General features: G+C 37.0%; 15 protein-coding genes and 2 pseudogenes across 17 annotated transcripts; 8 read left to right on the top strand and 9 right to left on the bottom strand.

Moving 5' to 3' along the window:
• Positions 1–724: 724 nt before the first annotated feature.
• Positions 725–6,698, bottom strand: LOC135687389 (U3 small nucleolar ribonucleoprotein MPP10). The gene is made up of 7 exons (XM_065203932.1): positions 5,841–6,698; positions 4,834–5,254; positions 3,966–4,107; positions 3,613–3,680; positions 2,936–3,073; positions 2,094–2,204; positions 725–1,272 (listed from the first exon to the last, which is right to left on the bottom strand). Exons 1-7 carry the CDS (start codon positions 6,653–6,655, stop codon positions 799–801), a joined length of 2,169 nt encoding a protein of 722 aa, XP_065060004.1. The 5' UTR covers positions 6,656–6,698; the 3' UTR covers positions 725–798.
• Positions 6,699–8,791: 2,093 nt separating this feature from the next.
• Positions 8,792–12,914, top strand: LOC135687343 (beta-1,3-galactosyltransferase 6). Its single transcript, XM_065203881.2, has 2 exons — positions 8,792–10,913; positions 11,539–12,914. The coding sequence occupies exons 1-2, from the start codon at positions 10,184–10,186 to the stop codon at positions 12,192–12,194; spliced, it is 1,386 nt and encodes a 461-aa protein (XP_065059953.1). The 5' UTR covers positions 8,792–10,183; the 3' UTR covers positions 12,195–12,914.
• A 7,657-nt stretch (positions 12,915–20,571) lies between these two features.
• On the bottom strand, positions 20,572–29,424 carry LOC135687340 (ADP-ribosylation factor-like protein 15). Its single transcript, XM_065203878.2, has 7 exons — positions 29,296–29,424; positions 25,051–25,137; positions 23,938–24,079; positions 23,234–23,293; positions 22,653–22,708; positions 21,303–21,455; positions 20,572–20,757 (listed from the first exon to the last, which is right to left on the bottom strand). Exons 2-7 carry the CDS (start codon positions 25,102–25,104, stop codon positions 20,572–20,574), a joined length of 651 nt encoding a protein of 216 aa, XP_065059950.2. The 5' UTR covers positions 25,105–25,137; positions 29,296–29,424.
• A 262-nt stretch (positions 29,425–29,686) lies between these two features.
• Positions 29,687–50,044, bottom strand: LOC135687018 (potassium/sodium hyperpolarization-activated cyclic nucleotide-gated channel 3). Its single transcript, XM_065203445.2, has 9 exons — positions 49,230–50,044; positions 44,922–45,146; positions 44,296–44,500; positions 38,908–39,057; positions 36,579–36,797; positions 35,592–35,738; positions 35,016–35,256; positions 34,296–34,468; positions 29,687–32,806 (listed from the first exon to the last, which is right to left on the bottom strand). Exons 1-9 carry the CDS (start codon positions 50,042–50,044, stop codon positions 32,504–32,506), a joined length of 2,478 nt encoding a protein of 825 aa, XP_065059517.1. The 3' UTR covers positions 29,687–32,503.
• A 209-nt stretch (positions 50,045–50,253) lies between these two features.
• On the bottom strand, positions 50,254–125,732 carry LOC135687016 (cation channel sperm-associated protein subunit gamma 1). 3 transcript variants are annotated; one of them, XM_065203443.2, is made up of 25 exons: positions 125,570–125,732; positions 95,663–95,936; positions 93,961–94,130; positions 92,865–93,017; positions 91,959–92,160; positions 90,919–91,020; positions 90,220–90,274; positions 89,373–89,495; positions 88,634–88,708; positions 87,453–87,548; positions 86,490–86,540; positions 85,642–85,753; positions 85,139–85,250; positions 83,810–83,914; positions 81,978–82,482; positions 76,691–76,815; positions 72,945–73,025; positions 72,087–72,146; positions 70,156–70,297; positions 64,005–64,161; positions 63,151–63,225; positions 61,096–61,188; positions 57,510–57,609; positions 56,564–56,774; positions 50,254–50,390 (listed from the first exon to the last, which is right to left on the bottom strand). In XM_065203443.2, the coding sequence occupies exons 2-24, from the start codon at positions 95,891–95,893 to the stop codon at positions 56,592–56,594; spliced, it is 3,108 nt and encodes a 1,035-aa protein (XP_065059515.1). In that variant the 5' UTR covers positions 95,894–95,936; positions 125,570–125,732; the 3' UTR covers positions 50,254–50,390; positions 56,564–56,591. The 3 variants fall into 3 exon arrangements, 2 of the variants coding, with proteins under 2 accessions (XP_065059515.1, XP_065059516.1); XM_065203444.2 differs by lacking the exons at positions 63,151–63,225; positions 125,570–125,732 and having other exon boundaries at positions 95,663–96,199; XR_010516135.2 differs by lacking the exons at positions 50,254–50,390; positions 63,151–63,225; positions 64,005–64,161; positions 125,570–125,732 and having other exon boundaries at positions 56,742–56,774; positions 95,663–96,199.
• LOC135687019 (junction-mediating and -regulatory protein) lies at positions 97,953–108,576 on the top strand. Its single transcript, XM_065203446.2, has 8 exons — positions 97,953–98,498; positions 99,474–99,692; positions 99,933–100,077; positions 100,710–100,960; positions 102,028–102,491; positions 103,507–103,593; positions 104,524–104,619; positions 104,911–108,576. The coding sequence occupies exons 1-8, from the start codon at positions 98,066–98,068 to the stop codon at positions 105,661–105,663; spliced, it is 2,448 nt and encodes an 815-aa protein (XP_065059518.1). The 5' UTR covers positions 97,953–98,065; the 3' UTR covers positions 105,664–108,576.
• Positions 113,139–123,087, top strand: LOC135687020 (ATP-dependent clpX-like chaperone, mitochondrial). Its single transcript, XM_065203447.2, has 11 exons — positions 113,139–113,399; positions 114,394–114,606; positions 115,580–115,731; positions 116,188–116,359; positions 116,715–116,897; positions 117,361–117,525; positions 118,166–118,254; positions 118,811–118,975; positions 119,781–120,068; positions 121,157–121,249; positions 121,858–123,087. Exons 1-11 carry the CDS (start codon positions 113,297–113,299, stop codon positions 122,053–122,055), a joined length of 1,821 nt encoding a protein of 606 aa, XP_065059519.1. The 5' UTR covers positions 113,139–113,296; the 3' UTR covers positions 122,056–123,087.
• Positions 125,733–125,864: 132 nt separating the features above from the next.
• LOC135687021 (mitochondrial import inner membrane translocase subunit TIM44) lies at positions 125,865–142,140 on the bottom strand. The gene is made up of 16 exons (XM_065203449.2): positions 142,072–142,140; positions 139,802–139,957; positions 138,113–138,208; positions 137,269–137,367; positions 136,493–136,573; positions 136,180–136,239; positions 135,916–136,005; positions 135,285–135,354; positions 134,534–134,606; positions 133,938–134,023; positions 132,723–132,815; positions 131,768–131,892; positions 130,697–130,747; positions 129,562–129,651; positions 128,507–128,617; positions 125,865–127,229 (listed from the first exon to the last, which is right to left on the bottom strand). The coding sequence occupies exons 1-16, from the start codon at positions 142,111–142,113 to the stop codon at positions 127,110–127,112; spliced, it is 1,443 nt and encodes a 480-aa protein (XP_065059521.2). The 5' UTR covers positions 142,114–142,140; the 3' UTR covers positions 125,865–127,109.
• Positions 142,141–143,846: 1,706 nt separating this feature from the next.
• On the bottom strand, positions 143,847–144,803 carry LOC135687540 (sulfotransferase 1C4-like). The gene has a single exon (XM_065204122.2). The coding sequence runs from the start codon at positions 144,801–144,803 to the stop codon at positions 143,847–143,849; it is 957 nt and encodes a 318-aa protein (XP_065060194.1).
• Positions 144,804–151,882: 7,079 nt separating this feature from the next.
• Positions 151,883–152,542, bottom strand: LOC135687761 (uncharacterized; annotated as a pseudogene).
• Positions 152,543–156,063: 3,521 nt separating this feature from the next.
• Positions 156,064–161,771, top strand: LOC148957879 (uncharacterized; annotated as a pseudogene).
• Positions 160,108–166,693, bottom strand: LOC135687275 (uncharacterized). Its single transcript, XM_089114368.1, has 3 exons — positions 165,765–166,693; positions 164,083–165,255; positions 160,108–161,479 (listed from the first exon to the last, which is right to left on the bottom strand). Exons 1-3 carry the CDS (start codon positions 166,296–166,298, stop codon positions 160,814–160,816), a joined length of 2,373 nt encoding a protein of 790 aa, XP_088970494.1. The 5' UTR covers positions 166,299–166,693; the 3' UTR covers positions 160,108–160,813.
• Positions 166,694–178,143: 11,450 nt separating this feature from the next.
• LOC135687274 (sulfotransferase 1C4) lies at positions 178,144–179,100 on the bottom strand. Its single transcript, XM_065203797.2, has one exon. It carries the CDS (start codon positions 179,098–179,100, stop codon positions 178,144–178,146), a length of 957 nt encoding a protein of 318 aa, XP_065059869.2.
• A 2,800-nt stretch (positions 179,101–181,900) lies between these two features.
• LOC135687699 (sulfotransferase 1E1-like) lies at positions 181,901–190,917 on the top strand. Its single transcript, XM_089114614.1, has 2 exons — positions 181,901–184,306; positions 189,564–190,917. The coding sequence occupies exon 1, from the start codon at positions 183,106–183,108 to the stop codon at positions 184,081–184,083; it is 978 nt and encodes a 325-aa protein (XP_088970740.1). The 5' UTR covers positions 181,901–183,105; the 3' UTR covers positions 184,084–184,306; positions 189,564–190,917.
• On the top strand, positions 188,314–189,565 carry LOC148957878 (sulfotransferase 1E1-like). Its single transcript, XM_089114613.1, has one exon. The coding sequence runs from the start codon at positions 188,421–188,423 to the stop codon at positions 189,396–189,398; it is 978 nt and encodes a 325-aa protein (XP_088970739.1). The 5' UTR covers positions 188,314–188,420; the 3' UTR covers positions 189,399–189,565.
• Positions 190,918–193,635: 2,718 nt separating the features above from the next.
• Positions 193,636–195,893, top strand: LOC135687701 (sulfotransferase 1E1-like). The gene has a single exon (XM_065204337.2). It carries the CDS (start codon positions 193,862–193,864, stop codon positions 194,837–194,839), a length of 978 nt encoding a protein of 325 aa, XP_065060409.2. The 5' UTR covers positions 193,636–193,861; the 3' UTR covers positions 194,840–195,893.
• A 2,456-nt stretch (positions 195,894–198,349) lies between these two features.
• Positions 198,350–205,663, top strand: LOC135687697 (uncharacterized). Its single transcript, XM_065204334.2, has 5 exons — positions 198,350–199,641; positions 201,150–201,476; positions 202,698–203,162; positions 203,661–203,950; positions 204,574–205,663. Exons 1-5 carry the CDS (start codon positions 199,524–199,526, stop codon positions 204,769–204,771), a joined length of 1,398 nt encoding a protein of 465 aa, XP_065060406.1. The 5' UTR covers positions 198,350–199,523; the 3' UTR covers positions 204,772–205,663.
• The last annotated feature ends 978 nt before the right edge of the window (positions 205,664–206,641 follow it).

The raw sequence follows: 206,641 nt of genomic DNA, 5'->3' as shown, positions 1-206,641 counted from the left end.
TCGCAGATGGTAAAGAAAGGCACAGAGCTTGAAAAAAAGTTTCCATCTGCTACATAGAGACTCCTTTTAAATACGAACCTATCTGCAACTCCGAAATTTCAGGTTCTTTGCACCTTGGCTTATCTCTTTAGCTGTGTATCTTGTTTCCTTCGTTTGCTAGTACAAGCTTCAATTCAATGATTTACTTGAACACTTTCAAACTATCTTCTTTCTTTTTTTTGGCTTTCCGGAAACTTTTCTCGCTATTCCACCTTACCGAGAATTGGCACTAAAAGAAGTCCACTTTTGTAAGAATTTTACATTTTCATAAGGCAAGTGACCATGTGTCAATAATTTTCTTTGATAAGACATGGAAGCTGTGGCAGTCACAAATAGAGGAAGAGAAGATGCAGGCAGCAAAAATGAAAAGGTTGCGATGGTCATTGGGCTTTGGGCCTAGCAAGACTGGACAGGGTGAGAAATTTGAACGCAAAAATTGAAGATAGCACGGCAGAGCGGAAACAATCATACTAAATGCGTTATTCTTTCGCTCACTTGTTCTTTCGCACACGTGACTTTCGATACGCATATAGATATAAACTTTCTGCCTACTTTTGGACATTATCCGACGCTCAAACTCTAAAGGGTATCAGACGAAATGTACTTTGTTTCCGCTCTTACATAAAATTTTCTCATCACCATTCCTGCAAAGGGGAGGGCCAAAGGACGAGACAAACGAAAGAGCTGTTCTGACTGGAAAAAATTTCACGATTACTTAAGAGAAGCAAACAGTAAAAATTAAAACTTTAATCATTTCAGTTATAGTTTGTATCCTTCGGCTCTTTCAACGTTTTCTTTTCTCTTTTTAGTTTTTTGTCTCTCCTTATCGACGCGTTTTTCGATATTTTCTTGCAACTGACTAAAGAAAGCACTGCTTGATTTCAATGTCTTTTTCAACTCATCATCTTCTTTAACAATTTGTGTATTTCTCGACGACTTCTTCAGCCTTCGAATAGCTTCCTCTTTGTTTTCCTTCACATTGATACCACGGCTCTTCCTTTCTTGCAGTTTCCTTTCCTTCTTCTTTACAATTTCCTTCTTTCTTATCTTCTTCTCTCTTCGCTCTCGTTTTCTGTCTGTCACCGACTTTTCATCCTGTCCTTTTATGTCACTTTTCTTTTTATCATATATCTCTTCCGGTGCTAACATATTTTCATTACTCACAGTCACGGGTGTGAATTCTTCAATCTCAACGGACGGTAGATTCGAAACCACTTTCAGTTCCGGTTTCGGCTGCAAAAAATGAAACAAACATTACACCAAAGAAATAAGCGTACATTACATCAATTTCACATGTTTGAGGTATCCATAGTCATTTTCTCATGACCGTAATAGGCTTAAACCCGATAATTCTTAGTCTAGCTACCAAAGTAAGGCAAATTTAAGTCTATGAAACAAGTCTAGTTACCATAGGCAATTGGGGCGAATATGATGAACTGAGACACTGCTTAGTTAATCACATATCAACAAACGCATTTCGCTGGCCATTTAAATTTGCCATTGATTGGACTACAGTCGGATAATTGTTACGTATCCAGTTGGCTAATTCTGTTGTTAACTCTGAACAGTTGACTGACGGGACACAGTGCCTTTAAAGGGGTACACCTGTGCATGTTAAAGAGGGGTATACTTTGTCTTGAACTGAATTTCCAATACTTATACTGTATTGAAATCTTCACCAATGGTATTTAAACTTCCTCTGTGGAGAGGGCATTCCTAATTTTGATTTTAGCTGCGGGAGTCATATTTTGAAAGTTTGTCTGTAAAAATGTTAATTGATCAGTGGAATTACCAGAGAGTTGGGACAAAGTATGCCTTTGTCGGTAGATTTCCCTTTTATACCCCAAGAAAGAAAGGACAAGATAAACCAATTTACAAAAGTAAAAAAGTAACTGATTCTGTTCCAGGACTATCTCATTATCTTTCTTGTAAGAAAACAGAACAACTAAACCACATTCAATGAAAACAACATGAACTGGCTACAACACAGGCTGTTAAAAAATAGCATGATGACCTGAAGAAGCCATCAAAAATTGGCAAAATGGCAAAAGTACCTGTTTGGGTGTGTATTGGAAATTTGAAAGAGCATCTAATTTTGCAAACAATTTATCCATCATGTTTTGAATGACTTCGTGTCCTGGGTTGGTTTCTTCCTCTTTGTCTTCCTGAAATTGGCAAGAAAGATAGAAATAGTTAACACTGCCTGTTCATCTAACAACATTTACAAATCTTTCAAGAAACGCCACCACACCCTGCAGAATTTTACATTACTAAATCAGATTTAAGGCTGAAACTGGTGGCAAGAAATGATAACAAGTACCATTAAGTCTTGATACGATTCGATAAAAGGAATGAGAGTATCCTACTAGACTTGAAATAGTGTTGAAAGAAATCTGATAAGACATCAGCAAATAAAGCTTCTTAACAAAATAACAGTTCATGGGTTTGGCTAAATGAAGTCAACTGCATGATCTATGAGTTGATAACAATTATCAGGGGTGGTGCTAGGTCATATGGAGTGAGCCTTCAACAACAGTCTGAAAAGATGCCTGCTGTTTTAAAAACTTATAAAAACATATCAAAGTTTGAGAAGCAGATTTTAAATGCTTCTGTTACATAATCACATGACATTTAGAATGTAATCAGTGTGGGTCAAAATGTACTTTCTAGGGCAATAAGTTTGTTTAATGTTATGCAAGGTTTTTAGTCAACAGTATTGCATGCCATTGCGAAGCTCAATATGTACATTTTGACAAATATTTAATTACCAGATTATTGACAGTAGATGTAGATGAACAACAAATCTTTCAAGTGCAAAGAGGCAAGGATTTCCTCTAGCCATCCCTATTGCAGCCTTCCAAGAAATTTGTGCTGACAAAATAAGTGAATATCGTACCTTTGTTTTCTTGATATATTCTTTTTCATAAACTTCAGCTAAACTCAATTTACTTTTCTCTTGATCCAAAGCAAGAGACTTTTTGTATTCAAATGGTTTTTCAACAGGCTTCACTTTTCGCATGACATCATCCCATGCCTAGAGTGATGGTATATAAATTAACATACATTAAGTAACTTTGTTATGTAATTTCATGGACAACAGCTTGGAAAAAAGAAACTCTGTTCTTGAACAAATAAGCATTATGTGTAAGAAGGAAAAAACAGAGAATATGCTGTCCGCCAGATTCTGTGAATCTTGCAATGAGTAATAACATGGAAAATAGTAAGGAACAAAGCAACAAGATGAGGAGAATCCAATGTATTTATATATAATTTTACAACAAATAAAATTTTATAAATACTAATATTGTGCCCCACCATACAGGGCTTTATGAGAGAAAATGTAACAAATGAGTAGATAAATTTGAAATGTGTATAAATGTGTTTTCATAAAAAAGTTATCAAAGTTCTGGCCAAAAATTATTTGCACAAGATGCCAAACATTTGTCTAAAATCATTTTTGCAAACGTTTTTTTCAATTTTGTCTGCTGAAAGTTTCTGTTGGACCTCATGTCCTTTTGGGTTTAACTGACCTGAGTCCTTTTCATATTGAAAACAAAATGTCACAAAAGTTACCTGGTCTTTTATTCTTTGTTTTATCATTTCTTCCAAAGTTTCAGTTACCTCCTCTGTAATTTGTGGAGCTATAAGAAAAATTATGATGTGTTTAATGTTAATTACTTTTATTTGTAGAATGCTGTTGATGGATAGATGAAATATCAAAATTTTTATACAGTTGATGTGTAGAACAGGATGGTTTTAGGTTTCAAATCCAAGTTTCATGCTTAAAGAGATTATCAGGCAACTTTGATCAACATCGATATCATTTGCAAAAACATCATGGATATCAAATGGCTAATCTCATCTACATACAGCAATTATAAGTACAATCAAATTCTCAAGCAATTAAATCACCTCAAAATACATACCACTTATCAATGTCTGCTCAAAAGACAGGTCCTCTGCTAATAGGCTGTTCTTAGGTCTCTTTGCAGCTGTAGCTTCACCAACCAACTGCCATGGCTTTTCAGCAATATTATCTTCCTCCAGTGCCACAATTTTCTCTTTCATCTATAATTGTGTAATATCATGGTATGATAGATTGAGTATTTTCATTTAATACACAAACAACATTGATTGAAAAAATATGCAAGGAAACACAAACCACTTTGGAAACACAAACCATTTTGGAAATAAAAAAACTGAATCTTTAGTTTACTATGTTATGTGGCAAATATGCTTCAAGAAGCGAAACTTTAACAAATTTAGTGTCACTATTGTATTTCTATGTAACATAATCAGATACTTGATATGCTTTATGCTATTTCATTTTTTGAAATTTTCAATTGTTTTCCGTTTTATAAGTTCTCTAAGCTGCTGTACTTTGTGTGTCACTCCTCAATGAACTCATTAGCTATCTGTTCAGATTTCATGAGCTTGTAGTGACCACTGTCTAAACATAATCATGTCCTTCATTGTGTCATTGTCTTCGTATCCAAGTAATGTAATAAACAACACATTTGTTGCATCCCCTTGTTTAATTTTTATATGCCCTAAATTGTAGTCAGTCAGTAAATTCATCAAGATGTAACGGTCATGCAACATCGTCTCTTGCTGGTTCCATGTTTTCTGCATGTTAAACAAGATCTCAAAACAACAGCATGCCCATAAAAGAACTTCACAACATCAAGTTTAAATATAGGTACATCATTAACCAGCATTCCTATAAGCTGATAGCATCTCTATATATATTAAACCATAAATTCAAGAAAACTTTACATATAAAAATTAACAAACCTTTACTGATTCTTTTTCAAATCTCGACATATTCTTTTTTGCCTCATCCTCTTTGGCCTTTCCAACATCACCATCATCAAGATCCATATCATTTTGGTCATCATCAGAATCATCATCAGAATCATCATGGCTACCCACATCACTCTCTTCTACATCTCCACCTTCTGTCTCGATTACAGCATGTTCATTTTCAGACGCACTTTCACCTTCATCATTTTCATCGCTGTTATCACTGCCATCATCAAATCCATCACCAACATTGTTGATATCTTCAGAATCGCCATCTTGTTCTGCATTATGACCCTTCGTCGCAGCTTGTTTTGAAACAGCATTCTCCCCAATAGTTGGTTGATCAAAAAAATCTCCATACATCATCATTCTGGCATTCTTGCTTTCCTTCTTCTTTTGATTTGAAGATAGCCTGGTGAAAATAAAAATCATCTGAGACAAACTGACTCACTTCATTTACTTATAAATCCAGAAAATAACCCTGTTACCTATTACAGTGTAAATTCAAAGTATGACCTCATTACCTTTCAAAACAATAGCAAGTTTGTGGACTAGTTAATAACTTCAAACCCCATGCACTGGGTTAAAGATTTCAGCCAATTGTCTGGAGAAGTACATCTTACTCCAGGAGTCTATGGTCTTACAAATCTTAAAAATGCCAATAATATAGCAAATAAGAAGGCTGATTTTCATGATTTCTTAACTAAAGAAGAAATAGCTTTTAATGAAAAGACAATTTTTCGGTGTCACCTATATCTTATTTGTCTAAATTTGTCTAAAAAATTCAGAATACTTTTTGTCTAAATGAATACACAGTTTCACTCTGTTAGCTATTTACATCATATTTATCCAAGTTCTCATATTCATCTATATTTTCAAATCTGTGTTTCTATTCTGTTTAACTTAATATCTTCAAATTTTAACCTCACATGTTGTTATGTTGGGACCTTTTTCAAAAGAATGTGATAATATTGAGCTTTTTTCAGAAGTGTACATACCTTCCAACAGCAGCCGAAGTACTTTTAATGACTTTATCAAAGGCATCAGTGTTGTCGTCTTCAGATTCATCATCATCTAATATGTCTTCAGCAAAATAATCTACTCCGTCTGAGTCATCTTCATCGTTTCCAATGTCATAATTTCTTGATTCTTTCTTGTCTTCTTCATCAAGAAAACGATTCATATCGTCCAATACAAAAAACGAGTCATCAACAATAGACTTTTTCGCAATTTTTCGAGGAGTTTTCGCATTGCCTCTGCTTTCATCGTGGTCAAAATCAAGGCTTTCTGCGCTTCTAACCTCGTCTTCTTCACTTTCTAAAATATCATTTGCCTCTGAATTATTTTTGAATTTACGTTTATCATCATGCGCATTCTTTTTCTCTTTTTGTACAGTTAATTTATTTGACAGTTTTTTTGACTTTACAGTGGCATTTTTGGAAAGACTTTTGTCTTGAGTGGCGAAGTTTGGAGGCCCTTTTTTCGAAAACGAATCTATTTTTGATCCTATTATTCTCAGGATCGGTTCATTGCCTAACTCTATTTCTTGCCAGATCTGCTCTGAATCGAATCCTTGGATATGGAATTTTTTTGGTCCACATCCACCTTCCCATAGGCCTTTTTGTTCCTTACCTTCATGTTGTTGCACGTGGACTGCCCCAGAACGATTTGAAGAAGAAAAGTCTGCTAGATTTTTCGTGCTTCCAATAACAGTATCAATAATTTCTTGCGAACCATCAAGTAGTGTCACTACATCTTCAGAGAGACAATTTATTTTTCTCAGACATTCCGAAAGGATTTCCACCGTTGCCATGTCTTGGCCTAAACTCGCAGAAACACAAGCATGAGGATAAAATGAAACCGAGGCACGAAGCACTTGTGGTCGAGAGCTTTGCAAAACAGGAGATTAAGAAATGATTTTGAAACAAGTAAACATGGGATTGTTAAAAGTAAAGATTGGAATAAGGGCAGAGGTATAAGAAGTTTTGAGGCTGCTGGAAACAGGGCTGGGTGTTCCCCAAAAGGATGCAATAGCTGCTCTTTGAAATATGACATTAGATGTAAACATGAGTAACCCCAGTGAAAACCGTCCCTGATGAGGAATTTCCCGATCTGAGAATCCCTTTAAAACATAAAATGTCCAGGCATTTTTCTACTTCCCCAAGTTCCCTGAAACCTGGGATTTTCCCCAGTCGTTCTTAAGTTCCCTCTTTGGCACGGCATAGATTTTTGGCTTTATTTGAAGCTAAACAAGTCTTTTCCATCTTCAGTTTTTTTTCGTAAAATTTTTGATAATTTCGTGCGAAGAAAAAGCTCACCAGCTTGTTACACAAGAGTGTCTCTTACTTTTTGTTGGTGTGCCTTGAGAGTTAGAAGCGTTTTTTACCTAAATCTTCCCTCAGTTTATCAGTGCATCGTTTTATGCAGATCATTCGTTGCTGCCTAGCTTCTGAAAAATGTTTTAAGACAGCGAGAAGAAAACCATGCTTATTGAGCAGTGACCTGGCCTTCCTCTCGGTCTGACCACTTTTATATGCAGACTGCTAAATTTCAACCGTTTGAGGGTAAGGCAGATTTCTCGTCTCGTTATGGTCTAAGATTTGTTGCATAACTTCCAAAAATCTCGCGTCTTTGCTTATTGCTACTTCGTCGCACATTCTCTGGTACTAAGAGATATTGGTGGGTGGGAGGGAGGGGGGAGGGGAGTGATGGAATAATGTTATGGAGGGCGGATTTTTCCCGTTCTAATTTAAAAGTACAGTATCCTTTTTAGAGATCAGTGTTATGCACAAGTATATTTTAGTTTCGATGTCAAGGTCGCCTTGAACATTAAATTGTAGCATTATATTGTGTATAAATATTAGTTGCGAGGAAAAAAGAAGTAAAAAAAATTATGAACAACTTGGACGACTTAAATCTCGTTGCCAGTGGACGGGTAACGTCAAAAGCTTGGTGTATGCTCCTCTGGAGGACTGCATCAGTTGGGCGAACAAAGGGGGTTGTGGGAGCACATAAGGGGCACAGAAAGTCCTCTAGGCTGAATGACGATGATGAATGACAGACCGTTCATTTGATTCAGCAATAAAAATGGATCAAGTCACGATCCTTGCGGTACACCAACATTTATCACTTTAAATTAATCTGAATCAATGTTATTAGCCCTACAAAACTGTTTCGGATTTGACAAGTGGGACTTAAAGCCATAAAAGCTCCCTTGCCGAACACTATATTAACAAAGCTTTTGGTAAGGAAGGTTATGATGAACTGCATCAAATGCTTTTTGAGGTAAATAAAGTTCCATTAATTTGCTTAGGCCCAACCCATGGTATCGGTAATCAGCACTTTTAAGATGGCATTTTAAGGAAGAATGAGGGCTTAGAATGCCAGACTAATCAGGCTAAATCAAGTCATTTTCGCTCTTGTACTGGTTGGAGACGGCAAAAAGTTTGTTCAGTCTTGAGATGACAGGCAGGATAGTTATAAAATTGTAGTCTGACGTGTATACCCTATCTCTTCTATTACAAATAGGAGAGAAACCATAGCTAGTTTTTATGGGAGTCTGAGAATCGACTTGTTCAACGGATGCATTCAACATATTGTTCAAATGTTCTCATTAAGGGACAAGAAGTAGCTAGACATAGCGTCATTCCAAAAGCTCTTTGCTTTCTTGAAGTTAAAAATTACATCACAAATGTCTTGAAGTTGACAATTACATCACAAATGTCATAATTGATTTAAATTGAAATTTTGTATCTCTTTCTTTGTTAGCGAAATTCTGCAATAAAAGGAGGTCCTCTATCATTAGATTCTGCATCATTTACGTTCTTCTGTGTTTTTTGTTCTTTGTGTAGACTCAAGGAGCTCCTTTTTACCTTTAGATTTCATTTACAACATTTTCAATAGGCAAGCGGAACTGATTGGGCAACTTGTGCTGGTGATTTTGATTCGACTATTTCAATCCACAACTGGGTATATATAGTTCCTACTTCCTAGATTAGTGATTTTAATTTAGTGCCTGTTAATTTAGTTTAATTTAATCTAGATTAGTGTCTATGCTCTGGCTTTTTATCTCTGAAGAGTGTAAGATGAAAAGATTCAGCGACTTGACTACATACATATTCAGGAAATAAGACTTCTTTTAATGAAAAGATGAGAAAATCATACGTTTTTGGCTATTATATAGTTCAACAATCTAAGTAAGTTGGATTGGGCTACAAGAATCAAATACGTGTGCAGAATGGTCTTAAAACGGTTAAGAGTTTATAAATAAAATAGTTTTCTTAAAAATTGATCCTCTTGGCTTTGTTCTAATTTTATCCTTTTTTGTAGATGTCCAAGAAGAAACGCATTTGAAGCTAATGAATTCTTTTTCTTTAATTGTACATCAAACTATCTTGATTTTATCATTTTAACATTTTATTATACTTTTAGCCTCAATTATAACTACAATGATTGTCAATAGGTAGGAACACAGGCGCTTGAATGATAGCAGATAGTTTTATGTCTGAACAAGTCAACCTGTCAAAATATTAAAAATGTTAGTTAGTACTGTTCTTGCCTCCAAGCGCAACATATGACCCAAAAGATCATAAAATCATCAAAGCGCAAAACTATAGACAGTGGAAAATAAAATTAATACAACTATGTTGATCATGATGCAATTCACATCAAGGCCCTCAAAAGTTTTTTGTATTTGGCTATCTAGCTTTCGAAAACTGTATTAGGACACTAAGAAGCAATGCTTATCAAGCATTGTCCTGGTCCTTCCTCGACGTGACAACACCTCGTGATTCATGCGCCTTGAATAACAGAGACCCGGCGACTCTTCTCACTCTGAGTGAAAGTTTCGTCAGGTGCTCGAACCACCACAGACCCTTGGATCTGTACTCAGCGACCCCAAAGACTGAGCCATGTTCGCACCTAACATTATCAAGCATTCAAAAACTTTCAAAACTCTTAAATCTATGGCAAAATGAACCGGCAGAGGCAATTGTATTTTCTGCTGGCCAAACAGCCATACCGGGTGGTAAATCAGGCTCAACAGGTCACAAACCCTTTGCATGAATATCATCCCTTGTTAGACAACTATGTGGGTCAATTGGTTAACAGGTCGACTTAAATTATCTAGCAAGTATCAAAACAAAATAGCAAAATCAACTTAGTAATTTGTTGGTAGGAAAGCTCAGGATGATTACTTCAGAAAATAACTTCTAGTCAGCTAGTTTCAAAGATTACAGGACAGAGAGATGCCACAGAAGACTGTAGCGATACATTCAATAAAATGTTTTATTCATAGATCAAGCATGTAGATATTAACTTAATAGAAAAAGTTTTCTAGGCGATGATGTCTGCAAATGTATACAAATCATTGCTGTTTATCTTGTCTGTATCGCAAATGTTGGTGCTGGTGATGTTCTGGAAGCAAATGTTCGCACCAGAGACAACAGAGCAAAGACGAAGATTAGAAACAAGAGCTGCATGTGATTGTACCCGTGGTTCTTCTGCAGTTGATAGTCACTCTAAACGATTTGAAAATATAAATAGTAATGAATCTAACGAAAATGTTGGTTCGATAGAATTTAGTAACAGGCTGGATGATGCATCCCAAAGCGAGGCTATCAATAAAACGAGGCAAGCAGAATCCAAAGCAACAGAAGAGAGCAAGCCTATATTGCTAGTGGCTATTATCACTGCTAGACCATATAAGGAGCGCCGGAGGGCAGTCAGAGAAACCTGGCTCCAAGATTGCGATCCGGAAAGTAATGTCATATGCCGGTTCTTCACTGATTCGCAAGATAATAAAGGTGATCCAATCGATCAGGAAAGTTTGGATGAGTTGTATGAGGAGTCAGCGGCTAACAGAGGCGACTTGGTACTGTTAAACTCGCCAAGTGGCACCAACTTTTCTCTTCGCCTTCTTGCTCTGTTCGAATGGGCGAAAAGCAATTTAAAGTTTGATTTTCTGCTCCGAATCGATGATGATCACTTTTTATGTCTCGACAGGCTGCTAAAAGAACTTCCATTTAGGCCAAAAACCAGACTCTACTGGGGCCATCTTCACTGTAATGAAGGTATGCAAAATAGTTCTTTTTTCTGCAGTTTTCTAGTATCAATGTGACTATTGGGTCAAACTACCTACCGAAAAACGGTTATTTACGCTCCTATCAAGAAATTTAATAAAATCATAATCTGTTTTATAATATCCCAAAGTCGAGTGATCATGAAAGCCACATGTTAAGTGGAGCAACAAGTTGAGCTACAAATACAGTATTATACCAGTATATCGCATTTTGTTGGGGCCAAAAAATGTTCGTGAAAGCTGTGATTATTCATACCAATGATTCAGTATACAGTGAAGCCTACTTGATTTCCTGATAGGAATTCCTCGTTGGCTTTGGCGATTTTCTAACACGAATGTTAGTTAACCCTTTTGGAACGTACTTTAGCAAAACTGCTCATATGCTAATTTTCATGTTTACTTCTCAAAGTGCTGACTAAATGCTACTTTTCTTGATTTGCCGACTAAAATTTGGCCAAGGGGGGTGCCAAACTATTTTTGGCAAATTTTTTAATGGTGGGTACATGGATGGAAGAATTTTTTGAGAGGAATGAAATTTTTTAGCCTTGTTTTATTGGGTAATCAATTTTTTTTAAATTTCAAACTCTCTTAAGTTAGATGTTTCTACTTTGTTTTAGGGATTGTCAGAATTGACGAAGGTATGATGATATTGACAGCCGATCTTATAGAAGAATTCCTGAGGAACAGAGAGAAACTCATGTGCCACAAATATGGTGACCAAGCAGTAGCCATGTGGGTATACAATTCTATGAAAAAGAAACCCGTGACTTGGTTTGGGGACCCAAGAGTCCATCATGATCCACCAGCATCCTTTCTTTATGAATTCAAGAGAAGGGAGGAAATTTGTCACACGTTTATAAGTTTACATGGCTCATATCCAACCGATATGAGAGATTTTCAGAAGGTTATTGAGAGAGAAAGGAGACAACTTGGAGCAGATTATACCGTACCACCAGTAGCTGACTTTTGTCCCTACAGAAGAGATTACTTCAACTGGCAATCGCTTAGGGGACAGTTCTATGCCAAGCCTGTTCCTTGCAAAGATGAGCCTATTTGGGTAACTAAAATGACAGAATACCAGGGTAGGATGTCTTATTATAATTTTCAAGAGATGGCTAAGCCTACTCAAGTTGTTGAAATACAGAGTGTTGATCTTCAGTATGCTGGAGATAGCCAAAAACAAAACGAGGCCCACCATGACGCAAGCAACGACGTCAAGAACCATGATGGCGGGAATGGAGCAACACAGAACTTCACAAACCGAAGAACTTAAGAAAATATTGAAGCACTGTGAAGTGATTTCAGTTGAGCTGAAAACGGTGTAAATGTAAACGTGCGTTGTAAATAACCGGCGAACATGAAAAATCCGGATAGGTGTAATGTTTTACTAGATGTCATAATCTTAGGAGAGTATTTCCTGGCCCTAGGCGACCAGTGATACGTTAACACAGTCAAAAAATTCCTCGACATGTATAACACGAGGTTAATCGCATTATCCTGACCGGATACTTCAGTTTCGTCCAAGTAACCTCTAGTCATTTTTAACTTGAGAGTCACTTCAACAGAGATTTGCTGAATTTTATTGAAATTCAAAAAGGCTGTCAGAGTCTAGTTGCCTCATAATATTTGAAATACTTAAACTCAGATTTAGAAATAATCAGCTTCTGGTTAAAAGTGCGTCTGCTTCAACTAAGCAGTACAGAAATGAATCCTGTAATTTTTCATTATGAATAGTTTAAAAAAACATTCTCTTGAATAATTGAAGACTATTTTTGCTAGGAATATGTCCAAATAAGAGGTTGCTGCTAAAGAAATGCTATTCGGAAAGAGTGATTCAGTATTTGCCTGTATTACTTTCAACAAAAAAAGTGACGTCGCAAGAACATTTTATATCAGTTTTTGTAAATAAATTCAAAGTGGTTACATAGATTTATAATCAATATCAAAGTCTTCCTTATGTAATTCTTTTTATATAAAAGTTCAAAATGATATTTGGCCACATTTAAGAGCAGGGCAAGAACCACGATTAAGAGCACGTTCAAAATATAAATCAAAGATTGTGGAAAAATTTGAGTTTGAATGTTAAAGTTGAGTTTTATGAAACTGCAAAGATGCAAAACATATGTATTTATAACAAAGAGTAATTGCCAAAACATAACACGCTACATACATGATTATATTTACTTACATTGCTTTACGCAATAAAAGGATTTTTAGATCACAAGAAGTGAAAAATGGGCCCATTTCGTTAAAAAGCGATGGAAAATGAAAACCAAATATATGATGATTCTACGATAAAATCTTTTCAATAACCTATCCACATTTGAGCCTTTATCCGGAAAATAAAAGTTCTTATGCAAAGAGACTGAATCTTTAGTTGTTCAAGTCTATGCTGTGTCTTATGTATTACAATCAAGTTGCATGCCAGAAAAAGTTAAAAGTGTAGTTGAATCAAAAAGTCGAAATCTTCCTAAATTTCGTAATTGGCATTGCATATACCATTAATCTAATGTATCAGTTAGGCCTTCTTCAGGTAATATAAACAAGATTCATCAATTCAGCAATAACAGATAAATAAATTAAATATTGAAGATGATGAGAAATATTGCCAATATCGTAACTTTAGAAAGGCTCATTCTAATTTTGTGGGTCCATTGGGTATCAATTTAAAGGTTGTTGCTATTTCAAACAAAAACTACACCTTTCCTTGGAAACGAATCCTTTATAATTATTGGACTAGATTCATTACTTCAAACTTTGGCCGAGTACCAAATATTGCTTGAATGGTTGCAAGATATATGCATAAAATAAACAAATACATAATTGGCTGATACAATATGTTAAAAAGGAGTGCGCAAAAAGCACTTAATATTAATTCTTCAAAGAAATCTAAGCTTAAATTTCTTTACGCATACACAAAGTCGTAAACTAAAGGCTGAGGAAAAAAAGTACGCTTAAATTCTCACGTTGTAGGTCAACGTACAAAACAAATCTTTTATCTGTCATTAAATTGTGAGATGTACATCATTTTTATTGCAAATTTTTGTGTCCTAAGACAATTTTTATTGCAGGCCTTGGTCCCCCAGAAAACCTAAGCAGAAAACTGATTTTGTAAAATATGGTTGGTTTTAAACTTATTTATCAGGTCTGCCCCCCCCCCTTCCCAACAAAAAGTTGTATCTCAGTTTTTGCTTGTGATTTACATTCTTCTACTAAAGATGCTACCATGCTACGCTCTACAAGCAGTAAAACCTGCCGTGATAAAACAATTAACACTCTTAAATAAAGATAATTCTGATATCAAAAAATCTTTTTTACGAAAAGACACAGCTAATCTCTCTAAACTCGTTCTCCATCTCAATATACTTGGGCAACCTGATGTATCTGCAGCGTTTTATTTCCTCCATTTCAAATTCAATCGGCTTCACTTCTGGCCCATAAACAGGTAGCTCTTGCCAGTCAGGGTTTCCCCCGTGTTTTTCAATCAAACGACACAATTCAATGGTTTCCCAAATTGTTTCAGTCGTGCAAAAAGCTGATTTAGCGCGCTGTCTGGTCAAACTACTACTTCTTCTTGGCAAAAACGGCAGGGCTCCCAATTTTCTTTCAGTAGACTCTTGACAACTGTCATTAGTCTCATTTTTGACAGCAGAAATGCTCTCATCTTTGATCTCAAGGGTACACAAAATGTTATCGTTAGTTTCTACCTCACCATTTTCGTTAGTTGTATTTGCACCCTCGTCCAGATCTTCATTCGCATCCTCTGGATTTTCACAGTCTGGTTTGCAATCTTCAAGATTCTCGTCAGAGACATCAACATTAGAATCTGTTTCCAACGCATCCACGCCTTTTTCCTCTAAAGTATCTCTGTTTCCATTGAAAATTGGATCCTGCTTTGCAATGTACTTGGCAATCGTATCTGAATCGTTCACAAAAGCCCTTTGGAATTGAAAATCATGCAACATCTCGGTGGCTGGCAAAGATTTTGACCTTTGCCGTTCACGTGCTCTCTCATTTGGCTGTTGATTGGTTGCTATTTCTTCTTCAAATCTCACAGCCGTCGTAAGTGGGGATTTCGAGCGTTTAGAGCAAGACATGATACTATCAGGACGGTCAATTTCGGAATTTTCCATTGAGTTTCCTTTCGGCTGTTCGTTAGGACTTGCGAGCGAATCTGTTTCTACAGGTTTCGCAGAAGAAGATTGCATATGAGTAGGGGCGCTCTTGGTCAATTTCAACTTTTGCCTATAAGAAGAAACATCTTTTTGCCTATTACATTTTTCGTCTTCTTCCTTTGCAGTCGCCTTACTTGCAAGTTTGGCACTAGAACATTTACTGACCAAACTTGTGCGAGATTCATTCCTGTTAACTGTCGTACTCTCCGCGCGAGAATTTTCGCTTATCATGGATAAGTTTGGTAGACCAATGCTCCCGGAACTTACTTTCCTCTCGACTTCAGCAAGTTCCAAGCCAGTGCTATTCTTACGATGCTTTTGATTCTCAAACCTCGAGACCGTTGTTGAAATAGCGCTCATTTGGCCGTCACAGTCGGTTTCTCGCTTATTAATGGTATATCTGCTGCTATTCGGACTGTATGTATGAGACCTACATCTAAAAGGAGCACTTACGCCGATACGCCTGAGGGGATCCTTCTTGACACGGGCAGAATTTGTGGCATTTGGTAATGGTGAAAAAGGGAGGATGGATTTTCTCTCTTTTTCCAGACACCTGGAATCACAAACACCAACAGCTGTCTTGCAACGCCGCAATGCAGTTTTGGATCGGCTGAAGTTGTTCCTCATCACTCTGATATTCAAGTCTAGAATCCGCCGTTGGTATTCCTTCTGTTTATCCAAGCAAGCACTATACTGTTTCAGTTCAGAATCCACCCTTACATTTCGGGCTAGTGCACGAACTTCTGAAGGAGACGTCATAAACGAGCTTGCCACTATATACGCCATTTTTCCTAAGCAACTCGAAACCCCTCCAAAATAAAAATGCGAAATTCACAGGCAAAAGTTGTGTTTTACAAAAATATCATCTATTCAGCGTGCTCCGATCACAACTATTTTGGTTATGTGTTCAACACTCCTCACATCAACATGTCTTTTAATCTCAACCCAATGAACCTGAATGTACAAATCGGAAAGATCAAGGTTTCAGTAGCATCTAGATTCGCCAACACCTTACGACTGAACTACCATCTTTATTTGTGTCACACCGTCAGCTTGAATTACAAAAATATGTTTTTTAAGAGATATTGATAACCATAAAGACGAGCTTGATAGTCTCAAAGTACGCATTCCATTCACACCCCAAGTCGCAAAAGAGGAATAGACTGAAGAAACCGTGCTGGACTCCTAACAAAGGCGACAAGGTGTTTGAAATTAATTAATCAATAGTAGATGATTTAATATTCAAGCCGATAGCGGGTTAACGTCTTTTTGGCACGTTTGCTTTTAAACTGGCACTTTACAACGGCTAATAAACTTGGTGTTGGTTGGTCACCTTTCAAATAAACACTTTAAAGCTCCTCCGAATTCAGTGACTTTGATCTTTGTTTTGTAAATCTGATCTTTGATCTTTGCGGCTGCAGGCAATACGAGGCGGAGAAAAGATGGCGCATTACCAACTTCAATACATCGCGTTCTTTTTCCCTCAGTAGACCTACCATGCAAAAGAATGGAATGACATCTAATTCCAAGATAATCTTCTAGTTTATTTATTGGCTGAACCTTCGAATATTTACCAAAACGAAGTAAATAAAACTTTAAAATTGAAGTAACATTTCTAAGAGCTGAAATTTGGATACAATTTCTACGTCAATGCAAACATGTGCAAGAACTCACCACATTCTTTAAACCAATCGACAAGTAAACAGAAAGGAAAATATCCTAAGCTATAAAATAGGCCAGTTGGACTACCTTAAGGTATGAGCAACAAAGCCAGCGGTGTAGGAATGGGGGATAATAAACACTATAACATATACAGCCCTCCTTTTCAAGCTATGCGCAGATATATTTTTGGCCATCCTTCCAACATCACCGTGATTTATATTTTAACATTAAATTTGAAATTCTTTTTCTAACTGTTTTTGTTTCGCAGGTCCAACAAACAAATGTTGGAAATTGTATGATTTTTCAAGTAACTATGAAATATATTTAAGCGACAAAGTAGTCTTTGTAGCGTTTCTAGCAACATTCTGTCGATTAACTATGTAACTTGTTGTGGGAACTGGGTGACTATGTATCGATTCCCGTTATTTTCATGCTTAGTTTATCTGTAAAATGTCTGGTTGTGCTTTTAAGGCGTTATAGAAAAAAGACAAAGATGCAAGCCAAAAATTGCAGATCATTCTCACACAGAACCAAGTCATTTGAATCTCTCATATCTTGGGTTTCTACTAACTAGATAAAATTCTTAATTAAGCAGAGTGTCTGCGCGTTGGCAATTTTGAGTTACAAACCCCTAAAACTATTCATTTTCTATCTACAAACAATGTTGCGTCTTTGTGTATCTCCAATTTGGCGCTTTTCTCCTCGAGGTGCGAGGAATGAGCCCTCTGGAAAAAGACTTTTGAAAAAGTAGGTTCTTCTTTTGGGGACCATGAAAACCTATTGCCAGCTAGGTTTGACAAATATGCTGAGTGTCTGTGAAACTTTAAACCAGCACTGAAAATACAGATCATACCACGACGTCAATTATGGCCTTATCCTCCGTCGCAAAAGCCAATGATAAACCCTTTCACCCAGTCAAGTAAAGTTTTCACAAGACCAGTTTGTAACTGTTAGGTCTATTTTGTCTTTTGGGTCTTTTAGATTCGGGACGGCTCAAATTCAATCCTTCAATTGAGAAATGTAGGGAGCTGCTTGATGATATAAGATTTAAGCTAAAAAATTTTCCTTTTTTCACAAACGAATTTCCTTTGCAATAGATTTTTGTCTGGTGAGCGACTTCTTTTCTCTTTATCTTGCTATCTGCAAAATTTCGCACATACAACCTCAGTTACTCTGAAGTTTATTAAGAATTAAACTTACTTAATATTATAATAAGGTAGGCTTTTGGCTGACTCCGCTTAATTCAGGCTAAAGATCAGAAAATTTTCAAAAACCTCTTGTACTCAAAGCAAAAACATTAAGAAACTTTAATTTTTGTGAAAATCCATCAATGTGATTGGCTGGTTTGCAAAAAGTTACAAAACTCATTTAAACAAGCATAATATCCCTCGTAGCAGAATATACCATCAATAAACGATGCTCACCCAACTGTCTTCCAAATTCTTTAAGAGTCGAACGCACAAATTACTTCCATTTAAAGTTGACAGAATGTCTTGTGCAGTGTATCTTTTCCACTAAGTAGCCTTTTGCTTTTCCCATGCCTAGTGCTGGTGAATACAACGCTTCTTTCAAATCTGTCTGGTTTCAGCATGCAAAAATCTCTTCATATTATGACTTCATGTGGTGCGTTTACAATTCTTTATTACTATACACTAAACAAATTCAATAGAATGCCATGTTTCTAGGTTTCCAAGACTTCAACAGTTGGTTTCTTTGTATTGCATTGATAATAACTGTGGTTTTGTCCGTAATTGAAATTTTTTTTCGAAAACAGCCAGCGTCCATGAGCAATGCTACGCTAGGCCAAGGTTCAACAAAAATTCGGCCAATCAAGTTCTTCCTAGAGATGCGGAGCGAGCTTTTCTGTGTGGGGACCAAGCTGGCATGCACAGAGGTTTTTTTGATACGTATCTTGCTTGAGCAGCTTTTATCCTTCAATTCCAAATGCCAGGAATCTGACACGGATATTTTTGAGGCAAATATTTTGAATTAATGGGAGGTGGTGGTAATTGTTCATTCGCTAAGCTGTTTTAATCAGGCCACCTTTGACGATTGTTGAATGATTTCACGGGTTTTCAATAACTGTGCCATGAATTGATACCTTTTGCTTGGTCCGATGCTAATATAATCAAATATAACATAAAACTAACACTGATCATTTTAATTTTAATTTTGAATTATTTCTACAGGGGTAGCCCTTCAGCTAGTTCTAATAATACAATAAATTAACTGTTAACAATTAGGATACAAGTTCTATTTATTGACAGTTTACATTCAGCTTGTAAATAAAATATAAAATATTAAAAGCTAGGTCGCGGTTGGTCTTCCAGGGGATTAAGTTTTAGTTGGCCTAATTGGCCTAATTGAGAATACTCTGTTACTCGATGTGCTGTGCTCTTGTTATTGAGAAGGCAGCTTTGAATCAATTTGTCAATCAAGTTATGTAGGGTAAAAACTAACAAGGAAAAAAGAGGAAAAAACAGTCAGAAAAAGTAGAGAAAAGGTGAAAAAAGATTGTGAAGAAATGTAGAAAGAAAACCATGGCGACATATTTCCCGCACTAAAAAAAGGTTTCCAAAGAAAAGTTGTTATGTACACTAACAAGAAAGAATGGCCTAAAGTACTCTACTTCACTTGTTCACAACTAATTATGTTTTTAACAAAGTTCAACATCTTAGGTTCGATTTCCATTGAGATTAATCAGTGCAGACGAATAAACTTCCTCGCGTCCGCAGGCTCACTGAATCTTACTCAGTGGAGGAGCTTTGTTTAAAAGCTTCAAGAAAACATAGCGCCGAAGGAAAAGTAGAAAAATTCGTACTATTTCTAAATATATTTGTTTGTAATCCATTCTGATTCAGTTTCAGGATGAAATAAACAATCATTGCCTTTAACAAACCTCTAAAACCAAAAGATAGCGAAAAGCATAGCAAGTAAGGTCAAACATACTTTCCTTATTTCTGAGACGAACAATAAAACTTCTATGTATAAATGCAGCTCTGAGATAAATTTACACCACTAGACGTCGAAATCTACACTAATTAATCTTAATCATACCAAATTCTAAAATCACTACAAGATATCAACTGCAAAATGGACAGTGATGGGGTCATTTGACCATATGACCATTTCACGTTTTGTCATACATGGTTTTATAAAACAAGGAATTCCATAAGCAAAGAATTGCCGTTATTCCGCCACACCATGCCATACCTATAGATATAAATCTCACTGTATAGCCACCTACAGCTATGGCACTAATGGAATTACAGGTTCCTGTGAAGTAAAATGCATAAACAAGAACAATCTGACTTAAATTTAAACGAAAAAAGGGAAGGCCTGAAATTTTAAGATCTATAAAACAATTTTTCTGGATGCTTTGCCTCCTCTCCGTTTACATATCATCGCAACGACACCACTGTGATTAACCATCCACATACAACCATATTTTAACCAATATCGCCAAGGTATGTAAATTTTTTGCTCTTCGTCCCCCCCCCCTTTACTAGACAGTTTAAATGAACAGTAGATCGCTAACAGTCATTAAAAGGTTTTACAGTAGAAATAATTGATTGGTGAGGTTCAAATGATCTTGAAATTGGCATGCTTTGGCTGCGCTGGTATCGTAGTTCAGGAAGTCTAGGCCTTTACTTAAGATAAAGTCTCTGACTTTTAACAGATGATAAAAATCAGCACCATCTAAAAGTGATATCTGTCTACCACATTGCAGATAAAGGACAGAAAGGCTTCTAAAATTGCTGGCGATAAAGTAGTACCTTCCATTACTCGATTATGGTTGCCAGAATTTTGAAGTCAGATTCTGCCAGTTACTTCTTGATCGATTTCTTCGTTATCTCCAGATAAATTATCTGGGCGTTTCATGACATCAACAAACTTCTCCAGCAACATCTTCAGGTGACCAACATCTTTTAAACTATATGCGTCAATCAAAAAGCTTCTAGATGCACATAGCTTCGGAATATCAAGTTGCTCTGAAAACTGTAAAATCAAATGGAAGATATATCAGAAGAATAAACATTGTCATCGCAGAAAGCATTAATTACAAGATAATAATAAATCTTTTGAAAGACAAACATTTTCTATTTTTTCAATTCTCTCTTTCAGACCTTTTTGCAAATCAAATTGTGAAATGAAAACTGACAATTGATGATTTTCTTAAAAACATTTCAAACACTTTTTGCTATACGAACTTTTATCGTAGTTGTGAATTGTGATCAAAGAAGGTATCGAGGGAGACACCCAGAAAGACACTCAGAAGATGATTTGATAAATAACCATTTTTCATTCAACATTTTTTTTCAAAACTTTAGAAACTGTTCCCTCCTAAAGAACGACGATGATTAGGCCATATGCAATTAGAAGAAGGGCTTTACTAGCAATCAATGTTTACTCAAAATTTGCTTGTAAAGTCAAGATTTCTTTAATCTTCTGAAGACTAGCAAAACCTGCATGCTTTGTAAGTTGCTAAAGGGCTTATATCATATTTCCTGTTTGAAAAGAAATAGTCACTTTGGTAAACAAACCTTTTGAAGACTAGATGAATCACTAGAATCTATTTTACTGACAAGCACGAGTAGAGGTACATCAGTCATATCTCGATGTGATAAAACTTTCTCCAGTTCGCTTCGTGCCAAGGCAACTTCATCGTCGTTTGTTGAACCGTCAACAACAAAGATCTGAAGAGCAAACAAACGAATGAAACTTCAACAATCAACAACCAACTATGGATTGATTTTCTTCAATAGGGAAACATATGGGTATGGCGGTGGTTTGACTGAATCCATGGGGGTAGTTAGGAATTTGAATTTTTTTTGGGAGAGGGGGGGGGGGCAGCGGAGGCCCAATTTTTGAAGAAAAATATAGAAATTACTATATTTAAGATAACGTACAGAGGTAATATACAAACATGTACAAACCAAAGAAGTCATGGGAGAGAGGGTTAAACGGAAACAAGTGCTTGTTTTCGAACTCAGTACATAACAATTTAAATACTACGAATATTTGTTTCTCGATCTGCAAACGTTTTGGTTTGAAGACCCTTGAGGATATTGGAGAAGGCCCGGGCCCTCTGCGCCCTCTTTCTACCCCCCTGACTGAATCTACTATTATCAATACTGCTGTTGATAAAAATGCTTCAACATATACCGGCTAGCATGCAGATAAAGCCATCCTCCACTTAAAAGAACAATATAAACTGCCTATGCATCTTTATAGCAGAGATATATACATTGCTATGATATATACACTGGCGTAGGGGGGGGGGGGGGATTATAGATCAATTAGGTTAGGAACCATTGGTTTTCTTACGGAGCAATTTACCATATGATAAAAGACAATACAGCAAAAATACTGGGATTAACACGTGGTTGTAAAGGAGAACTATCATTGGTTCATACAAACAGGATCAGAATTAGCCAATAGAAAAGGGTCGTCTCGTGGAGTACTTTCCCTGAATGACACCAATTGACTTGGCGCACGAAGCTGAATTTAAAGTGTATGGGTTTTACAGCTCTATAAAACGAAAACCTGGGTAGCTATGACATAACTGAACATCTCTACGTAAAAATTTAACAGCCAATTAAGTTTCATCCGTACTTCTCGTACACAATGCGGGAACGTGGCTATTTGTGGCAGAAAAATCTTGACTGACTAAGCGATTTTGAGGAGAGGGCCTTAGTGATTTAGTTTGGCTAGCAGATTTCTATTAAACCTAAAACCAAGTTGGCCCTTCGGTGCTTGCAAAATTGTCTTAATTAAAGGACAAAGTATACAAATGTTTTAAGGCATTTAATTTTTGTGACAATTTTGAGGTCCAAAAAGCTGACGTTTTTAATCATGACTCTGGCTAATGGTAAAGTGAAGAAAATACTTACTAAGCCTTCAACCCCATTTAAATAATGGTGCCAATACCGACGAATAGATTCTGAGCCTGTGGAAAAATGGAAGATGTTCTCTTAGAGGAAATATAGAAATCATTTACAGAAATATGAAAACTCTACCTCAAATCTTGGAAAGATTTCCTGGAACTGGAAAATCGGAACAAGCTTAAGGACCCTGAAGGTAGAAGAATATACCTAGGTGATCTGATATACGAGACGTTTGTTTGGTACAGTAGAAGAAAAAGCCAAAGTCCTCTAGTGAATTCGTCTTCCTGGGATAAGAGGTGTCGCATTTGAATGCAAAGATTATTAGGCCTACCCTGACTTGAAGATGGCTTACTTATTAGATGGCGCGGGTTGCAATAAGAAGGGCTAGTGTTTTATTGTAAATCTATTGAACAGGAGATGCAGGCGTCACGAGAGCCGAGATAAAGAAATCCGTGTCTAGATGGTTAGCTAAGTCGTAAATCAAGGGCCTAAAAGTATATAATAGTTTATTTTTACTTTTCAAAAGGCTGCAATAACTACCAGAGAGTCGAACTACCTGATTATGACTTACGATTATAAATCCTTACCTCCAACCTCTTTTACATGGAGCTTAGCTCTAGCCAAAGAGATATCCTTAATTGAAAAACCTAAAATGCAAGGAATAGGCATACATGGGATTGAAAAGGCTTATATATTAAAAAAGCATTAATTTAATATACAAAATCAAAAGGGGACATTATATGACACCAATTCCATGCAAAGTTAATTCATATCATGTTAACTATGAAATATCAAAACCTTTATCTACTAAACTTTAAAATTCTGGATCACAACATAATTTTGAGTTATCTTTAAGATGATATTGTTTTTAGAATTCATGTTAATTCATGTTAATTCATGTGGCATAAATTTAATTTCCATGCATCATGTTAATAGTTAAAGAAAAATGCAAGGAAAATTTTTTCATGAAATGAAATGCTAGAATAAAGCCAAATTATACTATTGGCAAAATTAAAAAGCACTGCAAAAGTCATAAATTTTCTGCTATAAAGTTCTACTTGATACTCTTTTTAATGAGCCTGGGTCACTTGGCAACTTAGAAAACATAACAGCTATGATCCAATTAAATAATTATAGAATATGATAATTGTGCTGCTACTTACTTCCATTTAGCATACAAACAATATAAGTGGCAGTTTCACATATGCCATGAAACATTGATATTATTCTACAATATGTAAAGACTATTAACAATTATGGTTGATTATAGACTAACGACAAAGCAATAGACCTTTTGTTGGGACTATTTCCTCCTCAACTTCCCCACAGACTGTTGACAGCAAAGTGCTTTTTCCAGCCCCACCCAGTCCCAATGCTAGCAAAGAAAACTCTTCTTTCACTATCTGCTCTTTCTTGCAACATTTGCAGCAAAGCTATCAATGAAGAAAACTTTATATGAAAATCAAATTTCAAGATTAGCCAAAATTTATACTTAGTTAAAGCAGCAATCTCACAAGCTTTTACCCTCTTGCAAATCCTTGCCTAATGCAAGTAGAAACAGTCAAAATTACCTATGTCAATTCAAATTAATGAAAAATATTTAATCTTTAATTACAAATAAAAATCAGCCAAATGTAACAATGAAGAGCGGTTGGTAGTGAGCTATGTGCATGTTGTGTGGTTTTTCAATTTGTGTCTTCAAAGGTGATAATTTCATTGCCACCTTATGCATTAAAATTCAATATTGGAAATATTTTCTTTGTAATTTGCAGTCATGAAAAGCCATAATTTATATATATTCATATTTCTGAGGCAGCCAAACTAGACAAAGTCTAGAAACCAAGCCTAAAAACCAAGCCTAGAAACCAAGCCTAGAAACCAAGCCTAGAAACCAAGCCAAGAAACCAAGCCAAGAAACCAAGCCTAGAAGCCAAGCCAGGAAACCAAGCAATGAAACCAAGCCTAGAAACGAAGCCTAGAAACGAAGCCTAGAAACAAAGCCAGGAAACCAAGCAATGAAACCAAGCAATGAAACCAAGCCAGGAAACCAAGCAATGAAACCAAGCCTAGAAACAAAGCCTAGAAACCAAGCCAGGAAACCAAGCAATGAAACCAAGCCTAGAAACCTAGTCTCAAAACCAAGCCTGGACTTGAAATCAAGCCTGGAAATATTAGACTCAGATACAATTAACCTTGTGCTATTCACACGAAAGACTCATGAAGTTTAGCAGATTAATTTCACTTAAAAACTAACTTTCACTTAAGGAAACTTTGAATTTCAGTTCCAGAACTCAACAATATTCAATCTTATGGAAAAATTTAGCTTTCATGCATGCTTTTAAAATTTTTTGAATACGCCTTACAACAAAATAAAACATTGCAGCAATTAAAATTGAATACTCACTGTGTAGCATAAGATTTTACAAACACCACAAGCAAATGAGCAGCACTGGGACATTTTTCTCCCAAATGTCTCCTGTCAACTCCAACACTGTTGATTGAAAATTTCAGAATTTTTTAAAAGTTAAATACATGGTGTATTTGGCAGGTTGGAAACTTAAGGCTTGAAACTGGCATTTCAAATCTTATCAGTTGCATTCACAAGGAATTCGTGATAAGCAACTCACCTTTATCTTAGACACTTATCTAAAACTAAAACAGTTTGTGGCTACCCCTTTATCAATTGAATATACCCATGAATATTACAACCTGCACTTTACTTACGTTTCTGTTGATCAAAAACTGCCAATAGGACCCAGAGTTCTTAGATGACCAAAAGCTCAGAAACTTAATCACACTCAACCCTAAGAAAATGGTCTAAAGCCTTTCACATTTGATGGTGTGATTGGAAATGATTCCTTTGGAAGATAATACAACTATTATATAAAGTTTATATAAAGTTTGTGTATATTACATGTTGCTGGCATCAAAGCTTTTGAAGAGCAGGGTAGAAAAGCTTTTGAAGAGAAGAGAGGGAAAGGGGGTTGTGTTGAGGAATTGTTTTGTTCCCAGCTGCCCAGGTCTTATGGCTTCAGCCTGGGCAGCCGGGGGTGTAATCACAAAATTAATGTATGTACAGGGGGGTGCTCTCTCCTCTAGACTATCTACTGATAGAGCTCCTTCTATTCTTTAAGAAATTCCTGCATGCAAATCTCCTTGGTTTTTTACCATTATTTTTATTTTTGTTCTCTATTTTGCTTAATGTATGTAATTCATTTCATCGTATGTAATGTTTAATCTGTTTTTTGTAGGGTAAACCGGGGTAATTTGGGACAATTTATAGGTTTTTTTCCTACCACTGCTCCATTACAGCTTTTAGAAAGGCCAGCTTTTCATATACATTTAGGTAGTAAAAAATTACTATCTGAAGAAATTTTTTTCCTATATTCCTTTTTCGGTAATGTATCTTACATTTAAGAGCTCTGAAGCACAATTCAAGTAGGCGGTTGCTGAAGTTTACATAAATTGTCTGATTCGCTGTTAAACCATTCATCCAAAACTAATAGTGACACTGAGTTTAGCGTCAACAATCAGGTATCAACTGCTGATGGGGAGGTGCTGACCTACTATGCTGAATATGAAGATTATTTTCAGTAATGTCGTCCCAAATTACCCCATCCGCCTAACATACACATTTCAAAATGGCTTTGAAAAAAGCAAACATTTTACAACATACTTAAAGCTTTTTCGTCTGACACTCCTCAGAGCATAAAACGTCAGAATAGGTTCCGAAAAAACACGATGGAAAAATATATACCCAGTTGTGGATCGAAATAGGCCAATCAGAAAAACGCAAGCACAAGACCGGTATAGTTGACCAATCAGTGCCGCGAGCCTAAAGAAAAATTACCAATGGAGTCCAAGAGAGAAAACGAACTCCTTTTGTCTACACAATGGCGGCTTTTTCGTTTTTATGTAGATTGACTCCAAAACTGCTAGATGGAAGGACGACCGGGCTCTGCCAATTATCCGAAACATGTCGTCATTATAGAGTTTTGCACAATCTGGGTTGTCTAAAAGATGTTGACCAATGGCAGAATCACTTGTTTTAACAGTGTTTCTAGACCTACAAGATCGAGGAGGCTGTTCTCTTTGAGGGGCAGTTTTGTTTCGTATGTTGGAAGGAACATGCTGTTTTATCCTATCCCCCAATCTTTGGGTTGTGCGCCCTACGTAGCCAGAATCACACTGGCACGTAAATTCATAAATGACGGAACTTTTTTGTTTGGTAGGGACGCAATCCTTTTGAATGGATGGAAGGGCTCTCCTAGTGCTGTAAACAATCCGAGGATTGACAGCAAAGAAACAATTGGTTATGGCTTGCCTAATCTGACTCTCGAATCGCAAGGAAGTGTTACCAATCCATGGTAGTTTCAAATAAACTGGGCACTTTTGCGGACCATACTTTTGAACAGCCGAAAAACTTGCGATCTTCTCCTTAGTATAAGTTAAAATGACGTCTTCAGGATAGCCGTTGTCCAAGAAGATCGTTTTGAGTTTTTCCAGTTCAGCGTGCAGTTTAGATTTCGAGCAGATCATAAGTGCCCTATGTACTAATGTTTTGACAAGGTTGACTTTGCGTTGTTTTGGGCAAAATGAATTCCAGCGTATGTACTGACCGGTAAAAGTAGGCTTGCGATATACACTGGTAAGAAATCCAGTGTTAGACTTTTCGACCAAAACATCTAAAAATGGTAAGGAATCATTTTCTTCCTTTTCAAACGTAAACTGGAGGGCTGGGTGTAGGCTATTTAGGTGTTTTAGAAAAATATCACACTCAGCCTCTGTTTTGAAAATGGTATATGTGTCATCCACATACCGAAAATAGACACCTGGCTTTTGGTCGTAGTCGAACAAACGCTCTTCATGAAAGCCAACAAAGATATTGGCCAAGGCAGGTCCCAGAGGGCTACCCATAGCGACACCATCCTTTTGTTGGTACATTTCATTGTTAAAACTGAATTCAACTGAACGTGTTGCAGTTTCCATCAGTTCAATGAATACTTCCTCTGGGAATGGTGGGCTATTAAGCTCGCTCCGGTACAAAGCGTCGGCACATATTTTGATGGTCTCACTCAAAGGAACATTTGTGAAAAGACTACTAATGTCAAAAGAACACATGAAAGATGTTTCGTTTTCGATGTTCAAGTTTTGCATGAACTCAGCGAACGTAAAAGAATCCTTGATGCAATGTTTTGAATATTTTTGAAGAACAGGGTCCAAAACTTCAGAAAGCCACTTAGCCAGTTCGTGTTGTGCTGAGCCAATCATAGACAAGATAGGTCTAAGTGGGACGTTCGGCTTGTGTATTTTAGGGAGGCCATACATTTGTGGTCGTTGAGAGCCCGTGGGTCTTATCCTATCATAAATTTCTGTAGCCAGATTGTGCAAAACTCTATAATGACGACATGTTTCGGATAATTGGCAGAGCCCGGTCGTCCTTCCATCTAGCAGTTTTGGAGTCAATCTACATAAAAACGAAAAAGCTGCCATTGTGTAGACAAAAGGAGTTCGTTTTCTCTCTTGGACTCCATTGGTAATTTTTCTTTAGGCTCGCGGCACTGATTGGTCAACTATACCGGTCTTGTGCTTGCGTTTTTCTGATTGGCCTATTTCGATCCACAACTGGGTATATATTTTTCCATCGTGTTTTTTCGGAACCTATTCTGACGTTTTATGCTCTGAGGAGTGTCAGACGAAAAAGCTTTAAGTATGTTGTAAAATGTTTGCTTTTTTCAAAGCCATTTTCAAATTCTGTACCGCAAAAAAATTGTATACACATTTCATTATTGCAAATGATCAAATGAGCTAACTCAAAGGCACAGACAAACTGGGTCAAAAGATACAAATGTTTGCTAAAATTTCAGCACAATTTCATTAATTGTAACAACTTTAAACATACAGGTTATCTTCTAGCAATAGTAAATTTCCCAAATTGTGGTTGTCCCAAATTTCCCCTGTCCCAAATTACCCTGGTTTACTCTATTTTAAAAGATTTAATGTATGTATGGATTTTAAAATCAAAATGAACTGAACTGAAGATAAATATTTCATTTAACACTCTTTTCTGCTAAGCTTTGTTATAATCATGAACTTGAAAAGTTTTGAACGAGACATAAACTGCACGTATTACGCTTAAAATCTTACAGTGCCCTCAGGGGTGTCGAGAGGGGGGGGGGGTTGGAAGGGCAAAAGGTCTGAGGCCCGTGCTCCAAGGGCCCGTAATAATGTATTTAAGATCTATTGACAAAGAAAAAGCTACTGTTTCAGTTACTTATATGGAATCAACGCCTGTAAATTTATCGCAGAGAAATATGCACATGTCCTTGATTCGTGTTTTGTGTTTTTCACAATCTTGTCAACATTCTTAAAATACTTTTTCAACAATTTTAGCTAAAAAGGGCGTTTCCCTAGTTCTCCGGGAGACTGAAGGGCGGGGCCACAAAAATTTTTTTGGGGGGCCGGTTTTGTAAATCACCCCTAGGCCCAAGCTGGCTCTAAGACGGCCCTTGTGCCTCCACGTACAGTTTTGAGTGGCGATATAAGGAATCTTATCTGACCTGACAGGGAACCATCAATCTTTCTGTGTAGCAAAATTTTCTCTCGAAATGTCGGGAAATATATACAGATGAAATTTGAAACAGCATACCTTTATTACGGTGGATGTATCCTATTATATCCGATCATATGTTTGGCTTTCGCTTCGTTTCTTTCTCCAGTAATAATGTTTTGAATATCCATTGAGTTTGAATTTTAGTCCGTCTGAAACCGAGGCTCCCAAAATGCAGCTCTGTCCCGAGGTCAAACCACCCACTGCCAGAAAAAGTTCTAATGAGAATCAGTGACCGATTTCAGCAACAATGATTGGGGGGAGGGGGGAGGGGTGTTAGACACTCATGGGATTTTTGTCTCATTTCACTCGTCAGGTCACTGGTAAATGATAGAAACACCCAGGGGTGTAGTGCTGTCAAAATAACAAGGGGGTTATTGCACAAAACGCTGCCAAAAACAAAAGCAAAAGTAGAAATTGGCTATTTTTTGGTATTAACAAGGGAGGCTCTGCCCCCTAGCACTAGACCCCTGGAAATGCCCATTTTTGAAATTCGGTTTTAAAATTTAAGGTAGAGAAGATAAGAAGCAGTGGCGTAGCCAGGGTTGGAAGATTGGCGGGGCAAAGAGTAGAAATTTTCTGTCCCTGACGAGAGTGTTTGGCAAAAGAAAATATTTGGCAATAATGGTATCCCGTACAGAAAGCTTCATACGGAAACTCCATATATTTTTTTAGAATTTTCTTCTGTACTCCAAAAATACCAGTGACTTTTCAAAATATTTATAGGAATGCCTTTGCCCCCTCCCTTGTAGCCCCAGTGAATTTTCAATGTTTTAAACAATAGCCTAGTGTCCTCCTCTTTATATAAACCAAGGCTTGTCCCCGTAGCTTATTTCCCCGCGAAAGGGCTTTCGATAGGGAACCATTCCAATGAAAATTCACTTTGGCATTAGCTTTCGATATGGAATTATTTTTAGAATAACAAGACTTGTGAGAGGAGACAACATCTCTTGACTTTGATGATAAACGTACCTATGATCTACAATTCTACAGCGTCCCCAGCATAATACGATTTGGTGTCAGAATATCGCGATAACAGAACATCACCTGGAAGTTTGTCGCATCGCCCATAAATTAGTCAGTTGGTTTGTTCTAAGCACTGATAACATGTTCTCGAAAAAACACAGTAGGAAATGAAGAAAAGAAAGAAACAAAGAATGAGAAAAAGCTATAATTTGACAATCGACAGATTAGGCAAAGAAAATGGAATATATGAATTTCTTTCGATAATTTCAATAATCTTATTACAATTGCAAACACAATAATTTTGTCTTGTAGTCAGAAGCACACTAATATTTATAATTCTTGTTTCTGGTATTAACATATAACAGATTTCAACTTTCAAATAAATAAATAAATTACAAAAGTACAAAAAGATTTTAATCATTCTAACCATTTCTCATAGCCAAGTAATTTTACAGTTCTTTATCATGTAGTCAAAAGGCCTCCGACTAAGGTCACAATTGAACGATGCAATATTTGCGAGAATCCTCACTCCTAATCATAATACAATTATATCTCTGTCTTGTGGAAAAGGGCGCAATTTAACAGCTCTCGACCAGTGGAAAATGTCTTTAAAAACACGAGAAAATACATAACCTCTATTGTGATTCCCTCTCTCTCCCTATCTCCAACCGTGATATTCCCATTTATTTCATCACTTTCCTTACTTCCCAATATCCATCATGGGTGCCAGAGCCACATAATTTCGAACGGGGTAATAGAAATTAGGAGCGGATCAGCGGAGGAGCATCTATCTGAGCAACATCCATCTGAGAGGAACGAAAAGCTAAATGCTCCTCCGCTTGGTTCTCCATTTCCATGTTCGAAATTTTGTGGCTCCAGCATCCAGGATACCCAATATCCATTTTGACATGCTTTAAAACAATTTTCTTTACAATTTGGTGTTGGTCTGCACTACAAACAATTTGAACAGTAGCTCATAAACCCTATATCCAACTTAGTTAAAGCCTTCTTGGAATACAGTTTGCGTCATTCAACATTACCAAGAAACTGGGGAGAAGAAACATTTATACTGGGATAAAACGATGTCGCCAATTATTAAGCCTAACTATACTCATTATTTTTACACTTGAACTAAATCTATTTTTGTACTTAGGTGTTGTTTTTTGGCTTCATAGAAATTATCGGAATTGGTACATCTGTCTCTTAACATAGTATTTTGAGTCTAAAGTGCTCTAGTCTTGAGTCTAACTGACAAACCTATTGATATTTACATTTTACTTGTCCTGTGGAATTTATTTGGATCTCCATTAATTAGCTTTTAAGTTTGATAAGTTCAGTAAATATTTAAATATCATCACGTTTATCACATTCTAGACAATTTAAAAATGTTTGATTTTTATGTTGCGCACCAATTCCTAGAATATTGGGCACCGTTTATATAATTTTCTCAGAAAAATCCTAACATTTCAAAATTTCTGCTACCACAGACTTTATCCACTAATTCTTAAGGCAAAAAAAATTAGCCTTTTGTAAATACTACACGTATCTGCACGTTACTTTTCCTAATGTGAAATAAGCTCTTAACCAACAAAAGTTTTTCTCGCATTCCAGATTTCTCATTAATCTATATTGATCATTTGAACTGCTGTATGTAGGCCTATTTCCTTAAGGCTCGAACACAAAGCAAACTCCAGAACCTTCACTGACCATTTTAACAAAAGCTACGGTAAGGTAATTGTGCATCATGACATCACTGCATTAGTAGGTTGAAAATGTTCTAGTTGAAAGATCAGGCCAGGTCTTTTCTGAATTGAAATAGCTTATTTAGACGACTCAAGATAGCATTGGCTATGAATGTAATGAACTGGTGTAAATTACGGTACTGTTTAGGGGTTTGGTGAACACATGCTTTGATTCGAGTCTTAAAAAATTTGTCTTAGCAAATGAATTTTACTAATGAAACATTTACGCGATTGTTAAACCTCAAAAGCACGAACGATGGGGACCCCATAAGCAACTTCAAACTAAACATGGGATGTTATGGTTACTTGTGGGTGCATTGGCAAGGGAAATGTAAACCATATGAAAAAGAATTAATGCTTAAGGATAAAAATTGCATGATTATCCTACACATTTAGGGAGAGCTATGCTCCTTGATCAGACCATTGACATTTATCATTGTTCAAAAATGAGCAAAATAAAGTATTCTGGCTCTCTTAAAGCCGGAATGGAGAACACGCTAGACAACATAAAATGATGAATGTGTCTTGCACATTTATTACTACAGACTCTGCTTTGTCAGATCGACTTTGGTTAAGTCTTCTTGGCAAAGTATGCAAGACTCGGCGCCCTTCCTGTGTGTCTCAACCAGGTGCTCCAAAGAGCAACCATCGATGCAATTGGATTCTTTTCTATTCATTACAAAGTCTTTCATTGATTGTCTCCTTAAGTAAATCTTTGGGGTGCTGTCCTCCTTAACAGTATCATCATGAAAGGGTTCTTGCACTATTGACCATCTTCGCTGCAAACCTGATCCAAACAGCAAATCATCAGCAGCTTCTGTTGAACCTGTCTGCAATCGTACCTGAAAAACAATGATAGATAGATCAAAGTCAAGAGGAAACCTTGACTCTCTTTAAAGTAGAAGTGTTTCATTGGAATTAGCAGTTGTTTGGACGCAGTGCTTTTCTTGCAAGCACATGGGATCACATACTAAAGGCTTCCTCATAACACAAGACCGGAACCAGCCCAAAGCTCTTGCAAAAACCTCTTGCATTAACGAAATACAGCGCTATTCTGACCTATCTGTATATTAACTGTTACTCCTCTTATTATCTTTACCTGATAAATAGTTTTGTCCGAAACGTCGAAATTCCAATGTACAAAGTCGTCAATTAAAAAAATCAATTTTCAGTCATTATTTACTGACGTTCAACACGCTAAACTACATAGACTATACTTTCCAGACCATGTTTACTTGGGGTGTTTTCACTCGCGCAAAAGTTTAGAGAAGCTTTCAAGGGTTTTGGCAAGAACTTTATAGCCTGCATAGAGGAAATCGTATATTTCTATTTGTTAAGTCCGCACTCAGGCTAGGATTGTAGTACACATCGTGGAATCATCTCCAAAGCAGTCCACAGAAAAAAATCCAAATTGGATGCAAATCGTTACTCATGTCTGGATACTTCCAAGATTGTTAATCTTGATTCAGATGGACCTGGATAATTAATGCACACCTGTCTTTCATATCATCGCAATGTCCTTACATTCGAGCAGATCTACCTCGTACCGTGTCTTAACAATAATATACAAATCAGTCTTAGACTGACTGAAAAGGTACGGAAAGTTGGCCTAAAATGTGTTGATGCTGGGAATCTGGATGAATCTGTCCAGTTATGAACGAAAGTAGTTTGAACTCAGCCATCCTCGCACCTATGGGTTTGATGTGGGTAAGCCCCCACCTGCTTCGACGGTAGACGGTTATGTAGAGCACAAAGGTCTGGTTGCGGAAACATAAAGTTTCAAAGAGACTTATGATACAGTAACTTTAAATGTGTATGATACCATTGAGGAGAACAACTGTCCTGTGCAAATAAGGAGGGCAGAGCAAGCAGTTGGTCAACTGTTTCTTTAGTCAAAACCCTTAGCATCCAACACGTGTCACTGGCGAATCCGGTCAGTGAATGTAAATGAGCCCGAATCCGGTCAGTGAATGTAATTAAGCCCGAATCCGGTCAATGAATGTAAAGTAGCCCTAGCTATGAGTTAAACGTGTCTCAACTAGCAACTACCAGCACAGCAGAAACAGCTCTACCATAGCATCGGTCGGAGCATACTTAGCAAAAGCATCGGTCGGAGATAGGAGCAATTACATTCTCCTCCACAGAGGCTTAGGCTACAATGGAATTACATGACACACGTGGCTATGAAATGAGATTTGGTATGGTTAGCCAACTCTCAAGTTCTTCTAATTTAGAAGACCTTGGTGAATGTTGAAATATACAGATAAAGATACTACAAAAACATTTTGCTACTGAAGCGAAAAGCAGAGTTTGAGTGTGTCGTATAGTTACCTGTTTCCGAATGTCTAATAATTTATGGATCGCAACATGTTCAACTAAGACCTTTACATCCGGGAATTCTTCCAAAATATTTTTGAAACTGGCAGCAGGTAGGACAAATAAATCGCAGACTGAAGCGGCTTTCGCACTGGTAATTCTCCTAGCGTTCGCCAACAAGCATATCTCTGAAATGAAATTAATTATAAAACTAAGAGCATTTTGCTTTCATATATAAACAATCTTTTGGTGGTACAAAGCTTGAAAATGGCTTTGAAAGAGCAAACATTTAGTAAACTAAAGCTTTTCGTCTGACACTCTTCAGAGTTTAAAACGTCAGAACATAGATCGAAAACTCTACGCTAGGAAATATACATATAGCCAGTTGTGGGTCGAAATAGGCCATTCAGAAAAACGAGCACATGATTGTAGAGGTTGCCAAATCAGTGCCGCTGACCTATTGAGAATATTACCAATGGAGTCCTAAATTGAAAACAAAATCCGTTTGTCTATACAATAGCGGGTTTTTCGTGCTTATGTAGATAGATTCTAAAACTGCTAGATGGAACGACCATATGGCTTTACCAATAATCCGAAAAATGTCGCCTTTATAATAGTTTTTTGCACAATCTGGGTTTTCCAGTAAATGCTGCATGATAGCAGAATCTTAACCCAACGCTCCTAGCTCAAAACTGCATGAAAAGTATAAAAAGCGGACCCAGGAATTCTACCAACCTCCAAAGTAGTTTCCCTCATTCAAAGTGGTAGTGCGCTCTCCATTGACCAATATATCCACTGATCCTTGCCTTATGAAATACATCTCAGTTCCAAAGGTCCCTTCTCTGATTATGTAATCACCAGGTAAGAAAACTTCAAACCGGAGTAGGGTCAGCACTTTTCTCACGAACAATGCACTGCCATTCTTGAAGAACGGGACAGCGTCAACGAGATCTCTGCAGTTGTGGCTCACGATTTCCTGTGGATTAGACAAATAACTGAGTTTATAGACAACAGAATGGCAAAAATGGGGTACGTTACAGCATCATAACATCTAAGGAAATGCTATTGAAGCTGCGAAAAGGGTCTTACGGAATTGTGCAACGTCCCACACACCAATTAATATGAATTGGTAGAATTATCATTGGTGTAAGGTGTTGTACAACATATGTCATATCAAGAATCCTCGATTCACTACCTCGCGTTAATATCAAATATTCGGCCTTTTTGTCTCAAATATTCGCCATAAATAGTAACTATAATAATAAAAGACCATTCAAGGTGATAGAAGGACAAGTGAGATAATTAGCTAACCTCTTTGAGTGGTCTTGATATCTCACCAAGGATCTGCTCTTCATTGAACATTTTGCCTTGATATCTATGCTCATAGTAATTCGACAGCCTCTCTTTCACGTGATCAGGTAAAGATCGGTAGGTCATGTATTCCTCTACTTGCTTGAACTACAACAACACGAGAAAAATCATCGAAGATAACATTTTATGATCATATCAAAAAGAAAGGATATTGGCAGCTGGAGACTCATTTGAAAGATGCGAGAAATGGAAACATGGGTTTCCTTAAGAGGAAAAGGCCTAAGTCCACTTCAGGGGCATAGCTCTAGAAAATGAACGGTCAACCATCCTGTGCAACCTTTCACTTAGTAGAGACGACTAATGAAATGGGCATTAATTCTTTATGCACTGCTTCAGTAATTAGCGTTTACCACTGCCATTTACCATTGATGCATGCAAGGAGGATGTTGAGGGGGGTGAGGTGGGGGGGGGGTGAGTGGGACTCGGACTTCTCCACTTTTTATACACATGGCTCTTAAGATTTGCTAAAAAAGGCAAAGAAATACTTAGGGTTGGGTTATGCAAATGTATTACGTTTTGACGTCACTGAAAGGCATTGATTACAACTAAAAGTACAATCAAAAGTGCATCGCGCGTTTCCCAAACGAATAAAAAGCGTGACTGTATATAATTTCCCTGGCGGCAGAGCCTCCATACATCCTGTTTTACAGTAACTGCAGACGCCACTTCCAGTAATCTATAAGCACTAGATACCATTTCGCTTGTATTCTAGATACATCTATTATTGGATGAGTCCCTGTCCGTTCGGGCACTTGCTGACAAGTTAGTTGGTTGGGAGATGAAAATCTATGTCCTACCACTGTATGCAATGAGTCCAAATGGCTATTGCGCATGCCCATTACTACATGGCCATAGGATGACCCAAAACAAGGACTTATAATTGATCAACCCTCCCCCCCTAACTCTCAATCTCATTCATGTACTAACCTTTTCTGCGTACTGTCTCCTGGCAGAGTCGACATGTTGGATGTATGCCATGGAGTGAGCGATGAAAAGAGCATAGAAAGTTGCCCCAGTGATCATACTGAATATGGTAATATAGGCTTCAGACAAAGTGGCAGGGGGGTATCTTCCATATCCAATGCAAAGCATATGCGAAAGAGCTTTAAAAAGAGCCCATGAATATTGCACTGTCCATTCTGCATCCTGAAAAAGTCGATTAATTATCATCTTCTGCATTGCATAAGAAACTTGATTGGCATGGTGAAGGCTGGATAGCCTTGTAAATGGAATATGGAAAATAACTCATTATTGAATTGTAAAACTGTACAAGTTACGGTCATAAATTTATCTACTATCTTTAATTATATGATATTGCTGAGACCCTATAGACTGAAAAAGATCGATTTATTTTCTGAAAAATTAAATAAAATCTGTTTCTATGAACGCCCCTTTGGAAAAAAATTCTGTTCTGAAAGATAAATTTTTTGCCATGTAGGAATACATCGTCAGCAAATTTCAAGATCTTACCAGCGCATAAAGTACGGCTCACCTTGTCGGGAAATGGGACCTGAACAGCCCTCCCCCCTAGAGCAATGTTGCTAAGGACGGCCCTGATTTCAGCCTTGCAGTTGCATAGACAGGCAATTCTTAGTTGCTACTCTGAGTTTCACGCTTAATGCAACTGTTGTTTTATTTATCTGTTCTTTGATGTTAGAGATTCAAAGAGAGGCAACTATTTTTTGATATTTAAAAAATTCATTTGATCATGGTTTTCTGTAAAACAGTATTCAAATAATGAATGGCCTATGAAGAAAAAAGGCAAAATTAAAAAGAAATGAAATGACGCATTTCAGAAAATATCGGTTAAAATAAAAAAAATGGTGCATAGACAATCATAACATTGGCAAGAGAATCAAAATATTGGCAATGTCTTTGACTTTTTAGGCATAACATAGGCAAAAACCTTGCACAGAGAAAGTACTTCTCAACAGCCCCTTAAAATATATGCGAGTGCTGAATCGACTGATATACAGGAATTGAATTGAATTGAATGTGGAGCTCAAACAAATTGAAATGAACAAGTATCGGGACAAAAAGTTTTATGTTGGGCGTACTCCTGCGTTGAATTTTCGGGCAAATAAATTTGAAGTTCTATCCCTGAGTTTCATGAGGTTTTTTCTGTCGCTATTTTCGTATTCAAATTTCATCAATAATTAAAAAGTGATGAATTTTCTTTTAACTCACTCTAAAAAATGACCCTTGATTATAACCATCATCTAGGTTTTTATCAGTGAAAACACCAAGGGTTTTACGAGGTCAAATTAAGTCTTCTTAATACGGCTAGGCTATTTTGAAGCAAGAAAGAGGACTATTTAAAGCACAACTTTGTACAACAAGAGAAGTTGTCCGCAATTTAGATGAATACGTTAATGCTAAAAGGAATTTGGAAGGTCAAATATAACGAGATAGTTTTACGTTTTTTAAACGAACAAAGGTCGAAATTAAGATGGCAGCTTTTATGGTTTGCAGCTGTGCCTAGTAAGATTAAATAGGGTGAATTATCTCAACTGAACCTTAGGACGTATCCTTTATACAAAGCAAATGGCCAGTTTACGTTTATGATTCTGGTTTTGTATAAAAAGATGCGAATTGAATTATCTTAAAACGAATGACTTAAACAGCTAGGACAAAATAACTGTTAAAGGAGCCAATTTGAGAAGCTAGTCCCTTAAAACTATCTCAATGATTTCTTCGTCTTAACTGAGAGTAATGGCATTAAAGAGCATCATTTTCTTTTAAATCTTTTTGGCTCAGCATAGCGAGCTATCGATGGTAAATGTTTTGTGTAAGTACATTCACCATTTACTTGTTCTTTCTTCTCTTAGAAATCTCTTTATATTCGTCGGAAAAAGGGAGGTCTCGAAAAACTTTTGTGGCGGAAAACTCCAGAGCCAGTTTCACTTTTTATGAATCACACGAAAAAACAACATATCAGAAAATTAAAGCTTTTCGTCTGACACTCTTCAGAGTCTCAAAAGTCAGAACACAGATTGAAAACTCTACGCTTGGAAATATATATACCCAGTTGTGGATCGAAATAGACCAATCAGAAACACGAGCACATGACAGTTGAGGTTGACCAATCAGTGCCGCTTGCCTATTGAGAATGTTACCAATGGAGTCCTAAGGTGAAAACGAACTCCTCTTATCCTTATATCAGAAATTATATCAGAAACTCCTTATATCAGAAACCTACTCCTTATATCAGAAAATATACTCCAAAAAAGGACATCTAAAAAATTGGCTTTTGTACCTTCAGATTATTGATGGTGACCCAACAATCATCGGGGAAGTCTTGAAGCATCGGCACCAGGAAACCGAGGCAGCCATTCCAATGGGCAACAAGCAGCATCATTGCTATTAGCTTAATGTAACGCATAAACGAGGTTGTCATGTGGAATATCTAAAAAGAAAAGATTTAGCATGAAAAGCATGTTTTAAGATGGGGCTTCTCACATTTAATCGAACGATGCAGAGGGGTAGAATTCATAAGTGTTCTTAGCATTTAACATGCTTTGATACGTTTTCAAATTGCAAAAAACTGGTAAATAAATTCGCATTTTGCTATAAAACTAATAAATTGAATTCGTTGGAATTTATTCAGCCAGATTTTCAAAGTGAAAACACAGCTCTCTACAATGGACTTATCCCTACAACAGACACTGGTATATAACGGACACCTGCATACAACGGAAAACTCTCTACAACGGACATTTCCTTAAATCAGATACCTCACAACGTAGAACGTCTCCCTACAACAAAGGATTTTCAATAACAGACTCTTCCATATAATGGACATCTCCCTCCAACAGACAGTAGCTCTGATCCCAATATATATTCAAATAATGAACTGATTAGAAAAAGAAATGCATTTACATTTAAATCAACAGATTTGCTTCATTTTCAGTCCTCTAGACATATTAACAACAAAGAGGAATTTACAAAAGTATCTCTTTATTGAGGAGTTACGTTTTGGAAAAAGTGGTAAGAAGGTCACTTTCAATTTTGGCAACTATCAGTATGTACAACGCATGGAGAAACGTCTTTTTCTTCTATAAAATCTTCTTAAAAGAAACAGCACATAGAAAAAGCCAATATCTATTCTAACTTGATTTGATAGAAAAAGTAACAGTGAAAAGATCTAATTTTGACCGCTTAGCTTTGTTGTGAATCATTAACCAAATGCTTTTATAGAGCATCAAGATTTCTTTGTTTTTTGGTGCTCTAATACTCAGATTTGAAAACCCAAAGATGCATTCAAAGAACGTTGCTAAAACAGAAAATGATAGTCAAAACATCCGAAAGCAAAGACTAAACCTCAAAGTACTGGAGTCCAAATCTGCAAGTTTCTTGGTATCCTCAGATTTGGTAACTCAAATTTTCTTGCAACGACAACAAAGAGTCGCCTCTTTCAGCAAAAATAACAATAAAAGTTTCTCCTAGGTATTCCTTGGCAATAGAAATACCAGAATTGCCACAATAAGAATCGCTTGGGTGATAAAGGGCTTTGAAGGTACCAATGAAATTGTAGAAAACTAGGATTTTTTTGCTCGAAGAGGTGATGTGTGGCAACAACGAGGCACACAATAAGGAGGCGATTTTCTTTCAAACATAAGCGGAAAAACGTGATAAACTTTTAAATGGTTTTATTCGGCACAAATCTTGTCAGGGTGCAAGGAAATACTGCCAGCAAGAACATTGGCAATAGATTCTTTACACTAAAATCTTAATGAGAGTTTCCACTAATTTCTGTCGCGAAAATTTTCGCTTTCATTCAGAATCGTTGCCGACACAAAAAGGTGAACTAAATTAGTTGATTTGAACTAAGATTTGAGCTATATCGGCTATTCTTCAGCAATAGACTTTTGAGGTGTTGACATTAAGATCCATTTATCGCCGCCATCTTGTTGATTCTTTGACGACAGGATTATGGTGCAGGTTACCTCTTCAATGTACAGCTTGAGCACTGAAGCTCTGGCTAAAGATCCTTCGCAGAGGAGATCAGCACTTAGTGAGGAGATGCCACAGCAACTAAATTTACATCTCTCTGATGAATATCTTGTTAATGAGAATACTATCCATATTCACTTAAGGCAATTGATACTGTACTTATTAGAAGGGTTCTTGTAAAAATGAAGAATTCTTTTAGATTTGGGCTTGATGGTAGGACCAGTCATTTTAGCAATCATCCTGCCCACCTGTATTACCATTCATCTCACAATCTCCTTGCAGTTTTCTAAATTTTCAAACAACTCTAGGATTTTTCTCGATAGTTGGGAAAATGCACATGTGGCACCCATCTCAAAAAGTGGAGGAGGACATGGCTTTTTGTATAAATATAGACCAATTCTGTTCTCATGTTGTATTTAGGCTGCTTTCAAGGCTGGAACATATTCAGCTCTCCAATGAAATTGACGAAGATAAACATTTTTGAAAATTCCAGGTCCGGGTTTTGCACTCAGTAGTGCCAAGTGTCAGGCTCATCGCTGTTATCTTCTTTGATATCAAAACGCCCTTTAAAACAGCTAACCATAAAATATTCCTAGCTAGAATGCATGATGATGACATCTTTGGACACGGTAATGATTGGTTTTGCTCTCTTTCTTTTGCAAGCAGTTCGGCAAAGTATTGAGCACATCTTGAGAAATTCAGCCTATAGATATGGTGCGAGCTCCACAAGACTCGCACCTTGGGCCCCTCCTGTTTTTGAGATACATCAACGATCTGCTTTTGCCTTAAAAGAGGCTTAGATGATATAAATTTATAAATTTTGCCATGCAATGTATGTCGATGATATGAGAATCTGCAAATCTTTGGAAAACCTGTAGGATTTGAATGCTGTTGAAAATTCAGAACCTACATGTCTTAACAATTGGCATCATGGCAATGATCTACTATCGAACATTAGTGGACCATGGCAACTCAGGTCTTGATAATTTGGCTCGAAAAAACCGATATCCTATATTAAGAAATCATCATTTGCTAGTCTAAGAATTAATGAAATCGATGATGCTATTGGTCTCAAGGCCAAGTAAATGTCTTGGCCAAAACATTGATGTTTTCACGGGCTTTTTTGTGTCACTAGGTGAAAAAGATTGCACAACAACAAAACTGGCACACAATCTGGATATCTAATCCGCCAAAAACCATCAGCAATCGTCAATAGGTGCCTGGGCAAGCTAACCTCAGAATTTCACCGCATTCGCTTTCTCCACAAATCTTAGACTGACTTGCAAATATTCCCAATACTGACATTTAATGAATAAAAATTGTCTGCCTATCACTTTACCAAATTTAGAATGAGCATGATTTTTAAGACAAAACGGCATCCTCGCTTCACTGCTTCAAATCTAGACTGAAAATTTACAGATATTTCTACCATGATTGTTAAGTATTTCCTTCTGTTTTTAAACCTTTTTTTAGGTTTCTTCTTCCTTCAGAATTAATGATATGTAACCACTTGTACTATAGATATTTAAAGTTCAAATAAATTAGGTTGGGACAAAATCTAAAAGGGAACGTATTACAAAACACGAATTTTATATATTGGAAAACAAATGTTCATCTTGTCCTAAAAGCAAAAACACAGGATAAGCGGACTACAAACGATTGCTAAATGTTTTTTACCGCGGCAAATGATAACACAAAGTTGTAAGGTATCACGTGTAAAGAACTAAATCTAATTTGCTGGCACAAATTATATCAGCTGATGAAAATCAAGTTCCTAGGTTCGTTAGCTGCTACAGGTTAAGACTGAGATTTGATCCGCTGCTATTTAAACACGGCATAAATAAAAATTCACTGCCTCTGTTTATCTTCTGGTCTTAGTTTGCATCTAGGATTATGAAAGGCATGTTTTTGTGAGATCCGGGTGGATAACGTGGCTCATTTTCGATATGCCTGTTCGAAAAGTCAAGATTGATGTTAAGAAGATTAAATTTTCAATCACGAAGTGGGTCAAAGAACTGCAGGCGACAGGGATATTTTTAGGTTACTTCATTATAAAATGGGCGAGATTGGATTGTTTTTAGGAACAAACTGTGTGATCTTTGGATGGTTAATGACTTCAGTAGATCTACATGCCCTTGAGGCCTAATCCAAATGGTTTAAAGAATTGCATATGGGATATATTCCATAGAGAATGAAGGTATATGACTTTTATGGACAAAATTGACATGGTCCTTTCATGAATGATAACTGATCGCACTTTTAAGTCCAGAACCCATTAAACAAAACTGTCAGACTGGAACCGGGCACGAACAAACGTTAAGGCCAAATCATGGCACGAGCGACAAAGTTTTGGCCAAAACCTTTTAAATCGGAGTCTTCAACCAAATATCTACCGAAATTATAGCCAAAATTCACAATGAAATTCACAATTCACAATGAGACTAAGTTTCCAACTTTGGGTCTTTATCTTGCATTATTGATGCCAGCGGCGTCTCTGGCAATAATTTAAGCGCGTAGGTAGCCAGAAAGATGTTGAAAATGATTTTCAGTCTTGACACAGGAGTGTTCATTTTCTTATCCATTTCCCAACAATTTTTTTTCAACTGTTGTTAATGCCTACAGACAGTCAATTCTATTTCAATGTAATTCGAAAGAAAATTGTACTTTTTTTTGTTCAAACTGAAACCTCAACAAAACAGATAACTCTTAAGAACAGATAGCGTATACAAACAATAAAAACCCTAAATATCCTTCCTTCGGTTAAAGCGTTAGGCAAAAAACAAAATGGACGAATCATTTTGTTCACGTTTTTCCATTTGTTCACGTTAAAATGACATATACCCAGAGTCCAGAAAAGTTGTTAACCTTCCTCCAGACTAAAAAATCCCAAAAGGCAAACCTTCATTACAAACAATAGAAAGTGGGCGTGGCTTGGGTGTGTCATATGAGCTTCTATTGTTTTTCGTGGATCTCCTCCGATCAGTGGCCGTGCGACCGTAATGTTTTCCTGACTCTGCATATACCTTCTTACAACAGCTACCTTCATACAGGCACTTCCATACAATGGACACTTTCGTAACAAAGACACATTCGCAACAAGGAAACCTCCTTACAACTGGTGGCATCTCCTTAGAGCAAAACACCTTACTAGCAAACCAGAACTGCACTGTGAACTTACGTATTTGGTTATAAGTTAACTGTCACTGCTACTAGACATTCAGATACACAGTTGCTTTTCAAAAGCGCTAAACATATTATTTACAAACTAAAAGAAAGGTTCATCATATTTGGATCACATGGTATGAGCAATAGTTTTTTTCAAAATTTTGCCACGTACAGCTCGTTACCAGTACCAAATGACGTCGTGCCTATTTCTGCTATGGCTGGCATAGAATGTATTTTGTTGCTGTGTTGTTGTGCCGATTTTCGACATAGATATAAAAACGAGAAGGAAAGAGCTTTTTAGAACAAGAAGAAAAATTGTTATTTTTGGAGAATGGATAAATTTATTAATTGGGGACATAATTCCGGTAAAGAGGACTTCTGCATCCCTTAAAGAGAAATGTCTGTTTTCTAAAATAACTTGCAACCACGGCTTGTACCTGATTGCAGATAAATCTGAACTTTTGTGGCTCTTGAAGCTCCTGTCGATCTACTTATTAACAAAGTATATTAAACAGCCAATCGTTACCTCTTCACACTGCTTGATATATCTCAAGATCCTGGAAATCCTTAAAAGCTTTAGAAGGCTGAGAAGTTTTGCGAGGCGCAGGAACTTGAGAGCTCTGGAGGCGCCTTTAACAGCTATGCCATCACTGTCTCCAGTTGCTGAACTAAGAATGTAATCGAAGGGCAGCGAACTAATGAAGTCGAGCCAGAACCATGTTCGAAGGTACCTGCAAAATAAAACCGTAGTGGCCTAGATCCAAAGAAATATGACATCGGCAGAAATCCTAAACCGAACTTCGTTTTCAAACGGAAAATCACACGAAAAATTAAGCTTTACCGAGAATGCATTTTTGAAAAATATGGGCGTGAAGTTGAATTGCAAAAGACAGAGAGAGGGGGAAAATCATTTCATAAAGAAACTACTCTTATCGCATTTCGATTTTCTTATAATCTGAATACATTCTTTCTGTATAATTTTCCCTATTCGGGCCAAGCATTGAGATGAATGTGCGTACAGAAAACAATCAGGAAGTGATAAAACGAGGAAGAGGATGAATGAATTGAAGCATTGTATCAAATATAGACAAGAAAAACACAGCACAGAAATGCAGATGTAAACGTGCACATTTATTATTGAACAAACCGAACCTTTTCGCAATAAGTTTTGGTTTAAGAATGATATGGACTCCTGCCCCAGGTGCCATGTAGCCTGTCCTGAAGTTCAGGCAAATGTCAGCCATGAAACAAATATCTGAAACTACATTGAACATCACCATAACTGGGCTGAGGTCTTCGCGAAAGAACGTTATCGTCACCGGGAGAATAATCATGTTCGACACGAGTAGAAGAAGCACGACCAAGTCCCAGAAGTTCCTGGAACAGAAAGACAGTCAAATTAGAACAATATTTTATATAGTTCTCCTTTTTGCAAAATATTGAAAACACATCAAAGAAAACTAATTTGAAATTCAAACTTACACAAGACAGAAGATTGTAAATACAGTACAATGATTACCAAATACAAAGTAATATAAACCAACAGTTCAAAATGCGAAATGAAAAATAACGGCGTAAACTTGGAAAGGTCAGCTGGAAGAAAGTTTTACAATTTGAAACAGCAACTTGGCTTAATCGAAGACAATGGTGTCAAAATTTTGTACAAGTCGTTACATATAGTCGACAGGCATAAAACGTCCATCAATTGGCGCTGCATGGTCTATCTTGACATACTAATTTCTGTCACTGCTGGATTCTTCAAGAACGAACCGTATAAACTTAACGCAGGAAGATCGTGTTCCAAGTCCAAACGGCATTAATTTGGCCCATTTGTAAACTTTTAAACCAAATTAGAGTTGGATTGATATTATAATGAGGCTAGAGGGTGAAGATCTTGAAGCTTTGCGGACATCAGATATTACTTTGATTTTTTTCTCAGTTTCAAGATGAGAAAATTCTGCCATAAGCCGGAATCAGAACAGACCCACTTCAGTAAAAACATTTGCTTCGAATTAACTACTCAAATGATCTGTAAAGGTGGGTGGGAAGGGGGGGGGGTTAACACCCGATATAAGTTTCGCCCCTGGTCGAGTTAACACCAAGTGAAATAAAGATGTATTTTACATTGTGTTTCGATAAGCGTTTTAATTAGATGGATTCACAATTATGTTTCGATTAGCTTAAAGAACGGCCTACTTTTACCAATTATGATCGCCAGTTTGTGATGTAAACTAAAAGATGGCAATCTAGTTGCAAGCTGCATTACTAAGCAAAGATATAGCCAGAATGTCACTAAATAAAACATACACAAAAAGTAAAAATCTTCTCCAGGAAAAAATAACCAGTTTCCCCTGTTTTCCTCGAGGATAAATTCAAAGATTAATATTTCGTAGAGCCATTGTTAATCATTCGGTTCTATGCTGTATGAATTATCAGAAAATTAGCAGGAGGCGCAGATGTTTATTCGAAAAAGCTTCAAAATTGCTTTTAAGCTCCGGATTTCAAAGCTCTCAGCATTTCAACGTCGCTTCAATTTCCGGAATGACCCAATTACTTTTGTGTAACCGCAACCAGCCGGTACACAATGCTGAAGAAGCTTAACGGAATTTTAGCATTTTGGATCCTGGCGAAAATGATCATTTTAAAACAGAAGATACGGTGGGAGTTCAGCAACTGGGGCATTAAGGTTTACAGGCTGGCGCGACAAATTCTACGACGAAGGAGCAGATTAGTACGAAGGAGCTGGCCTCTGCGAAGGAGCTTGCTACTTGGAAGGAGTTGACCTTTAAATATTTTGGAACAAAGTTGAAACTCAGTATACGTTGCCCTACAAGTTCAGGCATCTCAAATTATGCATCTAAATAAAATAGATGTGATAAAATTGTAATATCATCCTTGAAAAATTCCCCCCTGTTTGTTGTAGCAGCAAAACGCTTCGTTTAACTGCCTCTTCTTTGACGTAAGAAAGACGTTCAAAGCATAGCTTGCCTATATTTATCAAGGTTGCATATTTCATTGTTAAGAATGTATAATACTTCGGAGCCTGTTGACAAAGAAATGGCTACGCTTTAGCTGAATGCATTACAAATCTGAAAATGCTTTACCATCTACGCTGTGGGATAAATAATTAACGAATGATCGTCGAAAGAGCTCAAGATTGCTGGCTTTTTGAATTTATCTGATTGTGCCAAAACCTTTGCTAAATCTTTTGACCTAGGCTAGAATCTAGATATTACACATTACTCTACACCAGCCTTAATTCTCTTTGATTTTCTACAAGAAATCCTGCCGCATTGCACGATGGAGGTACATAATACAGCGTTCATTACCGATGCTGTTATCGAAGTCAAGTAGATACTGCTATCAGCACATGTGGCGGGACTGAAGAACGTGAAGTGACGTTGGAAATCAAGTCAACTCAGCGTGCTCCTAGATAATTCATAAAAAAGATGAATTATTCAACTGCCGAATCTTCAATTTTACAGTTATTATTAAATATTTGTAAAAGTTCAAAATAGTATAGTTGAGTAACACGCCTCGGCGAGTAACACTTTGCCACTTCGCTGGATTGTTCAGATATTGAGACTTGGTGCAGTGAAAGGATTGTTTCATAAACACTTTAATAGACTCATTTTAGAGATCAAAAAGTGAAATAAATTTCATAAAAGCACTTGAGGTTAAGATTAATTTGATTTTAGGTTCAAAATTGTTTGATTCTTCATCTCAAGGCATAAAGGCATAAGTTAATCATAAACGAGTTTACAAAATTGGCTTTCCGTAATTTGGCTTGTAAATTTAAATCAAAGACAAGAGTAAGCTGGAGTATTTCAGTTCGCTCTTTAACTTGCTCTGGAGTTGTGGCTACAACATGAATGTAGGTAGGCCAAATAAATCGTTTAGAGAGCTCGCTTGACGTTTCTGGGTGAGAAGATTCTTGACAAGATTTACTGCAGTAGAAAAGTGCGAGGAAACTGATTCTATTAAGTGTCCAAAAACGTTTGCAACACAGATTCAAAAGAAAGGCAACCAACAAAGCATAAAATTTTCCTCAAGAATGGAAATTTCTATTGCCGTCTGCACATTTTGCCAAAATTAAGACTCGAATCAACATTGAAAATTTAATTTCAGCCTTTTAGAGGTACCAATTATTCATTACTCGATAGAATAATCACAAAGGAATTTCTAGATAGCACAAAAAACAAGATATAACACATTCTACTGAAATGCTACTTTTTGAAAAACTTCTTTGAGTGTGAATCGAGCAATGATGATCACAGTAGCTATCATAAGTCTGCTTTTTATCGTAAAATTATGAATTAGGAATCAAGATCAGGACTTAATCACTCAAATTTCAACTTAAATGTGAAAATCAGCAATTGGGGGTGGGAATATGTGCGTATTTACATAGGGTTAAAAATTAATTAAATGCTTAAAAATTATATATCATAACTGCTCGTATAGGCGCTACTCAAGAAGCTTAGGCCTTGACAATATGAGAATTTCACGGAAAGGACTTTGTTCCGTGGAGTTTGCAAACTAGTAAAGTGGGACCGATTCAAAAGCCAACGAACACGTGCTAAATTGTCAATTTCAGCACATCATCAGTATAGGGAGATTTCGGTCACGTTCGTTAGGAGAAAGAGGGTTTTGTAAAGTAATTGTGGATTAGCGAAATTTTCAAGGTAAATTCTAGAATCATCCAGAGGTGTATGGGTCATTGACAGATTTAAAATTAAAGTGGGTTTCTGTGATGATTTCTGACAGACTGAAATACGGAAAATGAGTTTTTTGCTAACACGAGTGCTGGTTGAAGCAAGAGCTTGGTTTTAAGATGGAGAAAATCACCTTCTTTTATAACATGTTTTGATATTTGCTCATTTCTAAAGTGAATCGACCTAATCCATCAAAGCACAACAAAAGCTAGACTTGCTAGACTTGGCGAGCTTACCTGTGCCATTTCTCCCATTTATTTTGCGTAACCTTAGAAAGAAGAAGTTACTTAATACGAAGTTGTTATGTGCATAACTTGTTGATACAATTTGTTTTACAATTGGTGAGACGGATTGCACAACAGGGTTACAAGGGACCTTTTCACCGGTGTTAGAAATCGTCTTCAATGGTATTAAAATTATTATAACTAAGAGTCAATTTTTTTGTAGAACTCTGCATCTAATAATAACAATAATAAATAATAATAACGATAATAATAATAACAACAACAATAATAGTAATAATAATAAAAACAATAATATTAATAATAATAATGCTAATAATAATGATTATGATGGAAACATTTCATTTTCAATTCAACTTAAACTACAATTACAAATCTCACTATTACATTCAAATGTTTATTAAACGTGACAAGTTTCAAGGATTTTTGTAATGGCAAGCCCTTATAATGCAGGCTAAAAGTCGGCAGACAGTTGTTTATAAAAATTGAAATATTAAACCACTAACCTGAAGGCACTGTATGGATGTATCAAAAATCCAAACGCTTTCATTCTTTGCTTCTCCTTCGCAAGTCCCCTGTCACCCCCAAATATCTTTAAATTCACATTAGTTTCCGCTGGCTCAAACCATTTCTTTATTCTCTCGATTCTCGACAGTTCCTCTGCTGCCGAGTCTAGATCATTGTCGAGTGGGCCTTCTGGTGAAATGAAAAGTGAGTTGAACCCCGATCCACCGGTTTCAACCTCTGTTTCTCCTTCTTTCCTCACCGGAACAAGCAGACGCCCAATGGGAGTGATCTTTTCATCAAAGGTCGATTGGCGTGACGTTCTCTGAAAGGCGCCAGATATTGGCGACTCGTCAAGACTTCGTGCCTTGCCTGATTTCCTTTCATAACTTGCGCACCCCTCTGATCTCTCATTATTAGACTCAGAAACACTATTATTCAGCTCTGTTTCGCAGTTCATGTTACAATCATTTTCGGAGTCACTTTCCAATACATTGATGACTATTTCGCTAACAGTTCGTCGACGTCTGTTACCCCTTGAATCCAAGAACCCTTCCTTGGCCGGCGACACTTTTTTCTGTGCACCATTACACTGGCTCTTCGACCTCGAGTTTCGTCGCAAACTAAATAGCCGATCCCATCTACTTTCAGCTTCCGATTTCTTTGGCTCGCTTTTTCTAACATCCATCCTGCCAAACTGTAGAAGCTGCCTTGACACTTTTCCAGCTTTTGACATTTTGTTGTCCATTATCTTATTGTACACTTGTATGACGCTAATTGAAACTAAGACCCTATTTAGTCTTTCAACTGACAACATTCGGTGACGATGTAAGACTTCTCCGTCGTTTAGTGTCCATAGAGAATGGCAGGGCCCGTTCAGCGAGCCGGTCCTTATTTCTAAGCTGATTAAAAACTCTCAAATCTCGTGCAAAGCACACGTTTTCTTCACCAACTTGCTTCCAACCGTCGACACAAATTTTCACAAATTAAGGCGATTTAAACCGAGCGAAATCTCTTTAAGCCAGCCTCTAGTATCAACTGACAAAGATACAGTTTAACAAGGCGTGTTGAGGCAACCAGTGATTCGCTCCGGGCCTCCATGAACTTAGGAACAATTCTTGTGGATGAACGGCTGAGCCATTTTGTGCAAGTCACAGGCACTTCTGTAAAACAAGAAAAAATATGATGAAGCTGAGTGAGATCAGGTGCAAAAAGAATCTCACTTAACCAGTATGAAGATTCTTTGTAATACAGAGCCCGCGTCCCACTCTCGTTAATTATTAATTTCTCAACTACGGCGTTGATTTTATCAACGAGCCCGCACTAACTCTTCAGAGTTGCTATAAGCTCAGCCATAAATTAATCATTTTTTGGAATAATGTTCTGTGTGCTGTTTCAAAGAAGATTTTCACAGAGATTCAACCTTGCCTGTAGATTTCAGACGAATACTGAAAGCGAATGCTATCCAGGCTAAAATTGTCGCGATTGAAAGTATCGATAAAATCAAAAACAGAATATTACTGATGTTATTTCGAAGAATTTGGCCTCTAAATATCGGACAGAAAGCTTCGAAAAATCAGACAGAAAGCATATTTTCTAGGCCACTAGGCACTTGCGACAAAAAGAGCATATAACTAAGATAATGAAAAGTTAGACAAATCTGACGTCATAACGTCTATTAATTGATTCAAAATTGAAAATTAAAATTATCAGACGAACAAATAAGCTTATACTGAAAACATAGAGTTTAATTTTCAACAAAATGGAAAACATAGAGATTATATAAGGATAATTCTTATTTTTGGACCTGCTGGACAGAAAAATATTCTGTATAAACGAGTAGACATAAAGCCTGAAAAATGAGCAGGGAAATCACAGCGCTTGATACATCACAAATCCATTACAATATTCTCTATTCTCTTCATCTTCTCTCACAATCAATTTATCGCACCCATTGTGCTTTTTATTGTTAATATAGTATTGAGTCGTGACTTTTTGAGTCCGTAGTTTAATGTTGTATGGACGGAGCTCCATGCTTGTTTTCAACCATTTGTCGGAAAGACGTTCTGACAGAGTCCTTAGGAAATGATCGATCATTTCATGGCAAGTAGGAGTACATGCTGCCAAACAAATGAAAAACCACAACAACATAAATCTTTATGTTCATCTTCCAAAAGTCGAAGGCCACGTGTAATGAGGAGAAAGATATAAAAGTTCCATGCCAAAAACCCATCTTGTTTCGTTTATTCATCGAGGAGGGTTTTCGAATAGACAGAGAGAGGTATGAGCTTTACCAGGACTCTGCAATTCACATTATTGCCATAATTTGTCCATTAAATAGTTTTGATTCCGCCCTGAGTTTCAACTCAAACAGGTTTACGAGGTTTAATTGCGGTAAAGGTGTGTGCGTATGCTGACTACAAAAAGATTTAAAAAATTACCAAATAAAAATTTGCTTTTGAAACTTTTGAAGTTTTATACAAAATCACAAAAAGATTTGTCTTATCAAGCAAGGTGTCTAAAGATGTACATCATTCCAACAAAAACAATTCTTTTCAAATCCTTAGGTAAAATATAAGGCAAGAGGAATTGGAAGAAAATAGTGCTGTTTGAACTCTTACTTAGCATTGCAAACTAAACTCGAAGCTTTTCAGCCCTAAAATTCTGAGATTTTTTTTCAGTACCAAGCAAATGTTACCAGTAGACGTTCTATAGATTCAGCTCTACGGTTGCTTTGAAATCTACAGTAGGGTAAGGAAAGCCGATCTTTTGCTGCTATAAATCGAGACCATCTGGCTGGAGAATATTTTAGACAAGATCAGCAATGAAGGAGTGCTCATAAGACCGGCAAAGACAACGAAGATAGGATCGAATGGCTCGTGACCTTTGGTTGGGTAGCTAATGGGCTTAATATACTGTATGGATTAATAAAATACCTGTGCCTTTAGGTATTCAAGCTAAATTTTGCAATTTATATGCGATCCATTTGCTCTAATTCTTAACGTTTTATAATCATTTAAAATCATATTTGGCTTACACTCGAAGATTCTTGTGCACAAGTCTAGCGAATGGATTTGCTGTTTAACTGTCTTCGCATACCACATAAAATCTGAGTTAAATGTTTAATGCAGAATAGTAAGAGATATTGCGATGATCATGAAAGTGCTTGGTTCTAATACAACGTACGCGGTGTTGGTTTTAAATGCAATCTCATCTCATTAAATCGACAACAGAGATGATGGTTAGGTTTGGAGTAGATTTTTAAGAACTTCCTAAAACCTCTGCAGTTCATAGAGCTACTCGAAGGGCTGAATATCATGGAAGATTTCAATTTTGGTCTAATACTAACTCACAACAACTAGTTTATAATTAACGAAAAAAGCAAGGAAGGGTGAGTGAGCAGAGAAGCAAATCTCAGTTAAAATAATCGTTCACTTATAAAAACGATGACGTCAAGTTTTACAAAGAAAAATATTACCAATAATATATTTTGCAAAACTCAGTGGCACTGGATATAAAGGACATAGAGTATTAATATGAGCTATGCTCTAGAGGCCAGTCCTTGTATCTGTTGGTTTTAGCATCTGACTACTAAACAAGAGTAAATTAACCAGATATACGATTTGCCATTTTGTGACAAGCAATGGTACGTGCATTCCTTCCAAACTTGACATTATTTCATCAGTCTTAATCCCCTCCAGCCCTAACCTTTCATTCAAATAAAATCAAATCAATTTTAATTCGTAAACTACAGAAGAAGAATACTATATTAATCTCCAGCCATCCATTCCTAAACCCCACAGCTCCCTATCCTCCAATCCCCAACCCTATACCCCACCTCCACCCCAAACTCTCCACCCCAACCCTCCAGTCCTCAAACCTCCAACCCCCAGCCACCAGAACACTCTAATCCCCAACCCTCCACTCCTAAACCCTACAGCTCCCTATCCTCCAATCCCCAACCCTATACCCCACCTCCACCCCAAACTCTCCACCCCAAACTCTCCACCCCAACTCCCCAATTTTCAACCCTCCACCCCAACACTCTAATCCCCAACCCTCTAACCTCTAACACTCCATCCCCAGCCTTCCACCCCAACCCTCCGATCCTCAAACCTCCAACCCCCCGAACACTCTAATCCCCAACCCTCTAACCCCTAACCCTCCACCCCCAGCCCTCCAACCTCCAACCTTTCCGATCCCAAACTCTACGCCCTAAACCCTACACCACTAATTCTCCAGCCCCAGTCCTCCAGCATTGTCCCCTCGTAGCTACAAAATACATATCTCACAGCAGCCGCAAAGTGCTTTAGACGTTTTTGGACAAGGAAACTACAGTTTTGGAAACTTACCAAAAATGGTTTCAAAAATGAATTATTCATATTGACAAATACAAATATAATGAACGGATAAGCTGCAACACGCATAAAACAAGTCTTTTAACATTTTTACAATAAAGATTGGGGCCTTGTTGTGATCCTGGTACGATATCGCCTTAATGGTATATATTAATGTATATCCGGGATCATTTGATAGCAGAACACCTCATCAGAATTAAAATTAAAAGGTTCTATCGAATAAACTCCGCGAATAGCTACCAGGTGCATTTTATGTGTGTTTCCAGGAATGGTTCAGGTGAATCATAAAATACTAATAAATATGCAAAACCAGTTAAAGGCATTACGAATTGGCCACACAAGCACAGGCTCTTGCCCCATCAAACCTCTGTAATTTGGTCTTGGTTCATAACTTTATGAACCAGGCCTAAATAACAGTAATCCGTTAGCAAACTTCAAATCTTTTATTGTCCATATCTCGCCCAGTTTTGAACATAGCTAACTGATTTTGCATATCGAGAGGTAATTTTTGCCGTTCTTTCGGATTATGTTGTCAAATTTAAGAAATTATAAGCAAAGATTTTTGATGACGTCATACTTTGGTACTCATTTTAAATTGGACACAACACAATTGCACGTGTGCATGGACGAAAGGCATATGCTATGCGATTTCTAACTAATATTCCAACTTCAAGACAATAATGTCTCAGGCGACAGGTGGTTACCTGGGACATTTTTCAGCTACTTTTGGACAAAAATCAAGTTGCTAGGAAGACCAATTGCACCCTTAAAAAGCAGAGGGCAAAAACAATTGTCCAATTAAAAACTAGCTTTATTCTGCTCTGTTCCGAAGTTTGTAGTGCAAAACACTACCTCATTCTTTTCAAGAAATACAGATATTTTGTAATCCGCTACTCGAAAAAGCCTGGGCCCTAAATTCTCTTTCACGAAAGATACGAAATGACGATGCACTATTGTAAAAAGAGGACTAGAACGAATAAAGGCCAAATAGGCCAAAACTAAATGCACAAAACTACGTTGAACTTAGGCTAACAGAAATCTTTGTCTGCATTGTATACTACACACTTTCCTGACTACACTCTACTAAAACTGCAACCTTGAAGCTGGAGCTAGGCACTGATTCTCTGAAACGTAACAACAAAGAGAGTTAGGTCTAAAGCGGACTTCGTGGCAAACAGGTAACAAAATTGGTGCAAATTAAGACAAAAGAAGAAAATGCAATATTCAAATGATTTAGTCTAAAAGTAGCCATGTCTTTGGTAGACTACTTCTCCGCAAGTTAGTGATGGTTTCTTTGAGTGTATTGTTTGTGCTAAGCGGATAGCATCGAAGAAGCAGATAAAGGGCACCTAAATTACTTAATACCTGTAAACTACCCTGATCCTGCAAAATTAGAGTTCTATTATTACTTTCATTTTCACTATTGGATTACAACAATGCAAAATGGATGGTTTTAAATCAAATTGCGAAATCGCCATGTATTTTCCAACCGCAGGCTTTCAAGTGATACCAGGCAAAAGATTGTGCAATGATCACGTGTCAAGAGAAACACACTTCCGGTTGCTACACAGATACATTTATTTGAAATAGAACGTAGAAGAGTAACAGCAAATTTTGCATTCAAAGAAAGCGCTTCATAACGGCGTGCCTTATATTTGGCTAGGAAGAGTAGACTTGCATGGATTAATCCCTCGCGAGAACACAAAAGCTCTTAAGGGTGTTAATTCTTTAGTCCCATGTAAGGATGAGATTATTGAACATGATGTTTTTGATTTGATTTTAAAAATGGTAGGATTATTCAAAATGGTAGGATTATTCAAAATGGTAGGATTATTCAAAATGGTAGGATTATTCAAAATGGTAGGATCATGTAGCAGTTTATCGTTCTTCTATGGCCAAACATGGACGAGACGGTCGCAACTGGCGGAAAAGCATGAAATGATTTTGATGCGTACCATCAATGTAGTGTAGATCTAGTGATTCCTGACAATTGCTTGATGATCGCATTTGGCATGAAACTAAGAGTAGCAACTTACAACTGTTCTGTTCTATTCACCAAAAGCGTGTACAACTCTGCTAATACGGCACCGAGCAATTTATGACAGAGCGGTAAACAGTAATTTTCATCAATTTCAGCGTTTATATAACCATTGTTTCTTGATTTGCCCATTGCTTTTTATATAAATTGCATGTACGGTTAGGACAAATATTCCATTGATTAGGACTTAAGTAGCATTGTACATGGCATTGTAATAATAGGAACCCAAAGGTTTGCCATGACAGTAAACTGTAAACATTTTCCACAGTGGTAAAATCAGCGATGAAGGGGAAATAACAGTGACAATTAAATACAGGTTTTTTTAAACACGGTAATATCAGTAATATTATGGCATGTACTACAATATTATAAAAAATTAAACGGAAATTTCCCGTGGTAATATCACTTTACACATTTTCACCGTAGTAACACCAGTGATAAATTTGAAACAACTATGTATGCTAATTTAATATATGTTAATTAGGTTGATAATATCAGTAATATCGCGGTACCATGGAAATATCACAGTAAACCTTTCGTACCGTGGTAACACTACAGTAAAGAATGCGATCTTATAATGATCATTTAATGTAGGCTTTATTTAACGTGGTAATATCAGGAACATTACGTAAACATACCATGGTAAAATCACTGTATCATATTTTACCGTAGTTACACCAGTGATGAAGGTTAACTTACTAAGGTAATTACTGTAATCAAACATGGTAATATCAGTAAAATCACGCACATTGGTAATGCGAGTCAGAACTTACCATGGTAATCTAGGTGAATCAAACACGGTAATATCAGCAATATCATGAAAAGCAATGATGGCATTAGCTTTTCAGCATGGTGAATATGTAGTGAGTTGATTTTGCTTTGGTTATTTCGTGTAAAAAGGCTTATTAACCATGGTAACATCATAGTAATGAAAACTCACCGTTAATATTGTCAATCAGGATTGTATATCAAACACTTTCAGCATTTGGTTCAGTTCTTGTTAGCCCAGGTTCTTCACTCATCTCAACTTTGTTTGGTTTCTGGAAGAGCCTCACGACGTATACCCACTGGAAGCGCTCCAAAACATGGTTATAGCGTTTTTTCAAGACAAAATACGCCAGAAGGCCAATTATCATCAAACCAATTGAGATCTTAATGGTAGAAAACGATCATAAGTATAGCAAAGCAATTTACAGAAGCTGTATCAGATATAAAGAATATACAATGTACAAGATTATAAATTATATCAGATAAGTTATAGCGGAGAGAATGACAACAAATTTATTGGTAGAAATTAATAATAAATTTGATAATTATATTTGATTGGCTCTGTCCATAACGTTACAAACAGTGACCGAATTACCGAGGTTTGAGAAAGAAAAGGCATGTGCTTTTGTGGCCATATCTCAGCCAATTTGCATCTTGTTTAACTGGTTTTAGACATTTGCAGGTATTTAATGAAGCTCTTTCAGGTTATTGGACCAAAATAAAAAAATCGGCCCCTTTTCTAACTGTGCTTTTAACAAAAATGACAAGTTACAAAAATTTAGAGCGCAAAACATTTTCGATCAATTTTTAGCAGAGGTCGTTAAACTAGCCTTTATTCTCCCTTGATTGTCCTTTGCAATAACGTATATTTCATTTCACAAGATGATACACAAAACAGGAATACGATAAAACTAGGTAATATCATAAAACAACACGTCAATAGTGTAATAATTTACAACTAATACAAACGAATATCAATCTCAATAAATCTACCGTTCGTGCAGCCTATTACAAAGATATAAATCAGAATAAATAAAAATCCTTTGAAACTTAATACTTGAAATAGCAGATGAAAAATAAAAAACATCATTAGTAAACGACAAAAACTTGATACCAACCAACACAATTATCAAGGATGGATTGATAGAGCCAGGAGCAAGACCTTCAATTTTGATTGCAAAGTGAAACGTGAAATCGCAGTTTGAATTATCAACGTTCCTGAAAACATAAATATAATACGCTACAAAAATGCATAGTTAACGTGAACTTTGTAAATTTGTCAGATAGTTCACATATTTATCAACGAATGATAACGAATTGAAACTCAACAGAAATGTAAAAATAAACCTTTAGCTTTAGTTGATAAAAAACGCGTTTACTTAAATACATGCTAAATAAAAGCGGTGTCGAAAAAATCCTACTTACAAAGTACAAAAATATTTACATGCAATAAAGCGACCATTTACAGACAAATAAACTCTAAAACACAAAAACGTTTGGAAAACTTAAAAGAACACAATACTTGCATAATGATTTCGAACATTCAAAACCAGGAACTAAAAGGAATATCTAATATACCTTGATAAACTTGGTATTTTCTTTATTATTGTTTGCCAAACGAGACAAAGTAAAGGAAATTTCCCGTGTACACCGAACAACTTGCAACTAATTTAGTCTTTGTACTGTCCAGCGCTCTGCAGGATTATGCAGTTTGTATTTGAATGACAAAAGAGACTACTAAATAGAAATGGAGGCATGATGGAATTAAAGCAGTTGACGGGCCCTTTTCACCACCTGCCCCGATAGCAAAGAGTTTTTAGTGATTTTGGCCTATACTGAGTACACTTAACTATATATGTTTAAAAATCTCTGGGTTAAATGGTCTGACAGTACCATCTATACAGACTTGATAAAACTTTTTATGTGTGCTTCAAGATTTTAAACTTTATAAATGATATGAAATAAATAAAGTTTTTCATAGGTGCACCAAGATTTTAAACTTCTAAATGATTTTGAACTTTATAAATTACATGGAATAAATAAAGTTGTACATGGAAAGACAAAATATATCGATTTTAAAAAGATAGGAGCTAAATAAAACTTAACATGAGTGCACCAATAGTTTAAACTCTACATATAATATGGACTAGATAAAGTGTAACACGAGTTAACCAATGTTTAAAACATTGTAAGCATTGCGACTCAGGTTACACCGTGTTCTTTGCGTATTAATTCATTGTTTATTTCAAGTTATTTCTTATTTTACAAAACGATCTAGTGACAAACGTGCTACTGTCAATGGTACTTTAAATCTTGTACTAAAATAGTTTGTTTTAATTTTTTAAAAAATTGTTTTGGAAAAACCTTTTTACATTATAGAGGAGAAAAAAATAGTGCAAGATGACAAGATAAAAAAATTTTTCAACGCACTGATTTGAATACTGATATTTCGTATAATATAGCTTTGAAATAAATTTTCTTTTTCGAGCGTAGCCCTTCATCACATCTTTTTTTAAATTTGCTTATTTTCCTCGTTTGATTTCAAGGTATTTTAAAGTTATATTGTCACATTATATTGTGCGACACGCAAGCTAGTATATTTTAGAATCTTTATTAATACTCATACTTTGATTTATATCCAGTTCAACGTAAGATTCGTTTTAGTCCATCGAACAGCCCTATTACCAAACACATTTCATTCTTGGCACAAGTTAATTGCATTCAGTTATATGGTTATTACGAGTTTTTCCACAATATAGTTGTGGCTCTTCATTTCTTTTACATTTTTTATTGCAACTAAATTATCTAAAATTACTATAAATGGTTTATTAGAAGAATTGGCTTAAAAATCATAATACTGTTCGTAAATTGTTAAAAACAATTTAAAACTGTCGATTTTCTTTTATTTTTTCAAATAGATGATTTCGCAAGGCTGAACAGAATGTGGAAAGATTTCCAGCGTTTCTTGACATAAATAGTCCTTTCTTGAGACATGCTGTTTATTAATAGATTACATCATTTGCATATCTCTAGTGCAAGGAAACATTTCGTAATTGCAGGAAGTAGCAATTTCTAAAGCATTGGCGAATCCGGACAGTCTCCAGACGATGAAACAGCAAATGTATGTCTCAGAAATCAAGGTATTCAATGTACTACTAGGCGATTTTTTCGATGTCTCGGTGGGAAGGAGTCAGGAACACACTTGTTACAAAGAACCGAATATCAATCATTGATGAGAAAAAAACTGATTTTAAAATCTTGGAGACAAATTCTAAAACACAATTTCTATGCTAAGAATAATTCAATTCCCTTGAGCTAAAATCAGGTTTATGAATTCAGTACTTATTCAATTATCCGGCCTTCTCTAGACACTGGTATCAACATGCGCGGGGATAATCCAGAATTCCGGATAATTGAAATTTGAAGATATGTCTGATCTTCCTGGGAGTTGTGTTTTAATTCGGGTTTCCTGAGCTCTTCAAATGAGCTTTTAATTTATAAACTAATACATTAAATTCCTTTAAAAAAGGATTGAATCTTTAAAAATGGCTTTGAAAATAGCAAACATTTTACAACATATTTAGCCAATATGTAGTTAAATGTTTGCTTTTTTCAAAGCCATTTTTAAGTTCTGTACCGACAAAAAAGAGTGAATCTTTGGTTGAATGCGCGATGCCTCACGTTTCCCGGTGGCCATTTCCCGTGTCGAAAATTTTTTCATAGAGTTTTTTCCCTTTCTTACGGTCCGTTGTATGGAGGCGTCTGTTGTAGGGAGATGTCCGTTGTATTCAGGTTTCAGTTGTGTGGAGGCGTCTGTTGTAGAGAGATGTCCGTTGTATGGAGGTGTCCGTTGTATGGAGGTGTCCGTTGTATTTAGGTTTCCGTTGTATGGAAGTGTCCGTTGTATGGAGGTGTCCATTGTATGGAGGTGTCCGTTTCATGGAGATGTCCGTTGTATAGAGGTGTCCGTTGTATAGAGGTGTCCATTGTATGGAGGCGTCTGTTGTAGGGAGGTGTCCGTTGCATGGAGGTGTCCGTTGTATGGAGGTGTCCATTGTATGAAGGTGTCCGTTGTATGGAGGTGTCCGTTGTATGGAGGTGTCCGTTGTATTTAGGTGTCCGTTGTATGGAGGTGTCCGTTGTATGGAGGTGTCCGTTGTATTTAGGTTTCCGTTGTATGGAGGTGTCCGTTGTATTTAGGTTTCCGTTGTATGGAGGTGTCCGTTGTATGGAGGTGTCCGTTGTATGGAAGTGTCCGTTTCATGGAGATGTCCGTTGTATTTAGGTTTCAGTTGTATGGAGGTGTCCGTTGTATGGAGGTGTCCGTTGTATGGAGGTCTCCATTGTAGGAAGATGTCAGCTGAAGCTTTTCAAAAGCTTGTTAAAAGTAAGTGTTGCCAGTAGTTTGAAGTTTTTTATTGGTTTATGAGTATAGAATGACCCCTTTAACAATTTATCAGCATTTATCGAATTTATTGTGATGAAATTTCTGCTTAGGCCCTTCATGGGCGAGAAGGCTGACTTCATTGAGCTTAAAAAGCACCGCATGGTGACTTTATTGAAATTGCTTTTTCAACATTGTCTGACGGGTTTCCTCAAACTCACATTCTGTAAATCTACTGCACGTATGCTAGCCTTGCAAATTTTCCAAGTCTACATACATATATCAATTATCTTAGTCTACGAAAAAATATAGAAATGTACCTGTTTGAAAACTCTACGATAAAGTAGAAGACGGGGGGATGCGGGAAGACAGGCGCGATTCCCGAGCAAGGACTGTTGCTACTGCAGAGCCACCTAGAATGGAGGGAAATAACCATCATGACTAGTTTATTCGATTTTCTTCATTTTTAACTAATTCGAAAGAAATTATTATATTATTGCAAACATAAATAGTTATACATTTCTGATGGGCCTATTTCGATATACAACTATTCATTTTTCCTAGCTTAAATTTTTCAGCCATTATTCTGGAGATTTTCTTGTTTGACCCGTTATAATGTCTAAAAATGTTTGCTTTTCAAAACAATTTGCAAGGGAATACTAAAAATCATATTTTCATAAATACGTTTATTTGAAAATTTGATGTCCAGGATTCCGACCGAAATAGCTAGAACGTCATTTATTTCTAGTACCATCATTTTGGAGTTTTTCGAAAAATATCCAAAAATGAAAAGCAAAATTTGATGTATCACTTCAAAGAGGATGTCAGCTTGGTTTTATTCCTTGGGCTCAGGAACTCTGTCCTGCATCATTGTGTCACTGTTGCTATTTTGAACCAACGACATGCTTCTTTATTGTGTGAAAATATGTGACACTGTGAAAGGGTGACAGGGCTATAGAATACTAAATATGATATTTGGAATTCTCAAAAACTTATAATAAATTTTCTGAATAATCGTTTTACCTACAAGGTTGTAAACATAGTTTTGATGAAGTTTCTAACTGTTCCAAAAACTAGTTGCAAATAAAGAGAAATTTTAAAATCAAGCAGTATTTCCTACATTTGCGGTGGAAAAAAGGTCTCAAAGCTGAAGAGAATTGTGAAAGAACCAAAACCCCCAAATTACAGAAAGTTTCAAAAATAAATCTTTAAGTTTAACTTTGCAAGGTACTGGCAGCACTTTTTGTTGCCTTGCGGTGCTTGAATAAACCTCAGAGGTGTCCCTTGTGAAGTCACCTACGTGATGTGGGTAACGTGATGAGGCATTTAGTTGTGCACGCACTTCTATGAACTGCTATAAGACCCTACTTGCATAAACACGAGTAATTAAACGATGAAGCGCATGCTTTAATAGGAGAACTACAAGTAGCAAATTGCTGTATTGCTCAGATATTTCGTTTTTTCAAAATTCTGTTGAGAATGTGGGTATTAATACCAAAAGCTCCACAACTGGGTATATATTTTTCATCGTGTTCTTTCGGACCTTTTTCTGACGTTCTATGCTCTGAGGAGTGTCAGATGAAAAAGCTTTTAGCCAATATGATATAAAATGCTTGCTTTCTTCAAAACCATTTAAAATCATAAAGGTAACAAACAACCCTATTGCATCTGTTCACGATAGCTTTCTTACTCGATGTGTTTATGTCACAACGAATACCAAGGATGAATATTCATTATCAGGCACTGCTGTTCCTAATGTCAGCGATAGCTATTGTATATATCTAAGAGGTGAATATATGCGCTGCCAGCGGATCATAAAGATTTCAAGGATTCAGGAATCAGGATTTAGGATAATACGATTTGCTCTGACAAAACACGAATCATCTGTCAAGCTAAGCTAATCTGCAAGGTAATCTGGTAAAACATCAATCCTGTTGTGGAAGCGAGAACATACAGAGCCCCTTTTATTTGGACAGCGTTTATAAAACTGCTTTACAGGTGGGTGCGACCAAGAATTGTGCAAATGTCTTTCCAAGATGAGGATGTCGTTTAACACAAGCGAAGGAAAATCTTTCGCAAAATGTTGCCAAAAAGCAAGACTTGCTTATTATTTAAGTAGAATAATAACATAAAAGAGTTCCCAACGCAATGTATATTGGGCGAGGAACAGTGGTATCAACGTAAATTTGGAATTACATCATCAAAGATTGATGAATCGCTCTAAAGAAAATGGTGCAAGTGGCCAGTTACCTGCGAGCCTACACAAAAACGTCAGCGCTGTCTACGATAACAGATATGAACATGGGTTAAAAATTGCTAAAGAGTTTCTAAAAAGATAAAACTGCATAGCTACTGCGAAAATACTACATAACTACCTAAGTGAGCTGCTTTGCTTTGTGAATACAGGCTTTCCGTCGTATTCCTGGTGAGGTGCCCAAATTAGAGACGATCTTGAAACAAGAAAGTTTCATCTTATGAAAATCATAAAACATTACGTCTTATGCTTGTATATACAGCAAACATGTTTTATCTAATACTAATTAGACACTTGCATATAAGCTAGGGTATCATGAAGGTTCAATCGCGTCTTTATGCCGGTGCAGAAATAATTCTTAGTTACAAAGATCTATGGAAAATTGTGGTGAACAGGGCTGCATGGAGACAAAGTGTCACAAAGAGTTGTTCTTGATTTGACGGCATCTACCAACAACAACAACAACAACAACAAAAATAGCAACAACAACAGCAGCAGCAGCAGACACACCATAGTAACAACAACATAATTCACAGCAAAACAACAATAATAAGAGCACCAGCATTAGCAGGGGTAGCAAACATTACAGCAGCAACAAAACAGCAACGAAAACTTGACTCGCAACAAAAAACAGCAACAAAAACACCAGTAGACAAAAACAACAGCAGCAACAACAACGGCAGTAGCACCAATAGCAGCATTAACGACAGAACTAGAATGTTCTTCAAAATTCCAAGATGGTTAGAAAATAGCCACCCAATGTTCTCATTCATGGAAGAACTTTAACTAGCCTCCAACTTATTATCCCACTTCATAGAGAAAGGCCAGACTTTAAAGACAGTGAGGTTTTTCAGTGTTCAAAAGCTTTTGTATTAGAGAAAAGAAATAAGAAAGTAAGTGAAGCCAAAAAACACTAATAATTGAGTTTGAATACAATAAAGCAGGCTACAGCTAAATTAAACTTTAGGTACCAACCCTGCTTCATAGTTGAACAGCTTTTTCTCTTCTTCGCTAAAATAACGAACGTTGTCTAAGGTTGTGCCGCCAGCCACGATAACTAAAGTGTAGTTACCAGAAAACTCTTCTGTCTTTAGCGTAGCCTCGTCAACGTGGCGGAAAATAGGTGAAAATTCTAAATGATAAAAAAGGACAGAGAGATTGAACGACAGATGAGGCTTTCATTTTTGTCTCCAGAACATTTAGAAATATTTGATGATGTGGGAAATTATTAAACGCATCAGAAATGATATCAAAGAAAGATCTGTATTGACATAGTATTTTGTAACACCATAAAAGGATTCGAAAAATATGTGACAAATTGCTAATGTAACAACCAGCTAAAGTTAATTTTGCTTGGTAAGAGATCAGTCCCATTCAAATTCACTTACTCTTCCTGTGAGAAACGCATCTTGGGAAATGCATTTACTTTGTGTACCAGAGCCTTGAAATATATATCAGAGAAACAAGTAAGGAACAGGAACGAGGAGGAAGGAAAAGTGGAAACACACTCTCTTCTCCTCCCACTTTTTGCACCTTACTTTTTCAATTTTGTATAGCTTTAGGCTCTTGTACACAGGGTACAAGCTTTTTGTACGCGTTCTTGGAAGTGGAAAAAATTCACAAATTCTTGGAAGAGGAAGAATATCAGCCGCCATTCTGCAAAGCCACCGACGAGATAGCCAAGTAAAAAGGCTGGTCAGAAGATTCTTATGTTTTACATTAAAACTGCTGATGTTATACACATCAATAATGGTTTTTCTAATCGATGCTGTTTTTCTTAATGTCTTTGGCCATCTGATGCATTTGACAGCAACTTAATACTGTGTGCTGGTGAAAACTCCATGTTTATGTTGTTGTCTTGGGAAAAGTGGCTCGACAATGGGTTGCTATAAACGAAGAACTTAACGTGTTTTTGTCCGCCGCTGCCAACGCTCATATAGGCAAACAGAATTATCGACTTGAAGAAATCCTTGTTTTTGGCATAAACAGGACTTTTCAAGTCTGTAAAATAATAAAAAGGAAAATGTGCTTGTCCTTGCCGATATTTTTACAATATTCAGATATAGTAAATTAAATCATTGCGAGGGATAAATATTGGAACAGTCCTTATACAAAATTTTATTCACCAAGGAAGGCAATCTTTCGATTCAATAGCTGGTTTTAATAATTGCTGTAACACCATAAGACTGAAAAATTTGAACTGCTAGCTCAGTAACGTTGTGATTCTGTCCCCGATAGAAATAACTTTGCCACCACGATAACCATAGCTTCATAAATGCAAACAGTTTATAAACGGGTTTTTGAGTTGCTTTAGTAAGATAGATCCATATTTTTATCGATAAGTGTCAGGTGTAAGTTATGGCTTGTTTGTATCACAAAAAACTAAAATGTATATAATTACTTTTCTATCATCGAGAAACATCTTGTTGGCAAGAATTCGAAGAAGGATCTCTTTGCTTGACGCTTTGGTATTACTCTGTGCCTTGTATGGAAATCATATTTACTGCTCATCAGGTGCGAGTATGAAAATCAATAAAAATTAAATCTACATGGTCTTCTACCATGGTCTACGTTCTTCTGTTCACGGGCAAGAGACACGTGAATCAAGTACACTGCCCTCTAGGTTTGCAAAGAACGAAACTCATGGTGAACTGTGAACTGAGAACAAAGAAAAGTTGCCGCGTAATGTACCACTGCATAACCGAATAGCCCACTGGGAAGTGTAATTCGGGCAGGGAGGGATCACCCGAGCCTTTCCTCCAGCAATTTCTACAAGGTTTACCAAACCCATAAATGAAACAATAGCCCTTCGAAACAAGAGTGACAACACCTCATCAGTCAGCTTTTTTACAACTACAATTTGGCATACCTCCTACATTTTCCTCACAAAACAACTGTTTGTATACTGGACTTTCACCTACAAGCCTCTCACAAGGCAACTGCGACTGCACCTAAATCCTATATACGTTGATAAGGTAGTTACTTGGTAACTGCGACTGCACCCACCTCCTATATGTATTGCCTGTAACTTCATCTACGACCTAAAAATGCGCCACAATGCAGCTATTTCATAACTGCGACTTAACTTTTCTTCTTCATATCCCTCACAAGGCGCAGCCAATTACGTTTGTAGGCCCCCACATTCAATCTAAGTAGCAAAGTTTTGTTCTACAAAGAGAATCTGTTCCTTCCTTTCCCCTGCTGGAAAGTTATTTAGTTGTACCAGTAATGGTCCAACTTTGTCTATAATGTTCCAAATCTTTCGCAAGACATCGAATATTCGGGTAGCTCTTAAAAAAGGGCTTAATTCTGGGGCGGGATAGAAGCACATCTAGTTCTTTATATACTGGCGTTTCTTTCTCGCTGCACGATGACGTTTCCCTTGTACATCTATCAATTATTCTCTCTATCTCTTTACTTTACCAGTATTCTTTATTTTTCCTTTAACTGTACCAATCTTCTTCTAAAAGCATCAATGCCAGGCTCTTTTCATCTTTCCGCGCGGACGTTTTTCAACAAAAGCAAACAAACAGCGACATAAAACTGGCGCGATTTTCCGACATGCCTTCTGTATTTCTCCCAGATTCACGGTCCTATTTTCCTGTTTTTGTGATTCTGCTTAAAAAGTAGCCCGGTAATGCCCAGCTAAACTTTAAATTATTTTACAAAGTTTTTTAAAAAAAAATTTGATAAGCCGCATGCAACTGTGAGTTGAACAAATTTTCTCACAAAACTTTCGTTCAATGGAAATCCAAAAACAAAACAAAGCATTTCTGTCGATTGACCCAATTCCTGGCTTCCTCCTTCTTGCTTCTTCGTAGTATAATTAAAAATCTTTGGCATACTAGATGAAGGGGAAGATTAGGGCGAAACATTGGAGCGAAGTGCGCTGCAATATACGCATGACCCAGTGTACAAAAGCGACTCATGATAAGCATGCAGTTTTAATATAATAGATGCTGTTATGGGAAGAAATTCTGCAAAGGTAAATTATGAGTTCAAAGAAAAATGATAAAATTATTGTGGCTTGATTTTAAAAATCATTAGAAAATAAATATCAAGCAAATAAATATTATCAACGCTTTTTGTAAATGAACAGTCAGTCGTTCATTCCTGTTAGAAAAAGCATTATTTTTAACTTTCTGTCTGTCTTCATTTAGATCGTAAAGTAGTGCGCCCAAAAGAAATGGCAGGTGTCAGTACAGACATACCATACTGTCATATAAATATATATATATATATATTTATATGTGCATATAAAAACATAATTAAAATTACTGTTCACTGGTCTGTCATAATGTACTGATACCGTATAGGCAGAGCTGTACACACTATTTGGTGTATAGAACAGGACGGTGCCAAGTTGCAACTCCGATTTTTACGCTTTATCCGGCCATCAGGCAACTGTATAAACTCACATAAGAATATGTGTCGTAATTTGAAATTCGAGTCATTGATATTTTTAACTGGGTTTATATATATTTGATTTTTAGGTGGTTATTATGAGTTCGAAAATCTATCTATGTTTGGATGTATATGATGCCAAATGAAGGACATCTTCGATCCGTGCAGAACATCTTCCTGCCAGCGTTATTCCTTTGAGGCAACACAATTTTGCACAAGATCGAGCTCGTCAATTTATTGGGCATGTGGCCAACAGAACACCTTGAATTTGTAGCTCAGCATTAAATCTTCTTCTTAATCTACATGTTACCTATAAGTTGGGTTGGATGCACAAGACGGAGGTCGTGTTAATGAACCATACATATTATGGTTCAACTGTTATGTATGCTGCAGTTGCTTGAGTTCTGTTGTAGACACTTTTATTGGCCTGAAGCACTTGTTGGCAAGTCAGCACAGAAAACAGCTCGATTCAATTTTATAATCACGCCAATGATAATCTGCCAGCCTCTCGAAGGTGTCACCTACATGTGCTTACCGTTTTAAGGGCGTGGTAACAAAAATATATAAAAGGAATGTTACAGGAAAGAAAAATCAAAGAATCGAATACATCAAAACCCAGTAATTTTTTCAATCTCCGTAACTCTTAAAGGCTCTTGGGTAACAGGCATGCTTTGCGGTAGTTGTATTTTCACACGAAGATATTTGGTCTGTATTTTGTATTTTCATGCAATGAGATATTAGGCCAGTTTGGAAACACTATTCGCAAAGCGTGCCGGTTGCAGAAAAACCTTTGATCAAGCCAACTCAGAAACAACTGCTTTGCGATTTTCAATCTCATTGTACCCTAAATAGTAAATCTAACCAAAATAACTAGCCTCCATAGATTTTTTCAACAATAACTAAACAAGAAACGAGTTTTATCTTCCTATCATTTCTCTGATCACCTTTTTTACTGGCGGTAAATACACGCAACGTCTATCAGATAATACAAGAGAATTGATTGAAATAAATAAGGCCCGTCAAAATCTGAGTGGTGATTCACCATCGTACAACACGCTTTAAATCCCTGCTCTAAATGCGCACATAATGCTCTAAGGCCCGGTCGCACACAAATCAAAATGCTAGGAATTCGATTAAACAACGAGAGGCTGATTTATGTGCGAATCGTATTTTGTTAGCTGTGATTAGAAGAATGGAATCTGTAAGGGGCTCAACAAAGTATTTAAAAATCGGATTGATAGAATAAAGAAAATCTAGACTAGAAGCCCGATCTTGACTAATTTTGACCCAATCACCTGGCGCCCCATAGCTGAGCTATATTTTAATCATCTGCTCCCCTCCTTCCTCTGATCTTAACTGAAGATTCGATCGATACCATTTTAAAATCTAACAAACATGAAAGACACACAGGTTTAATCCGAGTAGCCTACAGTGCCTTCCTTTTTCTATGACGTCAAAGCAAATGAAAATCTCTATGGTGTAAAAAGAGGAAACCCCATATCTCTGTCATTGCCAGGGTTGTTGACTTCAAATTTTCCCAGAAGAAAATGTGAAACAGAATAATTAACAAGAGAAGTAGGTGGTCAATTCAAGTCTGCAATCTACAAGTTATTTTGAAGCGATCCAGTAAAGAATTAAGAGCAGAAGTAATGTCAAACAAATAGTGATTAGAGGATTCTGTACAAAAGAAATACAGACAATGATAAGGCTTAGGCTTAGTTAAGTCGTGTGTTCCAAAATCGTAAATATCCATGATTCTTGAAAGAATCGTGATATCAACAAAGTTCAGAAAGCAACACAGCTTTTCTCCGGATGGAAATTTTCAAAATTTTTCAAAATCTTCCTTGTATCATTTGAATAAAAGTCTCTTACAAGTTAAATTTAAGTAAAACCATCTAGCGTTTGGTTATATTGCTTTGTGAGGAATAAAGAACAGTTCAGGAACAGCGGTAAATTCTATTGTGAACACTCTTGTGAAGAAATGCATTTGCCCTCTTCACAATTATTCTATCCTCGGGTAACCTTAATCCGGCACACAGCCATGGAACTATAATGTTTTCTGGGCTCTAGAAAGTGACATGGCAGTTGTGGATAGCTCCCTCACGCTTCAGGGAAGGTTATACACTGAGGCTTTGACAGGGCTGGCCTGGGCTGGCACACAGAGCTTCCGGTCCCCTCCCAATCTTACCCCATGCGTTCATCTTTTGAAATTTCTATAAACTCTTTATTTTCAACAAACATAGCTTTTATCGAGGTCAACCAATTTACTTTTGTCCATGTCACTTATCTCGAAACTGAAATCTCCCAGTTGAATTCTTCTTCTTGGGTCAATTTGCTTCCAAAATTTGACCTAACATAGTCCTTAAATCCCCGAATTCCAATAGCAAGATCTTATCAGTCATGAAAATCCCAGCTGATCAGGGAAGATCGGAGACGTGTCAGAAAATAGAAATGCTTTTATTGATAACGTAAAATTTTTTGTTTTGACAATTCATTCAACTGTAACAGCTTTAAAACATAATTTCAGACTATTGCCTCGTGTACATGAGGCATCTTGATGAATTACTTTAAGGGATAAGAAGTTGAACGCATAAATAAAAACCAAACGGTCCTTTTCGCCAGCTTTGGCAGAACCAACTTTTTGCCTTTAAATACATATGATATTATTTTTGGTTTGCAATGAAGATTCTTTCGACCATAAATATTAATTGATGAAACCTACCTCGTTCAAAATGGAAGCATGGAACCGTTGGCGAATCGTCGTCGCAGTAATTCGCCTTTCCTTTGCTTTTTGAAAGCTGAGGGTCGAAGACTACTTTTTGTCCAGCTGGACAGCCAAGCAGAATTTTTGGTGCAAAATAACCCTAGATGCATGAAAGAATCAGCAATTATTTCTACAAAGGTTTCCAGGTCTCCACTAACGATTATATTTACAAACATTTGGATTCATCAAGAGTACATGTAAACATTAGGAATAAAAGAGAATCATAATTAAATGTACAGTGAATGGAATAGATAGCCTAAGAAATAGTTTGCCTCGTGTATTTGGCTACCCGACCAGAAATTATATGCAAAAAAGCAAATGGATATATAGACAACAGATGTCAATAACAAAAGTTCTCAGCTGAAAATTTTGGATTCTAACAAAACCAGCCTGTTCAAACTCACTTAACAAACAATGACGGTGATTATCCATAGAAAGTTGAAATTTACTCTGGATATTTTAAATAATGCAACATTTGTACCAACATGGACTAAACCAAAATATCATGAATTGCTCAACAATCAACATGAGAGGTGGATGGTTTTTATTTCTAAAGTTAGAATTGGAACATGTATTTTATGCTGAAATGAAAATCACTAATTAATTCTGTCTGTTTTTATGAAAAATAAATCGCTGAGACAAAAGACTTCGAAAAATCTCAACTTAAACTTTAAAATATTCATACTTGCGTTTTGTTTGGTTTCGACAGCTTTACGCACCGCTCATCCGACTAAAAACTCACAAAGTTTGGAGAAAACTGCAAAGCTATAGTCTTTACACAGATTTGATGCGCAAAACACACACTGGCACGGCTTGCAACAACAATGTACAGATCTGATATTATGCAAAAATCCAAAATCACCTGCAGTATATGCTCAAAGTGGGCTGCCTGGCCAAAAAACGTTCCTTTTTGTAGGAAGCACTTCCTTATACCGTGAAAATATGCTCTTTAAATAATATTTTGGGGATCATTGACATTTAAAAAAATTTTTTCATATATCAAAGCAAGGTTAGCAAAACTTTTTTCATCATGTATTCACGATAACCCTTTTCTCTCGCCTAAAATACAGCAGATAATTGATGCAGCAACTTGGCAACTGATTTTCACTCTAATCTGTCAGGGTGGGCGTTTATTTTGGGAGGGAGTTTATACGAGTGCTGGGCGCTTATAAATTTTTTTTAGAAAACTTCAATCCTAGAAAGTCCTGGATGTTTTCAACCTTCAATACGGTATATCACTTTTAAGCAATTTCTTTCCTTCTTTTCATTTTTCGTCTAGGCATCCCCAATTAATCCAATAGTCAGGGGCGGACACTTGGTCAAATATTGGGGGGGGGGAGCCTATTGTTTTGATAAAATGACGTCACATTTCCCATTGTTTTGGAACACAAGACCATTGTCCTCTAAAGTATTGGGGGGGATGGCCCCCTCGCCCCTCCCCAAGTGTCCGCCACTGCCCATAGCCGAATCAAAGGTGCAAGCTTTCCACTATTGTTGACTTTTGTCTTATTTGTGTGCCCATGCGTACGTGTTGACGATGGTCCCAAGAGAAACGACTGAAATAGAATTGGCTCTTTACCTTTTGCTCATGGGATTTCTGGATCCCTTGAGGTAATAAGAAACCATGTTAATGCATGCTTGAATTCCAAAAAAAGGGACTCATTAATCCATGACTTGCTAGCCCATAAGAGCCAATGTAAGTAAATCCTCGAAACCTTTGGTATTTTTCACTGCAGGGCTGTGATGCTATAGGTCTTGCGAAATATTGAAGAAAAAACGATATCAAAATGGCTACTTGTGGGCATTAACAGGCGCTAACCCTCTCTTGTTCTAAATCTCTGCTTCTGTGTACGTAAAGCAGACTTGCCAAAAATACACAAAAAACACACCTGGACATCTTCAGCCTCTTGGTAGCTCCTGGGTATACAGTTCAGCTCAGATCCAACCACCTTCAAAGAATAAAAAAACGGAATTAAGGAATGGCAAACAATTTACGAGCTGATTTACTGCTTTAGTTAGATGTAGAAGGGAACTAAAGTCACTGCAATTTCTATCAGAGCAATCAGGGGCAGCGGTGTCTGCCAGAGTAGGCAGGATCCAACTTTATTCTATGGGAAAGGGTCTTCGTATGAAATGCTTAGCAAGTGAATTCAATTCTGTTTTTTGTGACCATTTCTTCTATGGAAATAAACACAGTAGCTTAATAAACACAGGCAACATTCTATCGCATTTTCGAAAGTGAGCTCAAATTGGAAGTCGAGGCCGGAAAGTCCTATCTTTCTTAGCTCTAGTACGGCGAAATCTGCAGAAACATTTGTAAATGGAAAAACACAGATTATTGCTAGTCAGAAAAAAATGGTGACTGATCATATTGATTCAAAGACTAAACGAGAAGCAAGTTCTCCACTATGTTATACGATTTCAAGTTGGCTTATGATTGCTCAGCAGCAAGTGCCTTTATCGTTATTGTATTTGAACTCATTTGTGACCTGTTTGCGGCCTCATCAATCAAGTTCGAAGGCGCAAACGTGCCCCCTTATTCACAGTAAGGAACTTGCCATTTGTATCACCATCTGCAGATCCTCTATTACATATCGCATTGCAAAACTATCATTTGTCACAGGGGAGGGGCGCACTGTATTACTATATAAACCTCAATCGTATTAATGCCAATTTTACGCATGTTGTGACTGGAGTGTCCCAGCTCCTAGGAAAAAGAATCTTTTCGTTATTTTTGTAAAAATTACCTTCAGCTCTGGAGAAATTATATCTTGTCCAGTGCCAGGTGGATTTTGCTTCCTTTTCTTTCCAGAGTCGCATAAATCAATCTGTGAATGACAAGTGAAAACAAAAAGCTAATGAGTCTCGACGTATTAATCAAATTTGTTGTTTTATTGTCACCTCCTCTTTACCAGGGGTAAGCTTGTTGGTTCGAAAGGAACAGAAAAGAAAGGAAAATCTAGGACCCCCGGTCTGAAGTGTATTGAACGCCTGATTAGCAGAAAGAAGGAATGGGATTAGATAGAATAAAAGAAGAAAACGATTAGAAAAAGGACAAAAAGGAAATAGAGGAAGAAAAGGTAAAGAAGAAGGGGAAGAAGAAAAAGAAGAGTGTAAAGAAGAAGGGGAGGAAGAAGTAGAAGAAGAAGAAAAAGAAAAAGGGGAAGAAGAAGAAGAAAAAGAAGAGTGTAAAGAAGAAGGGGAAGAAGAAGTAGAAGAAGAATAATAAGAAGAAGGAGAAGAAGAAGGAAAAGAAGAAGAAGGAGAAGAAGAAGAAGGGGAAGAAGAAAAAGAAGAGTGTAAAGAAGAAGGGGAGGAAGAAGTAGAAGAAGAAGAAAAAGAAAAAGGGGAAGAAGAAGAAGAAAAAGAAGAAAAAGAAGAGTGTAAAGAAGAAGGGGAAGAAGAAGTAGAAGAAGAAGAATAAGAAGAAAAAGAAGAAAAAGAAGAGTGTAAAGAAGAAGGGGAAGAAGAAGTAGAAGAAGAAGAATAAGAAGAAAAAGAAGAAAAAGAAGAGTGTAAAGAAGAAGGGGAAGAAGAAGTAGAAGAAGAAGAATAAGAAGAAAAAGAAGAAAAAGAAGAGTGTAAAGAAGAAGGGGAAGAAGAAGTAGAAGAAGAAGAATAAGAAGAAAAAGAAGAAAAAGAAGAGTGTAAAGAAGAAGGGGAAGAAGAAGTAGAAGAAGAAGAATAAGAAGAAAAAGATGAAAATGAATAAGAAAAAGAAGAAAAAAGGAAGAAGAAGAATGTAAAGAAGAGAAAAAGAAAGGATATGACAATTTAAAGACGGACAAGATAAAAGGAGAAAAAACAAGTTATTCTGATGAAAGTTTTTGAAATTTTGTTTTCTTGGCTGGCAGAAGGTCAAACATTTTTCTGAATTGGAAACGAAACATTAATTTCAGTAACCGAGGTTTCATGCATCAGGAAAAAGTGAAATCTAAGCAAACCGAAGAACTCATTTACGTCACAATCATCAAGAAGAATTTGAATCAGGTTTGGAATGAAAGATAAGTAAGAGGTTTGCAATCAAGAAAATTGAGCAGGTTTGCAATAAAGGATACTAAACAGGTTAAGAGCAAAGAATACGAAACAGGTTTGTGATTAAGAATATGAAACAGGTTAGCAATCAAGAAAATTTAACAGGCTTGCAATAAAAGATATGAAACAGGTTTACGATCAAGAATATAAAACAGGTTTGCAATGAAAGATAAGTAAGAGGGTTGCAATCAAGAAAATTGAGCAGGTTTGCAATAAAGGATACTAAACAGGTTAAGAGCAAAGAATGCGAAACAGGTTTGTGATTAAGAATATGAAACAGGTTAGCAATCAAGAAAATTTAACAGGCTTGCAATAAAAGATATGAAACAGGTTTACGATCAAGAATATAAAACAGGTTTGCAATGAAAGATAAGTAAGAGGGTTGCAATCAAGAAAATTGAGCAGGTTTGCAATAAAGGATACTAAACAGGTTAAGAGCAAAGAATGCGAAACAGGTTTGCTGTGAAGAATATAAAGCATGTTTGCAATCAAGAATATGAAACAACTTTGCTACGTAGAATATGAAACAACTTTGCTACGTAGAATATGAAACAACTTTGCGACGAAAAATATGAAAAAGTTAGCAATGAAGAATATGAAACGGGTTGGCAATGAAGAATATAGAACCGGTTTGCAAAGAAGAAAAGAAGAAACTATAATTAGGACTATGGCTACTTGATGGGTGCATCAGGCGTGGCTAACCAATTTTGTTTTACGCCTCACGACCATCGATCAACAATAGTAGCCTACCATGCCAGACTACCATGTAACACCTCCTATACTCCACCTTTTCTACAATTCTCTTTGAAAAAACGGAAATCATGGGTCTACAATATTTAAAAAGGTAGAAACGCTGCAAAACAATTTACAGAAAAACTTCTGTTGTGATCTTCTTCAAGCAGTAATTTCGATAGCACATATTGACAACAGATTAGCGCATTTTGGCCTTTCGTTAATTGATAAACCAGACGCTACTAAGTGTAACTATGTACAAGTGTAACGAGACTCCATGACGCATGTGTCCTACGATTGCTTTTGAAAATTGCTGGCAGAAGCACAAAGGATGGAAGATGATCTGACCTTAGCAAGACAACGAGCTAATACCCGCATGCAGTGATTTTAATTGTGAGATAGCATGGTGCATGTGACACTGTCTAGAAAATCGTGAAATGTTCACCTCAGCACTATCTTGGCATATCCTGAATATAAACATCAAATTTTGCTAAATGAACTGACCGGGCAACTCACCGAAGAAGGAAAGATGTGCCTTTTTCGACATCATCAGATGCAAATAGCAAATAGCTTACAGAAATTCTTGAAAGTGTTGATCCTTCATCCAGATAATACCTTTTAACTCTAAAAACCTTCACTAGAAAAACAATGAAAACAAGATGTGGCACCAACGTTTGTTGACCCTGTGAGGGCATTGAATTTTGGGCTCTGAGACTTGTAATAATAAAATAATCACAATGTAATAATATTTGAAATTATTGCCTTATGCCTTTAGATGCATAATTTATCTTGGATACAATCTAGAAGGTCTAGAGAGATGTGACTGCAGTGCTTTCACTTTTCGCTCAACCAAATTCCCGAAAAAATCCTTATTTTTGCTCAAAATTCCTTCCAAAATGCATGAAAAATCTGCCCTGACCTTCTTCCCATTTCCTTCTGCCCTGTTACTTAATTTACGTTGATAAATGACCTACGGTCGTCCTAGAAATGGCGGGTATCGCACCCTGTGAACTATAGGAGACTGGAACGAGACTGTGACGTAATTTCACGAGACGGTTTCTTTATGTCTGTTCGGTATATATGTTTTTGAACAGTTGCCTTATGATCGCATTAAGCCTGAATTAAGAGTAGCAACTTAGAGCCATCCTGTTCTATACACCAAAAGTGTGTACAGCTCTGCTTGTAAGGCATTGAGCACTTTATGACAGACTGAAAAACAGCTGCGACCGAGGGTAATTTTCATTCTATCGAATTGAGTATGTTTGGGAGGTATGGATTTGTTGTTTACTGCTGCACTTGTAAAGCCTAGTTGTCTTTCCTCGTGTTGACCTATCATATTTACGGCCTTACCGATAGTAACAGATGTAACGAACCATGTAACGAAAAAGTAAGTCGTTAAAGTGCAGACTAGCCCAGGTCTTTCCTCGCCGCATTTGCATACTCAGTTGGAATACTGAATACATTGTATAATTCAAGTCTAAAATCGAGTAGATGGAGAGCTTTATCCAAGCTTTGCAACACTTCAGGCCTTTTGCAACTCTTTTGCATAACCCGCTAATCTAGCAGTTGCCAAGAAAAAATACAATTTTGTGTTCGAAATCCTTCTATCTTCAATATTCCTTAGCGACGGGAATATCCGAAAATTGAAAAAACAGCACAAAATGTTTATCAATGACAAACACATGTCGCAAAGCACCATGGTAGTGAGCCATTGAAATGTGCTTACCTTGTATTTCACGGAATCATCGCCGTATGATAGCGAGCGGTTCAGTTTCACTATAAGCTCATCAGGCCTGGAGATAATCACCGACAGTCGAATGTCTTCAAGCTTGAAATCGTGAAAATACAAACCTGGAAACGAAAGCAACGTTTTCAATCAAGCGAACCATTTTTAAATAAGTTACCCATACTGACATCTTTTCAAGAAAAATGGGTACTAGTTCAGATCTCCACAAAGGGGGTGTAGTAGTTAGGGAGGTGGTCCTAAACCAACAGTATGCTTAATTACGGTGGACAGTAGCATTCCTCGCCTCCCTAAGACCCCTCCGAGCATTGTCTATTTTGCTTTTTAGGACATGTCAAGTCTTTTCTCCCGAAAGAAACATTGCAAACTCTTTACACAGGTGCTGTGGAGCCACACTTTCGATACTGCTGTTCTGTCTGGGGCTGTGGCGGTTTGATTCAAATTAATCAGTTAGAAAAACTTCAAAACCGCGCTGCTAGGATAATGACGCATAGCAACTTTGATGCCTCAAGCAAACCTCTCATTAAAGGGCTGGGGTGGAAGACCGTTGTGGAACTTGATACTGATGAATCTAAGACAATGGTCTTTAAGTCCCTAAATGGACTGGCTCCACAATACTTGTGCGACCTTCTAACCCGATCTGACCGGTGACCGACCTGACCAGTGACCGACCTGACCAGTGACCGACCTGATGTTACCGATGAAAAGGTCAACAAATGGCTAGAGATGTTTCTCTTATAGAGGTGCTCTTATAAAGTATGGAATAGCCTGTCCGCCGAATCAAAGCAGGTTTCCTCTCTGTATAGTTTCAAGAAAACTATTTAGAAACTGTTTCTTTTCGCTTTTATTGTAAATTTTTTAAAATTCTTGTATATAGGTTTTGAATATTGTAAATAGGGTTTTATAGTTAAATTCAATTTATGGCTTTTATTTCGTATCTTTTGTAAGTAACGCTTTTATCGGAGAGCAACCCTTCCAACCCAAGGGCAACCCTCCTTAAAAGAATTAAATATAAAATATTAATAGATAAAATAGAAATATAAACTATCAGGGCCCCCCAGTGACGGAGAGAGGGGTCCGTGGTCTCGTTTTTTCAAAACAAAAGAGTTGCTTGCAAAATATTTTGTCACGAGTCTTTAATTCACCCTTGCCCCCAAGATTTAACTTGCATCGAAGCCTAAGCCTTGAGATACCAATTTACAGGTGGGTACCAATAGAAGTCATCGGTCGAGCTTGCGATCCACATCTGGTAGCATGGCAGTCAAGTACTGGGTAGTTGGACCTTGCTCTAAGATATGCTACATGACAATGTTGGTTGGTACCTTAGAATGTGCAGTAAACCATTCATTATTTTGTTTTCCGGTTAACAATACCAGCAACCAAGACATAATATTCATGGCTAGGGTGCCGTCCAAAAAGGTTAGTAAGTGGGAATGTGCTTCAGGGAACGTCTAGAAGCCACAGTAAAAACCAAACCTATGGTCACAGCCTATATCTTTGTGGTTAAATTTGTGTTAAAGATTATCTGTTGTGTATATGAAATCATTCAAACAATTCAACAGCATAACAAGGGTTAATTCACATTACCAAGTAAGGTTTTTACCCAACCAAGCATAGAATGGCTTGTTAAGGGGTGGGGGGGGGGGGGCTGATCACCGCACAATCACTGTTATTTTACCAAGAGGGCTGAGCCTCCTAGTCCTGCTTTATGGCACCCCTGATTCCTGGCTAATTAATTTTTTGACACGACCAAGCTCGACTCAGAGTTTCCTTAAAACGATAACATGCGATCCAGCTAGCTAGTAAGTTGGTTAATTAGTTAGTCAATTCGTTAGTTGATTAACTAGTTGGTTAGTTAGTTTATTTAGTTACAAATCGACAGGAAGCACTCAAAAGCTTTTTCAATCGATCTCTGTTCTTTGCTAAAAACATTGTAGGAATTCCAAAATGACATGACTTTGAACCAAATAGCTCAATATTGATTCGGGATAGGAATGCACCTGGCATGTTTCTCTAAGAATTATCTTCTGCTTAAAGAGTCCAGAAAATATTACGGTTCTACGGCTGTGGGCCGGAAGAAGGTTGTCCAACGATGCAATAGTTTTAAGGGAGACCAATGGGTAACTACCAAACCATATATCATTTTACTTCAATTCCATTTCTAAGAACCTTTTGTACAAAAGATATATGGAAAATTCGAGGAAGGCGGGAAGAGGTATGGTTTCTTCAGGAGGAGGGTTGAGGCACTTTCTGAAATTTGTCATAGGGCTGACAACTCTACCTCTTGGTGCTCCATCAGGCCCACAATCTCTGCAAAGGAGTTGCTTCTCAAATAAACACAATCAAAGCTCCGGCAAAGCGAATTGAACTTTCGATTTCGTAGAATCCAGCTGCCAAGACTCAAGAGGCAGATTTTTCAACGACTTGGCTCATTTGATGACGCTATCAGTTAGATTATACGAGCTTGAGTAGATTATCAATGTTTTTGATGTCATTTGCTAGCGTTGATAGTTGAATTATTAAAGGTGAATTAGTTTTATCGATGTTTCTTAAATCGTTTTGTGACGTAGATAGTAGGATTTTCTGAATTGATAAAGATTATCAATCGATCTCAAAGCCTATGCGATCATCAGGCACTTTTCTTTTTTTGTAATTAAACTTGGAACAATGTCTAGCTACACTAAAATTCATTAAAACCACAATATAAATCACACATAACCAATTATTACTTTCAAAGGTAAAAAAAAACAATTCAACGAGTGGGGGATAGAGTTCAATATTCGGCTTCATTTATTATGTTTATATCCCGGAAAGCATTCATCTTCAGGGACACTGCCTAAATGAGCAAAAAAGTAAAATCTAATACAAAACTTACAAAATTCAAAACAACTTCTAAATACTTTCTAAGTGAGAATCGTGGCCCATTTAGGATGATTGCTATTGGTGGTATACATAAGGCTCATTCTAGAAATGGCATTGTTTTTTATTCATATGTCTTGTAATGTAGCACTGTTATTTTCTGTTGGGAGTTGCTAAAGTTACACGGGCGTTCATTTATTACAAAAAAGCTATCCATAACCAATCTGAAAGGTGGATCTAAACCGAAAAATGCCTTTTGAAAAATACCGTAAGCCTTTGAAAACACCCGAATCGAAAAAGCCCCCACCTAAAATAAACCACCACCCTCAAATGAGCCCCCATGGAGGGGTAATCGATTATAAGAAAAAACTGGATATCATCATTTTTCACTGGTAGAGGTTATCACTCAACTCATTAGCCAGTTTCACAAAATATAACTGTTCTTACAAATTTCAAATTCTTGACCAACTTCATATCAAAATTCTTATAAATATTTTTTTATTAGTTTTCAGAGAAGAGTTATTGACACTATCCCAATATATCTGCATTTTCAATCAAACTGACCAGCCTCAAATAGGATAAAAACTTCACTTTGGCACTATTTTTGGCAGCTGCTCAATAAACCCCCAGCTTCGAATAAGCCCCCATCCCTCGAATAAGCCCCCAACCCAAAACATGTTTTGCTAAATAGCCCCCGGGGGCTTATTCGAGGACTTACGGTATAAATTTGATTGTTGTATTCTAAAGTTGATTGATAATTATGTGGTATCCTTATTGCCCTTTCATGAATCTAGCTGCATACGAAAAAGAGCTTTGGGCTGACAGTTATGCGTAAAGCAGAAAAGGGGAAGCAAAAGATAATACGAAATGGAGTTGCACTTTGTCAATGTACAGTTTAAAAATGACGCTCGTGGGTTGGAGCCTCTGACCCAAGTTTAAAAGGTAGATGAGCTGCTACTTAAATGAGAAAAAGAGCCTTTTACTCAACAGTAAACAAGAGCCCCTGACCCAAATGTAAATAGTGTAAGAGGAGGGGGTCTGATACCTAACTAAAAATACATTTTTGACGAGTATCTGAGTTTCAATGAACAAGAGTTTGCGCTTCGTTGCTTTTAGAATCTGCAAATTATTTTATTTTCTCTAGTGGCATGCTTAAAATTCTTTTTTTTAATCACGATAATCTCAAATAGCTCAATACTAAGCTGGGGAAATATGTCTTCAAATATTTCAACGAACTGGAAAGGGAAATTGATCAGAAATTTACAGATTCTGGTTTTGGACAACAGTGAGAGTTCAGAAAAAAATTCAGTCGGGCTTTCGAGTGAAAGAAACTTTGGATTAAAACGCAGCAGGGAGATCACGCTGGACTATTATTGGTGACCGGAATTGACCAAGAATCCGAGAAGAAGCGACGGTGCTCAAAGTGAATACCACTTTGGTTTTTGTTGAATTTTCTAGGATTTATGAATATCTCAATTAAAACCCGAATGAAATTCATCTTCGTAAACCAATGGTACTTCTTTTTAGAATAAGGAGAAAAAGAAGTTGCAAATCTGCCAAAATTCCATGAAAAGCGTTGCAATGTCAGTGTATATCTTCATAAGTTTTTAATTCTGAAAGTTTTAATTTTGTAAATTTTCACTCATTCCTAGTCTAGGTAGTGGTCTGTGATAAACTATTTCACTCAAAGAACGAATATAAAACAAAACCAGACTAAAACTTGGCTGCATGAAAAATTGCCCTTCAAATCACACTATGGTAGTCTGAATTATTGCGCATTTTTTATTGTAAACAAATGCAATGCAATGCAATGCAATACAATGCAATACAATACAATACAATACAATACAATACAATACAATACAATACAATACAATACAATACAATACAATGCAATGCAATACAATACAATACAATACAATACAATACAAGTTAACAACACAATACAATACAAATCAACAACACAATACAATACAACACAACACAACACAACACAACACAACACAACACAACACAACACAACACAACACAAATCAACAACACAACACAACACAGCACAACACAACACAACACAACACAACACAACACAACACAACACAACACAACACAACACAACACAACACAACACAACACAAAATGCAACACAATGCGAGAAAATGCAATAAAATACAAAAGAGGCTTCCAAATTACCGTTGATGTTTTCCCTCCTTAAAAATTAAAATGAAAAAATGAAATAAAATAAGTTGGTGCGGATTGAAAAAACAAGAGATGTTTCTAGTGGTTTTTGATTGGCTAATATGATTCGACTAAGTTCAGTATGCATTATCATGGTTCCATGTTTTCGTGTGATTCTGATGCAATAAAAACAGTATGGGGATACAGGTATCAACAGAATGGAAATTCAACATACCTGTGGTGTCTCTGTGATCTAAAAATATTTGAATAAAGAATTCGTAGCATATTCCACGACCAAGAGAAATTGAAGCTGGAAGACGATGGCCTTCATGAGAGGAGTCTTCCCATAGACAATTATCCAGTGCTGTGCTGTTCGCCGTAATTTTCTCCTTCCAAAATAAACTAGTCCCTACTTCATCTAATTTGGTGGCAAATTTCGAGTTTAATTTGTCTCTGCAATGCAACGTAAGAGAAATCCGGGAGAAAAACTGGAAATTAGATGACTTCAGTTTGATTTTTGCAAATGGGCAGGTTCTTTCTATCTTTCTGGTTTTAGAATGATCAATCTGACAAGAAAGCAAGGTTAGTTTTTCGCAATCGCCACGGCAACTCTGTGTGCAAAAGCGGTATCGGTTGATGATTTTCAGGTATGTGTTCTCTCGGAGCAATGAATCTCTCACCGGTACTCTTAGCTTTTTCAAGCATGCAGAAGTATTACAATTATCTTTGGTTGATACAAGCTGCAAAGTTATATATATAAATATATATTGATTATGTTTAATTATATATAAAAAAGCTATATATCTATTATAAGAATCAGAATAAGCATGAGCAGTAGGGAGAGCGGGCAAATAGAAGTTTAGAATTATCGAGAGGGCGTTATTGCCATTCTCTTTTGAAAGAAAGCAAAGTTCGTTCTCTAGTTGAAATGACTGTTAAAAGCAAACCGTACAAAGATGAAAAAAATATTCCCCTTAAATTCTTTTGAAAAACCAAAAGATGGAATGTTGAAATGAGCTAATTAAAACTCAATAATAAAAAGGAAATACAACATTCGAATTATCTAAACTTCTTTCAGGAGAAATATATCTGCCCAACCTAACTCTACGCCTCTGATTTCACATACACAAAGCATATCTTCGAAAAACTCGCAACATCTCTTGCACCATTGACATGTTCCACTTATAAAATTAAACCATGATTAGATTTATTCTTAAAAATTGTCAGATTCCATGGCTAAAAGCCAAGATTAAAACATTTATCATGAAAACTTATGCTAGATTAAGCGAAAATATAGTTCCAGCAGCAAAAGGTTTGGGGCCTGCTATGTCTCAACAGAATAACTTTGACTAACAACATTATAAAACTTAATCCAAAATATACAGAAAAGCTACAGTCAGATCCTTATATAAACTGCAAGAAAAGCTTACATAAACTTCAAAAGAATTACCAATTTGACATAATTATCTTCAAAACAGACAGTGCCCTCTTCTCCCTCCTTAAGAAACTTCTCTACATAGAATTTTTCTTGCCCTCGTAGATTTTTACTAGCCTAAGTTTATTTTTATTTCGAAACCGTTGTTGTTATTAGTGAAAATATTATTATGTTGATTTCAATTTTGTCCATTTGTTTAAAGAAGGTTTGTCTAGCTTTTGCATGTTTAACTGTAGATTGTGAAGTTTTAAATTATAAAACTGAAATGAAATGAACTGAACATCCCCTAAATATTCACCCAACCTGACTACAGGTAAAGTAACGCTTAAACTGAGAAAAGCTCTATACGTTCAACCATTATCACAATCATCTTATTTGGGCACACTCAGTTGATTGGCAGGTTGATACCATGTGGTTAGAGATAGGGTTATTATAAGTTATGATTATGATATGGAAATATTACCTAATGGAACTTCTGACGTTTCCGTGGCTATTTTTTTCTTGGGGTACAAAATGAAAATGATATGAATAGACAAAATCTCTTTTAGTGGTAACCGAGTAAAGTTAAGCGACACTCAATCGTAAAGTCTTAAGCATAATTTGAGGAAAAAATAAAATTATAGAAGAAATACCTGATAAAGTCCACCAGTTGAATCGAAAAACACAGTCAAACTTCTGGCTGTTTCTACTGACTTCAAATGCCTAGTGCTGATGGTACCGACCTTGCCAAAGTAAACCTACATGAATAGAGATAGAAAGCGTTAAAAGACAATAAAATCTATTTGATTACCCTCATTTAGAAACCAAAAAGCAACAAGAATACAGATAAAAGCAGCAAATCTTTTACGGGGCATGTACAGATTTAAAATATGTAAGAAGGAAGAAACGCAGGATGGGCTGTTCTTGCAGTGAGTTATAATGTGGTACAAAGAAATAGTCAGGAATAGTTTAATCTAAAATTATATTTCTCATATTGCAGATTATCGCTGTCCACTGTCGTTTTGCTTGGTCCCCACTGTACAGGTGGGCGATTCCAATTTGTAACTATAGCATCAAAGAACTAATCCAGTCATTAGATGTTGGTTTCACACAGTGACTACCAGTTCTTTGACGAACAGATGGTGGATTTAAGTCGAAAATCAGAGTAGCTCTTGTAGATCAAGCCATTCTTGAAGAAATTTGATACAATTCCTTCTATTTGCACTCCAAAAGATCTGCTCGTTGTAGACCTATGATTTTGTTTGTGTTCAAAGTAGAAATATACAACCGCAAACAGATTTTTATATATGAAGCATTAACAACAGTGGCGGACACCTGGGGGGGGCGAATGAGGCGGTTGCCCCCTAATATGTTGGGTGAAAAAGGTCTTTTGTTCTAAAAGATGAACAAATGTGTCGTCAACTTATCGAGACAATAGGCTTCCCCCCCCCCAATTTTGGAACGAGTGTCCGCCACTATAAGACATTTATCTACATAACGACTTCCCTAAAAATTCATTTTTTCATACATTTACATCCTTAATCAACCATTCACCATATTTTAAATATCCAAGTCAAAAAAGCTGTATACACCACCCTCGTTCGAAATTACTATATAAACAGAAAATATCTGTTGTATTTTGAAGGCTTGACATATTAAGAATTAGAATGTTGAAATTAGATAGATAATTCCACATCAATAAAACAATATTGAATGATTAAAATTAACCCTATACCGGACTCGTTTAAAAGCAAGCACAAAATCAGCTTTAAAAATCCCTGTAAAAAGAAGAAATTTTTCAAGAGCAACCGACAGTGATTCTAGGCCTTAAAAACTAGAATCATTTTACCCGCACTTGATTTATAATTTCGAAATTTCATTGAGAATTGTCTTCCAATGTCTTTTAGCCACACATCCTTTATTCTATTCTAGTTAGTTAAGCAGCACAAACATCTTTTAAAGGAGATCTTAACAAAACAAACCTTTCCAAGGTTAGTCACAAAGACATAGTCTCCTCGAAATGATGTCTCAAATATCTGTATAATCTCATCCTTCAGATCTACCATCTTGAATACTAATTGGCCAGCATTTGGACTGCAAAAATCAATGTGAAACATATAGCAAGAAAACAAGAGTTTGATCAGAAAATCTACTTTTGAAGTTAAGGTTTGCTATTCAAAAGCAACTAAGCTTCAAAGTTTTAACAAACAAGATATAAGATAAAAATATCAGAAAATCTGATATCGAAATATAGAGAATATTTAGACAATATAACATAGATTCTCAGAGAACAGAGACAATATTTATAAAACGTAATACGACTATAACATGTCGACTATAAAATGGAATATCTCTTTCAAATTACATTGATTTTTTTTCGATTCACGACTGTTTTCTACAACGGGAATGCCAAACAATATCAATCTATCTAGAGATCACTAAAGTCAATATGAAAACGAAAAATAATGGAAACACTAATAGTTACCTGTACAGCAAAACGCTACCCCAAATAAACAGATGATACGCATGCAACTGTGTGAAGGACATATCAATCAAATCGAATGATCCCATCGCAGATTTTGGCAATCGGGAATTTTCTAGTAGAAAAAAGCCAATAAACGTTAATTGCTATTTAGATATCTTATTACTGTATGGCTTTGTATCAAAAAGGTTAAATGAATGGAATAAATGAATAAAAAATGCGTGTAGTTATGCGTGCAGTTATGCGTGTAGCTATGCGTTTGATTGTTCATGTTGTCAATCGTGCTGAAATCGTGTAGTTATTCGTGTCGCTAGTGTCCTTAGATTGGCAATTATTCGTGAAGATGTTCGATTTACCACTTCTGCTATTTTACATAAAACTGTGATCAATGGGTTTAGAAACTGGTTTATTGTTGAGATCTTTTTAAAAGGATGTAAATATTCAAAACTTATAGTTGTAAAAATCATGTGAAAATCATTTAAAACATATAGTTGTGAAAATTAAAATCTTTCATCTAATATTTTTGCAGATTGTTACTGGCTATCAGCTTCCTTTGCATCGTCAGTAAAAATTGTTCTCCGTTTTAACGTTCTTCTATTTATTGGTTAAATTTGTTCTAGAAATACTATAGCTTGTAGGTTCTAAAAGAATATTAACTATAACTTGTAGTTCTAAAAAAGCTTTAGACACAAAATTCACTCTCAAAGACACATATCAGAGCATTACCTAATTTTCCTAAAGAAATGCTTGCTTTCCCACCCTTTTAGCGCAAATCCCAGTAAACAAAATTGAGAAGTAATTTTTATATCGATCGCTTGCAAAAATAAAAAAAACTGAGAGTTGACACCTACGGATATTTTCCTGAGAGAGAGCTTGGACGACTTCAAACGAAGCAGTACCAACTGAAAAATAAACAAAGTTTCAATGTTCTAGGCATGGTAAGATTATTAGGAAATTGTTAACAATAGGGAATCACAGGAAGTATTGACTATAAACTTAAGGTTCTTTTAAAATTGAAGGCCTCTTTCTGGTTTTTTTGCATATTCAATAATCCCACTTCCCTTATAGGTTGAAGGAAAACATTCTATAATCCTACTATCTGACTTAGTTGATATTCCTTCCCAGTGCCCCAACCAATCAGTTTTTAGGGATCCTGATGATTCTTATGAAGTAAAAATAAGTTGTGAAAATGATGATTTCTATATTAAAAGTTTTAACGTGTGAAGGCTGAAGGATTGATGTAATCTACACATCTCGCTGGAGGATATTTCTAAGCACAAATATACATCCCTTTTGTGCAATTTTCATACGTCCTTAGCAAAATCTTGGTTGTGACAAATCAATATGAGATGCAATGTAATAAGACACAAAACGGATAAAAAACAGAGGTGAAACTGCAAGCCATTACCACTAATTGACTTTTGTAGCATGAAAAACATGATGTTAAAACACATCGAAATAACTAACTGGCGATACTAAAGAGAAACGGCGTAATTTTTTAAAAAACTAAAGAATGAGCAGCCTTCTGCTTAACTTTTGCAGTTGACTCTTGGAGTTCGCTTGAAACACAGTTCAAAAGTGTGACGTCATCAAAGATCTCGTGTGAGTTGGTCAAAATTTAATATTGAAATTTAAAAATTCTAAAATTGTGAAATCATTTATCATGCAGCTCAAAAAAATAAGCTGTGCTGTTTGATACATGGTAACGAAAAATGAGCTTTCCATTTTGCTTTCCTTTGTATTCTGACCCGGCAATAGCTTTTTTGGTTTAGAACAAGAGTTTACTTGTGACAACGTTATTGTAAAATTTTCACCTGAAAATGATACCAGCAAATACTGAACCGCTTTGACAAGAACAAATAATTTATCGGCCTTGAGAGCGGAGGAGGCGAAAGCACGGACTTCACATTCTAGAAGAGAAACAACAGCCATTGATGCTTTTAATGGTCAATTTGTAAAATACTTCAATTCTAATTCAATTACTTCATTATAATACTATTTCCACCCCCACAAAACAGGAATATGTAAAACAAGGGTTTTGTATAGATTTCTGTAGTCCTTTGGCCACTTCTTCAAGATTTTGACAGCAGAAACAAAATTTAAGGATAATTTGCTTGTTTGTTGCTTGGGGTGCCAGTTACTTGGGGGCATTTATTGCTGGGAATCTTTCTAGTTGTGCGTTGTCTACTGATAACAGCTACATGGACCTCTGTCAGAGAGTTCTGCTTGGTATTGACACAGAGTCAGTTAATAAAGTGAAAGCATTTAATTGAAACATTTTATATAAGGTTTACTGCCCGTTAGAGGGAGATGTCCGTTGTCTGAGGCTACATGTACAAGGCATTTATTTTTGAAAAGAAATTCGAGATAAAACTGTGTCCGGTTTTTGAGGTGTCTGTAGTTATGAGGTGCGCGTTGCTGGGAGGTGGTCCGCTTTACGAGTTTCTCTCTTAACGAGGTTTCATTGTACAATGATGGTTACATTGCAAAAAATCAATCTCAGAGGATAACTCAATCGAAAAGGTGAAAGTTAAAGTAAACTTGAAAGTTAAAGTTAATTGGAATGAAAGAGGAATAGTAGTCGTTCTAGCAAATTAACGAAATTCTTCATTCTCAATATCTTAAAAACAAAATGAAACTTCATGTAAAATATCAATATATGACAAGACAGAAAACTCAATTCAAGCTATTTTACTCAATCAGACTTTGTTGAAGAAGCTATTTATGGGAAAGGGAGAAACTAATTTTGAAAGATAGAAACAACGATTGAATGAAATGGAAGATACACGAATCTGAGAGGCAGAAAAAAATGAAAAGCATTTTCATAGACTTTGAAAGGGTCGTTATTCTAGAAGACTGACCACAAAGGCCCCTGCAAATTAACTGGAAATGTCCCCTTTCTAGGGCTCAATATTCTATTGGCAAGTGGGTGCGCAGAAGACAAAAAACCTTATTATATACGACTAGCTTTGTTCCAAAAGACGGAGCTTTATACCTGAACCATGGGTCAAAAACTGGCAGATTGATTGATTTAGCGAGTTACTGGCTGGCTTCATGACCAACGCCTCACCTTGGAAAAATAAAGAAATATATATGAATAAGGTCAAAGTCAGGTTATGTTCTGATAATAACATCCCAAAATTCTGAAAGTTGACAAACAATAAAAGAAACAGCAACGATGAAAGAAAAGTGAATAAAGCTGAAGAAAACATAAACATTCAAACAGAAAATAAATAGCATTAGCTGATCTGGTGATAAGAAACTTAAAAGACAAATTTAGATTTAATGCTGGTGTAAATATAACGCTAATGGATAGATAGAGCTAACTGTACTGGGTAGTTATGCATACGAAATTATGGCTATTCGTTGCTTAAAAAGGCACAGCCATCCAACTGACTTGGCTTTTTCATTCACATCTGTCGTGAGAAACAAGAAATTAAAATTAACAAGCGGCACTGATTGGACAACCTTGACAGTCAGGTGCTCGCGATTCTGACTGGTTAATTTCGATCCACAACTGGGTAAATATAGTTCTTGGCTTTGAGTTTTCAATTTAATTTGTGACATTTTATACACTGAGCCGTGTCAGACAAATAGCTTTAGCAAGTTTCAAAATTTTTGCATTTTTCAAAACTTTGTACCGCAAAAAGATTGTTTGGAAACCAAAAGTGCAAAAAAGTTGATTTTATCTATGCTGGATATTTCTAAAGAAAACATAAATTTTGAGTTCTTGCCTTTCGAGACCTGGCCAAAGTAAAATGTCTCTGAGTTGTTGGATAAAGCCATGACGTAATAGGATGATTCCGAGGCTTGGCTGGTTGTGTCGATTCTTTCAATACAGGCTTGTAGAATGCGGACTGTAAACAGAACAAAATGCAACACGACTAAGTCATTTAAACAGGGTCTCTACAGCGTTAGAAAGAGGTTGAGGATTCTAGGATAAATGGGATTAAATGGAAGTGAAACGTCTGGCACATTCTCTACTTAAGTTCATATTCCCCCATCTAAAGCCTTCCTTTTAGGCAGTAAAGGAATTGTTGGGGGGGGGGGGTTGGTAATTGAAAAAATATAAGATTCATTACATTACTAACAATAATTCAACATACAAAGATATGAAAAATGTTTACTTAACATTTCAATTAAAAATGGAACATTCTTATAGCATCTTTCTGATGAACAGCAATAAATACCAAAGTTGTAGCGCCTTAATTTTCTAAACAATTTATCAACCCTTTCCAACACCTTCCTGTGTTCAACGTTCTTTCTGTAGGGATAGGAATCTTACCAACACCCCCAGGATTTTGTCGTATACTAGAACAGGATTCTGCTAATTTTTTATTGACATCCCCTAAAACAGTAAGCTCCCCTCTCTAAAAAGATTGATATGAGTGTCAGGGAATTATTATTTCTGATGCAAATACTTAATGCATATGCATGCAGTGTTTTAATAAAAAAACCGAGAAAGTAATATGCTAAGGCTTATTAATGTTTAGTCTACACTCGACTTCAATCTGACCCCCATCCAAGCAACTCGGGCTTACGTTTTTACCCCACAAGCATTAATTATCAGAAATAACGTACCTGGGTTCGTTGCTTGATTACTTCGATGAACGATATAGTACTGAAGAAGGCCAAACTAGGAAAGCAAGAAAACTTAGAGGCGATCTGTAATGATACTGGCAATAGCTTCGTTGAAAATAATTTTAACAAATTAGGACTTGAAACATCTTAAAAGAGAATAGTTGTATCCTTCTTGTAACTGCCATTACAATTTTAGGCCGAAATATGGCAATCATGACCCATCAATTGTAAAATGTTTTAGAGGATTAGTGGTTGTTATTTTACATGAGAAAATGAAAGCTAAACAGTTCCCTTGGTTGTCGTAGAAGTTTCATACTTAGATATTTTTCATACTTAAATTTTGTACAACAGAGACATGTTTTGATGGGCTGGGTTTGATTGGCTGTGGAATTTGTTTTTGGTTTTGATAACAAAATTAACAAAGTGATCATCGCGTTAACAAGGATAGAACGGTAACTAAAACTATTCGTCAAGCTTGTCATAATTTCAACCATTTCATACTCGGATGAGAGCAGGACAAAATACATACACAAGACACTATGTCTCAACTTCAATTTTGCTGTTTGTAGGGCTATTAAGGTGGCTATTAAGATGGGTCTTTAGGATTTGGGCAAAAAAGAGGTCAAAGAATATTGCCAGAAGAATAGTTCTTGTAAATGATAATACAATAGTATGTATATATATAACATATGAACGCACCTTTGTAGCAACTAGCAAGCGATCGGGTAAACTTAAAATATCTCTGACATCATCATCCCAACTGCTGCAAATCTCTGGTAGTGATTGCTTTGGTAATATTATCTAAAATATAAGAAATAGTATACAAAAAACCTTATGTTCAAAGTAAGCACTAGTAAACTAGCGATTCGAAGCTTCACATTAGACCGTTCCATGCCATTGCAAATGATTAATATCGATGTTGTTGTATAATACACCATCTTGTTGTTTCAATAGATGGAAATTGGTACTAGTGCACATTTGTAAAAATGGAGAACGAAACTCATCAGATTCGACCACGAAAAATAAATTACAGCGACAGTGAAATTTAAAGAGCAGCATATCAAGGTCTCTGTGTTGTGGAGCATCTAAAAAAATAGGTTTGAATCAATGCCAGCAACCACGGGTCACGGAACCATTGTAAATGATTAATGTTACTAAGTTAGGCTACTAAAAGAAGAGGAGAGCAAGCATTTATAAGACATGTTTGTTGACATACGGAAAGATTGTGTAGTAGATTGTTTAAAAATAACCAGACAATTTCTCTCGTATTTAGAGGGATATGTAACGAAAATGTAATATTCAAAATAAAGTCAAAACAAATTAGAAGGTATATGCATGGATGTACGTGAAACAAACATATCTATACAGGGCCCACGCCGCGAAATTGAAAGTGGGGAGGGGGGCAAGGCTAATGAAAGTGGGGGGAGACCAAGTCTACCTTCACCTTTGACTGTAGTTTTGAAATTACCTGCTTCAGAAAAAAGTAGGGGGCCATGGCCACCCCGTCCCCTCCCCCCCCCCCGGCGGCGTGGGCCCTGCTATACTTTGCATGATGTCTTCTCAGAGTAGCATAACTTATAGAATGATTAATAGTAATGTGACTTGGCTGTAAAATCATATATGATTAATTGGTTTTGATCAAACTGCACCTAGTTTGATTTTCTTATGAAAAATACCTTTGTTGTGTTAAAGAAATAATCGGCAGCCACGGCCTGTGAATCTTTAAAAAAATGTCTTACTTCAGCAATAGTTTTTCCTTCGAATTCACTGCATGTTGTAATAAGTTGCTTTCCTACTGGCAACACCCACAAGCCGCTGTTTTCAGGTATTCGTTTGATCTTCAAAAACCGTGCACTGGCAGTACGGTTCAGCGGAGTGACTGCCCCAAAGTTGAAAATTCTTTCCAAGCTTACAAAGTTAATTGTGTTGTAGAATATGATACTGCAAAAATAACATGATGTCAGATCACAGCTGTGGAGAAATATACGAATTCATTCCAAAGAATTGATTACGCAGATCTCAGGAAAGAACTATTATTTATGTACCCATTATCAAGGTTCCCAAATTTTGAAAGGAAGAACTACTCTAAGTAACAGAGTAGAGAAAACATGGCGACCGCCAATGAAACGGAGGTGTCATAGCCACTAATTAATTAACTAACTAATTAATATAATCAAATAACGATTTTTTTACATTTGAAAGTTATTTCCAACTTTTTTACCTGATGGAGAATTATGCTCGAGACATGGCAAATATATTTAACTTTTAAAGGTGCAAAGTTGTTTTTGTTACTAATCATCGATGATCGACATACACACGCTCAACTGCATTGAATCACTACCACATCCAACTTTGTTTTGGCTGTTCTTCTGAGAAATCTTTTAAAACATGTAAGTATCTTACAGAGGAAGAAACGTTTCTGGTCTACTCTGCTAAGCAAGTTGGTCAAATGCTTTGAAATGCTGCTAAGATTCCAGGACTCCTCAAATACGTGCAGCCAAGATTAATAAAACTTTGAATAATCGTCGTGGTTATTGTTCCGCCACCGGATCTCAGTACATTTTGGCTATTCATGTGGTGAGCCCCCCCCCCCCCCATAAAAAATAGGATTAAAGATTAAGAGTTTTAATAGCTTCTTCACCTACCTCTTTGATGGTATAAACAAACTGGCTTCTGATGATTCCACCGTTATCATGATGGAAACAGTCAACCGTGTTATTGGTACTGGTGCAGCGAAAACAAGTTCACAAACTGTTGTCCCAGACAGACAATTGCTTTGCAAAGAGCTTGACAGGATCCTTAAAAAAGTAGAAAGAAGTTTCCATTGCCAAAAGCCTGACCATTAGATGACTTAAATGGCATGTTTAACACAGCTTTGTCAAATGTTTCTTTGGCTCTCTTTGTTTGTCCATTACAGCAATGAAATCCGAAAGCGTTTTACATGAACCCACTTTGAGCCCTACTAGCTCATTGAGAAATCGTAAATTTCTTCTTGATGTCCTTTTAACACATTCTTGAGTCTGGCACCCCTAATAGGCCTGTAATACTGTCATGCATCTGTTCACTGTAAGTAGTTTACTATCAGTGCAATCCTAATCAGAGGCTTCCTTGTGATAATTTTACAAAATCTAACAAAAGAGGCTTGGCCAGGAACCTGTTGTGGCTCCCCAATTTTTATCAGAATAAATCTTGGGCCTAAATTGGATTCAGAAAATGGAGCAATCAGCAAATTATAATAAGCAGGGATGTTTCCAAATTTCCTCAAAAATTCTTAGTCTTATGAAAACTTCAAAGCTTCTTCAAACAGTGGTGCAACCCCAAGCACCTTCACAAGTATATATAATATTGCAAAGTCTATCAGGTCTTGGTCAAAATTGTAAGGCCCATATCTTATGGATCAAGAAACTTATGGTCCCATGCATTCAATTTTCAAGATGTGCAATTACCAGTATGCACGCAAATATCATATCAAAAGAAATGTTTCCATTAAACTTTGTGTTGTTAGTTTATCAACATGACGGTAATCAACCTCACATTCCCTTGTTTTATGCAGCTGTCATATACATCTAACTTTGTACTCAGTTAGCAAATTTTTAAGACCCAGCAGTCATGCAACAAGCCTTTGCAGGCTATGAGATTTCCAAGTTTAAACAAGACCATAGACATGACTAGCAACAATCGAAGTATTCTGGCAACAGGCAACAAGTGGGCACATCAAAAGATAAAGAAAATACAAATTACCATTGGAATGTAGCATTCTGCAAGCACATGCAGTGATCAGATTCAACTACAAGTGGATCAACAATGTGGAGCTCTTCTTTGTTATTTTCTTTGTTATTTTCTTTGATCATCATTATGACTCTTGGGTTCATTCCTGCAGTAACTCTACTGAACTCATCATTGTCAATATGCTAAAATATGCAGTTTAGGATCGTAAATACAAGAATGGAATATGAAAAAGATTGTCCTGATATTATATTTTTAGTCACAGTTTCTTAATAGGAAAAAATCACATTTTATTCAAGGAAATTTGAGGTTTAGCATTTTAAGTAATTATTGTTAAGATTTACAAATGCCAAAATATTGGAAATATGCATAAGAAATGCTCTCTATTGCATCTGACTCAATTTATTCAAATTCTCAAATCACCTTTTAGCAATAGCTTTTCATTTTCATATCAATTGATGAGGGTAGCTTTCTGTGACCAATTGTATAACAATTGTATAACAACATACCATAAATCCTAGAATAAGCCCTTGGGGGCAAATTTGCAAAAATGAATTTTTGGATGGGGGCTTATTCGTGGGGGGGTGGGCTTATTCGACTGTTGGGGCTTATTCGAGGATTTACGGTATGACCATGCCTGTTAACAAATATCAATATGAGAAAATGGGATCATCGAAATGTCGTCAAATAGTGTCCCAGAGAATTTCAATTATAATAAAAAAGCTCAGAAACCAGCATTTAGCCTGCATGCAACTGAGTGCAGACTCTGTTGAATAATTGACAAGTCCCATTTTAAATTTGTCAGTAGGCAGGCTACCAGTAGTAGTCTCACCAGAGTGCATTCCATGTCAACTGTACGCCGAGGGTCCACTGGGGCATTTGTTTAGGTACGTCAAAAATATAAAAGCAGTTGAGTTAGTAAAACTGTAAATATTGTTACGCCAGACAAAAAAATTGATTATTCGAGAAAAATGTGGTGTATGAGCCTTTATTTTGCGTTAACTATGTACATGACCTCATGTTTAGCATGTCAACTAACAAAAATTTTAAGTACGCTAAACAATTTTTATTGGTTTGCACACCAAACGCCAAAAAAAACCTGGTTGTACGCCGAAGATCTTTGGGCCTAAGTACATGGAATGCACCCTGGTAGTCTCAAACAAGTTCTCTTGGGGGAACGGGGCAACATATGATAGTTGTTTAGCTTCTTAGGAATCATTACTTACAAAAATCGGTAGGGGCAACTGATACTTTTATTTTCTAGTATTTCAATTATATACTGTAATTAGTTTTCATTGGTAGGCCCCCTTGAAAAACAACTTCTGTTGAAGGGCAACCCCCCCCCCCCCTTAAACAAATCAAATAAAAAATATATTTGAAATATGAAATATATGCTAAGCCCCTGAACAGCAGAGAAGCCTTAAACAGAGTTAAAGGAATTTGGCAAATTGAATAAAATTATTGATGTCATTCAGAAAAGTCATTTGAAGTCCAGAGACAACCCCGCAAGTACATGCTCTTCGAAAAGCTATCAACATGATCTACTCATTGAATGTTCCTGTTCCACAACCCTTAGGAAACGCTTCAGGGTCTCACATTTTTACTTAAAAAAGCCAAGCCCAATCAATTTAAAATGTAACAGAAAAAAGCCAGATTTCTGAAGTTTGCGTTTGAAAAGGTCAAGTTAACAATCCTGGTACGGAGAAAGGGTACTCACTGGCGAGTCATGAAGTGCTCTTATTTTGGCGTAGATATCAGTGCATATGTCACTTGAACAGGAAAGGTCTTTCATTTTGACAAATTGCCATTTGGCGCTGCCAAGGCTACTTGGAACATGTCTTACGATGTCAATTTTCCAATGATATCCACCATCACTCTCGGAAACACTTGCAGTAATAGGAAATTGAATGATCCCAGACAAGGTCAATACGAGTAGTTTAAATTCCATAGCCTCTCCTTTTGCTTATCCAAAGCTGCAGCTAATTATCTATCTGGAACAAAGCAGGTATTGAAGTCAAGCTTAAAATGTACAGTTTATGAATCCAATTTATGCCATTGTCTATAAGGTATTTTGCAGTACGAAAAACTGAAATCTTTAGCTTCGGTTCGGTATCGCCGTTCTCATTTTCCCGCGTTATGTGTTTATGTTGACAAGGTGGATTTACACTTAAGGTGGGCCGTCACATTAGTATTGGAACAAGTGGTGAGGAAAAGTGAAGGGAAGAAGCAAGGAAAGGTCTCTCGATTTTGGCGGGTCTCCCGTTTTGAAAATTTTTCCGCCATTGGTTTCGAACCAAAGTTCACTCTTCAGAAATTGTGTTTAAAGATGGGATGTAAAATTTTATTTCTAAATAGATAAGATACATGCACATCGTTCTTACTTTAAACCGTAGCTGGCAAGAATTAATTTAAGGTGCAGTGATGAATCGAAAATGTGCAGTGATGAATTACTTCACTTTTCAGTTTGAAATATTCTGAATACTATTGATTTATATGTTTTTAAAATAAAGGGAAATGAATACGAACTATAATCGAGAGTCAAATGAGATAATAGAATCAATCTATGTATAAAACTCAACTAAAACCAGCGTTAACAATAAAAATAATATACAGTTAATCAAAAATGCACTTCATAATGCAAAAAGTGTTTTTAAGAAAATAGAAAGAATACTGGAAAAGAAATAGATAATAAGAATAGTGCAATAAATCCTGTTATTGCTAAGATTCCAAGGAATATGCCAAGGTCTGTGGGGTCTTATAATGTAATTATGTAAATTTTAAGACTGAAGTTTATCAAATGTAATAAAAACATGTTTTGAAAAAAAACATAAATGTTTTAAATGATTGCAAGAAAATAACTGCTAGAAATATTCTGAAATATATTTTAGGCTAATCTAAAGGGCGTGTTCACAAAATTTTCTGCTCGCTCCGCTCGCAGGGAAGCTTCTTCTTTCAAATAACCTAGGGCCTCATACAACCTGGGCTTTCCTGTATTGCATGGCCAAAAAGACTCAATGCCACTACCACTATCAAATGCATTGCATTGCATTGCAAACCATTCTAAAGTACTGCGTATATCGATTTCCAATCCAGCTATCACTAGCTCGTTCAATTTTCTGGTCACAGGCGAACAAGCTGTTATTGTCAGCAAAGTGGAATATTTCTGACTCTTCAATGAAGTAAATCAAGTCATTTATGTAAGTATTGAATAACAGAGGGCCAAGTACTGAACCGTGTGGTACACCAGATGTGATATCGAGCCACGAACTATAACTAAAGTCGATTCTGACTCGCTGTTTACGGGAAGTAAGGTAGCTGTGGAGCATTCTTAGGCTACCCAAGCTAAAACCATAGGCCTCTAGTTTTGCTATAAAGAGATCATGGGGCAGACAATCCAAAGTTTTGGAAAAGCCTATAAGCACCTTTCCGACTATACCACGTTTGTCTAGATAATTGCGACATCGTTCAATCAACCTTGTGGTTTTTCTATTAACCTATTTCTGTGGTTTTTTTTATATCAGCAGATGATGACTTTCATTGCAAATTTCGCTGAAAGTCTCCTGATTTTAGCTGTTCTAAGATTGGAAGGACTGGCATGATAAAAACAACATAGAGTACATAGGGTTGAACAGAACATGCTTGCAGCTTGGTTAAAGAAAAAATCAATGTTGAAAATATGCAAGAATTATTTTGAAAAAGAGATAGAGAATGTATAGTTTCTTAATGACGGGAAACTGAATTTTCAGATAAAACTGGACAAGGAGCTCGAAAATTGTATCACTCAGGGGCAGATCCAGAGCAAATTTGAAGGAGGGGCAGTTGGTAGTGGGGGCGCTGAAAAATTTCAAAAACTGGTTACGAGAGTACGCTGTTCTCGACGGCTTCCTCGCAAGGGGGAGATGCTGTCGCTTGTCCTTGGCCCACCCATGCCCCTCTTTTTATTGATTACGTCATGAGCAGGAATCGCGTAATTGCGTAATTCCTTCTGCCTTCCAAAAATAACAAATTCGGAAAAGAGGCGAAATTAAAAGAGTGGCCTGTTTATACTTCATTTCACGTCTAAATGTAAGAATGTGTCGACGAAGAAACTAAGGCTGGTTGAACCAACTCAGGCATCGAAATGAATAGCACAGTAATAAACGACGATTGGGTAGCCATCAAAGAGTTTTCTCTTCTGTCGGGGAAACAATTAGATTTTGTTGACGGAAGCGGCAAGACGGCAAGAAGTGGAATCGAAGAAATTCAAGAGCAGCAACGCAGTGGTACAGAAAACCGAAATAAGGCCTCACCTGACGACTGCGAATGGGAATTCGACGTGAACTGGCTTGATGATCTCAATGTCATTCAATTAAGTGGCTCGCACAAGCCAAGAGATGCCAGCAATAGTGAGGAAATTGAACCAAAGTCAAGTGATGATGTTTTTACAACGTCAGGTCCATCGACCTGCATTGCTGAGTTTACCGTGGACAGGTTCATTAGCATACACGAGCAAATCTGCTTAATGTGCAGTTCATTGAACGACTCGCTGCCAAATCTGCCATTGGTTCCTAGAGGCTAGTATAATTTGTTTTCTAATTGATTTACTAAATGCTTCTATTTAGTAATTACTAAATACTAATTACTAAATATGTAAAGCACAGCAATGCTCAAGGTGAGTTGAGTTCCCGGAAAAGCAGAATTAAAAGAGAATGGGTTAGATTATGCTTTGCTGTTAGATTATGTCACCGTGTCCAAATTTACCTATCTAATGATCCTGACTGGAATTGCAGGACTGAGCACAGGTACCAAACTTAAAAGTATTTTTTTGTGCGTTGGGAATTATTTCATGTTTCTTATGCTTGTGCAGGAATAAATAATGTTGCAGAATAGCAGGCTAAAAGCTGCAGGATTTTATATTTAACTTATGTTTGTAAGAAGTTTAAGGGTGTACGTGGGACTCTTACAAAAATCTATGCTGCAACTGTACAGATTAATCGACAAGATTTTATGAACAAATTAATTCCAACAGATTTCACTCTGCAATTTTGAGTCCAAAAAAGCAACTTTTTTCTCTCAGGTACACTACTTAGGTCTCTTGGGTATGCTAATTAGGTGTCATTGGTCTGACTGTTAAAGGATTTATTGGACGCATCTGTAAATAGTAATGACTATATATGCATTAGTTCTTTCCGGGAACTGCCATACTTCAAGCTGGCATCTGTAAATTACAGGCTAGAGGTAGAGGCCCTGAAAATGTTTATCTAAAACTAACCAAAAGCTAGCAAGTTACTGGGTTAATGAGATTAAAGACAACAGACAGATGCTAATGATACAATTTGACATATACCAAAATGCCATTTGCAGGATGAAAAACTGATACCACAGATACCTAAATCACATATGCAAAAAGGAATTGTGAAACACAGTCTTATATTGCACAATTCATCAATCAGTACTACTTTGTGGAACGCTTTTTTTGTTTGTTAAAAACATTGTCATCTTCAAGATTTCTTCACAATTTGGATAACTGTAATTTATTTTTATTTTAGGTATATGGAGTTTTGTCTCTTCGGTCCATGTTCCTGAAAATTTCAAAGCAGATATGCTGATATATCTTCAAAATGCTAGAAAGGAGCTTGGTGATAAAATATTTCTGGAAAACTTCTTTGAGCAGGAGACAGTGACAGAGGAAGAGTACTTGGAGAATCTCGGAGATTTGAATAGAAAATCATTTGCAGATAATGTTAAAGATGCAAAACTATTCTTAGGTAAGGTTAAACAATTCATGGCTGTTATATCCTTCAGTTTTGAATAATGTAAAAGAAATATACTGTTTCCAGGATTACTTCAAGATGCTATCTAGCAACTTAGTTGCATGCTTTTTGGAAACTGCTAATGCTTTTTTATTTCACCCTTTTTATCCTCACCCTTTCTCTTATTTTCAATCCTTATCATTTGCTATGACCTTTGTTTGCCCAAAATCATTAAACATATCCTCTTCCTTGCAGATGAAGTTCTTTCATTGAGAGATGGCTCAATCAATATCCATGACATGGTTAGTCTATACTCAATAGAAGATGAAGCTATGGAAAAGCTAGAAGTGGCCAAAGCTGTACTTTACAATTTTGACCGACAACCATTTCTTGATCTAAGGTAGATATACTTTTATCACTAAAGAAAGCAGTAGGTAAGGTGTTTCCAAAATAGATAATCAGCTAGAATCCGTTTATTGGTCGGCAAAGTGAGCAAGTAATCCTGTGATCCGTTTTGCATTTAGAAGTGGAGATCACAGTAGAACAGCTGGTTATTTTTGAAAGCAGAGAACATAATTTTATAGGAGCATCCAACATAAAACTGAAGCTCATCAAGACTAACAAAAGAAGTTCTTAACACATGAAAAGCATGTAACAATAGTATAGAAAAGGTTCTTTTGTTATAGCTTATTATTGAACACAATGCAACGTTTCCTGTCATGGGGGATAAGTCTTTAGCATCCCAAAATATTTGGATGAAACATTCTAAAGTCAATAAGCGGTATCACAGTGGGGTATGGCCTTTATTCTATTTAAGCATAATTTAAGCATATAGCTTTAAGCTAAAACTCATTCTTGGAAATCTTTGGTAGGGCCATGCCCCACTAGTCCCAATAGGCAGACGGCCACTGCATTCAAAAATCTATTAAAAAGGTAGCAAGAGACAGTTGGAAATAGGGCTACATCCCCAAAGTTTCAACAGCCAGGGCACAAATGATATTCTAAACAGCTTTTTTAATTTTATTTTCAAAGAGAAGTTGCTCATCAACAGTTGAAGCTTACAAATGAAGAACTCCTTAATAAGAACATGGCAGATGATTTAAGATTGAAACTTATTGATGATTCAGAAGAGATGAGAAAACAGTTGACAATGAATGAAGAGAATTTGCTTGATCTTCAACTGCAGTTTTTTGAGTCGTCATTAAACTATTTAATGGAGTGTAGAGACCGGATGATTGATGATGAAATGAGATTTGGGAAGGAGGATTTCCAAAACACTTCAGGTTTGACACTCATCTTCTTTTCCAAGCACCCATAAAAGGATAAATTGCTGTAATAATACAGTCTGAGTGCTTGTTTAGTTGAGATATAAAGTAAAAAATATTTAGGTGTTATTCTTATTTCGAATTATATTGAAACATGACAGGTTGTACTGCTGGATACAGAGGCGGCGCCAGCTCGTGAAAAATGTGGAGGACGGGAAATCTAGAGAAATAGACAATAGGATTTTTTGCGACCACGCCCTTTTAAAAAATAGAATACTCATTTCAACGTAAGACAACATAAGGGACCACAAGTCAACCTCGCTACGACAACGCTTCTTAAAGTAAATTTTTAATCGAGGTTGATTGAAAGCTGATAGAAAGATCATCGAAAGCTTTTGAAAAAAAGGTGGAGAAAAGATTTCCAAGTATGAGCGAAATGTTTTTTTATTGTCTGTCGACTTACTTCACCCCACCCCCTCCCACCTTTACCACAACCCTTTATTCCACCTAAGCTTTGATATGCTAGCATAGAAGAAAGGGCATGTTCTGACTACAAAGATTCCATTTTCAAAAATTGGACTTGGCAGTTCAAGTTCAGCAGAAGTTTTAGACTGCAAGGACACAACTTAACGACACTACAAGGACACTAACACAACTTAACGAAAATTCAACTTATCCTAGGTGACTTTTCTTTGACTCGAATAAGGTAGAAAAATCCATTTTGTTTTCCGCTGTGCGAATTAACAAATTAACTTTGTGTTAATAATTGAAGTTTTATATTGATTGCCAGGGGTTTCCCGTGCCATATTTTTGGGCCAAAGATGACCGAGAGGCTATGTCTCCCCCTTTTTTGAAAAACAAAACTTTTTATGATTGGTTCAAAATATTTTTTTGTGAGTCTGTAATTGGTAGATGCTATAAAATACAGAATAAAGATGGTTATACTCGGTTAAATAAATGTAAAATTGTATTTAACTCTTTAAAACTCTATTTTTATTGTAAAATTGACTGTTAATGTGCCTGATGTAAGAGTGATGCAATCCTTCGAGATATTTCATTTAATGTGGTACTTTTTATTTCCTCAGCTAAAGAAAGGTTGCAAAAAATATCCAAAGAAGTGGCCAGTCTATCAGCTCAACTTCTTCGCTCACAGAGAATAAAACTGTTAAGAGATAGGGCCAAACTTCGATATGAGCTCATAAATTTGGAGGATAACGAGAATCTGGAATCAGAATTAGGGAAGTTAGAGAAAACTTTCTTCAAAAAACAGACGGAAATCTACCAAGTTGATTTGAAGATTGTGGAAGAAGAAGAAAAGCTACTTCGTTTGTTTTTAAAAGAATTTTTTTCAGAAGAAGATGCTGAAGAAATGGATGTTTTCTTTGAAACATTTGAAGAACAACCTGAAAATGTTGATGAAGAAGAGTTTGTTACAAAATTGGAAATTGGAAATAATAAAGAAAAAAGTGAAGAGCAAAAGAAAAAAGAAGATCTGACCAAAAAGTTGAGCAAACTATTTCGCAAAAGAGCCTGGCTACGAAACAAAAAGGTTTTTACTTTTATATAATTCTAAGTTACACATCCTAGAATCCTATTTCCAATACCTAGCAAACGATTACAATGGCGTTAAAGTTTATTATTCCATTGCTTTTCTTCTTCCATCCGAAGGTAGGTTTTAGAAAATTATCGAGCTGTGTCTATCGAGCAGTATCTTGGTCCTTTCTCTCATTGTGACCACACCTCGTTATTCATACGCCTGGAAATACAGAGAGCTGGTGACTCTCTTCACTCTAAGTGAAAGTTCGGTCATGCCAGAGAATCGAACCACAGACCCTTGGATCCCTAGTCACCAACCCTAGCCACTGAAACATCCTCGCACTTATTATTCCATGGTTCCCATTGAAGATCCAATTGGCAGTTCACATTTGAAATAATAAATGAAGTAATCGACATTCTATATTGCCAATTTATTAGCTGTGTTAATGTAATTGAAGCCTTTCGAAGTGAATATTGCAGTTTCGAACAATTTTTCGTAAAGTACTGCTAGAATTGTTTCTGCTATTGTTGATTCAAGTCACATTGAAAAGTAACATAGATTTTAAAAATTATCATCTGCTGGGACATGTTTGTTTTTTATCTTCAGCTGTAAGGCCAGATCTGGTAGAGCCTAATCTCTTTGTTCTTAAAGTTACTAATTTGTTGCAATGGAGTGCATTTTCAGACATCGTTGTCTGTACTCTTCTCGGAATCTACCTCTTATTTGTGATTTTAACATTCGTTATGTTGATGGCAGTGGAAATGATATCGCAAACGTAGCAAATTGCATTTGTTTTCAATATTTTTGTGAGGTTTTGAATGCGTTTTCCAGTTTTGAATAAGACACGGATTTGTTTGGAAGAACAGGACATTAAAGATTCATACTGCGTTCACCTGCGGATAAATTTCAGCTAGTTTTCTTTAAATAGTATTACGGAGGCTGTAGTAGTATATATCAAGAATTTGGAATTATCGTTTATTCCAACTAAGATATTGAACTAAGATAAAAAACTCTATGTTTATTATAGCGGAAGTGCGAAGGCGACATGAACAGAAAGCTCAGCGCGAAGCAACAAGCTGAAGAAAATTTCAAATGGCATCATTCGATCCAAATAGTAAGGAATTTGTCAATTCGAACTATTTTATTAAATAATCTCCACCTTCTGCCAAAGATGATAATTATCATCAATATAGAAAGCTTATAGAAGACCAACAGAGAATTGAGATCGGATGGTTGGAGATAGCTGGAAATACCTAAGAAAGAGAGCAGTACTTTTAAAGACAATGCCTCTAGACTATTTAAGTGCCTGTCATTGACAATAAGAAAAACTTATCAAAGCCTCCATGTAGACGAGAGTCAAGAGTCCATGTATACGTTTTACCAATATGACATATATTTCTAATTCAGTATTGGCTGCCCTACTTGTTGTGGGTTGAAAGTGATTGGTGAACTAGGTCAGCCAACTCAACATCTTCAGCTGATTTATAAACATATTTAATCAGGTTTACCTAAGTACAGTGGTCATTGGCAATATTCAAAATGCTGTTACCTTGTTTAGTTTATCTTCACATTAAGTTCTAGATGATCCAGCAGGCAAAATGGAATGGCCCAATAACTGGCAATTGTGGAAACTGAGCACCAAATTGTTAGCACTATTTGTGCCAGTTTTGTCCCAGATTTGAAATTACAAAATATTTTCATTGAAAACTATTCAAATTGAGCACCGTATTCAACATCGTCTTTCCTTTTGAAAAACCTTGGTAAAAATCCAAATTAATAATAATTAACTGCCTTCTCGAAGCTTTTATAGTGTTAAGAATAAGATAGTGCAATAACTATTAGTGTTAAGAATAATTATGGTCAAAGTAGTATCCATTCTCACTTGATTCCAAGGCATGTCGTGTGATCCAAGGCAGTGTCACAAATGCATCTTTCGGCAAGGCACTTTTTCAAACCAGCTAGAACCATTCTCTCCAACTATAACCAAGATTAAGGTCATGACAGGCTATTCTCCATTCTCACGTGATTTTCCATTCTGTTTCAGAAGAGAGATAAACATAAAGAGGAGTTAGAGAAGAAGAAGGATTTCATCCAAGAAATGAGAAAGAAGACGATCGAACGCTTAAAAGGTTATAAACAGGTAACTTGTTAAGAAATTTAGAGCATATTTCTGATTATAAAGTAGAGTTTTGTTTGTTAGAATTTTATATTTTTTTTGTTCTTTGCGTGGATAACAGAGTTTCCATGCTTAAAATTTTTTTGCAAAGTTTGTTTCCTAGATATAAATGCGGGTGGATAGAACAGTTAAAGATAATCGTTTGAATTAGATATTATTGAATATTTGGTTTTATCAAATCGCCAATAAAAGCAACTTGTTCCCTGTACATGAATCAGATTAGCAGCAAATTTTCATGATATTGTTATCTTACAGAGGTATCCTGAACCTATCGTGAAGCGACCGCCGCGGTATCTTCCGCCTGTGCGGCGGACAAGAAGTGGAAGGGCTTCGCCAGCTCAAGCCTCAACTGAAAAACAAAAAGTAGTCGCTTCAAAAGTTCTCGCCAAATACGAAGCAGCAAAACTAGCCAATAAAAAGGATACCGTGAAGAAAGAAGGCAAGGAGAAAGTTAATTCCGGCGACCAAGCAGATGAAACTGACTCGTCATCGGCAGTACAATTTATACCGCCACCCCCACCTCCACCAGTCCCGCCACCACCCATTTTGGCCCCGCCACCACCGCCGCCACCACCGCCGCTACCAACACCGCCACCAACACCGCCACCAACACCATCGCTCAGTAAGGCACAGGTCACTTCAGTTGAAAAGAAAGTGACAAAAAAGATCACAAAATCGGAAGTAAAGAATTCAGACGGGCGACAATCCAGCAAAAAAAGTGAAAACTTAGATCTAAGCCAGATCATTCTTGCAAGGCAAAATCTTCGTAAAAATGTTGAAAATGTTTCGGAAGATACGAAAAGTAAAAATATAAATGAGGATATAATGTCAATGATACGAACCGGTGTGAAGCTGAAGAAGGTTGACAAAAAAGAACTGGCTAAGGAAAACGGTTTATCCGACATTGCAGCAAGCATGCTTAGGAATACACTTGCGAAGATGAATAAGCACATGGCAGATTCCTCTGATGAGGAGGACGCAGGCAGTGCAAATGATGATGACTTTTAGTTCTGCATTTTATTACTTCGTGTAATGTTTCTCACCAGCCAGTGATCCTTGCCAACCCTTGCCAACCCTTGCCAACCCTTGCCAAAGCCTCTTGAAAAAACGCAATATACTTCGTGTAATGTTTCTCACCAGCCAGTGATCCTTGCCAACCCTTGCCAACCCTTGCCAACCCTTGCCAACCCTTGCCAACCCTTGCCAACCCTTGCCAACCCTTGCCAAAGCCTCTTGAAAAAACGCAATATACTTCGTGTAATGTTTCTCACCAGCCAGTGATCCTTGCCAACCCTTGCCAACCCTTGCCAACCCTTGCCAACCCTTGCCAACCCTTGCCAACCCTTGCCAAAGCCTCTTGAAAAAACGCAATATACTTCGTGTAATGTTTCTCACCAGCCAGTGATCCTTGCCAACCCTTGTAAATCCTTGCCAACCCTTGCCAACCCTTGCCAACCCTTGCCAACCCTTGCCAACCCTTGCCAACCCTTGCCAATGCCTCTTGAAAAAACGCAATATACTTCGTGTAATGTTTCTCACCAGCCAGTGATCCTTGCCAACCCTTGTAAATTCTTGCCAACCCTTGCAAATCCTTGCCAACCCTTGCCAACCCTTGCCAATCCTTGCCAACCCTTGCCAATGCCTCTTGAAAAAACGCAATATACTTCGTGTAATGTTTCTCACCAGCCAGTGATCCTTGCCAACCCTTGTAAATCCTTGCCAACCCTTGCCAACCCTTGCCAATCCTTGCCAACCCTTGCCAATGCCTCTTGAAAAAACGCAATATACTTCGTGTAATGTTTCTCACCAGCCAGTGATCCTTGCCATCCCTTGCCAACCCTTGCCAACCCTTGCCAACCCTTGCCAACCCTTGCCAAAGCCTCTTGAAAAAACGCAATATACTTCGTGTAATGTTTCTCACCAGCCAGTGATCCTTGCTAACCCTTGCCAACCCTTGCCAATCCTTGCCAACCCTTGCCAATCCTTGCCAACCCTTGCCAACCCTTGCCAATGCCTCTTGAAAAAACGCAATATACTTCGTGTAATGTTTCTCACCAGCCAGTGATCCTTGCCAACCCTTGTAAATCCTTGCCAACCCTTGCCAACCCTTGCCAATCCTTGCCAACCCTTGCCAATGCCTCTTGAAAAAACGCAATATACTTCGTGTAATGTTTCTCACCAGCCAGTGATCCTTGCCAACCCTTGCCAATCCTTGCCAACCCTTGCCAACCCTTGCCAACCCTTGCCAAAGCCTCTTGAAAAAACGCAATATACTTCGTGTAATGTTTCTCACCAGCCAGTGATCCTTGCCAACCCTTGTAAATCCTTGCCAACCCTTGCCAACCCTTGCCAACCCTTGCCAACCCTTGCCAATGCCTCTTGAAAAAACGCAATATACTTCGTGTAATGTTTCTCACCAGCCAGTGATCCTTGCCAACCCTTGTAAATCCTTGCCAACCCTTGCCAACCCTTGCCAATCCTTGCCAACCCTTGCCAATGCCTCTTGAAAAAAGCAATATACTTCGTGTAATGTTTCTCACCAGCCAGTGATCCTTGCCAACCCTTGCCAACCCTTGCCAACCCTTGCCAACCCTTGCCAAAGCCTCTTGAAAAAACGCAATATACTTCGTGTAATGTTTCTCACCAGCCAGTGATCCTTGCTAACCCTTGCCAACCCTTGCCAATCCTTGCCAATCCTTGCCAACCCTTGCCAATGCCTCTTGAAAAAACGCAATATACTTCTTGTAATGTTTCTCACCAGCCAGTGATCCTTGCCAACCCTTGCCAATCCTTGCCAACCCTTGCCAACCCTTGCCAACCCTTGCCAAAGCCTCTTGAAAAAACGCAATATACTTCGTGTAATGTTTCTCACCAGCCAGTGATCCTTGCCAACCCTTGTAAATCCTTGCCAACCCTTGCCAACCCTTCCCAACCCTTGCCAACCCTTGCCAACCCTTCCCAACCCTTGCCAATGCTTCTTGAAAAAACGCAATATACTTCGTGTAATGTTTCTCACCAGCCAGTGATCCTTGCCAGCCCTTGTAAATCCTTGCCAACCCTTGCAAATCCTTGCCAACCCTTGCCAACCCTTGCCAATCCTTGCCAACCCTTGCCAATGCCTCTTGAAAAAACGCAATATACTTCGTGTAATGTTTCTCACCAGCCAGTGATCCTTGCTAACCCTTGCCAACCCTTGCCAATCCTTGCCAACCCTTGCCAACCCTTGCCAATGCCTCTTGAAAAAACGCAATATACTTCGTGTAATGTTTCTCACCAGCCAGTGATCCTTGCCAACCCTTGTAAATCCTTGCCAACCCTTGCCAACCCTTGCCAATCCTTGCCAACCCTTGCCAATGCCTCTTGAAAAAACGCAATATACTTCGTGTAATGTTTCTCACCAGCCAGTGATCCTTGCCAACCCTTGCCAATCCTTGCCAACCCTTGCCAATCCTTGCCAACCCTTGCCAATCCTTGCCAACCCTTGCCAACCCTTGCCAACCCTTGCCAACCCTTGCCAAAGCCTCTTGAAAAAACGCAATATACTTCGTGTAATGTTTCTCACCAGCCAGTGATCCTTGCTAACCCTTGCCAACCCTTGCCAATCCTTGCCAACCCTTGCCAATCCTTGCCAACCCTTGCCAACTCTTGCCAAAGCCTCGTGAAAAAACGCAATATAACACTGCATACCCCCCTTGCCCCAAAACAATTTTGCTTTGAAATTTTTTTATGCGTCTTTGAATGAGGCACAACTTGGCACATCTTCACAAAGCAGCATAAAACATAAAAATAGCCAACATGGTTTTTTGGGAAGTACGGCTGCGTGCAATGCTTAGGGAAGTTTTTCAAGCGTTTTGGCAAGGATTTTAGTTGTATTATGTACGAATTTTGCAAATAGCATATATTTTCATATGATTGATTTGTCTTGTGAAGATTTTTTCAAGCGTGTGTCTGTTTGTGTTGTTCCTCTTTTCATTTGTTTTTTAAGTCATTCTTTAATTTTTATGTTGACAAAGTGAAGTACCCTCAGTATCACCTATTCCGATTTTCATTTATATAGTAACGAATATGCTGTTGCTGAAAAATATCATTTTTGTTTGAGTTTAGTTGATCTTTAGTGTGTTGATCGTGAAAACATTTCAAACCAACATCATCATGCAAGGATACAAATTAAAAATATCATAGCGATATATTTTCCTGTATACACTGCAACTCTCGATTGAATTATAGGGGGGAGGGGGTGCTCAGATTCTGTAAGCATTTACTTTATGGAACATTTATCTGGTCTATTTATGGAACTCTTTCGATCACAACTGGGTATATATTCTTCAAAGCGAAAAGTTGTGCTCTATGTCCTGACGTTTCAAACTTTGAAGAGTGTCAAACGAAAGCTTTAGTATGTTTAAAAAATGATTGCTTTTTTAAAGCCATTGTTAACGGTGTAAACGTGCATGGGTTGTTGCAGAACTTTGAAAAAACACGGAAGGGGAAAAACTGGACGAATGAATGTGATAGGCCTAGCATTGACAAATTTTAAAAATGGTAAAATTTCATGCAAAGGACAGGGTCGAGTGGACATGTCTTCCCAGAAGTCAATTTTCTAATTTCTCGAAATCTGTTGAAAAACCTTTGGGGGGGGGGGAGGTGGACTGACTGATCAGATCGATTTCAATTTTCGCACTGGCAAAAATACCACCGTTACGAAGAAAGCTGCTTGAGAAAGTTGCTTGCCAAAACATTTTGAAATAAAATAAAAAATACTAAAAAGGCTTTTCCAAGAATCTGAAGAACGTGGCCAAGAAAATTTGTTTTCGTTTTTTCGAGCTGGCGACGCCACTGCTTGGAAAAGAAGTGCTGGTCCCATCCTGCCATTTTGTAAATATGTTTAGTACCTTTCCTACGTCACACCATTTATGTGTTTAATAGATAATTACCGTACCCCCTCTGGCTAGGAGTAGGTTTTCTGCTGCTTCAAGCTTATAACGACAAGCATTTATGTCGCCGAGATTAATCAAATAGGTCTTCCAAAATCACCATCATTTTATGGTTTCAATGGAGAGACAGAGGTATTTATGTTCAAGAACTGATTGCACGAGATTGGTAATTTTCAGTAATTTTTCAAGCTTGAGGAATAGAGTAGTGGCTTATCATTATGTCTTGTAAAGAAGACAAAATTTCATGTTATGGTTGATTTGCAGGTTTTCCGAATTTTCAATTATGTGGGGGGCCAAGGTGTGTCAGTAAGATAAAAAGTTGTCTTAAGGAAAATGCGTTTAAAATCTATGCCTGCGAAGAAAAAGGGTCAAAACAAGTTAAAGAACCGGAGATAATGGTTTTCAACACATTGTTTCCCTGGGCGTAGGGTCAGGGGCGTCACTTGAGGGGGGCGTCACTTGTGTTCTTAGAACATTCAGAGAAAGTTCATTACCTTGCACCCATTGCTTCAAATCGCTCAGTTCACTGTTTATAGTTTGATTTATAAATAGCTTTGAAAAAAGCAAACATTTAGTAAACTAAAGCTTTTCGTCTGACACTCTTCAGAGTTTAAAACGTCAGAACATAGATCGAAAACTCTACGCTAAGAAATATATATACCCAGTTGTGGATCGAAATAGGCCAATCAGAAACACGAGCACATGACTGTAAAGGTTGACCAATCAGTGCCGCTTGCCTATTAGAATGTTACCAATGGAGTCCTAAGGTGAAAACGAACTCCTTTTGTCTACACAGTAGCGGTTTTTTCGTGCTTATGTAGATAGATTCTAAAACTGCTAGGTGGAACGACGATCGGGCTTTACCAATAATCCGAAACATGTCGCCATTATAGGTTTTTGCACAAACTGGTTTGAAACAAAGTTTGATTTATACCTGCTAAGCTCAAAGAAGAGTAAAAAATACTGGTGTCGTCGGCGTACATTGTCACTCTACCTTTTTTCAGAGAAAACGGAAGGTCATTGACATAAATCATAAATAATAGAGGGCCAAGACATGAACCCTGGGGGACTCCACAGTGAATATCTTCGGTTTTAGAACATACCCCATTTACTTGCAGAATTGCTTGCTAATGGTTAGATATGACGTAAACCAAGTAAGTTCTGCGTTTTCAACACCATACGTTCCCAACTTCGCAAGTAAAATGTCATGGTCTACGGTGTCAAATGCTTTTTTGAGATCAATCAAAATATTGGCAGTGTATCTGCCATTTTCCATGGTTTCATCTCGACGCATAAGGGCTCAAGAAATGGTTTAGGAACGTCCTCTCGTACAGTAGATTTGTCTAACAGAGTGTCCTTGAGATAAACTGCAACACCACCCCTCTTAAGATCACGATCACACCTTTTGATAGTATATCTTCGATATTCACTAAACATAAACAATCATCTATAGAATTATCAAGCTTGGTCTCATTTCTTGCAAGAACGTGAATCCCCAATTCGTTTACAAGCATTCGTATTTCATCTTTGTGCGGGAGAAGGCTATTCACATTTCAAGATGCAATCGTCATTTCCTATGCCCAAGTGTAGCAGCCATTTTGATGGCTGTATCAGAATGTGGCTTGAAAGCTTGTAACTTTAAACCGAGTGTGACACTGTAAACAGGGCTATTTGGGTCAAATTTTTATTGAATAGTTTTGCATATTTGGGTCTAAATTTGATCTGGCTGTAACGATAAGGGTTCTTGTTTTGACGGTGAAGAACCAGGTCATTGGCTGAGCGATGGGCTAGGCCAAAGGGCCTAAGCCCCGAACGAGTAACGCACAATAGATACTACTTTTTTGATGTTATCTCTAATGCCTCCAGAAGACTAACTTATATCGTGATCAACACATACTAATAACATAAATGGAAGCTAATTAACAGGACAATACGAGCGTCACACTACATGTTGAAAGACAAACACATTGCCATAAAAAGGCGTTGTTCAATAACACAACAGGACTTAACAGAACATGTGACTTTAACACGCAACGGAAACATTACAAAATTGGTTATATACGAAAGCCAAACCGTTACATGGCTGAACCAGTAGTGTGATTTTAAACGGAGTCGACTGTATACTGGTTTTAATATCTATTTTATTTTTTGTAGATAATATAGGGTGTATTGTATAAATTCCTGTAGGTTTTCAAGCTTGTGCTGCCAGACAAAAATTATGTCATCGATAAATCTTTTCCAAAATATGTACGATACGACGCCTCATCGGGACACTGCGGTGCCTTAAGGGATGTTTATAAAATTTACCATTACACTCTTTTTTATAAGAACCAGTAAATTGAAGTTCAGCCTGGCTGTTCTTAATTTTTTCGAAAACCTGAGAATGCATTGTTTGTAATTATAAGCTCTGTAATTGCTAGCAATCGCGCTCTAGGGAAGTGTTCAAGCCTCGTTTGCAAACAAAGTGAGTAAGACATCCTTTATTTTCCGACAAGTTTGAAAGTTTGCCGAATAAGGACTCCTAGATGGCAAAAAACTCCTCGTTTTTAGATAAAACATTGTTCAAAGTTAAATTTTACAGCAGTTCATCATCCGCTTGGTTTTAACTTTTGACCAATTTAGAAGCTTGTTTTCTAATAAGACTGTTCTTATAAATAGGAGAGTGTAAAGGCAACATAATTATGTTTGAGAATTAAGATCACTATTTGATTTATTTTATATGCAGCGAGGTGGTTTCCCCATGATTATTTTTGATGGCACTGAGGGAAGCTTTGATACACTCATCTCGAAAGAAGTTTGTGTATAGCGATTTCACGTATTGGTGTAACGAAATCAATGGGATGCTAGTGTGAATATCGAAAGCGTGTTGTAAAAAATAGGGGCATGCTCTTTAACTTCAGAATGAAGGGTTGCCTCACACATTATAAAGCTTTCTCTTGCTCGCCTTTCTAAGGTTAGGCAAACACGTCGGTGTACTGGTGGATACAGTAGGCAAAGGCCTAAGTGGGTACGAGTTACCTTGATAATTATTTTAGTGTTACGGAAGCCGAGGGACGATTCCCCACATTTTTAGCTTTTGCCAGGGCAAAATTTTTCTGCAGGGCAAATGTGCAGCCACCCCCCCCCCCCCCATCAAATAATATGTGACGCCCCTGCGTAGGGTAGAAGATATAGGGACTGAGAGGTGTCAAAGACTACTTCAACCCTTAGCAACGGTCCTGAGCCCCCTAATCAGGCAAACTATAACCTACTTCAGGCTCCATTCGGGCACTCCCATCTCAATGAAGCAGAAACAATCGGGGAAGCCCCCCTAAATGTTAAGAATCCGCTACGCCTATGGTTATTTCCCTAATGACATGGAATCGATATAGTTCAAAAGTAATTTTGAATGAAAATTCAGAGTTAATAAGGTAACTTTTCATTTAAGTGAAATGAATAATCATATGAATTATGAAAATAAACCTACTTGCCTTTGGAAAACGAAACTGAGCTAGGAATAACAAAACATTTTTGCGAGGTGTTTATAAAATGACAGCCTCACTTTCATGTCCACAGCTATTTTGATATCATTCAATGTTCGGTCAAAGTGCGTCTCATATTTTAAAGCACGGAACCTTAGTAATTACGAACTCAAGATTTGATGCCAAGAGCAACCTGGATTCTTCTTCACACAACATCAATATTTTAAAACGCAATCTTAGGTGACAACCATGCAAAGACTTGGGCGAAGTTTAAATCTGAGATGTGGTGCTGGTTTAAAGCAAAGGGCTTTAGGCCGCGCAAGTCGGTACATTACACAACCGAACAAGAAAGGTAAGGAGGCTTTGTTATTCACCTTCATAAATGAATAGTTGCAATACCTACCACTCTCGCAATTACATGAGATTCTATCGAAATGTTTTAACGAAAAGTTGACAACAGTGTTTTGTAAATCATGTCAAATTTACTGGAAATCCATGTGAGTGTAAAGGAATTACATAACAACAATGATGAAATCTTTGAACATCCTAACTTCTCTTGGCATTGTTTTATAGGCATAAACAACTACTTGCATTTTGAAAAAAACTCTATGATTCTTGAAAGGCTTCGATGAAGCTATTATTACGAGGTGCTGTCTCCTCGATTAGCTTTGCTATTGAGAAAGTTCCTCCTTAAGAATTCCCCTTCGTGCCAATCCTCTAGTGTAGTGTCAAATCTTTGTTATAATCTATGTTTATTGTCTCCTGTATTTATTATTATTGTTGTAAGTAGTTTGATATTAGAGTATCTGTATGTAGTGGAATTTAAAATGAATGAATGAACTGAATGAGCTGAATGAACTAAATGAATTGAATGAACTTAATGACTATGGTAACGAAAGTAGGGAAGTTTTTAATGCTGTGCTCGCTTCCCAAGACAGTCTTGTCTACAAAATGTATAGAAAAACAGGTTTTGATCGTAAAGCACAATTAGGAATTAAGCAAGTAGCTTATTTCTGTCTAGACATATTAAATGAAAAAATCTCCTTCAGAGTTTTGAAAATTTATTAATTTTCATTTTCCAAGGCATAGAATTCTCTATGTAATAGATTGCAGTCACATTTACCTGCAATTTTCTTTCTTTTCAAGTCATTGCTAGACCATTCATTTGTGAGCCAAGCTTAAATCTTTATTACTTAGTTTATAACTTGTATTAAATAATATTTTGCGTACGCTTCATATAATATTCATGTCTCTTGTTTGGAAGTTATTTTTGTTAAATATCAAAAGCTCAATTGAATTAGATTCAACAACTTTTTAGTATGCAAGATCTTGCCCTTTATTTGCAGCACTTAATCCAAATAGACAAATTGCTATTGTACAAGAAAGAACATTCACTTCAAGCTGTGTTTTAAGTGTGAAGTTTACAGCTGCATTGAGACAAGAAAACGAAAACCCCCCTTCAGGAACAAATGGTGGTAAGGGACCTGGCAAGGGAAAAGATGGCCAGCTCTGTTGTCCAAAATGTGGTAAACCCTGTACTCATGTGGAAACATTTGTTTGTAAGTAGCATTTTCTAAGGTTGCATTTTCTTTTTCATGAAAACATGAATTGTCTTTCATAAGTGTTAAGAAAAGTTTATTTAAAAGTTGGGGATTACCAAAGGTGGTAAAAATTATTAGGATTACCAAGAAGCCCATGAGCTGACACCTGATGTCAACCTCAAGGATTTTGGTTTAGGCTTGTACGGCCTTTTCATAAAGTTTTTCATCAGCAATTGGGCTTTTGTGTACATTTTTCGTTAAGCTCATCATTTTTTCTAAAACTCTTCTCAAATGTAGCTGAAACACCACAGAAGTTGCCAAGGATTTGAGCTGTTTCTAAACTCTCCGCCCATTCCTTGTACAATGTGGTTTCTTTACTTGAAGTGTTCACACATCCTGTTCTAGTTAGATTGTCACTGATAAGTTGATGTCAGTTGATGTCTTATAGGCAAACAAAAATGAGTCAAAAACAAACTTTCTTGTAGAACAGAAAAGCCAACTATAGGATTAAACTACAGAAGTCAAGATGCTTAGAATTTTATGAAATATTACTTAAAAATTTGTTTTGCTTTAAGCTTTAAAGGATAGGGTTGTGGCTTCTTATGGAAAACAAGCGCTACTCTGCTGTTGATTGTTCAATGGGGGTTCTCTAGAGGGTGCTTAAGATGGAAGGCAAAACAGAATAAATGATATGATGAAACAAGTACCACAAAACAAAAAAGCAATTTGCAAAATTGTTGCTTATACAGTATGAAGCAAAAAAAATACCGATAGGATGAGATTTTAGTTATTGTTGAAAATATGTTGCATAATGAAACATGTGTGGAAAAAGATGATATATCCTTCCCCGGCCTTTTTTCTTTTAAATACTTTCATTGTTGCAAATAGGTTTTATGCAACAGATTATATGTTGTATTTGATGTTATTTCATCAATACATTAAACTTATTTATCTTATTTTTTAACAAACATGCATCTTATTTTTATTTCAGCCTCAACACGCTTCGTTAAATGTGAGAAATGCCATCACTTCTTTGTTGTCTTATCTGAACTTGATTCTCGTCGCTCTATGCGAAATGACAGTAGAAGGGAAGAAGAAACCAAAGGCCATGCAACAAGTAAAACACCACCGCCTCCAAAAAAGGTAAATTTTACACTGCTAATTGATGTTTTTGCAGATTTCCTTATGTTTTGGAGCATTTGTTCTGGAAATAGTGTTGAGAGCATATTATAAGAAATTCAATGACTCTGATTTTTATTTTGTGGCATGAAGGATTAAGCTCAAATTGAAACCATGTTTTGGTTGCAAATTTTGTAAGCTCATGACAGGTTGAAATACTCATTTTTCATACATGAAAACCTGGTTTAAGGATTGTGCTATTTATTTGAAATTAGACAAGTATATGGGAAACTTTGCTTGGATTTTTGAAGATAGATAGTTATCTTGTTAATAGTCAAAGCAAGTCTGTAAATACAATTATTTGTAAGTCTTCCTGTAAAGTGCAAGGTCTAAAATTTAAAAGTTCTTCAGATTAATCTCTCTCATTTATATTTTTTATTTTATATGCTCTATTAACCTCTTATTCAAATTTATCTTCAGATATACGAATACCTATCAAATTATGTAGTGGGTCAAGAATATGCAAAAAAGGTTCTATCTGTTGCTGTTTATAACCACTATAAAAGACTAAGTGTCAACATCCAATCAAAAGCAAATCCACAGAGTGAAAGTAAGCAAGGGTTTGGCTCCAGTTTTTCAGGATCCCCAAAAGGTAATCACCAAAAAATGTTTGTGTGTGTTATTTATGTATTGTGCTTTTATTTATTTATTTACTTCATCCACAAGTTGATTTATTGCAGAAAAGACTCGGTGCTACAAATATTCTGTATTGCCTGTTTGCTATTTTTACAGACAAACACTTCTGTTGTAGTAAGGTATACCCCTAATATATGAGCAACAAATATTGATAAAGATTTTTGGGTTCATGTGAAAAAGAAAAACATCCAAAGTATATAGCATATGAATACATTATCCTTTTGAAGTTATGTTATTAATTTGTCAGTACAAGTATAAGACAAGTTTCTGAATTTCAGTCTTATAACTTGATTATTTCTTTCTTTTGTAAGAATTTCTACAAATTTCATCTGGCCTTGGACAAAATAACGCACTGGGTGCAGGGCCTCAATCAAAAGATTACATTAAAGATGGCGGAAACAATCTTCAAAGGGGTAGTGAGGTTCTAGATTCCAGTGAAGATCAAATTCGAATTGACAAAAGTAACATACTACTTCTAGGGCCAACTGGTTCAGGTATGTTCCATGGTTGACAAAAAGTTTTTGATCAGTTTCATTTGAATTAAGGCTCTATCTGGTACCTAAAGGAAAAACTCATTTGAAAAAGCTAAAGAGCCCTTGGTAATATTTGAAGAAAATGCAAAGGAGCCTGGAAATTAAAGTTTAAATTGTGTTTGTGAGCTTGATAGGAACCACAATTAAATTTCAGATAAAGCCTTAAAAATTAAGTAATAGCCAAACAAAGAATAAGACAGAATAAGATAAAGCCTAACAAAAATCACTGATAAACAATAAAATTAATACATGGTTTTTAATTGACATCACATGACACATGACAGCATTAGGTGGTTGGATCTAGTTTGCTATTTTGTGACATCTTCAAAGCAACATGCATGTCTAGATTATGCCTTTTCTTAATCTCAAATACCTCAGTTTACAGTATAATACACAACATTGATCACCTCGTATGTTTTTGTAGGTAAAACATTACTCGCACAGACAATCGCAAAATGTTTGGATGTTCCATTTGCAATATGTGACTGCACATCGTTGACGCAGGCTGGTTATGTTGGCGAGGATATTGAATCAGTGATTACAAAGCTTCTTCAAGAAGCTAATTACAACGTGGAGAAAGCACAGCAAGGTCAGTTAGAGAGTTTATAGCGTAAACACGTTTTGCCAGACAGTCGACAACTCAAAGCAACGTACAACTTCTCAAAACGAACATTGTGGTGGTTATGACCAATTATTAGTAGATTTAAGCCAGTTTACATTGTATTGACCAGTCTGTACCATCTAGCCACACACATATTTTAGTTAGTTATGCTAGGAAAAACCTCAAGAGTTAAGTCCTAAACGGAGAAAGAGAGGTGGCATTAGGAAGAGAGCGAGTTAAGAACAAGCTTTTTTTACTTTTTGAATAAAGACAAGTTGTAAGGGCCTGGGAAACCGGAGAGGGGTAGAGCATTCCAGAGTTTACAAGGTCTAGGGAGGTAGGAAGAATTACAGGATTTAAGTTTGGCAAAGAGGCTTTGAAATGGTGAGCCCTGGAAAAGTGTTTGGTATTGCCTGCATGTCTCACAGGACCTGGGAGATGTGTTTGAATATTCCTATAGGGAAATCTACATGAGCATGAATACGGATAAGGGCATTCTGATAATATGACTTGATTTATTCATTTACTTTTATCAATCATTAATTATTTCTTATGATGTTACTAGTATTTCTTTTAAAATGACATTTCATAAATTCTTTCTCTCAATATAAATGAATTCGTCCCTCAGGCATCGTGTTTCTTGACGAGGTTGATAAGATCAGTTGTGTTGCTGGATTCCACCAGGTTCGTGACGTTGGTGGTGAGGGAGTACAACAGGTAAGATTCCTTCAAATAAACCGTACCAAAACTCACAACCCAAAATAAGGCAGTTACAACACAGGGTTCACAAAATGCCCTAACCCTCCTCAGGATGAAACTTTGCCCTACTTGCCTTCGTCAAAATTTTCCAGTCTTTTTCAGTTTCTTAGACATAGAATTGAAGTAAAATCACATATGATTTGGTAGTTATGCGTTTGCCTTCCTTTAAAACTACTGCTTCTTTGGATAATCTTCCTCCGGCTCACGGCCGTGAACCGTAATATTTCCTGAATTCTGTTACAACACCCGAGTGACATTTAACCGTAATGAATTAACAGTTATTTTGGCCTCTGCCCATAAAGAGCGAATGAATTTCAACATAAAAGGGTTTGTGGTGAAAATCTGCCAAGCAAAGGTTGTATAAACGATTTTCTTTCAGTCGATAGGCTGTGATTAATAACTTTCCAACTTTGTGTCTCAAAGTCACAAAGAGGCGTTACGGCATCACACTGTCTCTCCTATAAGGCTCATTTTAAAATCGTTTTTTCAGTAAATGTCCATGCTTTATTTGCAGGGTTTGCTCAAAATTTTGGAAGGCACCGTGGTCAATGTCCCAGAAAGAACATCGAGAAAAATGCGTGGTGAAAGTGTGCCAGTTGATACCACAAACATCCTGTTTGTTGCCTCTGGTGCATTCAACGGCTTGGAGAAGATAATTGCCAGGAGAAAGTCGGATAAAGTTAGTTTTGTTTACAGCTAGAATCATTGTCAATTATTTATTCTACGCTCCAATTCTTGATTTTTTATTTTATTGAACCCAGGGCCTACAGGTACATGAAAATGTTTGGCGCAGAAAAGAAAGAGCGTAATGTGTAAAAGTAGGACGCTCATCCTTGGAGATAAGATGGCTGTGCATAATTACATATCACAAATAGATCAAGGATACTTCCTACTTCCTACTTGAGTGGTATCAACCCTTTTTAACCCATGATTCCTTATGTCGTGTAAAGCGTAAAGCTATTTCCTCTTCGCATTTCACATCTTAAGTCAGGTATCATTTTCTCAAGCACTCAAATTTAATGAGCCTCTCGAACATTAAGGTTCCTTGTGTTTAAGCCCTTCTACCTACTGGATGTTTATACCTAGTAACTGTCAAGCTATTCCCGCAAGCGGGTAAGCCAATTAAGACTTGCTGGGGGAAATGGTTGACTGAACCAAGTACTTGATGGGTCGCCTGGGGTCAGGGTCAGCTCATTTGCGGATATGACATCAATTTGGCAAATAAATGACGTATTGCCTGTCCAAATTAACTATAAATAAACAATGTATTGTACAATGAGTTTGTATATTTTTTGTTTTGTAACAAAACTGGCTATGCTCACTGGTTTGTTTTTTGTGGGTAAATGCGGTTTTTCTGTTCACATCTTTTTTTGACATTAAATGATTAAAAGAATTTTCTTGGGTTTAAAACATGTCAGAGAATTTCCGTAGGATTATATTTCTGTAACAAGATCAAGTAACAAGTAAATTTTGCTTTTTGCTAGGTACTTGGATTTGGAGGATCAGGTACTCAAAAAGACGATTCCAAAAAGCTTGATCTTAAAGAAATTGTTGAGAAGAACACGAAAGAAGATGCGGCTGAAAAGGATAACTTGCTATCTCAAGTTCAAGCCCGAGATATGATAGAATTTGGCATGATCCCAGAATTCATTGGGCGTTTGCCAGTGCTTGTTGCGTTGCATTCGCTAAGCGTCGAATCACTTATTCGAATCTTGCAAGAGCCACGAAATGCCTTAGTCCCACAGTACCAGCACTTGTTTGCCATGGATAAGGTCGGTTACTTGAATTCCTTTCTGATTCACAGTACCAGCATTGATTGGGCAACTTCAATAGTCATGTGCTCGTGTTTCTGATTGACCTATTTTGACTCACAACAGGGTTTATATATTTCCTAGCGTACAATTTTCGATGTTCTGACGTTTTGTACATTGAAGAATGTCAAACGAGAAGCCTTAGTAACATTTTACAGAATGTTTTTTTCAAAGTCATTGCTATTGATTGCAGAATATTTATTATGCAAAGTAAATTTTTCGGGGGAGGGGATGGATCACAATAGGCTCTGCAACCCATTCGGGGTATGATAAAGGGGTAACATTTAGCATACTTACTAAAGAGGCAATTGTGCCTCCAGCCCCAGTGACTTTCCATTGTTAAAACAGTAGGCTTATTTTCATCATCTTAATGTAAGCAAACGCTTGAGACCTAAGCTGATTTCCCTTAGAAAGGCTTTGTATGTTAATGTGGATGAGGACTTACAGGTAGTAGTTTGGTTCATAGGCAGATTGAGGCAACTCGGAGAAAAAACTTGTACTATGTAATTCCCGAGTTTACCTACAAAGTATATAATGCTTTCTGGAATTATTATGTTGAAGCATTGTATCGACACTGTGCTTTGATTAACAACTGCTTCACGTTTTCTTTGAAAAAGATTCTCTTGAAATAGCCCAGACAATAAAGGTGAAAACTAAGGCAAGGAATATGTTGATATCTGCTATTGCTTGTAATAACTCACAGTTCATTGGAAAGAAGCCATAGCAATATTGAGGCCAAAGGAATATTAAAGCCATAGTAATTTGAGGCCATAGCAATATTGAGGCCATAGCAATAACGAAGCCCTAGCGATATTGAGGCCATAGCAATATTGAGGCCATAGCAATATTGAAGCCCTAGCGATATTGAGGCCATAGCAATATTGAGGCCATAGCAATATTGAAGCCATAGCAATATTGAGGCCATAGCAATATTGAGGCCATAGCAATATTGAGACCATAGCAATATTGAGGCCATAGCAATATTAAGGCCATAGCAATATTGAGGCCATAATAATATTGATCCTAAACGGTCTTGGTTTTCTTCGAAGGTAAATCTTCATTTCACGCCGGATGCCTTGAAGAAGATTGCAAGCATTGCAATGGAGCGAAAAACTGGTGCAAGGGGACTAAAAGCTATAATGGTGAGATTTATCAACACTTGTAGTCAATTAAATATGGATTGAATTGATTCTCATCAGAAAATTAGAAGCTGCAGCCTAGAAAAAACCATTTCAAGAAGTTAATCAGGCTGAAAGAAACAGTGGAGAGTGTTTATTATAAATTAAAGTACAGTCTGCTTTACTTTACTTTTAAAAACACTTTTCCTCGTAGATTGGCTGGTAATATCGTTAAAATCAGAAATGCCACAGAATAAATACCGAATTTGACTTATTTTTATAATTCTGGGAGGCCACCAGCAACTGGTTTCTGACCCCCCCCCCCCAACCCATTAAAGTAGGGGCCTTTGATTTTGATAGACATGATATCAGCATTAACCTTAGAAGAATAGGAAAATCTTAAGGCTGTCCTTCTATGATTGTCGTTGTCTTGGCAAAAATGAATGGTTTTAGTTGGGAATCATTTTACTGTTTTGTAAGTCCTGTGTATAAAGTAAGTCTCAGTTGTGTAAATTTCGTTGTTTTATGAGATCTTTGATGTATTAGAAAGCTGAAGTGCGAAATTTAGACATCATTGATACAGACATCATCTGGTTTTGTTAAAACTGAACAAATTTTCCATTGTTCCGTAGGAGAAAATCCTTCTTGATCCGATGTTTGATGTGCCAGGTTCAAACATCACAGAAGTGTTAATAACAGAGGATGTTGTGATGGGCGAAGGCAGTGCGCAGTACATTACAGCTGATATTGAAGAGGCTGAGGAAGAATCGCCGGAAGATGGAAATGAGAACTTTTCGGTCGAGGAAAACGAATCGAGGACTACCGCATAGGCGCTTTAGGAGAAGCAATGTAATTTAATAAAGGCTCTATGTAATTTATCGGCATAGATTTGAATTTGCTTTCTAAGCTAAAAATAATTTTAAAAAGAAGTAGCTTAAGACAATTCATGAAGCATTGATGATTTGTCATGGTCTGTTTTTAGGGGCATATTTAGTTGAGAATGTATACCAGGTTTTCCTTACACGCTTTTCATACACAGTGCTATTTATAACCGTCAAAACGACTTTGTTGTCATTTGTGATTGAAAATGCTTACCCACCAAAATGGCGTAGGTAGTTGGATAGTACCCGTACTACATCCATCCATTTTTTTTAAGAAAAATAGATTGAAGCAAAACGTAAAACGTTTTATGAGAGGCCACAAAATATTGACAGGAAAACTCCCCACTCTTCATCTTGTTCAAAAGGCAACTTTGTTGTGAGATATGATAATCATGTTCTCTTAAAAAACACCAAATCCCAATGTTCTTTCCTTCCCTACTTCAGGAGGATTTCGTGAAGTTGTGGTCATTAATAAGGGGGCTAGTAACATTTCCTGCTAGTGGCGTTTTCTGTATTTCACTTTGTGTCCAGAGATACTCACTAAGTTTTACGCAGACATTAAATGCAGCTCATTATTGAATTTTTCACGTTGAGAGAAATTAGCTTTACTCTAATCCCCTGCCCCCGTTTCCTCTCCCTTATTGCTTGAATCCAACTGAAGTTTATAATGAATAATTTGTACGGAATTTTTTACTGTGGAGAACGATTTTTTCGCTAAAACCCTGTACGTAGATGACAAAACCTGCAGTCAAGCTCCTTTTCCCACCTTAAGTCCTTCTTTATACGCGTCACATTTTCGAAATGTGTATTGGCTCTAAAGTAGGGACCGCGTATGCAATATTGTTACAGCATAATGTCAAATCGATTTTGTAAATAACCAGCTTCGTAGACAGGAGTGGTATGGAAAAGGTTTTGTTAAAAATGCTGTATTATGAAGCCATTGTTGTTGTTATGCAAATACGACTGCACTTTCTCTCCAAACCAGTACATGTCCACTAGCTCTCATTATGGAGTAATCAGTATCGTGAAGTTTTAACTCAGCCTGTGAAAAGACTGATACTGTCTCTGCAAGATCACACAAATGAACAACATAAGCTCGAATGACGAACTTCTAAAGAAGACCACAATGTCTTTTGGAATTTCACGATGTATTACAGTGAAACATAATTTAAACTTTCCCATGTTTCTTATTTGCCACAACGTCAGCTTGATCTGACATCTGCAAGACTCTATTTTCATTTAAAAATTATTTACCCACGGTAGGCCCGTTTACCCACGGCAGGCCCGTCAGTCATAATTACTGATTTTCAGAGTGCCGTGCCAAAACCTTGCAAAATAAAGATAAAATTAAACCAATAATAAGAAATGAAAACTAATTACAATAATGTAAAACTAACATGGATATATACATAGCTAACGTGTTGTAGTCATCCAATTTGTGAGGGTGACTGATCTTTCGAATGATGAACGATTTTTCGATTCCTGAAAGATTTTTCAAAGGCTGAACGGATTTTAGATGCTGAACGATTTCGAGACTGAACGATTTTTTCGTTGAATGGAACTCTTCGTTGTTGCTTAAATGAATAACTTTAGACTGAATGTGAATTAGAACTGTTTTTCTAAATGTGAATGGAAATGATTTGCTGAATGTGAAAATGGGTTTTCATATGTACATTATTTCATTATGAATGTGAATGCATTTTGGCTACTTGAATTTTGCTAGATACGAGCAACAGAAGGTCTCAACGATATCATCAAGATCGGGTTCGTATAATTTGTTTTGAAAACAAACCGGTGACATGAAATCATCTCAAGAAATCACCAAAATTTTCTGGACTGTTTGGACACTAAATAGCAGTCATTTCTCAGTTTCAATCATTTTTGTCACCAAGTGTTTTGAACACAACAAGTGTAACAGCAAATTAACAATATCCTCCACCCATGCTAAAGAGCAGAGAGCACAGAACGTATCCTTTAGGAAACCTATGTTTTATCTTGATAAGAATATTCAGTATTGACAACTATCTTGATAAGATATAAATAATAAGTATTTGAAATTATTTTTCAGCTCTTCGTCCTGGTTCTTTCAATATTGTTTTAAGGCAACTCTGTAAGATAGTTTGCTAGAATTGGTAGATAGTTGTGCCTGCAATTTCATTATTTACCCGCTTCAAATGACTGAAAAACAGAAAGTGGATTTTTGTTGTAAGTTACATCTAATTCTAGAAAGTATGTAGAAGGCATGCATTTTGCAAGTCAAAGGTTTGGTTCATACTTTCACTGCTTTTAAGTTTCCTTCTTCATTCATGTTCGTGAAAAACCTTATTTGTTTACAGTTCGCTTTACAAAAATTTCTTGGATCGAAAGACAAAGGACTAACTCCATAAAATCAAAACTGCTTTTAACGACCACTCTCTTCTAAAATTTTAATGCAATTTTTCTTGTAAAAATTTACCACCTGACTAATCGCATCTACTTTTCACCCAGATATGCCGGAAGCATCTCAAAGTAGAAAAGGCACAAAGGCTCAGAAAAGGACACTGGTAATATAGTCTTAAAATGTCATATTTTAGAACAGAGACATTTCCTTAAAGATGGGGGGCCACTGATGAGCTCCCCGTTCCGACGTCCCTATAATTTCACCCTAGCATTCTTTGGAACTATTTTCTTCCCAAAAGAACACTTTTCCATAGCAGATCTGTTGTTTCATTAAAAAGTGTTTTTGGAAAAAAACTTTGGCACGATTAGCAAATCTGACTCGAGAAAAACAGAATTCACAATCACCGAAACCCCTAAGGATAGACTAACGTTGTGCCAAAGATCTAAACATAATAAGGATAAAATAACACCATTACTTTCATACTAGAGTGAAGCCAGCAATTATCGATCTGTTAAGAACTTATTAAGATGTCATGGTGCCAGGGGGGATTGTGGCATCGATAACTTTTTCGAAACCATGTATGATAGCGAAAGTGTTACCGAGGATACTCTTGAGAGAAAAACTTCTTCCACCCATTCGCGATTCCAGAGCGCAACAAACACAAATCAGCTCATATTTTCTGCCAACGAATTCTATGGAAAGTTTCGTTGTTATGGCATAAAGCGTGAAAATCCTGCAAATTGGAACAACCCTTTTCTATAAACTTAGGCGTGTTCAACTTTGCCTTTACGGAACGGAGCACTTTAAGACAGACCGGTAAACACAAATTTCAAAATATGAGCGCAAACTGCAAATTTCGAAAACTTTCATTCCTACAAACTTGCACGACAGATAAAGCATTTTTCGACATAAAGAATGTTATAGAAGGTTTGGTTTGATATAGTTTACTGCTATCTTTTATCGCGACATGGGACTGCAGCCAGCACCAATATAGGCCTACGTTCTAGCATATTCGATACCACGTGTGGGTGGATGTCTCGCACTCTTTCAATTGCGGTAGGAATCATGAATATTTCGACTTACCGAGCTTGGAAAACAAAGTGTCACGACAGTTAGCAAGAACTTCTACCACCATGTTTTTGGCATCGCAGACCTTGACACGAAACAAATAATTTCCAACCAATTCTTTTTAGGTCATGGCTGATATGAATGCAATGGGAGATAAATGTACAACAAATGCGCGTGCATCGGAGTATCTTGGGACGTAGAATTCAGGAGTCCAATAGCCCTTAGGGAGTAGAATTCAAGGAGAGAGTATACGGTCTCAGGAGGAAAAACAATGCTAACATGCAAATACCAAGAGAGAAGCAGTAGACAATGGAAGCTCATAATGTAATTGTCTCAAATCCATTGAAAAATATATCAACTCGCAATGATAGAATATACTACATTCACGTGCTTTATTAAAAGACGATAGATAATCTCTTTCCATCACAATTTACTGAAAAACATAGCTCTTGCACACAATATAGGAGACGCCCGTGAAAGCCAGTCGACAGATACAGAACTGGCTTAAACCAAAGTCAATAGAAGGGAGGACTGGTCTGGAAACCTATTGTTCTAACTCTTTGTTTACGATCAACAATTAGCCAATCAATATTCGTTACTCAAACTATTGATTAGCTAATAGCTGATTGTCAGGATTGCTTAAACCACTGACTGTCGCTTGGAAGTGTTTCCCCATATAGCCCTGAGAAAAGTTTTCACAATGGAGCCTTGATATAATTGGAATTTCATAAAGATTAATCATCCCTTAAAAAATTTCTACAAAAAAAATCTATATGACGTCTGGGAAAAATTCAGGGATAAGTTAGATGGGTCCCAACAGCGAAGAAAATGCAATAACATGTTAAGAATAGTGTTTGCAAGTTATCTGTATTCTGTACCACATTGCAAAACGACCATACAACAGCATTAACTACCTCACAGGGAAACTGTTTGGAACTGAAAATTAGCATCAAAGCAAAACTCGAAAAGCTACTGTTTTAATTCTGAGCAAAGGTAAGATCTTTTTTAAATTACACACATTTCTTAGAGTTCTACTTAAAACGATTCTTACAAAGCGAGTTAAATAAAGATGGTTAAAATTATTACTGCTTATAAAAGCTGTTATCTTTAGCTGGATTTAAGAGCAGCTCCGCCTCATTCTATAAACGTAACCGCACGCAGGTATTAAGAATCCGGAGAAAGGTGCACCAGAGATTAAAAATACCATCTACTTGGTATGTTAAAAGTTCTTGATTTTAAGTATACAATTTATTGATGAAAAGTTTGACACTATAAAACCGCAAGGACGAAAAACTAGTCATTCGACGAACTAGTTACCTCATGTATGCATGCACAACGAGCTAAAATTCCTAGCGCGCATGCTCTTCGAATGCATACGAGAGATGACTCAGTTTGTGTCCTCAACAAGTACTACTTTGCTGAGATCTCTCCTTCGCCAGATTCCTAATACCCAACTAGTTGCAAGCCCCGTATAGTAGCTAGAACATGCTAATGACAGTCAGCTCAATGGGGAGCGCGAACCACGACACAAGCTAGATTACTATGACGATTACAATCACACCCAAGGCGTTGCTTGTTGAATACCGAATTCTAAAACTCTCCAAGCTTGTCTTGGATCATAAATTGTTTGGTCCCTACACATTGCCCATATGTAATGGATATTTTCAATGTTGTCCTGAAATAAAAAGAGAAAAACAAATGAGAAATCCAAACTGAAAACAAAAAGATCAGTATCCATCTAAAAGCTCTTGATATAGCTGGAGAAACGGGGCAAATGTAGGCATGAGGCTGTTTCATAAGGATACAACTGCAAAGACAGTACTCATCGGCAAGGGTTAAACACAACTAGGCCTCTCCACCCAGCTGTATAAGTGGATATCTGGTTCACAGTTATAGTCCAGTGGTTGGAGGGGGGTATTGTCACCCGAGCGCAGAATTTACAGCACCAACTTTTTCTAATGTAGTTTTTGGAGAAAATTACGAATTTGCATGTTGATCAAGTGTTTGAAGGGGCGTTTTGGAGAAATTTTTTTTGGGGTTTGACTGTCTAGGCCCTGGACTATTATGACCGCTATTTGTGGCTACATCCTTCTTCAAGCTTTAAAACATAGTAACCATATGGTGTTGTGTTAAGTCGGTATAATAGCTTTTGGCACAATAACAGACAATAAACAACCTTTTTATAAAAGCTAGAACCTAGGGAAAAGTGCCAACTTCAGCCTGAATATTTCGTCTTATTTTCAACACCAGAGGCCTATGAATTGAATTGAACTGAATTGAATTCAATTCGAATTGGACCTTGCTCCATATCTTTCAATCTCATGATTGTATGAGCATTTCCAGCTTCGGTGTATGGGCATTGAAAGGCGTCAAGAAAAGATGCAGAGTTCAAAATATGAAATATTTCTAGCAGGAGAATGCAGAGTTCACAAAATGCCTGAAACTTCCTCCGGATGAGCGTTGCTCTATTTGACTTTCTGAAAAATTATCCTTGCATCTTTCAAATAAAAGTCTCTTAGAAATTGAATTTTAAGTAAAGTCATCTACAGTTCAGAATTTACGCTTTGTCAGGAAAAAAGAAATGGTCAAGCACAACGTTAAATGTCTCTCTCTATTTATACCCTTGTAAAATGAAGTATTTGCAGTGCATCGTTGGATAATCTTCCTTCGGCTGACAGCCGTGGAACTGTAATGTGTTTTGGTTCTGCGAAAATGTAGAAATTTGCTGAAAGTCTAGTTGTAAGCCTTGAAATCTGGCAATCTTCCAAGGATAGCGGATAGGTTTTGAGATAACGGAAATAAAGGACTTTACATACGGAACCTTTTTTATATCTGCTCTTTGTCAATGATTACCTAATATCAACATGAAAAGGTTGGAAGGGGAAAAGGTTGGAAGGGGAAAAGGTTATTGTTTTAAAGGCCTTAGAGAGAATGAAGCCGAAGGATGTTCACCTCATTTCCTTCTATTATATTTCCCCTTGTATCTTTAACAACCATCGTTTGTTGTGCCACGAATGTCATTATTAATACAGGTCCTTGTTCCATTATTTTTGCAACAGCAAGCTGTAAAGAACATAGAGGACAAGAGTATTAACTAAAAGAGCAGTAAAATCAGCTGCAAGTTGGTTCATAAAGGTTATAGGTAGTGGGATGTAATATAGAAGAATCCCGTTATAACGTTCTCGGTTATTACGTACTTTCGGATATAGCGTACTGGTGTGCTTGGTCCCTGCAAAAGGTGTGCTTGGTTTTAGTCAATTTTTACTTACCCTCGTTACAACGTACTTCGGATATAAGGTACTTAATACGCTGGTCCCTTAAAGTACGTTATAACCGGATTTTACTGTATAGAGATGTGAAATACAGGGAAATAAAGAATAACTTCAAAGATAGAATTTAGCAATAATTGATTCATCTCTAGTTTATCAAAACTGTTCACTTTTTGTTTAAAATTTTATTCAAGTTCTTGTCCATTCTGTTTGCAAAAGCCACCAAAAACTACCAACCAATAATAAGTTCTACACCATTTAGAAATAAATATTTGAAGGAGTTAATGAGTCGTATTTAATCATCTAAACAAAGAACTCGAAGTAGTAAAATGTCTTAATAATGGTTGCAAAATTTATTAAACACCATGGATTTTTCTCTCAACTGAAAATGAAGGCTACTGTATAAGCGGTTATTTTGCTTGAGTCTCGCGCATTTTGCTTGAGTCTCGCGAATTTTGCTTGAGTTTTGCGAATTTTTCTTGAGTCTCGCGCATTTTGCTTAAGTCTCGAGCATTTTGCTTGAATCTCGCAAATTTTGCTTGAGTCTCGCGCATTTTGCTTGAGTCTCGCGAATTTTGCTTGAGTCTCGCGCATTTTGCTTGAGTCTCGCGAATTTTGCTTTAATCTCGCATTTGCAGATGCAAGAAAAATTAAAAGTATAACAATGAGTAACCAGGCATAACAACACGGCTTTTAGGAAACACAAACTTAACAGGTATGTAAAGGGATAATACTCACGTCTAGGTCTCTTATGTCTAAAATTTTTGAATCTATAACTTTTCCTATCGATTTATTATGCTTGATTTGTTCTGATAATATGTTGAATGCCTAGAAGAAAAATAAAAGTAAAGCAATTGAAAACAGATCAATAAACAGTCACAACTCACAAAAGATCAATTTAGCATTTAAACAAAAATTAAAATTCCCAGAAGAGAGATAAGTAGCCAATAATCTATAATCTACTTTACTTTCCACACCGTGTCTAGGGGAAAAGAATTTTTGAATTTTTTGAAAGACAGTCAAACAAAGCGAATGGGATTTATTACTTATTATCTTATACTTAAAGAGACACTAACGCAAATTTCGACCCCCGACAATTGCAAAAAGTTTTGGTCATACGAAGTGACTTTCTTCCCCTAAATTGGACCCCCTTTCTGTATTCCAGACAACAATGAGCCTTTTGCGATAGTCTTTGCCGTTCACACAACAAACTAGAACGACGAAAAATGTTTTTGGTGATGCCAATTCTTTTTGCGTTGATGCCTCTTTAAGTAATAACTATACACTTGAACAGAAGAGAACAAATAATGAAACGAGCTCAAATATGCTCGGTTACCCAATACGCTAAATAGTTATTTACAAAACCGGCAAAATTGATAAAATATAAAAAAAAATTATCAAAGACTCTTTTCGTGGTAAAAAATTATAAAGTGGCTTTGAAAAAAGGAGACACTCTTGTGTTGACAGAAGGAGTTCGTTTCACCTTGGGACTCCATTGGTAACATTTTCAATAGGCAAACGGCACCGATTGGGCAATCTCAACAGACACGTGCTTGCGTTTTCTGATCGGCCTATCTCGATCCACAACTGGGTATATATATTTCCTAGCGTAGAGTTTTTGATCTTCCGACGTTTTATACTCTGAAGAGTGTCAGACGAAAAGCTTTTGTATATTTCTAAATGAATTCTTTTTACAAAAATTATCAATCAACGACAGTATTTTCCTTCCGGCTTCTTCTAACCTCGTTGCATGTGAACTGCCTCTTTTGCAAAAAATTGGGATGAGAAAGCAAGATAAGAGAGGACACAAGAAGACCCCATTTTCCCTTCGCTTTCCCTTAAGTCTATTTTACCAAGAGTAAATCAATCTTACCCCTTCGTGACACCAATCTTTAAGAATTTCTACATCGCCTCTTATGAATGCCTTAAAAAAAAAGTATAAAATGTATAGATATTTTAAGTTAATTCTTCACCAAAGTCCTTCTTTACATTCTATTTGGACTGTAGAAATGCTCCTGTAGTAAGATCCCCCGGTAAATATCTCCATACCAATAATGTTTAGTGGCAATAAAGCCGATCCCTATTCACAATGCCCGCCAAAAGTGTTGAAACAGTCCAATCATCTTTCCTACTAAACGTCTCCCCTCCCCCCATGTATAATGTTGGATTCCGACTGGAAAATTACAACAAATGTATGTTGGAACGAAAATTGTGTAACCCATGTTTAGCGACATGTTCATCTTCCTTCACAATATTGTTTAAGGGGAAAGGGGGTTCCGTCTGCTTGGAATAGGGAAATTAACTGAAAAATATGCATTTATTACCAGTGGAATCGCGGCGTTTAAACTAATTTTGGCGGCCATTGTAGCTGATTTAAAAAACTACTGGGTTATGTGTTCTAGAAAACAGCCGTTTGCTTTCAGCTGGTTGCTTTCAGCAATTTGGTACAATCCGATCACCAACCTCACATTACACGGCTTAAGTTTAACTTTGAGCTGTTAGAAACTTTCAGTTATTCTAGTCCTAATCAAGAACAGGACTTATCAGATCGATGTTGTAAGACTGATGCAGTGGCAGTGCCAGCCACTAGGGTTTAAGGAGGGGGGGGGGGGTTGGGGTTGGGGTTTGGGTTAGCCAAAATTAAAAATCTTTAGTTCACGCCCTTTTAACTGTGAGAAAACGCCCTTTTACCAGCGGGGAATGGCAATTTAACAAATAGCGAAGTCCATTTTGTTAACTTTAGGCTTCGTAAAGGCATTTTCACCATCATAAAATTACATCACAAAAGATACTTTGCAAAAAATGGTACCACTCCCCGACGTTTTTGCATCGAAAAAATCGATCCTGTCAAAAACTGGAAGATCCCCTTCCCGTGGCGCCATCATTAAGAGTACTGTAAAGGGTTACCTTCCTGTGGCGTGTTTAGCAAACACAATTGGCTTACCTCTAGTACGGTGGGTATAATTTCTCGTTCGCACTCTAGGAGAAACTTATCTTTGTTAAAGCGTGGGTCAATTTTCGCTATTTCTGCCATGGTAGCCGCCATTTCAGAAGTTGAGAACACATCCTCTAGAAGATAGAAAGGCAGCTATGTTGAATTTCGAAAAAGGAAAACCCTAAACAGTAAAACACGGGAAAAAATTCATCATGTGATTAAGATAAATGTCGTGTCTATTTTCGTAAAGCTTTTAGGAAAATCTCAACCTGTAAATCGGCGTTTAAACACTCCAAATGATCTTCAGAAAAACTTAGGGTATACCCTATTGAAGTCCATTGGCCTATACGCAAATCCTTTAGGATTTTGAATTTTGCAATTTGAAATTCACCCATACAAAGGCCCATGGGCCATAATTTTGAGCTTTTGTATGTGGCCGAAGAGACAACAAGAGGGGAAATGGTTTGGATGTTCCATGCAAATACGGTCTAAGATACATATCCAAATACATATCTTAAAAGAACAGAAAAAATTATGTGATCTTTAATTGAAAATACTTTATTCTGAAGAATCTCATCCTAAAATGATAAGTCTCTTGCTTGAAGGCCCAGTGAACCTTTACCCGGGTATAAGCCCATGGGCCTTTGTACAGAGTAGGTTAAAAAGGTACTGCAGCGTCGGTTGTTAAATGTTCGTCAGAGCATGTAAGCAAGAGTGGAGGATCATAAGTTTCGCTCTCTGTCCTATTGGCTAATCTTAATAAACACCATAATATATAGAACGCCCTTTTGCGTGCAAAATATCCTTCTTTTCGTTAGCCATACGGAAATTCTCCAAAAGCAGAACTTTCAGCTTTAAATGGGTTCTAGCGTCAGGAAAAAGGAAGCAAGAAAAGGGAAGGAATAGATGTTCTAAAAATCATGTTTTCTTCCTCTGAGTTTAAGTAAAGGTAGCCAATACTTACTGAAAATGTCCGTCACTTTGTCCGTGACAACTCTTGTTGCTCTGATAACAATGTTGTCACTCTCGTCATACTTCATCTTAAGAGAGAACAAGCCTAGCAAAGAAAAGTGCATACAGTGAAATAGAATGCATACAGTGAAGACAAATGCATATAGGAAAGCAAAATGCATGAAAATCTTCAGTTCACCAAAAGCATGTACAGCTCCGCCTCTACAACAGTAATTTTCATTAAATTTGGATACCAATACTTCCGCAAGATCAATTGTTGTTACGATTTATGCATGATGACTTGAGGAAGTCTCGAAAGCAGTGTACAGCTGAGGGATATGGAACCGCCCGAAAGAAAGGAATAGCTTTAATATTTCACCCGGAGCACTCAACTTCTGACTGAGTTTCTATAAATTTCTATATCCTCATTTCTATATTCCTATAAATTCCTTATTTCTCATGTCTTGAAAAGTCTCTTCAAAGACAGCTCGTTCAGATTATGAAAACACTGGTATTCTAGGAACAAAGTTACAACACAAGACCACGCGGCAAAGGAGGAACATTCAAAAATGAGAAACATTAAAAAAGGAGGAACATTCAAAAATAGGAGGAGCATTCAATTTGTTTTATGGCAAATAAGGGGGGGGGGTGTTATATAGTAATGGAGGCGCTCATGGGGCAAGTAATGCTTTTATTTCTCAACCCGGTCTTTTTTAACCCAAGATATTGGTGTTTGACATTGGGTACTTATATATATTCAATGATGGATGGTACTCTTGATAAATCGCCGAAGAAGATAGATGATGAAAAATTTTGGCACTGACCATTTTAACACAAATCGTTATCAATATGAGTAGAAGACTAAGAAAACAATTGGATGGGGCCTTCTTGCAGTCCCTGAATAGGAACACATCTCAGTTTTTTCTCAAAGGCCCTAGGTGCTTCTATTACGCCACTGACTACGAGGCACTTTAAAGAAGGAATATACAATACAATGTACGAATACGGTACGAATACGATGAAGAAATAAAAAATGGAAAGAAAATAAATAAGGAAGAAAGGGAACGGGTTTCGGGGAAGGGTAAAGCGAGCTTTCGCGTTTACAAATTGTTCTGTCATTCGAAATTTCGTGTCAACCGAACACGTTTGGAGGCTCAAACCGCTTAGAATATATGACAAGAATTTGATTGCCTGGTGATATGGACGAAAGAAACAGAAAGCAATTTACCATTTACAACTGGATTGTTATCCTTGAAATCTTTCCATTGCTGTGACCATTTTGATTCAGCGTGGAGTACCATGCCGGTTGCATCCCTAACAAGAAAGGAAATAACTATGACATTGCAATTATCATAATAAGATAGGGTTTGCATTGCAAATCATTAGAGGGCTTCTCTAGCCTTTTGTCAAAATTACATGATTCATTTTTACTGACTTAAAAGTTTCTGCTGTATGTAGTATGATAAAACTGTATCCATTGCAAAATAAAATCGCTTCAGAAGCGCTTATTTGAAGAGATGACAACCAAACACAATTTCAGGACAGAAATTAAACTATTCTTCTAAAGGCAGATTTGTGATTAAAGACTCATTGCTAACAATGAGCCATTGCGCTGCGCAAGTATCCCATAATGCATTTTTAGACAGTCTGAAATCAACTTTGGTTAATCCGTAGAAGTTTACTGCCATTGTTTGGATCGTCGCCACGCTCGCAAAGGCCCATTGTTAGCAATGAGTCTTTAAAGGAAACTCCTTCTTTTCCGAAACGAATTTTTTTGTTAGGCTACTTCGAACTATGTTACAATTGTCAATGAAAGAATCATACGCGTTGGCTTCATATTCCTTGTCTTTTGACTTCTCTGATTCACTTTCTTCTACTGTTCGACGCCTTAGTACCTCTGAAGTAAAAAAAAAGAAATCGTTGAACCCTACGAAAAATAGGTAGAACAGGATTGCAATTGCCAACAGAAGAAAAGCAAGGGATTGGAAGTTGTAGCCTGCAATCCTTTTCGTTCCGAAACTCTCCTCGCTGTGACACATGGCACAAAACAGTATTACACTTGAAAAAGGTGATACTAGACTCAACATCTCCGGCTCCATTCATCAGTGAAGTTCCTGCTCATTCGTTTTTTCTTCCACGTTTACATAAAAAAGTGGAAAAAAAATTTACGACATGGATAGAAAGACTTTTTGTTCAATATTTCTCAGAGTATGAAATGTCGGAGTGACCGTTCGATTGGTTCATTGTTCTGACCAATGGATGCCTTCAATTGGGTGAAAAGGACGCATTCCTTTTATCTTCACAGCAGGGCCCACTCCACGAAGTTTAACATGAGGGGAGGGGCAAGGACTAAAGTGGGAGGGGAGGGGGAGGGGGTTCAAGGCCTCTTTCACCTTTATTGCAGTTTTGAAATCATCTGCTTCGCAAAAAAGAGGGGGGGGGGGGCTTGACCACCGATCCCCCGATGGCGTGGGCCCTGCACAGTATTTTGTTTATAAGTTAATCACTTTGGACAAACAAGTTCAATGAAAATCAGTCTAAAAAGAATAAAATCAAGATAATGCAAGATACAAACCAGGTCTTGAGTAGGGCTTAGATTGGTCAACAATATCTTCTAAGAGCTCCTTCTCAACAACTTTGTAGGCCTGTTGAAGCAGGGAGGAAAGCAAAACCTTTGGTCAAATTACTTCAGTATACTTTGAGCTATTAATAATGTACCCAGTGTATATTACGATAATCATTGCGGGGCAGACAACGAAGGTGACAAAGTCACTAACTACTAAAAAGAATTCTTAGACCAAATTAGTAGCGCTAAAAAATTCCATGATATACCCGACAATCTCTCGCGGAACACTATTTTACCGCAGAAATTGGTTTAAAATCACAAGCTAACACCGACGCCCTTCAAACTATGAGGTAACCGCTGGTTAAGAACCTGGAAACTAGCTTCCCAGAAAATTCTTAGAGTTGTCAGAAAAATCTGTAAAATACAACAAAACTACTAAAAAAAATCTAAGAGAAATTATATCAAGTGGTATGTCGTCCTTGAAATGTTCAATTACTAAAATTGCATGTGAAATGCCATCTAAATTAAAATTCCAACAAGTACTTTGTATCTAACTTTTGTCAAACTGTTTGACGTAATTTTTTCTTGGGCAAAAAAAATTTTCTTTTTGCGGCCATGCCACTTGAAAGGAACAAGATACCTTCGATACGGTCTTGAAAGCTTCAGTTTTGCCAATCTCTTCACTTTGTTGTGATATCTTTGAAGCGGCATCCTTTGCTGTTTTCCCAACCTATTGAAGAAATCAGAGGTGCGAAACGAATGAAGATAACACCAATCAGACATCGAATGGTTGCATGCTTTTTAAAACAAATGGTTGCTGGTGATTCATAATAAAGTTTAAATGAAAGTTGACTAAAATAAAAGAAAATTTAAAATTTGCTTTCAAACATCTTTTGTAAATTACCTCTTCTGAAAATTCCTGCGTTTTCTTGAATATATCAGACTGCTTGGCATCATCATATATCTGAAAAAGGAAGGTTTAAGTGGCAATTTTGACACAAATCAATTTATCATATTGTTTAACAACAACGTCACATGCAATGCATCATAACCAAATATAAGTATAAAAAAAGGAGAATAGAGATTTCAAGATTTAGGGCTAAAACAAGGTAAGAGAACAAAGACTACTGGATAAATATGAAGAAATTGATGCAGTTTGGCAAAAATTCAGCTTCAGGATAACAATATGACTACACAAGATTCAAAAATATATATACCTTTCCAACAGATGATGATAAATTTTCAGAGGATGACTTCACTGTTTTGGACACTTGATCAGAGTAGCTCTGGACATTTTTCTGGAATAAACAACAGTTGTTGAGACTCAATTTGCTTCTTACTGGGTAAAGTGCTGTACAAATAAGTATTTCGGTGAAGCATCTTTATTCAAAAGTACAGGATTAAAAAACAAACACAACAAATAAAATGTTTTACGTGATTTTGATGGCATCTGCCTATGCCTTGGTTGTACCACTTTTTCAAGGAAAAGGAGTAAACAGAATTGCAGTAACATCTTTATGTTATCCTGGTTGTGTTTTGACAAGCACTACTAACTTGTAAAAATGCACGAAACAAATTCAGAGGGTGTTTTTTGTACATTTTTTATCGCTTTATGTAGAATAAACCTAAATCTTAATTCTTATGTCAATAAACAACAATTTTGAGCAACTTAAACAATTTGAGATATTATAAATACCTCCAGGTCTATTATTAGATCAAATAATTACAATCAAGGAAATTTTGATACTAATAAATCATTTGACACAAAGTTTTGAATCAAAAATTATTTTTAATTGTCACAAAAGCAAGCTAAAACTATGAATTGAAGGAGTACACAAAATATGAAAAATGAATTAAAAGCATATTTGAAACATTTTGAAATCTTAACCAACAGTAGAAGAAATTGTGCAAGACTTTCTTTAAAAATCTGCTGGTTGCCGATCAAGGTCAATAATACTTTTATTGTATTTTACTAGATAAAAATATCGGCTACCTTTACTTTTCCCATGAATGACATTCTTTCCTTTGCGAGTTTAACCGCTTCTGTTTCCTCATATTTTTTTGCTTCTTGCTGAAACTGCTTTATGTTGTCCTGATAAAAAAATACTTCATCTAATAATTTTCTTAAGCAAAACAAAACAAACTATAAAAGTATGTTATAAAAGTATAATAAAAGTTTCATAGATCTTTTTACAAAGGAAGCATTCACGAATGAAAAACTAAATTTCTGTTGAAAATATAATTTTTGACAGGCTTTTAGCTTAATACAATGATGGGTGCAGAACTCTGTGCACACATTGAAATTTATAAATCATACAATAGAGTTCTAAAGTGTGACGTCATCAAAAATCTATTTTTAGAATCTTTGAATTTTAACCACATATCGTAAAAGATCACCATGAAATACTTTTAAATACGCAAAATTGGCCAAATCTGTCTTAAATCGATTGAGATATGGCTAATGAAAGATTTGAAGTTTGCTAATGAACCACTGTTATTTTGGCTCTGTTCATAAAGTTATGAACAGTGACCAAAATACAGAGGTTTGATGGGGAAAGAGCCAATACATATGTGGCCATATCTCTGCCAATTCGCGACACAATTGACTGATTTTGCACATTTAGAGGAACTTCATGATGCTCTTTCAGGTTATGGGATCCAAATTAAAAAATTCTAAAAATAGATTTTCCTGACATCATCACTTTAGAACTCTATTAAAAGTGCATTAGACAGATAACAATATATTTTTTACAAATGACAATATATATACAAATGACATAAATGACAGCATTATAAATTGTTTACAATATTATAAATTGTAACAATAAATTGTTTACCTGCAAGGCTTTGTCTCTTCGAAGCCCCTCCTGCAAGTTTTCCAGAAATTTTTTGAGCAACCCTGGCTTCTGGGGTGGCTTCTGATAATTCCTCACCTAAACAAAAGATGACAGTTGTTAATTATGTAAACAAAAGTCTGATGATAAAAAAGAAATACTTAGAAAATCTAGAATAACAAAAATATCAAAATGGATAAAACATCCATGATTTTCAATACAGTACCAAGGAGAGTGTCAAGAAAACATATCTTGGGTCTATATAATCAAGAAAGGGTTTAAAAACTACTTATAAATCCTATTGAAACATATCTTGAGGGTTTAAGAAAAAAAACAATACGAAAACAGTAGATATGGAAGATAGAGACAAAAATCACGGAGAAGAAAATCATGAAGAAGTAAATAATGGTGAAGAAAATAATGGCAGAAAGTGCCATAAAAACTCTATTAAGCCCCGAAGCAGGTAGTTATTAGTCTAACAACAGTTTTTTTCCCAAAGCTATAGGCTTGTTGTGGCCGTCACTGTTTATTTTCATACACCCTGATTTGAATTTGTGCTCAAGGCTTGCTTTTGTGCTTATTGAAATTCTTTCGCCTTCAATCTCCTTTAGAAAATGTCAACAATAGCCCTTGCTAACATCCCTGTTAATAGGATTGGGTTTCTAATAGCGGGAATCACCATTTCCCTTGTTTTTTACTCTGTGAATGTGGCGTATCGTCAAAGAAAACAGGGCATTAGGCCTTGTACTTACTGGCACGTTATTAGCCTCCTCGGTCTAATAACGCATTCAGGGATATCAGCTGCTTACTTCATGAAACAAATTGCAAACAAAATAACTATCACAATTCAAACTGGTCCTGTGCACTGAGTTGTTTCTCAAGTTTTTTCCCGTAATTTCAGCAGGTAAAAGTCTAACGCATGAATAACTTTCTCGCTTATAAAGGATGGCCTACCTAAAGACTTCTCTTCTCTAATAAAGATTGTTACAGTGTTTCCATGGATTTGCAGGGAATAAAAAAAAAGAACTTATTTTTGTTGCCCGGGTCTTGCGATGGGAGACTTTCAGAAGGTAAAGTTATCAAGTCTTTCTAAAAGTATTATTTAGAGCTTTATTATATCCAGAATGGTCTGTTCTTTCTGTCCTCTATGGCCCCATTATTAGAAAGTCATTTTTAATAATGCAGTAGCCGGAAATGTTGCTGGGGCTGCATTGATAAAACCCATGAGGCATTGGAGGTCAGCCGTGCCCTTATAACGCATCGCAGACCAGATTGTGTCAAAGTCTATAACAACGACATGATTCAGATAATTGGCAGAGCCGGGTCGTCTTTTTATCTAGCAGCTCTGAAATTGATCTACATGCAAACCAAAAAACCGCTATTGTGTAGGCAGAAGGAGTTTGTTTCTTCTCTTGGACTCCAGTGGTAATTTTCCCATAGGCAGGCAGTACTGATTGGACAACTATACTGGTCATGTGCTCCTATTTTTCTGATTCGCCTATTTAGATCCACAACTTGATATATATATATTTTCCATATTGTTCTATTGAAACCTTATTCTCACGTTTTATACTCTGAGAAGTGTCAGATGAAAAAGCTCTTAGTGTGTTGTAAAATGTTTGCTTTTTTCAAAGTCATTTTCAAATTTTGTACCGCCAAAAAATTGTTCAATCATGTTATAAAGTAACATACCTGCTCTTGGACTGGTGTTTGAACTGAGAGAGATAGACTACCATTCTTTGAAAGAGTATGGAAAAGATGATTTTCTCTAAGTGTTGTCCTGGTAACATGCAAACACTGAGTGGCAGGTTTAAGAAATATTGCCCTTGCAGATGATAATCTTGACACCTTTGCAAAAAATAAATAACAAAAAGTTAGCATTTAAGATATACACATAAGAATCTAAATGTCATCATCAATGTTGTTTATAACAATAAGGGAAATAACTAATAAGATATAAACAGCCTGTGACGATAAGCAGCTGAACTTCTTTCAAAAATTTTAAAGGGAACTAGGGACTAACTAAAACACTTGTTACATAATTGGATTTTGAGTTCTTCATCTTGACAATCTAGAAGCTAGAAATAATGTACATAAGTTCTTACAAACTGTTATTGTCATTGTGAGGAGCATGGTGGCAAAGTATGGCCTATGGTAGCATAATGGAAGAAAAAGTTGTTAGAAAAGCACAAATAAGCACCAAAATCTTTAATTCAGTTCAGTTCAGTTCATTTCATTTTAAATTCACCTACATAATAAATCTTTAACAAGATAATAAAAGACAAGCTTACACAAAGAAGCCTACACTTTATGTGAGTAAAACCCAGAAAACAAAATAAGATATGGTTGAATTTCTTTCATAGCTCATTGCTATATGCCAAGCATAATAAATCATGAATGTAAGCAGTTTTTAATAAACAGGGGTGTGATTGAGACACCCAATGTGCTGCAGATTCTATTTTAAATAGTTGATACCAAAGAATGTGAAAAACTATCAACAGTAGAATATAACATTAAGTTACAAACATCTTGAGGAATGGAATGCTGTGATGTTACGATTTGGGAAACTAATAGGGATTGGCAATCTAAGAGGAACTTTATAAAAGTCTTAAAGGCATTGATCAATAAAGACCAATAATTTGGATCTCTGTTCAATCACATTCAATTATTGATGCAGGCAAATTCGGATACCTTTTACAACCTATGTCGAAATCACCTCAGTAAATTTTAAAATTTTAATGTTGTAGTTGACTGGGCAGACATTTGTATGACCCAAAAGGGTTGTTAAATGTAAATGTAATGATGATGATGATGACATCACACTAAAATCCTGAACAAAACTGTTGAGACAAAATGCAATTTTTGTAATTTTCTACTTTACCTTGCCCATGTAAATTAAAATCCCCCCATTTCCCCACAAAGCAATGTTGGATTTTTATTTCTATCATTTTCGCTTCAAAATCACGCATTCAACATTGAATTCGGTAAGGGGGGAAAAGCTATTTTTCGAAGGAAAGAGAAAACATGAAGTTTTCTTGAAAATTCTCAACTATTTTTGTCCGAGATTATAGATTATATATATAGTCATCTGAAAAATCTGGAAATTCTCTGACTGGCCCATAAACAAGAATGACTTAATCCAGATTTTTTTTTCTATCCATGCCTTATATAGTGAATAGGATTAAAAAATGTTTTAGCAGTCTATCAAGGGTGAAAGAGTTAAGGTATGAGGTTGGAATCTTAGTCCTGTTGGGTGTATATATGGAAAATTCCTGGACAGACCATAAAAAACAAAGAGGTTATGCAGCTAGATACTATTCATGTCTTTAAAAAGGAAAGGACAGAAAAACATTAAGATAATTGGAAAGTATAAAGGAAAGAGTAGTAGAGGAAGATCAAGGCTTATAATAAGCAACTTATCTAAATGGACAGAGGTATTAGGGTCGTAATCAACAAGAGTGGCAGAGCATGGGAAATATGGAAGTCCATGATCTCATTTTGGGACATGATAGCGTCAATGGCAGATGCTTGTGTCACACTAACACCAAGGCAAATTACATAACTCCACGCTGAGATTTTCGGGATTGGCTACAACTACAACGAATGCACCCCCTTATTGCATCATAATAGAAAAGCCTAAAGAAAGCCATCTTGTACATAAAGCAAGCCCTCGCATAGGCTTCCTAGCTATAAATCAACGATAATAAATGATGCAAAAACAGAGATTGTAAACAAAAACTAACACGTTTCCCAAGCAGGAGTATACAGAAGATGAAGGCTAGCCTGAAAGGCCGGGCAACAATTCGGGCGCTTCTCTATCAATGACTTTTAATGCAATATAAATCCTTGGCGAGTAAAACAAGTTTATAACACCTTCATTAAGTTCCTTGTGAACGCTTATAACCTGTATTCAAGCAAAACTAAGGAAGTTAAAGACCTGGGGCAAAATATATGCAACTTACCTGCGCCATCTTTGGTTGCAACATGCAGCGCACTTGGAACATGGAAAAGAGGCTCTAAAAAATTAAGAAAGATGACACACTTTGGAGAAAATTAGGCAGTGACACAATGACACCAGTGCCGTAGCTACCTTTGTTCTTGGGGAATTAGAGCCCTCCAAAAATCATAAAACTTTTTGTTTCTAATGGACAGTAACTTTTGTTCCAATTGATCAAATAAAATGGTAGGGGGGGCGGGGTGGCCATGACCCCCAATTTTTGCGAAGCAAATAGTTTAAAAGCTGCAGTAAAAGAGGTAGGAAGCCGTGGCCCCCAACTTTTTTAAGTCTTGGCCCCCCCTTTCAAATTCGTTGCGCAGTCCCTGAATTTTATCCTTTCAAAACCACTTCATTACAAAACAACAAACGTATGGAAGCATGATTATGTTACGCGATTGCACATTAATAGGAAACTTTCAAGATCGTAATTGGTTGCTACTCATTACAATTCAAAGATATTTCCCATATCCCGGCGCTGTTCTTTCAAAACTTTTTAACTCTGAAAAGCGTGACTTCTCGATAGAATTTGGAAAAACTAAGCGTATTTACGAAATCAGTGCAAGCCCCATGACGTAACAAAATTCGTTTTGAAAGTTCCTTATTGAGTTGTTACTATGATCCTTCCCAAATTTTCGTGGAACAAACACCATGGTACTTGATACTGATTAAAAGGCACTGCGGAGCATTGAGAAAAGTTGGGGTCTATAAATAGTGGGGGTGGGGTGGGGCTAAAACCGAATAAAAAAGGCTTGACTGGTGATTCATTGGTACTTTGTTCGCATTTTTGGCAAAAAGTGGGGGATATAGCCAGGGACGGATTTAGCGGGGGGTGTAGGGGGTGCGACACCCCCCAATAGTTCTGTGTCCTTCGGTAAATTTTGTTTCATTCGGTAAAAATCATTTGTTGTTAGTCAGTAGTAATGAAGTGGCGCCAAGATTTTCCTTTATTTATTTTTTATCAGTATTTATCTTATCTCCTTATAAATAGCGTAGCGGGGGGATACTCTCAAATGTATTTTAAGCTAATCTCAAGAGCTTCGTCTCAAAAATTCTCAGTAATTAGAGCCTCGATAGTCAGTAATTTCCCCTCATTTTGGGGTTTGTATAGAAAAGTCTTTCAAGTTTTTGAGAAATTCCTGATAAAATAGAAACTAAGATGCTAAAGCAGTCCAATCTTTAAAAAAAAGTGGATTCTGAAATGCTTGTTGTGGAATTTGCTCTGAGGAAAACGGACTTGGTTGAAAACTTTTGAAAACTGTTAATTTTTTTAAATATTTGATTACAACTTTGGAAAATCACTTTTTACACATAGAGATTCTTCGCCTTACACAATTTGGTGTTTTCCCAAATTCTTAGGGGTGTGATCAGCAAAAATATTTATTCTTTGGCCTACCAATCTTCCAAGCCTGGCTACGCCAAAGTTAAAACCAAATTTAAAAAATGGGCGTTTCCATCATTTACCAATGACCTGAAGGGTGTGGCACCAAAAATAATGCCTAACATCCGCCCAATCATTGTTGCTTAAATCCGCCCCTGCAAGTCGTACTCGAAGTTTAAAGGTTACATAAACAAAATAGAGAATAATGTTGATCCTCCAAATCACATTATTGTTAATATGCACTTGTATTTTACATGCAAAGACCTTGAATGTTGTTATCATGGAAAACCAGTTGAAATTCAAATACCAAATGTTTGCCAGAGCAGAGGATGTGCAAGCCACTTGCCTGCCCCCATCCCTTTTTACTCGTATCTGAACTCAAGTCCAATCGGCTTCAAATATTTCTCAATTGCCTCATTCATTCGCTTGTTCATCTCATCGTCAAAATAATTCTTCCAGTCTCCAACTTCTCCTTTTCGAATAAAATTCCCTTTTGTGTTTAGCAAACTTTTTCCCCGTAAACTCTCCATGTTTACAGCTTTGTTTTGTTTCATTTTTTTGAAGCTCAAATGGTCAACTAGAATCTGCACTTGGCCGTCTGTCATTTCTTTCTCTAGAAATCTTGCCACTCGTCTAACATTGCCAGCCAAATCAGCTTTCATTTCTTCGTAAAACAAAATACACATATTAGGGTGGTTTCTTCTTTGCCATGCCTCAGCCACATAGTCAAAGTATGGACCGTAGTAGATCAAATTCTCCATGAACAGGTTAAAGAAAGCCTTAAACTCACCAACGAAATTTACGTGCTTCATTAACTTTTGATGATGATAAAATGATACCACAGTGTCTTTAGGGTTTCGCAAACACAGAACCACTTTGCTCTTGTCTAACAGATCGTCAGGAAAAAGGCAGAATGCAAGGTGAGACTTTAAGATTCGTGGCGAAGCCATATTTTCGATGGCCGAGATATGATCATCATCAAGAAAATGGAAAAGAACAGGTTTTTCCAAAAATGGAACTCTCTCCATTAAATCGACGGACTTGGCCTTTCCGATGTCACAGTCATTCTGGACGCACCATACAAGCTCCTGTGTCCAGGTTGTCCCATTCTTTGGAAAAGCAAAAACATAAATATCATCTTTGCGTACATCCCAGCATTTGATTCTGTCTTTAACCTTTTCGTAAGCTGCAGGAGGGAAGTAATTCCCTGGTATTGTTTTGATCAATTTACTGCCTAAGTTCATAAAAGTGTTGGGATACACTTGCTTGATTCTCTCGGTGTCCTCTTCTGAAAGTGGCACTGTACCAATGGCTGCCATAATTTCAGCAGATGCTTGAGTATAAAGACCTTTGATAATACTTTTCTCTCGCTGAAATAACTAGGTTCTAAAATTGGTCTTACACAACACAACAAAACAGATGACAGCGAAGCAGATATTAACTATCCTTGTTGGGGAGATGAGCGAGCAAAAATCGTCAAATAAGTGAGGGAACCCTCCGTACTAGAGTCAGAGAGCATACGTAATAATAACTTCGTTTCGTGCGCATGCTCTTCGACTCCATGACGGAGGGCTGCCTCACTTATTGAAAAACTTTCTCTTGCTCGTCTCTCCAACAATTGCAAATCAATCCTTAGGATTCAAAAAGCATAATCTCAACAATGCAAACTGCACAAAAGTTAGGTATTCTGTGGCTGTGTAAAAAAATGCTGGTACTCTTAAGATGCTGTTGTAGACAATTATAAATACGCTGCTTCACTGATAATTCTTCAATAAGAGAGTTACCGCATCGACCCACTTAAACATATATTTTTCCAAAGACAAAAGTTAGAGATAGGAATCATTCTTGTCAGCACCAATTGTTTGAAAACTTCGCTTGGTATCATTATGATGCCAAGTAAGTTATATAACTATCCTTGAGCATAATAATTCAATTAATAAATAATTCCTTTCTAATAATCATAGATATATATCTATAAATACGATTATCTCCTAAAGAGTGAGTTATTCACGAAACAGGCTTGTAAAGATGAATCATGTGGTCTTATTTTCTTCAAATCTATGGTATATTACGCTCTACGTGCTAACGTATTGAGCACTGTGCTACGGAAGTATCAAAAGACAAATTTCTATATATATACATATGTCTATATATGTGGAAAATTACCTTTATGCTCTGTAAGAAACGGGCTAAAGATTAAATCATTTTCTAATTGTCCTTTTTCGCAAGTTATTTCTTATTTATAACATTCTGTGATCATTGATGAATACTTTTTGTGAAAACCCAAGCCAAGCTATCAATTTTTCTCCTCCATTGAGCAGTTGCTAGTCAATTCTATCAACACCAAATCCTACCAAGAGTGATTAGATGCCCATGGTAAGTACAAAGATGTTCTGGACGTATCAGCATTGCCCTCGGAACTTCCAATTCTTCGCGAAATGTTTCCGAATGAAAAAATTTCTACTTTCGCAGAGAATAAAGGAGAAGGTAACGGCAGAATTAACGAAATCAGAACGAAGTCTCATTGAAAAGGTAATTAAGATGCTGAAACTAGATTTTGTTGGTGCAGCTACATGCGCAACTGTTAAGATGTGAAGGAGATAAAACAACACAAGGGTTCGAGCAAAACAGAACGATAACTTAATATTAACTTCAAAGGTCTACACACAGAGCTGTAATACTGTAATCTGACAAGCTATATAAACATTGGTCACATGTAATAAAGCTCCTGCGCATAGTCTATTAGCGATCCTTTTCGTTGGCACGTGGATTGAAAACATGGCTTCAATCTACAATGCCGCAAGAGCACTTCAATGCTTTAGCAGTATTGTCGAAATCGATGCTGCTAATGAGTTTGTCTACCTAAAGCCAAACATTGTCATATAAAGTATCTCAATAAAGATCTTATCATTCAAAGTGATAAACTGTCTCGTCATTTCCTAATCATTTACTTTTAACCTTTAAAACTGCTAATCATCTTGCCCCTTAGGACCAACCATGGTTAGCCTGGAATAATGGGCTGGTTATCAGGCTAACCATGGTGGGCTTCCGAAATAAACTTAGCAGCTTCACGAAAACGGCCCCCTCATTTTCAAAATCTTAGCGTGGGCATTGAGGGTCATGTCCCCCTGGCCCTCTGGACTCCCTGGCCTCCCGGTAGTGTGGACCCTGTAAACGAGATGACCCTGTAGGTATCCCAGGTTAAGCAGGCTTTTTCGAAATACGCAGCTTGTCTCTTTATGATCACATAAAACCAATTCATCTCATCGATTCAACCAATCAGCACAAATCCGATAATTAACATCTTATCCATAAAATCGCATGAAACCGAATTCGTGCGCCCACTTTATAAAACAGTTGATGGAAAGACGAACAGCTATTTTTCAAGAAGTTTTACATTGGTGCCCAGTGTGAGTAGCGCCCAAGAAAGAGATCGACGCAAATCGAATCTAGCAAGCAGGCTCTACAAACACCTGCAACCAACAGACGGCCAGGTGATCTGCATCAACTACCAAAGGGTTGGGCACATGGTTTGTCTTGTAAAAGGTGCCCAGTAAAGCGTCCTTGGGAGGAAAAAGCTCCAATGGCCTATGGACGCAATGAGCCTGGTTTTGGGAGCCAAAAATGGAGTGAAAAAGAGCAACTACAGCCAAACAAGCTGCTAATGTTTTAAACGCCGCTCTCCGTTGTTTTGAAACATGTTTGTTATATAGTTTGGAGAACACTACATTCAACAACGTAGTTTGATCGTGTTCTTATTCTAATTCCAATTCAATACACTGTAACATTATGCCAACGGATAAATCGACACACCTAGACTGACAAACAAGCACAGTGAACCAAAAAAAATCAATTCTTAATAATACACACAGAGACAATGAAAAATAACATAATCAGCATAACAATTAATTTATTCACATAATGTCAGTAGCCCAGGTGCTGCTCACTCCACCAAGTCCGTATATTACCAGGTCAGCAAAGTGTAAACTTTCGTTTGACTTAACGGAAATGATGTCAGTTGATAATCAAGCCATTATTTAGATACAATATGAAGTGCATACCCTAGATTTAACTAAAATTGGGTAGTCACTGTTTTTTGCCTCCCATTGTATTGTTAAAATAGTATTGTAAAGTAGTTTTTGGTAGAGTTATCTGTAAATTGTATTGTGAAGTTTTACTAAGTAAAGAAACAAATCTTTTGAAAAAGAAAACGTTTTTAAATATGTTACTAATGCTTTTAGTCTGACATTCTTCAGAGTATAAAATGCCAGAACATAGGTCAAAATACTACGCTAGGATAAAATGTTCCACGTTGTTGATCGAAATAGGCCAATCGGAAACGCGAGCACATGGTTGTGAAGTAGTTTCTGATTGACCTATTTTGATCCACAACTTGGTATGTATATTTCCTTGCTTAGGGTTTTCGATCTACGTTCAGACGTTTTATACTCCGAAAAATGTCAGAAGAAAAATGTGACTGCACTTGCTACATGTTTCTCCATCTGAAAAATAAAGAAAGGGAAAAGAAGAAAAAATGGTAGGGAAGAAAGGGAAAAAATCTGAATAAATATTTTCTATATTTTTCAGATTACTAAATGGATAGAAAGAGATTTGTAGCAAGTCCAAAGTATTACATAAAATGTTTGCTTTTTCAAAGCCATTTTTGAATTCTTACCACGACAAGATTGTTTGCAAAAATATCAGTTTCACATCAATCCAGCCCAATCGTAACTCGGCTATCACTGGATGTCCAGGTGTACCCTGTGTCCCAGACCCCTAACTGAAAGTAGAGGACTGGAGCACAGTATAATCCAGGTGCCGCAGCCGTTCCTTTTACTATGATGACATCTTAAAAAATTACACGAGTTATATATATGCACAAAGTAAACTACGAATAGCCATTAAATGAAGTCGTAATTTATTTTTTACTAGTTGCCTATAATTTTCGTGATACGTATAAGCAAACCATTATTTTCAGTAAATTTAATCCCTTGGTTTCAGAAATATTTGTAGTGTTTTGTTGATTTTTCAGAGCTTTGACTTCATTTGTCGCTTAACAAGTCTTTTCCATTTTGAGTTTTGATAGAAATTTGGACAATCCAATGTATTCATTCATGGGAGCCACACCTTCTGCAAAGCGAATCAGTGTACCTTCTTTTTTAGCGTGCTATTTTTAGGCCTGCCACCTTTAGTTTAAGTTTCAGTAGGGATGAGGCTTCCTAACACCTCAGATATTCTTTCATTTTAAACTTAGTAATTCTTAGGAATCTGAGGTTAGTTCTCTTATTGAATTTAACTTTGTTTTCTACGAGAAGGTCTCTTGCGCAAAATTAATGAAATCCAAATAAGGCAGCATAGCCTTTTTGAAGACAAATCTTTATAAGAACGTTTTCCTTTGCTTGCATTTTTGTTCAATACTTAATTTCCCAGGCGGGTAAATATATCAGCTCAAATGACATTCTTGAATTGCTGAATAACACGAAGGTCAAAAAACTTCAAAATCGAGGCAAAGCAACCTAAATTACGACCATCAGCCTTTGAATTCCACGTGCTTGAAAACTGCAGAACCGCCAATTTGATGACGTCATGCAAACTTTAAATAGCAATAACTCGTTATCTGCAGGTCTGATCCTATTACTCTTATTACAATGTCAAACAAGATGGATGGAGCAACTTTGCAAAAGAGAGAATTAAAAATTTTGATGACAGGGGAAAATGAGGTCATCGATCACGTCATTTCTATTGTGTTACAAAAATGTATCCAAGGCTTAAAATATTCAGCAAGGTTGAAAGTACCGAAATCAAGAGCAAAAACTAAGGTTACGCACTTTGCTCGATTGTTGTTAAAAATTCCCTGTCTATATCGTTGCTGTGTCATGAGAACAGAGCATACGAGACAATAAGGGGTTTCCTATGATCAATTACGTAATAGACGAAATAGATACATTTGCATAACAGTGGGCCTAAGCGGTTTTTTATAAGGCAAAATTTTCTAAGGAAAACTCTTAACTGACTTATAAAATACAAGCTTAAAAACAAAATATAGCTTGGCGTTGAATGTATACAAGTTAATTTGTTAAACATTTTGATTAAGCCTCGTTTTGGGAAAGAAACCTTGTGGGTAAAAAATCGTTGAAGAAGAGAGTGGGAAATAAGTTGTTTTATCAGGATTGTGAATATTGTGAGTTTGTGTATTGGGACAAATCGGTACATAGTGACGACCCTGCCAGGACTACCAGGTGGTGAAATTCGGTCCTTTTGGTGATAATTTATTTCTATATTCGTGAGCATTTACCCACAATAAAACTTTTAACTCCTCTATAAGGTTAAGGCCCATAATATGTAAATTCATAAATTTTGACCTCAGAGTGTAGAGTTAACTTACCAAGCGGGATGTTTAAGGCAAAGTTAGGTGCTCCGGAGCAGGTTGAGGGGCCCGGGGAAGAAATAGAGGTACCCAATAATGACGAGAGGGAAAAAGAAAAGGAAATGGCAAAGATGAAATTTTATGGTGAGCAAGTAAATGATCTTATTGAAGAGAATGATATGCTAGAAATTAAAATGGCAAACCAGAGAATGAAAGACATCCATACCCAGCTGCTAGCTCTAATTACACAAGTACAGGAAGCCAAAATAAGTAATGGTGAAAGTAGCAGGGGTGTGAGACAAAAGAAGAAAACCATCAAAGAGAGCTTTATGCCATGGGTTAATGAGAAAGAAAGACTAACAAAGGTATTAAAAGAGCAACAAGAACAAGTTAGAAAAGAAAAGGGAAGAGAAATGTACAAGGGAAAACAGAGGAAACTTGAAGCAGAACAAAAAAGGATGAATGAAGTTCACAAAATGCAAACTAAGTTTCAAGAGTAGCTGGAACAGTTTCATCTTCAAACGTTATCAACCGAAAACAGAGTTGTTTGAAGATGAAGATGGAACAGCGAAAACGAAGTCATGGGAGAGCGGAGTCATTTGAAAACGAATTGTTTGAATGAGAGAATCGAAAACGGAGTCATTTAAAAACGAAAGCTAGAAAAGCTAGAAAACAAAGATACTAGTTAGAAAGGAAAAAGTGGGAAGACAAATTAAAAGCAGACTGGGAACTAGTAGAGAAAAGGTTAGAGGCAGGCAAACACCAACAGATTGATCAGGCAAAGCTTCCAAAATTGAAAATTACACCCTTTAATGGGACTGCAATTGATTGGGTGAGATTTGAGAACATGTTTACTACTCAGGTACACAACAAAGAGATGGCAGATGAAGTAAAGTTTGGGTATTTATTAGAAATGGTGTGTTCCAAAGTGAGAGAGAAGATTTCAAACCTAAAGCCAGGTACAATAGGATACAAAACAGTTTGGGATAGATTAATTAGAGAGTATGGACAAACACAGACAGTGGTGAGTGCACATGTCAGTGAAATGATCAATTTACATACGGTGAGAGAGACAAACAAGAAATTTTTTTTGAAAAGCTTAGCAAATATTATGATGCCCTACAAATACTAGAAAGCGAAACCAGCAGCGGTGGGCTCACGATGACAGCTATAAATAAGTTACCCCATGTCAAGCCAGATATTGTCCGCACAGATAATGACTGGAAGAAGTGGGACCTTATAAGGAACCTTGAAAAGTGGCTGAAAAGACACAAGCTAGAAGAATCAGCAGAAAGAAACATAGATAGGTCAAGAAGAGAAAAGCACTGGTTTCTAAATGGAGAAGAAAAATCAACTACAGGCACATTCAGGAAAGAGCCGAGCTGCATTTTCTCCAAAGAAAACAATTGGGGAGATGAATGCCACAACAATGAGAGCTTAGAAAAGAGAAAGAAGTTTTTTGTTAAAAGGAGGTTGTGTTTCAATTGTCGAAACTCAGGACATAGGGAAAGCAAATGTAACAGTAGAGGATGCCTGAAATGTAAAGCAAGACACCATACAAGCCTTTGTGATCAGATCAATCTCACAGGTTACACAAGAAACAACCATAAGTTAGATGAGAAGACATTACCAGCTATTGTTCCAACAAAGATTCAAGGACAAACATTCTGGGCACTTTTAAATACAGGAGCTGGCAGAGATTTCATTTCAAAAGATGCAGTAAATATTAGAATTCCACACGGAGAGTGTCTTGAAAGATAAACTACGGTTGAACGAACATAACAAAACAACTTATATGATCAGAATATAATACTAGGCCACATTACGTATTCAGCGTAAGAAACGTGTTCACAGCATGACTAAGCAAGGCTTAACTTAAAGTGTCAATCAATGATACTATGAGTCAAAACATGATAATATCAAATGTCTTGTCCCTCCCACTTGACAAATGTATATTGGTATATTAAGCCAAACAAGATAAGTACCATAGCGAATAATGAACAGTCCTTTCATTATGGTTTATCAGTTTATTCAACAGTCTATTCCCATCGTTGAACGCAATTTTTGAAATCTTTCTTTCGCAAGTCCTTTAGTCAAAATATCAGCCGTTTGTTGTTCTATAGGACAATATTCAAGCATGATATTGTTCTTTTCAATTGCTTCTCTGATATAATGATATCTTATATCAATGTGTTTTGTTTTTGCATGGTTCTTTGTGTTCTTTGAGAGTGCTATAGCTCCTTGATTGTCTTCATAGACTGTGGTTGGTTTTTGTTGTGCAAAACCAATGCTTTCAAGCAATCTCCTCAGCCAGACTGCCTCTTGTGTAGAAGAGCATAAAGCTATGTACTCTGCCTCAGTTGATGATAAGGCAATAACTGGTTGTTTCTTTTTTTTCCATGAAACAATTCCACCACACAATTTGAATAAATAGCCTGATGTTGACTTTCTTGTTGACAAATCACCACCCCAATCAGCATCAGAATAGCCAAGTAAGCTTGAATTCATTTCACTGAAGGATTCAAACTTAAGACCACAGTTAACAGTCCCTTTTATATAGCGAAATATACGCTTTATTCCTTGCCAATGCTTTTTGCTTGGGTGTGACATAAATTGTGAAAGAACTCCCACTGCCGCCGCTATATCTGATCGAGTGGCAGTTGCTGCATATGTTAAACAGCCAATTGACATTTGGTACCTTTGATCGTCAAATGGGGTCTCATTTTCTAGTAGTTTCACAAACTTCCTACCTGGCTTTGATGGAGTTGATACCTGCTTTCAGTTCTCCATATCAAACTTCTTCAAAATACTTTCCAAATATTTTGACTGTTTTATCATGAGTGTCTTAGCTGCTCTGTTTCTGTAAATAGACATTTCCAGTTTGTAGTGTAATTCTCCTTGGTCTACCATATCAAATTTTTGACTTAGCAGCTTCTTTTCTGCATTTATCACGGCATTGCTGTATGACACAATGAGAATATTATCTACATATAGAGCAATAATGACAAAGTTGTCCATCAGCTTTCTTCTCAGAATTTATGTAGAGACAGGAATCAGCAGTGCTACACTTGTATCAATTATCCTTTAGAAATGAATCAATGGCAGTATTCCAGCACCGTGCTGCCTGCTTTAGACCATAGATTCCTTTATTTAACCTGCATACATCATTTGTTTTATCAGCACTAACCCTCAGGCTGCTTCATGTAGATTTCACTGTCCAAATTACCCTGAAGAAATGCTGTTTTTACATCCATTTGATGCTGTATTTTTAAATTGTTCTTGTTTGCCAATGGAAATAATGAGCGTATTGAAGAGTATAGAATGACAGGTGAAAATACCTATTGGTAATCAATCCATTCAGCTTGTGAGTACCCTTGAGCTACTAAGCGAGACTTAAAGCGGTCAACAGAGCCATCTGCATTCTTCTTAACTTTGAATACCCACTTGCTCCCAACAATATTCTTTCCTTTTGGAATTGGAACTAAGTCCCATGTTTTGTTTTTGATTAATGATGAGTATTCTGCATCATTAGCTTCTTTCCATTCACTAGCATGTTCTCCAGTCCATGCATCCTGGATCTTTCTTGGCTCATCAATTTCGTCTGCTATAATATCAGCACTAAAACAGTTTTCATTTTCTTCATTGACTTGCTCAGCCAGCTTAGCAAAAGAACGTGTTCTTGCACCTTGCAAGTTTCCAACTTCTCTAATAAAGTTCTCTTCATAGGTTGCTCCCACTGGTAAGATATTGTGGTTGACTTCATGATTCACTTCTTCTATAACATTTCCATAAACGCCTGGATTAGTTTATCATCAAACTCAATACATATATGATCAGATTTTGATAAGACAGTTGTATCAAAGTCATGAAACTCTCTCTCTGAGAAGATAACATCACAACTGCGAATGAAATATTTAGCTTGAATATCATAAAGCTTATACCCCTTTGTTCCAATTGGGGAGCCAACGAATATGGCTTGTTTTGATTTAGCAGCAAATTTATGACGATATTTATCAGCAATGTGCACATTAGCTATGCAACCAAACACTTCAAGATTCGACATATTTGGCTTTACACCATACCAGCATTCAAATGGTGTCTGCTTATTAAGTGCAACTGTTGGGCTGCGGTTTCTCAATAATACAGCTGTGCTAACTGCTTCTGCCTAAAATGAAGCTGGCAATTTAGCATGATGTAGCATAGAACGAGCTGTCTCCACAATTGTCCTATTCATGCACTCTGCAACACCATTTTGCTCTGGATTCATTGGAGTTGTTGCTTGATGTAGAATTCCTTTTTCTCTTATGTGTTCTATGAATTCTTTGGAGCAATATTCACCACCATTATCGATACGAAGTATCTTGACTTTGACTTGACATTGGTTGTTAAATTTACAAATTCTTTGAATTTTTCTAGCACTTCACTTTTGTGCCTAAGGAAATAAACGTGGGTATAACGAGACGCATCATCGATAAATGTTACGAAGTACTTTGACTTTCCAATCGATTCCACGTTAATTGGCCCGCAAACGTCACTATGTATTGTTGATAATACCTCAGCTGATCGAGTTGATGATGCTTTCGGAAATGCATTGCGATGCTGCTTTCCCATGAGGCAACTTTGACATACTTGCTCACTCACTAATTCAGACATGCTACAATCCATCCCATCAACTAGACCTTCCTTCAGCATTTTCTTCATGTTGTCAGCTCCTAAATGGCCCAACCGATAATGCCATATTGATTGACTTCTGTCATCATCAACTGTAGAACCAAAACAAGAATTCTGAACTGGTTCTAAGTTAAGTTTGTGCAGTTTTTCATATTTGTTGCCAATGGTATATGACTTGTCATCAATTGTTATCTTGCAAAATTGTCCTTTAAACTGAACTTCAGCCCCCTTTTCTGTCATTGTTGGCAGAGACAATAACTTGTTTTGAATCCTTGGAACAAACAGAACATCATGTGGGTTAACGTTAACTTTTTGTGTTCAATCATATGCAAATAAAGCCACTTTACCTTTTCCATAGGCAAGTAATGTGCTGTTATCAGCAAGCTTTACTTTTACAGGAGTCCTAAAACTCTCGTATTCCACAATTCCCTTTTTGGTTGGCGTCATGTGCTGCGAGGCTCCTGAGTCAATCCACAATTCATCACCTTTCATGCTGGTACCTTCTACCTTCTGTTGCTAAAGCAACTTCCGGAGACTTCCTGGAGACATTTTCAACCTTGTTCGCAAATTCGGCGTTAGGCGGCTTCTTTTGATCGGCTTTCTTTTTGAAGAAATCCCTCCCAAAATGACCTTTCCTCTTGCAATAGTGGCATTTAACCTTTTTTAAGTCCATAGGCTTCTTCTGATCTTGTCCTCTACTGCTTATTAAAGCTTCCTGGGTAGAGTTATTACTTCCAGCCTGTTCACTTCCATTCTGAATTTTATCAGATTCATGAATAAGTCTATCGCGAACGTAATTCCACGTCAGTTTTTCACTAGCGATCGTTTCTAAAGCTGTTATTGAATAATTGTATTCTTCAGGGACATTATCACAAAATCTTTCTCAGCGATAGGGTCATCAACTCCTTCCAAATGTTCCGAAAGAGTTTTAACGTAATTTATATGGGTAATCATGTTCTCACCTTTGTTCATGCGCGCAGAATACAATTTTCGTCGATAGAATATTTTCTTTCAAAGAGCCTTCTCTTCGAAATGACTAGCAAGATTGTCCCATGCCTCCTTCGAAGTTTTAGCAGATCGCACGTAAATTTGAAGATTTGTTGCCACGGATAAACATACGCATGCCAAGGCCTGATTTTCTCTTTTCTTGAATATTCGTTGTTTTTGTGCAGACGCGGTCTTGTCCAACACCTCTGTCCCTGTTACTATCTCCCACAGATCCTTACCGATTAAATACATCTTCATTTAGAATTTCCAGTTATGATAATTATCACCAGTTAACTTTTCTATCTTGAAACCGATGTCCCCTGCAACAGCCATTGTGATCGATTCCGACAAGACTTCAAAAAGCTTCCAGTAGACTGTATTCAAATGCCGATACAATTCCGACAAAGAAATCGTGATTCGGGCCCATAACCTATTAGAATTCCACGGAGAGTGTCTTGAAAGATAAACTACGGTTGAACGAACATACCAAAACAACTTCAGCGTAAGAGTAGTAAAAACGTGTTCACAGCATCAATGATACTATGAGTCAAAACATGATAATAGTAAATGTCTTGTCAGTTAACAAGTTGAATCTCAAGCCAGTCAGGCATGAAACAAGGCATCTTGTTACTGTAAATGGAACAAGAACGCAATCACTGCCTATCTATGAGATTGCCATAGATTCGCTAGATGGAAATCAAGAGAAAGAATTGAGGTGTCAGGGATCAATATGTCAGACTTTACCACAGTTGATAGACCAAACATGAGAGAGTTGAAAGAGAAGTATAACCAGACAAGAGACAAACAATTCTATACACAACCTGGTGACAGATCTTTGCAATTCACCTTATCTTAGGAGACAACACATTTTGTAGAATCAAAACAGAGAAGGTTTTCAAGGGACAGCAAGGGGAGCCAATTGTAGAAGAAACAACATTTGGATACATTTTTCATGGCGGAGAAAAAGTTAATAGCAGCTGCATGCATGTGAAAAAACAGAAAAGGATTATGAAAGGCTTTACAGCCTAGATGCTTTAGGCATTGAAGACAGAGGTGAAAATGATGTTTCAGACATTCACTATGAATTCAATGAGAGTATTACCCAAGATATCGATGATAGATATGAAGTGAAAATTCCTTGGATACCGGGACAAGAGATAAAGGAAAGTAATGAAGCACAAAGCAGATCAAGACTCAGAAATGTAGAGAGCAAGCTATCAAGAAACCCAGAATTGAGAGAAGCAAACCGAAACATAGTAGAGGAGCAGTTAAAAAAATGGATTGTGGAAAGGGTACCAGATAAACAAACAGGAGAGAGAAAATTATATTTGCCTCACAAACCAGTGGTCAGAGAGGAAGCAAGTACAACAAAAGTGAGATTGGTATTCGATGCCAGTGCAATACCAAGCCCTTTATCAAACAGCCTAAACGAGTGGATGTATACGGGACCAGCATTGCAACCTCATTTATGGGACATTTTAGTCAGAGCAAGGATGGGTGCAAATTTGCTGATAGGAGACTTAAAGAAGGCATTGTTACAAGTAGGAATCGCTCAAGAAGACAGAGACGCATTTCGATTTCTCTTTAACATTAATGGGAAAGAAGAGCACTTGAGATTTGCAAGGGTTCCTTTTGGTGCAGAGGTAAGTCCCTTCATACTAGGAGCCACATTAAATTATCACTTTGACAAGTTTAAAGCCAGCCACACAGAAACAGTGAAGGATTTGAGCAGAAACACTTATGTGGATAATCTTATGACATTGGGAAGTAAAAGAGATGAGCTAGAGATATTAAAAAGAGAGAGTACAGACATTTTAGAAAAAGGCAAGTTTCGTGTTCACAAATGGGAATCTAATATTCCAGATTTGGAAAGTGAAGGGATGTCAAACCCTAGCAAGATTTTGGGACTCCCTTGGGACAAGAAAACAGATACAATAGAAGTACAAGTCCTAAAGGCAAATTCATAAGAGAGTCAAAACATTACAAAGAAAGGGATTTTGAGCAAGCTTTGAGCAAGCTGGGAAGTATTTACGATCCTCTGGGTTTGATATCACCCACTTTAGTTGAAGGTTAAAGGATTTATAGAGAGGCATGTGAAGAAAGCAATCAGTGGAAGCAAGAATTATCCCCAGAACTAACTAAGGATTGGCTGAAGTGGACATCACAGCTTAAGAATGTCAAAGTACCTAGAAGTCTGATTAAGTCAGGGAGATCATTGAAAGGTGTACACATACATCGGTTTGCAGATGCAAGTCAAATTGCTTGTTCCACAGCCACAATAGCAGTGATTGAACATGAAACTAACAAAGTGATGGGCCTGCTTACATCAAGGTCAAGAATAGCAAAGAGAAACACTTCTGTTTCCCGATCAGAGTTGATAAGTGGAGTTATGGCTGCAAACCTGGTAAAGAATCTGTGTAAAGCGTTGCAAGATCTACCTATTCTGTCTGATACAATTTGGATGGACAGTATGGTTGCGCTTTATTGGATACATAATCCAAGAAAAGCTTTGAAAACGTTTGTAGCAAATAGAGTTCGAAAGATTTCAGAGGCAACAGAGGAAAATAAGATGGCATGGAAGCATTGTACAACAGACATGAACATTGCAGATCTTGGAAGTAGAGGAGCTTCCATAGAGAAAACAGAGAAAATTCGTTGATTTGAGGGACCAGAATGGTTATTTGATGAAGAACATTGACCAAGACAACCAGAGTTCAAGAGCTATAAGAAAATGAATGAGGAGGCAAGACCCTTTAAAGAAATAGTAGCTTACTCTAAAGAGCAAACAGAGATTAATAGGGATGAGTGGGATCTGCAGTTAGAGAAGAAGGCTTACTGGACTACTCTTCGAGTGACAGCATGGGCAGTGAGATTTAAAGAGAACTGCCAGTCAAAGATGAAAAAGAAACAGAAAGTACAAGGTTCTTTGACTACAGAGGAAATTAGGAGAGCCAGAGACATTTGGATTGTCAGAGCACAGAAGGAAAAAGATGATAGTTTAGAAAGACCAGGATGGAAGCTAGAGAAAGATCCAAAGACAGGAATTCTTAGATGCATTGGGCAAATAATACATTTATTTGGAGAATAATACATCTACGCAAAAGCTAATTCAATACGAGCACGAGAGAATCAAACATTTGGGTTTAGTTAGCATCGTGTCTGAAATTAGAGAGAATTGGCACATACTGCATTTTAGAGCACTTGTGAAGCGACATATAGGCCAGTGTAATGTTTGCAAGGTATTCGCTACTAAGCCATTTGATCCAAACATCACTGCACTCTTGCCATTTAATCCAAACATCACTGCACTTTTGAGTACACAGGGGTTGACTTTGCGGGACCCATAACTTACAAGGTTAGACAAAGGGAAGAAGGAAAGGCATATATCACCATTTTTACTTGTGCTAATATAAGAGCAGTGCATTTAGAGGTAGTGAAATCACAGTCAGCAGTCGAGTTCCGAAGAAAGTTAAATGCCTTCATTGTAAGAAGAACTAGACCAAGGACTATTATATCAGACAATGCAAAAACATTTAAAACTACGGCAAATTGGAGAATTACAAGGAAGAATTACATGACTTTCTCGCGGAACAAGACATAAAATGGAAGATAATTCTGAGTAGGTCACTATGGTGGGGCACATTTTATGGGAGACTTATCAAGGACATTAAGGGTGTTCTCTACAAAACCCTGGGTCATTCTCATCTCTCCTTTAAGCACCTTGAAAATGTTATTCTAGATATTGAACATCATTTAAGCAATTATCCATTAACTTACATAGAGAGTGAAGTTGGGGAGGGTAAAGTATTGACCCTTAACATTATAATGTGGGGCCAAAATGCTCACACCTTTGATGACATTGAAATTGAAGTGGAGAGTGTAACAAAGTTTCAGCGACGTCTAGAAAATGTTAGAGCACATGTCTGGAGAAGATGGTCACAAGAATACGTAAAAAGCCTGATGGATTACCAGAGGACTAACAGATCAGGGATAGTGGTTCCGGAAATTGGAGAAGTGGTTCTCATAGTGGGAGAAGAGAAAAACAGAGGTTTGTGGATGAAGGGGACAGTTCTCAAGCACGTAACTGGTAAAGATGGAGTCATTCATGGAGCAATTGTGTTACACAAAGGAAATCATTTGGAAAGGCCTTTACAATTACTGTGCCAATTAGAGATCAAAAGTGAACTGGTTGAAAGAACTCCTGTCGGGAATACAGAGCAGACAAAGCAAGAAGACGAAGAGAAGCAGCTGAAGATGCACAAATGAATACGAAACTCATTTTAGAAGATGAGGAAACTGATTAAGTAAAACTTTAGTTTTCCACTAAACTTTTAGGGAGGTGTATACAAGTTAATTTGTTGAACATTTTGACTTAGCCTCGTTTGGGCTAAAAAACCGCGTGGGTTTAAAAATCGTCGGAGAAGAGAGTTAGAAATAAGTTGTTCTATCAGGATTGTGAACATTGCGAGTTTGTGTATCGGGACAAATCGGTACAAATGCGGCGCACTGTGCTATAATCATAGATAGCGCAAAATACCAAGCTCCTAAAGTTAAATCTAGTACAAAATTATCAATTATAGAGAAAAATACTAAAAAACTATACCCAATCAGAATTAATTCGAAACAATGTCACCTGAATATAGAATATGAATACGGTTCAGAAGAGTTATTGGGTTCATCTGTGTCTTGATGTTCTTCAGAATAAATTGTTCCTATTCTTTAGCAATGTCCGTGCGTCTTTCTCTCCAGAGTTATATCGGTCGAATAAAAAACCAACCCCACCCATCACAACTCATCAAAAAGGTCACGTGACAACAACAGCAAAGTCAATGAAGATAGGGGGCAATACCCCTTTTTCCCACATTCATGTTAATAATTTGGTTGTTGCTACTTCATATTTTCTACTATATGGTAATGTAATGTTTACGCTCTATCACAGAATATTGTTAGGGCTATGGCCTTTGTATGTTTATGTTAGGGTTTTGCCCTTTGTATGTGTGTCAGGGCTAAAGGAACTACATACACCGTCCAAACAGAATTAAAACAACAATGGATAATATATTGTTGCACCTAACTTCAGAAAGCACCTTTCTCTGTTCTGACGTTTTCTATTAGAAAGACTTTTATTCATGTAGTTGTAGTCGAATGTTAAAAAGTGACATTGAAAAAGTAGAAAAAATGTTGATAGTCTAAATTACATTTTTGTTAATATGCACTTTTATACTGGCAACTGAACGAAATTCAAATACCAAATGTTTGCCAGAGCAGAGGATGTGCAAGCCACTTGCCTGCCACCATCCCTTTTTACTCGTATCTAAACTCAAGTCCAATCGGCTTCAAATATTTCTCAATTGCCTCATTCATTCGCTTGTTCATCTCATCGTCAAAATAATTCTTCCAGTCTCCAACTTCTCCTTTTCGAATAAAATCCCCTTTTGTAGTTAGCAAATTTTTTTCCCGTAAACTTTCCATGTTTACAGCTTTGTTTTCTTTCATTTTTTTGAAGCTCAAATGGTCAACTAAAATCTGCACTTGGCCGACTGTCATTTCTTTCTGTAGAAATCTTGCCACCCGTCTGACATTGCCAGCCAAATCAGCTTTCATTTCTTCGTAAAACAAAATACACATATTGGGGTGGTTTCTTCTTTGCCATGCCTCAGCCACATAATCAAAATACGGACAGAAATTGCACAAATTATCCATGAACAGATTAAAGAAAGTCTTAAACTCACCAACGAAATTTAAGTGCTTCATTAACTGTTGATGATGATAAAATGATACCACAGTGTCTTTAGGGTTTCGCAAACATACAATCCTTGACAAAAGTCCTTGGAACACCCTGTGACCAATGAAAGATTTTGAAGAAATAAAGGTTTCCGGCTGTAAGATACAGATATATCCCCCCTCCCCCCAAAAACAATGTTGGCTGAAAAGACTATTACTTACCCTAGCTGATAAACTGACATTGGACGAATTTCAAGCTTTGAAACTGTTGTTATTCAACATTGTTTCAAGGGGGAGAGGGGGATGCTACTGAATTTATGCGAAATTTTAGCTTGGTGTACCAAGACTTTTGGCAAGGATTGTCTGAGCGCTTTTTTTTAAACCGTTAGTTGCATGAAAATCAATGTTATGGGGGTAGGGGTTCTTGGTAGCGCTGATTTCATTGGCGTCGAAAAAAATTTGATATTTAAAATGGAATTGGCCTAATTTAGCTATTTTTCGAATTTTAGAGATATTATGATTATTATTCACTTGTTTACTTGAATTCTTCAAATTCTGCTCTGTTTTTTTCGAAATTAGATATTGAAAATTCACCAGACTTGCAAGGGAAAAAACAAAAGATGAAAAACAGGAAAATTAAGTATTGCAATTGCTGTTCAAAGCACATGTACGTGTGAAAATGTCTCCAAGATAGAATTTTTGGAATGTCAATGGCGGAAACCTTCCTGTTTCTCACTGTGTCGGTGTTGTATAATTAAACGATAAGCTAAGAAATAAAAACGAAATTGACTATAGTATCAAAAGCAGTTGTTGAGTTGCTCTTTAACAAACATGGTGTTTCATAGCAAAATTAGCGACAGAGAGAGAGCGTTGGCTTGCTACTTGCGAAAGGGAAGGTCTTTGTCGTTTCGAAAAATAGCGGAACATTGCAAGATTTCTGTTTCAAGTGTGGTCCGTATTTGTAAGGAGGGGCCTTCAACTAAACAAGAGAATAAGAGGACAGGTAGACCACCACTGATGAGCAAAAGAGACAAGGCAAGGTTTCTTAGGACTTTCAAGAAGATGCGAGAAACAAATGGAAACGTCAGAGTGATGGATGTAGCAAAGGAATGCCAGATCACACATGTTAGCTACAGGACTTTGGTAAGAGCTCTGCATGATGCTGGATATAGGTTTCTGAATCCTAGAAAGAAGGGTATTCTGTCAGCTAAGGATAGGAGGAAGAGAGTATCATATGCCAGGGATGCTTTAAAGAAACATGACAGAAATTTTTGGACGGACGATGTTTTGATGTATCTGGACGGAGTTTCATTCCATCACAAACAAAATCCGTATAACGACGCTTTGTGCCCAAGGGGACGAGTGTGGAGAACAAAAAAAGAGGGCCTTGTGTTTACAAGTAAAGGATCGAAGAACTTGCCTGGAGGGCGTACACTACATTTGTTGGTTGGTGTTTCCTATTCGGCAGGGGTTGTTGTTGCGGAGGAGTACGAGAAGATGAACGCCCGGTGGTTCGCAAAATTTGTGCATGAGACATTGGACAGCACTCTCAGAGAATGTGCAGCGATGAAAAAGAAGGAAAAACTGTTATTCGTTATGGACAATGACCCCAGTCAAAGGAGCAAATTGGCAAGCGATGCTTTAGAAGAAGTGGGTGCTGAACTTGTTGAGATACCAGCAAGATCACCGGACTTGAATCCTATTGAAAATTTATTTAATATTATAAAATGTAATTTGCGACAGGAGGCGTTGAGAGGAAAAATCGTGAAAGAGGACTTTCAGACTTTTAAAGGAAGAGTTTTGCAGGCATTTAGTGACTTTGATGTAACTGTTATAGATAGAACTATTCGAAGCATGCATGATCGTTTGAGCACTCTAGCCATAAATGATGGATATAGAACTAAATACTAATTCAAAAAAACTTAAAAGTGTTTTTTTGTATGAAAGTTTCTAACTTATGTATCATAAAATTTGAACTGCAGCTTTGAAATTGCTTTTGTTCTCTATGGATTTGTTTCTCTGTAGTGTTTGGCAGCTCCTCCGTAAGCTGCGTGTTTGAAGATTATTTTAAAATACTCATACTAGCAGTTCATCTGAATTTATTGCTTATTGTTTATCAGCAAAAATTTTCAAAAAGCCCTTTATAACTGACTAATTAGTATTGTTGTTCAAAGTTCTGGATAACGTCCATTGCTTACGTAATAAAAAGTGATAGAGTTGAATTGGATTGGAAAAATGCTCTTGGCCACGGTTTACCATCACGGTTTACCATTTTAAAAAAGCTTATAAAAAATAACAGGTTGCAGGTATATTTCGGTAGTTTCCGCAAAGGAGGTACATTACAACGTACCACAAGGCTGATAAGTTTCTACGAAACTGGATTGATAAATTTTGAGATTTAGCCAAAAATGTTCACGGTTTACCATTTTTGAAAAAAATGAATCTTAACTGTTCCTGTTCTTAGATGGAAAATGGTAAACCGTGGTGATTTCTTTCAATTACACTCGAATAGGCAAACGCGAGAATGGTTTTTTTTGTCTTTAGAATGTACATCATAGTGTACCACTTTTTTCGGGGAATTATTTTAAAACTGTCATATAAACAAGAAATTCAAGGGGGAAATGCAATGGTAAACCGTTGTCGTTTGGCTGCCCGAGTACCATTTCGCTTTGTACGGGGCAGCTTCTCTAGGAAGGAGCGTCTGGAAATCATTGTTATTCCAAGAGCATTTTTGCAAAACAATGGCCACATGGGGAGACTGTCTTCTGCTCTTCCAAAGAAAACTGATGCCTGAACGTAAATATGCGCCAGCGAACAGACATCATTTCTGTTTCACGATCATCCATTACCGAGCCTTTGATAAAGGAGATGGGGGCCTTGGCAGTAGCAAACACTGGAGTGTCCCTCGTGAACTCGATGTCCTTGCTGTAGTTGGTTTTGGGTGCAGCAAAATGTACCACATGGCCTTCAAGCAACAGCAGCATGTCAGCCCAAGGAAGTATAACGGGAGACCAACGAAAATCGTTGAGGAATATAACCTCCTTGTTCTCAACTCCAAGCCATGCATACGAGCAAGTAGCTGGGGACAGAAAGCTATCGTACACCACTCTAAGGGGGTCTAAGATGAAAGTCTTGCCACAGTTGGCGGGGCCAGTAATGTAAATATTACGGCCCTTGCCACGACCCATAACAAGCAGTTTGACAATGGCATTTGCAAACACAGACCTATCGATGCAATTTTTGTCAAGGATTTGGAGAGCACACTCGAGCCACTGGCCTTCACAGGTGCACCCAACGCTAAGCTGCTCCTTAAGGATGTCTATTCTAGACATAGAAGCCCTTTCTTGCTTCTCCTTGGCAGTCTCCAACTCCCATACGGTGTCCAGAAGATCATTCAGCTTTTTATCGCCTCTGTTCAGGACAAACTCGTACAACCTTCTGTCACCCTTTTCAAAACTGGACTTAGCCCGAACAAGAACATCTAAACGCGATCGCAGCTTATTTTCAACTATAATATTGGCGACATCAAAGTTTGAAAGACGCTTTGACTTCAGCTTCTTTTCCTTTGAAGGGTTTTTTGCAGCTTTTTTCCTTGTTGCCTTGCTCGTTTTTGGAGAAGAAACAGTTTCAGGGTGATTGCTGCTGGTAATGAAACTACTATCCTCCTTGACAACATAATTGAATGCTGTATGATAGCCTGTGTGACCAGAAAAATTAATGACAATACCATACTTTTGTTGGACATAATTTTTCACTTTTAGCCATCTCTGTAATTTGTCCAACAAAATGCACATGTGGAAATGGTAGCCGTTTACTTTGTGCTGCTCCATGCAACATGCCCATTGGGAAATTTTTGCTGTCGTTACTGCCTCAAAACATTTCACGATCATATCAGAGAATTTTTCTCTATCATAAACTTCAGTGTTAGCGCTACTGTATGTTATCAGATAAACTTTTCTTACGTCTCTGCCCCCAATTTTTTGAGGATCTGCGTTGCTACTGGAGTTAGCCATTTTGACTATCTGAAGACATATGTAATCATAATTAAAGAATTTCAACTTTTACTCCCTCAACCGTCAACCAAATTGGCCTCGGTTTCAAAAAGTGACCTCCCTTCTTTAGGTAGATGCAACAAATTTTCAGAATACAAATAATTTCTAATTTTGCTTTATTTTACGTATGAAACCAATATTTTTAGAGTAGATAGACAATTATGTTATGAAGTGGACTAGATATTGAAAAAAAAACACCACCACTGAAATCAGCGGCATGGAAAACCTCAGATTGGAACTAATTGCTTGATCTCAAATGCACTGCTTCAAAAATATTTGTCAGACAATCCTTGACAAAAGTCCTTGGAACACCCTGTGACCAATGAAAGATTTTGAAGAAATAAAGGTTTCCGGCTGTAAGATACAGATATATCCCCCCTCCCCCCAAAAACAATGTTGGCTGAAAAGACTATTACTTACCCTAGCTGATAAACTGACATTGGACGAATTTCAAGCTTTGAAACTGTTGTTATTCAACATTGTTTCAAGGGGGAGAGGGGGATGCTACTGAATTTATGCGAAATTTTAGCTTGGTGTACCAAGACTTTTGGCAAGGATTGTAGAACTACTTTGCTCTTGTCTAACAGATCGTCAGGAAAAAGGCAGAATGCAAGGTGAGACTTCAAGATTCGTGGCGAAGCCATATTTTCTATAGCGCAAATGGCATCATCGTCTAGGAAATGGAGAAGAACGGGTGCTTCTAAAAATGGAACTCTCTCCATTAAATCGACGGACTTGGCCTTTCTGATGTCACAGTCATTCTGGACGCACCATACAAGCTCCTGTGTCCAGGTTGTCCCATTCTTTGGAAAAGCAAAAACATAAATATCATCTTTGCGTACATCCCAGCATTTGATTCTGTCTTTAACCTTTTCGTAAGCTGCAGGAAGAACATAATTCCCAGGTATTGTTCTGATCAATTTATGGCCTAAGTTTATAACAGTGCTTGGATATCCTTGCTTTATTCTCTCGGTGTCCTCTTCTGAAAGTGGTGCTGTACCAACGGCTGCCATATTTTTAAGCGGATGCTCGAGTACTTAGTCCGTTGATAATCCTTTCCTGAAATACCTTTGTAAACAGGTCAAGCATATCACCCAATGAAAGAATAGTATTGTTTTCAAAATTGAATCAAACCAAGTAAACAAACAAAAAATCCAATAAATCGTCGATGGTAGCCTGCGTGTGTAATGTCGTAGTGTTTGTGTATACCATTGTTTAGTGTTGACCTTTATACTTTGTATTTTCACGCTGTTACTTGTATGTAGTCCCTATTGTAATATAATCAGTTCACGAGTAAACAAGCTACAGTTCAGTCGTGTGTGAACTCCCTCTCGCTCAGAACATTACTGTATAAAGTCTGAACGCCAGTGTCAGGGGCGGATCCAGCCTGAAATTTTACATTCGCACAGGCAGAAAAACCAGCGTGGGGTCTGGGGGCGCTAAGCCTTCAAAAGGGGCAGGACATGGAAAATTTGACGTTTTACCAAATTCTAAGGGCTGAAATTTGGTCTGGAAATCGCAATATGAGATCTTGTATTTGATTATAATAACATTTGAGAAATTTTATAAATCTGTTATAATCTGTTTTCTACGGAACAATATATACACTACGGAAGAAATAATACTGATACCAAAATAATGTCAACACCTACTTATACAACTTATCATAATAAAAATGATAAATAATAATAATAAAAATAATAATAGTAATTATAATAATTCAATTTATTTCAATTAATTCAACTATAAAAGCAACAGTGTTAATTTTCTAACTCGTGAATAAAATACCAACAAAATGAAGGGCAAAAAGCTGCCTCAGAAATCATGCCCTAGACATCAGAAAATCAGTCATAAGGCTACGTTCCCACATCATCGAGAGCGAGTTGGGCCGTTGGTGCATCGGCGCAAATCGCTAAACCTATCACTGATTTAAACAGGAAGCGGTTATTTTGAATTTTCAATAATAACCTCCGAATTTAATTGATAAAGGGGAGGGAATGGACAAGGAAAGACTCTTTTCCCCACCATAAACTCAAAGAGTTCCCCCCAATCACGACCCTAATCATACAGTGGGAAACGTAGCCTCAAAAATCTGAAAGAAATAGAAATTAGGAACTCACCATACATACCAGCGATTGAATATGGTCCCGAAGACGAAGCGAGCCACGTTTTATTCAGTCGCTCAAAAGAGATTACGATTATAAACTCTCTACCTGAGAGAGTGCGCATTTTTGTAATTAACTCTTTACCCGAGGGGATTCATTTTGCAACCCTCTACCTGAGAGGGACCATATATAGCAACCCTCTACCTGAGAGGGACAATTTGCAACCCTCTACCTGAGAGGGACCACGCAAAGCAAGCCCCTACCTGAGAGGGACAATTTTGCAACCCTCTACCTGAGAGGGACCACGCAAAGCAAGCCCCTACCTGATAGGGACAATTTTGCAACCCTCTTCCTGAGAGGGACCACGCAAATCAAGCCTCTACCTGAGAGGGACAATTTTGCAACCCTCTACCTGAGAGGGACCACGCAAAGCAAGCCCCTACCTGAGAGGGACAATTTTGCAACCCTCAGTTTTTCTAAAAAAAGTCACCTATCCTTCTAGGCAGCTTTATAACCAAAGAGGCATTGCATTTAATATGAATAGAAAAACTGAGATGCAATGATAAAGTTACAAGATAATCTCTTAAAAAGACAAACAAAATCAAAATGCTCTGGAGAATCAAATGTGATAACCCAAACTTTCTAAAAATAAATCTCATACTGAGCCATATTTAAATATAAAAAGCAAGAAGCATTAAAGCTTGAACTGTCCAGAGTCTTCAAGCCGAAGCCAAGCATTGAAGAAGGCAGCTTTACATGAAAATTATAGGCCAACGTCCTAAAGCTTTCGACAAATACTCTGGAAAACCCTAGAGCAGCTGCAGTTGTAGCCGTACCTACACAGGGGCGCAGTGGGAGTTAACTTTTTGGGGGGGGGGCAAAGCTGAAAATTTTCCGATAAAACTATGATTTTTCCGACAAATTTTTTCTCAATACATTCCTTGAAGATTACCCTTGCTGCATATACTGCAACACTTGATATTACAATATCACGAATGGATCTGGAAATCGTTAACGAATGGATCGTTCGTTATACACCTTCAAGTTCAACAATAGCCTTCATTCTAGCAAAACTTACCTAATATAGATCGCTACAAACAAAACTGCAACTAGTTATAAATTTACACCCTACAAGTCTTCTCGCTATACTAGACAATAAACTGTCAAGTTAGTGTTTATAGCTGTGTATAGCAAAAAGATTTTTTTGGCAATTTTTAAATCGCATCATAATTACTTTGCATTTATTTATGCTAAACCTTAAATAGATATAACGCGTCCAAAAGAATAGTTTTCTTTTAACTGAAATTTATATTAACTGTTACTCAAGCAGCATCTTTCTCAAAAGAGGTGTGGCAGCATACAAATCGATGATGTCACCATCGATATTGGCGATGATGCCAATATCACTTTCGACGTTGATTGTTATCAGAGAGGAAAGGCGGTGCCAGGGGCGAAACTACCCGGGGGGTGTGGGGGGGTGTGACACCCCCCCAATCCAAAAAATAGTCGATTTCGCAGGGCAATCGAAGATTTCGCAGGGCGCCAAGAAGAAATTTATTGCCACGCAGAAATGCCACCTCTGAAGTTCGTAAACAGCCGTTTAGGAATTTTGAAATGGAAATATCGTATTTGTTATGAACCTCCCTTCCTGACATTGCATTTTAGAGAACGGAACAGGTATGTAAGGAAAAGCGTTATTTGCAAAGCGAAAGCATTTCTTACCGAAAGTCATAGCCAATGGATGCAATGATTGATGCATATGTTTACGAGGGCAAGGTTGAGTCATGCAAATTAATTTAAGTTGTAAATTATTTTCATGACAAGCACAACGTCACTGGGGGGGGGGGGAATAAGGGGCTGAAGTCCCTCACTTTGGTCAAGATAGGAATTTTTTATCATTTTTTCTATTACCTTTTAACAGTGCATGAACTAAAAAACATAATAAATCGTTAAGATACCGATTTTGTTTCATCTAATTGCTAACTTTTCCACGTATATTTTTATTATTTTTCTTTTATTTGCATTAATTCAGTAAATCATTTTCTGTATCATTGCAATGTTTTAATTTTGGATGTGTAAACATGGCCTTCTTGATACAAGAAACTGCACATTTCTGTTCAGGAAAAAAATTCTCCCAATCAAAACAACATCTTCCTCTGTCATTCACAACTACGTGCAATCTGAAACGAAAGGTTGCCGTTTCTTTCCTTCCCCAACGTCTAACACTAGAGTTTTAGCATGACATCCCCCTCCCGTTTTTTCCCAATTAACAATAATATTTTAAATAAACAATCAATTCTTTTAGCACAATAGTATTTTGCTAAATTTTTGTCTGAAAGATGCTTTTTAGCCCTTTTCACAAGGTATAATTTCAAAAAAAATTTTCACGTCGGACCCAACCATGGTGGGTCCTCCTACCTCACTAAACTCGACTCTTAACCCCACTGGGTTAAATTTCGTTGCGCTGTCTACATCATGTACCCATCCCCCCACCCCCCCCAATTAGTGTGAGAGGTGCTTCTATTTATATTATTGAGATGGTAGAGCAAGGAAACACACTCTTTACATTTTCATATCTTGATAATCATTCAAGATTTATAACTTAACTGAACGAAAATACGAAGATAACTGAACTACGCTTTACAACGCTTCGGATTAAATAGTACTTGTCACGTGATTATAAAAGGTCATGTGATCTGGGGAGCGTCCTACTACATCCTCCCCCTTCTTATTTAAAAAAAAATACAGCATACGTATTTTTTTTTTACAATTTTTTTTTTGCGTTAACGTTAATTAAGAAAAACATACTGAAAGCGACAATATCCATGTTAACGACGTAAACGAGAAAATTTGTCTACATCCAATGAGAGAACATAGATGCCCCCGTGTGGAGCACCTTCTAAATGTAGAAACTGACATGACTTAACAAGACCACGGAGTCGCCCATGTTTAGCTAGGATTTCTCTACTAGGTGGGAACGACTCGTAAAGAAATTTACATGCTTCTGATGCTACAGCGGACTTGGAGGGTTTACACTCTAAAAACGTTCCTAATCGAAATGCCACATCGGCTAAGTCCTTATTTGGGGAAGCAGGGTGTACTGGAGTGACACTTTCCTGTGACGAGTCTACGTGCTCGACTGTAGCTAAAGGAGAAATATCAGACGGTGTTGTGTCGGGTACGACCACAATCTTTTCTACATTAACTGGATGTGACCAGTCTTGTCCTGAGGTGGCATGGCGCAAATTTAAAAGATCCTGGCGACCATGTGGATGGCCTGTGACGATGAAAGGACCATCGAAGTTGCGCAGAAAGCGAGATTTTTGGCCGCTTTTGGAGGGAGCGGACTCCTTGCGCATGTAAACGAGTTTTCCATCTGGCACGTGTAAATCGCGCGAAGCGATGTCGTACAATTCGCGTTGGCGGCGGCGCAAGTCTGCTTTTATGGCGCGAAATTGTTCATGTGCTTGTTGCATTCTGGCTACAAGATGATGTGCATAATGATCAGCAGGCATGCTATAAACATTGTCTTGCGAACCCCCTTTGGGAGGGACGGCCTCATCGTTGGGCGGTGCAACATGTTCTTTACTCGTGAGCAATAATGAGTGGATAGATTTCAATAAAGAAGTCGTATCAGAATCGACAGACGGTTCCACCTTAGCAATATGCGTATGGAGTGAGTTAGGTTCAACAGAATTATAATGCGAAATATCCTTGGTCCTATTATGACGAACAGCTTTACAATTAAAGCGACCACATTTGGTGCACTTATGAATATAACCTTTCTTACATCTACCATTAGAAAGTTCACAAAAGGCACGGGGATATTTATTATATTGAAAGCAAAGTTCACCTGAAGGTTTTGGTGTTGCTTCTTGACTGCGTGCAGGTGCTTTTCTTGGGTAGGCAGGAACAGGCGTAACGGGTAAAGCATTGGCTGTAGAAATAGGCTCGTCAACTGCGATTGAAGTAGTTTTGGTCAACTGCGTCAACTGCGATTGAAGTCATTTCCATCGGCTGTCATGTGAATACCTGGAATTAGTTTCTCCAAGGAATGTTGGGTCTCACAAAACCGGTGTGCGAAGTTGGAGACGCTTTCGTGGTGTTGTTGGCGCATGGTATAATACGTGGCCAAGAGATTGCGAATTTGCTGGTCTTTTGGAATTCCACGTTGGGAGTGAAGAACCATTAGTGCAGCATTGTAAAACTGGTAATAGTCATCAGAGGTCGGAGATGCAGGCAATCGGACGAGATGAGTGCTCTCATAATTGCAAAGAATATCGAAGGCACGGCTATCCTTTCGGCACTGTTGCTTGAGGTACGTTAGATAAAACTGCGGATTTGCACCAGAAGATCGGAGAACCTGCTTGAACTGGTCCAGAAAACGGTCAAGATCTTCAATTCCTGTATATTCAGGCAGTGTAAGGTTCGGCAGGCGAAGAGCAGCATGACCAGGAGAAGTTTGCGACTGAAGATTTATAAGGTCGGATAAATCTTTTACGGCAGAGGCAAGTGATTTCAATTCTTCGGTTCTTGACTTATTGGATGCATTTTGTTCTTTAGCAACAGCGGCCAAACCATTGATAAGTCCGAGAGTTTCTTCTTGCGACATACGGGACGGCGATCGTGACAAAACGGGTCATCCACCAGATGTGAGAGGTGCTTCTATTTATATTATTGAGATGGTAGAGCAAGGAAACACACTCTTTACATTTTCATATCTTGATAATCATTCAAGATTTATAACTTAACTGAACGAGGATACGAAGATAACTGAACTACGCTTTACAACGCTTCGGATTAAATAGTACTTGTCACATGATTATAAAAGGTCATGTGATCTGGGGAGCGTCCTACTACATTAGCTGTTTATTAGCTTAATTTTGCAAACCAACATTAAATGAAGTGAATATAAAAAAAATTTACGCTCACGTAGAGAAATAGAAATTTCATAGGCAATGAAGTTTCAAGTTTGTTTTTTCTGCTTAGAAGTTTGTCCTTGGTAAAGACCAGTGTACACTGGTAAAGCTTTCACTAGTAACCTATAGACAAACCGTTGCTACGAGGTCTGCAGGGCACCACTCAGTTTTGCAGGGCAGAAACCCTTTTCACCCCCCCAAAGCTATTGGCCAAGTTACGCCCCTGGATGCAAGTGCGCAACCTCTCAGGCTTCAAGATAGCCTTTGTGGTATGCATCAAGCTCATTCCCATTCTGGTGAATAACAACATCTTTTAGAACCTCAAAGCATTCCCTCGCTTTTCCCATCTGCATCAGGCAAACACCAAGATTCAGTTTCACATTCACCTTCAATATCGAGAAGTTGCAAGCTAGTAAGTTTGGCAAAAGGGAATTTCAGAGTTAGCCTCAAAATAACCATAGACAATTGATAGGCTTTCAGTACATGGATTGAGGTGTCCAACCTTTCTAAGCAACTCTGCATACTCCATTGCCAACGCTTCCGGGATTGCCATTAATACACCCTCTACCTTTAACATGATTGATAAGACTAAGAATGTCTTTAATAGCTGTAAAAGTTTCATTTCTTTGATCTTTTAGTTCCTCCGCAATCACTAGTGATAGTAATGCGCTCTTTGCTCCAACATTATCAGCCAACCGTGGTGTTTCTGTTTTTAGCACCCGCTCTGCTGGGCAGATTGGGTCATTAAAAGCTTTAGGTGAGATATTTGTATTGTCATCAGTGCTATATTGAGCCATTGCCTTAACAACTTCATCACAATCAAGATACTGATGAATTTGATGAATTGAGACAAAAGTAAGTTTTCAGAGGCTGTTAGGCTACAAAATGACATATTCAGTAAAAGAGGAGTATGGTGGCCCAGCATTCTCATTCAAAAAACAGAAACATATTTTATGAAATATAAAAAATCACAGATATTTGTGGTAAATTTGACATTAAATTCAAATTATTTTCTTGAAGATTAAAATAACATGTCAAAAAGCAGAATAAACATAATTTCAAATTATTTTCTTGAAGATTAAAATAACATGTCAAAAAGCAGAATAAACATAATAAAAAGATTAAAGAAACACTTCCATTTCCAAGTTTCAAATAGAATATTTTCTTTTTGTTTCTGAAAATCACATTGAAAGTTGTCAAAAGAAACATTTTCGTTTTCATTTTCAAAATGAAATGTCACGATCGGCCCAGCGTTCTCATAGACCACAATGCTTTGCAAGAATAAGCGCCTCATTTCCATGGAGCTTTTCGCGCCCTTTTTGATTTTCAAAATAAATTACCTTTGGCTTATGTAGCCAAGAAAGGGAAATTTTGCTCCATATGGCTGCAGAATATGAAAGAAATAACGAATGGACAGAGGATAACGAACTTCAAAAATTTATTCGCTGTATGGTTGCCAGAAACTTGCGAAGAGCTGAAATTCTTGACTTTCTGCAAAGGGATTTTTCTCAGTACGCTTGCAGCCCTGGTACATTAAATAGGCGCATGAAACATTTTGGAATAAAATTCGTCGACTACGATACAACTGTAGATCAAGTGGGTGAGGCATTTAATGCAGAAAAAGATGGTCTAGACCAGTTATTAGGCTGCCGTGCTATGCACAAGAGAATCAGAGAGCAGTATGGCCTTCATGATCCCAGAGGACTCGTTCACGATGTAATGACCCTTGATGACAATGAAGGACTAGTTCAACGGAGAACGATTGGGAAAAAAAAGAAGGGGTAAAGTTGGAACATTCACGTCATTGGTGCGAGGTTAACTTGTTATTGAATTCATAGGGCTGGCGAAATAGAAGACCATGTCCTCATTTTTTACAAAGCTCTAAAGAACTTTTCAGTTAAAAATAAAAAATATGAGTGGACATTCTTTTTTATAAGAAATTAGGATATTTTTCACTACTCAAAGTTTCTTTATTTTTGGCTAATTAGGTTAGAGTTTGGAAATTAAGAAGTTTGGGAGGAAAGGCAATTAGATCCACTATTATTGGATCTGAATAGGTACCCAGTACCCTTACTACCCAAGCTTAACCCTTGCCCTAATCCTACCCCACAGCCTGCACCTAACCAAACCTTACCCCACCCCGAGTGCACTTCCTGCATCTAGGTGCAGAGGTCTTCTGGTGCAATGTCTGGTGTAGACTTTAGATAGAATGCATCCTGGCAGAAATTATGGAGGGCTTGGAGGGCTGAAGCCCCCTAAATTAAAACCTGAATTTTAGTTTCAACTCTAACACCCTTACTTAATCTATAAAGCCCCGACAGTGAACCCAATCCAAGTAAAGTGAAGAAGCTTGAACCGCAAACCTCAAACTAATTGATATTAGATTTATTAAAAAAAGAAGAAAAAAATTCCTATCTTTCCAATGTGGTATCTGTTGAATATTTGTGCACAAGGGACCTTTGTTTGAGACAGGCACGTCACACATACTGACAGGGAGGCCAAAATGAGCAGCACAAACACCCTTCAAATTAGGTAGAGTTATTTCATCAAACTCAAATGATACAAATTCGCGTGTCTGAATCGGACGATAGGTTTGCTTGCTGTCGGGTTCTGAAGAAAGCTTCTGGACGACAATCTCATGTGGGGCAGATCCGAGTTTTTTATTTTTATTTGATGCCTCGTTTTGTTTTGTTCTTTTGTTACTCATTACCTTATAAAGTTTTTCCCAAGTATCATGCCTCTTCATGATTAATTCAAATTAAATAGGCTACCACGAGGTATGCGTTCTTCGCTGTTAAGTGGCAAGGCGAAGCAAAAAGGGCGCGAAAAGCTCCATGGAAATGAGGCGCTTATTCTTGCAAAGCATTGTGGTCTATGAGAACGCTGGGCCGATCGTGACATTTCATCTTGAAAATGAAAACGAAAATGTTTCTTTTGACAACTTTCAATGTGATTTTCAGAAACAAAAAGAAAATATTCTATTTGAAACTTGGAAATGGGAATGATTCTTTAATTTTTTTATTATGTTTATTCTGCTTTTTGACATGTTATTTTAAACTTCAAGAAAATAATTTGATTTTAATGTCAAATTTACCACAAATATCTGTGATTTTTTTAAATTTCATAAAATATGTTTCTGTTTTTTGAATGAGAATGCTGGGCCACCATAGAGGAGGGCTCTGTTTGTAAAGATCTATTATGACATTTTTGTCTGGAATGAACTCTAATTGAGATGTTAAAAAGTGAGTGAGTTATTCAGCATTATGAATTGTTGTGAAAATTGTTGTGCATTTTTGGATTGTTTCAAGATTGTTCATCTCAATCCAATGCAAGTTTGATGGTGTATTTCTTATCTAATTTTTGAGCCCAAATGATACCCAGAATTGTCTTGCTAAATAACTGTCTTTGAGATCTTTAGTATATGAGTAGGAGAGCCCACATATATTAAATAGTGTCATTAAACTTTTACTACATGTCAAAGATATATCATTTGATAACACCTTATGCACAGGGGTAAGAAACCAAAAGAAGCTGATGTATTGCCCTGAAATTTTCAATTAAGGCATCAATCTCTTCATTTTTTGGAATTGAAAATTGTGTGTTTGTGTTATTTTTTTGTTTGCAAATTGTGAAATTTGATTCTTTGCATGTCATTTCTTTTAGAGCTCTGTTAACAAAGAAATCTTGCAAGATAAATTTTTTCCAAAAAGTGTCCTCAGAAAGACTGCAGTGTCTTATGGAGGAATTTGCATGTCTTCATGAAGCTGACAAGAGATCTGCAATCAAGAAATTGTGGGATTGAATGACCAGGCTCGCCTTTTTCAAATAATAGGAGGTTACTTCCTGAAAAAATCTCTGGTGACAAGGGTGCTGTAAAAGTCTCCATTCTTAAACCATGGCATCTTTCAATAGAATTGTCAGTGCAAATGACAGTGCTTTGCCCACCTAATTGGCAGTTATCAACCTTTTCAACTCTGAAGAAAGTGCACAGCAATTGCAGACCATCATAGTCTTCAATTTTGTTACCACTAACTCTAAATTTATTTCCAAGGAGGGGCTTTAGTCTATGTGTAGTCCTAGTCTGGGCTAAAAAACAAGCATCTTTGTAGACTGCCTTCCAAATGTGGCATGACAGTGCTCCCTTGATAAGCTGGTATATTTTCAGGTACTTTAGACTTTGCTGAAGAGCTTTCTTTAGGGAAAAGAGGGGAGACTGCCACATTGCTAAATAGAACATTTCCAGCATTTGAAGAGAGTGGGGTTGTACTTTGCTCTTCTTGATTACAGACTGCCTGGAAGGGCTAACCACAATGGAATCTGAGATTTCATGGTTGTTTATGGGGCTGTCAGTGGTGTTGTTAAAATACTGATGGTCTAAAGTAACTGTTTCTGTTGTTGACAGTTGTGATTCATGAGTTAATGGGATGACAAATCTTGTTTCATGGGGATTGTCTCTTGCTACATTTTCACTTGGCAGTTTTCCAAATATGATATTATGTTAATTCTTTTTCAAATGTGTTTTTTTTATCTCTACAAATTGCATCTGCAAAATCACACAATTTACAGTGGTAGTGGCAAACATTCTGTTCAGATGAGTATGAACAGTTTAAAGTTGGATATTTGAAGAGATTTGTTGTTATGGCTGAGGATGGTTTCTTTGGGTGTAAGGTGAAATATTCACCCACTTCATTGCCTTGTGACATGATTGTTCAGAATTAGGAAGTATCAATGAACAAAAAACTATTAAAATATCACTTTCAGCAAAGCCAATACCGCCTCACGCTGTTGGATCTCTCTCATCACCCCCAAAATACCCAATAATCCATACAACATAAATACTTTCTCTGTATCTTCTGCCCCTCTCCCAAACCAAAAATGCCAATCAAATATCACAAAAATATTTGTTCTCCTTTTTAATCCAAATACCCACCCTAAAATACTCACTCACAAAATACCAACCCAAAAAAACACCCACAAAATGCCTACCCAAAAATACCCACCCACAAAAAACCCACCCACAAAAAACCCACCCACAAAAAACCCACTCACAAAAAACCCACCCACAGAAAAACCACCCAAAAAAATACCAAACCAAAAATACCCACCCACAAAATACCATCCACAAAATAGTGTTCTTTAATTATTTTGTTATTTTGCCCGCCCCCTCTAATATAAGCACACCTTTTTGTAGACTGAGGCCCACACTTCAGATATTCCAAAAACCAACAAATGCTTTGAAACCAAAAACCAGTTGTTAACTTACTTAACTAGGGGTATCTCAGGCCCAAGCACTATACAAAGTGAATTGAAACAACAGCTAAAAAGGTAATCTACAGTATGAAACTAAAAAGGGAAGATTCAGATGAGTAACACAGCAAACACCTGAGAAAACGGTCCTCGGCTGGTAAATTGAACTGAAGTTCGATTCCCGCATTCCTGCAATAATTTAGGCGCAATAAGCGCAGCTCCTATTTACCAGTTTATGCTTATGTTTATGCGCAGTTTATATTAGGGTTTTGCCCTTTGTATGTGTGTCAGGACAAAAAGAACTACACCTTCCAAACAGAATTAAAACAACAATGGATAATATATTGTTGCACCTAACTTCAGAAAGCACCTTTCTCTGTTCTGACGTTTTCTATTAAAAGGACTTTTATTCATGTAATTGTAGTCGAATGTTAAAAAGTGACATTGAAAAAGTAGAAAATATGTTGATCCTCCAAATTACATATTTGTTAATGTGCATTTTTATACTGGCAACTGAACGAAATTCAAATACCAAGTGTTTGCCAGAGCAGAGGGTGTGCAAGCCACTTGCCTGCCCCCATCCCTTTTTACTCGTATCTAAACTCAAGTCCAATCGGCTTCAAATATTTCTCAATTGCCTCATTCATTCGCTTGTTCATCTCATCGTCAAAATAATTCTTCCAGTCTCCAACTTCTCCTTTTCGAATAAAATCCCCTTTTGTAGTTAGCAAATTTTTCTCCCGTAAACTCTCCATGTTTACGGCTTTGTTTTCCTTCATTTTTTTGAAGCTCAAATGGTCAACTAAAATCTGCACTTGGCCGTCTGTCATTTCTTTCTCTAGAAATCTTGCCACTCGTCTGACATTGCTAGCCAAATCAGCTTTCATTTCTTCGTAAAACAAAATACACATATTGGGGTGGTTTCTTCTTTGCCATGCCTCAGCCACATAGTCAAAATACGGACAGAAATAGCATAAATCATCCATGAACAGGTTAAAGAAAGCCTTAAACTCACCAACGAAATTTACGTGCTTCATTAACTGTTGATGATGATAAAATGATACCACAGTGTCTTTAGGGTTTCGCAGACATAGAACCACTTTGCTCTTGTCTAACAGATCGTCAGGAAAAAGGCAGAATGCAAGATGAGACTTTAAGATTCGTGGCGAAGCCATATTTTCGATGGCCGAGATATGATGATCATCAAGGAACTGGAAAAGAACGGGTGCTTCCAGAAATGGAACTCTCTCCATTAAATCGACGGACTTGGCCTTTCCGATGTCACAGTCATTCTGGACGCACCATACAAGCTCCTGTGTCCAGGTTGTCCCATTCTTTGGAAAAGCAAAAACATAAATATCATCTTTGCGTACATCCCAGCATTTGATTCTGTCTTTAACCTTTTCGTAAGCTGCAGGAAGAACATAATTCCCAGGTATTGTTCTGATCAATGTACGGCCTAAGTTTATAAAGGTGCTTGGATATTCTTGCTTTATTCTCTTGGTGTCCTCTTCTGAAAGTGGCGCTGTACGAACGGCTGCCATATTTTTAATCGGATGTTGAAAATATTAGAGGACCTTTAACCCATGTTCTATTATTCTATTATTCAAGACAGTACCAAAAGAATTTCAGGTCGTAGTCATATTGCATATCCTAGTTCAGTTAAGTGGCGAAAAAGTTAATGTGAGTGGCAGCTAGAATTCGGTTTTTACTAAACTATGGAATCACCCAAAACGTGCCAAAACGACCCATAACCAGCCATTACCAGCCATTACCAGCCAAAACCGGCCAAAACCGGCCAAAACCGCCCATAACCAGCCAAAACCGGCGAAAACAAGCCAAAACCGGCCAAAACAAGCCAAAACCGGTCAAAACAAGCCAAAACCGGCCAAAACCAACCGTGACGACCCAAAATTACACAGAACGACCCAAACGATCCTAAAAGTTGCAAATAGCATCGAGCAGAACGACCATTTTCGCGCCTTTTTTCGTCCTGTGCAGGGGGGGGGCATCGTCTTTCAGGGTATATCTATATTATAGTTTACTCAAAGGCATTGGTTGTTAGCCCGGGGGGCACTCATATGTTTTCGCATACAAGGATATGCCGACCAACTGCGTATTGTTTTCAGACTTAAGACTCAAGGACAGGGTATCACTTTTTGACTCTGACCCCATGACAGGGTTGTACTTTTCTTTATTGGACAGGGTTATGATGCGTGAAACCATAGCAAAAATAAAATTTTGAATTATGACAATTTAAATTTTTGATAAACTAAACAGCGCAGAATGAACCACAATTGATTGCCGAAACTGTAGAATGTTTTTTGAAACTATAAAGGAGAATAATCTATGCTGGTTGATAGCCTTGACAAGTTCCGGGACAGGGTATCAGTTTTTTTAATTTGAATCCAAAACAGGGCGCCTTTGCGAATTTCATGGGGCTTGTCCCCGTATTTAGTAAAGTGTAGTACCCCCCTCCGGGATTGTTGGCAAATGCTACAACTACTTCTACTGCCTTTAAGAGGAAATTATACCGTACAGTTCATAATTAATTTTGTCATTATGGCTTAACAATGCTATCTTTCATGAGAATTTGGCAGCTCGTTAGTGAAATATCGAAAAAATATTGATTTGTTAAAAATTCTTGTTAAGTATATTAGTGATAATTCCTAAGAATTTTTAAGTAACAACAGTGAAAGCTTTTGAGTTATCTTTGAAAAATATCAGTAAATTACCAATTTTGTGCATGGAAGCAACTGAAAAACGTCATGTTTTTTGCCTCCACCTCAACAATTGGGTTGAATTATTGTCCACGTTTAATCAATTTCAGTTTTTTTGATTTAAAACAAAGTAACAACAGAACTTTCTAAATAATAGCCATCTAAAATCCATGCCTCAAACACATTAACATAATAAAATGTTCTCAATAATTCTTCAAAATTTTGATGCCATATCAAATAATGTTATCTTTGTATACAAGAATTTATAAGAAACTTAAAATGTTTTTCCTTTTATTAGCTATGATACAAGTATTGTTAAATATCATAAAAATATCTATATTGAGTTCAGGAGATTCTGTCAAGAGGATTCCTGCCAATTGTCGCCTCAGGTTCAGTTCCACTGTTTCAATTCTCTCATGGGCTGGGGAGAAAGTTGTGTTAATAAACTTTGAGGTGGAAAAAATTTATCGCCCTCATTTTCTTGGTTGTCCACTCTCAGTCCCCGTACATAGGATGAAAAAGGGGGCGAAAACGGTCGTTCTGCTCGATTGCAACGTTTTGAATCGTTTTGGGTCGTTCTGTGTAATTTTGGGTCGTTACGGCTGGTTTTGGTTGGTTTTGGTTGGTTTTGGCTGGTTTTGGTTGGTTTTGGCTGGTTTTGGTTGGTTTTGGTTGGTTTTGGCTGGTTTTGGCTCGTTTTGGCTGGTTTTGGCTGGTTATGGGTCGTTTTGGCTCGTTTTGGCTCGTTATGGGTGATTCCAGAGCTTAGTTCAACCGGCTTGAATTTTTCCAAAGCGTCAAAGCAGCAAAAATATATCAGATAACGAGAATAAACATATAACTGACAGTAAGTTGCATTCCAACAAAAGCATTAGGGAGTAGGAACGTCCATTCAAAAACCCATCAAATTCGTTCTGAAGGCATGCAAGGTTGCTCATACAGAGTTTATCATGGACCAAAAGCATAAACCAATGCTCATATAGTGAGTACAAGTTGGGCATCTGGCCATTAAGGATAGATTTTCTTCAAGTAATTACTTACAAAACCTTAGCTTTTTATCTTATTGTACACCGAACAGGATACAAAGCAGATAAATCATGAAAGTCTTTTGAAATCATCTTTTGAAAAACTAAAACAGACATATTATATGCTTAATCCCCTTTAACCCTTTCAAATAAAAATCCTTTCCAGGAAGTGGGCCTGCGAGTGCACCAGCCCTTGACTGCCTGGAGAATAATTCTCTTTACGGTCTGTGGCAATAATGGAAAACTGTTTTCCGGCTGATGCACTTGCCCGCGAAAATCACTCCGCTCTGGAGGTGATACGGAAATCACTCCGGAGTCACTCCGTAGCAGAGCGTTTTAGTGTAATCGCACGAATCCGATATGCTCCACTTTAAAACAAAGGATTTTTTTATTGTTTTCTGCTTGACGCAATTCGATCGATAGTGAACAATGGCGCTTTCTGAGATTTTGTTGCTGTTGGATAATGCAAAATCGAAATCATCAAAACATTTTTGTATTTGGATTTCATCTCTTCCCAAATTTTAATGAAGTGGCCCTTGGGCGAAAAACATACTTTAACACATCACATAGCAACACAATCTCGCTATCCGTTCTACGAACCCCATCATTTCTCTCTCAATTTAATGGTTGTTTTCGTTATTTTATGCATAGCTATTGAAAACGAATTCGCAACAGCACATAGATTCGAAAATATCATAAAAAATTTTTATCTGGTTGATTTTGTGTACCAGAAATGCAAAGGAATACAGGCTTATGAGCGAGCGGAGCGTCGTAGTGTAACTGCTACCCTAAATAACACTCCGGAGTAATCCGGTATACTGTAACTCTAGCCTAAAACGCAGAAGCGCTGGTTGGGACCGGGCTGGACCGATTCGGTTTCCTGTCATTGTTCGATGATTGGCCCTTCCTAGAAAATTTGTCCACTATATGCTTTATTGTACTGCAATACAATATGGACCGGCAGAATTGGGACCAATTTTGGGTTTGATAGACAGAAATACTAAGCACAGGGCTAAATCGGGACCGACTTTATCGCTATCAAATTCGAGGGGCATTTCACTTAAAAAAATCCCGTACAACCCCTCTGAAAATCCGAAAAAAATCCGAAAATCTGTGTCGCGAATTGGTTGAAGCACGACAACAAAAAACTCACAAGATTTGATTTTCCATCTCCATCTATTTTTTCCAACCAAAACCGTACAGCGATAACATAAAAAACAACAGCGGAAGCTCATGCCCACACTCTTCTCCTTACAATCACCCGTTCTACTCGATCCGCTCTTTGTGTCTAACAAACAATAAAAAGGTTAAAGGTCATTCAAGATGATATTGTTGATGAAATTTGTCGCAAACCTCCCCTACATTCCCCATTTGCGCCCCTGATTCAGTGTCTCAATAAGTTGATACATTTAAGCTTTGCAATTTAATATAAAATATACTTGAGATGATTGCGTTTGAGAATGCTGGAATGGAAAAATGCTGATGCAGATGTTTCAAAACTTTTATCTTCTATCCATATCTTAGAAAACGGAAGCTTATTGCTTGTAAATATCCCAAACAATCTCCTTTTCTGCTTTTCATTCAATAAATAAAGGTTGCTACGTGCTGAAGTTTTACTTTTCGATGTTTCATTATAATTCTATTAAAAATGAACGGATAGCTATGTCTTGACAGTATTAATTTGAAAGGTGTCTAGCTGTTTGTGAAAAATAAGGACAAACGGTATCAAACAAAAGCTATTCCTAGCTTTTGAAACAACACGGGCTCTCTAAGCTCGTGAATTTTATGGCTGTGATAAACAACTATGGCAGCCATTGAGATAGTGACGCTCTCTGAAGAAGATACAGAAAAGCTAAAGCAGGTTTACCCAAACCCGTTTGTCAAATTGGGGCTGAGGTTCATTCGAGTGAAGCCGAGCAATTGTGTGCTCCCTTCTGCTTATGAGAAGTACAAAAACCAATTCAAGAACTGGGATGTGCGGAAAGACGATGTCTACGTGTTAACGTTTGCCAAAAACGGCACAACCTGGACACAGGAGCTCGTTTGGTGCCTTCAGAACAACTGTGACATTGAAAAGGCAACAGGTAGTCTCTTACATGAACGTGTGCCATTTTTAGACATGGCAGTTCTTTCTGACCACGTGAAGCATTTGGCACCAGTCAAGACAGTAGATCCTTTAATTCTGGCCGAAAACATGGATTCACCAAGGGTTTTAAAATCCCACCTCCCATTTTGCCATTTTCCAGATGACATGCTTGACAAATGCAAGGTTGTCACATGCTTGCGAAATCCAAAGGATACTGTTGTTTCCTTTTACTTCCACGAAAAGTTGATAAAACTTCATGACTACGATGGAAGTTTTGAAACATACTTTGATCTCTTCATGGAAGACCTCATACTTTACACACCGTATTTCGAGTTTGTGGCTGAAGCATGGAGGAGAAGAGATCACCCGAATCTTTGTATCTTGTTTTTCGAAGATATGAAAGAGGATTTGGCCAGCTGTGTCAGAAAGGTGGCTAAGTTTCTCGGGAAAGACGTCACAGAGCAACAAGTTCAGATTCTAGTTGACCACTTGAGCTTCAAAAAGATGAGAAGAAATAGGTCTGTGAACCTGGAAAGATTTCAGGATGGGAAGATCTTGGATAAAGAAGGGAGCTTTCTTCGGAAGGGAGAAGTAGGGGATTGGAAAAATTATTTCACTGATGCGATGAACAAGCGAATGGAAGAGGCAACTGAGAAATATCTAAAGCCGATTGGACTTGAGTTCAGATACGAGTAGTCAAATTTTTCAGGATAAACTTATACAAATATCATAAACACTGGATTCTTTTGTTTTATGTTTCGTTTTTTTTGTCTTCGACAGCATGGGAAACCACAAGGGATTGCCTGCCTTTTCAATTTTGTCCACTGAGAGAAACGGTTTACAATACTGTTATCCCAAGGGACCATGCCATGCACCATGCCATGCACCATGCCATGCACCATGCCATGCACCATGCCATGTCAGGCAACCGCAGCATAGGTTCCAAATCTTTGATTGGCTGAGCGACCTAAAATTCTGCATACCCCATTAGCCAATCAGAATTCAAGAAAATGACAACAAACGTACCTCGCAGCTAAATTTAGGCCTATTCCGGACGTTTTTACCACTACCCACAAAAATAATAGTGTAAAATGTGCTGACATAAATTTTCTTTAAAAAATTGAGTCTTTGATGAATTTACGAAGAAACTGCCATTGTACTCAGCAAAAAGTTTTCCGCCATCGTTAGTTACAAAGGCTTGAAACTGTCTCTTTCAAATCCTTATAATCATTAGGTTGGAGGGAGAACAGAGAAATGACAGTTGTTTAACCTTAAAGTTGTTTTATCAACGTAATTAACAAATATGAACTTACCTTCACAAGCCAATGTTACAATCTTTTCTTGTCGTCATTGATGTTTGTGTTAACGACGAAATAAATCACTAAATTCCACTGAGAGAAAATGCAGTCCACCTTTCTCTTAATTGTACAATTTCCTTTGCGCTCAGGTACTTTGAATATTCATTTTAAAGACTTGGAGACTGATGGGAAGCTTATATCCACTGATGTTCACTGCTACGGCCTTGCAAAAGCTGACGCAATTCGTCAAGGATGAAAAGGGCGGGAAAATGAAATATGCATCATTCTCGAAAAATTACTTTGCTGCAACTAAGGCTTTTAAAGATCCGATAAAAACGAAGCGTGTCGAACAGGCTGACAAATCCCAATATCGATGGCTGGGCCTAGAAAGATGAAGTTCTTCCCAGATAAATTTCATTCTTTTTTAATCTAAGGCCCATGGGAGAGGGGCATTTGCGAAATATTTGTACAGGAGTGTCAGATCACACGTTTGACAGGCTGACCAATCAACAAACCAATTTTTTTCCAAATTCAAAACATCCACAGACTTGCAATGCTAGAGTACATTATAAATACAAACATATTTGGAAATGCCTTTGAAATAAGCAAAAATGTTTAATTGTTCAAAGGTTTCCATTTTTCCATATTATTTTTCAAAGCGTTTGTAAGGTGTTCGCTAAAATCATTTTCAAATTTTGTACCGACAAAAAAGTGTCGCAAAAACATCTTTACGGCAGGATGAGCAAATTGTCCATTCCAAGACAGATTTCTCAAGCGAATAACCCAATTGCTGTTTTTAAGTTATAAAAATATAAATTGCTTGCAGATTTTTACTGAGACATTGGGACCTATTCACAGTCTTATTAAAATCAGCCATATCGGTCGCAAGATCCAATATCAGAGTGCCCACGGAGCCCTCACTTCAATCACAGCCTGCAGAAATTAGATAAACGAAAAGTTAACGTGCAATTAGAATGTGTGGCAAGAGCTACACATGTTTTGCAAAGGGTCCTGTTTGTAAATTTCCCAGTTCTTAATTTCGTCGTTAAAGACAAAAAGATAGCTGTTGCAAGGGAAACCTAAATTACTTGTTACAATATTAGATACAAAAATGTTACTTTTAACCATAACCAATTGCAATATTTTCATAAAGCGCGTTGGTATTTAATGCTTTTTTTGTTTACTCAGCTTGCAGTACTACCTAATTTTCTGGCTAATTTTTAAATTGAAATAGAGAAAAGCGCAATTTTGCTTATTTGATGCTTCTGGCCATGTTGCTATAAAACGTCTCCAATGAGCCCTACTAAATTTTACAGTCTTTGCTATTCATACTGTATAGATTATTCCCACCTGTCACGTGATCAGCTTATTGCCGCCATGATGGATCACAACCTAGTCTTATTTACCCAATAAGGATTTGAAACAGACAGTTATCTTCGCCGATTTCGAGATAGTATTCATCTAGAATCGCTGGCATGTGTATTTAGCCAACTTGTTTGATTTAGTAAAGCATGATAAAATTCGATTTCGACTTAAGAAAAGCTCCGTTTTTATCTCAAAAGATAGCTAAATAAGAATTCGACAAAGTCAAAATAAATGGTTTTATAAGGCTATCATAAAAGATAATGATAAAATAATACATTTGTTTATACAGAATTTGTCATTTCAGCAACAAACGTGCTGTTATCAATAAAGGCTCTGTTACTGAAAAACATAAAAGGAAAAAAATTGAATAAACTAAAAATTTAATTACTTACAACCAGAAAATTAGATTTAGTTACAAAAGAAAGATAAAGTGATTTTGAAAAATGATCATCTGCCTTTAAATACGTTTTTTACGATAAAAGTGTTATCTTGTCTTCAATTCAACAATTAAAATATGTTCTAGAAAATATATGTCTCTTAAATGTTCTTAAAACTGTACTGTCCTTGAAAGTAAAGGAATTTTTCCGTAGTCTCTGTTTTGACCAAGTCTCATGTTTCGGACATTTGACCAAGTCTAACATTAGATACTTTTCATGCAATGGATTAGAAAATAATAATTTACTTGGAGATACAAAATACATTCATTTTCAATAAAACTACATTAAATTTTGTCAAGCCTTGATATTTTGAAAAAAATTTCGCTTTGTGTCTAGATATATTCTTAAATATTTTTTGGAACACTCTGATCTGGTTTCTCGGGGAACCTCACCAACCCACGAAGAAAACGAGATGCTTCGGTCATGCAATTATCTGTTACAAACATCGGAAAAAGAGAACTGTTGAACAATAAGACTCAATTATGCGATCTGAGGCTGAGCGAAATTCTAATGATTTTCTGAGAAAATCAAAAAATAATTTCTTCCTTCATTAACTACCCTCAAAACCCTTTACAAGTCAGCTGCATGTTTTCTTTAGTAAATTAAAATTACACGGCTCCAGGGCCTATTTTAGTGTGGTTTTTCCCACATTTTGTGGTCTTGGAACTCCAAAATGTGGTCTTGGAAATTCAAAATTGTGGAATGGTTTTTTCATTTTGGTTATATTTTTGTTATAAATATGTTTTTCTGTTGATAGGATTTGAAACTTTATAACATAACAGAACAGTCCAAAACATCCATGAATCGTAGCGCAAGATCCTTGGTCCAGATTAATCTGGTTCAATAAGAGCGAAAATATTACAGCCAATCAGCTTTTTGCTCTCAAATAGTGTTAAAGCCAATCAGAGCTTATAAAAGACCCCTGAATCTAGCGACATAAACAACAATGGCGGCCAAACAGCCACCAAGCTGCGTGAAAGTGCACGCTTTTCCAAATATAAGGAAAAAGCGTCCTTTGAGAATCTACAGAATCGTGGGCCAGCTCAGGTTCTGCAGATTATGAGGTACTCTTTTAACGATGATGAGTACATGGTAATTCGAACAACCCTCGCAAGGATTGTAGCAGCTAAGCCACCTTCTGCAGACGTTGAACGTTTGATTAGCACATACAACCAAATAAAAACAAATGACCGTGCCTCCCTGTCTCCACAAACCATGTTCAATTATCTGTATGTGTCTCAAAACATGCCAGGCGTATCAGAATTTGACCCTACTTCAACTGCTTTGTTTTGGATAAACAAAAAGCAACGACGGGAACATTCGGTATCGAAAGCAAAGGAGCAAGAATGGTTCCTTAAAGTATTTCCGGAAGCAGTTGATGCCTACAAAGAGAGAAGGATCAGAAAAAATGAAAAAGCAAACCTGATGTCGATTTCTGAAACCTGAAATAATTGAAACGGATCAGCTTACTCTAAGGCCCCCAATAAATGGACTCCCCCCATTATTAGTTTTTCAAAAATCTTAAGTTTTACTTTTCGATGTTTAATTCTATTTATATCTATTTATATACAGATAGTTATGTCTTGACAGTATTAATTTGGAACTGTCTAGCTGTTTGTGAAAAATAAGGACTAACGGGATCGTTTATTGGAAACAAAAGTTCTTCATAGCTTTTGAAACGACACGGGCTCCCTAAGAGCAAAAGTATTGTTCCATTTCGAACCTTGAAATCTTGCTGTTCAATATGAGCCTTCGCTAACAAAAGAGTGTCTACGCGAAGTATTTGCAGAATTCCCAGACACCGTAGGTCTCAGGTGAGATCCCTTTCATTATGCTCAGTACAAGACGTTTCAATGGCAAGTACGGTTCTAGGTGTAATCGGCGGCAGCATCAGTAAATAGCGCTGTGATTTCTATGGTTTTGATAAACAACTATGGCAGCAATTGAGATAGTGCCTCTCTCTGAAGAAGATACAGAAAAGCTAAAGCAGGTTTACCCAAACCCGTTTGTCAAATTGGGACTGAGGTTCATTCGAGTGAAGCCGAGCAATTGTGTGCTCCCTTCTGCTTATGAGAAGTACAAAAACCAATTCAAGAACTGGGATGTGCGGAAAGACGATGTCTACGTGTTAACGTTTGCCAAAAACGGCACAACCTGGACACAGGAGCTCGTTTGGTGCCTTCAGAACAAATGTGACATTGAAAAGGCAACAGGTAGCCTCTTAGATGAACGTGTGCCATTTTTAGACATGGCGGTTCTTTCTGACCACGTGAAGCATTTGGCACCAGTCAAGACGGTAGATCCTTTAATACAGGCTGAAAACATGGATTCACCAAGGGTTTTAAAATCCCACCTCCCATTTTGCCATTATCCAGATGACATGCTTGACAAATGCAAGGTTGTCACATGCTTGCGAAATCCAAAGGATACTGTTGTTTCCTTTTACTTCCACGAAAAATTGATAAAACTTCATGACTACGATGGAAGTTTTGAAACATACTTTGATCTCTTCATGGAAAACCTCATACTTTACACACCGTATTTCGAGTTTGTGGCTGAAGCATGGAGGAGAAGAGATCACCCGAATCTTTGTATCTTGTTTTTTGAAGATATGAAAGAGGATTTGGCCAGCTGTGTCAGAAAGGTGGCTAAGTTTCTCGGGAAAGACGTCACAGAGCAACAAGTTCAGATTCTAGTTGACCATTTGAGCTTCAAAAAGATGAGAAGAAATAGGTCTGTGAACCTGGAAGGTTTTCAGGATGGGAAGATCTTGGATAAAGAAGGGAGCTTTCTTCGGAAAGGAGAAGTAGGGGATTGGAAAAATTATTTCACTGATGCGATGAACAAGCGAATGGAAGAGGCAACTGAGAAATATCTAAAGCCGATTGGACTTGAGTTCAGATACGAGTAGTCAAATTTTTCAGGATAAACTTATACAAATATCATAAACACTGGATTCTTTTGTTTTATGTTTTGTTTTTCTTTGTCTTCGACAGCATGGGAAGCTACAAGGGATTGCCTGCCTTTTCAACTTTGTCCACTGAGAGAAAACGGTTTACAATGCTGTTATCCCAAGGGACCATGCCATGCACCATGCCATGTCAGGCAACCGCAGCATAGGTTCCAAATCTTTGATTGGCTGAGCGACCTAAAATTCTGCATACCCCATTAGCCAATCAGAATTCAAGAAAATGACAACAAACGTACCTCGCAGCTAAATTTAGGCCTATTTTGGACGTTTTTACCATTACCAACAAAATTGATAGTGTAAAATGTGCTAACCTAAATTTTCATTTAAAAATTGAGTCTTTGATAAATTTACGAGGAAACTGCCGTTGTACTCAGCAAAATATTTTCCTCCATCGTTAGTTACATAGGCTTTAAACTGTCTCTTTCAAATCCTTATAATCATTAGGGTGGAGGGAGAACAGAGAAATGACAGTTTTTTAACCTTAAAATTGTTTTATCAACGTAATTAACAAATATGAACTTACCTTCACAAGCCAATGTTACAATCTTTTCTTGTCGGCATTGATGTTTGTGTTAACGACGAAATAAATCGCTAAATTGCACTGAGAGAAAATGCAGTCCACCTTTCTCTTAATTGTACAATTTCCTTTGCGCTCAGGTACTTTGAATATTCATTTTAAAGACTTATGAGACTGATGAGTAGCTCACATTCACTAATGTTCACTGCTACAGCCTTGTAAAAGCTGACGCAATTCGTCAAGGATGAAAAGGGCGGGAAAATGAAATATGCATCATTCTCGAAATATTACTTTGCTGCAACTAAGGCTTTTGAAGATCCGATAAAAACGAAGCGTGTCGAACAGGACGGACAAATCCCGACATCGATGGCTGGGCCTAGAAACATGAAGTTCTTCCCAGATAAATTTCATTCTTTTTTAATCTAAGACCCATGGGAGAGGGGCATTTGCAAAATATTTGTACAGGAGTGTCAGATCACACGTTTGACAGGCTGATCCATCAATAAACCAAATTTTTTCCAAATTCAAAACATCCACAGACTTGCAATGCTAGAGTACATTATGAATACAAACATATTTGAAAAAGCCTTTGAAATACGCAAAAATGTTTTATTGTTCAAAGGTCTCCCTTTTCCCATATGCTCTTTTATAGCGTTTGTAAAGTGTTCGCTAAAGTCATTTTCAAATTTTGTACCGACAAAAAAGTGTCGCAAAAACATCTTTACGGCAGGGTGAACAAATTGTCCATTTCAAGACAGATTTCTCAAGAGAATAACCCAATTGCTGTTTTTTGGTTTTAAAAATATAAATTGCTTGCAGATTTTTACTGAGACATTGGGACCTATTCACAGTCCCTTTAAAATCTAGCCATTTTGGCATGACATTATGGCCCAATATCAGAGTGCCCACGGAGCCCTCACTTCAATCACAGCCTGCAGAAATTAAATAATGCTTATTTGATGCTTCTGGGCATGTTGCTACAAAACGTCTCCAATGAACCCTACTAAATTTTACAGTCTTTGCTATTCATACTGTATAGATTATTCCCACCTGTCACGTGATTAACTTATTGCCGCCATGATGGATCACAACCTAGTCTTATCACTGATCTATAAAAAAGACTGGATCGAGCTTCCTATTGTCTTGAAACACCAAAGTTTGAAGCCCGTTCAATTTCAAAAGGAAGAGGGCCCCAAACAATAGCGGGAAGCCATTCCTCAAAACCAATACTTCAACGATATGGATACGCGAGAGCTGCAATGCTGTGTGTATGATTGCTGAAAAAGAACAAGGCCAGAGCAGCTGAAAACATTGCAAGGGGTGACAGAGAAGGCCGTCTCTTTGCATGGGCTGTTCTGGGGCCCTCTCCTCGGATGGCGACACTCTGGTCACATTAGAAGCTCGATCCAGTCTTTTTATAGATCAGTGAGTCTTATTTACCCAGTAAGGATTTTGAAACATACAGTGATCTTCAAATCGCTTTCATGTGTGTTTAGCCAACTTGTTTGATTTAGTAAAGCTACCCTGGGTACCAGAGCCGCAAAAATTAAAGTTGAAAAATTTTCTTCTCTCTTCTCTCTTCTCTCTCCTTCGCCTCCGCAGCTCTCACTCTCACAATTTTTTAATCTTAATTTTTGCGGCTCTGGTACCCAGGGTATAGTAAAGCATGATAAAATTCGATTTCGACTTAAGAAAAGCTCCGTTTTTATCTCAAAAGATAGCTAAAAAAGAATTCAATAAAGTCAAAATAAATGGTTTTATAAGGCTATCATTAATGATATAATAATACATTTGTTTATACAGAATTTGTCATTTCAGCAACAAACGTGCTGTTATCAATAAAGGCTCTGTTACTGAAAAACATAAAAGGAAAAAAATTGAATAAACTAAAAATTTAATTACTTACAACCAGAAAATTAGATTTAGTTACAGAAGAAAAATAAAGTGATTTTAAAAAATGATCATCTGCCTTTAAATACGTTTCTTACGATAAAAGTGTTATCTTGTCTTCCATTTAACAATTAAAATATGTTCTAGAGAATATATGTCTCTTAAATGTTCTTTAAAACTGTACGGTCCTTGAAAGTAAAGGAATTTTTCCGTAGTTTCTATTTCGACCAAGTCTCATGTTTCGGACATTTGACCAAGTCTAACATGAGATACTTTTTATGCAATAGATTAGAAAATAATAATTTACTTGGAGATACAAAATACATTCATTTTCAATAAAACTACAATAAATTTTACAAGCCTTGATATTCTTAAAAAAAATTCGCTTTGTGTCTAGATATATTCTTAAATGTTTTTTGAAACACTCTGATCTTGTTTCTCGGGGAACCTCACCAACCCACGAAGAAAACGAGATGCGTCGGTCATGCAATTATCTGTTACAAACATCGGAAAAAGAGAACTGTTGAACAATAAGACTCAATTATACGATCTGAGGCAGAGTGAAATTCTAATGATTTTCTGAAAAAATCAAAAAAGGTTTCTTCTTTCATTAACTACCCTCAAAACCCTTTAAAAAGTCAGTTGCATGTTCTCTTTACTAAATTAAAATTACACGGTTCCAGGGCCTAATTTAGTGTGGTTTTCCCCACAGTTTGTGGTCTTGGAAATCCAAAATGTGGTCTTGGAAATTCAAAATTGTGAAATGGGTTTTTCATTTTGGTTATATTTTTGTTATAAATATGTTTTTCTGTTGATAGAGTTTTGAAACTTTATAACATAACAGAACAGTACAAAACATCCATGATTCGTAGCGCAAGTTCCTTGGTCCAGATTAAACTGGTTGAACAAGAGCGATTATGTTACAGCCAATCAGCTTTTTGCTCTCAAATGGTGTTAAAGCCAATCAGAGCTTATAAAAGACCCCTGAATCTAGCGACAATAACGACAATGGCGGCCAAACAGCCACCAAGCTGCTTTAAAAAGTGCACGCTTTTCCAAATATAAGGAAAAAGCGCCCTCTGAGAATCTACAGAATCGTGGGCCAGCTCAGGTTCTGCAGATTATGAGGTACTCTTTCAACGATGATGAGTACATGGTAATTCGAACAGCCCTCGCAACGATTGTAGCAGCTAAGCCGCATTCTGCAGACGTTGAACGTTTGATCAGCACATGCAAGAAAATAAAAACAAATGACTGTGCCTTCCTGTCTCCGCAAAGCATGTTCAATTATCTGTATGTGTCTCAAAACATGCCAAGCGTATCAGAATTTGACCCTACTTCAACTGCTTTGTTTTGGATAAACAAAAAGCAACAACGGGAACATTAGGTATCGAAAGCAAAGGAGCAAGAATGGTTCCTTAAAGTATTTCCGGAAGCAGTTGATGCCTACAAAGAGAGAAGGATCAGAAAAAATGAAAAAGCAAACCTGATGTCGATTTCTGAAACCTGAAATAATTGAAACGGATCAGCTTACTCTAAGGCCCCCAATAAATGGATTCCCCCCATTATTAGTTTCTCGAAAATCTTAAGTTTTACTTTTCGATGTTCAATTCTATTTCTATTAAAATTGAACGGATAGTTATGTCTTGACAGTATTAATTTGGAACTGTCTAGCTGTTTGTGAAAAATAAGGACAAACGGGATCGTTTATTGGAAACAAAAGTTCTTTCTAGATTTTGAAACGACACGGGCTCCCTAAGAGCAAAAGTATTGTTCCATTTCGAACCTTGAAATCTTGCTGTTCAATATGAGCCTTCGCTAACAAAAGAGTGTCTACGTGAAGTATTTGCAGAATTATCAGACACCGTAGGTCTCAGGTGAGATTCCTTTCATTATGCTCAGTACAAGACGTTCCAATGGCGAGTACGGTTCTAGGTGTAATCGACGGCAGCATCAGTAAATAGCGCTGTGATTTCTATGGTTGTGATAAACAACTATGGCAGCGATTGAGATAGTGCCTCTCTCTGAAGAAGATACAGAAAAGCTAAAGAAGGTTTACCCAAACCCGTTTGTCAAATTGGGACTGAGGTTCATTCGAGTGAAGCCGAGCAATTGTGTGCTCCCTTCTGCTTATGAGAAGTACAAAAACCAATTCAAGAACTGGGATGTGCGGAAAGACGATGTCTACGTGTTAACGTTTGCCAAAAACGGCACAACTTGGTCACAGGAGCTCGTTTGGTGCCTTCAGAACAACTGTGACATTGAAAAGGCAACAGGTAGTCTCTTACATGAACGTGTGCCATTTTTAGACATGGCGGTTCTTTCTGACCACGTGAAGCATTTGGCATCAGTCAAGACGGTAGATCCTTTAATTCTGGCTGAAAACATGGATTCACCAAGGGTTTTAAAATCCCACCTCCCATTTTGCCATTTTCCAGATGACATGCTTGACAAATGCAAGGTTGTCACATGCTTGCGAAATCCAAAGGATACTGTTGTTTCCTTTTACTTCCACGAAAAATTGATAAAACTTCATGACTACGATGGAAGTTTTGAAACATACTTTGATCTCTTCATGGAAGACCTCATACTTTACACACCGTATTTCGAGTTTGTGGCTGAAGCATGGAGGAGAAGAGATCACCCGAATCTTTGTATCTTGTTTTTCGAAGATATGAAAGAGGATTTGGCCAGCTGTGTCAGAAAGGTGGCTAAGTTTCTCGGGAAAGACGTCACAGAGCAACAAGTTCAGATTCTAGTTGACCACTTGAGCTTCAAAAAGATGAGAAGAAATAGCTCTGTGAACCTGGAAAGATTTCAGGATGGGAAGATCTTGGATAAAGAAGGGAGCTTTCTTCGGAAGGGAGAAGTAGGGGATTGGAAAAATTATTTCACTGATGCGATGAACAAGCGAATGGAAGAGGCAACTGAGAAATATCTAAAGCCGATTGGACTTGAGTTCAGATACGAGTAGTCAAATTTTTCAGGATAAACTTATACAAATATCATAAACACTGGATTCTTTTGTTTTATGTTTTGTTTTTCTTTGTCTTCGACAGCATGGGAAACCACAAGGGATTGCCTGCCTTTTCAATTTTGTCCACTGAGAGAAACGGTTTACAATACTGTTATCCCAAGGGACCATGCCATGCACCATGCCGTGCACCATGCCATGCACCATGCCATGTCAGGCAACCGCAGCATAGGTTCCAAATCTTTGATTGGCTGAGCGACCTAAAATTCTGCATACCCCATTAGCCAATCAGAATTCAAGAAAATGACAATAAACTTACCTCGCAGCTAAATTTAGGCCTATTTTGGACGTTTTTACCACTACCCACAAAAATAATAGTGTAAAATGTGCTAACATAAATTTTCTTTAAAAAATTGAGTCTTTGATGAATTTACGAAGAAACTGCCGTTGTACTCAGCAAAAAGTTTTCCGCCATCGTTAGTTACAAAGGCTTGAAACTGTCTCTTTCAAATCTTTATAATCATTAGGGTGGAGGGAGAACAGAGAAATGACAGTTTTTTAACCTTAAAGTTGTTTTATCAACGTAATTAACAAATATGAACTTACCTTCACAAGCCAATGTTACAATCTTTTCTTGTCGTCATTGATGTTTGTGTTAACGACGAAATAAATCACTAATTTCCACTGAGAGAAAATGCAGTCCACCTTTCTCTTAATTGTACAATTTCCTTTGCGCTCAGGTACTTTGAATATTCATTTTAAAGACTTGGAGACTGATGGGAAGCTCATATCCACTGATGTTCACTGCTACGGCCTTGTAAAAGCTGACGCAATTCGTCAAGGATGAAAAGGGCGGGAAAATGAAATATGCATCATTCTCGAAAATTTACTTTGCTGCAACTAAGGCTTTTAAAGATCCGATAAAAACGAAGCGTGTCAAAGGCTGACAAATCCCAATATCGATGGCTGGGCCAAGAAACATGAAGTTCTTCCCAGATAAATTTCATTCTCTTTTAATCTAAGGCCCATGGGAGAGGGGCATTTGCGAAATATTTGTACAGGAGTGTCAGATCACACCTTTGACAGGCTGATCAAGCAATAAACCAAATTTTCTCCAAATTGAAAACATCCACAGACTTGCAATGCTAGAGTACATTATGACTACAAACATATTTGAAAAAGCCTTTGAAATACGCAAAAATGTTTTATTGTTTAAAGGTCTCCCTTTTCACATATGCTCTTTTAAAGCGTTTGTAAAGTGTTCGCTAAAGTCATTTTCAAATTTTGTACCGCCAAAAAATTTTCACAAAATCATCTTTACGGCAGGGTGAACAAATTGTCCATTCCAAGACAGATTTCTCAAGAGAATAACCCAATTGCTGTTTTTTGGTTATAAAAATATAAATTGCTTGCAGATTTTTACTGAGACATTGGGACCTATTCACAGTCCCTTCAAAATCTAGCCATATCGGTCGCACATTATGGCTCAATATTAGAGTGCCCACGGAGCCCTCACTTCAATCCCAGCCTGCAGAAATTAAATAAACGAAAAGTTAACGTGCAGTTAGAATGTGTGGAAATTTTTAAATGGCAAGAGCCACACATGTTTTGCAGAGGGTCCTGTTTGTTAATTTCCCAGTTCTTAATTTCGTCGTTAAAGAAAAAAAGATAGCTGTTGCAAGGGAAACCTAAATTACTTGTTACAATATTAGATACAAAAATGTTACTTTTAACCATAACCAATTACAATATTTTCATAAAGCGCGTTGGTATTTAATGCTTTTTTCTATTTACTCAGCTTGCAGAACTACCTAATTTTCTGGCTAATTTTTAAATTGAAATAGAGAAAAGCGCAATTTTGCTTATTTGATGCTTCTGGCCATGTTGCTACAAAACGTCTCCAATGAGCCCAACTAAATTTTACAGTCTTTGCTATTCATATTGTATAGATTATTCCCACCTGTCACGTGATTAACCTATTGCCGCCATGATGGATCACAACCTAGTCTTATTTACCCAGTAAGGATTTTGAAACAGACAGTGATCTTCAAATCGCTTTCATGTGTGTTTAGCCAACTTGTTTGATTTAGTAAAGCTACCCTGGGTACCAGAGCCGCAAAAATTAAAATTAAAAAATTGTCTTCTCTCTTCTCTCTTCTCTCTCCTTCGCCTCCGCAGCTCTCACTCTCATAATTTTTTAATTTTAATTTTTGCGGCTCTGGTACCCAGGGTATAGTAAAGCATGATAAAATTCGATTTCGACTTAAGAAAAGCTCCGTTTTTATCTCAAAAGATAGCTAAAAAAGAATTCAATAAAGTCAAAATAAATGGTTTTATAAGGCTATCATAAATGATAATGATACAATAATACATTTGTTTATACAGAATTTGTCATTTCAGCAACAAACGTGCTGTTATCAATAAAGGCTCTGTTACTGAAAAACATAAAAGGAAAAAAATTGAATAAACTAAAAATTTAATTACTTACAACCAGAAAATTAGATTTAGTTACAAAAGAAAGATAAAGTGATTTTGACAAATGACCATCTGCCCTTAAATACGTTTCTTACGATAAAAGTGTTATCTTGTCTTCCATTCAACAATTAAGATATGTTCTAGAGAATATATGTCTCTTAAATGTTCTTTAAAACTGTACGGTCCTTGAAAGTTAAGGAATTTTTCCGTAGTCTCTGTTTTGACCAAGTCTCATGTTTCGGACATTTGACCAAGTCTAACATGAGATACTTTTTATGCAATAGATTAGAAAATAATAATTTACTTGGAGATACAAAATACATTCATTTTTAATAAAACTACAATAAATTTTGTCAAGCCTTGATATTCTTAAAAAAAATTCGCTTTGTGTCTAGATATATTCTTAAATGTTTTTTGGAACACTCTGATCTGGTTTCTCGGGGAACCTCACCAACCCACGAATAAAACGAGATGCTTCGGTCATGCAATTATCTGTTACAAACATCGGAAAAAGAGAACTGTTGAACAATAAGACTCAATTATGCGATCTGAGGCAGAGCGAAATTCTAATGGTTTTCTGAAAAAATCAAAAATCGTCTCTTCCTTCATCAACTACCCTCAATACCCTTTACAAGTCAGTTGCATGTTTTCTTTACTAAAGTAAAATTACACGGTTCCAGTGCCTATTTTAGTGTGGTTTTTCCCACATTTTGTGGTCTTGGAACTCCAAAATGTGGTCTTGGAAATTCAAAATTGTGGATTGGGTTTTTCATTTTAGTTATATTTTTTTATAAATATGTTTTTCTGTTGATAGAGTTTTGAAACTTTATAACCTAACAGAACAGTACAAAACATCCATGAATCGTAGCGCAAGTTCCTTGGTCCCGATAAATCTGGTCCAACAAAAGCGAAAATGTTACCGCCAATCAGCTTTTTGGTCTCAAATGGTGTTAAAGCCAATCAGAGCTTATAAAAGACCCCTGAATCTAGCGACAATAAGGACAATGGCGGCCAAACAGCCACCAAGCTGCGTGAAAGTGCACGCTTTTCCAAATATAAGAAAAAAGCGTCCTTTGAGAATCTACAGAATCGTGGGCCAGCTCAGGTTCTGCAGATTATGAGGTACTCTTTCAACGATGATGAGTACATGGTAATTCGAACAGCCCTCGCAAGGATTGTAGCAGCTAAGCCGCATTCTGCAGACGTTGAACGTTTGATCAGCACATACAACAAAATAAAAACAAATGATCGTGCCTCCCTGTCCCCACAAACCATGTTCAATTATCTGTATGTGTCTCAAAACATGCCAAGCGTATCAGAATTTGACCCTACTTCAACTGCTTTGTTTTGGATAAATAAAAAGCAACGACGGGAACATTCGGTATCGAAAGCAAAGGAGCAAGAATGGTTCCTTAAAGTATTACCGGAAGCAGTTGATGCCTACAAAGAGAGAAGGATCAGAAAAAATGATAAAGCAAACCTGATGTCGATTTCTGAAATCTGAAATAATTGAAACGGATCAGCTTACTCTAAGGCCCCCAATAAATGGACTCCCCCCATTATTAGTTTTTCAAAAAATTTTTAGCCCCCTGTTCTTATTAGAACCCCCCGCTTTTTAAATTTTTTGGCTCAGCTTGTCTTTCAATAGCAAAATAAGTATGAATTATAGAGCTTCTAGCAATGTTAACCTTTAACTACTGTTACTGTCGGAGTCCATAAAGAATAGGCTATAATCGAAACATATTTGTAACCGTGTTATGTTGAATATTTTTGTTTTACACGAATAAAGAAAAATGCTTTCTACGGCAACGGTCGATATTTTGAAATTCCATGCTTCATATACAGCCTTCTTTTCTTAGAGTATGGTCTTGGAAAATTTCCATCAAATAGGCCCTGCACGGTTCCAATATTAAAGCCCTTATGAATAAAAATAACATTATTATTCCAAAAGAACCAGAGTTTAGTGCTCATTCCTTATGACGTAATGTGTATCCTGACGTATGAAAACGTTCTCATTTGAGAATTATTCGTTGAATGAAATCTAGGCCATAAGAATTTTATAGATCAATTTTGAAGAAACTCGGTGTTTTCCGTGAAATATCACCACATCATCTATAACTCAGTCCTTTTTGGTTGAAACAATACAACTTCGGTTCGCTTAAAGATTCAAGAACAACAGTTCAATGTGAAAGAGGATTTTTTAGGCCACATGATGCTCACTCGTCAGTTACAAAACAAAAGAATCAAAGATATTTCTGAGGGAAACTTCCATACCATACATGCCACAAACCAAGCAGAAAAATTCAAACTCAAGAAACTCTCTCAAGGTAGGATGGGAAAGAGAAGATTGTACCTTAATGTACAATAATGTATATGTTAGGCTACTTTCGAGTTTATTGTTTTCATGCATCTACAGGATCCAAATGGTATCCGTTATTATTTAAAATCGCAGCTTTATGGATGCAAAAGCTGCAAAAAGATACGTCATGCTGACGAGAACTACGTTGAACAGAGAAACATATTGATGCACCAAAATAACTTTGCAAAAGGACAATAAAATTAACATCTTGAGGTGAAACTTTTATCTAGGCCTAATGTGATATTCCAAAATTCCAAGGCTCTTCTGCTCCACCATTTCGATATTGTTGCCAATTAAAATGAAAATGGACAATGGTTTATTCCAGCCATCTTTCAAACCCTAACTTTCATTTTCTAAAGTTACTGTTCTTTTTCAAAATATATTCTGAAACTGAATCAACAGCAAACCGTTTGATGAATTTTAAACAATTTTCTAAACTACAATTTGGGGCAAGATACTTCACGTTTTCATTTCCCGTACACAAATAGTTAATATTTGCTGGTTCATCTTTTTAAATTCCATTCTTTTTTCGCCAGAGGGCTTTTTGGTATGGGAATGTTACTAGATTTAATTTCCCCATAACATTTTTTGTTAATGCTTTGAAATTTTTTAGAAAATAAATCCGTTCAAAAACTTTATCAATATTCGAACGACGCTCGAACCTTTCACTCCAGACAACTGGGAGAAGTCATGTGATCTGAGAACACACAAACATGATAACATACCCAATATTTATAACCTGACTTAACCTTTTTTGCATGTTCTTAAAGTCAAAAATTATAAAGCCATAGACGGTGGTTCAGATAAATATGTAATTATCTATGTAACTATATTTTAGAGTTGAAGAAAGGCAAAGTACACGCTTCATTTCTACAAGCCTCTTTCGTGAATAACTCACTTTTTAGGAGATGTTATAATTATCTATGTAACTATGTATCTATTTAGATAATTTAATATTTATATATAACAATAAATGCACTGTATCTTTTTATAGTACACAAATTAAATAGATATTACGCACAGATTATGTTAGCGGTTAGGATTATTCGAAGTTTCATACAGAGCAATGGCAGAGAAAAGGAGCTTGGACAAGATAACCTTGAAATTGAAGATTTTCATAGAAATTACAGTAGGCATGATTAGGATGTGATGGTCATGTGCTAGATGCTATCGTGCGGGGCGTAGAAAGCTCGCCCAGCGTCGTGTCCTGATGTTGCCTATATAGCAACCACTTCTGGGACCTAAACACGTGAATAGTGTGGTAATAATTCTGATTGGTTAAAGTTTAACTTCCAACCAATCAAGCTTCTGCAGCGATGCAGAAAAGTATCCATCGGTGCTAACAAACATCAATTGTGGGACATGCTAGGCCTAAACAAGCATCTTTTTCCACATATTTTAAACTTTACAATGAAATTACCAATGGCTGTAAAAGACGTCATTAAATTGCTTACCATAACATTTCTCTTGTTTAAGGTATTGACAGCTGCAGACATGCTCAATTTCTTAAGTTCAGAAGAGAAGAAAAACTGCTTCTGAAGACCCTTGCTAAGTTCGATAAAGAGAAATCAAAGCATATCTCAGAAGACGAGCAGTTCTTCTTGAAGTATTCCCCTGGGGATGGCGTCACAATGTTGTCATACAGCGATCTTCTCTCAGGGGATGGTGAGGGGAAGGAAGAAGAAAACCAAGATTTTGCTCAATCTGATCAAGAGGACCTAGACAGGTGGGAAGTTTGTCAAGATGAAATTATTAGTCAAGATGAAAAGAAAGAAGAAATAGAGTTTGATGGCGTGATTACAGGTGAATATTTTTATAAAAATTAGAACTGAATATTTTATTGATTGCTGTAGAATTTGATATTTGATCACATATTCTATTCCTTTAAGATTTACGAAGATATAAGCTCTCCATTTCGAACAGAGATGAAAACATTTATAGTTCAATCCTTTCATTCGACAAATATTGTTTAAAGCTATAAAAAGCGGGGTTCTGATTGTCCTATTTCGTTCGACAACGGGGTATATATTTGTCATCGAATTCTTTCGGACCATTATTCTGACGTTTTATGCTCTGAGAAGTGTCAAACAAAAAAGCTTTTAGCCAATATGTTAAAAAATGTTTGCTTTTTTCAAAGCCATTTTCAAGGCTACTATAATAAGATATGCTATGAAGACTTGCCCTAGGCTCTTGCTGTAAACAATTTCTAAATATTCTCTTTGACATATATAGATGGTCAATAGCTGTAACTGTGTATTATCTGGTTGTTAATGATGCTTTTTAAAAGCAATCACTTTGCCCGTAAATTCTTGAATTCTTTACAGAAGGCCTGTTTTATTAAGATTTTTGGAAGTTGCGTTAAAAACTGCAGCTAATGACGGTTTCTACAAGAATGCAGAGTTACTTTAATTGTTGCAAGCATCATAAACACGGCCGGTTTATACAGAAATAGACGATCCTTCAATTTAAAGGCTCAATCTGTTTTGGATTTATTGTAGATAGTATTCCCTTGGTACTAATGGTTACCGTTGTCCAATTTATGACAGATAAAGAAATCTAATTTCCAACTATCTTTGTTGCAAGAAAGGTTTAAAACAGAATGTTTTAAGAATGTTGTAAGAATGTTTTAAGAATTTCATGAACAGTTTAAAAGCTTCATATAAGAATGCATCCTGGGTCGTGAGAAAAATGGGACGCAAGGACATCGTCCACACATTCAAGAATAGACCTTATCAGTAAGAAATTATTATATAGGTTTCTGGTACCACAAATTTGAAGATGGCACGAAAAAGTGGGAACATAGCATGCTGAAGAACTTTTCGGGCGACACTCTTCAGAGTAAAAACATCGGATCATGACCGAAAGTAAGCTGAAAATTTAAATCCAGTCGTGGATCGAAAGTAACGCCTCAGCAATAATAATCGGGAAAGATCCATAATAGGCCTTCCTTAAAGTTTAGCATCCCATACGCTTAAGCTTCTAAGTTTTCTTTTTCATGTCTTTTGCACTTCATTTTGTAAACAGATAAGAAAATTGGTGAGTTGCATGAAGAATTGAGGAAGCACAGCTTAGGGGATGAAGCACGTGAGCAATCGTCTTCCATCGGTTACGGAAATTTTGAGACGCATAGTAAAAGTAGTGGACAAAATATGACGACACGAGGATCTCATCAAAATGCAAGAAGAAGATTCTCGCTCGATTCACAAGATGAAGTTGTTCCATTTTACATGAAAAAAAAATACGATCATCATATTGACGAACAAAGGCGACGATTACTGGGTAGAAGAAAGACACTTACCCTAGAAGATGAGAGATATTTATTCGAGAAGCAGCTGATGGGGCCTAGTGCCGATTTGGGTACAGTTTCATTTAAGTCCGGTGTTGATAGATCGTGGTTGAATGCAGATTTTAGAAAAGAGAGAGAAGAGGCGTTGAAGAGAATGTCAGAGTGTGAAATTGAAATTGCATGCAAGCAAAGACCAAGTTCAGGTATCATTTGTGTGCAAAGAAGCAAACAGATCTGTTTGTCGCTTTATTTACGGTTGGTGCAGATATTAGTTTTATACAGCTGTGTCTAACCGGTATATGCTCGAAAGATAAAGTTAAACTGTGATCAGTTGTTCTGCAAAGGCTATGCATTTTTGCAAACAGTTCAGCAAAATTTAGTTCAAAGCATTAAGAGTTTCAGTTTTAATAGCTCAAGGCTGCTACATATCAAAATTTTTTTCGACTTGGTCATAAAAATTTTTTTGTTTACATTATCAAAAGTTTAACTATATCCTCCTTAATATAACTGTATCCTTCTTAACTATCATAACATGGTAAAATCAAAACCACTGTCAATAATCTTTAGAATATCAAGTAGCTCAAGAGCTTTTGGAAAATAAATCAAAATGAACTACAACTACGACCCGATATCTCCCTTCACAATGTCATTTGCAAATAATTTTGGCTAGACATTTTAGATTGAATTTTGCTGCTTTGTAGGTTTAAGAAGAATACGAATGGCGTTAGAACGACTTCCAAATGAGAGCCCTCATCTCGAAAGTCCTAATTCCTCTAGCAGAGCTATCCATTCAAAAGTACAGGTAACAGACAGTGTTGAATCGACAAAAAGGCGGCATCCGATGTTAGGCCACGCATCAACTACAACTTCAAAGAATGCATTTGAAGACAAAATAACATTGCTAAATCAACGTCGACACACCATCGGCGAAGTACCAATACATTCGTTTTCTACAAGAAAGGTCAACTTGGAAAATTTAAAGAGCTTTAAGGTGAGGTTATTTACAACAAAATATCCTTTTTAACAAAGATTTCAATGACAATTATTCTTATGTTACTCTTTTATACATTCAATACCAACGCAAAGTGCCCCATTACGAATCTTAAAACTTTCTTCCAGTATCATAAGTTGATCCTTTTGCGCATTTTGAAAGAGTGTTTTATTCAAAATTTCTCCAACTTGGAGTATCTTGAGCCTTAAGGGACTCCGTTGAAAATATGTCATATGCAGATGAAACCATAGTCAATAGAGAACAAGTTTTCTATTTAACTTTTTTACTATTGACTATGATGAATCATACGCACGCAAGCGTCCAATTCTTGGGTTTCCGTGTACATGTACACTGAAACTTTTTATATCCGATCCGCCGTAAAAGAAGGACAGTTTTCAAAGTGAAGCAATTCGCTTTAGTGTAATTTATGACAACGAACATTTCCTTATTGAAAACGAGGCTGATTGAATGAAAGAGCCTCGATTTCAATCCAGTATAGAATCATTGATGATTTATAGGCCATCGCTTATAGGCTTTATCGTTGCGAATCAATTTGTTAACGATCAATCAAAGAAGCATTGCAGGCAAAAAATATTAAGAATAAAATCCTTTTTGCTTGACAGAGTCTGCGAGCAATCGACTGTTCCGATGCGCTGTCATTTGAGGACAAAGGAATCGTATTCCCAGCCTATGAAAAAGATCGATCATATTCCCTGAAGGAATTTATTTCTTTACGCAAATGCAGGTACTTGCGTTTATCCAGGCTCAATTTGGAGAGCTTGGTTTGGCAGTCAAAACATCAAGCATTGCTTAACTACTGAAGTATATATGTTTGATTTGAAGCACAGTTTGTTAAAATACGTTTTGCAACTCACTGCTGTAATATAAATTAACACTAAGATTCTGTGATTAATTTATTAAATATGTTATGTTAAATGTGCAACAGTTATAAAAAGATTTTGCCTAAAAACATTCCTACAACTTGTCTATGGTCAATATTTGTTTTGAATTATCTTCAAAGCCATTTTCAGCTTGTTTAAATTTTCAAATTTTTAAAAAGATGTTTCACATTTGCTTTGTTTGGATATGTTTTAGATCTTAGGTAACACATGTAAAATAAATTCCTTCACGGTTGTTATGTTGAAATGTTATCACTTGATCAAATTCAAAGTTCATTTGCTTGGCTATATAACGATTTAATTGAGCAGCAAGACTTATTTATACAGTGACACTGAGAGGAAGGATAAGGACAGAGTTCGTGATGTGGGACAGAGTTCGTGATTTGGCAAAGAGACTTTGGAAAGGATAGGCACAGAAAGAGCTTCTAATGATTCTAACATGTGTCAGGGAACCAGGGTAATAACTTAGAACCGTGTATGCTTGGTCGCAACTGTAAAAATCAATAGGTCGTCGACAACACTGATGGGGGAGAGGCAAATTGCGTTTGACTGGGTTTGACAAAAAGACACTGCAAGCAAGGTCGAATTCAAAACTTTCAATTGGCTAAAAAACTATATACGTGAGAAAAACCCATGTACCCTAGAAGAACAAGCTTCGTATTGAGTTATACGTCTATCAAAAGTGGCAATGATAGGCTACCAATTAAGGTCGAGCAAAACAGAAAATTGTGTAAATGCTGTAAAAAGGCAGACTAAAGACAGTGAATCTCGATTTAATGTACCCCATTTAACTAACTTCCCGGTACAACGAGCTGAAAATCTAGGCCTTTCAATACCACTAACATACGCAATGAACTAAAAACTTAGCATCGGACGCTTTTATTAATAAGAAAGGGGATATGTCAATCAAAGAGTTTGTAACCAACCCAGGCTCTTCAAAGGGCCTAGAGGAGATCAGCAGTAGATCAGCAGTAGACCCTTTCGCCAGAAGAATCAAGCTTGTAGGTCGTAGAGGTTATCATCAAATTCTTGGAAATAAGTATGTCAGAAAAATATTATAAATTGCTTTGAAAAAAGCAGACATTTTACAACATATTGGCTAAAAGCTTTTTTGCCTGACACTCCTTAGGGCATTAAACGTCAGAATAAGGGTCCGAACGAACACGATGACTAATATTATAGCCAATATTATAGTTTTAAAGAATATCATAAGAAATATTATAGTCTTTAAGATCATGGTCTTATAAGTCGTTTGGAATTTTTCTAAATCTGTTTCTTGTAAGTTTTTGATTACCCTTCATCAAAGATAGTAGGCTATCCTTTATCGCTTTGATAGTCAGAAGAATTCCTAACCAATGTATCATCAACGTTACCAATAATTTGGCTTCTCAATTGAATCGTATTAACTATCGGCATGAACCTTTATATTTGGTTTGTCTTCTCCAACCAACAGATGATTAACCTCTACAAATGGCGCCAGAATAAAACCACATATTCCGATATCAGTGTCAGTGTAGATTCTTCAGATTCTTTCAAACCAGATCACAAGATTGTATAAGCAATGGTTACAATGCCTGCCAAAATTACTTGGAACACCCAGCAATTTACGCTGCATTTGATATCTTTCATTCCTTTCATGAGAAAAAATTGCTACTTCCGCCCCCTTCCCCCTAAAACAACGTTGATGATTTAGAGAAATATCATAAAAGAAGCGCAAAAGAAAGTGCTTCCTGAAATCCTAACCCGTTTGATAATAAACCAACATTGTTCTGTAGGGGAGAGGGGGATGATT

The sequence above is a fragment of the Rhopilema esculentum genome, chromosome 20 (assembly GCF_057945365.1).
Source record: "Rhopilema esculentum isolate cy_ngs chromosome 20, ASM5794536v1, whole genome shotgun sequence".
Classification (NCBI taxonomy): Eukaryota; Metazoa; Cnidaria; class Scyphozoa; order Rhizostomeae; family Rhizostomatidae; genus Rhopilema; species Rhopilema esculentum.
Note: the sequence above shows the minus strand (reverse complement) of the source record. Positions and strands in the feature narration are given on the sequence as shown.

Coding starts and splice junctions, on each gene's coding strand:
- LOC135687389 (XM_065203932.1), bottom strand. CDS start 6,655: ATGGCAACGGTGGAAATCCTTTCGGAATGTCTGAGAAAAATAAATTGT. Junction 3,074..3,612: donor AACAAAGAATAAAAGACCAG/GTAACTTTTGTG, acceptor CCATCACTCTAG/GCATGGGATGATGTCATGCG. Junction 2,205..2,935: donor AATATATCAAGAAAACAAAG/GTACGATATTCA, acceptor TGCCAATTTCAG/GAAGACAAAGAGGAAGAAAC.
- LOC135687343 (XM_065203881.2), top strand. CDS start 10,184: ATGATGTCTGCAAATGTATACAAATCATTGCTGTTTATCTTGTCTGTA. Junction 10,914..11,538: donor CCATCTTCACTGTAATGAAG/GTATGCAAAATA, acceptor ACTTTGTTTTAG/GGATTGTCAGAATTGACGAA.
- LOC135687340 (XM_065203878.2), bottom strand. CDS start 25,104: ATGTCCCAGTGCTGCTCATTTGCTTGTGGTGTTTGTAAAATCTTATGC. Junction 24,080..25,050: donor GTAAAATCTTATGCTACACA/GTGAGTATTCAA, acceptor CTTCATTGATAG/CTTTGCTGCAAATGTTGCAA. Junction 23,294..23,937: donor GGAAATAGTCCCAACAAAAG/GTCTATTGCTTT, acceptor CTTGCATTTTAG/GTTTTTCAATTAAGGATATC.
- LOC135687018 (XM_065203445.2), bottom strand. CDS start 50,044: ATGTTGTCAGTTGAAAGACTAAATAGGGTCTTAGTTTCAATTAGCGTC. Junction 44,501..44,921: donor CCAAAACTTATTGCGAAAAG/GTTCGGTTTGTT, acceptor TTTATTTTGCAG/GTACCTTCGAACATGGTTCT. Junction 32,807..34,295: donor TATTAGACATTCGGAAACAG/GTAACTATACGA, acceptor ATTGTTTTTCAG/GTACGATTGCAGACAGGTTC.
- LOC135687016 (XM_065203443.2), bottom strand. CDS start 95,893: ATGGAATTTAAACTACTCGTATTGACCTTGTCTGGGATCATTCAATTT. Junction 61,189..63,150: donor AAGCAAAGCAGCTCACTTAG/GTAGTTATGTAG, acceptor CCTCCATTCTAG/GTGGCTCTGCAGTAGCAACA. Junction 57,610..61,095: donor ATCGTAGAGTTTTCAAACAG/GTACATTTCTAT, acceptor TTATGTTTTCAG/GAACGTTGATAATTCAAACT.
- LOC135687019 (XM_065203446.2), top strand. CDS start 98,066: ATGAATAGCACAGTAATAAACGACGATTGGGTAGCCATCAAAGAGTTT. Junction 98,499..99,473: donor TCTGCCATTGGTTCCTAGAG/GCTAGTATAATT, acceptor TTTTTATTTTAG/GTATATGGAGTTTTGTCTCT. Junction 102,492..103,506: donor CCTGGCTACGAAACAAAAAG/GTTTTTACTTTT, acceptor TGTTTATTATAG/CGGAAGTGCGAAGGCGACAT.
- LOC135687020 (XM_065203447.2), top strand. CDS start 113,297: ATGCAAAGACTTGGGCGAAGTTTAAATCTGAGATGTGGTGCTGGTTTA. Junction 117,526..118,165: donor CGTGGAGAAAGCACAGCAAG/GTCAGTTAGAGA, acceptor TTCGTCCCTCAG/GCATCGTGTTTCTTGACGAG. Junction 118,255..118,810: donor GTGGTGAGGGAGTACAACAG/GTAAGATTCCTT, acceptor CTTTATTTGCAG/GGTTTGCTCAAAATTTTGGA.
- LOC135687021 (XM_065203449.2), bottom strand. CDS start 142,113: ATGTTCCAAGTGCGCTGCATGTTGCAACCAAAGATGGCGCAG. Junction 131,893..132,722: donor CAAAGTGACGGACATTTTCA/GTAAGTATTGGC, acceptor TCTATCTTCTAG/AGGATGTGTTCTCAACTTCT. Junction 130,748..131,767: donor TTATACCCACCGTACTAGAG/GTAAGCCAATTG, acceptor TTTTTTTTTAAG/GCATTCATAAGAGGCGATGT.
- LOC135687540 (XM_065204122.2), bottom strand. CDS start 144,803: ATGGCAGCCATTGGTACAGTGCCACTTTCAGAAGAGGACACCGAGAGA.
- LOC135687275 (XM_089114368.1), bottom strand. CDS start 166,298: ATGGCAGCCGTTGGTACAGCACCACTTTCAGAAGAGGACACCGAGAGA. Junction 165,256..165,764: donor CCCTCTCCCCCTTGAAACAA/TGTTGAATAACA, acceptor ATATGTCTTCAG/ATAGTCAAAATGGCTAACTC. Junction 161,480..164,082: donor TCTCCTTTATCAAAGGCTCG/GTAATGGATGAT, acceptor GCTTGAAATTCG/TCCAATGTCAGTTTATCAGC.
- LOC135687274 (XM_065203797.2), bottom strand. CDS start 179,100: ATGGCAGCCGTTCGTACAGCGCCACTTTCAGAAGAGGACACCAAGAGA.
- LOC135687699 (XM_089114614.1), top strand. CDS start 183,106: ATGGCAGCCATTGAGATAGTGACGCTCTCTGAAGAAGATACAGAAAAG.
- LOC148957878 (XM_089114613.1), top strand. CDS start 188,421: ATGGCAGCAATTGAGATAGTGCCTCTCTCTGAAGAAGATACAGAAAAG.
- LOC135687701 (XM_065204337.2), top strand. CDS start 193,862: ATGGCAGCGATTGAGATAGTGCCTCTCTCTGAAGAAGATACAGAAAAG.
- LOC135687697 (XM_065204334.2), top strand. CDS start 199,524: ATGATGCTCACTCGTCAGTTACAAAACAAAAGAATCAAAGATATTTCT. Junction 201,477..202,697: donor GTTTGATGGCGTGATTACAG/GTGAATATTTTT, acceptor TTTTGTAAACAG/ATAAGAAAATTGGTGAGTTG. Junction 203,951..204,573: donor AAAATTTAAAGAGCTTTAAG/GTGAGGTTATTT, acceptor TTTGCTTGACAG/AGTCTGCGAGCAATCGACTG.